This window comes from Trachemys scripta, chromosome 8, assembly GCF_013100865.1.
Source record: "Trachemys scripta elegans isolate TJP31775 chromosome 8, CAS_Tse_1.0, whole genome shotgun sequence".
Taxonomy (NCBI): Eukaryota; Metazoa; Chordata; order Testudines; family Emydidae; genus Trachemys; species Trachemys scripta.
This window is the reverse complement of record NC_048305.1, coordinates 42,928,394-43,216,751: the sequence shown is the minus strand read 5'-3', so window position 1 is coordinate 43,216,751 and position 288,358 is coordinate 42,928,394. Positions and strand designations below refer to the sequence as shown.

Sequence of the window (288,358 nt, the reverse complement as noted above, 5' to 3'; positions counted from 1 at the left end):
GTCTGTCTCCTGGGGTTCTTGCCCAGAAGCATGATCACATGTTCTAGCATACAGATCCATGCACATACATCCCTGCGTCCATCCACAGCCTCTCCTGCCTGAACTCCCAGCTCACAAGCCCCTCATGCACCCCCACAGCCACTCCCCCGCAGCCCCTTGTCTTCCCTCATATGTCCCTAAACTCGGAGGCAAACCGCTAGAGCCATGTGCACACCCCTAAATACACCTACACCCATTATACTTTACACCTGTCCTCCCCTTCACAATCTCTACTCATATGGCTGTCATCACACATCCTCCTGCGTGCAGTCACCCTTCGACATCTACACACGCCTCCTTCCCCTTTCTCCAGGGGCTGGGCAACTGTCTCTTGACCGCTTTGTAGGCACTGCCTCAAACTTGAATTGTGGCCTTTGGAGCAGAAGCTCTGTCTCTCACAGTCTTCGGTCACGTTGGCTGGAAAGATGCTCCTCTGGATCTACACTGTGGTTTCTCTCTGGGTAGGATGTTCAAAAGGTCTCAGCGCTGGCCCAGCTCCGAATTTTGCTTTTTACTTCGGCAGGAGCAGAGTTAGGTCAATGCTGTGGCCTGGCCTACACCTATAATTTAGATCAATCTAGCTTCATGCCCTGACCACTGTAGTTAGGTCAGCCTAACCCGTGATATAGAGGTGGTTAGGTCGACAGAGGGATTCTCCCATTGACCTAGCTACCTCCAATCAGAGAGGTGGATTGCTTGCGTTGATAGCCAGCCCCCTTCTGTCATTGTAGGAAGTATCTACACTGCAGTGCTCCAGCAGCACAACTGCAGCGCTGTAACTGTCGCTGTAGTGTAGATGTACCCTGAGTGTTGGAAGAAATCTCACCCTCCCCATCTTCAGATTCTACAGTCACAGTTTTGTCCTCTGTTGCACAGGTGTGACTCTCCCCGGAGCTGGTGGGCATTGTACCAGTGTGAGTGATGGCACAAATGGGCCTGCTCATCTGGACACGGCACGAGTCAACTTAAGTGCTTTGCACATTTCACTGTAGTGAGGTAGTCTAGTGTGCTTTCACAGGCCAGCCACGCTGCCCAACCCAGCCGTGTAGTCACAGATTGAAGGGTGTGAAAACCCACAAGCCCATGCAATTTGCCAGAACCTCTTAGACACTTTGAAGAGATGAGAATGCTGAAGAGAAGGAATCTCAAAACTTGTGGGGCTCCAGACACTGCGACTCAGCAAGCTTTAGAAAGTTTTGAGTTACAGGTCTGAATTCTCCCCTCCCTGCTGCAGCTCCCTCTCCTTCCCCCTCTCTCCCCCAGCTCTTTGGTTTCAGGTTCAATACGCACTCCTGTGGAATGTGATTTGCTGAATGCGATTGTTGATGTGGCGCCAATGCTAGAGGCTGTGGAATTCTACTTGAATTTCTGCCCCGCCATCCACTCTGTGGCTGCTGGGGTGTAACGTGAAGTGTCATCTACATGCCACTCCAAGTCAGCAGGATATTGGCTTAAGCCTTAACAGCAGCTAGTGGGCTACCCTGGACAACAAGTCAGCCAGACCCCTGGCTGAGCTATGCAGCTGTTGCTTGTCAGCATGTGGGTTGGCTGGGAACATGGAATCCTTCTCTTTATCTCTAGAAGCTACAAGGGTAAAACGCCAGGCCATTGGGTGGGAGAACTAGAGTCAAGAGTGACTGTAGCCTGCCCCCTCCTGCTGCTAGGAGGAGCAGCATCCTCAGTCTCCAGAGAATGGGACCCACTTGTATCCCCCCGAGACACCTCAGCGGGTTCAGAGGAGCTGCTGTCCTACTGCCAGGGCAGAGCTAGCACGTCAGTAGCTGGAACCCTGATGACACCAGTTCAGATTCCTTAATTCCTGAGTATGCAGCCTGGGTAGGATTGTGGCAGGGAAGGAGAGCACTGACACCTACACAGCAATCAGACACCCATGGCTGGCCTGTGCCAGCTGCAATTAAACAGGCTAAGGGGCTATTTAATTATTCTTGGGCTGCAGCCTGAGCTCTGGGACAGCAGAGAGAAGGGCAGAGTGGCACATTGCTCCGCACAGCTGGTTGGGAGGGTAAATTGAAAGATAACCCACATGGTGACCACGTTCCTCCCACATGCAACAGGGGTTTCCTTCCCTCAGTCCCCGGTCTCAAGTCCCTTCACCAGAGGCAAGCCATCACCCAGTAACCCCATAACAGAGGCTTGTTTCCCACCAGGGGTAGGCAGCTGCCTCCCGAGCTGCTAGCCCCATGCTCAACCTGTCCAGACCTAGCCCTTCCCCTGGGCCTGGTTTTCAATGTTTGGCATCTCAGCTGGAGCCAGCTTTCCAGGAGGACTCCACATCCTTTGTGCCACTTGGCCTCTTTAGGCATCACCCTTGATTCCTCCTGCTGCTCTTGTCTTGGGATGCTACCACCACAGCCCTGCAGGGGGCGGGGTGGAGCTGCACCTCGGGGAGGCAGTGTCTCTGCCAGGACTGTTCCCAGCGCACCTTGTGCCAGCCAATCGGCTGCCCTCGAATGGCTCCCTCTCCTGGTCTTCAGGCTGGCGGGGAAGGGGCAGGCAGGTCATTCCCCAGCCTCCTTTTCAGCGACTCCTCAAGGGGGAGCAGGAGCGAGCTCTGGGGGTGCTGTTGTGAGCAGCCCCACAAGGCTGGGTAACGTGTGCTCACACTCCAGTCCCTTTCACAGCCATGCAGGGGCTGAGTGCTGTCTGGGCTGTTGAGGCAGGGATTCCGTGGCTATAGGGCTGAGCTCCTTTTCCCCTTGTGATGCTCCTGCTCTTTGGAGCCAATCCCCTGAAGGGAAAAGCCACTCGCTGCTCCCCACACATAGGCCCCCTGAAATGCTCTGTGGGCTGGGTCTAATCAGCACTTGTAGGGCTGGAGTTCTAACAGACCATGACAGGGCTCGGGCTACCAGCAAGGGGGCTGTTCACTTCCAGCATTCTGTAGGAAGGGGACTTGCACTATGAACTGTTTTTATATAGACGTGTAGGACTGGATGGGACCTCAAGAGGTCTCCTAGTCCAGTTCCTGCAATTTGAACATGAATTTGCTGCTGCTAAAAATGGGACCGAAATCCCGTGTCTGCAGAGGACGGGCATGGCAGGAGCAGCTCCAGTGCTGGCTTCCCCGGGGCCTGCCTCCCGTCAGCATGCTCCTGCTGAGAAGGGAGTTCAGCCCACAGCCCATACGCTCCTTGCTCGCCCTTTCCACTGAGGCTGACAACTCTGGGCCAGCTAGCTAGTGCTCCTACATTTGTGACATGGACTCCTGTGCCACTGAGTGACTAGGACCCCCTGTCCCACTTCACACAGGCTGCTGCCCGGCTCTCAGCCCTTAGTGCACTGGGTCACTGCTGGCCGCGGGCCATGTTGAGCTAGTGACCCAGCTATTAAAAGCTCTGACTCTTGTTCCAGCCCCCCTGTACTCCAGTTAGTGTTTCCCTCTCTATCTGGAGGCAAGTTGGGCCCCAGTGTGTGAGTGGTTTCCATTTGAAATGCCTTATTGCAGACAGCTTTGTCCCAGTCCCCTCTAAAGCCATGGGTGGGCTGTCAGAGGTGTCTACTAGACCTTTGGCTCATGGCCCTGGGAATATTCAGGCTGTGGTCGTCGTTCTTCCCCCAGCTTGGATGTTGTGTTTGGTCTCTGCACTCTGTGGCAGTTCCAGGGCACCGGGAGGCATGTCTCTCACTGCGTTCACTCTTATTTGTATTGCAATAGTGCCTCAGAACCCTGTCGTGGACCAGGGCCCTGCTGCACTGTACAAACACAGCAGCCCCTGCCCCAAAGAGCTGCCAATCAGTGTAAGAGAAGAACGACAGATGGCTACAGATGGTCTGGGAGAATATGGGTCAGCAGGAGAGGCAGTGGTCTCACTAGCCCAAAGGCTGTCACAGCCACGGCACTGGTTCCTGCTCCCTGCTTCTGATGCCTCAGGTGGTAATGACCTCATTCTGGTTCTCTTGCAGGATTTGGTCGGGGCGGTACCGAGAGTCACACATTCAAGTAAACCTCAGGTAAAGGCTTGTCTTAATGGTCATGTTGCATTGCACTAGCCCTAGCATCCTAGGCCCTGTCTCCTAGAGCATAGCTGGATTCCCATTGCATCCCTGGGGCTGGCATCCTTCCTCCAGCCCATGTGATTCAGAATCCGTGTCCACAGAAAAGTGGCTAGAGTCACATGCCTTTTCTCAGCCTTGGTACACCACAGCTAGCATACCCAAGAGCACAGCCAGATTCACACTTTGTTTTACGTCCGAGAGCCCCAGTCATGCTTTGAATGCTGCCCCTTATGCCCTGGCACCTCTGTTCAATTGCAACCCACTGATCAGCATGTGTTATGTGTTCCACTTGGTGCCTGATCCCCAGAGGACACGAGTCTGTGACAGTCCCTAGCTAGAGAGCCTGGCTCTCTAACTCACACCTTAACTCTGGCGGTCCCCAGTTCAGTCCCTGGAGTCAAAGATGGGGGCTGTCACAGGCACTGCTTTGTTTCCTGGGCATCCACTCAAGAGGTGAGTCCATTCATCACTGAGCCTCCCATGTAACCGCTATGCTGCAGTTCTGTTGTCTGACCTTTCACCTGTGTTTCCTTTTCCTCCGTCTGTAGGGCTGGATGGAGAGGATTCCCGGTGGAGCCTGAGGACAGCACAAGCACCATGACAAATGCATTTTTAATTCACTATGTAATTAACTAGCACATTAAAAGTAATAAATTACCTAGAGGAATTTAGCTGGCGGTGTTGGGAGAGTCTCTGCTCTCTATCTATCAGGATGTGGCGTGGGGGACAGGGGAGTTGGCCAATATCACTGAAAGCCTTGTGGAAAAAAAGAAGGTCCTAGATCCCCCTCCAGCCAAACATGTAGCCCTGCTTTCAAACCCAACCTCTAGTGGCAGGATTCTGCAGATGTATTTGCAGCCACTAATAAAGCCAGAATGAAAGCCGCTTCCTCGCCATAGTAGTGTGTTCTGCTGACCGAGGGTCTCTAGGGATCAGATAATGAAGCGCTTGTGATCTTTAAAGGACCTCAGCAGTCTTTGGATAAAGCCCCTCTGGGACTTGGAGTTTTGTGCTGCTGCAGCCTGCTGGGCCAGCTGAGGTCTTGATCTCCTCCAGGGAGTCACTGCGCATTCTTACCCGAGGGCCAGTAGACATGTCACTTTCATCCGGCCAGCATGGAATCTGAGCTTCTTGCCCTCCACCAAGCTGCTGTCTTGGCCAGGTGCTGGGAGAGCAGAGACATGGCATTGGCTGAGTCCGATGAAAGTTAATCCCAGAGGCAAGCATGATCAGCATCCACCTGGCACTAGAGCCGGCAGCCTCACTATTCCTCCCATAGCCTCAACACCCAGTGAAACACAGTCCTGCAGAGTCTCATATGACAGCCCTTGGGGCAGAGAAGCAGCCCCCCAGTAACTCCCTGTGGAGTCTGAAGCACAACCCCACCGCCCCCTGCCAGGACCCACCGCACAGCAAACGAAACCTCGTGGTCTGTAGTAGAGGCTGCTGACAGGGTCAGTTCTAGGGTCTCACTGCTGCCAGGGGCAAAGGGGTGGCTTGGGGTCCCTGGATGCTGCTAGTTAAAAAACAAACAGCCTTGCCGGAGTCCTGGACAGGTTAAAAAAGGAACGTTTGGCTACTGGGTCAGTTTTAGCTGTGATTTATAAAGGATGAAGGCTGTACATGCTGAATATAGCTTGGCCTTTCTGACAATAATCTGGGGCCCCTTGACGATTATTTGGGGAGGCAAATATCCCCTTTGCCTGCCCCCTCATAGCTCTGGGCCTGGCTGCTGATAGACCTGGTCACAGCCCATTCCTAACTCAGTTGCAGAGATGGGGGCAAGCTCCTGGCCTAAAGCAAGACTCGGAGGGGTTAAAGGAGTCAGATGGCATCATTTGTGCCCGACAGGCGTCCTAAGACCAGAGAGGGAGGGCAGCCAAAAACAAGGTCAGACAGCCATTTGTGTAAGGGTAGCCTTGTTCCCCAGCCCTGCCTTTTCTATCTCAGCTACTATCCGGCCCCCCTCATCACAGTGTCTGAGCATCCATAGGCTTCACTCTATTTATTCTCACAACCATCTGAGAGGCAGGGCAGTGCTGGGAGTCCCAGCTGGGGAATTGAGGCCCAGAGACAGGAATGGGCACAGTACTTAGGTGCCTGGTTAGATCACTGGCCCACCTCAGTGCTTTTGAACCCCCCACAGGTGCTGACACCCCTTTGACAACCTGGCTATAAGTGACGTGTCCAAGGCCCCCGGGAAACTTGTGGCAGAGCAGGGAATTGCTCTTAGGCATCACAAGTGCCAGGTTGCTCTCTCTAGCCACTGTCCCATCCTATGGCTCATCTCACATGTGGCAGACCACAGTTCTTCAAGCAGCTCCGGAACCCGTGGGAGCAAGAGCAGTTGAAAGTCAGAACCGAACAGTTGTGTCAAGTAGCGACACACAGCGCTGCTGCCTCAGAGCCAGATGTGTGGCCCTGAAGCAGAGGGGAATTCCCCACAGTGAGACGGTGCCACTGTGCTGTCTGCAGCAGGTTCACTGGACAAGGCTCGGCAGCTGCTCTAGCAGATGAAAGCCCCTGCACAGCCACAGGACAGCAGATGCTAGGCCAGACAGAGCAAGCGCTGTTGCTTTCCTCAATGCTCTGGTCTCCTCCCCTAAGGCTTCATATATCACCGGAGTAAAGGGAGTGCAGCTATCTAGGAGCTGCCATAGAGATAACACAAGATAAATGTAGTTTCCTACAAGGCCCTCAGTAGAGCAACCCAGGGCGACAGGACTCCAGCTCTGATCTGAAACCCTGCTAGTGCCAGCACTTTCCAAGGGTAGCCCAGTGAAAAAGACCTTCTGCTCTGAGGGGGGCACCGGTGTGACCTGATGGAGGTGATGGGCCACTCCCAATGAATGTTTAGTCTCTATGCCCCCCCTGAGCCCCCCAAGATAGCCCAAAACACCCACTTGGGCACACTGAGCCCCAGACAGCCTGGCATTGTCTGCTGGCTGTCAGGGTAGCCATGCGATCCTGTGAGTTCTCTTTCATGGATAAGACCCCCCACAGGGATGGTGAAATTGCCAAGCCAAGCTAGCTAGCACCAGGCCAAGACACAGACTCTGACACACAGATGGGAACTAAAGCTATTCCCATCTTAACCCTCGCCTTGCCAGACACACTAAAACAAACCCTTTTTGGGGGTAAGGTACCTCCTACTTCAAAGGGCAGCTGCAAGCTCCTTGGGGAAGGGACTGTCTTTTTCTTACATGTGTACAGCACCTAGCTCAGAGGGGTCCTGATCACTGCTCTACCATACTACATATAACAATACATACCAATAATATTGTAATTGGTATAGCTGATACCAAACCCTCTCCTGGTTCAAGTTGAACCAACTTCTCATCTAGAACACACTGGACTTAAAATATCCAGCCAGGCTTCAGTAATGAATGCAAAATAGGGCTTGGTCCTCAGTTAACAATGGATGGTATTAACCAAATAAGCCATGGACTTTGCATGACTCAGGTGCCTGTTAACAGGTTCCCTGGTCACCCGAGACAAGACTGCTCAATGAAATCCACTGGGATGGATCTGCAGGTGCAAATAATCTCTGGCCCAGTTGTCAGGGAGAAGTGGCCTAGTGATGTGACAGTGAATTGTCAGTAAGGGGATCCTGCTTAGCCTGTGCTAAACCCAGCTTAGCATGTGCTCAGGGCTGTGGGTATGCGCAGAGAGGAGGGACTGGAGAATCTGTCCCTTAAACAAAAGGACTTTAAGCAGCATAACCTAAGACGTCTGCCAGTAGCACCTGACATTACCTCGCTCTCCCTGGAATTTGGTGCCAGAAATGTAAAAAGGGAAAGCCCCAGTCAGCACCTTTCAGCACATTACTGACTGTCCAACAGAGACAAGACAGAACCGCGAAAGTGCAGCCAGACTGCAGTCACCTGCTACTCTTTGCACCACCACTAACCTGCAAGCATATTGCCAACTGAGGGAAGCTGTTCCTCTCTTCAGAGCCGGCATCAAGCTTAATGGGCCATTCAATGATCGTTTTTCTCCAGCCTGTTGTAATGATTGGAGCCTTGTTTAAACACTCCAGAAAGCAATACACGGCTTGTTCACAGGGGAATAAAAGTCAATATGCAAAGAAGTGAGGAGAGCTATGCAAAGAGCAGCACCTGGGTTCTCCCTTCAAAATCCCCAGAAAATGCTGCTGATAGAATTCACTCTATTAATATGATTTCACAGCAGAATTATAGTAACCTGCTCACCTGAGGATGCTTTGCCAAGCATTACAAACTAGCTAATCACTGACTATAATCCCCAACAAAAAGCCTTCGATATGAAAGATGATATGGGCTGGAAACCTCTCCTGATCAGCAGCAGAACAGGGACAAATAGGTAAAAGAACAGGTTTCCAAGAGAGGCATTCTGTATTCCACAGAAGCAGAGCAGAGGACCTCATGTTAGTCTATTTCTAATGATGAAGTTTTACAATATGCCACTAGTGCTGTACTTCTGAATATTTCATTGGGCATTGCAACATTACTTAGATTTGTACATTTTCTGACCCAAAATAACCTCTGAGTGTTCCATCTACTGAGGCTAATTCAGATACCAGTGAAAATGAAGGGATTTAAAGGAGCATAACTACTTCCTTACCTAGGCAGGGATTGCCTGGTGGTGGTGGTTTTATGTCACAGGCCTCATGTTGTGTCTTCTGGATTCACTTGAAGCAGAAAGTATGACAGTGAAAGCACATGTAGCCTGGCTTCTTTCGTGCTCCCAGCACAGACTTGGCTCTGCCTGGGAAGCCCCGTTTAAATGAGTGGAGAAACTGCACTTAGCTCAAGTGCAGTGCTGGGCAACCTGAGACCCACGGGTTGCACATAGCCCATCAGGGTAATCCGGTGGCGGGCCGCGAGACAGTTTGTTTACATTGACTGTCCGCAGGCACGGCCGCCTGCAGCTCCCATTGGCCGGGAATGCTGAACCACAGCCACTGGGAGCTGCAGGCGGCTGTGCCTGTGGACGGTCAATGTAAACAAACTGTCTCGTGGCCCGCGAGCGGATTACCCTGATGGGCCATGTGCAGCCCGCGGCTGCAGGTTGCCCACCACTGCTTAAGTGGGAGTGGGGGTAGGATCAGATCCAGGGAGGTTTCCTGTCTCTGACTTTCTCTCCTTTCTCAGACCTTTACCCCTTTGGTGTGTCAGCAGTACTCTCTATCCAAGGGTACTGAGCAGTGTAACTGTTAACATTGTTTTATTGTTGGTTTTTGTCCATCCAAATGTGTGCTAGAAACTTTACAAAAACAGGTAAAAAAATGTGCCCACAGGAGCTTAAAAAAAAGGGCCCCAATCCTGCAAAAACTTATACTTTTATTCAACTTTACCCATTGTGAGCAGTCTTCAGTTTACTTCAATGAAACCATTCACAGGGCCTAATGGTAAACACTTGGCTAAGTCTTCACAGGATCAGGGCCTAAATTTAAACAGGACAAAGCAAATGAACAAATCAAAGGCTGGTACAAGAAGAGCTGATAAGGGTTAGAATCAGGATCACACAGTTAATCGGTGAATGACTATGTGCATTTTGGTAGTGGGTATATATGTCTATCCATCAGATGTAACTTTTAGCATCAGGGTTCTTATGTGAAAATGTAATATATTCTAATTTTTGTGTGTCTATCTTATAAACCAGTGGCTCTCAACTTTTCCAGACTACTGTCCCCCTTTACGGAGTCTGATTTGTCTGGTGTACTCCCAAGTTTCATCTCACTTAAAAACTACTTACTTACAAACTCAGACATAATAATACAAAAGTGTCACAGCATGCTGTTACTGAACAGTTGCTTCCGTTCTCATTTTTACCATATAAAATAAATCAATTGGAATATACATATTGTACTTACATGTCAGTGTATAGTATATAGAGCAGTATAAAGAAATCATTGTCTGTATGAAATTTTAGTTTGTACTGACTTCAGCTCGTTATGTAGCCTGCTGTAAAACTAGGCAAATATCTAGATAAGTTGATGTTCCCCTGGAAGACTTCTTCGTACCCCAAGGGGTATACGTACACCTGGTTGAGAACCACTGTTATAAACCAGTTTAAAAAGTAAATACAAATTAGTGTATTTATACTTTTGTCTATCAACCACATAAGGATGGCCAAACTGGGTCAGACCAAAGGTCCATCTAGCCCAATATCCTAGCTTCTGGCAAATGGAGGCTAGGGGCATCATCCCTGCCCATCCTGGCTAATAGCCATTGATGGACCTATCCTCCATGAACTTATCTAGTTCTTTTTTGAACCCTGTTACAGTCTTGGCCTTCACAACATCCTCTGGCAAAGAGTTCCACATATAAAAATCCACATATAAAAATCTTACAACAGTCATGGTGCGACTGAAAAATAAATTTGTGGATATATGCTGGAAATAGGGAGCATAAATTATCAATAACAGTTACTCAGTGTAAAATGAACAGGAGAACTTGTGGCAATACGACCTTGATATTTTTCCAGTGTTAACTTATTCTGAGCAATGTGTGTAATTCAAATGATTCCTTCCACTGGATATCACCTTGCACTTTTTCACTGAATTTCATCTTCAATACTCTTGCCCAAGCACCCATGGTACATAAGAATGGCCATATTGAGTCAGTCCAATGGTCCATCTAGCCCAATATCCTGTCTTCCGACAGCGGCTGGTGCCAGATGCTTCAGAGGGAATGAACAGAATAGGGCAATTATCAAATGATCTATCCCTTGTCATCCCAGTCCCAGCATCTGGCAGTCAGGAAGCTCTCTTAGGTCCTTCAATAGTTCCCCTCAGGGCCGGCTCCAGGCACCAGTGGAGGAAGCACGTGCCTGGGGCGGCTCATGCTAAGAGGCGGCATTCCGTCCATTCTTGGGGCGGCACAGTCCAAGCGGCTTTTTTTTTTGCTTCGGCAGTTCGGGCGGCTTTTTTTTGTTTGTTTGTTTTTTGCTTGGGGCGGCAAAAATGGTAGAGCCAGCCCTGGTTCCCCTTAATGCTTTGTAGCCTTGACCAGTCTTAGTGACTGGTTGTGTAGGGTGTGGTGGTTGGGTGGAATGGTCTCGGTGTGTGTGTGTGAGTGCACGTGCGTGTGCATGTGTGGTATGTGTAGGTCAATAACCTTATTCTGTGCTCTGTAGGTTTCTGTTTGACATTGTCTCCTAGCAATCTCAACTGGCTCACAAAATGTTTCTAAAGTCTGAATGTACATGAGTTTAAGCGCGCTGTGCTAGCACATGGTTACCTCTATGTGTGTGTGTGTGTGTGTGTGTGTGTGCAGCTGTTACACTAACAATGCACATGTGTATATACACTTTTTTTTTACTGTCTACACTTTAGTGGCTCAGCTGCCCACTTTGGGACTTATAATGAACTTTTTTTCTGAACATCTTGGTACATTATTTTCATCTTGGCTTAAGTGAGCGCTTTCCCTATGTTTACCATCTTCAAAATGCCTTCACAGCAGAGACTATAGTGTAAGAAGGAGAGCTCTGTGGATACATTTGTGCTAGAACCAAACTGGCATCTCCAGGATTGGTGGGGAGCATAAGAAGAGCTTTTGTACTTCGATCCCCACTGCAAGTGAGCCCCTCTCACTGCTCACTCACTGCTGGCACTCCCCTGAGCAGACAAGAGTTCAGGAGCAAGTGAACTAACTATAATGTCCATAATTTCATTGGCAACAGGTGTCTACGTGTTTTAAAGCAACTAGTGATTTTTGATGGGTAAGTTTTCAGGGGCCCATCAGCAGTGTTTGTGGCAAGCTCTCAAGCAGGCAGGTGAAAGGGTCATGGGCTATATCTATGCAGGGCCGGCTCCAGGCACCAGGCACCCAAGCACATGCTTGGGGCGGCACCTGGTAAGGGGCGGCGGGGGGAGCGCGGCGCGGCATTCTGCGGGGGTGGGCGCTCTGGCGGCGCGGCATGACGCTCGGCGGGGGTTCCGGCGGCGCTCGGCAGGGGACGGGCTCTGGCGGGGGGGGCAGCGTGGTGCTCGGCGCTGGGGGGGGGGGGGGCGGAGCGGCCTGCGGGGGGGGGGGAGGGGCCGGCGCACGGGGGGGGGGGGGGGCTGGGGGGGGGGGTTCCGGCGGCGCAGCGCTTGGTTGGGGGGGTTCGGGGGGCAGCGCTTTTTTTTGCTGCTTGGGGCAGCAAAAAAGCTAGAGCCGGCCCTGTATCTATGGGAGACCTGTGATGCTTTCAAAGCACTGGGGGGATCCCAGGTACAGGCTTGGGAAGGAACTGGGTTTCCGCATAATTTCTTCCTTGCAACTTCCTTCCCCACGGGAAAAGAAACTTCTGGCAGCCAGCTACTGGTTCAGATCTCTTAATGGATGTGACCAGGGGTGGCTCCAGGCACCAGCGCACCAAGCGCGTGCCCGGTGCGGCAAGCTGCAGGGGGCGGCGTGTCGGTTGCCGTGAGGGCGGCAGTCAGGGAGCCTTCGGTGGCATGCCTGCGGGAGGACCGCTGGTCCCGCGGCTTCGGCGGTAATTCGGTGGTGGGTACGCCGAAAGCGCGGGACTGGAAGATCACCCGCAGAAATGCTGCCAAATCCGCGTGACCAGCGGACCGCCCGCTGGCGTGCTGCCGAAGGCCGCCTGACTGCTGTGCTTGGGGCGGCAAAAAACATAGAGCCACCCCTGGATGTGACAGGGTGTTCATCCCACACCAGCCTTCAGTGGGTTAATGAGGTTGAGACAGGAGCCAATTAACTAGATAGACCACACCTGAAGGGAATTAGGCCAGACAAGCACCTCCTGATTGGGAATAGAGCCCAGCTGAGCAGTAATAGGCCTATGATAAAGCCAGGAAGCAGGCAGCAGAAGGGGACTGTGGTGTAGAGGACTGCAAGGTGCATGAACAAGTGACAGAAGGGGGCCTCAGATGTGGGTGGAGTGGAGCTAATCCCCAGACGTGCCCACAAGGAGGTGTTCTGATGGTAAGTGAACCCCATGACAATGGAGCAGAGCCATCCCTGGCTGCTTCTCCCCCCACCTGCTCCTGGGAGTCGTGCTTGGTGTACCACCCTGGCTCTTCAGCTGAGCAGCAGATGGGGCATTTACTCCCTGTTGCCCCCTGAATTACCGTGTTAGGCCAGGCTGCAAGCTGCCCCAAATAGGCTTGGAACTGGGGACAAGCCCATGGCTGGGGATATTGAGTGAGTCTCTTGCCAGCAACAAAAAGCATCCCTGATGTTTAATTCTGATTGACCATTATTCCTGACAAACCCAGGACTAGGTCCATATTGCCTTCCTGCTCTCCTCCCCCACTCGCTAGTAATATTGCCAGGAATCGCAGCATGCAGCAGAGCCAGGCGCTGGGCAACCTAACCTGTAGTCGGCTACATCAGCTGATTGGTGGGAAGATTCGGCAGACCAGCTCTCCAACCCAACAGCAACAGCAGTTTGGTTGCTGCTCATGCTATTTGCCATGGTTGCGACAGCTCCTGCCTTGTTCCAGCCCTGCTCCTTCCTGGTCTCGCTGCAGGTAACCCAGCTCTGACCCTGGGGTCTGATTGCTGACTCTGGTTCTGACCCTGGACTCCTATTCCTGGCTACCGACTCCTGCTCTACCCACTAGGTCTGACTGCTCCAGTCACCAGGCATGACGCCATCCCAGTCTCTCACACACTGCTTGGTGGGAGGCTCAGTGCATCCCTGACATCAGGCCAGCCATCAAGTGAAGTATCCTCAGGAGTGCCTGAAATCTGACACAGTGTGGTGTGGGACCCGGCTCCCCAGCTATCCACAGCACTCAGGATATTCTGAGCTTGTCAACCTCTGAGCGCAGCAGGGATCTGGCAGCCTCTCAGGCTTGGAGAAACACATCAGTTGTGTGCAAGCCAAACATCTGCTGAAACCTCACCAGGGCTGGATTCTCCTATTGGAGCCCAAGACGGCATTATGGCAGAGCATGCTGCCTGGATGGCCAGTGCTTAGCTGAAGCCTAGACTCAAAGGGTGGCTGGTTCCTGGTAGAATGAGAGGTGAGTGGACCCAGATGCAGCAAACTCAAGCTGCAATCTTGTTTGGGAGGATACACGCCCATCAGTACACAAGGATTGGGAGATGGCAAAAGCAAATGGGAGCTTATAGCTGCCAGATAGCACATCACTTGCAGAACAGCTCTGCTCAGGATGGCTGCCAGATACATTGTCCCTGCTGCTTCAGTCTCTCTGGTCCATCTGTGCAGCACTTGGTGCAGGTCTGGGGCGCTGGGCAAAGGTAGCTTTGTGCCACCCTCACAGCTCCCCAATTCCAGGGTTGGCTGGGAGCCAGTCTGGTCCTCAGTGTTATTAGAGGTATCCTCAGCCAGGGTAGGGGTGCGACACGTGTGGCAAGGGACTGCAGCAGAGTGCAAGGTGCATTGGTGATCCTAGCAGGCAGATGAGCTCCGTGGGAGTCATTATCCATTGGTGCCAGTTAGAGGAGCTGTCCTGGCTGGTGTACGGTGGGGGTAGATTAGAGTAGGATCTGCCCCTTCCAGCAAACCGCTCGCGGGAGGGAGTCCCTGCACTCTCCCCCTTCCATAAGGGCCATTCAGAGCTGGGGAAGTCTTCTCGTTCTCTCCCACACTGCTCAGCTGCAGGGGCGGAGGGGACACCTGCCAATCTGGCCCTGAGTCTGTACCCCATCAGTAAGCAAGGGGTGTCTGCAGTGGCCTGTCGCCCTTTCTGCTGGCTTCCCTCTCGGATGCATTTCATTGGTCTCAGTTTTTTACACCTTTTTGCTACAATACATTCTGCAGAACTGTTCCTTGCATTCTGTTCTGGTGCACTGATCCCTGTCTCTGGTTGGGGAAGGGCACAGTTTAAGGGGCAGCCAAGCCAGTCACAGGGGGCTAAGTTCCAGAAACAGCAGTTTCACCTACTGCCAGCACTCTTGCTGGTGTCGCTCACCCCATTACACCTGCCCAGACAGAAAGGCACCTGGGTTTGGAATGAAAAGGAAGTCTAAGATGGAGCCCTCAGCAGAGTCTGCCTTGTTTGAGAGGATGCTGCTGGAAGCTGAAGCCAAATCCAAGCGTGCGGTTGGAGAATTTAATATTACACCACATCCTGCTGTAGCCTTGGCCAAATAAACACATCAATGGATTTAGCATGGGGGTCAGGGGTTCAAGAGAAAGAAACAGCTGCTGTAGTTTTTTATTTAGAAAGCTATTTGCTTGAGACAGGGTTTTCTGTTGATCTGCTCTGGTCAACATCCTTTGGCCCACGCCGCTTCCTGCAGCCCCCATTGGCCTGGAGTGGCGAACTGTGGCCAGTGGGAGCCGTGATTGGCCGAACCTGCAGACGCGGCAGGTAAACAAACTGGCCCGGCCCGCCAGGGTGCTTACCCTGGCAAGCCGCATGCCAAAGGTCTAGGAGAATGTGCATTGTCGCCATATAGGGTCCTTCCCCTGTCCACTGTCTACCAGAGGCAAATGGTTTGCAGCTGGGTGGAAAGGGACAAGTGGTGACTGCACTGCAGCTGCTGGACTTGGAGATGCTGGACAGAGTCCTGTACAAGAATGAGCCCTGTCAGGTGACAGGGCTGTGACTTTTGTAACCCTGACCAATATTATATGATTGGGGACAGTAAATAAAATTCAGTCTCTTCTCAGTGCTCTGGTGTGTCACACCCTTCGGTGCTGCTGTAACAAACTCCGGCTCCAAAAACTACCCTGTGAACTAATGCGTCATGCATTTGACGAAGTGGGTATTCACCCACGAAAGCTTATGCTCCAATATGTCTGTTAGTCTATAAGGTGCCACAGGACTCTTTGTCGCTTTTTACAGATCCAGACTAACACGGCTACCCCTCTGATACCCGTGAACTAAGACAGCCCCTCCATAGCCAGCAGAGGGAAAGATGCATGCAGTGGGCAGGTCCCAAATTCTATCCATAGAGAGCAGTTGTGAGTACAGGTACCGGCTGTTACATCCTCAGCCAATAGGAAATCACACTACAGCATCCTGAGAATATTAAATACAGAGGCACTCCCGTGCACGAAGTTCCTGGAGGTGAATTACAGGTGAGCTCAGTGCACTAGGCATGAAGAAGCAGACTGAGGTCATGGACACAAACAGCAGATGCATGGTCTTCCTGAACAGCTCCTAGTGTAGACAGAGATAAGAGAAGGGGTTCTCATGAGATGACAGTGCTGAAAGCCCCCAGCTGGGTATCCTCCAGTGACTGGTGCCCAGTCAGGACAAACTGAGATATTGCCTGTGGGGACCCAACTGAAAGACAAAGTTCAAAAGAGAAGGCTCCAGGGCACTCAAATGGAGCAGCAGCTGGCAAGGGTTGGCTCGAGTGAGCATCTGAAATCCTGTCATTTGTAGGCCATGCCCAAAGAGCAGATAACAGTCTATTGATATTTTGATTTATTTACCCCACACAAAGAGGGAGAAGCAGGTTGCTTTTGCTTTATATTTGAAGGCTGGATTGAGATCAGTGAATTTGGAGGTTCATTTAGGTTTCAGTTACTATAAACATTTCATCACCGAGACAGGAAAAATAGCCTGCAACTTTAGCAGTTGACTGTGGGCTAGGTCTGAAAGCCATTGGATGGAAAAAGCAGAACAGTTTTCTGCAAAGGACAGAACAGGAAGCAGAAAGGTTTTAGAAACCGAGGAGAAAAGCCAAAAACATTCTGTGGCTTTCTGCAAGAGAAATAGAGAGAGGAAGGGAGTGGCTTTTTCAAATCAGCTCATTTTCTCCCCCCTCTACCTGGAGTTGTTTGATTTATGAAACTATAACGGGGAGTACTTTCCTGATTCCAAAAAAGACTAGAGTTCTGGCTTAACATAGAATTCAGGATAGAAAGACTGGCAAAGGCCAGTTGAACTGGGTCGTTCAATCTGACCACTGCATTTTCCAGACCTTCTCCTTGCCTACTTCAGACTAACCTCTCTTCCAAACTGTTCTGTGAGAAATGAGTTAAACTTTCATGCAGGAGGCCTTGAAAACAATTTTCTGTTCCCCACGTGAACCTCTGTACTGTGACGTCAGTTGCATTATTGTATTAGTATCATCAGTGGAGCGAGGAACCAGAGAGCAGCCTGTTACAGTAGGATGAGCCTTATGAAGAGACTGGCTTGTAGGGAGAAGTAGGGTGGATACCCTGAGAGTATTGTCCAGTGGAGGGAAAGCTGGACAAGAAGGCAGGTGGAATGTGGGAGCCTAAGGTTCTGTGGCTATGGAGAAAGGCAGCTGCTGTGTGAAAGGGGAGAAGTGTATGAAACAACCCTGCTCCCTTTGTCTCTGTGGCGTAGATGGATGCAGTGTGATACGTGCGGCCTAGGGAAGGAGGCAAAGCTAAGAACTTCAGGGGTTATGAATGAAGAGCCCAGGAGCTGCTGTGTCTTCAGAGGGAAAGTGTTTCTGTGGAAGGCTGATAGCATCTGTGGTGTCACCAGTGGGGCTTGGGAGGACAGGCCAATGCCTGCATCCAGGGCCTAGGTCAGGGATCAGAACTGGGGCTGGAGCCTAAGTGCAGTCACCTGAGTTTGGGACTGGGATCAGGGTCCTAGTACCTACCGATGCCAGGGGGTGGGAACAGAGCCGGGAGTCAAGGGGCAAAGCCAGGGTTCATAGCCAGAGTTAGAGTTCAAGTGCTAAAGCTTGGGGTTAAAACCCAGCGTCAGAGCCCAAGGGCCAAAGCCAAGGCTTGGGTCCGGAGTTAGAGTCCAAGGGTGAAAGCCAAAGGTCCAAGCAAGGGTTAGGAATCCAAGAGCAAGCTGAGTTGCCGGCCTGGACCAAAAAGGATCACAAGTGAAGCTGTCAGTCTGGTCATGTGAGGTGGTACTTCCTGAGGTATTTACCGCATAGACCCTGTGGAGATCATGCATGCAGCCCCAGCATAGCTGCCAGACAGTGGCATGGAGGTATCAGCTACCCTGCAGACCCAGGTTCTAGTCCCATCCCCACAGAATCTCACATCTGATGGCTCAGAGAAGACAATTACATAGTTTCTGCATCCCTAGAGAAGGCAAGTTGGTGGCCACAAGGAACAAACCATTGGAAAGCTAGAGGTGAGGAATCATGCAAAGTATCATTGGTCCAGGAGCAGAAAAGCACATCGCAACACCTAAGAGAAGGTGGCTGTGAGCAACGTTACCAAATGCTTGGCTTCCTTGGGGAGAAGCTGCTGGGCAACACTCAACTGCTTTAGTTGTTGAGCTGTATTTGTCAGAGGTGCATTTCTGTCCCTTTCTATGGATCTTTGACTCAGCTCCCCTTTGAAATACCAACCAGTCACTTAATGGTCTGCTCAGCCACAGCAAAAACATGTAAAATCAGCTTGCCCAGCCCTATGCTGCCTAATGTGGCATTAGTCTGATGCACCATCATTGCTATGTTGGCCCATTTCTTCTGTATCTTCTTGTTGCAGTCTCCGTGGCCACAGCAGTCCCCACAGCTCAGGAACATGTGAGCTCAATCTAGGTTCATAAACACTTCTGTCTGGCTTCATGGCTCAGCCCACCCACAAAGTCAGGCCTCAGAGCATCATCTTAATTGCTCCACATCTAGAGGGCTGGCTGAACTCCATGCCTGGGAGGGTCGAGTCTCCGAAATGAGAAGCAAGCACAGCTTCCACCTTGGGAGCATGCCTGTATTTTGGTGTCAAATCATAGGTGCTCTCCAGAAGCTCTACTTTGCAGGGGTACATGCTCTTGGAGGGCTCCATCGTGCACTAGCTGGAAGGTGAGTGTGTTTCTTGCATGGCCGTGTCTACCAGCTTCTAGGTTGGGCAGTAACATGATGGATCAGTTACTGATTTGAGAACACTGACAGTAGCATCATCCCATTTAAACTAGATCTTTGTGCTGCTGCAAGTATCCTGTTGTGCGAGGCACCTCAGTTCTCCCCAGAGCTGCGCTCAGCCTGAGAATCCAGAGAAGAGGAGGAAAGCCATCCGTAGCCCGTACTGGGTCACCTTACTGCACTCCTAGTGTAGTGCCAGGCATCTGTTCTGGATGTGCTGATTTGGTGGATGTTTGTGATTGATGCTTGTTTATTCCTGTGACATTGGGTTTCTGGCAATCAAGCTGTGAACTTCTTTTCCCTGCAGAGAATCATGGTGTGGCACTGATTTCAGTGGGCTGGGAATGCGGGATGCTTATGCCACTGCTAATTGGTTCATGCTGTGCTGATTCTGCTTCCCATTCCTCTTGCTGGGGGGATGGCCAGTGAGTCAGACCATGGATACGGAGATGCTACGTCAGGTACCCATAACACCCAGGACAGAGGAGGAAGCTTTAACATGCTGTATGCATGTGATCTATATGGATAGCAATAGGGGGCCCACTGACACCAGGGCATGGAGCTGGAGGGCAGTAGTAGACAAACTGAGCCAGTGCTCTGTGCTTCCTCGGATTGGGACATCCAAGGAGCCTGGAACAGAGAATATTTCTGCTCTCCTGGTGATCACAGTTCCCGGCCTGTCAGAAGCTGACATAACAAATCCTGCATCTTGGCAGGGGGTTAGGGTAGATGACCCTTGAGGTCCCTTCTAATCCAATGGCTCTATAAGGAGGAAGTGCTTTGCACACACTTGGTCTCTGAGTGCACGGTTTGTAGCTAATACTTGTCCCATTACAATACTTGTTTCTGAAGCAAAATTGTTGCTCATCTTGAAAACACCAGCAAGCTCGTGAGGAAGCTTTTTACTCATCTCCTAACACCATCAGCTCACACAGCTCCAGGCACAGCCCCGGTGCTCAGTGTTATCTGAGTGAACATAAAACAGACATGGAGCAAAGCAGCGCTTGCCGGAAATTGCTCTGAGCTCATTCTGATAAGCAGGACTTCCTTACCGAATTCTGCAGAAGCAAGAAAACCGGGGAACCACCTGTTACACTTGTAGAGAAAATTCTGAAAGCAGCATCTTAACTAGCTGCAGGTTTTGAGTCAAGGATCTTTCTTTATTGTAGAGGAACAACCCCCCCCCCAGCAGATATTCAAGCTGCTTGCAACTCCCTGTTTCCCTCTGCCCCTGCAAAGGACTGGGTTCTCCAGTCTATCGCTGCACCATGAGGGGTAGGATGGAGATATTGGTAGATGGGGCATGGTCTGTGTAGGGGAGAATCTCCAGGACTTGGCAGCAATTCTAGTTCATGGTCCTGACAGAGTGACTGGGTTTTACGGCTCTCGGGGTGTTTCCCAGTGCTGCTCCAGGAATTAAGGCTAAAATGGACAGGGTTTTTTTCTGAATCTCTACTTCTGTCACCTCACTCTGTCACTAAATGACATTAGGGGCTGCAGGTTCTCCAGCTGGGGATCAGCTGAGAAGCAAACCGTTCTGGTGATTGCTTCATAAAACCCAGTTGTCTTACTTCTAGCTGAGCCTGGGAAACAAATGCATTTTTCAGGGGTTAGGAAAGTTTTCAGATCCTTTTTGCACTCATGTAAGATCTACAGAGTGATCTGGGTCACTTGGTGAAATGTGTATTAATCCAGCTAAATGCAAGCACACACCCCTGGGAAACAATGTAGGTCACAGTTACAGGCCCCCATCCTATATCCTGGAAAATGGTGACTCTGAAAAGGACTTAGGGGTCATGGAGGAAACCACTGAACATGAGATCGCTATGCGATCCTGTGGCTAAGAGAGCACATGTGATTCTTAAATGCATAATCAGGGATATATGGAGCAAAAATAGGGAGGTGGTGTTACCTCTGCATATAGTATTGTTGAAGCCGTTACTGGAATACTGTGTCCAGTTCTGGTATCAACATTTTAAAATGGAGGTTGGCAAACTGGAAAGGGTTCAGAAAAGAGCCCCGAGAATGAAGTGAAGCCTAGAAAACCTGCTTTCCACGTGAGACTAAAGATTGTTCTGCTTAGCTTAGAAAAGTGAAAGTTAGGAGGTGACGTGATCATGATCTGTAAGTACCCATGGAGAGAAGTTTTCTGTTAATAGAGGGCTCTTTAATCTAGCAGATGAAAGCATAACAAGTTCCAATTTTTGGAGACTGAATTTAGCCAAACTTAAACTCGAAACAAGGTGCACATTTGTAACAGTGCCTATTGGAATGCCTTACCTAGGGATGTGCTGGATTCTCCACCACTTGAAGTATGTCAGGGAAGTTGGGTGTCTTTTAGGGGGAAAAAATGCTCAAGTTCACCCAGAAGTTATGGACTAAATGCAGGAATCAGTGGATACAAATAGATAAAAATGTCATTGAAAGAGTGGGGGCAGTTTGCACTACAGGGGGCAGGTCCTCAGTGTAAAAATTGTCACAGCTCCATCTGCGTCTCTTTCCAATCAGGAGTTTCCCATCTGCACAGTTCCCTGCCTACACTGTGTTGATCCAGCAAACCAGGCTGTCTAAACAGGCCCATGTCTGCACTTTGCTTTCCCTTCAGAGGTTATGAACAGTGTAATGACCTACCGTTATAAATTACCACACAGCTCTTTAAACAAGAACATTTATTCTTATGGTGAAAGCCTGATAGAGAAAACACCATGCTAAAAAGCTTACCAGAGGTCACGCCAATTCCAGCTTTGGACAGTCCTTCAAAACTCACAACCCACAAGTTTATAACCGTCTCAGATTCAGAACCAGAACAACCCTGAATGGCTCAATCTTTCCTTCATGCAGTTTGGGCCTTTGATCTTGGCCTCATGTAACTGATCAGCAGACAAAGGATTTCCTTGCTGCAGTATGCTACATACCTCAGGCTCTGCTGAGACTGCTTCACTCCAGCAATCCTCGATCAATTTCTAAAGGACTTTCACATCTTCTCATGGTGTGCATACGTGTACGCTGGGCCTGATCAGCTTGTGTGTTGTGAAAGTGGCTTTCCCCACCTCCGCTCACGGAGGACCGTGAAGAAGGCCTGTTATGGGTAGTCACTCTGGTTCTTGTTTCTATATCTGACTTCAAGGCAAATTCCTTGAGGGGAAACAGGTGGGGTGACATGGACATAGCTGTATGTTCATTAGTGCAGCTACTATTCTACAAACCATGCCGGCCTGCATGCCAAGGGCAGTTCATAACTCTCTGAGATAAAATGCCTGTTTCTTTTCTCACGTATACTGGTGTAATTCCAGAGTGCCCCATTCACTTCAAAGAAGCATCTCTGGATTGCTACTGCTGTAGTCCCAAACTCCCCATGGTCTCCTTCTCTGGGGAAACTGAATGCACTAGCAATTGTATAATCAGATGTCTTGGAGCTAAAGAAAAGATCTGTTTCCACTGTATCAGCATAAACAGTGATTGCAAAATCATTGCTCAATTGCAAAATATTCCTGTTATATTCAGGGTAAAAATATTCCGGATGTTATTCAGGGGGCAGTAATGTATGAGAAATCCCTTTATTGCGAGCTTATCTGCTCCTTCCTGCAAATCTGTAAATAATTAGTGCCTGTCTTAAGTACCAAGGATTATGCCCAGGAAACATTCTGATCATACATAATGCTGCATATGACCTGTCCAACATTATTGTATTAAAGACAAAATTGTGACTTTCAAACTACTGGACGAATATCTGCTAATTCAAGAGCACGAAATGAAATCACTGTGGGTTATAAATGTGAGGAGGAATCTGAAAAGTAACTTGTTTGTGTTGCTTCCTGAGGATAGTACAGGAAGCAGCTATCTTCAAAGAGCCTGTAAAACACAATGGGTAAATTCCTGGCTGTGTTGAAGTTAATGGCAAAACTCACATGGTTCCTTGTGGTTTTTTTTTTTTTTTTTTTTTTTTTTTTTTTTAAAAGGCCAAGAGGGACCATTGTATCATTTAGGTTGACTTGCAGTATAACACAAGCCAGAGAATTTCATCCAGTTACTCCTGTATTGAGCCCAATAACTTGTGTCTGACTAAAGCTTATCTTCCATGGACTCATCCTGTCTGGATTTATTCTTTATTGTATTACCAAAGCACCTTGAAGCCCTAGGCATAGATCAGGACCCCACTGTGCTAGGTGCTGTACAGACACAGGGGAAAAAAAGATGGCCTTTGCCCCAAAAATCTTATGATCCAAGTACAGGCTAAAAGATGGATATAGACAGGCAGAGGGAGTACAAGGAAACAAAGTTGAAGACTTCAAGAGATGGCGACTCCACCACTCTTCTTGATAGTTTGTTCCAGTGATTCATTGCCCTTAAACAAAAAATTGTGCCTAATTTTCTAATTGGAATTTGTCTGGAATTAACTTCCAGCCACTGGTTCTTGTTGTGATGAAAGGCATAACCAGATAAAAGAGCTCTTTAATACTGGTACCTTCTCCCCATGAAGGTACTTGCACACTATAATCAAATCACCTCTTGATCTTCTTTTTAATAAGCTAACCAGACTGGGATCTTTCAAACTCTCTCTGTAAGGTATTTTTTTTTTCCCTAGCCCTCAAAAATATTTTCCCTTCAGCCATTGACCTCAATGTGGCCAGGATTTCTTCTAACGTCATACATAGGGCCCTACCAAATTCACAGCCATGAAAAACCCGTCACGGACCATGAAATCTGGTCTTTTGTGTGCTTTTATCCTATACTACACAGATTTCATGGGGAGACCAGCGTTTCTCAAATTGGGGGTCCTGACCCAAAAGGGAGTTGCAAGAGGGTCACGAGGTTATTTTAGGGGGGGGTCATGGTATCGTCTCCTTTACTTCTGCGCTGCCTTCAGAGTTGGGCACCCGGCCAATAGCCACCACTCTCCAGCTGCCCAGCTCTGAAGCAGTGCCCCGCCAGCAGCAGTACAGAAGTAAGGGTAGCAGTACCACAATCCCCACCAACAATAACCTTGTGACACCCACCCAAAAAAACCTTCCTTTTTGGGTCAGGACCTGTACAATTGCAACACTGTGAAATTTTAGATTTAAATAGCTGAAATCATGAAATTTATTATTTTAAAAATCTTATGAAAGTGACTAAAATGGACCATGAATTTGGTAGGGCCCTAGTCATACAGAACAGTCACCAGACCCACAACCTACTCCCTGTGTCTGCTCCTCTAGTCCTCCAACCTTCTGGAAAAGAATTGACACTGAGCCAAACTCTTTTTTTCATGCCATGAACAAATGCAAACAAAATTCTAACAGCCACAGGATAAGCAGTAGCGTAGCTAGCGGGGTTCAGGGGAAGCAGCCACTTCCCCTGACCCCACATTCCCCAAAAGTGGCACTCCGGCCGGCCGGTGGAACGAGGCCGTGGGCTGGCCGGCTCCCGGCGTGCTGGCCGGCCGGTGGAACGAGGCCGTGGGCTGGCCGGCTCCCGGCGTGCTGGCTGGGACTTCGGCCCTGAGAGCATTGCCGGGGCTCTTGGTGCCCCGGACAGCACTCTGGATGGGGAAGTGGGGTGGCCCTGCGCATGTGCCACTCCATCTTTTGGCGGCATTTTGGCACATGCGCAGGGCCGCCGAAATGCCACTGAAGGAGTGGCGCCTTTTTTTGCCGCCGCTCCTCCTCGGCTGCAGCCTTGGCTATGCCACTGAGGATAAGTCAGAAATGTTCATGACGCCCTCTGGATTTCCAGGGTTGATGGATTTTCCAGATCCATCCCATGGAGTGCAGGCTTTTAGCATCTCTACTCCCTGAAGCCAGGAGATGAACATTTGTTTCACAGCCATTTTCACGGCCACCCCATAGCCGGTGAAGGAGAGAGACCATGACAGGGAAGGGTAAGGTGCTGAATGATGGAGAATCCTTAGGTACTCATCTAATAGCTGTGGTGCTTCTCAAAACCTCCTTAGTCTGTGAATGGCCTTGGTTTCTGAATTCAGAAAACCCGAATCTGCCACAGAAGCTATTCTCATCAATCTGGGGTATTTCCACTTGTAGCTGAAAACAGGAAGTGAGGGAGGGTGTATAACTGGAGTGAATATCCTACAGCCTCAGGCAAGGTTTGGGTCTGGAGTGAACCTGCGCTGATTCTGATTTTTATTCAAGCCCCTGTGCCTTTTGCTAAGAGTGACTCTGAACTGGGTTTCTTTCTGCGTCACTGATGCAGTTGCTTACAGAAGTGGGGGGAGGAGGGAAAATCCACAGAATCTCATCTGGGTTTGAACATTTAAAAACATTTCCTACCAGCTCTAGAGTTGTGTGTTTCATAGATTCCAAGGCCCAAAGGGACCAGTTTGATCATCGAGTCTGATGTCCTGCGTAACACAGGCCAGAGAAGTTCCCTAATGAATTCCTGTTTGAACTAGAGCAGATTTGTTTAAAAAACAGAATAAAATAAAACCCCATTTTGATTGAAAAATTGCCAGTGATGGAGAATGCATCATGACCCTTGGTAAGCTGTTGTAATGTTTTATTACGCTCACTGATTAAAATGTATGCCGTATTTCCAGTCTGAATTTGTCTGGCTTCAACTTCCAACCATTGGATCTTAGTAGACGTTTGTCTGCTAAATCGAGCACTCTATCAACTTCCTGTTACCCATACAGGTATTTTGTAGACTGTGATCAAGTCCTTCTCTTCAACCTCATTTGTAAGATCCAAAAGAGCTCAATCTATTTAGCTTATCCCTACAAAGCAGGTTTTCTAATCCTTCAGTCAGTCTTATGGCTCTTCTCTGAACTCTCTCCAATTTATCAACATCCTTCCTGAACTGTGGACACCATAACCGGTTACACTATTCCAGCAGCAGTCACATCAGCAGGGCCGACTCCAGTTTTTTTGCCACCCCAAACGGCGAAGGGGAAAAAAAAGAAAAAGCCATGATCGGCGGCACTACGGTGGCTGCTCTACCGCGCTGCTTCATTTTTCGGCTGTAATTCGGTGGTCGGTCCTTCCCTCCGAGAGGGACTGAGGGACCCGCCGCCAAATTGCCGCTGAAGACCTGGACGTGCCGCCCCTTTCCATTGGCTGCCCCAAGCACCTGCTTCCTGCACTGGTGCCTGGAGCCGGCCCTGCACATCAGTGCCAAATACGGAGGTAAAACAACTCCAGAATAGAACCCTGGTCTCCTGCCTCTGTCTAGTGCCCTGTCTGTCAGCATCTGATGTATCTGTTGGGGAAGAGCAGTAGAGCTTCTCTGACTAGGGGTCCTGTAAAGGTAGAGAGCCAGTCGGGCAGCGGCATAGACAGCTGCAGCGGCACAGGAGCCAGCAAACAGAGCTGTAAACAGGAGTTTGAGTGGGAGTTTTTACAGGGGGAGTTTGGGGGAAGACTAAGAGAGGTAGGCAGAGGAACACACAGGCTACTGAAGGGAGTGTGCGGTGTTCTAGCAGTGATTTGGTGCTTGTTGGGGGTTCGTTTTGCTGTGGGTGGCAGTGGTTTGGGTTTGTTTGTGTTTGCCAGATTTACAGGATTTAGGTGGGAAGCCTATGACAGATACAGAGGCAGCAGTTGTAGTGACCCAAGCAGTGGAAGACACAACGAAGATGACTGGATGTGGAAGCTGCGGCATGTACATGATCCTGGAGAGGGTACCTGAAAAGAGTTTTGTCTGCATGAAGTGCCTCCTGATAGAGCTGATGGAAGAAAAGATCCGAGGATTGGAGATGCAGGTGGAAACTCTGGTCAAGTTTAGAAGGGGGTTTGAGCGGATGATGGAGCAAAGACATGAGGAGGCCTGTACAAGGGTTAGCCGGGGCTTGACCCTCTCCGGGTGGCGGGGAGCCACACTGGCTCACTACATACAGTTGTCGTTTGGGGGCATTAGTCTGTCCTCGTGGGGTCTCCCTCGGCAGCTCTTGTGGTAACTGAAAGACACACCGTAAGCCCAGGCCCTCAGGCAGGGTTGAGTAGTGACAGTACAAACAGTTGGGAGCCCAGGCCTTAGGTCCAGACGGGGCAACAATGAGTCGTGGGCTCAGGCCCTCAGGCAGGGCTAAGCAGTAGCCGTACAAATAGTTGGGAGCCCAGGTCGTAGGTCAAGGTGGGGCAATACAGGGCCAGGAGCTCAGGCCCTTAGGCAGGGCTGAGCAATAACAATAGGCCCAAGCCTCCTCAGGTCTGGGGGAGGGGGAGACTGCCACCCATGAATTGGGTGGCAGGGTGGACGCAGGCCCTCCCACTACATTGGGTCCCAGCCCGGGGCCCTAGCAGTGGCAGAAGACCTGCTGCTTAATCAGTGGGGATCCTGACCACAACATACTGACATGGGCTCTGGCAGTGCTGCAGCCAGACTAGGGTCGGCTGCCCCTGGGCTACTTCCAAACTCCCCCTTGGGTCGTACCTGGGTCCAGGTGTTGTTCTCTGGGGGATCCAGCACCATAGGTTCCTCGGCGAGCGGCAGGCCCGGCAACTCCTCTGAGTAGCGGGCGCAGGGCAGGGCCGGCCAGTCCTGGCGGCCTCCTTGGGCTGCGGTGTTTTCCCAGTTGCAGGCGAGGCTGGAGGCGTCTGGCCTCTTCAGTGGCTGGGGCCTTACTGAGCTCTGAGGGTGAGCCTTTATACTTCCAGGTTGCTGCCTGACCCTCTGAGGGGCGGGCTCAGTGCTCCCTAGCTCCGCCCACTCCAGCCTCCAGACGGGCTCTTCCCTCTCCAGGCGGCAGGGAGCCACACCACCTCACTACAAGGCTGAAGGGAAAAGCTCAGACTTGCAGATGGAAGCAGGACCGAAGAAGTCTGAGGGGAGACTGCTGGGTGAGGAAAGTGGATGGTGGAAGCATGTGACTAAGAGAACCAGGCAGAGGAAAAGACGGGCTAGTGAAGGAGCAATAGAGCTCAGGAACAGGTTTGTGGAGTTGGAAAATGAAGAAGGGGCACAGCAGGTGGTCACTGAAGGTGAGAGGGCAAGGAAGAAAAGACCAGCTAGCCCTATAAGAAGAGGGGAAAAGTCAATGGAGATAACACCAAACATGAGCCCCAGGAGGATACAGGATGGGTTGCAGAGGATTGCAAGGGTGAACAGGAATTGAGAGGACTTGCAACCAGAGGGAACAGGGGATAGACCAGAGAATTGCACCATCACCAGGAAAAGGCAGGTCTATGTGATTGGGGACTCCTTACTGAGAAGAATAGAGAGGCCTGTAACTAGAGCTGATCCAGAGAACAGAAGGGTGTGCTGTCTGCCGGGTGCTAAGATAAGTAAGGCTAAGATGTGGACCTGAGGCTGAAGAGGATCCTAACAGGAGCAGGAAAGAATCTGCTGATTGTCCTTCATGTGGGAATGAATGATACGGCTAGATTCTCGCTGGAACGTATCAAGGGAAACTATGCCAGGCTGGGGAAGACAATTAAGGAAATCGAGGCTCAGGTGATCTTCAGTGGGATTCTGCCTGTTCCTAGAGAAGGGCAACAAAGGTGTGACAAGATTATGGCAATCAACAGATGTCTCAGGCAGTGGTGCTATAAGGAGGGTTTTGGGATGTATGGCCACTGGGAGGAATTCATGGACAGAGGACTGTTCTCTTGGGATGGACTTCACCTGAGTAGGGAAGAAAATAGACTTCTAGGATGGAGGCTGGCACAATTGATTAAGAGAGCTTTAAACTAGGAATTGTGGGGAGATGGTTGGGAGATGTGCAGGTAATCTCCATGCTGGATTTTAACATTGAGAGTGAAGAAAACAAAGCAAGAAAGGATACTGTCACGGCTAGGAGAATGGACATACGGAGGAAGGGTACCGTAGATACAATTCTAATAGGTGATACTGGCAATAGAATGTCTGGGCCTAATCGGGTAAAGAATGTGAGTGAAGCCAAACAGCAAGAATTAAGATGTTTGTACACCAATGCGAGGAGCCTAGGTAGTAAAATGGAAGAACTAGAGTTACTGGTGCAGGAAGTGAAACTGGATATTATAGGTGTAAAAAGGTTGGGACTCACCACCGCACTGCCTCCTACTGGTTACTCCAGGAATTAGCTCAGTCCAGTGGAGCGTCCCCTCTCGGTGGTATCCCGTCCGTTGTCTTGCCCTCGGTTGGCTTTTGAGCCCATGTTGCTCACCAACTCGCGGCATCCTCTTCAGGACCACTGCCCTCCGGCAGTGCCCCTTAGTCCTTCCACACCCTCTTCTGGGGAGAGGGGGGGTCAATCAGCAGTCTCTGTGTTCAGCCACTGTGGTCAACCACATACCCCAAAGTCTAATCCCTCCTGTCAGGGATCTGGCGTGGTCTATAATGGCCACTCCCTACGGCCAATGGCTGGGTGTACTGCAAGGGGTGACCCAGGCCCACCCTCTACTCTGGGTCCCGACCCAGGGACCCTCTGGCAGCAGCCTTGCTGTCCTCCTTCTCTCCCCTTGTCTGTCCACTCCCCTGGGCCGCTTCCCCTACAGCCCTTTGCACCCGCTAGGCCCTTCTCCTCAGGGCCTGCAGCCTGGCAGACACCGGGCTGGAGTTACCTTCTGCTCCCCCAGGCCTGCCCAGCACTGCACTGTCCCAGGTGCTAGTCTTCCCCTGTCAAAGGCCTGGGACAGACTGACTGCTCTCTCCCTAAGCAGCCTTTTTATAGGGCTGAGCCTGGCCCTGATTGGCTGCTCCAATCTGGGCCCTGATTGGCTCCCAGTAAGCCCTTCTCCCATTGGCTCCCTGTCTGCGCAGCCCATACTCTCAGGGAGTGGGGCAGCCTCCCCACTACATAGGGATAACAGAAACATGGTGGAATAGCAGTCATGACTGGAGTACAGGTATTGAAGGGTATGTGCTGTTTAGGAAAGACAGAAATAAAGGCAAAGGTGGTGGAGAAGCATTGTATATCAGTGATGAGGTAGACTGTAAAGAAATAAGAAGGGATGGAATGGATAAGACAGAGTCTGTCTGGGCAAAAATCACATTGGGGAAGAAAGCTACTAGAGCCCCCCCTAAGATAGTGCTTGAGATGTGTTATAGACCGCCGGGATCTGATTTGGATATGGATAGAGACCTTTTTAATGTTTTTAATGAAGTAAATACTAATGGGAATTGTATGATCATGGGAGACTTTAACTTCCCAGATATAGACTGGAGGACAAGCGCTAGTAATAATAGAGCTCAGATTTTCCTAGATGCGATAGCTGATGGATTCCTTCACCAACTAGTTGCTGAACCAACAAGAGGGGATGCCATTTTAGATTTGGTTTTGGTGAGTAGTGAGGACCTCATAGAAGAAATGGTTGTAGGGGACAACCTTGGTTCGAGCGATCATGAGCTAATTCAGTTTAAACTAAATGGAAGGATAAACAAAAATAGATCTGTGACTAGGGCTTTTGATTTTTAAAGGGCTAACTTTAAAGAATTAAGGAAATTAGTTAGGGAAGTGGATTGGACTGAAGAACTTGGGGATCTAAAGGTGGAGGAAGCCTGGAATTACTTCAAGTCAAAGTTGCAGAAACTATCAGAAGCCTGCATCCCAAGAAAGGGGAAAAAATTCATAGGCGGGAGTTGTAGACCAAGCTGGATGAGCAAGCATCTCAGAGAGGTGATTAAGAAAAAGCAGAAAGCCTACAAGGAGTGGAAGATGGGAGTGATCAGCAAGGAAAGCTACCTTATTGAGGTCAGAACATGTAGGGATAAAGTGAGAAAGGCCAAAAGCCATGTAGAGTTGGACCTTGCAAAAGGAATTAAAACCAATAGTAAAAAGTTCTATAGCCATATAAATAAGAAGAAAACAAAGAAAGAAGAAGTGGGACCTCTAAACACTGAGGATGGAGTGGAGGTTAAGGATAATCTAGGCATGGCCCAATAGCTAAACAAATACTTTGCCTCAGTTTTTAATGAGGCTAATGAAGAGCTAATGGTAGGATGACAAATGGGAATGAGGATATGGAGGTAGATATTACCACATCCAAAGTAAAAGCCAAACTTGAACAGCTTAATGGGACTAAATCGGGTGGGCCCAGATAATCTTCATCCAAGAATATTAAAGGGACTGGCACATGAAATTGCAAGCCCATTAGCAAGAATTTTTAATGAATCTGTAAACTCAGGGGTTGTACTGTATGACTGGAGAATTGCTAACATAGTTCCTATCTTTAAGAAAGGGGAAAAAGGTGATCCTGGCAACTACAGGCCTGTCAATTTGACATCTGTAGTATGCAATGTCTTGGAAAAAAATTTGAAGGAAAAAGTAGTCAAGAACATTGAGGTCAATGGTAATTGGGACAAAATACAACATGGTTTTACAAAAGGTAGATCGTGCCAAACCAATCCGATCTCCTTCTTTGAGAAGGTAACAGATTTTTTAGACAAAGGAAATGCAGTGGATCTAATTTACTTCAATATCAGTAAGGCATTTGATACGGTTCCACATGGGAAATTATTAGCTAAACTGGAAAAGATGGGGATCAATATGAAAACTGAAAGGTGGACAAGGAACTAGTTAAAGGGTCGTACTGAAAGGTGAATTGTCAGGCTGGAGGGAAGTTACTAGTGGAATTCCTCAGGGATCGGTTTTGGGACCAATCTTATTTAATCTTTTTATTACTGACCTTGGCACAAAAAATGGAAGTGTGCTAATAAAGTTTGCAGATGATACAAAGCTGGGAGGTATTGCCAATACAGAGAAGGACTGGGATATCATACAGAAAGATCTGGATGACCTTGTAAACTGGAGTAATAGTAATAGGATGAAATTTAGTAGTGAAAAGTGCAAGGTCATGCATTTAGGGATTAATAACAAGAACTATTGTTATAAGCTGGGGACGCATCAGTTGGAAGTAACAGAGGAGGAGAAGGACCTCGGAGTATTGGTTGATCACAGGATGACTATGAGCCGCCAATGTGATATGGCCGTTAAAAAAGCTAATGTGGTCTTGGGATGCATCAGATGAGGTATTTCCAGTAGAGATAAGGAGGTGTTAGTACCGTTATACAAGACACGGGTGAGACCTCACCCGGAATACTGTGTGCAGTTCTGGTCTCCCCTGTTTAAGAAGGATGAATTCAAACTGGAACAGGTTCAGAGAAGGGCTACTAGGATGATCCGAGGAATAGAAAACCTGTCTTATGAAAGGAGACTCAAAGAGCTTGGCTTGTTTAGCCTAACCAAAAGAAAGCTGAGGGGAGATATGATTGCTCTCTATAAATATATCAGAGGAATAAATACTAGGGAGGGAGAGGAATTATTTAAGCTCAGTACCAATGTGGACACAAGAACAAATGGATATAAACTGGCTATCAGGAAGTTTAGACTTGAAATTAGACGAAGGTTTCTAACCATCAGAGGAGTGAAGTTCTGGAACAGCCTTCCAAGGGGAGTAGTGGGGGCAAAAGACATATCTGGCTTCAAGACTAAGCTTGATAAGTTTATGGAGGGGATGGTATGATGGGATAGCCTAATTTTGGCAATTAATTAGTCTTTGACTACTAGTGGTAAATATGCCCAATGGCTTGTGATGGGATGTTAGAGGGGTGGGATCTGAGTTACTACAGAGAATTCTTTCCTGAGTGTCTGGCTGGTGAGTCTTGCCCACATGCTCAGGGTTTAGCTGATTGCCATATTTGGGGTCGGGAAGGAATTTTCCTCCAGGGCAGATTGGCAGAAGCCCTGGGGGGTTTTCGCCTTCCTCTGCAGCGTGGGGCACGGGTCACTTGCTGGAAGATTCTCTGCACCTTGAAGTCTTTAAACCATGATTTGAGGACTTTGATGGCTCATGTTTGATACAGGAGTGGGTGGGTGAGATTCTGTGGCCTGCATTGTGCAGATGGTCAGACTAGATGATCATAATGGTCCCTTCTGACCTTAAAGTCTATGATTCTAAAGCAGTCTGGTTCAAACACTCCTCCTGTTGAGGGGCTAAGGAAAGAAGAGTGGAATTATAGCTACGAGACAGAAGGAAAAACCACTTGAAAATACATATATCCAAAGCAGGCCTGTCCTTTTCTCTCTAAGGGTTGCCAGAGGGTTCTCTGGGTTAACTATTCTTCTGCTCCCAGGCATGGGATTTTGCAGGATTCCATTCTGATCCTCCTCCTGATCCACAGGCCCATGTGACTAGGGAGATAGAAAGGCAGCAGGGGCTGCGGTGCCAACATGTTGATGACATTCAACTTCACACTTCTTTCATTGTGCATTCTTTGTTTCCCCTCTGTGCAGAGGGCTGGGTGAAGATTAGCTCGGTGGAATGTGTCCCGAGAAGGCAGAGATGGTGCTTCGCGGGGAAGGGGGAAAATCCAGAGCAAATGGTGAGGGATAAAGTGTCCATCTGCCTTTTTGTAACTCAAGTGAAGGATCAAGATACCTTATTGGACCCTTGACTGATCAAGCAGCACCTGTGTCTGGCTGGGTGGCTGGGACTTCTTAGCAGATGTGGCTCTCGCTGTCGTTCTCAATTGATCTGTCGCCTCCAGCCTGCAATACGCTCTGCAGGGGCTGTAACTGAAGATCATCCAGAAATGTCACCTTGTGCCGAACGCGTCTCTCTGCTGACTCTGCAGTGCTTGTGGCAGGAAGCATATGGTACCCTGTGCTCCAGGGTCCGCGCTGGCTTCCACCTGGATTGGAGGCAAAGTAAGGGGTGTGTTTGTTCCGTCGAGACTTCTCTGGTTGGGGCACTGACTTCGGTAGAGATCACTTCCAACTCCTGCATTTCTCTAACAGCTGAGCTCAGCTGGGCCATGTGAGCTGGCAACCCCCAGATTAAAACAGCATGGGGCAGCCAGTGTGGAGCTCTCACAGGAGAGATTTTGGCTCCAGAAGTACATTCTTCCCTCCATCAGTCTATCAGAACTTGCTAAGGCCTCAAAATACTAAGGCTATTCAGGCTGTTCTAGCTTTGCCATAACACTCCTCCACCGCCACCTAGCAAGCCAGAACCCACCTTCTCTCAAGCACCACTGCTGGTCTTGTCCAGGACATCGGTGACACTGAATCAATTAACCCAGATACAGCACACCTCCCTGTGTGGCAAATGCTGTGAGGTTGTCACACAGATACTATGGTGATGGGCTCTATGGAAAGATCTAGGTATTTCCAGATTCTGCAGCTCCTAGCTTCTGTGCCTTCTGACACATTATGTCTCCAGTAAAGCAACAATGCCCCAAGCACTAGCTGCACTGCCTCTGGAAGGAGGAAAGAAATCCTGCCTGGTGGTTGCAGGGTGGCTAATGAAGCATTTCCTCTCAAGCAGATTCATAAAGAAAGGAAACAAATTAAAAGCTCCAGTCTGTGAAGAGCAAGGCAAGAAGATTCCACAGAGCTCCTGGAGGTGGAGGCAGAGAAATGGAAAACTGGGGCCTGGCCCCATGATTCCTTGCTGAAGTTGGAGGGAAGGGCCAGCAGACTTATGCAGATACATTGGTAGAGCTGAGCTGGAACTAATTAGATCCTTGTTTAATGGATTGCTTTTGGCCTGTGCCTGGGAAGCAGCAACCTGGGATGGTCAGTGACACAGCGTGGAAATGATGGGAAAGAGCCAATAAGAGCAGGCTGAGTGAGCTTGACAAAGGGGAGTGAGTTGTGTTGCATTTGGGGCTATTCACTAAACCTGTTTTCTTTTTCACATCCTTCCTCACTTCCTGTTTTGAGCCAGGAGTGGAAATGCCCCTAGAGCGCTTAGATGGAGCCAGGCAGCAGGGGAAGGCCCAGAAGCAAACTCAAAATGGCAGCTGGCCTCAAAAAAAGTCCCAGTTTGCTGAGCTGGCCAGCTGGAGTCCTCTATACATTAGCCAGGTGCAAAGGCTGATCAGCTCTTCTGCTGAGGCTGAAGCAGTTGTTGAGCAAGCTAGAGGTCAGCAACCGGGCACGTGTGTGCGTGTGGGGGCGATGCAGCATGAATGAAGGAATTGAGTGACCAAGTGTTTGAGAGACCTAGAACAGGAACCGGAAAAGCCTGCAGTCTGAGGGCTCAGTGTATGTGTAACTCCAGCATTGGCCCGGTAGAGAATCAAATCTCCTCAAGGAGTGGCATCCTACTGTCACCTATGTTCATGGCTTACCAAACAGGAAGCCACAGCCACATCCTGGGGTGTATTTTGCCTGTGTTGGGGGCAGCGGACTGGCAGGAGAGAGGCTGGCTCTTGGGGAAGGTGCTAGTTCATACTTGACTTGCAAAGATGGAAACTTGGTGTGCACTAGGCTAGCTGGGCTGGGGAAGGCAGAGAGGGCAATTTAGGAAACCTCCTTGACTGGGAAGCTAGGTTGGCCCAGCAGAGGGGCCTTTGACAGGGTAATAAATCTGGGATGCTCTCCCCGAATGAAAGGCTAATGCTGTTCCGTGGGTGTGGGCTCAATCCTGGGTCAGGATGATGAGACATCAGGGAGTCCCGTCACTGCTGCTGGTGTGTTCACAGGGCAATTATTATCACATACAATCAGCATGAGACCATGGGCTACATCCGTCATCCCTGGAAACAGACAGCAAACAGTGCGGTGAGGGGTGTAACGAATGTGGTTGGCTACCATGGCACCGGTGTAAACAAACAACTTGTCATCAGATGAGTCACACTTTGAGGAAATGGTTGTTAGTTTAAAATTAAGAGGAGAACCACACCCAAACAACCATATTCTTTAAAATCTAGCCTACTGTTACCTGGGTGGGTGACTCACCTCTTGCCTCGAGAGAGATGGGTTCAGTTCTTCCCACTGTTCCAAGTAGAAATGAGTTAAACACACCTCAACACTGCTCCTCTCTATGCGATGACTGGTCTCTCAGGGTATGTCCACACAGCAACTAGCTCCCATGGCTGGCCCTTGCCAGCTGACTCGGGCTCAGGCTGTGGGGCTGTTTCATTGCTATATAGACTTCTGGGCTTGGGCTGGTGCCTTGGCTCTAGGACCCTGTGAAGTAGGATGGTCCCAGAGCTCTGGCTTGAGCTCGCAAATCTATACAGCAATAAAAAAGCCCTGCAGCCTGAGTCAGCTGGCACAGGCCATTTGCGGGGGCTAGTTGTCTGAATGGGCCTCTGCTCAGTAGGGGCTGGAATAGCAGTGGATGTTGTAGGTAGGGTGGCCACTGCACCCCCGAATACTGGCCATCCAGGTACTTCTGGAATAGCATGGGCCTGACTCCATCCTGGCTGCCATGACCTGTGTGCACGGTCATGCTGGCGGGGGCAGGGTGGCATGCTCTGATACCAGACAGAGCCATAGCTGGAACAGACAGGGGCAAACGTTACCAAAGCCAGGAGTGCAGAATGGCCTGTCTAGCTGCTGGGACAAAGGCCACGGGTCCCAGACTGTTAGCATGTTGGTCCCAGAGAAGAAAGAAAAAAGTGTGTTTTGAACTTCAGGGAAGTGGCAGTGATGGGTCTAGGACCCCAGGGGGAGAGCCTAGTACCAGGAATCTATCATGAAGGAATAGGGCACTAGGGCCAAAGCAGTGAGAAAGCCCAGGCAGCAGAGAGACAGGGCTCAGAGCCGTGGGAGCCAGAGAGAGTGAATGGTCCCAGTGGCAAGGGAGAGAGTCACAGTGAGTTCAACACAGTGTAGGTCCTATGCCCAGTGAAAGAGCAGAGGGAGGGGCTCAGCCCCAGGGAGGAGTAAGGATTTTCATGGATTCTTAGATTCCAAGGCCAGAAGGGACCATTGTGATCATCTAGGCTGACCTCCCACATAGAACAGGCCAGAGACCCTCACCCTTTGATTCCTGCATCAGTTGCAATAACTTCTGGTTGAGCTAGCGAAGATTTCTGGGAAGGAGACTTGCAATCTGGATTTAAAGACTCAGAGTGATGGCAAATCCACCACATCCCCATGTTCCAATGGTTAATTATCCTCCCTGTTAACAATATGCACTTTATTTCTAGTCTGAGTTTGTCTGGCTTTGGCTTCCGCCCATTGAATCCTCTCATGTCTTTGTCTGCTCCATCAGAGAGTCCTCCACTATCAGAAATCTCTTCCCCTTGTTGGTACACATGAACTATGATCAAGTCACCTCTTCACCATCTCTTGGATATACTAAATAGATTGAGCTTCCTCAGTCTTCTTGGTCTTACGAATGCTATGTCCAGAAGGTTAAGGTATAAGAGCTGAGGCAAAGAGGTAGGGCCTGCTTTGAGGAATCATAAAACCAGACATTTCCTTCCTAGTTAAACTACCCCAAACCTGTCCCTGGGGTTCTGTCTTCCATTGGAAAACCACATTTTCAATGAGGACAATGATACATCACCTGCAGCATCGTTGGTGAACCCAAACAGCTGGCAGACTCTAGAAGTGTCCCCTCTCGGCATGGGCCATCACTCTGTCTGATTATCGAAGGTGCTTACCTGGCACCCATCACTGTACTGTCTGAGCACCTCAAACTCTTTGTATTTTATTCTCACAACCCCGCAGTGGGGTGGGGCAGTGCGATTAGCTCTGTAGGCCCTGTGGCCTGAAGCCCATGGGAGAAGAAAGATAACTGAGTGAGTTCTATAATGGCATCTACTGGAGAGCAAGGGAGTCGACTGAGCAAGGCAGGGCCTCGTTTACGTAGTAACTGCAGTTGAGTTTACCCTGTTGGGAACCTACCTGGGCAAAGTCCGGACAATGACTGGGTATGGTGTCACCCTAATGGAAGCTGATATTTGCCAAGGTGCAGTAAGAGACCCTGGCTAGAGCCGTAAAACAAAGAGAGAAATTGCATGTTTCTGGTTTGATGCTGTGAATACTTTTCTGTGTGCTAAAGACTCTGAGGTGCTCTTAAAACTACTGATTCTCACTTATCTACAAAAGCTGAATTAAGAGCTGGAATTGTTTTATGTGAGCAGAGCTAACCAGAGGCTCCTGTTGTTTAGCTAGTGGCAAGCAGAGGTCAGAACCCAGCAGTAGGTAACTCAAAGCAGCAGCTGGATTCACCCAGAAACCACAGCTCCCAGCAGGAGAGCAGCAGCCAGAGCAGCTGAGTGAGAGCAGTTGCATGCATTACAGCAGGAACAGAAGGATTCACAGCAACCATCTGCATCAGTCTGGTGATTCTGGGGAGGCCTTCTTGTCCTAGTTGCTGAAATCAGTATTGCAGGACAGGCAGGAGAGCCCCAGAGCTGCCTACCAACCAGAGACCCTAGTTTTCCTGGACTCTTGGGACCACAGGCTGTGAGTGAGGAAGCTGGGAACCTACAAACTGAGAGTGAGAGGCGGGGGGCAGAACAAACTGCATCAGCCATTCAGGGTCCAATTGTTTGGGACTGTGACTTGTGCTCCCTGAGGTCACTAGGGGTGGAAGGTGTTAAATTGTAACACCTTGTCCCACTCAAGCTGGCCTTTCCCTTTTCTCTCCCGCCCACCATAAAGTTAGTTGGTTTAAACCTCTGTGCTTGTGAGTGGGCACAGATTTGCTAGCAAAGGTGCCCAGAGTGGTTATAGGTTCTCAGATTATTCAGTGGGGGCTCAAGCCCAAAATTAACAAATTGTAGAAAATCCCCTAAAATAAGGACCTAGCCCTTGTTGCTGCCGATGCTATTGGCAGTAGGGTTACAGCCCCACTGTACAGAGGGGACTTGAGGCACAGAGACTAAGTGATTTGCCTAGAGTCACATAGGAACTCTGTGGCAGAGCAAGAAACTCAACTGGGTCTCCCAACTTGGAGTTGCAGCTAGCAAGGGAAGTTAAGATTAACAAGAAGGGTTTCTTCAGGTATGTTAGCAACAAGAAGAAAGTCAAGGAAAGTGTGGGCCCCTTTTACTGAATGAGGGAGGCAACCTAGTGACAGAGGATGGTGGAAAAAGCTAATGTACTCAATGCTTTTTTTTTTGCCTCTGTCTTCACGAACAAGGTCAGCTCCCAGACTGCTGCACTGGGCAGCACAGTATGGGTAGGAGGTGACCAGCCCTCTGTGGAGAAAGAAGTGGTTTGGGACTATTTAGAAAAACTGGACGAGCACAAGTCCCTGGGGCTGGATGCACTGCATCTGAGGGTGCTAAAGGAGTTGGCGGATGTGATTGCAGAGCCATTGGCCATTATCTTTGAAAACTCATGGCGATCGGGGGAGGTCCCGGATGACTGGAAAAAGGCTAATGTAGAGCCCATCTTTAAAAAAGGGAAGAAGGAGGATCTGGGGAACTACAGGCCAGTCAGCCTCAACTCCGTCCCTGGAAAAATCATGGAGCAGGTTCTCAAGGAATCAATTCTGAAGCACTTAGAGGAGGAGAAAGTGATCAGGAATAGTCAGCATGGATTCACCAAGGGCAAGTCATGCCTGACTAACCTAATTGCCTTCTATGAGGAGATAACTAGGTCTGTGGATGAGGGGAAAACAGTGGATGTGTTATTCCTTGACTAGCAAAGCTTTTGATACTGTCTGTCAAGGCTGCTTCCCCACTTTGAACTTTAGGGTACAAATGTGGGGGCCTGCATGAAGACTTCTAATCTTAACTACCAGCTTAGATCTGGTCTGCTGCCACCATTCCCAAATGAATTCCCTTCCCTGGGAAGCCTTGAGAAACCTTTCACCAATTCCCTGGTGAATACAGATCCAAACCCCTTGGATCTTAAACCAAGGAGAAATTAACCATCCCCCCTCCTTCCTTTCACCGACTCCTGGTGAATACAGATCCAACCCTCTTGGATCTAAAAACAAGGAAAAATCAATCAGGTTCGTAAAAAGAAGGCTTTTAATTAAAGAAAAAGGTAAAAATCATCTTTGTAAAATCAGTATGGAAATTAACCTTACAGGGTAATCAAACTTAAAGAGCTCAGAGGACCCCCCTCTAGTCTCAGGTTTAAAGTACAGCAAACAGAGATAAACACTCTAGTAAAAGGTACATTTACAAGTTGAGAAAACAAAGGAAAACTAACACGCCTTGCCTGGCTATTTACTTACAAGTTTGAAATAGGAGAGACTTGTTTAGAAAGATGTGGAGAACCTGGATTGATGTTTGGTTCCTCTCAATCCCAAGAGCAAACGAACTCCCAAACAAAGAGCACAAACAAAAGCCTCCCTCCTCCCCCCCCCCCCAAGATTTGAAAGTATCTTGCCCCCTTATTGGTCCTTTGGGTCAGATTCCAGCCAGGTTACCTGAGCTTCTTAACCCTTTACAGGGAAAAGGATTTTGGAGTCTCTGGCCAGGAGGGATTTTATAGTACTGTACACAGGACAGCTGTTACCCTTCCCTTTATAGTTATGACACTGTCTCTCACAGTATTCTTGCCAGCAAGTTAAAGAAGTATGGGCTGGATGAATGGACTATAAGGTGGATAGAAAGCTGGCTAGATTGTCGAGCTCAACGGATTGTGATCAATGGCTCCATGTCTAGTTGGCAGCCAGTTTCAAGCGGAGTGCCCCAAGGGTCGGTCCTGGGGCTGGTTTTGTTCAATATCTTCATTAATGATCTGGAGGATGGTGTGGATTGCACCCTCAGCAAGTTTTCAGATTACACTAAACTGGGAGGAGTGGTAGATACGCTGGAGGGTAAGGATAGGATACAGAGGGACCTAGACAAATTAGAGGATTGGGCCAAAAGAAATCTGATGAGGTTCAACAGGGACAAGTGCAGAGTCCTGCACTTAAGACGGAAGAATCCCATTCACTGTTACAGGCTAGGGAACAGGACCTAGGGATTACAGTGGATGAAAAGCTGGATATGCGTCAACAGTGTGCCCTTGTTGCCAAGAAGGCTAACGGCATTTTGGGCTGTATAAGTAGGGGCATTGCCAGCAGATCGATGAACGTGATCGTTCCCCTTTATTCGACATTGGTGAGGCCTCATCTGGAGTACTGTGTCCAGTTTTGGGCCCCACACTACAAGAAGGATGTGGAAAAATTGGAAAGAGTCCAGCGGAGAGCAACAAAAATGATTAGGGGGCTGGAGCACATGAGTTATGAGGAGAGGCTGAGGGAACTGGGATTGTTTAGTCTCCAGAAGAGAAGAATGAGGGGGGATTTGATAGCTGCTTTTAACTACCTGAAAGGGGGTTCCAAAGAGGATGGATCTAGACTGTTCTCAGTGGTACCAGATGACAGAACAAGGAGTAATGGTCTCAAGTTGCAGTGGGGGAGGTTTAGGTTGGATATTAGGAAAAATTTGTTCACTAGGAGGGTGGTGAAGCACTGGAATGGGTTTCCTAGGGAGGTGGTGGAATCTCCTTCCTTAGAGGTTTTTAAGGTCTGGCTTGACAAAACCCTGGCTGGGATGATTTAGTTGGGAATTGGTCCTGCTTTGAGCAGGGGGTTGGATTAGATGACCTCCTGAGGTCCCTTCCAACCCTGATATTCTATGATTCTATGCTTCTATGAGGGCTCTTACCACAAGGCTAGCATTTCCTGCCCCCATCCTGTTCTGTTCCATAGCCCTCTCACTGCTGTGGAACCCTGGCACTCCTCCTACAAAAGCACTGCAGTTCCTTGAGAAGCCCCAAGGACTGGAGATCCTGAGGTTAGGCAGGTGTAGGTAGAGCCCAGGGAGGACGGCCAGAGACAGAGATGGGGTAGGTCTGAGCTGGCAGGTGAGATCACTGTTGATTATAATTAGGTCCCTAATGTCCCATCTCTGACATGTGGTGTTTGGCAGCTTAAGTGGCAAGACTGGACTGAACTGGGGCTCTCAAAGCCTTAGCTCCAATTTGCACAATGTTTGCATTGTATTATTATCTGTCTGTATTACCATGGCACCTCAGTGCCTTGGCCATGGATGAGGACTTACTGACTTGCAAAATCTGACCTACTCCCAGGGCGCTGGCAACGGAAGCATCTCTTAATGTCCAGGCAGATGGCATCTTGCCCTGCTGCGTGGCAGCACTAGGGGCCACTCCACTTTATTTCTCTGCGGGGGACGGGGGAATGAGCCATCCCTTCTCTCTTTTTCAGCACTTCCCATCAGCCTTGCTACACTGTGGGGAATCCTCCGCATATTTTCTCTGATCTTGCACCCCAGAACTCTTCTCTCCTGCCCAGCCTTGGCCCCCCTATGGGATCTTGGAACTCCTCAGGGCTCTCTCCCATTCCTGACCAGCCCCTAGGTCACTCATTCTCTGCAGAGGGGCTGGTCCATGGAAGGGAGTGAATGACTCTTACAGCTGCCTCCAGCATTTGGGATAGAGAGTGTGTCTCGTGGTAGCTGGGAGGAAAACTTGCCCCCCACCCTCCAAATATCTGATGGCCAACAAAAAAGCCAGCGGCTGCAGTGGGCAGGCTGGGGAGCAGCGCATAAAGCCTCTGGTTCCAGCTAAGCTTGTTTCCTAGTGCTCCACATGTGTGGGTTGGGTGGTAGCCAGACTCCTTCAGGGTGTGTTAACCTGACACTGACAGGTTGGGTTACACGGCTATGTAGTCAGCCTGCAAATATGTGGGGACAATACTGCCACTTTCAGCCCATATCTGTTGCAAAACACACCTCTATTACTGCAGTGTGAAGGTCACAATGTTAAGCCTTTTTATTTTTTGTGTACATCTAGTGTGGGTTTTGTGACAATTGGAAAACTGAGCACTGGAAAACTGGATTTCCACACTGCCCAAGTGGTGCTGCCTGGAGGTGAGCATTGTGACCTCAGAGGTAAATCAGCCTGTCATCACTCCCTCCCGCTAGTTCATTTGCATACTTCAATCTCATTGGCTTAATCAATTCAGCCAATGAAACAGCAGGTCAGGAGTTTTGCCAGAGGTGTGTGTCTGTGTGTGTGTGGGGGTGCGTAGGGTCAGTACTGGGACAAACAGAGTACTGGTCAGTACTGGAATAGCTGCTGGTCAGGAGATGTATAGGCTGAGTAGGAGGCGAGATGGAGGTCTGGTCTAAACTAGAAAATTAAGTTGGCTTAGCTATGTCACTCAGAGCTGTGAAAAATCCACACCCCTGAGTGGCATAGTTAAGCCAGCCTAACATCCAATGGAAGAATACTTTCATCAACCTAGCTACCACCTCTCATGGAGCTGGATTACCTATGTTGATGGGAGAATCCCTCCTGTAGATAGTGCCTGCCTTTGCTGAAGCACTACAGTGGCACCAATTTCATGTGTAGACTAGCCCTGAGAGAAAGCTGCCCCAGAAGACCCCTGTGGTTGGGGGGCCTCTCTTAGGAGGTGGGAAACCCAAATTCAGTCATGTTTCTACATCAGGCAGAGGGGGGAATTGAACCTGAATCTGCTATATGGTGGAGGAGAGGCCTAACCACAGGGCTAAAGGCAGATACCATCTCATCTGACTACTAGGCCTGCAAAGATGCTCAGAAATAAGATGTTTCAGGTTGAACAAAATGTTTCATTTGACCTGAAATGGACATTGTTTACACAGTGAAAATTTCAGAATTTTTCACTTCCAGTTTTGACCTGAACAGACTGTTTTTCCAGAATTGCCAGTGCACCAAAAATAGTTATTTTCCCATCTCTAAACAGCCACACTCCCATGTAATGAATTGCTCCTTCTGTTGTTTCCAGTGGGCTGAGAATGAAGGCGAATGTACGATAAAGAGTTCAGACAAAACCCTTTTGATTGCAATGTGCCAAGTAAGCGAGTGCATTGTTCTGAGAACAGCTCCCCTGAACGTGCTGTGCCCATACATGTGCAGCCCTGCGCTGCAGACTGCCAGTTGGCACTGGACCCTGGGGCAGAGCAGACACATCACATGTATTGACTCTTATGCAGCTCCGTTTGCCTCCATCCCAATGTTTTGAGAGGCAAGTGCCTCCTTTATGCTGCATTTGTGGAGGAGTGTCTGTTGCTCTGGAGCCGTGCAGAGCTGTTTGTCCCAGCTGGCCCTCGGTCCCTGGCAGCTTCCCAGAGGGGTCAGCATGGGGAGGAGTGTGGGAGGTGCGACTGTAGGAGAGAACATGCCCAGGGATCACACAGCAGCACTAGCCCCAGCTGTGCCCTGTAATCTGTGTTGGGGAGGGTGTGACTAGTGCCAACTTGGCCCTACGGACTGAAGTCCTCTCTCTACCCCAAGCGCTGGTATAGCACAGGGAGTGGCAGTACAAGCTACCCCTCCCTCCCTGTGAGTGTCAGAGCACAGCGTGCAAAGGGCTCAGAACACTGCACAGGGGCACATGCTCAGCACCAAGGGTGGGGAGTGACAACTCAGTGAACCCTCTGTTTCCACAAGCACTTTTCCTTCCCAAGTACAGTGGGGGAATTATGGGGAGAAGGGAGTAGGGGGAAGCATTTCTCTCTGAGCATTAGGGCTGGGATTTGCCGTACAGTGTTAATCTCAGGGTATGAGCACCTTCTTACTTGCAGTTCCTACAACACTGTTTTGCTTTGCAGTATCAGCTTGCCCTAGCTTTTCAAAGCCCAGCTGAAAGAATGTTTTTCTGCTGCTTCAGCCTCTAAATCTCACTCTCCTACTGCTGATGTGTATTATCCAGGTGCTTTGGTGCAGGTGCTGATATCCCCAGGCAGGCCTGTCCCTCTGCTCTGGATCACCAATTCCTGTGGCCACCATATAGTGAGAAGACTTCTCTTGGGAGAATTGGCCCTTGGTGGGTGACATGGGTAGGAACAGAGGAGGGGCAGGACTCCCAGGAGAAGCCACTCAAATCACTGGGTGGGATTGCTGTAACATGGCCAGACCCAAGCACTGAAAAGCATGAGATTGATTGTCTTAAAAATCATGAGTGGTTTTTTGTTTTTTTAAAATGTGGTGTTCTTGTTCTCTGGCTTCTGGCAAAGTCTTTTGTGTGCATTACGTCACATTTTCAGTCTTTTCTCCCCAATCAGGCCTGGTTTAAACTGTATTGTGTTTGTACACAAAAGCCAAGATTCTCATTCACAGGAGCCGTGACTTTAAGAAAATCTCTAAATAGGGTGAGAGCCGGCAACACTGAAGTTGCACAAGGCAGTGAGGGGAGGGAGAGGGATTAGAAACAGGCAAAGAGAGTTACTATAAATACATGGAACTGTCCAGGGCAATTATTAAAATATATTTTAAAAAATAAGAAAGCCGTTGAAAGTAACACTAAGACATAGGAGACCATAGCCATGAGAGAGCTCCAGTTTCTCTTTGTATTTTTCTCTTTCTTTTATTTGCTCACACACTAGGTTTATGTCAGTGCCCCGCTCATTCTGCTTAGATGGTAAAAAGAGCCATTTCTCCCCAGCCTTTGTTCTTGTCTATTTAGCCTGTAAGCTCTTGAAGACAAGGACCCTCTCTTATAAGGGCCTATTCTACACTAGAAAAAGTTTGCCAGTGTAGCTATCCCAGCAAACCCTCCTAGTGTTGCTGCAGTTGGTCCAGCTGATGTTGGTTTGGTGAGTGATAGAAGCTAGATCAGCAAAAGGACTTTTATGCCAGCATAACTGGGCGGGTGCCAGGATAGAAATGTCACACAAAAAAATACACCCCTGACCTGACACTGCTATATTGACCAAATTTCTCATTGTAGACCTGTCTTAGGTGTATGTACAGCATCTAGTGCTCTGGGACCCTGATCCTGGCTGGGACCTGGGGGTCCTTTGAAAATACTACTCGTAATTCACAGCAGTTGTTGGAGGAGCTTCAGCTATCAGATGACATAACACAGCTGGTCTTTTAGCACCTGATCGTGCAACAAACTCCGTAGGATCAGCCTCTTGGCTCTCAGGAAAAGCCTGCCTGAATTCAGGATGCCCCCCTGTGAGCATGGAGTCCTACCCATGTAGATTCTTGTAGAATCGGGACTGTATTTTGGTATAATTCCTCGATGGAAATGCAAGGTTTTCTTTTAAAAAGACCAGTCGTAATTTCACTCCTCTTTCATGTGCTGTTACCTGTGAATTGATATTAGTTACATTCATTAGCTGTTTGATAAATGAGTAGGAGTGGATCCCATTCAAAACTAAAGTAAGGCCTGATCCTGCATACTATACCCCGCACCCTCAGAGACAGTCAGTTTGAACCCAGGATTTTTAAATACATACACACACAAAATCCTCTGCCCCTTGAGCTAAAGGAGTAAATGGCAGCAGAGATGGACAGTTAGTCTCTGTGTGGACAAACCACTGGAGGAGGACACCACACACAATGCACAACTGTTTGCTAGACAGCAGAAGAATGCTGACTATCAGGATTCCTCATCTTCTGTGTGTGGCTCTGGGTAGATACTAGTCTCCTGGGTAGAGCAGTAGTTAGGGACATAGATTTGGCAGATTCTTTCCAAAAGGCAGTGTGCCCGAAACTTGGATCTCAGGGTATGAGCACCTTCTTACTTGCAGTTCCTACAACACTGTTTTGCTTTGCAGTATCAGCTTGCCCTAGCTTTTCAAAGCTCAGCTGAAAGAATCTTTTTCTGCTGCTTCGGCCTCTAAATCTCACTCTCCTACTGCTGATGTGTATTATTCATAGCTGCAATTGCCTTATTTAAGAATATAAAATGTCTTGGGACATGAAAGGCACTATATCAGATAAACGTATTGTGTCTCTTTAGGTACACATGTACTTGGAAAGACAAGGATCTGCGATTGTCCCATTAAACTCTCCAGAAACAATTGCCCAGGGTCCCCTCAGCCTAACATTTCCCCCATCTCCAGTCAGCATCAGGATGCAATTCCCTTTCCTGATTGCAGAATAAAGTCACTAAAGAAACAGATCCCTGGCTTACAACAATTATTTCAGGTGACTTTCCATTGGGTAGCTGTCTTTTTTGGAGCTATTGCAGTTTTTAATGTTGTCAGCCCTGTAGATGGCAGCTCTCTAATGATCCACAGAGTTGGTCCAACACAGGCAGCAGAAGTGTGAGCCCCTGAAACTGTGGCTCAACTCTGCCCAGGAGGGTCTACGGCCTATTTGGCTCTTGTCTCCTCTATTGACACTGCCAACAATGGGCCAGTAAGTGCCAGTTGTCATGATGGCACCTGTCCACTTAGCTGGAAAGAGCTTCATTGGTTAGTGAGATGAATGTGAATGACTCCATGCCCCAGTTCCATACCCCAAGCCACTGTCGTGTTTTAATGGACTGAGTTATGAGAGTGAAAAGTAAAAATATTACTCCTCCCCCATCCCTGGCCCCAGTAAGCTATTAAAAGCTAGAGGAAAAAGGTGACTGTCAGGGTTGGGAGTATTGGAGTCAGCCCAGATTCCACTGATAGTTGGGATTTCCTACTTGAGAAGCAGGGAACATTAACAACTTACATTTTTGTCCTGACACTCAGGGGCCTGGGAAATGCACTGAGTTGTTATTAACATGACACAAAGCTTTGGAGAATGCTGGGGTTTGGGGTCAGAGGCATTCGGGGCTGGACTAAATTAGAAACTGAGTTCCCAAGATTACAGACAGTTTTATGATTCTGGAATAAAAAAATATCATGGACTCAATCCAGGCCAGGCACAAAATATACCCCAAGAGCTGAGGAGTGAGAGAAATTCTAGCTGTCCTCTTGGGTTCTGGGGCCCACTAATTCTTATTGCAATCCACAACAAACACTGCCTAGTGGACATCTGGAAGTGTTCATGGCTAAGCACAGTTCTAAATCTGATTGGCTGGAGGTAGAGTCTTTGTCGCTCATTGAACAAAACTATGGAGGAGCAGTGGGAGATAATGTGAAAAACTGGGTGGGATAAGGTTGGGAGGGGCAGGTGCAGGAGGAGGCAGGATAGTGATGGGGTGAGGGATAGAAAGAACACAAAAGCAGTTCCTCCACTCCAGGGACTAGGAGAGGACATGTGGAATTGCCCCGCTGAGCAGCCAAAATGGGGGGTTACATGTTTGTGCATCGAAGCTAGTGGTTTGAACAGGCGTGATCCCACAAAGGGCAGCCTCCCCCAGCTCCAAAATCAGAATTCAGACATACGTGTGGGGAAGGGGGAGTTAAAAATCTCATGATTTTCATGCCAGTCTCACAGGGAGAAAGCTTGGACCATAGGACATAATCTCTCTCCTTATAACTAATTGTATTTTTGCATCTTACATTTATCAAAAAATTAATACCCAGAACAGTTTGGTTATGAAAGAGCTACAGCTGCACATGCACAGCAAACCTGGCAGACATCCAGTAACGACAAGCCCCCAACAGTACAAATCCTCTACTCCTCCCCCCATCACTGACACACTCCTTACCACTGCCACAAGTATGTTCACTACAGGCTCAACCTTAGCTCTGCCTCATATGGAAGCCAGCCTTCCAGCAGTACCTTCCCCAGACTGACCCATGCACACCACGCCCCTCCATTAAACTCCATAAGCAATAGCACTGGGAGGGGCAGAGATGAAAGGTGGTTCCAGAAAAGAAGGTTGAGGGAATTCCGGTGCTGGAAAACAACAATGGGAACAAATGGACCAGTGATCTTCGTCCTCTGGACATTATGCACCTGCTCCAGGGAGCTGGAGTGAGCTGTGTGGAACGTACTGACTCTGCACTGCTGGATAGAGCTGGGCAGTTGCACTGGGAATGCCTGGAACAGGACGCATACCATGTATGCCCTGGTTCTCATGGGAGACTTCAATCACCCTGATATCTGCTGGGAGAGCAATAAAGCGGAGCACACACAATCCAGGAAGTTTTTGGAAAGTGTAGGGGACAATTTGGAAAGTGTAGGGGACAATTTCCATGTATGCCCTGGTTCTCATGGGAGACTTCAATCACCCTGATATCTGCTGGGAGAGCAATGAAGCGGAGCACACAATCCAGCAAGTGCTGGAGGAACCAACTAGGGGCAGAGCTCTTCTTGACCTGCTGCTCACAAACAGGGAAGAATTAGTAGGGGAAGCAAAAGTGGATGGGAACCTGGGAGGCAGTGACCATGAGATCATCGAGTTCAGAATCCTGACACAAGGAAAAAAGTAGAGCAGGAGAATACGGACCCTGGACTTTAGAAAAGCAGACTTTGACTCCCTCAGGGAACTGATGGGCAGGATCCCTTGGGAAAATAACATGAGGGGGAAAGGAGTCCAGGAGAGCTGGCTGTATTTTATAGAATCCTTATTGAGGTTGCAGGAACAAACCATCCCGATGTGTAGAAAGAATAGTAAATATGGCAGGCAACCAGCTTGGCATAACAGTGGAATCCTTGCTGATCTTAACCACAAAAAAGAAGCTTACAAGAAGTGGAAGATTGGACAAATGACCAGGGAGGAGTATAAAAATATTGCTCAGGCATGCAGGAGTGAAATCAGGGAGGCCAAATCACACTTGGAGTTGCAGCTAGCAAGAGATGTTAAGAGGAACAAGAATATCTTCATTAATGATCTGGAGGATGGCGTGGACTACACCCTCAGCAAGTTTGCAGATGACACTAAACTGGGAGGAGTGGTAGATACGCTGGAGGGTAGGGATAGCATATGGATGGACCTAGACAAATTAGAGGATTGGGCCAAAAGAAATCCGATGAGGTTCAACAAGGACAAGTGCAGAGTCCTGCACTTAGGATGGAAGAATCCCATGTACTGCTACAGACTAGGGACCGAATGGCTAGGCAGCAGTTCTGCAGAAAAGGACGTAGGGGTTATAGTGGATGAGAAGCTGGATATGAGTCGACAGTGTACCCTTGTTGCCAAGAAGGCTAACGGCATTTTGGGCTGTATAAGTAGGGGCATTGCCAGCAGATTGAGGGACGTGATAATTCCCCTCTATTCGACATTGGTGAGGCCTCATCTGGAGTACTGTGTCCAGTTTTGGGCCCCACACTACAAGAAGGATGTGGAAAAATTGGAAAGAGTCCAGTGGAGGGCAACAAAAATGATTAGGGGGCTGGAGCACATGAATTATGAGGAGAGGCTGAGGAAACTGAGATTGTTTAGTCTGCAGAAGAGAGGAACAAGGGGGGATTTGATAGCTGCTTTCAACTACCTGAAAGGGGGCTCCAAAGAGGATGGATCTAGACCAGGAGTCGGCAACCTATGGCACGCGTGCCAGAGGTAGCATGCGAGCCGATTTTTGATGGCATGCGGTGGCGGGCTAAGCGGCTCAGCCCACCACCGCTCTGGGGTTCCGGCTGCTGCCCCATTGCCAGACGGGGTCCTGGCCACTGGCCCCACTCAGTGCCCGCTGTTGGCCTGGGGACCCCCAAGGAACCCCAGGCCGGCAGCGGGCTGAGCAGGCCGGCCGCTGAGACTCTGGCTGGCAGGAACCGGTGGCCGGAACCCCAGAGTGGCGGCAGGCTGAGCCACTCAGCCCGCTACCGGTCTGGAGTCCCGGCCGCCGGCCGTGCTCAGCCTGGGATTCCATTCACTCAGCCGGCAGTGGGCTGAGTGGCTCAGTCTGCTGCCAGTCTGGGGTACTGGCAGCACTCAGCCTGCTGCTGGTCTGGGGTTCCGGCTGCGGCCCCTTCCCAGTCAGGGTCCCAGCCGCTGGCCCCGCTCAGCCTCCTGCCAGCCTGGGTGAGCAGAACCCCAGGCTGGTAGTGGGCTGAGGGGGGCCGGCAACCAGGATCCCGGCTGGCAGGAGCTGCCAGCCCACTGCCGGTCTGGGGTCCCGGCCGCCGGCCCCACTCAGTCTGCAGCCGGTCTGGGTGAATGGAACCCCAGACTGGCAGCGGGCTGAGCAGGGCCTGGGATCCTTGTCTGGGGTTCCAGCTACCAGCCCCTCTCAGCCCGCTGCCGTTCTGGGGTTCCATTCCCTCAGCTGGCAGCGGGCTGGGCAGGGCCGGTGGCCGGAACCCCAGACCTGCAGCAGCTGGGACCCTCAGCTGGCAAGGGGCCAGCAGCCAGAACCTCAGACCGGCAGCAGGCTGAGTGCTGCCGGCACCCCAGACTGGCAGTGGGCTGAACAGGGCCTGTGGCTGGACCCCAGATCGGCAGTGGGCTGAGCAGGCCTAGTGGTTGGAACCCCAGACAAGGATTCCAGGCAAGGATCACACTAAATTGATATGATCTGCATTTTTATTTTATTTTAAATGAAGCTTCTTAAATATTTTAAAAACCTTATTTACTTTAAATACAACAATAGTTTATTTATATAATATAGACATAGAAAGAGACCTTCTACAAAACGTTAAAATGTATTACCGGCACGCGAAACCTTAAATTACAGTGAACTTGGCATACCACTTCTGAAAGGTTGCCGACCCCTGATCTAGACTGTTCTCAGTGGTAGCAGATGACAGAACAAGGAGTAATGGTCTCAAGTTGCAGTGGGGGAGGTTTAGGTTGGATATTAGGAAAAACTTTTTCACTTGGAGGGTGATCAAGCACTGGAATGGGTTACCTCGGGAGGTGGTGGAATCTCCTTCCCAGGGCTGGCTCCAGGCACCAGCCTGGCAAGCAGGTACTTGGGGCAGCCGCTCTGGAGAGGGGCTGCCCCAAGTTATTCGGCGGCAATTCGGCGGACGGTCCCTCACTCCCACTCGGAGTGAAGGACCTCCCGCCGCAGATCGCGATCGTGGCTTTTTTTTTTTTGGCTGCTTGGGGCGGCCAAAACCCTGAAGCTGGCCCTGCTCCTTCCTTATAGGTTTTTACGGTCAGGCTTGACAAAGACCTGGCTGGGATGATTTAGTTGGTGTTGGTCCTGCTTTGAGCAGGGGGTTGGCCTAGATGACCTCCTGAGGTCCCTTCCAACCCTGATATTCTATGATTCTGTGATTCTTTGTTGCAGCTTGCATGGCTCCTCAGACCAGTGCAAGTTTCAGTGGCCCAGTTCTTTAGCATGACTCCAGCGCAGTGCCTCAGCAGACAGGCAGTGGCAGGAGGATGTGGTGTGGGCAGGAAGAGGAACGTAATTTCATTCTTTTCTCAGTCATTTCTTCTGTACTGTTTTTTTGCATTAAATTTCATATCCTTTGTTGCTTTTCTTGCAGTTTGTGCTTAAATAGATGGCTTCCCTTTGAGTGTCCATCTAGGAGCTCAGGACAGAAGTAGTCTGTGCCAGAGTTCAGGCAAAAAGGACATCTCTTCAGGTTGTTCAGTGCAGAACTAGCAAGTTCCCTCTGCCCCCTACCTACTGCAATGGAGTCAGAAGGGTCTGATTTGCTCCGCAGGTGAATGGCAATGGGAACCAGTGAGCACCACGAAGTATGTGGTAAGGGCTGTACTTGGGGGTGTGGAGTAGGGGTCCCTTTGCTGTGTTGACTCCCTGTTCTATTTTCAGATCTCAGGAGGGACCCAGGAATCCTAAAACAATTTCTTCAAATGCAGCTAGTGTGAGAGATTCTAGTGAGTTTCAGCTACCTGGGAAGTTTGAAGAGTCTGTTGTGTCCCCTTACTGAGATCATTTGGGACCAAAGGCTGGCAGCTATCGTCCCCAAAGGATCCATTTATAAATTAATTTTAAACTAAATTACTAACCTGAAACTAATTATAAACCAATTAATGGATTGACACAGAAATTCCCAGGAAATTCATTCTGTGTTCAGAGAGCAGGAGCTGTGACGTGCAGGCAGACACAGCACAATCCTCAAATAGAACACAGAGGGTGAATCCCTGCTTCAAAACTTAGCCTTAACTCTACAGGTGTGACTGGTGCCACCATAATAATGATGTTATCTGGCAGCTTGGACAGACAGCTGCAGAGACTTGGCTTGCCACCTATCTGCAGTAACAGGAGGGGCTGCAGGTCAGGATTGAGGGGCACGAGTAGAGTTGACTTGGGAAACTAGAAGCAGGAGCAGAGAATGAGACTCAGGTTGGAATGATGCAGCTAATGGCATAGGGGCCAAGAACATCTGAGAAAACAGCTGTTTGGGGAGAAGATTAAAAAATTGGTAGGAAAAGTCTGTGAGGGTTATGGTGAAATTAATGCTGGAGTCATAGTGGGCAGCACATCTGAGAGGTATTTGCTGCAAGGAAGGGCTGGTGGTAATAATCCCTTTCAGTAAAGCTGTGGTCAGATCACACCTGGAATTTAGGATCTGCTCCTGCAGTCTGGCAAAGCTCCCATTGACTTCAGAAGTGCAGGTTCTAGCTGTCCGATCTGGGCATCACCTCACCATACCTTAACTTATACCCATGACTAACAGGGCAAGTAATGCAAGGAAATTAAGAAAGGGAAAATTGAGACTGATGAGCAGGAGGTACTTTCCAGCAGGGAGATGACTGAGGATGCAGAATAGTCTGCAATTAAGTGACAAAATTTCCTTACTTGGAACCTTTTTGACCTGACTGTGCAAAGCACCAAAATAATATTTCTGTAGGGCAAAGGTTACATTTTTACTGGCAGGTAAGACTGAGTTAGAGTTTAAACAGACATTAAACAAACATGCAGAAGGGGGATGCAACACCAGCCTATTTTCTATGTCATCCTTTTCCTGTTGTCAGCCCTGCCCTCCCCTGGCTTTTTCTGGTCGGACCCAATCTAAATATCGCATTTCCTGGTTACTTCTGTTAGCTTTTCTAACAACCAACTCCCCCCATCCCTTCCTCATGTCTTGCCTTCACCTTTGTGATCCACCTTCTTTTACACAGGATGAGATTAGCTAATCACAGAGTCCATGGAAAAGCTGACAGTAAGGTGGCAGCAGCTGTGAGGCACAGGAAGGATGGCCTAGTGCCTTGGGCACTGGACTAGGCTACAGGAGACCAATTCCCAGCCCGTCATTAGGCAAGTCACTTACTCCATCCGTGCCTCAGTTTCCCCATTTGAAAACAGTAATATTTGAAAGGGATATTTCCCCTCCTTGAGCAGTGTGTGGGTTACTGATGGTGACCTGTTCAGCTAGTACAACAATCAGGGGTGGGGGAGATGGCCTCTGTAAGTGTTGCTGTGCGGTCTGGGGGAGGGATAGCTCAGTGGTTTGAGCATTGGCCTCCTGAACCCAGGGTTGTGAGCTCAATCCTTGAGGGAGCCATTTAGGGACATGGGGTAAAAATCTGTCTGGGGATTGGCCCTGAGGGAGATTGGACTAGATGACCTCCTGAGGTCCCTTCCAACCCTGATATTCTATGACATTACACTCTATATGATTTTATGAAAATATGCTATAAGTGTGAATATAATGTAACTGGAATATGCTTCATGCAAAAGGTCTCTTGTAAGGTATCATTACAAAGCTTATAATCTTCTGAGTATGTTCATCCTATTTGTATGAATGTACCTTTCTTGTATCTGAAACTAGAAATATGAAATATAACTCTGAGGTCCTGTTGTAATGATGCAAAGTGTGGGTCATTAATGGCGGTTTGGAATCTTGATGGCTCCCATTAACCAGGACAATTGACTATAGATGGCTCTGTTTACTTGCAAGCCTTCCTGTGAGTCAGGCTGGGAAGAATTAAGGCTTGGGGGTCTCACAGTACATGTGACCATGTCACCTGGTACTGGAATCCATCTTAAACCTGGTGCTTTTCCATTTAGAAGGAGGGGTGGGGACCCAGAGATACAAAAGATTCCCGCCTTGTGCCAAAGCTATAAAAAGGGGTGGAACAGAACAAAGGGGGCTGCAGTCATGAGAAATTCCCTAGCTACCACCTGAGCTGGAACAAGGACTGTACTAGGGGAAAGGATTGGGCCCAGATTAGAAAGGAGTCTAGTCTTTGAAAGAAGCTTACTGGAACATCTCTGAGGGTGAGAGTTCATCTGTATTCAGTTTCCTACTGTATACTTAGACTTGCATGTTTTATTTTATTTTGCTTGGTAACTTACTTTGTTCTGTCCATTATTACTTTGAACAACTTAAATCCTACTTTTTATATTTAATAAAATCACCTTTTGCTTATAAATTAACCCAGAGTAAGTAATTAATTACTGGGGGAGCAAACAGCTGTGCATATCTCTCTATCGGTGTTATAGAGAGCAGGCAATTTATGAGTTTACCCTGTATAAGCTTTATACAGAGTAAAACAGATTTATTTGGGGTTGGATCCCAGTGGGATCCGGGTATCTGGGTACTAGAGACAGGAGCACTTTCGAAGCTGTTTTCAGTTAAGGCTGCAGTTTTGGGGGGACATGGTTCAGACTCTGGGTCTGTGTTGGAGCAAACTGGCATGTCTGGCTCAACAAGGCAGGGTTCTGCAATTCCAAGCTGCCAGGGAAAACAGTCTCAGAGGTAGTCTCAGCACATCAGGTGGCAGTCCCAAGGGGGTTTCTGTGACCCAACCCGTCACAGGGTCCTTTCCAGGGCTGCCTGTTTTGAGGCAGAGAGAGGGAAGCGTGTACAGTGCTTGCCTGCTGTGTACCACAGCTGCCTCTCACCTCCTTGGTTATTAGATCTTACCAAAGCCAGTGCCACTTAACGAACAGGTTCTAAGCAGTCACTACAGCTGCCAGCCTCTGCTGTACCACACCGGGAGGAAAAGGGAGCTGAGAACAGAAGTGGTCCTGAACCCCAGTTGCCTAGCAACTTCAGCACTTCCAATTAAGCACCTAGGGTGTTTCTACAGTGTGCACATGGCTTCAACATTCTCAAACACATCCTGCCTCCTCCAGGGGCTAGACCTGAATTATTGACTGACCCACTAGTGTCTGCAATCGGCATTTATAAGCAACTCTATATCTCTCCCCGAGGCTGCCTTGCCCTACAGTGCTGCAGGAAATGACTGCCAGAGCTGTGTGCTTCCTTCCTTTGTCTTCTTATAGAGCAAATCCATACATTGCTAGGAGTTGTTAAGGCTGATTCCCCACTCTGGCACTTTGAGTGCAGAAGGTGGGGGCCTGCAAGGATTCTAAAAATTAATACTGGCCACTGCAGGCTTGTATTAAACTCCCAAGGTTACAGCTTTACTCTGACCTTGGATGAGTAGATGCTGCCACCACCCAAGTGCAGAACCCCTTTGAGAACCCAGAAAGGCGCCCTTGGGAATTCCTTCCTGCGGGGTACCCTCAAGCCCTTCGCCTTCCCCCATCCTCCCAGGGGAAGAGCTGAGAAAGGAAAAACAAAGGAAATCAGCTGTTGCCACCATCTAATTAAACAATATGTGCACAAACCTCTTAGGACACAAAAATCCAATCCTGTTCTTAAAAAAGGTAAATGTTATTAAAAACAAAAAGAAAGAAAATACATGTGGGAACTCAGGCTATTGCTAGATTAAAAAAAAACAACAAGGATTAAGCATCAAGAATAACGTTCTTGAGGTCCAGCTTAAAGGTTACAAGCAAAACAAAAGCATTTGGGGTTAGCACAGAGGAGTCCACAAGCCATAAAGAAATAAATGGAGATAAACCTGATAGCGTCTTCCTAGACATTTCCTGATCTACTTACATATCTGGGGTTTCAAATGAGTAGTTTCTAGGTATGATACAGATGATTTTTCATACCTGGTTCCAATTTTCTTACAGCATAGTTACAGCCCTGTCTGCCTCTCTCTGAGAACAACAACAGACAGACAAAAGGGGAGTCTTGTTTCAATTTTAAAAAATTCTAGCCTTTCCATTGGCTCTTTTGGCTAGGTGCCCATTCACTTCCTTTTACCATGGCTACCACATGGAAACCTATGGATCATGGTGACTTTTAACCCTTTACAGGTAAAGCAAGTAGAGAACAGCTACCAAGAGGGATTTTATAGCTAACTGGCTGGCTGGGTCCATAAAAGGGAGCTACCCCTCCCCTTCATTTATCACAGGAGTAAACAGCGGGATGGAGAGCCCTTCTCTAGTATCCACAGAGCAGTGGCAATGTCTGAAGCACCAAAACCCCTTCTCTGAGGCGGCTCAAGGGCATGACAAGATCATGGTTGTGATGAGGTGTGTGTGGCACCCACCCTTGTTCTCCTGCTGTAATAATATCCCTACTGTTTACATGATATTCCTAATCCAGACAGATTCAGCAAGTGCATCCGGCTTCTGCCTAGGGGAACCCTTTCCATGTGCTATCCAAACTCCTGCAGGGGGTGGATCCTCACATCATGATTTTGACTTTGATGGTGATGCGGTGCTTGGCTTTTCACAAAATCCCTCTTTCCAGCCCGCTTGGGTGGTGTGCTGACACAGCTCTGGGAGCAATGTGCTCCAGTGTCAGGCCTCAACTGGCCACAATCTCCAGATCTGTGACTGGGGGCAGCACATAGAGTGAGGTCAGAGAGCAACATTCTGTTTAACAATCACAACAGAGCTCCCGGTAACTGGAAAACTGGAGCAGGAGGACATGATGCATGTTGATTTCATTATGGGTGTGAGAAGCATTTATCCCTGTAATAATCCAGTGCGCTTTCGGTGCCAAACAGCTTCTTCAGAACTGGAGCATGTGCCATGGCCTCCTGCAGCAGCTGATGTGGCTTTCCCGAGAGCAGCCTCAAGACCAAATGTACTTAGAGGAAAGCCTGATTGAGAAAACATATCTTGCATTTTATTCCAACCATAACCAGGCTCTCATATTTCTGCTGGGATTGCCCCCTGCTTCTCTGATGGTCTCATCACACAGCTATCAACACTTGGTTTGAGGTCTCCAGTGGCAGATAGTTCCAAAGCTCTCTGACTATTAGAATTTCTACCCTTGTGAAGCACTGGTGGTTGGGCAGGAGCTGAGCCCCTGCCCTGTGTTCTGGTCCAACAGCCCCTGCCCCTGCTCCCTCAGTCACTTCTTTCTGATTGTGTTCAGCTAAGGAGCATCTGACCTCCCAATCAGCGCTGCAACCTCTCAGGCTGGCTCCAGCTCCCTGCTGTCCCTGCAAACTTGGGTTTTGATTTAGAGGGTGATTCTGTGGCTCTTGCTTGGCTTGCACTGCAGTTCCCTGGTGTGCCTCTTCTCAGCGCCAGTTTCCTTTTATCGATGGCTCTGAGATGTCAGTGCCTGCAAGGAGAGGAGGGTTTTTGGCCACTGTAGTTCACATGCATCTGCGATTTTGCTGAGCTGCAGGTTGTTGGCCTGGTCATTGCCCTCGAAGGTCGATATTTCTTTGGCTCTTGGTGCACTGTTTGTTTCAGTGCTTTGTTGACAGTTTTCCCTTCCCACTGTCCATATTCTTAATGTTTACTGGAAGTGTCGAGTTCCCTGTCCCTTTGGTGCCTTCTTGGTGTGTGGAGACCATAGTCTTTTGAGACTGGACCTGTCTAGAAGAAGAGAAACGAGACACACTGATGTTCAGAGGTCAAGAGTGGTGGGGTAGTATAGTGATCTCTCCCTGTCCTGGAGACTTTCCCCCAAGCTCTCTGGAGAAAACAGAGTTCCTTGGGATTTCCGGAGGCTTCCAACTGAGACCAGTCTGTGTGATGATGCTAGCCTGCAGTACTTCGAAGGCTCTTTCTCAATGTGGTGTCTGACCCAGTGTGTGTGTCTTGCCCTGGTAAGCAGAGGCTTCAACAAAGAAAGGTGCCGAGGTTCAGGATATTGGCCCAGGACCATCCTTCAAATCTTGAATCTCTGTTTATGTATGCATATAGCTCTCTTTGCCGTAGTATCTGAGAACCTCACAATCATTCATGGATTGTATCCTCACAGCACACCTGTGAAAGAGGGGAATGTTAGGCCCATTATACAGATGGAGAAGTGAGACTCAGTGATTACAGGACTTGCCCAAGGTTACACAAGAAATCTGTGGCTTAGCCAGGTCTTCTGAGTCCCAATCCAGTGCCTTATGTTCCAGACCACCCTTCCCACTCATGCAGCCCTTGGATTAAGGACACACTGAGGACAGGAGAGTGGTATGGCCTCCTGATGAGACTTTTGTGACCTGAGAAGAAAAAATGATGAAACAACTAATTTCTATTTAAAAATCAGTTTCTTCGAGTCGGTGACCAGAAATGTTAAAATGGAACCATGATAAACCTGTGGTTACTGCAGGGACTTTAGCCATACTTACAGCCTGATAAAGTCCACTGAATAATACAGATACTTTTCACATCTTGATTGGACAAACAGATGGTAATGAAGATACCATTCACCAATCTTCCTAAAGATTCTGTGACCCGCCACTTATAGAAGTATTAGTAAATGCAGATTCATTATGTTTGGGGGTTTGGCCACACAACTCCCATTGAAATGATTGCCCATCTTCAGTCCCTTACTCAGTTTTGAAATTTTCAAAACTATCTCTATAAACAACCCTCCGAGGTCCAGAACATCATTGTTAAGCTCAGACATGAAGAAAAGCTCCGTGAAGCTCAAAAGCTTGTCTCTCTAGCCAACAGATGTTGTTCCAAGAAAAGATATTATCTCTCCCAAAGATATTGCCTCTTGTTGTATAGTGCCGACATGAAGAATAACAATTAGTGTTGTGACAAGTCATCATGCATACAACTGATATAAATTTTTTTTATTAAAGCTAATGTTAACATTATATAATACACAGGTTTGAGAAAAGTGTCTCAACATATGGGTATAGTGCTAGATTATCAGGGTTGGAAGGGCCCTCAGGAGGTCATCTAGTCTAACCCCCTGCTCAAAGCAGGACCAATCCCCAGACAGATTTTTACCCTAGTTCCCTAAATGGCTCCCTCAAGGATTAAACTCACAACCCTGGGTTTAGCAGCCCAATGCTCAAACCACTGAGCTATCCCTCCAGCTACAAAATTTGTTTTTAAAAGTCATATGATACAAATAGTACATAATCAGCAATAACCCAGATTTAGGTGAATACTTTTAAGAATACAGTTTAGATACTAGCATCCAAGTATTCAGGTACATCACTCATGAAAAGTTGTACAGAGATTTGGTTGTGGAAAGCAAAATATATCAATGAGTGAAGATTGTCCCTTAGTAACTGAGAATTAGGGTAGGTTGTCCATTTAGAAAATACATTCTATCAGGGAAGTATTTCAGTTACTTTCCCCACTGCAATTCTCATCAGCAGTCCAGCTCATCCCTTCTGGTATTGCCAATATCTGGTGATGTGTTCTATGTAGATGTCTTTTGACCATCTGATGGTGTCCGACACCATGAGTTGCCACATCAGCCGAGCGTTGACCGATTTCTACATGCAAGTCTGTACAAATTCTTCAGCTGTTGAATGCAAACTTCTACAGGACCTTACAAAGAGCAGATGACAAAGGGAAGATGAGGATGGGAGTGATACGGACAATCGACAGTGATATACTGGCTTTTCAAACTTTAGAACTGCCTGGGCCTGACAACTTCTGCTAGCCCTAAGAAAACATTCTTGATCTTAAATATCACATTAGAATATCGGAGGGACCTTCTGCAAACCAGCTGCATGACTAAAGGGATGAAGGATACGCAAAAGGAAAGAAGACTGGAAACTGGTGTCACTGAAGGGCAGAGCTAAAGTTCTTTCTGCTGACAGAAGCATAGCTCTCCAGCAACAATGCAGGCTAACTCCTGTGTTAAGTCTATGGAAGGCTGGTGCAACTCAGTTGTGTACCCAGATGGGAACTGTTCTAATTTTAGAAGGGAGTTCATAGAAATCATAGAAGATTCAACCCCCTGCTCAAAGCAGGACCAACCCCAACTAAATCGTGCCAGCCAGGGCTTTGTCAAGCTGGGCCTTATAAACCTCTAAGGATGGAGATTCCACCACCGCCCTAGGTAACCCATTCCAGTTATTCTGTCTGAACCAGTCCACTGCCATGCAGCTCACACAGAGTGCAACGTCAATCTCTGGCTCTCACAGTGTTGGCACCTCTGACCCATGCTCACCCAGCCAAGGCTCTGTCAGATCCCCTGTCTGACACCCACACTGTGTATCTTTGTGTCATGCTGACTCCAGCACAGCATCAGGGCACTGCTTGGCCATTATTTAGGGATCTCTGACTCCATTCAATGCAGAACTGGTGTTTGGCTGGGCTGGGTCGGGCTGCTCTGGAGCTTGTTTTGCCTGGAACAATCATGACCCCCAGTGGACAGACAGCTCCATTGCAGGCAGAAGTATTCCTGCAAGACACTGATCTCCAGAAAAATAGAGCCAACAGCCTCAATCAGATTCAAAGATATTCAGAACAGAGAAACACACCTTTGCTAAAGTGTGTTAAGTGCTCAGCCTTATGGAGAAGAATCCGGTGGCTCTCTCAAGCTCAGTGCCTGCCCTTTGGGACTAGTGTCAGTTTATTTTAAAATCTGTCTTTAGAATAAGCAAACATTTGCACTGTGCACATAACAGAAGGAACCACAATGACTACATAGCTCTGTGCTAATCTGAGTGGCTTTCAGCTGCACAATAGCCACACACCTATACTCATCATGACACAAGTGATAACAGACAGGGCCAAGCAAGTTAAGATGAGCTCTCTCTCTGTAGGGTGATTCAAACCAGTGCAAACTTGTCTGCACAGTCATCTCTGGTTTGTTTTTAAGTTGCATTGCTGGCTTCCCACCAAGCTTCAGTTTTGGGTGATGTCTGCTAGACAATGAGATCATCATCATGGAGCTGACCTGCAGAACCTACTCCCTTCTTTCTTTCTCAACAGGGATCAACTACCCTCTATGTTCAACTCACTGATGTAGATGGGGGAGGAAACTCAAAAGTGGGAGCAAGTTGCTGTTTAATTCTAGGCTTGGAAGTGTGTTCTTCCAGTAGAGCTAGTTCTCTGAAATGTTGCTGTAGTAAAGTATTTAAGTTTTCACTCTTGCTAAGTCCATGCCACTGCAGTTTCTGCTTTGTCCAAAGTATTTTCCCACCCCTGCTCCTCACTGTTCCATTGTGTCTTACTGACTTGGTAAACCCCTTTGATGTAAAATGCCCCCCTCTGCCTCGTCTTCCCATTTTATCTCCCCTTCGGGGATTGTGCCGGCCATATGGACAAGCATTCCCCCCACTCAATTTTCAGTTGTGCCTCAGCTAGGTCAAACTCTGCTCATTTCCGAGTGGCCCATCTAGTTCTTCCCACTTATTGCACGAGCTCATGGAACTGGGCATCTGTCGAGCAGCCCTGGGTCTCCTGTGAGCAAAGTGTGCCAGTCCTTTCTCCCCTGGGCTTTTGCAGGAAGGGGGATAGGATTCTGATTCTGTCCCAGGAGCTGCTGCTTTTCGGGACCCCACCTCATAACATTTTCTGGAGCAGCTTCCTGTCTCATCTCAGCACCATGATGTCATCCTGCCTGCACAGAGCCCAGCACTGTGATGTCAGGGTGGGGTCAGCATAGTGCCGGAGTGAGAGCAGGGCAGCTTGATGCTCAGTGTCTCGGCCATTGGGACACAACAGGGAAAGGGAGGGAAAGACAAAATGCAAATATAAAGAAGTGGCAAGAACAGAGAGAGAGGAGCTCAGACAAGTCCCTGCGAGGAGGTAAGGGGCCTTCTGATGTGACAAGTGACCAGAGTGTTCAGTGAGGTGTTCGTGTGAGCGGGTGGGGGAACAAGCTCATAAATCCCCAGATCAATCTGGCTGGTTCAAAGGGAAATGTTTCCAGAGTTCTGCTGTTTTTGGCAGAAGGGGAGTTGGACAGTTACACTCATTATCTCACAGATATCGGCATTGTGCCTTTATTTGCAAGGTCCAGCCCCCTGTTTTATGTGGCCAAACATAAACTATGTTTTACCCAGGGTATCCACCAGGGTTAGAATGTGGGGGCTAACATAGAGCATGTTTTTTAGGCCCAATCTTGCAAACGTCTGCAGGGGAGTACAGCTGAAATTTTTTGACCAAAAAGCTTTTTAATTGGACATTTTTATTTTTCCTTTTTAAAAATTAAAATTTGTATTTTAATTTTGTGAAGTATGTTGACTTTTTCCAATTTTTTCCCAGTAATATTTTTGTCAAAATTTCGAAGGGAATTTTTGATCCTAAACATTATCAAAACTGACATTTTTTACTCAAAAAGAAGCAGGATTTTGACAAACAAAAAATTCCCATAATGGTCCAAAAATATTCTTGATAAAAGTATTTAATACAATTTTGAAAAATGAGATGCGTGTCCCTTTGGAGCCCAACAAAATGGAAACAATTTAAAAAAAAAATCTCTGACTTTCTTTTTAAATTTTCCCAACAGCTCTACATGTAAGTAACATACTTGGTCAAGTAGTTTCAGTGAAATCAACGGAACTACCTTGCCTAAGTAAAGCTATTCACATGCCATTTCAGCCAACTCTACTCCCATGCATAAATGTTTTCAGGATCAGGCACAATAAAAGTAATCCTGTAATAATACAACTTTTGTTTGTGCCTCAAATGTTATTTATAGTGTATCTTTTCCTTGCTTATGGGGCTAGCTAAGTAGCCATGTTCTAATCCTGGTAGATTCCTATTAGTATTCTAACACATGTTTTATGTCTGTGTGGCCATTGGGTAGATAAGAAGGAGCACTGGAAAGGAAGAATTGTCCAGGGAGTTAAGATGCTAGCCTGAGACTGTGTTATCTGCTATGTGAATGTTTAAATGACTGATTCTGGTTACTTATTGTCCCTTCAAAGCTGATTGAAAATTAGAATTCCTGTCCAACATGCAATTCTGGTATTTCAACATTTGACTATGTCCTAAACTGAGATGAAATGTCAAAATAGCTACATTTTTCACAAGACAGATGAGTGAAACACATCAGCATCTTTGGTCATGTCTACACTACAGACTTTACAGTGGCACAGCTGTACCGATGCAGCTGCGCTGCTGTAAGATCTCCTGTGTAGTCGCCCTGTGCTGATGGGAGAGAGCTCTCCCGTCAGCACAATTAAACCACTCCCAATGAGCAGCGGTAGTTGTCAGAGGGAGACATGGTGCTTTCCACACTATCATTTCTGTTGGTGAAACATATGTCGCTTCAGGGTGTTTTTTCACATACCTGAACGACATAAGTTATACCAACATACGTGCTAGTGTAGGAAGAAGAAACCCTGGACAGACTAGTATGCAGGAGCCCGCCCCCAGCTCTGGAGTCCCAGCAACAAGGTGCTGCACAGCTGTGTCTGCTCCTGGTGGGAACCTGCCCAGTCACACAGCAATAAATGTTTAGAGCGTGGTGGGGCCCAGAGACCTTGGGCGGGTGCCCACTCTGGTGATTTTAGTGCCAGTCTCCTGCCATTTTATGCCCTACATCGGGGTCGGCAACCTTTCAGAAGTGGTGTGATGAGTCTTCATTTATTCACTCTTAATTTAAGGTTTTGCATGCCAGTAATACATTTTAACGTTTTTAGAAGGTTTCTTTCTATAAGTCTATAATATATAACTAAACTATTGTTGTATGTAAAGTAAATAAGGTTTTTTAAATGTTTAAGAAGCTTCATTTAAAATTAAATTAAATTGCAGAGCCCCCTGGACCGGTGGCCAGGATCCGGGCAGTGTGAGTGCCATAGGTTGCCGCCCCGCCCTACACAAAGTCCCAGCTGCTGGGGTAACCTGAGCTCAGACTCTGGGTCAGCCCTCTGCACATGTCTAGCCTCCAGGGCGGCAGCAGAGGCCAGCCTGGCAACGAGCGCTGGGCTGGACCCGCTAGAGCCCTGCTGCGGGATTTCCAAGTTGCTTGGCTCTGCCAGTCCCAACCAGGCGGCTCTAGCGCGCAGCAGCCTGGCCCCGCGCTAGGAGCCTAGCACGCGGCCACGTGCTCCCGGAGAGGGCATTACTGAGGATACAGGCGAGAGCGACGGCTTCCGCGCGGCTTCACTTGTCCATTGCGCACGCACGCCCACCTTGCGCATGCGCCCTGGGAAGCGGGCCGTGTGCACCTGCGTAGTAGTGTGGAGGCGCCGTTTGAGCGGAGGCGCGCGGCGAGTGTCGGAGTTTGAAGCGGGATGTGGCGGGGCCGGGCTGGGACGCTGCCAGCGGCTATCGGGGCGCTGTGCCGGGCGCTGCCGCCGGTGAGCCGGCCCGCCCCGGAGACCTTCCGCCTCGCCAAGTTCGACCGGCCCGAGGCGGTGAGAGCGGGGGAAGCCGGGACCGATCCTCCCTGGACCCATAGTAACAGCACTGTCTCCTCTGCCCCATAGCATCACCACTAGCCCATAGCAACGCCCCCGCTGCCCCAAAGCAACATCACTGGCCCCTCCCTGCCACATAGCAACGCCCTCCCGCCCCCACTGCCCCCTAGCAACACCACTGTCCCCCGACAGTGCCCCCCCCCCGCACCCCAGCAGCCCCCCATCGCCTCTCGGTGGCCTCTGCCCCATAGCAATACCCCTCCTCCCTTACTGACCCATAGAATCCCTCTACTTCCTGGGTTTGCCCCCGCTACCCCACAGCATCCACCCTACCCCATAACATTAATGCCTACTTTTCCTTTTACCCTTGTAATGTCATCTCTTCTCCCATACCATCACTCCCTTGGTGGGACCCTAGGCAACTTTCCTATGCTCTCAGGCTTTCTTCATGCTGGGTATTCCTGCCTTTGGCATAGGTGCCCAGTTGCAAGCCCCTGGTGAGACAGTAGCTGATATAAGCACAGTTTGCCACTCAGCCCAGTGTGCAACCAGGTCACACTGCTGTGGTGCAAATTGTGGCTTGTAACAGCTTTGCTTGTAATAGGGTCTGCACTGGGCAGCTACACCAGTGAGTGGGGTTGGAACAAATCCCCAGTGGCAACAAGGTCTGTGCATCAGTTTTGCCTGCTGTAAAGGAGGAATAACAACACTCAGTGAACAGTATAAAACACTTTAAGGTGTGTGGATGGGAGGGTGCTGTATGAATATTCAGTGTTACTCGCTAGTTCTCATTAAAATAATGCCTCCATACTGTTCGTATAGCTGTTCTGTACAACTCTGTGTATCTGTGCCCTCCAGCACTCCATGGTGTTCTTCACTAGCTTGTCACCACCTGGTAGCGTTGGCACCCCTCTGCTGTGATTCCTGTAATGTCAACTCCTAAGGGTTTGTCTACACATGGAGTTATTCTGGAATAACTGCTGAATAACTCAATGTGTGGACGCCCTTATTCTGTACTAAGAATCGCCACATACAGAGTTATTCAGGAATAGTTCTGGTGCTCCAAATTCACACTCTACCTTAATTTGAATTACCTTTCAAATCTAGGGAAGCATACCCTTTCCCTCTCCCGTGCCTGACAGTCACATTCCCTCTGAAGCCTTGATTCTGTAGGTATGAAGGTACCCCTCATAACCCACCTGAGGCCCTTTAGTCATGGTACGTCAGCCATCCCTGTAATGACTCCAGCTTCCTCCTCCCTCCATGTTGGGAAATAAAAAGCCCAGACAGCCAGATATGCACGATCAACTTCCATTTACATTAGAGGGAAATAATCTAAATCCAAGAGCAAAATAGTCTCCCTTGTCTCCATGCTGCCCTTCCTTTCTTTTCGGTGGGATGATCTCTTTCCATGTCTTCTCTTGCTTAGAATCTTGTTCAGAAGCTCTGAAAAATTCCTGCTCTTGGAGAATTTCCTGGAAACTTCTATTTTCTACTCCTCCCACCTCCCCCCCCCCCGAATTGAAGCTTGACACTTCCCTCTGGTGTGCAGCACATTCTGAGGTCACTCAGAGTATACTTCCCTCCCCTTATCCTGAACAATCTTAGGCCCCCTCTGTGCTAGGGCTTTGGAAACTCTATTGGCGGAAAGGCCTTGACCTATCTCTGCATATAGGCTGTTTTGTATTTGTCTAGGCATTTTACAAATGTTGGCTGCAATTTCTTGTAGGCGGGCTTGCCTTAAACTGTCATAGTCTGTAACTGTGCTATCCTAGCTTCTAACTACATTGGTTGAGCTAGTTCTCATAATAATAGCCCACAATGCAATGCCTGGTGTTTACAAATTACCCTATAGCCCCTGCTCTTGCAGCATTATAGGACATTTCTTTCAGGCATCCCAGAACGAACTGGTACAAGTGTAAGTATAAAGTGTGCTGTATGTGGCTGTGCCTTTTTAGAAACAGTGCTGTTGTGTGATTGTGGGAGAGAGGTGCCCAATTGTTCCAGGCAGTCAACAACCCTGTAACACTTTCCTTTGCTGAATGCACAATCTTCATGTTATTGCCATTAATCTGAGGAAGCACAGGGCAATACAAGTACCTGCCTATCCTTTCCCCTCTTTTCTTGCTGAGTGGACACCTTGCGTTGTTCCAGGCAATGGCCAGTGCTGAGTAATTAAAGACAAATACATGGCGACTCTTCCGAATGCTGATGTTTCCTTTCTGATCTTTCATAGAGTTTGCAGATTTGGAGGCTGCTGTATTCTCTTCTAAAGCAAATCCATGACGGAGGATGGACTGAGCCTGATACCATAGGTAATAAAGTATTTTCTCACCTGGTGCTTGTAAGGTTTGACTCAGTTTCTGGGAGTGACCTGAGTTGGACTTAGAGCTCCCCTTCCTCAGCAGCCCAGCATTGCGGGCTTCAGACGCCATTCTGAACATCTTAGTTTATCCTATTGACCCTAATTCTTGCATCAAAGATGTGAAGATGGATTTGTTCATCAGAGCCTGTTGATTCATACTGAGCTTGTTTTATCCATGTTAATGAGGTTTCAGTCAGGCAAGCTGGATGTTCTCTCTCAGCTGTAGGCTCTTGCTTGTTTGGTGCATTTTACCTAACAGGTTACTGCAGTTGCATTTACAGTCTGCATTGGCTTTACAAGTCCCCAGAATACTCAGAGATAATTACAGAAAACAGGTTTACTTCCTCTCTAATCTCTTATTTTCTCCTTCTAAACATGACACTTGACTCCACAGTAAAGTGGCATTAAATCCTACCTTAGGGCTGTGGATTATAATGGATGAACTGTGCCTCAGAGCTATACAGCCTGTGTTGTGGAGCCAAGTCTCGGAGTAAAGAAGGAATCCACTATGTGTATGTACTTTAGAGAGGATGTAAAATACAGCTATAATCAGGAACCATGTCGCAGAGAGAGCCTGCGTACAGGTTGGCTTTTTTACCATCTTGTCAAAGGGAAGAGCTTAATCACTGTTGGCTATTTAAATATACATTACTCCAAACACAGTGCTAGTCCTCAGGTCTATGCCTTCCCCAGATATCCCCCAGTGACCTCCTACAGTGTGCCCCTTCACTGGAGCAGGGATGATGTGAATGTGGAATCCTTCCACAGCCTTAGAAGTTTTCTCAGCCCCAAACCAGCCAAAATTGGCTCCTTAAATCTCCATGAGTCAAACTATGCTTGTCAGGCTTCTGAAGATCCAAAGTAGCCTACAGTTGTGGAAACTGAAGCAGAGAGATTAAATGACCTGGCCAAGATCTCTCAGGAAGTCCATGGCTGAGCCAAGAATTGAACACTGGTTCCCCTCGTTCGGTTCCCAGTCCACTGCCTTAATCACAGGATCATCATTTTTTTTACTGATGCTTCAGTTGCTATGCACAGACATTACACTGAAGTTCCATCATGTGCACCTATGTGCTAAGGCAATTCAGCTGTGTCTCTTGCACACTTGATAGGGATAGACATGCAGAAAGCATAGCTGAGCACATAATTTGGCCTCTAATCTATTAATTTACAGGCTGATTGGACTTTTAAAATATTAAATTGGGAAAAAAGAAATGCCATCATATGGAACAGTGATTGCTCCCGCATTGGTTGTTGGCAGAGTCTGAACTTGAGATCTTCATATGCACATGATGGACCTCTAACCAGAAAGTTGACACACACTTTCATAGTGAATTGCACAGTTTTTGCTAGACAATAGTATGATTTTGGAAATTAGGATTCCTGGAGTGTCTTTCTGGTTTGATTTCAAGCAGTCTGGTTTAGTGGTTAAAGCAGTGGTACAGGCAGGATAGTTAAGCATACAGATTTAACACATTTATCGAATGGCTAAGTGAATGAAGGTTGCGTCTGCCATATTCAAGACCAGTGTTCTATTATGTAGCCTCCATTTTTTGCAGTATCTCAGTGCCTCCTAATCTTTAATGTATTTTATTTTCACAACATTCCATGTTACAGATGGCAATCTGAGACTTAGAAAGACTAAGTGACTTGCCCAATGTTACACAGGAAGTTTGTAGCACAATTGAACTCGGGTCTCTGAGACCTAGACTAGTACCCTAACAACTGGGCCTTCCTCCCTTCTTTGTGTAACTTCTCAGTTACCTTATCTGTAAAATTGAGGGAAAATAATAATTCCCTGGCCCTAGAGCAGGAGTATCAGGGCTTGGTCAGTATAAGTTATGAAGAGCACACAAATATTAAAAGCAGTCAGTGGAGGAGGAGACTTGATTTCATGGTCTCCTGGCGCCCAGGCCAGTGCACCTTTTAGACTAAAAGTATTTTCTGGGAGATCACTCTCTCTGAGTTTTGACCTGGAGTCTGCACATTGCCAGAGATCTCAGCAATCCTCATCACTTGTTAGGACCAAAACAAACTCTAATTACTTTTTGTTGTTCGGTTTTGGAACTGGTTATTGTTCCAGACACTAGCTCTTGCAGGGTATCAGAGGGGTAGCTGTATTAGTCTGAATCTGTAAAAAGCAACAGAGGGTCCTGTGGCACCTTTGAGACTAACAGAAGTACTGGGAGCATAAACTTTCGTGGGTAAGAACCTCACTTCTTCAGATGCTCTTGCAGGGTATCCCAAGGATACAAGTATCCTGTGGCTTCTGCCCATGTTTTTTTATTCAGTATGTGTTCCAAAAACGCGATAGACTTTCCAAATTTTAAAAACGGGTCACTTTGGAGAGAGATTGGCTTGGGAATCCTTTTGCATTGGCCTCGTTAGCGCTACAAAAGTAATTTTCCCCTTCTTGTCAACTGTTGAGAATAGACCACTTCCACCTTAATTGAATTGGCCTCCTTAGCAATGACCCCCCCCACTTGGTAAGGCAACTCCCATCTTTTCATGTGCTGTAATATTTATACTGTTTGTATTTTTCACTCCATGCGTCTGATGAAGTGGGTTTTAGCCCACGAAAGCTTATGCCCAAATAAATTTGTTAGTCTCTAAGGTGCCACAAGGACTTCTCATTGTTTTTGCTGATACAGACTAACATGGCTACCACTCTGAAATCTTTTGATTAAATGACCCTCAAATTTATACTATAAACTATACCCCAATTCGTGAGCTAGCATATGGGGTTTCAAGTCACTTTCACTATGTATGTTCATTTTAGGGAGGACTCAAACTCCTGCTTTAGACAATCATAATTATGGAGTGACCAATGGTCACTTTGTACTTCATATAGAAAAAGATTGTCATATTTTTAATGAGTGATGGTGCATAACTTCAGATTTGGGAAATCATCTAGAAAGTATTATGTACTACAGACAGTGTTTTTAAAATGAATGAACTTGTGCAAAACCCCCCCAAACTAAAACCAAATCACACACCAACAAATCCCCCCAGTGTTCAGTGGATGGAAAATCTTGGAAGTCATCCTGTTTTAGAAGAGAATATTTTTCCTCTTTCTCTATATAACTATTTCTTATCCTAAACTTCTGTGGGGAAAAGTTCACACACACCAAAAATTCAGAATCATAGTTCCTTCATCAAGAAAGTTAGAGAATGAGTCAAAGTCAGCCTTGTACTGGAACTCTGGCATTAACTTTAATGAAGAGGTCACGGCCAGTACCTTCATACTGCTCTTTCCATTAGCTTTCAGTCTGCATGAATGCTCTTAAAATGCCAGTAGAATCTGCCTTTTGACATGTCAGTTATCTTTTGGTGTAGCAGTTTTGATACTGCCATAAAGAGTTCTGTATCTATTGTATCTCTTTCATTCTTGCCTATCAAACCAGAACTGTTTTCTGCAGCAATAATTTTCCTTAATAACTCTGATTTGTGGCATCTCTACAGGTGGTTTTTGCCTGAGAGCATGAAGTAATGCATCCATTTTCATTCCTTGTCTTGACTCACATTTCTTTCTTCCTAGCATGCATAAACTCAGAATAATGTGTAGTTCTCTGTTGAATACAAAGCTATAATTCATTGGAAGGGTTCTGCAGGCGTCGTAAATCAGAAGGGCACAACGTGAGTGCTGTATCACAGCTTGGGCCGTATTCACTAAACTTTCTTTTTCAAGTGAAATGTACATGCTGAGAGGGGTTTATTATAAAGATCAACAGAACCGATCTGTGTAAATTCCCTCACCTTAATGAGGTACCTAAGTAAAGCATTGGCCAAAAAACAGGCACTGTACTGCAGTAATTAGCGTTATCTGCTATATAAGGAGCATTTTTCTCTCTATTCTGCACTGAGTATCATGCTCTTCTTTTGTCAGAGTGCATCTATCTATCTTAGTTATTTATCTAGCCATCACTGCCATGGTATATGAACATCTCACACTATTTTAATCAGGGTGATTGATTTAAATCATGGATTTCTACATAAAAGTGCATTCTTGTTGGTTCTTATAACCTTAATACATATTCTTCACAACTCAGAGATAGATGTAGGTTTCATTTTTAGAAGGTACACACTATACATTTTTAAAGTGATTTATTTTGAAAACTTTTCAGATTAGTTTTACAGCTATATTAGAAAATAAATGATTGTTTGGTTATTTCATTTACCAAAGGTAATTGAAGCAGATATTTATGAAGTCACTGGGAGGTGAACTATCTCCAATTCAACAGGTTAATCATTAATACTTGGAGGATTTTCTTGCCATGCTGTATTAGGAGGAGAACATCACCAGACAGACATTTAAATTGTTTTATTTAACTAAAACAACAACGCTATGTATTCTGGATGTTTTTCTTCAACAGGAAACACATAATATTTTAACAAAACAAGCATATGAATTTTTGAATTTAGTTAAACATTAAAGTTTTTTAAAATCAGGTTTGTTTTTGTTAAAATTGTTTTTAACGAAAATAGTTAAATGAAATATTAAAAAATAAATAAATAGACTGTCAGCTAGGTTAACATGAGAAATTTAAAATATTGGCTTCTGCAGCTAACTCAGTCGTCTTCACCTTCATTTTCCTGTTTGTTCATAATCTGGAAAAGAAAAACAAGCTTTCCTGCTTTTTCAGGTTCGAAACGATTTCTCAATTTGGAAAGGAGAGTTTGTTGCATAAACAAACTGGGCAATTTTTTAATCAATTACCTCTTTTTGTAATCTGCTGGTTCTTATCACAAATTTATCTATGGTTGTTTCTGGATGATGGAGTATTTCCCTGCTCGCCAACGGATTCCCCCATGAAATCTTGGGCAAGTCATTTCGGCCTAGATCCTCAAAAGTATTTAGGCTCCTATGTTCCATGCCTTAGTCTTCCCCATTGGTATAATGGGTATAATAGCATTTCCCCCAACCTCACAAGGGTGTTTGCAAAGTTAAATACATTTAAAAGCAGGGTGGATAAAAATCAATTATTTAAAAAAAATAAAATAAAATCAGATTTTTTTATTTAAATCAGATTTTTTTGATAAAATGCCTTTTGAGGAAAAAACCTATCTAAAGATCGTTTTAATTGAGATACATTATTGCTCAAAGATATCTCATCATGGTATAGGGATTATAAGTTCTAACTCTATAGTATTAGACAATATATTCATGTAATGTTTAAGGAAAGTTTTGTAAATGAGTTCCAGTAGTTCATGGAGGTCCATCTTATGGGGGTCCAGGGGCTTCTGTATAGATTATTTTGGTTAATCTTTCTATCTACCCAATGGGACTCAGTACTCAGTCTAGAAGATATCAGCAGAGATGCTTAGTTTTGCAGTTCTCAAACTGTGGATTTGTGTCTCCAGAGATAACATGCTTGTTAACAGCAAACATGTTTTTAAATAAATCAATAAATAATATATAGAGGTGAGAAATAAGAGACCTCAACCCTATTGTCCCTCTGCAAATTTGTGTACACAGAGTCAATCCCTTACCTCTCTCTAAAAGTGCAAAAAGTTTCAAAAAGTTCAATGAATAGAAGATTGTTGGGGACGGAATAGATCTGGATAAGGAGAAGAAGTCTGGAGATAAATGTGAGAAGGGAGGAATAGGCAGTAGAAACAAAAGTGAAACTGTTTGAGCAGCATTTTCCAGAAGTCTTGAGTTCTTTCTGAGTGTAGCCTTCATTGTTTTGAGATCTACCATCCTATTCTCTCTCTAGAAGGGAAAACCTATAATGGCAGCAGGCTGTAAAAGAGACCCAGTTGGGGAATATTTTAATGACGTTTCTCTACCTGTGGGTAGGACAGGCATGCATGTAAAATGCAAACTGCAAAAAGGAATGCAAGGCCTGGTTGCCCGAATGAAACAATATCATGAGAAATGTTCCTTCTCAGGAGGTAGCTGCGTTGAAGATGATGAAAGGAACATGTCTGAACATGCAGGATCTTCAGGTTGGTAATTTTTTTTATTTCATACTTCTTTCTTAAGGACTGCCTGTCTTCCTTCTGGACTATTCTTGAATTCTCATGTTTGAGCAAAAAATATAATTGTTACTCTATGGTACTATCATTTTAGATGCAGTTGTGATTAAAATATATAGCAGAAATAGGCAGATCTTCCTTTTACAATTTCACCTTTAAAGTAGTACTGAGTGTCAGTGAATGCAATGAGTAATACTAAATGAGCAGTATGGTAATAATAATTAAATAACTGCACTGATTTATTTTGTTTAGGAAATCCATCCTCAACATACAGGATTCTGAAGACTATCTACCTTTAAGATCACCATCATTTTCTATAGTTTCAGAGTTACCTGCCAATGACAGTTTTCACATCATGTATGTCACATAGCCACAGTATATCACCTGTAGCAAAAAGAAAAAAAAAATCTCCATCATCCAGAAACAAGCATCGATAAGTTTGTGATAAGAACGAACAGATTACAAAAAGAGGTAATTGATTAAAAAATTGCCCAGTTTGTTTATGCAAAAAACTCTTCTTTCCGTATGATTGAGAACCCACACTTCATTAACATGGTTCCGTCATTAAGACCAGTCCACCCAACAGAGCAGATGACGCAGGCAAATTCCTGGATAAAGTGTATGAAAGAGAAATCGAGCAGTGTGCAAAAGGTCTAAAGGGTGAAATTCTAAACCTGAGTCTTGATGGGTGAAGCAATGTCCACAATGATCCTGTTGTATGTGCTTGTGTGACAACAGAAGAAGGGAATGTCATCATTACAGAAACAATTGATACATCAGGAAATGCACACACAGCAGAATTACTTACAAGAAGTAGCAGTAAAAGTTATAACAAACTGAAAAAAAAATTCAGAGGTCTGGTATGTAGCTTGGTCACAGACAATGCTGCAAATGTATCAAAGATGAAAAGAAATTTAGAAGAGGGAGTGAAGAGAGTCCCAAGCGAATTACATACGGTTGCAGTGCTCATTTGATGCACCTCCTAGCCAAAGACTTCAGTGTTCCAGAAATAAAGGCTAATGTTGTTGAAATTGCAAAATACTTCCGTAACAACCACTATGCAGCAGCTGCTCTGTAAAAAGTTGGAGGTACCAAGCTAATTCTCCCCCAAGATGTGTGATGGAACTCAATAGTGGACTGTTTTGAGCACTATATCAAGAACTGGCCTAATTTGATGACAGTCTGAACAAAATCGTGAAAAAATAGATGACACTGTCACAGCCAAAGTTCTCAACATTGGGCTTAAGACAAATGTTGAACACATGCTGAGTACCCTGTAGCCTTGAACAAAATTCAGGGAAATAGCTGTTTTATTGCTGACGCTGTTGAAATTTGAAAGGAACTGTTGAAATTTGAAAGGAACTGAGTGAGATCTTAAAAAGAGAAATATGCAATGACAGAGTTAAATTACAAGCATTAAAAAAACAAATGGGACAAGCACTATCTCCAGCTCATTTTCTTGCAAATATTCTCAATACTCGGTACCAGGGTCAAACCTTAATTGCTGAAGAAGAGTTGACTATGACATGGACATCCAGCAATCATCCCTCCATAATGCCCACTATAATAAACTTCAGAGCTAAGGGTTAACCATTCAAGAAATATATGTTTGCTGATGATGTTTTAAGTCACACCAGTGAACTGGTGGAAGTCACTTAAGCACTTGGATGCAGAGACTGTTGAAGTGACAATCTCAATTTTAACAGCAGTAGCTTCTTCTGCCGGTGTAGAAAGAATATTTTCTTCCTTTGGACTAATTCATTCCAAATTGAGAAATCGTTATGGACCTGAAAAAGCAGGAAAGCTTGTTTTTCTTTTCCAGATTATGAACAAACAGGAAAATGACTGTGAAGACGACCGAGTTAGCTGCTGAAGCCAATATTTTAAGTTTCTCATGTTGACCTAGCTGACATAGTCTATTTAATTTTTTTTAAAATATTTCACTTAACTGTTTTACTTAAAAACAATTTTAACAAAACAAACCTGATTTAAAAAAAACTTGAATGTTTAACTAAATTCAAAAATTCATATGCTTGTTTTGTTAAAATATTATATGTTTGCTGTTGAAGAAAAAATCCAGAATACATAACATTGTTGTTTTAGTTAAATAAAACAATTTAAATGTCTGTCGGGTGACAGCATGGCAAGAAAATCCTCCAAATGTTAATGATTAACCTGTTGAATTGGAGATAGTTCACCTCCCAATGACTTCATAAATATCTGCTTCAATTACCTTTGGTAAATGAAATAACCAAACAATCATTCATTTTCTGATATAGCTGTAAAACTAATCTGAAAAGTTTTCAAAATAAATCACTTTAAATATGTATAGTGTGTGCTTTCTAAAAATGAAACCTACATCTGTCTGAGTTGTGAAGAATATGTATTAAGGTTATAACAACCAACAAGCATGCACTTTTATGTAGAAATCCATGATTAAATTGAGTCTTCCTGACTAGTGATTTAAATCAAATCCACCCTGTCACTGGATCTCTTACATTGGAGAAGCTGTCTTTACTTATTCTAGCCTGATAGAGGAAAATGGAGGACTGGCTGTCCCCACCACTAGCTTTACTGCTTTGTGTTCTCTCCCTTTTCCAGCATGTAAATTCTTAGGTGGTCTCCAACCTCCAGATAATGACCATTATGTGCTGTTCTATTTTAGGGAGATAGGAAGCAAATGCTAACCTTTCCCCAATTTGGTGTCATTTTCTCTTTATGAAAACCCTTTACCACAGTTACAGCAATTAATTTTTTGTGAGAGACAAAAGTATAAAGAAAATGAGAAGACAACACAGAAAACGGTAGAATAATTAGCTAAAACCTTTCTCTGGTTAGGCAAACTCCTTCCCTTTCAATCTATCTAGACAGCAGTCATGTGGTATTGGTAGGGCTGTCAGTGTTAGCTGATGCCCATTTTTTTCATCAACAGGGCTAGGCAGTTATAAACAACTGCCACATAGCTCTAAAATGTTCCAGGAGTATTGTCTTCAATATGGTATTTCAGCTAAAGTCTCTTGTCTACATCTGATGGCTCCTTTATTGATAAAGAGCTCGACTTGGCTATATATCAGCTGTAGCCTAACAAGGCTCATCCAGGTAACATCCACTACATGTTTCTTTCACCTTGGACCAGTCACCAAAAGCTGGCTTCTTCAATTGGTGAATCGCTGTACCCAGGATTGTAGCATCCCAAAAGCCTAATGCAGGGTGAAGGTCGTAACTGTTCCCAAGCCAGAGAAACCATTGACAGATCCAAAGAGCTACTAACAGATTTCTTTGCTGAGTGTTACCTACAAATTGATGGAGAGACTAATCCTGATGTGGATTAATGAGATATTTGATCTGTAGCTGCCTCATGTTCAGGAGAGGATGATGCACTCGAGATTAGCTACTTTGTCTGACTCAAGATACAGAAGATGCGTTTGTGTAAGGAAAGAAGTTTGGTGTAGTACTTATTGATCTGAGAGTAACCTATGACAGTGTGTGTGGCATTGCCAAGCTGCTGCAAGCTATTCCTTGTAGCCTGATGGTGTGGTTCATCCAAGAAATGATCAGTAATTGCAGCTTCATTCTGTAAGTTGGGGATAAAATCAGTCACCTTACACGTGTCTGCAATAGTCTTCCACAAAGGTCAGTGCTGGCTCCCTTTTTGTTCAATATATACACATGTGATCTTCCTGAAACTCAGGCTGAGAAGTGTGTGAATCCTGATGACATCTGTATTGCTGACACTGGAACTGGACAGGCCCCCTCAAAGCATGGGACAAGCCATTAAAGTTCATATTCACACACGCTGCCAAAAAATGCAGCAATCTGATAATGTATCTATTACAATCCAGAGAGAGTGATTCCAGGGGCTGCTGGGACAAGTGGTCCCCTTCTTGTGGCTGTAGAACAGAAATTTGCTAGATTTAAAACAGATTAAGGCCCTGCGATGTGCTCCGTCAGGAGTTCTGCCCTTGCCACAAGACAGCAGTGTTGGGCTAGGTTGTGGTGCCTGCTCAGTCATGCTCACAGTCTTGTTTTCTGATCTGTATTTATGGTGAGGAGCCTATGTCCATACAGCATTTGCACATGGAGCACACCCATGTGCTTAGGTACTGTTCCTAGCCTGTGCTGAGGAACAACAGTTATACATGTTATACATGCTGCATCTTCAAGAGTGCACCCATGCTGGATGCATTGTGGAGTGAGGGGTTCTTCGGGGATCCTACCCTCTCTGTGGCTAGGAAAGGCTGGATGTGGTTCCCAACAACACTGCTTCAGTTTGCCAGAGGCAGGTCACTCAGTCGAAGCAAAGTATTTACACCTCTACCCCGATATAACTCTGTCCTCGGGAGCCAAAAAATCTTACCGCATTATAGGTGAAACTGCGTTATATCGAACTTGTTGTGATCCGCCGGAGCGCGCAGCCCCGCCCCCCTGGAGCGCTGCTTTACCGCATTATATCGGGTCACGTTATATCGGGGTAGAGGTGTACTTATGTTCCCATTGCCGAAATGGGATGGGCTTACTGCCTGTGTAGATTTACCAGTTCCTGCCAGTGACTACTGCTAAGTGATGTGCTGCTGTTGAAGTGTAACGAATGCTATTCGAGTGTAATGAGTACGTTCAAGCTTAGGACTTCCAGTGGCTGTGTCTTCGCTTTGTATGGTTGCCTCTAGCATGCAAAACTCCTTTAACACTTCACAGCTCAAGTGATGTGGTTAGACACTTTTTCTCAAGGAATTATTTTTTAAGATTAACAAATAACCTTTCTAGAGTCACAGGTTTCTCTTTCCATTTGTGCTTTTTCTTTGGAAGTCAGGCATTGTTATTTTGAGCTTCATTAGTCAACAGCATACAGGGGAAAAAGCTCACAGTGCATGTGACCAGACAAGAAGTTTATCATGCTAGTGACAAGGAATAGGCAAATGAGGAATATACAGATGTGATAGAGGACACGAAGTTAAGCACTGACTACGTGGGGCCCTGGGTTTGGGTTTACTTATGCTTTGTGGTGAAACAACCTGGAGATATTGAAACACTTCACTTGGGAAGGGAAGAAACTTTATTCGCTGGTTTAACCTTTTCTCTTTCTCCCCTACTGAAGTGACACTTGCTTTACAATCCATAGTATTTGCACTGTAATTGAGAGAGACAAGGTGAGTGAGGTAATATCTTTCATTGAACCAACTTCTATTGGTGAAAGAGGCAAGCTTTCAAGCTAAGGAAACCTCTTCTTCAGGTCACATTGCAATTGTCAAATAAAATCCATTTTCCTTCACCACGGAAGAGAATATAGCTGAGCACAAAATACAGTCTCTGCAGCCTGGTGTGCCTGTTGTATCTATGATGCTATTGCCTTATTTGCTCACTGGTGCTCAGAGATTTGTAGTAGGCTGTGGAACCTTTCATTTCTAGGTTTTGATCCACCTCCGTTCAACAGTGACCTAAAACAGTTGTAATTTTGTAGCGTGTTTGGTGGCCCATATGAAAGCAGGGGTAGGTCTGAGCCCAGTGGCTAGTAGTAAAGGCACCCACCACAAGCCAGTTGCAAATTGGCCTTGTAGTCTCTGAGAGGCCAAGGGCTGAATGGGTCTGGAGTCTGAATTTCTATTCCCCTCTATAGAGGTGGTTCCTGCGGGTCAGGGTGGGGCAGCATAGGGGAAGCTTGCATTCTTGCTGCCTGTACTGTATCTGTTCATGCCTAACCAGAGAACATCAGTCTCCCTTACCCTTAGTATGACACGAAATTTGATTAATTTTCTCCAGGAAGCAGCTATTCCTGGAAAAGGGTGGGCAGTGCAAATGTGACACATTTTCCTGCTTTTCTACTTTCCAGGCACCCAAATTAGGTTTGTAAAGTCAGTGTTACGGTACCATGGCTATGGCAGGCCAGAATTCTATCAGCTCCCTTCCGATGGCTCACAGGGTAGCAGAGAGTTGCTGCTGGCATTTTCCTGGCTCCTAAACAGAATCAGCCTGCTGGAGCGGTTACTGACTGTGAATAGAGTGAAAATCGGGGATGAAGCCTCTGTGTGCACGGTGAGTAGGTTTTTTGTTTGTCCTCTCCACCCCATCAATTGCTAATCTGCTACAATAGTAGGATTTAAAATGGCAAGTGTGTGTGTATTATGAGTTTCTGGATTTTCCCTTTCTAGATCATACCTGTAGGTTCTCCTACAATTTAGGCAAAGGGGTGGGCTGTATGAGGTCTCTCTCAGTGTGTGGAATATGCCAGGAAGTGGCAAACAGCATTTTAAGAAATATTTGAGTGCCTAATAGTAGCTATCCCTATTCATTGAGTAACTAATGAGCTTTCAGCCTTCCTGAGGGAGTAGTGAGATTTACTGTTATGCTTCCACCAATAAAAAGATGTCATTGTGCAGAAAGCATGCCCTGGAGCGAGCTAAGGCTAGCTGGGAATCTGCTGTATCTGGTGAAACTGGGAAATCTGTAACGGTGGCCAAGCAAATTGAACAGACCAATAACATTTGATAACTTTACATTTAAAATTCTCTACTTCACATACAAGGTCTAGCACATGATACTCTCTAAACTCTGCCTGAGTGTTATGAAATAAGTTGGGGAATGAAGAAATGAAGGTAAGGGAAGATGGAAAAAAATGGGTTTGCTTAGTCTGGAAAAGAGAAGACTGAGGGGGGACATAACAGTTTTCAAGTATGTACAAGGTTGTTACAAGGAGGAGGGAGAAAAATTGTTTTTCTTAACCTCTGTGGATAGGACAAGAAGCAATAGGCTTAAATTACAGCAAGGAAGGTTTAGATTGGACATTAGGAAAAACTTCCTAACTGTCAGGGTGATTAAGCATTGGAATAAATTGCCTAGGGAGGTTGTGGAATCTCCATCACTGGAGATTTTTAAGAGCAGGTTAGACAAACACCTGTCAGGGATGGTCTAGAGATAATACTTAGTTTGGACTAGATGACCTCGCAAGGTCCCTTCCAGTCCTATGATTCTATAAAAGGTGATTTCTCCCTCCATGCTTACACACCTACTCCAAATAAACTCCCTGCTCTTAGCACCAAAGGACACGAAGGCTGAATTTAAAATGACCAGTGCTAAGAGTTACAACCTGGCCTAGTACTCTTTTGCATGGTCACCAGTGAGATGTGAGTGGACCCAGTCTCTGGATCCTATGCATTTCCAAGCCAACTAGGTCAGGGTAGAGTCTTGTCACTGTTTTTAGCCATAGAGCACACTCCTGGGCTCAGACTTCTTGCCCAATGTCCTTCCTTGGGACATGGGGCACTGCTCCCCAAAGATCTCCTGAACACCCCCTCCAGTCTCCATCTAGGCTGCGGGTACTTTGGACTTCTAATTTCGTCCCTTTGGGGACAATGTGGTAGGAAAGCAAGGAACACAGACTTGATAAGGGAATTTCTTGGCCACAGAGACTTTACTCTGAGAGTTATAGATTTTTGAGGACAACAAAAGTCCTGAGACACCCCTCTCTTTGTCTGATCTTCTCCTTCCTTTGTGTCCGAGGTTCATCAGCATTTCTAGATGGGCAAAGTTCTTCCTACAAGTCCTGCTCACTTGAGCAACTGTGTGGAGTGAATCCATGTGGGCTTGCTCTTCTGATTTTATTTATAATTTTAAGAATTAAAATTCCATCTATTAGGCATGTAGAGAATGGTCTGACATTAAACAAAATAACATCATGAGCAATAAAAAAGGAACACGTGACTTCAGTGGGTACTGTGAACAAGAACTGTCTTGATAAATCAGTGCATATAACTATTCCAGCTCTAAAAATGTACAGCTAATATTCAACGAGAGAGGGAGAGAAACTTCAAAATTATTCTCTTCAGGGGGATGTTATGGTTTGGGGTGAACTTCATCTGTAATCTCTCTTTTTGAGTACTTCTTTCAACTGGCAGACTTATATGTGCACCTCTCTGAGTGGAACTCTGATTCACCTCACTTTTAGACTGGATCACCAGTCTACAGTACCCCATGTTGACCAACCATATCTGTTTTTGACACCTGCTATGGAATCTTCTCCAGAAGTTGTGACAGAAATCAGCTTGTTCAAAACAGTCTGCTTTATTTATCATAGGAGCAGCACAAACAGAGAAAAGGTTAAAAATAACAAAAACTTTAAGGCTTAAAGCATATTGCCTTATGTAAACTTAGCCTCCTTTGAGAACTGGTCCCTCTGTGCATTCCACTATGGGTACACATGTGCTCCATGCACCTGAGACTTGAGAACTTTTGAAAGCAGTGTCCGTTGATCCGTATCTGTGCCCCTGCTCTGCTTGTGTTCTGCATCAAGGATCCATGGAGTAGTGCTGGGTGGACCGACCACTGTGAGGTTGTGCAGTCTATATGGTTTTATAAAAACTTAATAATAAGTCAATATAATGTAACTGAGATAGTTTTAGAGAAAATACGGTAATAAGTGAATGTAAGGTAACTGGGATATGCTTCATGCAAAAGGTCTCTTGTAAGGTATCATTACAAAGCTTATAAGCTACTGAGTATGATCATCTGATTTGTATGAATGTACCACTCTTGTATCTAAAACTAGAAATATAAAATGTAGCTCTGAGGGCCTATTGTAATTGTGTAAAGTGTGGACCATTAATGATGGTTTGGAATCTTGATGACTCCCATTGTCTGCAGATGGCTGTATTTACCTGTGAGTCTTCCTGTATATGTGTGTGCTGGCAAGTGAATAATGAAGTCTTGCAGTGACATGTGATCATGTCACCTGAACTGGAATCCATCTTTAACCTGGTGCTTTTCCAGTGAGGGGGGGTGGAAACCCAGAGGGACAAAGAGTTCCCGCCTTATGCAAAAGATATATAAAGGGGTGGAAGAGAACAGAGAGGAAGAGGAGCCATCATGAAGAATCCCCTAGCTACCACCTAAGCTGCAACAAGAGCTGTACCAGGGGAAAGAATTGTGCCCAGGCCTGGAAGATGTCCAGCCTGAGAAAAACTTACTGAAGCATCTCTGAGGGTGAGATTATCTGTATTTAGTTTGATTAGGCATAGATTTGCGCATTTTATTTTATTTTGTTTGGTGACTTACTTTGTTCTGTCTGTTACTACTTTGAACCACTTAAATCCTACTGTCTGTATTTAATAAAATCACTTTTTATTTAGTAATTCACTCAGAGTATGTATTAATACCTGGGGGAGCAAACAACTGTGCATATCTCTCTATCAGTGTTATAGAGGGCGAACAATTTATGAGTTTGCCCTGCATAAACTTTATGCAGGGTAAAACGGATTTATCTGGGTTTAGACCCCATTGGGAGTTGGGCATCTGAGTGCTAAAGACAAGCACACTACTGTGAGCTGTTTTCAGGTAAACTTGCAGCTTTGGGACAAGTGATTCAGACCCTGGATCTGTGTCTGGAGCCAGACGGAAGTGTCTGGCTCAGCAAGACAGGGTGCTGGAGTCCTGAGCTGGCAGGGAAAACAGAAGCAGGGGTAGTCTTTGCACATCGGGTGGCAGCTCCCAAGGGGGTTTCTGTGAACCAACCCGTCACAGTATCCATGGAGTAGTGCTGGGTGGACCGACCACTTCTTCAGTTCCTTCTTACTGCTGCATGGCCTGAATTGGAAACTTTAGTGTACAGAACTTCTCTTTTGTTTTCAAACCTGTAAATATTTCAAAGTTTATCAGTTTTATCTTTAGTGTAATTAGTGTTAATGGTTCTATTAGTATAGCTAGTGGATAGTTAGAATCCCCACCCTGGGGATCCCTCTGGCTCATAACTCCTCGCTTAACGTTGTAGTTATGTTCCTGAAAAATGCAACTTTAAGCAAAACGATGTTAAGCTAATCCAATTTCCCCATAAGAATTAATGTAAATGGGTCACCAGACAAAAGACTATATATACACACACACACTCTCTCTCTATAAGTTTTAAACAATTTAATACTGTACACGGCAACGATAATTGTGAAGCTTGGTTGAGGTGGTAAAGTCAGAGGGTGGAAGAGGATGGGATATTTCCCAGGGAATGCCTTACTTGCTAAATGATGAACTAGCACTCAGTTGAGCCCTCAAGGGTTAACACTTTGTTAATGTAGCCTCACACTCTACAAGGCAGCACAAATGGAGGGAGGGGAGATAGCATAGCAGACAGAGACACATACTCTGTGTGTGAGAGAGAGAGAGAGATGCGCATTGCCCCTTTAAGTATGCTGACCCCACTCTAAGTACATTGCCTTTTTAAGTAGATCAGCAAGTTGAGACAGCCGCTGCTGCCAGAAGGCTCCCTCCCACGTCCCCCCCCCCCGCACTATGGAAATGTAAGCTGGGGGCAAGGGGGAGGGGGACACCCTGACATTAGCACCCCTTTTCCCCCCTTCCTGCTCAGCAAGCAGGAGGCTCCTGGGAGCAGCTCCAAGGCAGAGGGCAGGAGAAGCACATGGCAATGGGGGAGGGACAGTTGAACTGCCGGCAATTGATAGCCTGCTGGGCAGCTGCTGCACAGGGATCTTAGGGGAGCGGGGAGCTAATAGGGGGGCTGCCGCTCCACCTTGGTTCCAAGCCCCCACCAGCTTGCTCCAATGGGCCGTTCTTTCTGCAAGCAGTGGACAAAGCAGGCAGCTGCCAAACAAAGTTATAAGGGAGCATTGCACAACTTTAAATTAGCATGTTCTCTAATTGATCAGCAACGTAACAACGAAACAACGTTAACCGGGACGACTTTAAGTGAGGAGTTACTGTATGGGAATTAGATTATGCACAGTATACCAAGCTTGAAAAGCTGCATCTGCTGTCTCTGTACCTTCCTGATCAGTGATGACCACGAGCACTGCCTATACTGCCTGGGGGAAGTGCATATCTTCGCCAGGTGCAGCATCTGTTGCTCCTTTCTTAGGTGGACCTGATAAGTGCAAGCATTTTGTCTTAAAAAGCACCTCATGGAGAAAGCTATGAGGCCTCAATCAGACCCAGGCTGGATGAACCCTGCTGTACATTATCCAGAGTCATCAAAGAGCACATTTCCTACCATGAAGCCTGATGCAGGAATGTGGGAGATTATACCTGTGGACCCTCTGTCAGGATTTCTGCAGGAGAGTAGGGCACAGTCTCATAAGCACAAGAGCAGATCCCCCTCTCAGTCCACTCCAAAGAGGACAGATCCCTCCCTCACCCCTTCCAGGTCGGTCAAGTCTTCATGCCCAGCTTCCAAAGACTTAGGATGTCGATGATAGAAAGGTGCATAGGAGCAAGGCTCCGCTGCTACCGGACTCTGCACTGGCAGTGCCATTGCTAGCAGTCTTGTCCAGATCTGCTGGTACAAACAAAGAGCATCCGTCAGGAACCTTAGCCACTGGGGGTACCGTCCCAGTCCCTTATGGATCTGCCAACTCAGAACCTTCCTACTTCAGCTCTGTCTGTATGGGCTGACAAAACTGTGGGTGACCCAAGGAGAATGGAAAGATACACCACTTCAGTGAATGTCTTTGTTCTCCTGGATCTGCATTGGTTGTCAGGACTGACCCTCACCAGGGAGATTTTGACTCCCCCAAGAGACACTGGCTCTGGGAGAAGTCTACCCCCTTCCCGTCTACTAGCCATGACTTTACTTTGATAGAACCATTGGCACTACCAATTGAGAGAGATTTGAACTTTGTATAATTGGAAAATCAGATATTCTGGAGGAACCATCCTTGCTTCCATCAAGGAGGTCAAGAGTTTCCTGGAACCAGCATCTCCTACCCAAATCAGGACACTCTCCTTGGGACTGAAGGTGCCCCGGCCCTTGGGGACCTCCACAACCCAGCTTTGACCTTCTTGTTGGTGCCCATGAAATGCCTGTGCATGATATCCGGGCACTGTGATATCTAATAGGGTGTCACATCACCTCTCTTGTCCAAGAGAGCAACTAGAACTTCCTCCTGACCCTATAGATGAGGAAGACTACAAGCTGTATCCGCCAGTTCCATTGGTACTGATAGTTATCTTTTTCATCACGTATTGGAGATTGGGGTTAATTCACCTTCATTATCTACCTTCCTGTGGTCTTACAGAGCCCCATAGAACTGAGTTACCCTTAGGCTTCTTTTTAGAAGTCACACACTCATAACGCTGCTCTACAGCCAAAATGCTTCTGAAATAAATGTAGTCAAACTTTACTAATTCTGGGTCAGTGAGAATGAAAATGATCCTTAAAATTTTTGATTGGCTCTAGTTTTCAAGATATGCTATTGGGTCAGTATATATGACCCTTGACTTGGGAATGGCGGAGGATAAGTGAGTTCTAAAGGGAAGGGATCTCAATTTAAACCAGAAATAACTAAAATACATCTTTGACTGGATCTATGAATATATCTATGACTGGGTTTGGACAGTACTTGCTTTTTAGGCAAAACAATGAATGATGCAATCTGAAGCTGGTATTGCGTCATACATGATCTGAATTGCATCATGTTATTCCTAGAAGTCATGGATGATGCAATCATAAGGAAGCTTACATCACTCTGCTGAACAAATTGCCCTATATCAGCTCTAGAAATCATACAGTGTCGTGCTGTCTTATTTGTCAGTGTTTGATTTTGCAAAGGGACACATTTCTGTTTAGCCAAAGTGAGCAGAGATGCCTCGTACTTGTGTGAACAGTGCAGATAACTTCTGCTATGTTTGTGGTGAAGTGACTTTTGCATCACAAAAGCGCAGTATAATCACTATGGTTAAGAAAGCCTATCACCTTTATTTTGGCTGCAAAATTGGAGATCAGGACAAGAGGTGGGCCCCACACATATGCTGCAACACTTGTGCAACAAATCTTCACCAGTGGTTGAACAGGAAAAGGAAATCTATGCCTTTTGCAGTGCCAATGATTTGGAGAGAGCCAACAGATCATACCAGCAATTGTTACTTCTGCATGGTGCCTCCAGTTGGGAAAGGTGTGTCAAAAAAGAAAAAGTGGACTGTGCATAATCCAAACATTCCATCAGCTATACGACCAGTATCCCATGAAGAAGGACTGCCGGTTCCTGATGCACCAGAATTCTCACTTGAGTCAGACGAGGAAGAGGAAGAGGATGAAACTTCTGGTCCTGAACCATCAATGTCACAGGACCCACATTTTCTCCCATCCTCCTCCTCTGAACCACATTTCATAACACAAGGTGAACTGAATGACCTTGTCGGGGATTTGGAACTACCCAAGAGTAAGGCAGAGCTGTTGAGCTCCAGATTACGGCAGTGGAATCTCCTGGCAGGAGATGTTAGGGTTTCCATGTTCTGTGACCGTCAAAAGGATCTTGTCCCATTCTTCTTCATGGAAGGTGATCTTGTAGCCTGCAACAACATCGATGGTGTGATGGCAGCCCTCAACATCGTTCACGATCCGGATGAGTGGAGACTAGACTGTTCATTGATTCATCGAAGACGAGTCTTAAAGCTGTTTTACTGCATAATGGCAATGTTTTGCCATCAATTCCAGTTGGTCATGCAGTCCATATGAAGGAAACCTATGACAACATGAAACAACTTTTGAGATGCATAAACTATGACCAACATCAGTGGCAGCTTTGTGGCGATTTGAAGGTTGCTCTCTTGCTTGGTCTGCAGACTGGATACACAAAGTACTGCTGTTTTCTCTGTGAATGGGATAGTCGTGCAAGAGATTCCCACTACATCAAGAAAGATTGGCCACTCCGACAGTCATTGGAGCCTGGGAGGAAAAGTGTTCAGCATCCACCACTTGTTGAATCAAGGAAGATTTTGTTACCAACCTTACACATCAAGCTGGGTCTGATGAAGAACTTTGTCAAGGCCATTGACAAAACACAAGCAGCTTTCAAGTACCTCCGTGGAAAATTTCCAAGGTTAAGTGAAGCTAAGATAAAGGAAGGTGTCTTTGTTGGTCCTCAGATTCGTGAACTTCTTTGAGATGATGCATTTGACCATGCACTGCATGGCAAGGAAAAGACGGCATGGAAAGCCATCCAGTTAGTGGCAATAAATTTTCTTGGAAACAACAAGGCAGACAACTACAGGTTGTTGGTGGAAAACCTCCTCAAGGCATACAAAAGCCTTGGTTGCAACATGTCACTAAAGATGCATTTTTTGCACTCTCATCTAGATTTTTTTCCACCGAACTGCGGAGCAGTGAGCGATGAGCACAGTGAGCGATTTCACCAGGACATTGCAACAATGGAGAAACGCTATCAGGGCAAATGGAGCCCATCAATGCTTGCAGACTATTGCTGGACAGTGACAAGAGATGCTCCATTTAATGAATACAAGAGACAAGCCAAGAAGCGCCGAGTAGACACTGAATAGGACTAAACTATGTACATGATAGTTTTTTGCCTTTTGTTTCATAATAAATTTTATTTATATAACCCTTTTGCTGATTTTTAAAGTGTTACATAAACAGGACAGGTGAAATATTATCATGTAAAGCAACCATAAACACATGAAAAGACCTAGGTTTACAATTTATGATTAAAACTCTATCTACACAATATACATAGACATAAAATGTAAAAACTTAAATATCTTAGAAACAGTAGCCAATCAGTTGTTTTCATTGTCATATTTGAATTCAGCACATCAAAATACATAATAAATAGCACATTTTATCTCTGAAGCAGATGACTTCTCAAAAATTGTAGACCAGTGTAATCAAATAGAGGTTCCCACAATATTCATAAAAATACAGGCTGTGTCTACATTACAGGCTTCTACTAGCATAGCTGTATTGGTCAGGAGTATGAAGAGCTTTGAGCCCAGATTGATGTAGCTATGCTGATAGAAATCCCTAATGTGGACCTAATTATAAAAGCAAAACTGCACTTTAATTGGGATATGTAGATTTGTTTGATGGTGGTGGGGTAAGCTATTCCTGTAAAAGGGCAGCTTTGGCTATATAAGCTGTGTCCATACCAGGAGTGCTTTGCCAGCATAATATAATATATGGGTATAGCTATACTGGTAAAGTGCTTCTAGTGTTGACATGTCCAGAGATAGCTCCTGTGCTCTTCACAGAGGAGTTTTCAGTTGCATCAAAAGCATTGAAATCATTGATAATTCTGATCCTCTAGTTCCCAGACGCTTCCCATTTGTGAGGCAGAGCAGTTGGGCAAAGGGGACACAACTTGCTCTTTATTGTGTATAAAGGAGGTTTGAAAAGTTCTTTTTGCTTGTCTTTATGATAGAAATATCCCAAATATCAAGTCTTGTCTTTCCAGTTTCTGCTTGATTACTCCTCGGAGGTCTAGAGAATTGGGAAGGCAAGCTTTCTGAGCCCTCAGATGTAGAGAGTAGGGGTAGATTGTAAACCCATGGGGGCAGGCACCATCTTTTTATTGTGTGTGTATACAGTGTCTAGCTTAAATGGGATTGTGATCCAGGACTGGGCCTCCTAGGCTGAGGTAATACAAATAAATAATAATAACGATGAAGGCTGAATCTTTCACAAGGTGAATGGGTTTAATAAAAACAAGTCATGGATTTTAAACAGTCTCCTGGAAAATCCCCTCCCTTCTCAGTTTGGGGTTTCACTCTCATGTTGTGATATCATAGTCGCTGGTTTTGCAAGAGTTCTCTGGCAAATTCTTCTAGGTTTAAAAATAAAAACAAAAATCCCAAAGCCCCTAGAAAAGCCATGTGGCTTTCAGGGCAGAGAACAATGGAATTATAAATGAAAGTGTGCTAAGGCTGCTTCCCTCCAGGAATTCGGAGGGGAACCTGGGGTTTCTGGTACTACATCCCAGTAGCAACCACTGGATAGCTAATCAGAGAATGGCATGCACTATGATTCATTTTGGTTCCATGTTAGCTGGTGCTGTGGAAAATCCCACATATACAAAGATGGTGAATTAAAAAGTGATAACAGAAACCAAAAATCCAGAACATGAAATAATAAACAGAAATGAACTGGCTCTTTTTTTCCTCTGTCACTTACTGGTTTTATTTTGTAGCAGTTAAACATCAGCTTTGTTGCGTTTTTGGTTGCTAGCCGTCCTGATCATTACTGGCCACTGCCTCAAATTTTAACGTAATTTATAAAAGATTATATATATGACAGCACACACAATAAGCAGACCTCATAATATCTTACTGGCTATAACCCTCCCTGAGCCCCTCTCCACTGCTTAGCTTATTGTGTTAGAAATCATTTAGGTCCTGATCCTGAAAAAACAAAAATGTGTTTAAAGTTAAACATGTGCATAAATCTTTGCTGGATTAGGGCCTTAGTTTATAAACTCCTTGTGGAGGTTTTGTTGTTTGTCTGGAAAGTGTCATGCACACCAGTGTCTCAGTTTAAATAAATAATTGGTCTGATGTTCCTTGGAGTCTGTGGAAATATTTAGCCATTTTCATCCACTGCAAATGAGAGCAAAATTGTGTTGCTAAGAAACCGCAAAGAAGGAAGAGTCATACAGCAATAGCTTGAGACCAAATGAACGGAATTAATATAATTGGCTCTTGATATGTATGGTGTTTGGCATATCATGAGCTATTTACTGGGCTTCAGATCTTATTTGTGAGACAGACATAGCTTGTTCTGGTAGAGTAGTCAGAATTTAATTCTAAAATCTAGAAGATTTGTCATTGCAGATTAATTAGGGATTAACTGCTTTTTTCCCTTGACAGGATGGGCTCTTAATGTCTGCCTCCGTAGATAGGCTTGTCACTATGTGCAAAATGTTTAAACTTACATTTATTTCTGTTTGAACAAGCAGTAGTAACTGCTGTTCTTGGCTTTCTGTTATGTCTTTAAGATAAACATAGTACGGCTGGATTCTTCTCTTGGTTACTGTGGTGTAACTCCATTGATTTCACTGGGACTACACACGTACTTCTAGCTATGCACATATTAAAGTGTGTAGCTGGTTTTGGCCGGAGTTCTCAGCAGCTTGCCGACTTAAATGCACAGTACTGTTCTTGCTGAGGAAGCACTTCCATTTCAAGATCCTATTTTCAGGTGTTCTTAAATGTCTGAAAAAATTCCATTTGGTCTGAGACTACTTTACACTTGTTTTCTCATCCCAGAAGTGAATTTTTGGGCATTAAAATGTTTTCTTCTTGCAGAACTTTTCAGGTACTTTGTCTTCATTTTTTCTTGTGTGGTGCTTTTTTTTTTTTTTTTTTTTTTTTAAGACTTCAAGGTTTTCTTTGAGAAATCAAATTTGCCATAGACTTAGACTTTTGACATATTTAAAATTTTTTTAGAAATTGGTAAAAACTTTCAGAAATCTTTATGCTTGTTTCCACTAAGGTAACTTTTACTAGTGCACATGCAGAGCATCACCAGAGCATCACATGCTGTGAGTTCTAGCTTTTTAGTGGTTTAAAACATATTGCTAGCCTTAATAGTTCATAAAATCACAATATTCTGATTACCATCTCTCTTCTCTCCCTCCTCTTCCCCTCCCACCCCCCGGGGTGTCACTACAGCGGATGAGTTAGTGTTAATTTGATACCTTAACTGAGCATTTGCAGATCTTAACTTGTTTGGATTTCTTTTAAGTTTAACCTGATCTCTGAATTTCCTGGCTTTGAAATGCTTGTTTCTTGTAATTTTTTTGCCCTGATATATTCTCAGCTTTAGCTCCATCCTAATGTAGTTTTTATCTGAGAATTACCTTTTTTATTAAATTATTAAACATTTCCTCCATGAACATTAAAAAAGAAGCATTACCATTAATACTAAACATTTGTTTTCAAAAACTACCAGCTTTTAACAAAGTCTGGAAATGCTTTGGTGGGACCATTACCAAATTTTGGGGGATTTGTAAACCTTTCCAAGCATAATTCTGCACAGCGATATGAGAGGAAATGCGTGTCCCTGGAGTAGTATAAAATACATATTACTTATGAGCAATGTGGCTGAGTTGCAGTGAGGAACATAACAATGAATTGCCTGATGTGTGTGTTGGAGATGATGTATTATCCTTCATCTAATATTTTAAACTGCAAAACAGAAACCTAATCATTCAGAGAAAACCATTAACTTAGGCTTGGTCTACACTACAGAGATAGGTCGACAAAAGGCAGCTTATGTCGACCTAACTATTTCAGTGTCTCTGCTACAGCCTTGCTCCCACCGATGTAAGTGCCCTACTACACCGACATAATAACTCCAACTCCTCAAGAGGCATATGCCTTATGTTGGTGTAGTTCAGGCAATGCAGTGTCCCTGTAGACATTGGGTTCCTCACATTGGCTGTTGGCTGTCAATTTCATGGCTCTGCTGTAGCTGTGAAATTGACAAGAAAGCAGCACCAGGCTCCCCAGCCCAGCTGCTGCCAGGTCTCCGCTCCAAGTTGGGCTACCACCCAGGCTCCTGGCTTGGGCTGCTGCTTGGGCTTCCCGCTCCCCACGGGGTCTCTGCTCCCTGCCAGGAGCACGGAAGCTGACTGGACTCCAGGTGAGGATTTACTAGCTAGAGGTGAGAAGCCCCCAGGTGGCTTCCCCCCGGCTGGGAGTGGTGAGGCGAGAAGCCCCCGGGGGACAGCTGGGCTCCCAGTGGGGGGGCTGTGCAGAGCTGAGAGCTCTGCCTCTTAGCCCCACCACACTGCCCCTCTTCAGTCAGTGGAAGCACTCCTGGTAACTGAGTGGAGGAGGGTATTGTGGACATCAGCCATTGCAGTAATTACCTAACATAGGTCGACTTAAGATTGTAGTGTAGACATGCCTTTAGTCTTGTCTCGTTCCCTTCATTCATGTTGCTGATTCACTTTACGTCATTACTGTATTGTAGTAAGTGCTTACTAATGGAACACTATTAAGTGCTTTACCACTACATGAGAACAATGAAAGGGTGGGTCAGATTTATTGTAAAAGTTCTCAAATGGCAGGTGTCTGCTTTAGACCTTCAGGGCATCCATCTGTCCATGACAGTCACCTTGAAAGATCAAGAATTTTCTGGGACCCTTATGCTGCCACTTCTGTGCAGCAGCCAATATTCAAATTTATCAGGTTTTTAAAAAAATTGTATTGTTTACAATCTCTCTAAATAAAAATATTTGCCTTTAAAAATGTGGAAAATTTAACATGGCTTTTTTTGTTTAATTATTTGTGAATTTGCACCATAGTTTCTCACTTTGGAATGCATATCTTAGCATCACTGCTGCTGCAGGCTCAGCTGAGGATGTACAGCACTGGGAAAAGCTATTTGCTGCCTATTCAGTCACTGTGTGCAAGCAGAATGGGTTTTTTCTATGTCCAATGTAAAGAATAGGGGCTTGATTTGTAGAAGTGCTGAGTAGCTATAATTCCCTATAACTTCATTTGAAGTCGTGTGTGCTTAGGCCTTGTGCAAATCAGGCCTGGGATGTTTTAAGTTTCTTGGGTGTAGTGAGTTTAATAAAAACCAAAGATATTTAGAATCCCGATTACAGTCTCTGCCAGATCATAACAGTTTTAAAGTATACTGCAGGATAAATATATAATGGTAATAGGATTATAGCTTTCAGTTTTATGTAATCATTGCCAGGGCCGGCTCTAGCATTTCTGCCGCCCCAAGCAGCAAAAAAAAAAAAAAGCCGCAATCGCGACCGGCGGCGGTAATTGGGGGAGGGGGGAGGGGAAGCCGCGATCAGCGGCGGCGGCAGTTCAGCGGCAGGTCTTTCGCTCCTAGAGGGAGTGAGGGATCTGCCGCCCCTGAATTGCTGCACGTGCCGCCCCTCTCCCTTGGCCGCCCCAAGCACCTGCTTGTTAAGCTGGTGCCTGGAGCCGGCCCTGATCATTGCACATAAATCTCACTTTCACAGCAACCTAATTACTAGTGCTGTGTTTTAGGAAGGGACAAACGCAACTTTCTCCCATTCTGTAAATAAATGATGACTTGTGTAAATAATAGCTGTACTCTGTGTGATTATGTATTTGCTATGCTTACAATGAGGAATACTGCTGACACCAGTATTATCTCTAAAATGGAAACTAATTTAAGTGTGTGTAGCTGCTGCTGGTTTTTAGGGGGTGATAGTGGTGTTTATTCTCTTGTTTGTTACTAGGGAAATTTGCATGGACATTGGATCTTAGTTTTGTCAATTAAATCAGCTCCTGCTTCTTACTGTACATCTTAAATCAGATCCCTCTTTGTGATCTCATAATAAGAAATTATTAGTGATACCATTGAATTTATGCCTCCTGCAGCTATAGTTGTTTCTCCCCAGCAAGACCAAATAAACTCAGGCCTGGTTTACAGTACAAAGTTAGATCGAAGTAAGCTACATTGTATCGACCCAGTTGTGCATGTGTCTACACTTAAATTTGTCTTCCACCAATGCAGTAACATCCCCTCCCAGAGCAGAATTGAACCATGGTCAATGCACCTAAGTCAACTCAGTCTGAGTGTAGATACTATTTTACTTGTATCAACCCTAACAGTCTTCCAGCAGTTGTACCACAATGCCTGGCTCTGACTGCTCTTGTCAAAATTGTGGATTCCACTGCCCAGGCTCATGGAGGCCTGAAGGCTCTCCCCTACCCTTTAAAAATGCCTTTTCCTGATTGTCCGGCTTGGCGAGCATATCTAGCATCTCTCCATTGTTTTGTGCAACTGGCCAGCTGACCATGCTGGCTCCAGGTTCCAGATGGGCTCCTTCTTGAAATAGGCAGGAGATATTGGCTCTCCTGGGCCTGTCGGGAGAAGAGGCTGTGCAAGCACAGCTGCGGACCGGCCCCAGAAATGTGGACATCTACGAGCAGATTGTATGGGGGATGCAGGAGAAGAGGTATGACAGGTATCAGCACCATTGTTATGTGACAGCGATGGAAGTGCTGCAGCATATCAGAAGGCCAAGGAGGCCTACGGTCAATTCCGTGCTAAGTTGTAGACATGCTGCTTTTACAAAGAGCTGCACTCCATACTTGGCACAGACCCCACATCTGCCCACAGAACACTGTGGATACCTCTGAGGAACCCGAGTCACAGGCCCCTGGACTGTGGAGGAAGAGGATGGGGAATCTGCTAGCCAGGGGGTTAAGCTATGTCGCGAGCCAGGACCTGTTTGAGACGGCATCACAGTCCAGTCAGTCCCAGCAGATCAGCATGGACGAGCCCAAAGCAGGGGAAGGAAGCTCGGGTAAGCGTGGATTTGTATTTCCCATTACAATGATGTAGTGATGGTGCTTCCAGTTTAACAGACACAGCTATTGACTTTTCATTAATTTACTGGTACTAGAAGAGGTAGCGATATAGCAAAGATAAGTAACATTGTTATCTGCTTTACATTCCTCTGTAGGATTAGGCAGGGGGAACCATGCAGAGCAGCTTGTTTATACAGGATTGTCCCTTGTATGCTCCAGAGAGATCTCAATGAAACTTTCATGGAGGTTACACTGCAGTACTCCCGAAGGTTTCTAGGAATTGCAACCTTTATTTCTTCCTCTGTAGTAGGACACTTTCCTACACTAGTCAGAGATAACATCGGCAAACACCGTTGCAATACATAGGCATAGCAGCATACGGGCCCGAGCAGCTTTGGGATGCCAGAAGCAGCTGCACTCTCTGTGCCTTGGTGGTTCTCAGTAGTGAGATATCTGCTAAAATCACTACGGCCTGTGGAAAATAGTGCCTGTTTTCAGTGCCATTGCCCTATACTCATAGTTTCATGCAACTGAGCAACTCCTTCCTCATTTCCGTCATGCCAGCAGGCCATGCTCACCATGGCTGGAGCTGCGAGTGGTGCCATGCACAAGCTCTCTGAATCAGAAGTGTCAGTAAGCATGTCTGGTTTAAAACGTGAGCAAGGAAAGGGAGATCTGAATCATAACTTTCACTTTCCATTGTGACTGTACTGACAATGGTATCTGTATGTGTTTTATCTGCAACTGCTGCCATTGTGGCACTGAGCGGTTCCTGCTCCACACCGGTGGAATGCTGGAGCCTGATGAGGAGAAAAGGGAGGCCTCAGGATGACTTGTTCAGTGAGATCCTGCAAGTCAGGGCTGCATCAGACAGTGAGCAAAGGGCCTGGAGGGTGAATGTTGCAGACAGAATTGGGAAGGAAAGAGCAGACAGGAAAACGGCCCAGGAGACACAGCAGGAGAAGGAGAGGGAGATGCACCAGGACATAATGGGGTTTCTCCAGCAGCAAACAAATGCTGCAGACTCTTGTGGACCTATAGGTTCAACAATTCATGGAAAACTCCATTGCAGCACCTCCCCCCGCACCTCCTCCAGCATTCCACATGGCATCAGGGGCCACATCCCTACCTTTATCACTCCATCCCGGAGGACATTAAGGACAACCACAGCTTCACATACACTTGTGACAGCCCCAGTTGCTATATGTGCAGGTAAAATAGACATGAATGTTCTTTCTCCTTGTTAAGTTCTGTTCCACTAATTTATTGTTTTAATGTATTTGTTTTAAATTGCTCAGATTTTTTTTTCACTGATTTTGTTACTGAATTCTATTTGAAAAATAATTCATCTCAACTCATCTAGATATTTGCCTAGTTTTACAACAGGCTACATAAAAAGCCCTAGCGAAGTCAGTACAAACTAAAATTTCATACAAACAATGACTTTTTTATATTGCTCTATATACTATACACTGAAATGTAAGGACAATATTTATATTCCAATTGATTTATTTTAGAATTATATAGTAAAAATGAGAAAGTAAGCAAATTTTCAGTAATAGTGTTCTGTGACAGTTTTATATTTTTATGTCTGATTTTGTAAGCAAGTGAGGTGAAACCTGGGGGTACACAAAACAAATCAGACTCCTGAAAGGGATACAGTAGTCTGGAAAGGTTGAGAGCCACTGCCCCAGAGCTTGAGCTGCAGCCGGAGCCTGAACATTTACAATGTAATTAGACAGACCCTTAGCCTGAGCCCAGTGAGCTTGAGTGAGCTGGCACGGGCCAGCTGAGGTTGTCTGATTGCATTGTAGACATACCTTCAGGTTCTTGCTACAAGGCTAAAAATAGCAGCATAGACATTCCCACTCTGGCTGGAGCCTGGGCTCTGAAACCCACCAAAGCAGATTGGTCTGAGCCCAGTCTCCAGCCCAAGTGTGAACATCTACAGCACTACATTTAGTCCCATAGTGCATGTCCGAGTCAATTGACCCAAGCTCTGACAGTTGTTGCCGTGAAGTTTTTAGTTTTGTTATTTTAGTGTTGATGTACCCTCAGCTGAGATCAGGCCCCAGTGTGGTAGGCGTATGTTTCTAGAGACACACCTCACAGATCTGAGGAAGAGCTCTTGTCTTCATCACCAACAGAAGTTGGTCCTAAAAGATATTCCCTTACTCATCCTGTTTGTGTCTCTCTCTCACGGACACACACAGTTATTACTAATTGAGATTTTTTCATTCAGAATTTCAGACTTTTTATCCGGTGAATACAAGGGCCTTTGGCAAATTGAATGAAATGTGGTTAATAAATAGCATTACTTTTGTCTGATGTACTGAATACACTCTTACAATTTTTAACAAATGCTTCAAGGCATAGTCGTCTTGATATGTCTGTTGAAATGATGAGAAGGGCTTATATTTTAGGCATTACACATTCACCATTCATTTGAGTTTGCAAGTTTATTTGATAACCCAGGAATTTCAAATATGCACAGTATTGCTTGAATCTGAAGTTACACGTGATATGTTCTGCATGGGGTTGCATCATCATACTACCCAGGAATTGCAGAGGGCTAAGTGCAGAAGCCTGCTTATTAAGCAGTGTTTTTTGCAGAGAGCCTGTTTCACTGACACCTTGTGTACTGCACTGTCCAGTAGTTGATTGTCTATAAAGCCCTAAACAAGCCTTGTCATTTAGAGAGATTACCTTTCTTCCTTTGTGATACCATGGAAGATGCATTTGTCAGAGGCTGTCAAGGTAGCTCCCTACTTCAACTGTGAGGGTGTTGGTGATAGCACAGTCTCAATGAGATGTCATTGATTCAGTGGTTCTGAAAGTTGCTTACTATCTTTGTTTGTCCAAACCCAGATCTGATGACCTTCAGCACATGCTGCAGGATTTGCACTCTCTCCTCGGCTTTTCTTGCTGGGAGAGGAGCATATGGGGAATGTGGAGGGTGGGAGGGAGGGACTTTAAAGGTGGCAGTATCCTTTATCTTGGTGAAATCTGAGAGTATAATCCTAAACTCAGCATGTGTAAGGGTGAGGCAAACATAGTCCTAAACCAACTTTACTATTCCTCCAGTCCTTTGGTTGCTTGGGATTGAACCAGCTCCCAGTGCAAGTGAGAGCAGCTATAGGGCACCACTGGCCTTCTTTCTTGGTAGCTTCTAGGGGCGCTGATTATATAAGGGCTTGGCTACACTTAAAATGTTACAGCAGCACAGCTGCGCCACAGTAGTGCTTCAGTGTAGACACTGTATCTTCTGATGGGAGGGGTTCTCCGATCGGTGTAGGTAATTCATCTCCCCAAGAGGTGGTAGCTAGGTTGAAGAATTTTTCTGTCGACCTAATGCTGTCTACACAGGCGTTTAGATGGGCATAACAACCGCACTCAGGGATGTGGGTTTTTCACACCCCTGACCAACATAGTTTAACCACCCTAATTTTCTAGAATAGACCAGGCTTAACTCCCTGTTTGAATTAACTTTCCTTATTTTATTATGAAATAAGAGTGTTCACACATGGAGATAATCAGGAATAGTTAATCTGCTTTAAATTCACACTTTACCTTATTCCAGATTGACTTTCACATGTAAATAAGCCCTAATATACGCTGTATGAAGACTCGATTTAATTATGGATTTCTACATAAAAGTGCATACTTGTTGGTTGTTGTAACCTTAATACATATTATTCACACCTCAGAGATAGATGTAGGTTTCATTTTTAGAAAGTACACACTATACATTTTTAAAGTGATTTATTTTGAAAACTTTTCAGATTAGTTCTACAGCTATATCAGAAAATAAATGATTATTTGGTTATTTAATTTACCAAAGGTAATTGAAGCAGATATTTATGAAGTCATTGGGAGGTGAACTATCTCCAATTCAACAGGTTAATCATTAATACTTGGAGGATTTTCTTGCCATGCTGTATTAGGAGGAGAACATCACCAGACAGACATTTAAATTGTTTTATTTAACTAAAACAACAATGCTATGTATTCTGGATGTTTTTCTTCAACAGGAAACATATAATATTTTAACAAAACAAGCATATGAATTTTTGAATTTAGTTAAACATTCAAGTTTTTTAAAATCAGGTTTGTTTTTGTTAAAATTGTTTTAAAGTAAAATAGTTAAATGAAATATTAAAAAAAAAAACAACCCCAAAATTAAATCGACTATATTAGCCAGGTCAATGTGAGGAACTTAAAATATTGGCTTCTGCAGCTAACTCAGTGGTCTTCACCTTCATTTTCCGATATGTTCATAATCTGGAAAAGAAAAACAAGCTTTCCTGCTTTTTCAGGTCCATAACGATTTCTCAATTTGGAATGAGTTAGTCCAAAGGAAGAAAATATTCTTTCTACACCAGCAGAAGAAGCTACTGCTGTTAAAAGTGAGATTATAACTTCACCAGTCTCTGAATCCAAGTGCTTAAGTGACTTCCACCAGTTCACTGGTGTGACTTTTTCTTTAAAACATCATCAGCAAACATATATTTCTTGAATGATTAACCCTTAGCTCTGAAGTTTATTATAGTGGGCATTATGGAGGGATGATTGCTGGATGTCCATGTCACAGCCAACTACTCTTCTTCTTCAGCAGTTAAGTTTGATCCTGGTACCAAGTATTGAGAATATTTGCAAGAAAATGAGCTGGAGATAGTGCTTGTCCCATTTGTTTTTTTTAATGCTTGTAATTTAACTCTGTCATTGCATATTTCTCTTTTTAAGATCTTAATCAGTTCCTTCCAAATTTCAACAGTGTTAGCAATAAAACAGCTATTTCCCTGAATTTTGTTCAAGGCTACAGAAATGGGCTTCAGGGTACTCCGCATGTGTTCAACATTTGTCTTAAGCCCAATGTTGAGAACTTTGGCTGTGACAGTGTCATCTATTTTTTCATGATTTTGTTCAAAGACTGCCATCAGATTAGGCCAGTTCTTGATATAGTGCTCTGCCACTGGAAATTTTATTTGTATTGAGATGGTCCCAGTAATTAATAACCTAACCTGTACCATATTACAATATACCCCTCCTATGCCATTAATGTTAATGCCTCTTGAAAGTACCTGAGAACAGTTAAATAACAGATGTGGTACGGTACTGTACCAAAGAGAGATGTACTAGGATATCTAATAATAATAAATGCCCCATTAGGGACTTGGAAATTTACCCTGCCCCTATCCAGCTTTCAAATCACTTTCATGTATCCAAATTGCTCAAAGGGGGCTGCTATTTGGCTAGCACAGCAAAGAGCACAGGTCTCTAGGAAGAAAAGAGGCTTATGGGATGGTACAAATAGTGCAGCAACAATTTTGAATATTCTTAAGGGCCAACAACATGATGAGAAATTAGGGCAACTAGAAAAGGCCACTGGTCTTATTACTGGAGCACAGCTGACCCAGGTGCAAGCTGGAGTTGGTGAATTACATGTTGTTTCTGCCCTTAGTTCAGTGACTCAGGAGCTGTTGGCAGAGATGGTATTGAAGATCACTGAGGCAGGAAAGGAATTGCAGTGGGATCGGTCATGTTCAAAGATTCAGGATTTCCTGAATGACCGGCTGATGGCCATTCAGAGTGATCTTGAGCATGAGGTGTGGCCTAGTACCCTTACAGATACCTCAGGAATGCCATCTGATTTGTGGCCCTGGAGACATACTTGAAGATTTTCAGTCTGGAATTGTATGTACTCTCAATGCTCCTCCCAAGCATATGGGCCGGTAGGAGGGGTGTGGGTTCCCACATACTGAATCCTGTCGGGTACATGGGGAGATGCCTGTGGGACTGGATTATTCACCGTGACATCTGGGAGATTAGACCACCTAGTATGCCTAGCCAAATTGTTGTTAGTGCTCCTGGAATAACACCCGATATTTGGATTGGAATAGGGACTCAGTGGACATTATGGCCCTTAGAACCCCTCCAGCTTCAGTGCGTAAGGAAATTGAAGCAAGGGGAAGTTGTCATAGTGTTTGACAAAGTTTGTTGGGAAGGTATGGAACAAGGAACTACCCTGACAGGACATTTGCTGTTCCAAGCTAATGGTAGCTGTGTATATGTTAAAGCCACCACTTTGCTAGACATGTATTTTAATCTCACCACGGCCGCAAGAAATCACATTATTTATTGGCCAGCAGACAAAGCCCTACAATTAGATCTCAGCTATCAGATTTCTTTTAATTAGACCACTTTGATACCCGATCGGTTTCAAAATTTACGCTCACTCCTACCAGAGGTTCGGAAAATTTCTGACTTACAGGGTCAAATCCATGTGCTTCAGAATATATATCAAATTGAAAAACATGCTTTTCATACAGCCTATAGAGTGTCTACTTTGTGTACTAATTATGATGTAATGTGCTATGTAATTAAGGCAATGAAACAAACCCAGCATATTATTACAATGGGGACATTAATGCTTGTATTGCTTTTGTTTAGTCTAGGAATATGTTGTTGTTGTTGTAAGGGATGTACTAACAAAAATACCTTTCATGTTCACACTAATCATGCATTATCATTATATCCAGTTAAAATTTATAGGCTGATTCTGATCCTCCTGAGCTAGAAACAGAAATACAAGGCTTGATGCAATTGGAGGTATAAGAATGTTAGTTGTGCTAAAGGAAGCACAAAAGCTGGGAGTGTGGAAGCAGGGAAAGAAAGAGAGGGTTTAAGTGCAGCCATTTAAGTGTCCGAGACAGAGCAACTGTTCTGTCAAGTCTTAGCCTAATATCGCGAGACCTGTAGAAGCAGGGCTCACGTCAGAAGCGAGTGGAAAACAGCAGAATAGTCAGTGTGACCTAGCCTTGAGATAACGATGTTTGAGAAGAGAGAGAGAAAATACTGGAATAGTTAGGAAATAGCCTAAATAAAATGCAGATGTTTTTAATTAATGCACGTCACAAAGAGGTATAAATGCTTGTGTGATTTTGCTTGTACTTTGGAGAAACTGAGGCAGAGATGCTCTCTGTCAGCTGTGTTCTTCCCTTGCAATTGCATGTCCGGAATAAAGCTGTCTCTGATTTTGTTGCTTCCAACCTGAGAGTGGAGTTCGTTTCTTCCACACAGTCCACTACTGAGTTTCATCACACGTCTTGTGGGAGAGTTAGCTTGGTTCCTCCCACTTTTTACAGAGCAGCTGCTGCAGAAATATTTTGCAATTTAAACAACATTAATCTTTATTTCTGGAACACTGAAGACTTTGGCTAGAAGGTGCATCAGGTGATCACTGCAACTGTATGTTATTAGTTTGGGACACTCTTCACTCTCTCCTAAATTTCTTCTCGTCTTTGATACATTTGCAGCATTGTCTGTGACCAAGCTGCGTATTAGACCTTCGAATTTTTTTGCACAGTTTGTTATAGCTTTTACTGCTACTTCTTGTAAGTATTCTGCTGTGTGTGTATTTCCTGATGTATCAATTGTTTCTGTAATGAAGACATTCCCTTCTTCTGTTGTCACACAAGCACATACAACAGGATCATTGTGGACATTGCTCCACCCATCAAGACTCAGGTTAACAATTTCACCCTCTAGACTAGGGAACAGCAACCTTTGGCCCGCGGCCCGCCAGGGGGCTTACCCTGGCGGGCCGGGCCGGTTTGTTTACTTGCCGTGTCCGCAGGTTCGGCTGATCGTGGCTCCCACTGGCCGTGGTTCACCGCTCCAGGCCAATGGGCGCTGTGAGAAGCCACGGCCAGCACATCCCTTGGCCTGCGCCGCTTCCCGCAGCCCTCATTGGCCTGGGATGGTGAACCGCGGCCACTGGGAGCCATGATTGGCCGAACCTGCGGATGAAGCAGGTAAACAAACCGGTCCGGCCCGCCAGGGTGCTTACCCTGATGAACCGCATGCCAAAGGTTGCCGATCCCTGCTCTAGACCTGTTGCCGATCCCTGCTCTAGACCTCAATTTCTCTTTTATACACTCTATCCAACAATTTGCCTCCGATATCTGCTCTGTTGGGTGGACTGTATCCTGGTCTCAATGACTGAACCATGTAAATAAAGTGTGGGTTTTCAATCATATGGAAAGGAGAGTTTGTTGCATAAACAAACCGGGCAATTTTTTAATCAATTACCTCTTTATTGCTGGTTCTGATCACAAACTTAACTATGGTTAAAAGAACGAGGAGTACTTGTGGCACCTTAGAGACTAACAAATTTATTTGGGCATACGCTTCCGTGGGCTAAAACCCAATTCATCGGATACATGCAGTGGAAAATACAATAGGAAGATATATTTACAAAGGGAACATGAAAAAATGGGTGTTGCCATACCAACTCTAACAAGACTAATCAATTAAGGTGGGCTATTGTCAGCAGGAGAAAAAAAACGTTTGTAGTGATAATCAGGATGGCCCATTTCAAACTGTTGACAAGAAGGTGTGAGTAACAGTAGGGGAAAAATTAGCATGGGAAAATAGTTTTTACTTTGTGTAATGACCCATCCACTCCCACTCTTTATTCAAGCCTAATTTAATGGTGTTCAGTTTGCAAATTAATTCCAGTTCTGCAATTTCTTGTTGGAGTCTGTTTTTGAAGTTTTTTTGTTGGAGAATTGCGACTTTTAGGTCTGTAATTGAGTGACGAGGGAGGTTTTAGTGGGTGGGTTTTAGCCCATGAAAACTTATGCCCAGATACATTTGTTAGTCTCTAAGGTGCCACAAGCACTGCTCATTCTTTTTGCTGATACAGACTAACACGGCTACCACTCTGTTACCTATGGTTGTTTTCTTTTTGCTACAGGTGATATACTGTGGCTATGTGACATACATGATGTAACTCTGAAACTATAGAAAATGATGGTGATCTTGAAGGTAGATAGTCTTCAGAATCCTGTATGTTGCAGATGGATTCTCCTAGACAAAATAAGTCAATGCAGTTATTTAATTATTATTACCATACTGCTCATTTAGTATTACTCATTGCATTCACTGACACTCAGTACTACTTTACTGAAATTGTAAAAGGAAGATTTGCCTATTTCAGCTATTTATTTTTTATCACAACTGCATCTAAAATAATAGTACCATAGAGTAACAACTATATTTTTTGCTCAAACATGAGAATTCAAGAATAGTCCAGAAGGAAGACAGGCAGTCCTTAAGAAAGAAGTATGAAATAAAAAAGTTTACCATCCTGAAGATCCTGCAATTTCAGATATGTTCCTTTCATCATTTTCAACGCAGCTTCCTCCTGAGAAGGAACATTTCTCATGATATTGTTTCATTTGGGCAACCAGGCCTTGCATTTCTTTTTGCACTGTTTGCATTATGCACACATGCTTGTCTTACCCACAGGTAGAGGAACTTCATTAAAATATTCCCCAACTGGGTCTCTTTTACGGTCTGCTGCCATTATAGGTTTTCCCTTCTAGAGAGAGAATAGGATGGTAGATCTCAAAACAATGAAGGCTACACTCAGAAAGACCTCAAGACTTCTCGAATATGCTGCTCATACAGTTTCACTTTTGTTTCTACTGCCTGTCCCTCCTTTCTCACATTTATGTCCAGACTTCTCCTTGTCCAGATCTATTCCGCCCCCAACAATCTTCTATTCATTGAACTTTTTGAAACTTTTTGCACTTTTAGAGAGAGGTAAGGGATTGACTCTGTGTACACAAATTTGCAGAGGGACAATAGGGTTGAGGTCTCTTATTTCTCACCTCTTTATATTATTTATTAATTTATTTAAAAACATGTTTGCTGTTAACAAGCATGTTATCTCTGGAGACACAAATCCACAGTTTGAGAACTGCAAAACTAAGCATCTCTGCTGGTATCTTCTGGACTGAGTACTGAGTCCCACTGGGTAGATAGAAAAATGAACCTAAATAATCTATACAGAAGCCCCGTGACCCCCATAAGATTGGGTCCCTAATCCATGAACTATTGGAGATATCTTTGAGCTATAATGTATCTTAATTAAAACTATGTTTAGATAGGTTTTTTCTTCAAAAAGGATTTTATCAAAAAAATCTGATTGTTTTGATGTTTTTTAAAAAATTGATTTTTATCCACCCTGGTGGTATCTGAAGGAAGTAGCTAGTTGTTTGTGTATGAATATGGGAGCAGAGAGTTCACCTTTGGATGAATTCTGCACCTTTACTGTGTAAAGCCAGTAGCAAAAGCACGAGGCAGCTATCCCAGGGGGCTGGGATAGCTCAGTGGTTTGAGCATTGGCCTGCTAAACCCAGGGTTGTGTTCAATCCTTGAGGGGGCCACTTAGGGATCTGGGGTAAAATCAGTACTTGGTCCCACTAGTGAAGGCAGGGGGCTGGACTCGATGACCTTTGGGGTCCCTTTCAGTTCTATGAGATAGGTATAGGTATATCCTTGGATTCCTTAACTCACCAACAGATGGCAGCTCACAGTCACAAAAGAGCATCTCAGCCTGTTTTTTACAGCAATGTGGAGAGCAGAGGTCTTTGAACTTCCCATTGCTTATTGAGGATGGGGTTATAGAATATGCCATTTTACCAGCACATAGGTTTATTGATGGAAACATGAAGAAACATGATGGAAACATGTGGAAACATGAAGAGGTGGTATCTGTGAATTAAAAAGGTAAGGAAAACTACAGGAAAATGTGGTGCTGCCACACAATGCAGAGGTTTCTGTGAAGTGCTGCAGACAACAGTGTATTGTAAAACAGATTACCTCGAGTCCCTTGGGATCTCCCTGAATCTGTTGTATTTTGCAACAATTTCCAGTGTGAAAAGTAAAGGTAATGCAGAGTTGGATATTGAGCAGCATTTGATTAGGGGGCCCACTGGGACAAGGTATAATAACGGGCATGACAATCCCAGAGTCCTACACCTCAGGGCCAGGGCACCAATCTCTTAGCAGCCCAACTTGAATAATTAGCACTAAGAAACACTTCCCATATCGTGTATTATTGCCTGACTGCAAATATATTTGCCCACGTTGAAATGTACAGACCGCCAGTCAGGGAAATAACCCACTTCCTTCCTTTCCTGACCAAGCAAGGGACGCACCCCACCCATGTACTTATTCACTATACCAATACTGACTTGGACTCTAAATAAATTCTATGGGTGGCATACCCGAGATCATTTGTCCACTGACATCTTAAAAACTCCCGCACCCCAATCTGAATCTGTCCTGGTTATGTACTATGTATATATCTTATGAATCTTGTAACTGACACTTGTAATCCCTCATAACCCAAGCCTGACCCCATATGTACTATACCTTCCCTCTTAACTTGTGTAAACATTAACTTTAATAACATTTTTAAATCTGTTCTGTGATGAACAATTTATATAATTTAAGGCCTTGTTTTATTTCTATTCTAGCCTACTCCAGTAACACCATTGTTCTTTGATTTTCTATAGAGCAAAGAGGATTGCTTTGTCTGTTCCCAATGGTGTGGTGAGGGTTTTTTGGTGGGGAAGGGAGGTAACAGAGCAAAATTAATTTTTGAGCAGGGGGAGAATGGAGGGAAAAAATGTTTCCTTTTTAAAATAATTGTCACACACGTTCCTGCGAAACTTGAATGGTTGAACTTTAAAATATTGGCATGTAAATCATTCTGATTGAGAAGAATTTCCATGGCAAAATATGAAAACAGTTTAGTTGGATATCAGCTAGGCCAATTAATAATTGGTTACTGTGCATGGGCACAGAAAAGTCATTAAGTGTGAGTGTTCATTAGTACTAAGTACATGCATGAGCAATAATCTAAATATGCATCTATTAAGTGGTCACCTTTCAACTCATCAGTAGTCACCAGTCATCTTTTAAGGACTAAAGACGGCTGAAGTTGTTTCATAAGTGACACTACTTTGTTGCCAGTTTAAGTGCTCATGCTGCTGTAATCATTTACGATGGTTTAAAGCATTAGGGCCTGTCCAGCTTTTGAGGTGGCTTTTGTTTTATCATTGTAAAGATTTTTTTAACTACAAAGAAAATCATGGTCCTGATCCAAAGCATGTCTAGACTTCTGCCTGGGGTGACATGCTGTTATCTGCCTGTGGTTACTGACAGATGTTTAATAATGTGTTGTGCAGGCACAAAATATATTTAGATCCAGCCAAGTCAGTAGTTTATAAATGGTCCTTGGCATCCAGAGAGCCTTAAAAGGGGCATGGTTCCTTTCATATGGGAAGTATCTCTGGTGCAGAAAGTAATCCTGAGAGGGCCTGCGTTGTATCTCTCTCAGTGTGAATAGAATAGCCCTTCCAGTAACAGGAGGTGAGCCGCTTACAGCAGGACACAGATGGGGATCTTTTGTTTAATGGACAAGTGCCGGTTGTCATTTTTCCAGGGTTGTGTGTGTTTATGTGAACCCACCAATAAATAGACTACGAAGCCTGTAACAACACCTTCCGTTTTGAGACAGAAGATGCTCCAGAAGTGCAGTATTAAATGAGGGTGAGACTAAGGGCCTCATTTGAGATTCTGTTGGACAGTTGCCCTCATCACAGGCATCCCAGTTATTTCTAGATAGTCTAGTATACAAGGATTGGACAAATGCTGTATTGGTCAATCAGAGAAGACTTAAAAACTCTGGTGAGGGGATTGACGTGCTTTGATGCAACTTAGGTGCTGTACACAAGCGGCATCATTCCATAGTTTGGGTGAATGAGTCTTTTTTTCCCTGAGCATCCATCAGAGTAAATAAAGACAAATGTTCATTATATCAAACATTTCATTTTATAGGAAAAGAGCTTTTCTGATATGTGATTGAAGGGAAATTTCCCACTGCTGTTTTGGTGCAGTTCAGCTTGGGGAAGGATAGTTTGAGTCCTGAGTGGCTGCTCTTGCTATGTTTTCTGTGTTGCTGACAGAATGCTCTGCCCGTTCAGCATACAGCACTGAATTTGCATGAATGTCTATTGCTAGATAGATAACTACATAGTGATATTAGAAGCAAAGGCTTTAGCTGGGGTCAGCATTTTAGTGATTTCTCTCTGTGGGAGAGCAGTAAATAACCCTAGATTGTAGAGATGGGCCTGAAATTGAGGTCACAGTCTAATATCCAAGGGCTCTCTTCCTTTTGGTGTTTACTTATGTCAGGCTACATATTCCATAGCAGGCCTAGACATTTCGTAAAGGAGGTGTGAAATAAATACTAGGAATAGAAAGCTTCTGTTGAAAAATGCAGTGGCTTCCTTATTTTAATATTATTAAAACAGGTTGCTACAATAACATTTAGCTCCATGTAGTGTTTCTGTCACTGAACTTGCAAGGCAATTAAATCTAATACCATTCTTTCCTTAGGTAAACCTCCTGGGAGCATCATGAGTGGTGTTCTGAAATCTCTAATACAGGTCCTTTGTAAAGACTTGAACAGGGACGGACTTCACCTGAGGAGGGAAGGAAATAGACTTCTGGGAGGAAGGCTGGCTCATCTCATCAAAAGAGCTTTAAACTAGGAATTTGGGGGAGACGGTTGGGAGATGTCCAGTTAATCTCCACACCAGATTATAACATTGAGGGGGAAGACAATGAGATAAGAATGGATATAGCCAGGGGGAAGAGATTGGACATAAGGAGGAGGGGGAGGATGGATACTAGACTAATAGGTCATACTAGCAGTACAGTGTCCATAGCAAATGGGATAACAAATGTGAGAGAGGCCAAACGGCATAAATTTATACACCAATGCGAGATGCCTAGGTAACAAAATGGAGGAATTGGAGCTCCTGGTCCGAGAAATGAAACCGGATATCGTAGGAATAACTGAAACGTGGTGGAACGGTAGTCATGACTGGAGTACAAGTATGGAAGGGTATATGCTGTTTAGGAAAGACCTAATCAAAGGTAAAGGAGGGGGAGTAGCATTGTATGTCAATAATGAGGTAAACTGTAAAGAAATAATAAGTGATGGAATGGATAAGACGGAGTCTGGGCAATATTCACATTGGGTAAAAGAACTACTAGAGCCTCCCCTGGGATAGTGCTTGGGGTGTGCTATAGACCGCCGGGATCTAGCCTGGATATGGACAGAGAACTCTTTAACGTTTTTAGGGAAGTAAATACTAATAGGAACTGTGTAATCATGGGAGACTTTAACTTCCCGGATATAGATTGGGGAACAAATGCTAGTGACAATAATAGGGCTCAGATTTTCCTAGACATGATAGCTGATGAATTCCTTCATCAAGTAGTTACTGAACTGACGAGGGGGGATTCCATTTTAGATTTGGTTTTGGTGAGTAGTGAGGACCTCGTTGAGGAAATGGTTATAGGGGACAACCTTGGCTCGAGTGATCATGAGCTAATTCGGTTTAAACTAAATGGAAAGATTAACAATTAAATTGGAGACTAAGGTTTACGATTTCAAAAGGGCTAACTTTAATAAATTAAGAGGACTAGTTAGGGAAGTGGATTGGACTAACATATTTAGGGATCTAAAGGCGGAAGGCGCCTGGGATTATTTCAAGTTGAAGTTGCAGGAACTGTCAGAGGCCTGTATCCCGAGAAAGGGAAAACGGTTCGTAGGCAGTAGATTTAGACCGAGCTGGATGAGCAAGCGTCTCAGAGGGGTCATTAAGAAAAAACAGAAAGTGTACAGGGAGTGGAAGATGGGAGGAATCAGCAAAGGTCAGAGCATGTAGAGATGGAGTGAGAAAAGCCAAAAGCCGTGTAGAGTTGGACCTTGCAAGGGGAATTAAAACCAATAGCAAGAGCTTTTATAGCCATATAAATAGGAAGAAAACAAAGAAGGAAGAAGTGGGACCGCTTAAGACTGTAGATGGAGTGGAAATTAAGGATAATCTAGGCATGGCACAATATCTAAATGAATATTTTGCATCGGTATTTAATGAGGCTAATGAAAGGCTGAGGAATAGTAGAAGCGATACTGATGGGAATAAAGGAGTGGGGATTGACATTACCGTATCCGAGGTAGAAGCCAAACTCAAACAGTTTAACGGGACTAAATCGGGCGGACCGGATGATCTTCATCCGAGAATATTAAAGGAACCGGCACGAGAAATTGCAAGCCCGTTAGCGATAATTTTTAATGAATCTGTAAACTCGGGGGTGGTACCGTTTGACTGGAGAATAGCTAATGTGGTTCCTATTTTCAAGAAGGGAAAAAAAAGTGACCCAGGTAACTACAGGCCTGTTAGTTTAACATCTGTAATATGCAAGGTCTTGGAAAAAATTTTGAAGGAGAAAGTAGCTAAGGACAATGCCAATTGGGACAAATTACAACACGGTTTTACGAAAGGTAGATTGTGCCAAACCAACCTGATCTCCTTTGAGAAAGTAACAGATTATTTAGATAAAGGAAATGCGGTGGATCTAATATACCTCGACTTCAGTAAAGCATTTGATACGGTACCTCATGAGGAATTATTGGTTAAATTGGAAAAGATGGGGATTGATATGAAAATCCAGAGGTGGATAAAGAACTGGTTAAAAGGGAGACTGCAGCGGGTCGTACTAAAAGGTGAACTGTCAGGTTGGAGGGAGGTTACCAGTGGAGTTCCTCAAGGTTCGGTTTTGGGTCCGATTTTATTTAATCTATTCATTACTGACCTCGGAACCAAATGTAGGAGTGGGCTGGTAAAGTTTGCGGATGACACAAAGTTGGGAGGTATTGTCAATTCGGAGAAGGATCGGGATGTCCTGCAGGGAGATTTGGATGACCTTGTAAACTGGAGTAATAGTAATAGGATGAAATTTAATAGTGAAAAGTGTAAGGTTATGCATTTAGGGATAAATAACAAGAATTTTAGTTATAAGCTACGGACGCATCAGTTGAAAGTAACGGAAGAGGAGAAGGACCTCGGTGTCCTGGTTGATAGCAGGATGACTATGAGTCGGCAAGGTGACGTGGCCGTGAAAAAAGCGAATGTGGTCTTGGGATGCATTAGGCGAGGTATTTCTAGTAGGGATAAGGAGGTGCTGGTTCCGTTATACAAGGCACTGGTGAGACCTCATTTGGAGTACTGTGTGCAGTTCTGGTCTCCCATGTTTAAAAAGGATGAAATCAAACTGGAACGGGTACAAAGAAGGGCCACTAGGATGATCCGAGGAATGGAAAATCTGTCGTATGAAAGGAGACTCGAGGAGCTCGGTTTGTTTACCTTAACCAAAAGAAGGCTGAGGGGGGATATGATTGCTCTCTTTAAATATATCAGAGGGATAAATACCAGGGAAGGAGAGGAATTATTTCAGCTCAGTACTAATGTGGACACGAGAACGAATGGATATAAACTGGCCGTGGGGAAGTTTAGGCTTGAAATTAGACGAAGGTTTCTAACCATCAGAGGGGTGAAATTTTGGAACAGCCTTCCGAGGGAAACAGTGGGGGCGAAAGACCTCTCTGGCTTTAAGATTAAGCTTGATAGGTTTATGGAGGGGATGGTTTGATGGGATAAAGTGATTTTAGTCATTAGGTCAATAACGTGCCATTGCTGGTAATTAGCAACAATGGTCAATGATGGGATATTAAAAGTTACTACAGAGAACTTTTTCCAGAGGTCTGGCTAGAGAATCTTGCCCGCATGCTCAGGGTTCAGCTGATCGCCATATTTGGGGTTGGGAAGGAATTTTCCTCCAGGGTAGATTGGCAGAGGCCCTGGAGGTTTTTCGCCTTCCTCCGCAGCATGGGGCAGGGGTCGCTTGCTGGAGGATTCTCAGGGATTTGAAGTCTTTAAATCATGATTTGGGGACTTCAACAGCTGAGTCAAGGGAGAGAATTCTTCCAGGAGTGGGTGGGTCAGCTTTTGTGGCCCGCATCATGCGGGAGGTCAGACTAGATGATCATAATGGTCCCTTCTGACCTTAGAGTCTATGAGTCTATAAAAAACAGGGAATGCAGAATCTAGTATAATGTTTGTAACCCAGTGAGTTTGAGGATATAGCTCCTTGGCAGCATATACATTTGATGCTTTAATATGTTATATACAGCTATGGGTGTTCCCCAAGCTAATTGTTTGTGTTGTCAAGTTTATGAACTGCACTGCTGTTTTTATACAATTTCATAGTTCAGTAGCCTCTGCTAACATTGGCAAAACCATGTGAGCCATAGGCTGCTGTTCTGTTTAGATGTGTTTGCCAAAGTTATTTAGTAAAGAGGCAACAGCCTTGAACTTCTGGACAAGGGGGATCCAGGGAAGGTGACCTCATTTCCCTGTTGGCAAAATGGGGACGTTGTCTGTCTGTTTCCATAGTAAGCACTTATAATTGAACCACAGAACAAGGGAAAGACCCACAGTACTAGTAGGTCACCATGCAGTCAGACTAGCTTTTTTCCATGTTTATTAATAAATATACACCTGTACAGTATTACGGGGGCATCTTAGCAGATGAGGTTAAGTTAGGCTTGCATTGTGGTTAATTCACCTCTTAAGATTGTGTTGAAATTTACGTTTAAGACAGGACTAAAATCTTTTTTTTTTTTTTTTTACGATTTGCAGTTTTAGTTTAGGCCTGAAATTGAAAATACATTCACCCTTCATGGACCAGTTGAATTTTTTTAAAAGATGTTACTTGTTAACATTGAAGGCTCTGATTCAGGAAAGCACATGTGCTTAAATTCCATTGGAGTCAGTGGGATATAAGCACTGTCAAGGTCACCTTGTTTTCTCCTCCTGTTGCACCTTTCCAGGCCCAGGCTGGAGTGGTGAGGAAATCAGGGTGGGGTCTCATCATTTTCCCCTCTTCTTTTTCAGCCTTTTTCAGGTTGTGGACTCTGTTCCTTTAAGAGGGGTTACCTGGAGAGGAAAGGGCTGGACAAACACAGCCATCAGATTCTTTCTGCTTGTAGCTTTGTTTTTTAAATAAACCCTGATGGTCTGTTAGTGGTTCTGATCCTTGCTAATTTACAAAGCAAGGATGAGGGAAATATTGAGTGCAGCCAACCTCCCTTGCAGAAAGAAACTGTAGGAAGTGAATCATCATAGATTCGAAATTTGACCTACCTCTCCATGTGCAGGAAGCATTCAGAATCCCAGGGTCACCAGCTAATGCTCCCCCAGTAAAGCTGAGACTTCAACTTTTCTTTCAACGTATGTAGAGGTGGAACAGTGCGGAATGTACAGGATCCAGAACACAGAGGTTGATGGATTGAAATAATCTTCTGTTAGCTGCTGCCTTCTTTTCTTTTGGTAGAAGGCAAAACAGAGCTTGGAGAAAATGCTGAGCTTGCCTGCAAGGGCTGAGAATGGCAAGACACAAGTCCCTTTGTGAGGTCACTGACTCAGCTCCTGTAGCTGACTGGGCTGACATCAGGGTGCAATACTTAGTCAGGTGGTTGCCACACTGACCATAAGACAGAAGATAATTGATTTCTTTCTGGTTTTCCTGTTGCTCAAGATACTCAACAACTACACTGCATACAAATTTTGGATGGAAAAAGCTTTATCTTCCAAAGAATTTTTCTCATAGAAATGCACTGTGCTATCCTGGAGAATTGGGTGTTTCCTGGCATGCAGTTAAATGTGGTTTCTTTGGTTTTCATGTGAAAGCTTCTGCCTTAGAGACAGGGAGGAAGGGACAATCAGCCCGTCAGGTAGGAACCATGCAACGTTTTTGCCTGATAGTATTTTTGGCCGAGCGAAGTTGAGGCTTTACACACAACTTGATGGCGTTTCTCTTTTTGTCTCTATGTAATGTGATAACTTTTGAAAACTACATTTGATCAGTTTCAGGACATGTTCTAGGTATCAGTGGGCAGAACCCTGTTGATTTTGGTGAAAGTTGGAAAATGATAAAAATCTCATTTCCACTAAAATCACACCTTGGTCATTCAGGATACAAGCACGAGGCAGTGGCCTCACAGAAGTCTATGTCAGAGGAGTAGAGTCACTCTGGATAAAAGGATGAGACAGTGACTTATGGGTTAGGGTTTGTGGGTCCCTAATTCCACTTCAGCCAACCTCACCATAGCTGGACCTCTAAGGCTGTAACCTAGTAGAATCACTATGGGTTCTGTGGGTAGCGTGTCTTTAGTGACCTTCAAAATTCTTTTTACTTTCCTCCAAAATACTATTATTTTAGGGCATACCCACCATAGGTGCACCTACCTCTCCAACATTTATGACTTGTTTTCAGGGGATTCTTTTCTTTTCTGGTGCTGATTATTTTTTTTGGCTGGTGTTTGTCCTATTCATCCTGTCTGCTATCTACTGCTTAATGACTTGAAAATGTAGACAAAGATTAAAACCATTTTGTTGCTATCTTCTGCTTTTAGTGTGAAGATAATCTCTCTAACAGCTGGAAGGACAGGACCGAAATAGCACTTGAACCTTGTTTGAAAAGAGAAGTAGATGTCAGATATCTCCAGTGGTTAACTGGCAGGCTGCGGTTCCAGTGGCGGAGTTTGCACGTTGACCATCAGGAGCAATGTAAACTCTTGCATAAGGTAAAAATTCTTCTGACTCACAGTGGAATTGTTTCTTAATGCCCTACCAGTAAATCCCAGGTCTGTAATTAACACTGGTTCATTAGTTTTGTACAGTGTTTTATCTACTCCTGTAAATACAAATATATCCCTCTTCAATCCTCTATGCAAAATCCTGAAAAAAACGATGGATTATGTATCATGGCCACAAGGTTATAATCTTTGAGTGGCTCTCCCTTACAGCTTGGCATATTCACCATCCTTCCCACCAAGGTAGGTTCCCTCTGTATTTATCAGAACATGTCTGAGCTTGTTCTTCATGTTCTCCTAATTGGGAGCTGCTTGGCCAGGACAGAAGTGCAGGTTACTCATACAGACACGCAGAAATGTAATGCAAGATGTCCACCTCTCAATTTTTTATTCAAAGTGTTGGACACAACTTTAGCATCAAAAGTAGCAACAATTGGAAAATTAAATACAATCCTCCTCTTCTTAAAATAGTAGTGAAAATCTGATTTAAACCAGGAAAGCTAAAGCAATTCCAAATCACAGAGTGGCAATAGCCTCTGCACAGTCAAGGTTGCAGGTTATTTTCCATTTTAAGCTTGATTTTTGCATGCTCACCTGAAATTTGCAAACAGCTTTGAGCATCATTGCCTGTATGGGTAGAAAGGAAGTCTTAGAGCCACAACTCCCAGTTGGGAGCATTGATGGCCATGGACGGAAAAATAAATATCTAAAAATACTTTCACTAGTGAAAGACCTTTTTCATATGCTTGGATAACTGAAATAGAGCCACTGGGAACCTCCATAAAGTCTCTGAGGCTATAAATGAGCTTGAGAAATTGCAGCCCAAAGGGAAGCTTTTATCAGAAAGTTCTGAAAGTGAGAACAAGAGGGTTTGAATGAAGATGCCTTCTCAGCTTTAATGACTATATATGGCACTACAATCTTAAGACTTTAATGAGTTTTTATTTTGTTTTTTAAATGAATTTATCACTAGTGGAAGGTGCCTGACTGAAAACCTGGAGACTGAAGTCCTTCATGTAGCATTGATTAGGTACTGCGTGTGCAGCAGTGAAGAACTTTTACTACACACTGCCCATTATAAATGTGGCTCAATCCTGACCTGGAACGAAAGAGGGCAGTTTGTGCTTCATGGCTGATTCAAGTCCTTGACCTCTGTACTGAGGTCCACAACAATAACCATAATTCACCACCAGATGTCAGGGCAGAGCTCATCCTGACTCTGCTTACATAAGGATGGATTTGAGCTCTAGTATTCAGTGCTCCGTTAGAAGAACAGGAGTACTTGTGGCACCTTAGAGACTAACAAATTTATTAGAGAATAAGCTTTCGTGGACTACAGCCCACTAACCATTAACAATATTACATGTGCTCTGATACCTAGGCACTACAGTATGAGTTAAGTGCAGAGTAGCAATAACAGTGCGCTGTGTTCTGGATAATTGAAAGATAAAGTTCTAAATGCCTTGTAACAGTGCTCTATTACATATATATATATTAATGCTTAGTAGTTAAACATGGTCACAGAAAACACTATATATGCACAAAAGGGTCAAGTTGCAGCTGCTGTGTGCACCATGATTGTTTATTTCCTGGCCCCCCTGGATGCGGAAATATGCCATACCATTGCATTAATATAGTTTTTATCATCTAAAATAAGCTGCCATCTATCAAAAGTTTGAGGTTTTTGAGGAATTCCATTTGAAAATCCAGCTGACCTAATATGATTTGTATATGAGATCTTACTGTTGTGGTATGGTATGAAACCACAGACACCACATGCAAAGGGGGGGTGTAATGTTTTTTGTTGTACTGGCAGATTTTCAGAATGATGGCTCTACTAAGTTATAATTATTGCTTTACTCATTGTGTTTAATAACTTATGAGGATATGTATCTTGAATATTGAACAGAATTTATTATCGCTGATGATAATCTATAGTTTTAGCACACTGGTGGCAACTTTCTACAGATTTCAGTATGTTAATTCAAACTGGTTCTGACAGGCTAGTCTCTGTGTTTGGAGTGTCATTCAACAGACTCTGGGTATGCACTTTAAGTTCATTCTGGTTTTAGAGATACTAGTAATTCTGGCAGTGTTCTGCATGTTAGGAATAGGAAATATTGCTGGAAACCATAATATGGCTAAAGCAGGAAAGGACTTTTTAAGTGTGTCCATTGTAAATTTATATGGAATTGTTTTTAAAACTGATTTTTTTTTGTTTTTGTGCCAGAATAAGTATGTGAAAAGAAATATCAGAATTTTCCTGAATTTCAGGAAAACATGATGATTCTCTGTTTGGTATTGTGAGGTATCTCTGTATCTGGTAAAAGGCTCAGACAGAAATTGCTATTGAACTGGAAGAGGGGCAAGTTGTGATCACAGAGGTAAATTCTGTTAATTCAATAAGGTGTCAGATCATGGATTTACAAAATTGGGTACCTGCTCAGAATATAACCATGTCTATTTATACACCAGTGTGAGAAAGTTAAGATATAAACTTGGTAAATTAGAATGCCAGGCACTCAACCCTATGCTGCTGCAACTTCCTTCTGTTTTTATCCATGCTAGATAGATTAAAGCTAGCATGCATTTGTCTACCTGAGCTGCAGTCACACACTTTGGATTTCAGTATAGACAGACCTTTAGAGAGGAAATGTGGTATCTCATAATTAGGGCCCTACCAAATTCAGGGTTCATTTTGGTCAGTTTCACAACCAGGTGCTTTTAAAATTAGTCAGTTTCATGTTTTCAGATGTTTATATCTGAAATTTCATGGTGGTGTAACTGTGGAAGTCCCGACCCAAAAGGTAAGGGTGGGAAGGTCACAAGGCTATTGTAGGGGGATCATGGGATGCCACTCTTACTTCTGCCCTGCTGCTGGCAGTGGCACTGCCTTCAGAGCTGGGCAGCTAGAGAGGATGGCTGCTGGCTGGGTGCCCAGCTGTAAAGCCAGTGCAACTGCCAGCAGAAGCAGAGAAGTGAGGGCACAGGGTATGAGGGGTGGGTTACCATAGGTCCCATTTTCCTGGCAGTCTCCTGCCCCACTGGGGGGATGACAGCTGGAGCCCCCTGCCTTCCCGTGTGGGGGGAGGCGACTGCTTGAGCTGTGGAGCTTCCTGCAGCTGGAGGAGATCCCAGAGGTGGGTGTGACCTGCCCCAAGGGCAACCCCTGCAGGGAAAGAGGAAGTTATCTCCCTCCCCATCCCCAGAGGACTAGCAGCTGGAGCCCTGTGCAGGGTTATAGATTAGATTTCACGGTCCGTGACACGTTTTTCATGGCTGTGAATTTGTTAGGGCCCTACTCATAATACAAGGACAAAGGGAAGTGAGCAAAACTGAAAGGAGCAATGTTGCACATTATTAAGGACAGAAGGGTTATGATCATCTAGTCTGACATCCTGTATAATACAGGCTATGGAATTACATCTGACCATTCCTGCATCAATCCCAATAACTGGATGAGCTAGAGCATCTTTTATAAGGATACATCCAATCTAGATTTAAAGACTTCAGGTGATGTAGAATCCACCATATCCGTAGGTAAATATTCCAATGGTTAGTTACCCTCACTGTTTTTAAAAAAAAGTGTCTTATTTTTAGTCTGAATTTTTCTGGGTTCAGCTTCTGGCCACTGGATCTTGTTCTGCCTTTGTCTGTTAGATTAAAGATCCCTCTGTTGTCAGATATTTTCTCTCCAAGTAGGTTCTTCTTGATAATGATTAAGTCCCCTCGTCCACTTCTTTTGGATAAACGAAATAGATTGAGCTTCTTTACTCTATTACTGTAAGGCAGATTTTTCTAGACCTTCAATCGTTCCTAAACCTGATGAAAGGAAATACTTTTTCACATATGCTGCACAATTAGCCTCTGGAAATTCTTACCACAAATTGAGGTCAAAAGCTTAGCAGGATTCACGAAAGGTTTGGACATCTATACAGACTAGACCACAAGACTATTTAGTTATAGTAGTAAATATTTAAAAGAAGTGTACTGAAAGGGTTCAGAGCATAAACCAGCTTCAGAGCATAAACCAGCTTCAAGCAAAGGAACTTTCCCTTGTGGACAAGTTATCACATAACTGCATTTGCAGAATTTCTTGTATCTTCTGCTGAAAGATGTGGTGCTAGCTACTGTCAGAGGATGCTGGGCTGGGTGGACCTGGCCTCATTTGGTCTGGCAGTTCCTGTGGCAGCACATGTTCCCCACATGCTTTCAGCAGAGAGCTTGGAACCTTCTGAAACGCAGCGCTCATTAGAGCAAGGTTATATGAAGAGCTACTTTCTTGCCACTCCAACCTATTTTTTTCACTAGCAGCTTAAAAATAACTCTGAGTCCCCCAAGATGAATTTATTTTTCTTGCAATTGTTTCCCTCTTTCAGACTGATGTTGGGCTTTAGTAGTAATGGCAGGCATTACATATAAAATACACTACCATAAGCCTCCTTTATAGTGTGTTTAAAAAAAGGAGGCGTATGGTAGTGTATTTTATATGTAATGCCTGCCATTGTGCCATCTTATGGGATTCAACTTGTTCTGTGGCCCTGTGTGTTGTGGGTCTGTTACCTCCCCAAGAAGGTGTTAGCCCAGAAGGCAGAGTTTAAATACCAGGTCTTCTATGGCAGAAAAATGTCTATTTTGGGCAAATGTGTGCCCTGTTCCTGATGCCTGTTGGAGGGGCTCTTCTAAGTCCTGTTTAATCTGTGTACCCTTCTGCCCAAGAGCCCAGGAAAACTGTCTTTAGGCTTTCATGATGAAGGAATTGCTTTGACCCTTTACAATGGTACCAATGTTAGGTCCATTCCAATCAAGTACTCCGACTTGGTTGAAGACCCTGATGTCCTTCACGTCGCTATGTCCTAAGATCTCTTTGACGTGACTTTTGACTGATGAGAGGTCAGATCTGAATCCTAGTTCCAGAAAGCCTAAGGATTTGGTGCCATAATACATCAGGATGGAGGAGAGTCCAGAACTGAATAAAGGGAAGGAAGCAGCAGTGACATGATTTAGAGTGAGAGAAATGCATTTGGAGCTGTTTCTTTTTTAAAAACTTCCGCACAGACCTGTGTGTTGTGCCAGAGGATTGCCACCAGAAGTGAGTTTTGAAAAAGGAATACCAGAATCATGTTAAGTTTCAAGGAGACAGGATAATTAATCATCAATTTAAAATATTTGTCAATCCCTAAGTGCATGATAATAGTAATATTAGAACAAGGGAAGAAAAGCAACTAACATTCTCATGTCATGCGGACAGTAATATTAATGAAATGTGAAAGATTGTATGACAAATGTGCACTAGTATCTTGTCTGACAGCTGCAGTTATTACAGTAACAAAGGGATCAGCATTGAATAGAGGGAATCGCTTTTTATTGTTCCCCTGACTAACTTGGGAAGATTCTTCCCCATATAATTGATGATGATATCATCAAAACAGCTGGGGCAAGTTTCTGGCAGCATCAGTAAAGAGCTAGTTATGATTTACAGCAAAGATTTAATATACCTAATGGCATTTTCTGCATTAAGGGAAGAGATCAGAAGCTATACATTGTGTATAGCTCTAACAGGTATGTGTGTAAATGTGTTAATAACTTTTTAATGCTTTACAAATATTTTAGGTGAATTCTGTTATGGGATAAAAGTATTAGACCCTGAAACACCTTGGGAAGTGAAGCCCTCTGACTTTAAACCAGGCAGCAACAGTGGAAACTTTAGCATGCCACCTGGCTAACACTGCTGACATAATGAGACCATTTTATGAGTAAGAAGGTTCACTCCGCAGGGTCATTCAGCCTTGGTTTCTAGGACACTGTCACAAACAGGGCCAATTCAGCAAGTGGCAGTTGTGTGTGCACCTGTCTGTTGGGAATTGGGTCATGACCACCAATTCACTTCATGCAAGCCGCCAAGGAGCCTTCAGATAGTACCATCTTTCAGTCATTAACGACCTGGTCTGTTTATATTTATTTGTATCTGTTTATCTAATTTTGTCTGTTTCAGATTCATTCTTACACTAGTGGCTGTCATATGGATCAGACCATTGGTCATTTCTCTGTCACAGAAACCGATCTCATTAGACAACCAGATAGCTACAAACAGGTAATGCCGTGGTACTCGATCATGTTTTGTACTCTGATGCTCAACAGTCCTTATACGCATACTGGTCTACATTCCACAGAAAATGGCAGTTTCTAACATATTTTCATCTTTAACTGCCATGCTGGATTGCCCATTTTTAGATGCTGAGCTTCCAGCATCAGACACTTCTGGGAATTCCTCTTGTTCTAAGTTTTATAGTCATTCTGAGATAGTGGAAATTAAGCATGGAAGTCTTTCCCGACGCAACTGATCAGCTTCCTGTACCCGAACAAATGAGGACAAGGCAGGACAAAAATTATAATGAAAATCTCCAGATCACTTTATTAACAAATATGGGAGTAGGTGACTACAGGTGTTTTCTGTTTGTGACTTCTGTGTTTCTAGGACATTTGTGGGCCCGGGGGAGTCCCGTCTATAATAAATGGGGGCTTTGGTTTTGTTACTCATTGCTGTAACTGGTTCAGAACGACAATAAGTATGTTCTAAGGATAATCTGATATGAAGCTTTTAACACCTTGAATGTCCCTTTCATTATCCTATCACAAACTTGCATATGTAGGAAGTCCTGGTGAAGGCTGATGCTCTGTACTTTCAAGGGACCTAAAATCTGTCCTGTCTCTGCGAAGTCTTTGTAATTCTTTGTGTCTCTCCTTCCTCCTCAAAACAAAGGTTTCAGTGCAAAAAGCTAGCTGCCTAGTATTTTTGAGCAGCTCTTCAGTAACAAACTAGTGTGCAGTTGCCAGGGCAGAACCATTTCAAATTTCAAGTTTCCAACTGGCTGTTATAAGCAGTGAGCAAAATAATGCTCTATGAAAATTAAGAGAAATACCTTTTGTCACACTGTCTGGAGTGGCTCACGCCCGTGAGTGCCTACCTCAGGACAGACTGTCCAAAGAAGGGCAGACATCCCAAACTGGTGACATGTTCTATAATTAGATTTCACCAAGCCAGTATCAAATGTGAACTACTGGGTCACTGTAACAGTCTTACCATGGAATCATAGACAGTCCCCTTTCACAATCCAGTCTGTCTTGCCACCCAGGCAAGCTGAACTATGTGATAAATGGTCACTTACACCAACAAACACAAATATTCCAGGTTACACCCAGTCCCAAGAGACCAGTCACTCATCCAGGTCGATTTACATCCTAGATCTCACACCAAAGACAATGCTTGTAGCCAATTCTGTAGTAAACTAACTAAAGGCTTATTATCTAGGAAAAAAAATGAGTTTTTAGAGGTTAAAGCAGGTAAAATATATGTACATGTGAGTAACAGTTTTTAATTGCAAATGGTGGCAGAGATGTAGTAATCTGCTAGTTTCCCAAAAGTGTCTCAGGGCTACCCAGAATAACTCTCTTGATCTCCATCTTCTTGTTCAGTTATTCTCCCCTGTTAGAATCCAAACAGTCCAGAGATGATGGACTTTTCTTTGTGTCAACAAACTGACAGTTTGGCTACACATATGAGCTCTTTCTTTGATGGCAGAGAGAGCAGAATGCATTTAGAGTCTTTGATCTCTGATCATCACATATAATGACCGCTTGCTTTGAAATGCGCAAGATGTGGTATTTTTGTGTTAAAGTTTTTCATTTACATTACACAAGGCTTCTTTCTCTTAGGAAGGATTATTTAGTTACAGGGGTATATACAATGTAGATGTTTTTTATTACATTCTAACAGGATACAGATAAATGAAAACAATGCATGCAATATCCTATGAAGTTTAAATATCAAATATATTCTTATATATATAACAATCACTTTGATCAGTACTAATACACAAGTGCATTGGCATGAGCATGAGCTGGAACCTGGTCGGTTAGCATCAAGCCTTTGATTTGAAATATTATTGTTTTTTTTAAAGATTTATTACTTGAGTTCTGTGTCCTTAAAGCATCTGAGTTTCAAATACCAGTGCAGACAGCAAGCAGCACAAGTTAGCCTGTGCATTGCCAAATAGTTTTGGTATAAAGTTTGTGAAATTTGTTTTTCTCTCAAAGTAATGTGACATTTTTATTAATGTCACCTTAAATAACTAGCTTTACGGATCACCAAAAAGAGGCAGCATATCAGTTTGTCGTATTGTAATGTACCTCATTGGTAGATGGTATTATAAATAAATTCCTGTTTTGGGTATCATTCAACGGACAGAAATGTAGAGTGGATCAAAGTGTCAGAAATTAGCTACTATAGAAAGAACATTGGGCTGGTTTTTACTGATGCCAATAATTCATTTTCATCGGAGATTTCCTGTGAGAGAACTTGTTCTGACCGATAATAAAACAAGAGATTTCATTCTGAGAGACAAAATGTGATAGAATACAGATAGCTATGATGTTAAAAAGTGGAAAAGTCATGTAACCCCCTTCATGTTCACTTGTTTAAAATTACCATCTCTTGGGTTTTTGGCTATAAAAGTCTTTTTGTCATAGTTTTATACATGGACTTTACCAACCATTATTCTTATGTCATCTTGAATTTCTGTGCAGGCTTCATAGGAGGAGAATTTTCCATTTGTAATAGAATCTTTGCCACTTTCTCACTAGTCAGGGATTGAGCCATATTGCAATTTGGTTAATTGTGTTCTGTTTACACAAATGTCTCCTGCAATTTAAACTGCATGTGATATTGTTTTTTACTTCCCATGTCAGTGGTTGGGTAGAGTTTGTGTGATCTGTTAGATTATGTGTTCAGTCCTGAGATGGCAGTACTTCACTGGTTGGTGAAGTTATTCCTGTGTTTTTGGGATTGGAAAGTACTTTATAAATGTCAAATGCTTGGATTTTAGGGGATAACAGTGTGTCCTCACCATTTACCAGGGGATTTACACACCCAATTTCTGTTGGCAGCTGGAAGAGAGTGTAAATACCCTCTGCATCAAGAGACTGCTTTGACTTTCTCTGGCATGTAAATTATTGGGTTAGTTGATTGTGGATATGCCTTGGCAGCAGGGCCGGTGTAACCTATTAGGCGACCTAGGCGGTCGCCTAGGGTGCTAGCATTTGGGAGGCGGCATTTTCTTCGGCGGCGACCGCGGCGGCCAGATCTTCGGCCGCCCCGGTCGTCGTCGGCATTTAGGCGGAGGGAGCTGGGGCAGAGGGGCACGGGGAGGGCCACCTGCAGCAAGTAAGGGGTGGGGAGCAGGCATGCAGGGGAACTCTCCGCCCCAGCTCACATCTGCTCCGCCTCCTCCCCTGAGCACACCGCCCTGCTCTGCTTCTCTTCCTCCCAGGCTTGTGACGCCAAACAGCTGATTGGTGCCGCAAGCCTGAGAGGTGGTGAAATGAAGCAGCGAGGGCATGGTCGGGGAGGAGGCGGAGCAGAGGTGAGCTGGGGTGGGGAGCTGCCACACAGCTCTCCGGGCGGGGGGGGAGCTGCCACGGGAAGGAGGCGCCTCAGGGCGGGGGTGGGGTGGGGAGCTGCCGTGGGGGAGGTGCTGCAGGGCTCGGGGAGGAGGCGGAGCAGAGGTGAGCTGGGGTGGGGAGCTGCCGTGGGGGGGGGTGTGCCTCAGGGTCGGGGGGAGGCGGGGAGGGGAGAGGGCGCAAAGTGGAAGTTTCGCCTAGGATGTGAAACATCCTTGCACTGGCCCTGCTTGGCAGCCATTGCTGAGAGCAGCAGATGGGGTCAAGAGTACCTCTGTATGCCCTCTCCCCCTTGCTGTGTGGTGCATAAGCAGAGATTCCAGCACTCAGCCCTGCTCCTCTCCTTCCTCATAAAGGGCGAGGGCCCTGCGAGCTGATTGCTGTTGCCAGCCTGTGGTGACAGGTGCCAAGCATTTCACCAAAGAAATGCCAGAGCTTTGCCTAGTGATGAAGACAGCGTGTGTCTTCCCTTGCCCGTGTGTCATCTGTTGAACTCAGAAGCTGATTGGATCAGGGAGTTTATCTTGTTGTCTGTAAAGCTCCTGGCATGCTTCTGGCATAATCTAAGGCTCTAAGTGATAAATAGCAATAAGAGTCTTGGGTGTCTTTTTAGGTTTTTGGGCTAGTGGTTGCTGTTCACTGTCTTGTGACGTCCCAGGTTTGATTCAGGGTTCTGGCCTCTGTCACTGTGGGCGATGATAGTCTTGGAGTGCTGTGGGTCTTCCAAGTACCATGTGCCCAAGAACCATAGCCTATGTAGCATGAGGCAGAGGGGTGCCTCTCATTTTCCAGTAGCAGCATTGTCTCTGAAGGAGTGGTTGTGTTCATTTCCTGCCTATAAGGACACTGGCCGTGATGTGGGATAAACATGATAATCCTTCATACCTGGAAAGACAATGTAAGCCCATTCTTATAACATGTCTAAAAGAAATTTGTCTTAGTTCTACATTACATTGTCACTATCTCCGGTGATTTACTTTGCGCTAATAAAATATATGTTGTCCTTCAGACCGGTTCAATTAACATTCTCATCACAAGTGTGACCACACAGAGATCAATGAACTTTAAGGAAAAGCAGCCCATTTACTGCCACCCACTCACCCACCCACACCTTTTCTCTCTCTCTCACTGTTTTATGTGTAGAACTCAATCTTGTTTTGTTCTGCTTTGAAAGATTAAAGTCTGCAAGCAGAACTGAGGTCACTGGTAAAATGCTGGTGGCACTAGAGAGATCAGTGTAATTGTTAAAGTAATAAGTAAAGCAGTCACCTTTAAATGCCAGTAAATCAATCTACTGTGTGCAAGATCAAATACAGCAAATAAATAATGGCTAGGAACTGCCAAATGAACTTAACAGAAACTCATTAACACTTAGATGTGAATAGCTTGTCATTTGGTTTCAGAATTTTGTTATGAAAATATTGATACTCATCACATGTTGACCAAAACATTTCTCTATTTTAAATGTATTTTCCCTAAAGCTTTTTTGCGTGTGAAGTTAGTACAGAATAAGCTTGGGTGTGGATTTAAAGAGCAGTGGCTGTTTAACATTGACTCCTTGGGTGGATGCTCATTCTGCACTGAGGGCTTGTCTACACTGGCACGCTAAATCAGTGCCACTGAAGTCAATAGCAGCATGTTCTCCTGTTGACTTCAGTACTCCAGCCTCTCAGGGAGGTGAAGATGCTCTCCCACCGACATAGTGCAGTGTAGATACCAAGTTAGGTTGATATAAGCTATGTCGCTGGGAGGATGGGGGTGATTTTTCACACACCTGAATGACATAACTTACATTGTCTAGAGCGGCAGTGTAGACCAGGCCTAAGAGTGCCATTGTGAGGTTTAGCTTAGTCCACTTTAAAGTCCAGTTTTGTGATGGGGTCTACAGGCCCCACACTAAACCAGGGCATGGCATAGAGCAATACTGGGCTAGGGAGGCTCTGCCCCTCAACAGGTGCAAGGCATGCTGTCAGTGGAGGAACAGTTTCAAAGGACACTCATAGTGCAGGAAAGTGGGGAATGAGCTGCATGTGGCAACAGGAAGCAAGGCTAATGCTGAGAGCTGTGCCAGGAATGGTAACAGCTTTGTGAAGACTGCTCTAACGGCAGGAACTTGCATTTCCTCCCCTTCTTTGGGAATTGAAAGCCCTAAAATAGATTGACTGAACAGGACACTAAGGGGATGTCTGCACAGCAATTAAATACCCGTGGCTGGTATTTGGGGGTTGGACTAGATGACCTCCTGAGGTCCCTTCCAACCCTGATATTCTATGATTCATGTCAGCTGACTTGGATTTGTGGGGCTTGGGTTGCAGGACTGTATAACTGAGTAAGTGATTGACTTCAGACTGAAGCATGAGCCCTGGGACCCCACAAAAGGGGAGGGTCCCAGAGCCCAGGCTCCAGTCTGAGCCTGAATGTGTACACTGCAATTTCACAGTCCTGCAGCCCAAGTCCTGCAAGCCTGAGTCAGCTGATATGGGCCAGCTGCAGATGTTTAATTGCGGTGTAGACATACCCCAAAAGACTGAGGAGAGTCTGCTAAATCAGCGACCATGCCCCAAACTAAGGAGCTCCAGACTGGTAGGAAGTGACTCGGGGGAAACATAATTTGGGGTAGTTCAGTAACTGGGTTGGACACTTTGATAAACTCGTAAGGCACTGGGTTAGGACCTGGTAGAGTGGTGGGTCCAGGTCCCCCTATCTTGTCCCACCTCTCTCTCTCTCTCTTGCCCTCCCCCCCACTCCTTTGCAGTCACCGAACTCTGGGGAAGCAATGACAGCATGAGGGGGTGATTGAGGCTCCAACTGGGGCCCCCCTCTGGAATGACTAGGCCAGCATAAACCATAAGAATCATAGAAGATTAGGATTGGAAGAGACCTCAGGAGATCCTCTAGTCCAGCCCCCTGCTCAAAGCAGGACCAACCCCAACTAAATCATTCCAGCCAGGGCTTTGTCAAGCCAGGCCTTAAAAACCTCTAAGGATAGAGATTCCATCACCTCCCTAGGTAACCCATTCCAGTGCTTCACCACCCTGCTAGTGAAATAGTGTTTCCTAATTTCCAACCTAGACTTCCCCCACTGCAATTTGAGACCATTGCTTCTTGTTCTATCATCTGCCACCACTGAGAACAACCTAGCTCCATCCTCCTTGGAACCCCCCTTCCGGTAGTTGAAGGCTGCTATCAAATCCCCCCCTCACTCTTCTCTTCTGCAGACTAAATAAGCCCAGTAGTTCCCTCAGCCTCTCCTCGTAAGTCATGTGCCCCAACCCCCTGATCATTTTTGTTGCCCTCGGCTGAACTCTCTCCAATTTATCCACATCCTTTCTGTAGTGGGTGCCCCAAAATTGGATGCAATATTCCAGATGTGGCCTCACCAGTGCCGACTAGAGGGGAATAATCACTTGCCTCGATCTGCTGGCAGTGTTCCTATTAATGCAGCCCAGTGTGCCATTAGCCTTCTCATGTCCAGCTCTCATCCACTGTAATCCCCAGGTCCTTTTCTGCAGAACTGCCACTTAGCCAGTCGGTCCCCAGTCTGTAGCAGTTCATGGGATTCTTCTGTCCTAAGTGCAGGACTGCACTTGTCCTTGTTGAAGCTCATCAGATTTCTTTTGGCCCAATCCTCCAATTTGTCTAGGTCACTCTGGACTTTATCCCTACCCTCCAGCATGTCTACCTCTTCCCCAAGCTTAGTGTCATCCGCGAGCTTGCTGAGGGTGCAGTCCATCCCATCATCCAGATCATTAATGAAGATGTTGAACAAAACCGGCCCCAGGACCAACCCCTGGGGCAGTCCGTTTGACATCGAACAGTTGATTGCTACCCGTTGAGCCCAACGATCTAGCCAGCTTTCTATCCAGCTTATAGTCCATTAATCCAATCCATACTTTTTTAAGGTTTCAGAGTAGCAGCCGTGTTAGTCTGTATCCGCAAAAAGAACAGGAGTACTTGTGGCACCTTAGAGACTAACAAATTTATTAGAGCATAAGCTTTCGTGGACTACAGCCCGCTTCTTCGGATGCATATAGAGTGAAACATATATTGAGGAGATATATATACACACATACAGAAAGCATGAACAGGTGGGAGTTGTCTTACCAACTCTGAGAGGCCAATTAAGTAAGAGGAAAAAAAAAAAAACCTATTGAAGTGATAATCAAGCTAGCCCAGTACAGACAGTTTGATAAGAAGTGTGAGAATACTTACAAGGGGAGATAGATTCAATGTTTGTAATGGCTCAGCCATTCCCAGTCCTTATTCAATCCTGAGTTGATTGTATCTAGTTTACATATCAATTCCAGCTCAGCAGTCTCTCGTTGGAGTCTGTTTTTGAAGTTTTTCTGTTGTAAAATAGCCACCCGCAGATCTGTCATAGAATGACCAGACAGGTTAAAGTGTTCTCCCACTGGTTTTTGAGTATTATGGTTCCTGATGTCAGATTTGTGTCCATTAATTCTTTTGTGGAGAGACTGTCCGGTTTGGCCAATGTACATGGCAGAGGGGCATTGCTGGCACATGATGGCATATATCACATTGGTAGATGTGCAGGTGAACGAGCCCCTGATGGTATGGCTGATGTGATTAGGTCCTATGATGATGTCACTTGAATAGATATGTGGACAGTGTTGGCATCGGGCTTTGTTACAAGGATAGGTTCCTGGGTCAGTGTTTTTGTTCAGTGATGTGTGGTTGCTGGTGAGTATTTGCTTTAGGTTGGGGGGTTGTCTGTAAGCGAGGACAGGTCTGTCTCCCAAAATCTGTGAGAGTAAAGGATCATCTTTGAGGATAGGTTGTAGATCTCTGATGATGTGCTGGAGAGGTTTTAGTTGGGGGCAACTTACTCTGATGTAAGTATTTAACTTCCAGATCTTGATGGCAAATGAACGAACCTATCTGATTTCATGTAGGTTCTACACATAAACAAATCTGTGCCCATGAACAATCCAGTGTGATGGCATGAGTGCACATCTTTCTTTGTAGGAAGAACTCTAAGAAGTTGAGATTTTTTTTTTTTAATAGTGCAGTGGAGTATGTACAAATATCTAATCTCATAGGGTGAGATTTTTGGGAGGGCTCAGCTCTCCCAATTCTTGTTAAGTCAGTCTTTACAGATCACTCACATGTTATAGTAAGCACCATATGTGCATTGTGCATAGGGTCTACGTAAATCAGGTGGGATTTTGTAATTCTCATCAAAACTGGGAAGTTAAAAGGGATTTTTTTTTTTTGCCTCTGTCTTCACGAACAAGGTCAGCTCCCAGATTGCTGCACTGGGCAGTACAGTATGGGGAGGAGGTGACCAGCCCTCTGTGGAGAAAGAAGTGGTTCGTGACTATTTAGAAAAACAGGACATGCACAAGTCCATGAGGCTGGATGCGCTGCATCCGAGGGTGCTAAAGGAGTTGGCGGGTGAGATTGCAGAGCCATTAGCCATTATTTTTGAAAACTCATGGCGATCAGGGGAGGTTCCAGATGACTGGAAAAAGGCTAATGTAGTGCCCATCTTTAAAAAAGGAAAGGAGGAGGATCCGGGGAACTACAGGCCAGTCAGCCTCACCTCAGTCCCTGGAAAAATCATGGAGCAGGTCCTCAAGGAATCAATTATGAAACATTTAGAGGAGAGGAAAGTGATCAGGGACAGTCAGCATGGATTCACGAAGGGGAAGTCATGCCTGACTAACCTAATTGCCTTCTAAGATGAGATAATTGGCTCTGTGGATGAGGGGAAAGCAGTGGATGTGTTATTCCTTGACTTTAGCAAAGCTTTTGATACGGTCTCCCACAGTATTCTTGCCGCCAAGTTAAAGAAGTATGGGCGGGATGAATGGACTGTAAGGTGGATAGAAAGCTGGCTAGATCGTCTGGCTCAACGGGTAGTGATCAATGGCTCCATGTCTAGTTGGCAGCCGGTTTCAAGCGGAGGGCCCCAAGGGTTGGTCCTGAGCCGGTTTTGTTTAATATCTTTATTAATGATCTGGAGGATGGTGTGGACTGCACTCTCAGCAAGTTTGCAGATGACACTAAACTAGGAGGCGTGGTAGATACACTAGAGGGTAGGGATCGGATTCAGAGGGACCTAGACAAATTAGAGGATTGGGCCAAAAAAAAACTGATGAGGTTCAACAAGGACAAGTGCAGAGTCCTGCACTTAGGACGGAAGAATCCCATGCACTGCTACAGAGTAGGGACCGAATGGCTAGGTAGCAGTTCTGCAGAAAAGGACCTAGGGGTCACAGTGGACGAGAAGCTGGATATGAGTGAACAGTGTGCTCTTGTTGCCAAGAAGGCATACGGCATTTTGGGCTGTATAAGTAGGGGCATTGCCATCAGATCGAGGAACGTGATCGTTCCCCTTTATTTGACATTGTTGAGGCCTCAGCTGGAATACTGTGTCCAGTTTTGGGCCCCACACTACAAGAAGGATGTGGAAAAATTGGAAAGAGTCCAACGGAGGGCAACAAAAATGATTAGGGGTCTGGAGCACATGACTTATGAGGAGAGGTCGAGGGAACTGGGATTGTTTAGTCTCCAGAAGAGGAGAATGAGGGGGGATTTGATAGCAGCCTTCAACTACCTGAAGAGGGGCTCCAAAGAGGATGGAGCTCGGCTGTTTTCAGTAGTGGCAGATGACAGAACAAGGAGCAATGGTCTCAAGTTGCAGTGGGGGAGGTCCAGGTTGGATATTAGGAAAAACTATTTCACTAGGAGGGTGTTGAAACACTGGAATGCGTTACATAGGGAGGTGGTGGAGTCTCCTTCCTTGGAGGTTTTTAAGTCCCGGCTTGACAAATCCCCAGCTGGGATGATTTAGTTGGGAATTGGTCCTGCTTTGAGCAGGGGGTTGGACTAGATGACCTCCTGAGGTCCCTTCCAACCCTGATATTCTATGATTCTATGATTGAATAATAAGCAAGTTTTAGGATAAGTCTATTCTGGTTCCTAGATCTCCTGACCACTTCCACTGAAAACAGCAGGTGTCCCAGGTAGGCGTTTCACCCAGGAATGGCTGACCTCTCCATCTTTGCTAACCCGATGATGCAGCATTTTCTTAAAGGACTAGACGGATTATACCCTCAGATCCGGTGATCATCCCCGGCCTGGGACCGTAAGCTGGTGCTCTCGAGGCTGATGGGGTCTCCATTTGAGCCCTTGGCAATGTGCTCACTGCTCTGTCTATCATATAGAGTGGCTTTCCTGGTTGCAATAACTTCAGCCAGAAGGGTGTTTGAGCTAAAAGCCCTCACATCTGACCCTTCCTTATACCATCTTTTATAAGGACAAGGCAGCTCTGACCACACCCAGCATTCCTCCTGAGGTGGTCTCCAACTTCCACACCAACCAAGACACATTTCTCCCAGTCTTTTTCCCAAAGCCTCATGCCAACAGCCATGAGCAGAGGTTCTGCTCCCTGGATGTTCAGCGGGCTTTGGCTTTTTATATTGAATGAACAAAACCATTCTGCAAGTTGAACTAGCTGTTTGTCGCGGTGCCGGACAGGATGAAGGGTCTCCCAGTGTCCTCCCAGAGAATCCTCTTGAATCACATCCTGTATCCAGGTATGCTACGATGTAGACAAGGTTCCTGCCCCTGCTCTGACAGTGCATTTCACCAGAGCTCAGGCATCTTCAGCGGCCTTTCTGGCCCAGGTCCTGAACCAGGAAATCCTCAGTGCACACAGGCCAGTCAGCCTCACCTCAGTCCCTGGAAAAATCATGGAGCAAGTCCTCAAGGAATCAATTCTGAAGCACTTAGAGGAGAAGTAAGTGATCAGGAACAGTCAGCATGGATTCACCAAGGGCAAGTCATGCCCGACTAACCTGATTGCCTTCTATGAGGAGATAACTGGGTCTGTGGATGAGGGGAAAGTAGTGGATGTATTATTCCTTGATTTTAGCAGAGCTTTTGGTACGGTCTCCCACAGTATTCTTGCCGGCAAGTTAAAGAAGTATGGGCTGGATGAATGGACTATAAGGTGGATAGAAAGCAGGGTAGATCGTCGGGCTCAACGGGTAGTGATCAATGACTCCATGTCTAGTTGGCAGCCGGTTTCAAGCGGAGTGCCCCAAGGGTCGGTCCTGGAGCTGGTTTTGTTCAATATCTTCATTAATGATCTGGAGGATGGTGTGGACTGCACTCTCAGCAAGTTTGCAGATGACACTAAAGTGGGAGGAGTGGTAGATACGCTGGAGGGTAGGGATAGGATACAGAGGGACCTAGACAAATTAGAGGATTGGGCCAAAAGAAACCTGATGAGGTTCAACAAGGACAAGTGCAGAGTCCTGCACTTAGGATGGAAGAATCCCATTCACTGTTATAGACTAGGGATTGAATGGCTAGGCAGCAGTTCTGCAGAAAAGGACCTAGGGGTTACAGTGGAAGAGAAGCTGGATATGAGTCGACAGTGTGCCTTTGTTGCCAAGAAGGCTAACGGCATTTTGGGCTGTATAAGTAGGGGTATTGCCAGCAGATTGAGGGATGTGATAATTTCCCTCTATTCGACACTGGTGAGGCCTCATCTGGAGTACTGTGTCCAGTTTTGGGCCCCACACTACAAGAAGGATGTGGAAATATTGGAAAGAGTCCAACGGAGGGCAACAAAAATGATTAGGGGGCTGGAGCACATGAGTTATGAGGAGAGGCTGAGGGAACTGTGCTTGTTTAGTCTACAGAAGAGAAGAATGAGGGGGGATTTGATAGCTGCTTTCAACTACCTGAAAGGGGGTTCCAAAGAGGATGGACCTAGACTGTTCTCAGTGGTACCAGATGACAGAACAAGGAGTAAGGGTCTTAAGTTGCAGTGGGGGAGGTTTAGGTTGGATATTAGGAAAACCTTTTTCACTAGGAGGGTGGTGAAGCACTGGAATGGGTTACCTAGGGAGGTGGTGGAATCTCCTTCCTTAGAGGTTTTTAAGTCCCGGCTTGACAAAGCCCTGGCTGGGATGATTTGGTTGGGAATTGGTCCTGCTTTGAGCAGGGGGTTGGACTAGATGACCTCCTGAGGTCCCTTCCAACCCTGGTATTCTAGGATTCTGTCAACGTATCTCGAAGAACAACAGTTACGAGAAGATAGGTAACTGTTTCTTCACTCCTCCACTGCCACTATTAATTTCACAGTTTTATCACTTCATGTATTATAGAGTTATCATAACTGATCCATAGTTTATATTGTAACTTGCCTTCTACTTTAAGACCCCTTTGATAACTCCCCCCCTTCCCACCTCAAATTCTTTAAACATTACCTCAAATTCTCTTGTGGATGGCCTTCTGCCAAAAAGAAAATTGTGGGGACAGTTTCAGATTAATTGGGTAAGGTGTTTCAGAGATATGAAAGTTTGAAAAACATGATTTCCCCACCATTTTTGTTAGAATGTTTCAATTTTTTGGAACATCATATTTTCACAAATGGCTTGGCTTGTGTCTCCACTTTGTTTCATTCCTTTGCTCTCAATAAGATCAGTTGTCTTTGAATGTTTTTTAGAAATTTTGTTGATAATTTATTTTTAGTTATTTGCTACAGTTTTTTTTCTGTGAGGATGGAGGTGCTAGTCTGGTTTCTGCTGAAATCAGTGGGGGCGTTACCATTTGACTTTATTAGACAGTGGATCCGACACTGTGTGAGCTCTTCGTGGACTTGGTAAGCTCAGCACTTTGACTGAGGGACTTGAGCAAATCAGCACCCTCTCACTGTGATGTTGTTAAAGTTTGCAGCCAAAGCAGCTAAATTTCAGAGCTGATAGACTCCTTTCTGCAGAGTTATTCTCCTACTTTTTACCAAACTTTTTCTAGTCGCAGCTTTTCTGATTTAATGTTTCTAAGAGAGAGTAACTGTTTTGCTTAACTTTGTTTCCCACTGTTAAATAAGTTCTTTAAAGATTTAATTAGAAAAATCCTATAGTTATTGACCTTTAATGAATTTCAGGGCTCACTAGTAAAGTATATATTGCACCATGGACACATGGTTTCAAAAGGTCAGCATGAAAGCTCTTTAGAATTTTGTATAATTATGTATATTACAGCTTTTTGAACAAAAATAGCAAATGCTTGCCCTTTTGAAATATTCTGCTTCTGCTCTCTTGATTACTTTAACTCTGACTAGCTTCTATTAAATAGTTGCTCCATTAAGGTAGCTCTTCAGTGATTATTCCCCTCTATTCGGCACTGGTGAGGCCACATCTGGAGTATTATGTCCAATTTTGGGCCCCCCACTACAGAAAGGATGTGGACAAATTGGAGAGAGTCTAGCAGAGGGCAATGAAAATGATTTGGGTCTGGGGCACATGACTTATGAGGAGAGGCTGAGGGAACTGGGCTTGTTTAGTCTGCAAAAGAGAAGAGTGAGGGGGGATTTGATAGCATCCTTCAACTACCTGAAGTGGGGTTCCAAAGAGGATTGAGCTAGGCTGTTCTCAGTGTTGGCAGATGACAGAACAAGGAGTAATGGTCTCAAGTTGCAGTGGGGGAGATCTAGGTTGGATATTAGGAAACACTATTTCACTAGGAGGGTGGTGAAGTACTGGAATGGGTTACGTAGGGAGGTGATGGAATCGCCATCTTTAGAGATTTTTAAGGCCCAACTTGACAAAGCCCTGGCTGGGATGATTTAGTTGGTGTTGGTCCTGCTTTGAGCAGGGGGTTGGACTAGATGACCTCCTTATGTCTCTTCCAATACTAATCTTCTATGATTCGAAGTACATTGGGAAATGATACTGGCTGAATAAGGAGACTGGGGACTAGCATCTGTAGTGGAGGGAAACTGGGACTGGCAGTGGGTTAGGGCAGTAGGAATGGGGAAACTGAGAGCCAGTTAGCTGGGGACACTTAGATCAGGTGAAGAGCTTGGCAGAGGTGTGAAGGGTCTTGGACTGGCTGGACAAGGAGACTGGGAACCAATATGGAGGAGGTCTAGGGAGAGGGAAGACAGACCTGACAAAAATTTGGAGTTTGAGAGAAGAACTTGGACTAGCTGGGTAAAGAGGCAGGGGCAAGGAGACAAGGATGGGGCTGGGGGACTGAGATTGGATGAGGAGCCAGCAGGGGGGAACTGGGACTGTCTGTGCAAAGAGACTGTGTGTGTGTGTGTGTGTGGTTAGAGATGGGGAGTATGGCAGGAGATTAGGAGTTAGTGAGCCTAGAGGGAGGAGGGGCAGGGGAGGGACGGGGACTGGGATGAGAAGTCTGAGAGGTAGAGACGGGGACTGGATAATCTAAGATAATGGGTCTGGGATAAGGAGCCAGGAATGGGGAAGTGATAGAACTGGGACAGGGATAGGTTGGAGCAGACCACAAGGCAAAAGGAGTCAAGCTTCGTGAGAAATGGGCAGAAGCCTACAGCCTGGAATGGAACCCAGGATTCCTTAGTCTCACCATTCCTCTGCTGTCAGCAAATATCCATGAAACCTACTAGCAAAATGTCTCATTTGCCTTTAGGGCTGGTCTGCCTAGAGGATAACTGTTGGGGTATGTAAGGGTTAAATAAAGACCTGGGGAACTGCTAGCATGGTAATAGGGAGTGAGTCACAGGCACTGTTTCTTCACTTGATAGATAAAGTGCCATCCCTCTCCCTTTCCTTCTGCTTGTTAAAGATAGATAAGCAGTGCAGCTGCATGAGAAATATGGTTGTCTAAAGGATACCCTTTGTGTAAAGAAGTGTTATCTCCCCCCCTTCCTTTCCCAAATACATAAACGAGCTCGGGGTCATGGCCCCTTCCTCCTTCCCTGTAAACTGCTGATTAAGGGAATTTGTGCTGCAGTTACTGCCAAGAAATGTATCTTGAGGGTAAAAATGTCTGTAGAATATGCTTAATGTTGTAAACAGTAAATGGGCGGGGATAATTATATTCAGTATATAGCTATTAATATTCATTGTATGGGTGTTCATATTACTCAAGGGTTTTGGGGGTGTTTTAGGTATTTACATACAAACTTAAATAAAAGGAGTGTGCTGTAACTAATTCACTGCTTACTCGACAATTGGGTCAAGCGGAACAAGTACCGCTATAAAGAAGCCCGTTTACTCAATCCGCCTCTGGGTCAGTCTGCTCATTCTCTAACATACGGCGTCTCGAACAGGATCCCAGGGGAGAGTTGTGCCTGGTCACCACGTCTTGCCATGGATTCAATGAGTAAGTTGAACGGGCCCTTTACTGCAAATCTAGTTAAGGAGTTTATTAATAAACTGGTGGGGAAATGGGGGGGGTACTTATTGCGCCCACCCCCCCAGGGGGATTGTTAGGATTGGCCAGCCATCCAGGGGCGGGTGGAAGCTTCCCTGGCATCCAAATGCTCCCAGGATAAGAAAAACGCTGTTTTGTTGTAGGCTCTGTGTTAAGGTCTGTCAGGTTTATGGGACGAGGTTACTGGTCATAAAAGCAAAGTGGAAACTTTGCAGCAAATTGCTGAGGAACAGCGCACGGTAAATCGTCACAGTGTGCTGGCAATCAGAATGGCTGAAATTGTATGGACTATTTTAATGGTCTTAAGTCAGAGAACCTGACCCAAGAAGCAAAATTCTTGTTCCTCATTTATCCCCCCCCCTTCAGCCCCTCCTGCTTTTAAAGACCTCAATTTACCCCCCCCCCTTCACATTTTGGTTTTCTGAAGTTTTAATGGATGGTACTTTGCATACTTAGTGAAAAGTTTGTTTGGACAAAGCGTGACAGAAGTCTGCTGCATTCCATTGAAATTTTTAAAGTAAAACGTCCATGGGTGACCATGGAAACAAATGTTTTACTGCCTTTTAAAATAATTTCAAGGTAAAGGAAGCACAGGTTGAGGCAGCTGTGTGTTGCAGGGTGGCTGTGTCATTACAGGCAAAATGTACCACCTTAAAAAATTAAATGCAAAAGTAAGCAATTTAAAGTAAGTGAAGAGTTACAAGTAGCTGTTGTAAAAATTAATACTACACAGTTTGGGGGGAGTTTGGAGGGAAGTAAACAGTTGGGAGTTGTGGCAATGTTAAATGGTAACAGTTGTAAAAATGGTAGAGTAACAGCTTAATGTCATAAAAAAGTATGTGGTTTAAGAATAAAACCCAATTATGTAAATGTAAATATATGTGCAACTCGTTACAGTCACATTGGGTGGAATCCTGGTAGTTAAATTATACAAGGGGGTCAAGTGGCTACTACCACCACTATGTTTTTGTCCCCAGGAGCCTTTACAGCTATTCTGAAGGAAAATATGCCCTTTTCCCACAGACATGGTTTGTAAATATAATTTAATCAAAATCACTAAAGAAATATAAGGGGTTTCCATTGAAACTTGACTGCCTGTAATTGTACAAGATGGGTCAGCCTGCTCATTCTCTAACAATAACAAATTACTACTGCTATCAGTTACTCCATTAGCTCAAGTGGCAGAGGTCTGTGCATTGGATCTAAAGATTCTAATCCTGCTGCTGAACAGTGTGTGTCAATACGATGCCCCATGATGAAATTGCCTGTGCAACTTTAATTCAGCTGCCTTATGTATATGTATTATGCTAGTCTTTAACTACCTGCTATTTTTTTCGCCAAAGAGCTCCTGTCTTTCTTTAAGTATGAAAGGGGGAGCCAATTCTATGAATTTGCTGAGGTGCCGGTTAGATTTTAAAACTGAAATCTCACAAACTAGATTTCCCAATTTGAAATGTGTTGTAACCAAAACAGGGATAGAATTTAATTAGGATAACCCCTTTTTATTGATTGCAGTGAGCATTAGTTTACGAATTATAATGTAAGGGAGTGGAAGCAGGGAGGTAGCTCTCCCCTCCCTCCTGCTTGCAGACAGTGAAGGGCTACTTGTACATGTTGAAACGGTGGTGGAAACAAGCCTGAGAATAGTGTGCACCAGTGGTTACTAAACCCAGGGTCTCCAAGTGATTTTGTGAACCTAGCAGAGGCAGAAACCAAGGGGGCCCTGCCACACTCTGCTACATAGGTCAATGTATTAGGACTTATAAACATGCATATAGTATTAGTAAAAATCCAAAATACCATTCCCTCAGGTCTTGCCAGAAAAAGTATAGACTCACCAAGGAACTTTCAGTCAGTTATTTTAAAGAACAAAAAGAGAAATACATTTTCTGAAATGAAACCTCACCACTTCTTCTCAGGCCAGGGATAGGGTAGCGTCTGTCCATAGAACTTCCGGTTTTGCTGCTTCTTCAATGGGTTCAGCAACTCCACTTAGTCCTGTAACCCTGAAGGAGGAAAGAGGCCTCCCAGGGGTCAACAAACTCTGGGGTCCCACACAGTGGCCTCAGGTTTTATACTATTTTTCAGGGTTAGCGGCTTATTGGACACTGGTTCACAGCTCTTAGATTTCAGCTCTCTGTTTCTCTGCTGCCTCTGTTGATATAAGTAGATGGTGTCGGCATTTAGAAAATTTCTTTGATGTTTCTGTCAGTTGAAAGGTTTTTATGTTTCTTTCATTTTAGAGATTGTAATTCTGTATTTTCTTATATTGCCCAGGCTATTAATTGGAGTCCCTCATCTTTAAGCAATTTCTTTTAACAATTCAAAATTGTACCCTGGTTAAGTGCTTATATCTTTCAACATCCCCCTTTCCTTGTGCTATGCTGTTCATGTCACTTCTGTAGTGCAACAATAATTTAGAAAGTAAAATAAAAATCCCTTATAGTAGTGCCTCTAAATTTAGTAGACACCTAGTCCATACATTCCTTGACTATACCTTTCATTTCACATCCTTAGAGTTTATAATGGAACAAGAGACAATATCCACACATAGAGAGATGGTTTATCTGATTCATAAGGCAGATAAACGTACAGCTTCTAATTTTGGGTGAATGACATTGAAGGAACAATATGGTATTTGATTAATACGATGGACAAATGCACACTTTATAAATTGGGGTGAAAACATGTGACTTGGATTTATTTGGGGAATCAAAGAAATTGGTCCCAGTGACACAGCAAGCTTTTCATAACCGCTTTAAACTCAGTTTCCTCGCCTATCTCTTGATCTTGGTTCACTCACAGTATGTAATCGTCCACTTTGCATAGGTCAGCAGCATGGTTCTCTGCTTGGCAACATTTGAGATTCTTTTTTGCTAGACTGGGAGAGAGAGAAAACTTTCATCTATATATAAATTATGAGAGATTCTTGCCTGGGCACTTAACAGTAGTCTTATTTTTAGGCATCTGAATTTCTGTTCTTGGAGGAGTAGAACCTCAAACCTTAGCTTATTTGTGGTCCCTTAGACAACTTGTCTCACATTACATTTTTTTTATTGACTTTATTTCTAGATGGAGGTCAGAGCTAGAAGGACCCTACTTTGGGATAAACAAAGGTGTTGTGTAGCTTTTCTGATTTTTGAGGGCCAGGAGGAAGTGATAGTTGTTATCCATATATTCCAGGATATTTGTCTTCTATACCTCCCACATCATTTAGTGCACAGAGATGGACATGCCCTGGGAATGAATCAGGGTTGTGTAGTAAATCAGACTGTTGTCTATAGGACTTCTGCCTCATTTGTTGTGGAAGTTGGAAGGTGTGAGGGTTAACTGGGTTGAGGGGAGCTTACAGAAGTTTAATAACCATTATGTGTAGTCTTTCTGCTGTTGTTAGTTACGTTTTGCTCTAAACGCTTTCCACCTTTCAGGAATAAATAAATGATGCTTTATACTAAAGAAGCTGCTTCTGTATCACTGCAAACATCTACAGTCACAGAGAAAAAGGGCTTGCAGGAGCTAATGTAACTGGACCTGCTGGAGTAGTCATGGTTGATCCCTGCAGGAGTAAAGGACTGAGACCTGACGCCTGTCGGGTGAGAGGGAGGTATGCGATGAGATGCTGAGAAAGGACAGCAATGCAGTTAGCCTGGTAACAATGACAATCACTAATTGTGTGTTCCTCATTTTTTGGGTGCCCAATTTGAGGAGGTCATAGAATCATAGAAGATGAGGGTTGGAAGAGACCTCAGGAGGTCATCTAGTCCAACCCATTGCTCAAAGCAGGACCAACACTAATTAAATTATCCCAGCCAAGGCTTTGTCAAGCTGGGCCTTAAAAACCTCTAGGGATGGAGATTCCACCACCTCCCTAGGTAACGCATTCCAATGCTTCACCACCCTCCTAGTGAAATAGTATTTCCTAATATCCAACCTAGACCTCCCTCACTGCAACTTGAAACCATTGCTTCTTGTTCTGTCATCTACCACCACTGAGAACAGCCTAGCTCCATCCTTTTTGGAACCCCTCTTCAGGTAGTTGAAGGCTTCTATGAAATCCCCTCTCACTCTTCTCTTCTGCAGACTAAATAACCCCTGTTCCATCAGCCTGTCCTCATAAGTCATGTGCCCCAGACCCCTAATCATTTTTGTTGCCCTCCGCTGGACTCTCTCTAATTTGTCCACATCACTTCTGTAGTGGGGGGACCAAAACTGGATGCAATACTCCAGAATAGAGGAGAATAATCACTTCCCTCGATCTGCTGGCAGTGCTCCTACTAATACAGCCCAATATGCCGTTGGCCTTTTTGGCAACAAGGGCACACTGACTCATATCCAGCTTTTCGTCCACTATACTCCCCAAGTCCTTTTCTGCAGAACTGCTGCTTAGCCAGTCAGTCCCCAGCCTGTAGCGGTGCATGGGATTCTTTCTTCCTAAGTGAAGGACTCTGCACTTGTCCTTGTTGAAGCTCATCAGATTTCTTTTGACCCAATCCTTCAATTTGTCTAGGTCACTCTGGACTCTATCCCTACCCTCCAGGGTATCTACCTCTCCCCCACAGTTTAGTGTATCTGCAGACTTGCTGAGGGTGCAATTAATCCCATCATCTAGATCATTAATAAAGATGTTGAACAAAACCGGCCCCAGGACCGAACCCTGGGGCACTCAGCTTGATACCGGCTGCCAACTAGACATCGAGCCGTTGATCACTACCCGTTGAGCCCGACAATCTAGTCATCTTTCTATTCACCTTATAATCCATTCATCCAATCCATACTTGTTTAACTTGCTGGCATTAATACTGTGGGAGACCATATCAAAAAGCTTTGATAAAGTCAAGATATATCACATCCACCCCTTTCTCCATATTCACACAGCCAGTTATCTCATCATAGAAGGTAATCAGGTTGGTCAGGCATGACTTGCCCTTGGTGAATCCATGTTGACTGTTCCTGATCACCTTCCTCTCCTTCAAGTGCTTTAAAATGGTTTCCTTGAGGACCTGCTCCATGATTTTTCCAGGGACTGAGGTGAGGCTGACTGGTCTGTAGTTCCCCGGGTTCTCCTTCTTCTCTTTTTTAAATATGGGCACTATATTTGCCTTTTTCCAATTGTCTGGGACCTCCCCCGATCGCCACGAGTTTTCAGAGATAATGGCCAATGGCTTTGCAATCACATCAGCCAATTTCCTCAGCACCCTCGGATGCATTAGATCTGGACCTATGGACTTGTGCATGTCCAGCTTTTCTAAATAGTCCTTAACCTGTTCTTTCACCACTGAGGGTTGCTCGCCTCCTCCCCATACTGTGTTGTGCAGGACAGCAGTGTGGGAGCTGACCTTGTCTGTGAAGACTGAGGCAAAAAAAAGCATTGAGTACTTCAGCTTCTTCCACATCATCTGTCACTAGATTGCCTCCTTCATTCATTAAGTGTCCCACACTCTCCCTGACATTTTTCTTGTTGCTAACATACCTGTAGAAACCCTTCTTGTTACCCTTCACATCCCTTTCTAGCTGCAACTTCAGTTGTGTTTTGGGCTTCCTCATTACACCCCTGCATGCTCGAGCAATATTTTTATACTCCTCCCTAGTCATCTGACCAAGTTTCCACTTCTTGTAAGCTTCCTTTTTGTGTTTAGGCTCATTGAAGATTTCATTGTTAAGCCAAGCTGGCCACCTGCCATATTTGCTATTGTTTCTGCACATCGGGATGGTTTGTTCCTGCACCCCCAATAAGGCTTATTTAAAATACAGCCAGCTTTCCTGGGCTCCTTTCCCCCTCATATTAGCCTCCCCGGGGATCCTGTCCATCAATTCCTTAAGGGGGTCAAAGTCTGCTTTTCTGAAGTCCAGGATCCATATTTTGCTACTCTCCTTTCTTCCTTTTGTCAGGATCCTGAACTCAACCATCTCGTGGTCACTGCTGCCCAGGTTGCCACCCACTTCTACTTCCCCTACCAATTCTTCGCTGTTTGTATGCAGCAGGTCAAGAGGAGAATGGCCCCTGTTCGTTCCTCCAGTAGTTGCACCAGGAAGTTGTCCCCAACACTCTCTAAAAGCTTCTTGGATTGTCTGTGCACTGCTGTATTGCTCTCCCAGCAGATGTCAGGGTGATTGACATCTCCCATTAAAACCAGGGCCTGTGTTCTGGAAACTTCAGTTAATTGTCCGAAGAAAGCTTTGTCTACCTCATGCTCCTGGTCTGGTGGTCTATGACACACGCCCACCACGACATCACCCTTATTGCTCTCACTTCTCAACTTAACCCAAAAACTGTCAATAGGCTTTTTTCCAGTATCATACTGGAGCGCTGAGCAATCATACTGCTCTCTTACATACAGTGCAACTCCTCCACCTTTCCTCCCCTGCCTGTCCTTCCTGAACACTTTATACCCATCCATGACAGTGCTTCAGTCATGTGAGCCACCCCCGCAAGTCTCTGTTATTCACAGCTGCAACTGAAGTTGATGGGAAGCAATGCTAAGTATTCTGAAAAATGAGTTCCTAGGTGTCCCAAGTTTAGTGGAATTTTTTATCTTAATTTCTCAATGTCTTAAATCCCCATCTGTAAAATAGGGATAATACCTCACCTCACAAGGGTGTTGTGAAGATATGAACTAACTTGTTTGTGAAGCACTCAGATGCTATATTGAGCCCCATAGAAAAGCCTGTGAGGAAATCAATGATCCCGTCTTCTGATCAGGGGTTGAATAGTGTGCAGTAAATAAGACCTGAGGGCGCACACCGAACAATGAGGAGAAAACAAAATTTTGAATACCTGCTCATTAAGTGAGCCCCATGCAGCCTGTGCACTTGTGGCGACGACAGAGGAAAGGAAACAGAACGCCAGGTCTGTGGTAGCCAGAAAGCTTTCTGAGCTTCAAGCCGAAAAACCTCCCAGGAAAACTTTCCTGGGGTTTTTATTCTTTCTACCTCTCTGCTTACAACACTTCTAACTGGTTACATTCTTGCGCATAGGGAAAGCATACAGTGTACAACAACATGAGATAGCAAACCCATATCTTGTGCACGTGAAAGCCAGCTGTGAGGGAGACAAACAGGCCAGCCAAGAAGTTTCCCAAAACACAGACGCTGGGGTGAAGGCCACTCCTGCCTTGTAGCTATGGAAACAGTGTGCCGTAACCATGGGCTGGCAATTTGAGAGCTATGCATTCCTACATGCACTTAATGAAGCAGGGATCCTATGTAAAAAACAATATGTGATCATACAATTAAAGACACTATCATGATGCATATGCATGAGCAACCTTAACTGTGGCATTTCCTAACTTTTGAGTGCTTGTTGTGGCCACCTTTATAATGTTCTTTTACCATATTTATTTGTGTAATAAAAAATTCATTACCATCACTTCTGGAAAATGTCAGTCGATGCCAGTTTTCTCTTGTTAAATTGCTTTTAACTTGTTGAGCTATCAGTAGATAATGTACGCATTTACATTGGATGGAGCCATGCAGTTATGGAGGGTGGGAACAGAGCATGCAGTAGGTCTAAATGAGGTAATCTATCACTGTTATACATGAGAGTAGATTTTATAACTAGTCACAAACTTAGGCACCGATAGTTGTCTCTCTCTTGAGGGGATAGAGCAGGCCTGCACAACTTGTAAAGCGGCGAGGGCCATATTACTCCAAACAAAACAGCTGAGGGCCGAACCCCCCCCTACAGCGCTACCCAGCCCCCTCCCCCGAAACACAACACCTCCCACAGTGCCGTCCGCCCCGCGGAAACAACCCCCAGCGCTGCCCAGCTCCCCCAAAACTCCCCCCCTCAGCGCCGCCCGCCCCGCGGAAACAAACCCTCCTTCGCCAGCACCACTGGGGAAGGGGGGGAGGGATAGCTCAATGGTTTGAGCATTGGCCTGCTAAACCCAGGGTTGTGAGCTCAATCCTTGAGGGGGCCACTTAGGGATCTGGGACAAAAATCAGTCCTTGGTCCTGCTAGTGAAGACAGGGGCTGGACTCAATGACCTTTCAAGGTCCCTTCCAGTTCTACGAGATAGGATATCTCCATTAATTTAAAAAACAGCAGTATTGAACCTTTGTAATATGTTATAGTGGACTCCTAAGGTAGTATAATTAAGGTAAAAGAAAAATGTCTTTTTGCTAGAAGTAGAATAAGATCTTCCCCCCATTTTGTAATCAGTTGCCCTGTTGAATGAATGAGGTAGGCATGGAAGGCAGCACCTACAGACAGTTGCAACCCTTGGAGAGGGGATGGGAGCCAGACCAGATCAGTAGACCAGGTCAGCCATCAAGTCACTGCTTGCCTCCTCAATCCCCCTCCCGCACCGCCGGCACACCTACACCCCCGCCACTGCCTGCCCGCTCGCCTCCTCAGTCCACACCCCCTCGGCTCGCCTACTTACCCCCCACCACTGCCCACTCGCCTCCTTGGCCCCCCTCCCTCACCCGCCGCTTGCCTACTCACCCCCCACAGGCCGCACAGTGAGCCCACCTACTCACCCCACGCGGGCCGCACAGTGAGCCCACACGGGCCGCATGTTGTGCAGGCCTGGGGTAGAGTGTTATAAGGAGAAGGGTAAAATACCATGGTATATACACATCACAAATTATTTTAGTTGGTGTGAGAGTAACATAGTCACAGTTTCAGGGTTAACTGCAATTTTGAATCCCCCCCCCCCGTCTTTCTAGGGGGCACCCACTTAAGATTTCAGGCTCCCAAGCCATTGTCCCTCCACACTAGACGTTTAGGCTTGCAGTCCTGCTGCCCCTCACTGCGATTTCCCAGCAGGCCTGACCAGGGACCAGCACCTGTGGGTAACCTTTCTCTATATCCACGTACACAAGTTTTACCAGCCAGCCTTCAGAAAGCAACCTGCATTTATTCGTAGGGCAAAATCATGATAGAGAAAATATATAAAGAACAATAAACAAACCTACACACATACTAAAAGCCTACCAGAGTTCACCCCAACTCCAACCTAGGGCTCTGGTAGGTGTCAGTCTTTCGAACTCCTGAACTGGGTTTGCTCTCTTGGTTATGAGTTCATGTTGGGTTTCAGATCAAGAACCAGAATCTCTTTGGGACAGTCCAGCCATTTCTTTATACAGTTTGGGTGTTTGATCTTTGGCCTTTTGTAATGGGTAAACACCGATCAATAGCTCTCTTCTCAGGGCAGAGCTTCAAAAGATTGGGTTTTTGCGTAACCAGTGTTGTGGAACTTGAATTAACCACCCAGGAAACCCACCTAATACTTACTGTCACAAAAGTCCATGTCTGTCTGGGATGTTTCAATATAGACGTTTGAACACCTTACACATCCCAGGTCTCCCATCTGTCACAAACACCAGCAATAAGCTGTGAAATATGAAGGTTCATTTCAAAATTTTCAATACGGAGTATCAGAACTACATTTTGATTTGACTTCTTATGTGTTTTTATGTGTGATGCAAATCAATGGCCTTTTCTATGCAGGAGGTTGGACAAGATGACAAGAATGATCCTTTCTGGCCTTAAAATCTATGAAGGATTCAATTAAAATGTAGGAAGATAGGAAAAAATCTAAGAGACATGCAGAGGATCACATGATATCAATGTAATATGTGTACCATAAGCAGGGGAAAAAACTGTGCCTGAATGTGATAAATTAAACATTGTGATTATAAAGAAAAGGTGAAATATAAGCACAGTGTATTAAGTTACCTATTGGACCTTAAAACCTAAACATTGTTTGTGGCCTGGAGGCTGAAATAGGAAAAACTCAAGGAAATGGAATGACCCATTCCATTAGGGTTTGATGTTGGCTGTTTTAATAAAAAAAATAATAAAAAAAAACAAACCTGGAAGCTTTAGGTCAGATTGAATTTGAAGGTGTTATATAATGTTCTGAATGTCTCAAATCACCTGGGTCAGAAAGACATTCTCAGTTCATCAAGCAGACACAGCTATCCTATGTTCATTGCTTCTCTAGGTCCTGACGTCCAGCCTTGCCACAGAGTGCTGCCCTCTAGTGGTTTCAGTGCCCTTTGCTGCTGATGGTGCCCTGCTGCAGCCAACCTGTAGGGCAGTAGTCCCCAAACTTTTTACTTCTTGCCCCCCCTTTACTCCTGTCCGCCGTCCCTGGAGCCAGGGCCGGGAGCTGGGCTGTGACTTCAGGAGGGGGGGACGTGGATGGGGTAAGGGGGCTGAGGCCACAGCTGGGTGTGGGTGCGGAGCCGGCAGTGCGGGGCCAGGAGTGGAGCAGATGGAATGCTGGGACACTGCACTCTGTGAGAGTTGGTGACCTGAGAGGGGTCAGGGCTGTAGGACTTGCAGAATGGATGAGCTGCGTTGAGAAGGCCACTGTTCCCATGGTTATTTGGGACATTCAGCTCATCATACTAAAACGTTTTGCTCTTCCTGGTTTGTCTGCCTGGGTCACCTTTAAAAAGTGACTCTAAAAACAAGAACATTCTTCTTCGAGTGATTGCTCATGTTTATTCCACTATAGGTGTGCGTGCTCGCCATGTACATCGGTACTGGAAGTTTTTCCCTTAGCAGTATCTGTAGTGGGGGAGCACCGCTGTGACCCCTGGAGTGGCGCCTACATATTGCGCCATGAAGAGGGCTGCGTGCTCCCCCTCACCCTCAGTTCATTCTTGCCGCCAGTGAAGGTAGTCGGAACTTGCTCCAGCCTTGGCTGCAGCGTTATAGCCTTAGTGGTATCTAGTTCACTGAACCGTTTCTTTGCTGAACTTTTCTTCTATTAGTGCCTGGCTCGGGGCATGCCCTGTGGCCCAGGCTTCAAGTCGTTAGACTCTTGTCGCAATTCTATGCCCAGAAGCAATCCACACTCTCAGTGTCTTCGCTGTCTGGGCGAGTCTCACATTAGTGAGAAGTGTAAGATCTGCCGCTCCTTCAAGTCCCAACGAAGAAGGAGTGTGAGATCCGACTCCGAGCGCTTCTAATGGCGTCAGCATTGGCCCCGGCACCGGCGCGTCGAGCCGGCACCGCGCCCAGATCTGCGTCATCGGCACGCGGCAAAGTGCCTCCCGAGGGCCACTCTGAATCTGCTCCCGGTACCGCGGCCTCGGTGCGCAGTGAGGCACCTTCGGCGTCCCGCCACCATTCCCCAGCGAAGAGGATGGGGAAGTCACAGAGGCACCGGGAGAAGACTAGGGGTGAGGCTAGACCCGAGTTGGGCAGCCCACGATCCCCATCGGGACAGAGACCTCCGACTCGCGCTGAACGGAGTAGTCCAGTTCCGTCCTCGCGAGCCTCTCTGGAGGTGTGCATGCCCTCGACGCCAGAGGCAGCTCAGGCCGCGCGTGATATATTGACGCTTCCGGTGCCGGTGGCGCTGCAGCACTCGGGCTTCCGGTCCTGCGGGAAGCCGTCTTTGATTGCCCGCCAGCCTTCCCTGGAGGAGTTGGAGATTGAAGCACCTTCCTGGGTTGAGGCACCTAGCAGGGCTTCACAACGCATATCGACCCCGCGTCATGATTCCGCCATGAGCGTTTCCCACTCTTCTGGTCCTGAGCACTGTCGTGCAGGAAGAAAGAAGCGACACCATCCCTCTTCTTCCAGCGACTCTGAGAGGAACAGGTCGCGACGCCGTCGGCACTGACGCTCCCATTCCAGGACCCGGCACCGTAGCGGTAAGGCTTGCAGCGCATCCCCACATTCCCCGGCACCGAGGCAGCGGGCCCAAAGGCGCCGCGAACAGTCCAGATGCAGTTCCTTGGATGTTTACATCTCGTCCTCCTCCAGGTCGAAGTCCCGGGGCAGGAGCCGTCACTACCGTGACCGTTCCAGCCGTTCTTACGGCACCGTTCACTCTTCCCAAACCTCTGTGTCAATGCGCAGTTGTCTATCCCGGGGCTGAGCTGTGCCACCGGACCAACCTGCACCTCCAGCGGCTGACGTGCCTCTACTCCAGGCTGTGCCATGGCAGGGTCAGTGGTGCCAGCTAGCGCCATGACCTCAGGCTTCGGCGCACCTTGGTCCTCTCTCCGTGGCGGTAGCTTCCCAGGGCCGCCCCGTGTCGCCGCGGTACCGGGATTGAGCTGTGGGTGCTGATCCCCCAACGCCGGCTCCTGCACCGGACCCCAAAGTAGAGCCCACGGTGCCGCTTGCCGTTGAAGGTGCTGTACCTTCCACCTCGACGGCGCAGTGCGATTCGGTTGCGGTACCGCCTCCCTCTTCGCAAGAGGACTTTAAGGCCCATCAAGAGCTGCTTCGGAGGGTGGAAGCCAACCTCGAGCTCTGGGCCGAGGAGATGGAGGAGCCCTCCAACAAACTTTTTAATGTCCTCGCCTCTTCGTTCCCGGGGCGTGTGGCGCTCCCCTTTCATCAAGGAGTTGCCAATATCACCGCTGGCCTTTGGCAAACGCCGGCCTCTCTTGCCCCTATTTCCAAAAAGGCTGAGAGGAAGTACTTCGTCCCTACCAAAGGTCTTGAGTACCTCTACACTCACCCAGCCCCTAACTCCCTGGTGGTAGAGTCGGTCCACCACCGCGAGAGGAACGGTCAGCCTGTGCCCATGCCCAAGGACAGGGACGCTCGTAGACTTGACTCTTTCGGACGAAAGTCTTACTCATAGACGAGTTTCCAACTCCGCATGGCCAACCATCAGGAGTTTCTGGGCCGCTATGAGTTTAACCTTTGGGGATCTCTCCTCAAGTTTGAGCGCTTCCTCCCTGCTACCAAGGTGAAGGAGTTTCGGGCGCTCGTCCAAGAAGGGGCGACCGCGGCCAAGGCGGCTCTCCAGGCTGCTTCAGACATGGCGGACATGGCCGCTCGCTCCTTGGCTACAGCTGTCTCCATGCGGCGAGCATCGTGGCTTTCCCTCTCGGGGCTCTCCTCTGAATTGCAATCGATAATGCAGGACCTGCCATTTGATGGCAAGGCCCTGTTTGCTGATCAGACTGATACCCATCTGCATGGGATGAAGGATTCCCGTACCACCCTGCAGACGCTGGGCCTGTACGTCCCACCTGCAAAGGACAAGCCCAGACCTCAACCCCCCGCTCCACAAGCCTAAGTGGCAGAGGGATCAGAGGCGCAGGTCACAACGTCAGTTCCTCTCGGCCCAGCGACCTGGTGCCTCGAAGGGCAAGCGCCCCGGGAAACGGCGTTTTTGCCTTATTGAGGGGGGTCACCGGGCCTGTTGCCAGTGCTCCCCCACCCAGTTAATAAAGTTGCCTTTTTTCAACCGTTTATTGGTTTTTCGACTCCAGTGGTCCAGTCGATGGGTCCTCAGCACCATCTCCCAAGGGTACAGGCTCCAGTTTGTGGCAACCCGTCCCAGCTGCCCCCCGTCAGGGTGCCAGACCAGGGTTCCGGAGCATGCCCTTCTCCTCCGTCAGGAGGTACAACTCCTCCTTTCCTTGGGAGCGGTGGAAAGGGTGCCTCGAGAGGACCAGGGCAAGGGATTTTACTCCAGGTATTTCCTCGTCCCCAAGGCAAAGGGCGGGCTTTGGCCCATTCTCGACCTGCGGAATCTCAACCAGTTCCTGGTATGTTACAAATTCCGCATGGTGTCCCTGGCCTCCATTATTCCATCCCTAGACCAGGGGGATTCGTTTACGTCACTGGACCTCCAGGATGCGTATTTCCACATCCACATTTTCAAGGGTCACAGGCGCTACCTCTGTTTCCTGGTGGGCTAGGACCACTTCCAGTTTATGGTCCTCCCTTTTGGCCTCTCTACGGCCCCCAGGGTATTTACGAAGTGTATGGCGGTGGTTGCAGCCCACCTCAGGAGGAAAGGGCTGCAGATCTTCCCCTACTCAGATGACTGGCTGCTCAAGGGCCGGTCTTGATCCCTGTGCAGCAGCAGATGAGCTACCTGCTAGACGCCTGCGGCACCCTAGGCCTGCTGGTAAACGAGGAGAAATCCACGTCAATCCCAGTTCAGTGCATAACCTTTATAGACGCACTGCTAGATTCCCGGGTAGCCTTGGCCTCCCTCCCAAGGGACAGGTTCAAGACGCTCAAAGCTCTCATCGCCCGGATCACAGCCTTTCCAGTAACCACGGCACGGCTGTGCCTTCAGGCCCTAGGCCACATGGCAGCATGCATCTATGTAGTGCGACATGCCAGGCTTCGAATGAGACCCCTCCAGTTATGGCTGGCCTCCAGGTATTCCCAGGCCAGGGACAGCCTGGACACGGTGGTCACAGTGCCGCCCAGGGTGGTGGCAGGCCTCCAATGGTGGTCCCTCCCGAGCAACATGCTCCAGGTTATCCCCTTCAGGGATCCTCCTCCCTCACTAGACCTAGTGTCGGATGCCTCGGACCTGGGCTGGGGAACGCATGTGGGGCCCTTCAGGACCCAGGAGTTGTGGTCTCCAGGGGAATTAGCCCTCCACATCAATGTCAGGGAGCTCAGGGCCATTCGCCTCACCTGTGTGGTGTTCCGTCAGCACATCCAAGGGAGGGTACTCAGAATCCTTATGGACAACATGACCGCCATGTACTATGTCAACAAGCAGGGCGGTATGCATTCCAGGGCCTTATGCGAGGAAGCCAAGCTCCTGTGGGAGTTTTGTATGGCCCACAATGTACTCCTGCGGGCTTTTTACCTGCCAGGCAAGAGCAATTCTCTTGCGGACCGCCTGAGCAGGGTATTCTCCCAGCAGCACGAGTGGTCCCTTTACAGGGACGTGGCCTGGTAGATCTTCCTACAGTGGGGCACTCCCCATGTAGATCTGTTCGCCACTGCCAAGAATCGACAGTGTCCTCGATTCTGCTCCAGGGTGGGGCAGGGCGACGGGGCGATATCAGATGCGTTCTTGCTCCCATGGTCGGGGCCCCTGTTGTACACCTTCCCGCCCTTCCCCTTAATAGACAAGGTGTTGCAGAAGGTGAAGTCAGACGGAGCGAGGATGATCCTCATAGCCCCGGATTGGGCCCGTCAGCATTGGTACGGTCCCTCCTGCAACTTTTAGCGGCCCCCCCTTGCAGGCTGCCGCTACGCTCAGACCTCCTCTCCCAGGAGGAAGGACGTCTCCTCCATCCCAACCTAGCCGCGCTCCATCTGATGGCAAGGCTGCTTCATAGTTGAATGTGGAGGAGGGCATGTGTTCTGAGGACGTCAGGAGGATCCTGCTGGAAAGTCGGAAACTTTCCACGCGGCGGACCTACCTGTCTAAGTGGTATAGGTTCTCTAGGTGGGCAAGAGATAGAGGTTCCTCTCCCTCCTCTGCACCTATCCAACAGGTCCTCAATTACCTCCTGTCCCTTAGGACTCAAGGTCTCGCGCCGTCCTCCATTAGGGTGCACCTCGTGGCCATTTTGGCCTTCCATCCCCCGGTGCAGGGCATGTCCATTTTTTCACATCACATGATGGGCAGGTTTCTGAAAGGCTTAGATCGGGCGTTCCCTTAAGCCAGACCCCCAATCCCGCTCTGGGACTTGAACTTGGTGCTCTCCCACCTCATGGGGCTCCCGTTTGAGCCCTTAGCCATGTGTTCGTGGTCCCACCTTTCCTGGAAGGTGGCATTCCTAGTGGCTATCACCTCAGCCCGCCGGGTCTCCAAGCTCAGGGCCCTTACCTCTGAACCGCCCTACATGGTCTTCCATAAGGACAAGGTTCAGCTCCGCCCTCACCCTTCCTTTTTGCCGAAGGTAGTCTCGGCTTTTCACCTGGACCAGGATATTTTCCGCCCTATCCTCTGTCCTAAGCCCAACAAGAACGCCGCCTGCACATGTTAGACGTGCGCAGAGCACTGGCTTTTTACCTGGACAGAACCAGGCCATTTAGGAAGTCCCCCCAGCTTTTTATTGCTTCAGCCGAGTGCATGAGGGGGCGACCGGTCTCCACCCAGCGGATCTCCCGCTGGATCACCTCGTGCATTCGCTCCTGTTACGACCTGGCAGGGCTTCCCCCGCCTCCTATCGTGAAGGTGCATTCGACAAGAGCCCAGGCCTCATCTGCGGCCTATGTGGCTCATATCCCTATCCAGGACATCTGTAGGGCTGCTACGTGGTCCTCTGTCCACACTTTCTCATCACACTATGTGATCGTCTCCTAATCACAGGATGACGCTGGGTTTGGTAGAGCAGTGCTCCGTCCGGGTAACCCTTGACATTTCATACTTACACTCCTATCTGCCTCCATCAGGGATAGCTTGGAGTCACCTATAGTGGAATACACATGAGCAATCACTTGAAGAAGAAAGGACAGTTACCTGTTCCGTAACTGGTGTTCTTCAAAATGTGTTGCTCAGGTGTATTCCATGTCCCACCCTCCTTCCCCACTGTCGGAGTTGTCTGGCAAGAAGAACTGAGGGTGTGGGGAGCACGCAACCCCCTTTATGGCGCGATATGTCAGCGCCACTCGAGGGGTCGCAGCGGTGCTCCCTCACTACGGATACTGCTAAGGGAAAAACTTCCGGTACCAATGCACATGGCGAGCACGCACACCTATAGTGGAATACACCTGAGCAACACATCTCGAAGAACGCCAGTTACGGAACAGGTAACTGTCCTTTTTCTCTCATTTTATTTCAGATAGGCTTTCTGAGATAAAGCACCAGCCGCCTCACACATGGTGAGTTGAAGGTTATGGAGCTAGGAGAAAACTGTTCCCTATTTGTTTGTTCTGTCAGTTTACATGCAAAATCCTCCTTACGGATTTTACTGAAGCAATGATAGATACGTATGGCATGGGATAACTGAATTGTCACAATTTATCTCCCAAAGAGAAAGAGAGTGATTCTTCATTGAGGAAACAATTAAAAATAAAAACAAATAACCTTTCATAATTCGTGTTGTTTCTCCTCCTCACACTTCAGCACAAGAAGGAGAAACACTTCCTCTGCAGTTGATGTCGGAAAGCAATGACCGTGTCTGATACTGACTGCTCCCGCCCCACTCTGAGAGTGTGGTGAGAACAATAGATTTTGTCTCTGGGTATGAGTTTTTAAACAATTCCCTATTCAGAAGGTGGCAGGCAGATTGCTATGCTATTTTCTTTCAAATTCCATACACTATTATTTTCAGCATTTCCAGAGATTTATTACATAATGCATGGATTGCCATGGTAATTACTGAAACCTGTGGGAAACAGTGTCAAACATTCATTAAAGAAGAGGAGACACAAGGAGGTCTGATTGATATGTGTAAAATTATGAAGGGTTGCAGTGAGTAACTGGCATCAGAACCAGAATATGCAAACTCCTAGTGTCTCTAGCAGTGGCCAGTCTCTGATGCTTCTGAGGGAGGTGATACTCCTGGCCAGCTGGGCAGTACTGATCCCATGGCGATTATCCCTTGAAATATGAGTCAGTTCTTCAAGTAGTGCCCCTATTGGTGCTCTGCATCAGGATATACATGTGGCTGTGCGTGCATGATCGGAGGTTTTTGTCAGCAGGGTCTGCGCTTGTGTCCGAGACACCCTCGTGCCCTGATACAAGGGTATACAGGGAGGGGTGGACTCGCCATCACTCCTGTTTCTTCTCAGTTGCCTGCAATTTGAGATGGAGCATCACATTGTCCCTTAGCAGAGCCATGCGGCTCTCTACACCTTGCTTTTCTTATACCTTTTTCATTTTAGATTTTCTTAGTTATGTGGTTTTTTTTTGCTATTATTAGCACAAGTTCATGCTTTCAGGGAGTTCCCCTGCCCTTTTTCCTTGTTTGCCTATTTTGGGCTCTCAGGGTTTTTTTCCTGGCCCTCGTCATGGAAGCACTTCCAATTACCGTGGCAAGGATGACCTTGGGGTCCTGCACCAATCCCTTGTGCCCCACCACAAGAGCCTAGTGGAGCCTGTGGGTTCCTTATGGCGACTCTTGCTACAGGGTTGCATCAAAAAAGGTTGTATCAGGAACATCAGCTGATGCCCCAAGTTTTGCCACTTAGACACCTTACAAGTCCTGTTAGAGGAAATTCAGGAAACCTAGCACTCCTTGTTGAGTATCCTTCATTCAACTCCTCAGACCAAGATCCCTTTGCCCATCAATGAAGTTTTGCTCACTCCAGCATGTGTGGTATGGCAAATTCCAGTCACTGTCCCACCTACATGTAAATGATCCAATAAAAAGTATTACAACCCCTTTCCCTCCCCTGGCTCAGAATATTTTTTCTTCCATTTGACTCCTAATTCTCTGGTGGTGGAGACTGCTAATGAATGGAACACGCAACATGGATGCCGTTCAACACCATCTGATAAAGAGCTAAAATGATTGGAACGGGGCCGCAAGAGTTACTTCTCTGCCTCCTTGCAGTTCAGAGTGGCCAATTCAGTCCTGATGGCTAAATATGACTTCACAGACTATTCAGAAAATTTCATCGTCTATTGAATACTTGCCTCAAGATCAAAGAGAACTATTTTAAGCCCTGATTACAGATGGTTATGTAGTTGCCGAGGCATCTCTCCAGGCTTGCTAGATGCTGCTGCCACAGCTGCATGTTCCATAGCTATGGCAGTAGTCATGCGCCAAGTTTCCTGCCTGCAGTTTTCCAGTCTCCCCAGGGAAGTATAAAATACTGGAGAGGATCTTCCTTTTGAAGGCCCCAAGTTGTTGAGAGACACCACAGATGGGTCCCCCCCATTCTCTTAAGGACTCCAGAGCAACACTACAATCTCTGGGCATCTATACAGTTGTGACAAAAAGAAAATCTAGCAGGTCGCAGATTGCCTCACCCAGTCCATCATCAGTCCATGAGAGCAGCTGAACCCTCAGTAAGAAGTCTAGATTTCCTAAAAAAAGGGGCCACCTCTTCAGCAACCTTCCAGCCAGCGACATATTCAGAACATCTGTTTTGACCCATTGATTGAGGTTCATGATCTACCTCTCACTCAGGAGCACATGACCTTGGATCCTAGATAAATGTCTATCAGGGATGGTCTAGACAGTATTTGGTCCTGCCATGCGGGCAGGGGACTGGACTCGATGACCTCTCGAGGTCCCTTCCAGTCCTAGAATCTATGAATCTAAGTAATTTCCACAGGTTATTCCATCCAATTTAGTTTCTTACCGCCTCCCCTTCTCCATCCCTCTTCAGAGACCCTCTCATGAAGACCTCTTAAAACAGGAGGTACAACTCTCTTGGCTCTGGGGTTGTCAAACCTGTCCCACCACAGTTCATTGGGAAAGGGTTCTATTCTTGGTACTTCCTTGTACAGATGAAAGGGATAGTGTGAAGACCAATCCTGAACCTCAGGACTTTAAGCACCTTTGTCCACTCCCAATGGTTCAGAATGGTGACCCTAGCAACAATAATTCCCTCTCTCTCAATGTGGGAGATTAGTTTGTTTTCTTCCACCTTCAGGATGCATATTTTCATGTTGCCATTCATCCCTTACACAAGTGCTTCCTACATTTCATAGTAGGCAAGGACCACTACCAGTATGACATCCTACTCTTTGGCCTCTCCACCCTCCAAGGGTCTTTATCAAAATTCTGTTGGCCTCGGCAATCTATTTTTGCCAGATAGGGAAAGACGTTGATAACTATATGGACAACTGGCTCCTGAAAGGCTGCTCACTTCTTGAAGCGCAGTCAGCAGCCAGCAAGGTCCTGTCTCTGTTTCATTTTCTGGGTCTCTGTCTCAATGTGGAGAAGTTTCCCTAACACCCACACAATGTATAGACGTCATTAGGGCTAGTCTGGACTTCTCTTCTGCCAAAGCATACTTACCCAGGGTCAGATTCAGCTGAATGTCCAGCCTCATTTCTACAATCCAACAGAGTCCACAAACCAGTGCAAGGGCTTTTCTGCAACTTCTGGGCCATATGGTAGCCTGTATGTTTGTGACTCCCTTAGCAAGACTTCATTCTCAGTGTCTTCAAGCATAGTTGAAAACCATCGACACCCCCAAGAGAGAGCCTGTCCAAATGAGTGTCTGTACCTTGAAAGGTCCTCGATTCTCTGAACTGGCAGACACACCCACCGGTTCTGTGGGAGTTCTGTTTGTTATGCCACCTCCCACAAGGATCATCACCACAGATGCCTTTCTCATAGGTTGAGGCGCACACTTCCAAATGTCACAGCTCGAGGCAAATGGACCTGTCAGGAGGTGATCCTCCATATCAATGAATTGGAGCTCAGAGCCAACCTGTTACTCTTGCAATCAGTTCCTACCACAATCAAGTATCACCCAATCAGATTAATGCTTAACAGAGCAGTGATGTATTACATCAATTGGCAAGGAGGCGCAAGATCCCGGACCCTAGGCACCAAATCCATAGAACTATGAAACTGGTGCGTATCACCCCACATATAGATTTCAGCTATTTATTTATTGGGACTACAGAACGCAATGATGGATTCCCTCAGCAGACATTTCAGCATCAGCCGCAAGTGAGAACTGGACAAAGTGTCTGGAGAAACATATCTTACCTGGGGCCATTCACAGGTAGATCTCTTTGCAACTCCCTCCAGTGAAAAGTGCAGGTGATTCTGCTTGAGGAAAGGGCGTGTCCACAACTCAGTGGGAGACTCTCATGTCATTATATGGTCTCAAGTCCTGCTCTACTGCTCAAACTCCTAAACAAATTAAGACAAGAGAAAGCAGTAGCCAACCTCACAGCACCATTGTGGCTGAGGCAGGTGTGGCTCTGGAGCTGATTTGCATGTCCCTACAGCCTCCTTTCTTTCTTCCTCTGATCCCATCTCTCCTCACCCAGGTATTGGGATTGGTGTCCTATCCCAGTCTTGCAGCACTTCACCTGAAAGCATGGCTTCTTGATGGCTCTCTGGTATAGAACAAGTCTGCTCTCCAGAAGTTCAAAGTTTATAAGTCATAAGCCCACAACTAGAAAAACTTATCTACAGAAGTGGAAACGCTTCCAGGCTTGGTGCAACTGCCAAGCTATAGTTCTTGTCTAATCCTCTTTGGATCACTGCCTCGATTGCCTGCTGAATTGAAAGACCATAGGCTTATCACTGAGCTCCATCAAAGTTCATGTAGCTGCCCTCACAGCTTTTCATCCTCCCTTAAAAGGGTTCTCAGTCTTTGCCATTCACCACTGCAGGATATACCAAAAGCCCATTCAACCTCTTCCCTCCTATCAAGGAACCAACTCTGCCATGGGACTTCACCTTAATTCTCAGTGCTCTGAGGAAGTCCCCATTCAAATCTATGGGGAGTTGTTTCCTCCTTCATAGGTCCCTTAAGACCTCTTTCCTCATAGCCATTACTTTGGCCGGGGTTAGGGGAGCTTGGAGCCTTGAGGGTGGACCCACCATATGTGGTGTTCTATCAAAATAAGATGACTGTACATCTATAGCTCCCTTCCTTCCTAAAGTCTCTTCTGAATTCCACATTAATCAGTAGATTCACCCAACAGTATTTCCCGCCAAGCTTCACTCTTCTAGAGAAGAAGTGAGCTGCCTTTTACCTCAACAGGACTAGGCCCCTTTGGGTATCCTCTAAACTCTTTGTTTCTATTGCAGAACAAATGAAGGGACAACTGATTTCCTCCCAGAAACTGTCCAAATGGGTTGCAGGTTGTGTCCTGTTATAGTAGAAAGCCTTGGGAGTTCCTGCCCCTCCAAGACTTACTGCTCATTCCACCAGAGTTCACTCTATCTTGGTAGCCCTTCTTAAAAATGTACCAATCCCAGACATCTGCAGGGCAGCCACCTGCTCTTTGCCACATGCATTTTACCAGCATTATGCTCTCATGCCTGTCTCCAGCACTGATGTGGCCTTGGGTGAAGCTGTCTTACGATCCGTACTGAATCCACTTCCTTGGCACCCTTTTCCACGATGCAGGTTCTGCTTGGGAATCTCCTGATATGGAGCACCTATAGGGATGCTACTCAAAGAAGAAAAGGCTATGTATTTTGTACAATTGGAGTTCTTTGTGTGTCCCTATTGGTGCTCCACTACCCCACTTACTTCCCTTCTGCCAAGGAGTCTCTTCCTTGGGTCTTTTGTGGTTGAGAAGGAACTGGAGTGGTGGTGGGTCCCCCCGCCTATATCCACTTTTTTCCTTTCCCTTTCATCTACTCTTTTTCACTCTCAGACCATCTTTTTTTCTGCTTCTGGGAGGGTTGGGCCCTGGAGGAAGGGATCAGTGACCGAGGGGATGAAGCAAAATTGTCCCAGAGCCACAAAGCAGTTGAAGGCCAGGCTAAAGAGGATGTGACACTCACTGTGTACCTGGGCAGTGCTGGGCACTTTTGATGATTTGGGAAGGAAGGAAAGGGTCTAGGGGAGCAGGGAATGGCTCTGACCTGCAGTGGAGAGGGGCGAGGAAGCAGAGGAGGTGATCAGTGCAGGGGAGCTAATAAATTGGATATTAGAATCCTAAGGATAAGGTGTGTGCTTGTCCGTCTGGATCAAGAGTTAAGCATTTAAAACTACCAACAACTTATTTCCACTTTCTGGCTCCCACTCTGTGCTTGCTGCCAGTACTCTCCTCCTTCTCCTCTGCTACTACTCCCTCTCTCATTCCATTATCGGACACTAGTCCACTTCTACTTCTGCCACATCACCCATCCGCTCCCAACCACCAAAACTCCCCCAGATCTCCTGACAACCCATTTCCAAAGTGATGCAAGGCAACTCACACTCCAAAGAAGCATAGATGTGCAAAAAAGTAACACAGGAGGGCAGCTGAGAGCAGAAGGGGTGTGCGTGCATATTTATATATCATTAAAGGAAAAATATCTGCAGCAGCCCTGAGTGCTGCAGGTCAGTTAGTTGGTAGCATTATCGTAATACTTGAGGTCTTCAGCCTATAGACAGAGTATTTGTTTGCTACACTGAGTTTCCAAGCATTTGCATAATGAACTCTGCATTCAAGTTTCACTTTCCGAGTGCCACATCTTGGGACGGATGCTTTATTTTTTATGACTTCTGACAGTTTTAGTGTTAAAATATTTCTTCAGATATTTTTTAAGCAAGGTGGCCTTTGGCTGCAATTAGTGTCCCATTGGAAGAACTGGCAGCATTATATAACAACACTAAAGCAAATCATTCTACCTTGATCTGAAAATTTCCCCAGGCTGCAATTTGTCACTAATATTGCCTCCAGCTAAACATCCACAGACAAGAAAAGAGTTAATAGAGCTGCAGTTCTCCAGTCGCCATCAATTTTTTAAGGTAAGCTTCTGTGATGAATTATTACTTAGCACATTTTATTGACCAAGTGTGTAGAGTTCCTGGTCCCTGAAAAATGATGCAGTGGTTCATCACTGACTCCATAAATTGCTGAACTGTATAGTGATAGTTTCTTAGATTCATTTCTTACACTATATGAATCTATCAGTGAAATACAAGAGTCAAGTTTTGCATCTAAGCAGAATCTCTGTATCAAACGTCTGGTCTGATGTGAACCGCTGATTATCCAAGCATGCTTTACTGGCATAATGGCTGAAAATATTTTCCTGTTTATACAGTCTGCAGAGATTGCATCTCCTGTTGGTGTTGTTATAGTCAAGGATTTGTCATTGTTTCTTGTTGTTAACATGTGTTTCTCTCCACCTTACAGTAATATTCTGGGCTGAAAGTTGGCATATGAAATAAAAAAGAAAATCTTGACCATTTGTGCTCATGATTTAACATGATTGCCAAAGACAGACATATGGGCAGAGGTATATTGCAATCCAATATGCTTCTTTGTCCTTATTCTTTTTATGTAATACCCAGCATGATAGAATCTGGGCGTTGTGTCAAAAATTAATACCAGCATATTATAAAAGTCTCCCTCTGAGACAAATTAGTTAGAATCAGTTAACTGTAGAAGACCTGCTGAGATGGTTACTCAAATACCAATGGGAACAAACATAAGATCTCCGAACCTGGACTCTGGCAGACCATTGGTCTGAGCAAGTTCTGTAAGTGGGGGCTTACAAATGAGAAGTACTTGCTTACTGCCAGTGTTGGGCAATGGAATTCTAAGAACTCTGCTAGTCCAACCCAGTACATCTTAACCAAAATGTTGGGTAAGTGATCTCTTGGTAACATGGTTCTAGAACATTAAGGCCTTTAAAGATCCTGATCACATCTTTAACTGCCTTTGGAAGCAAGTAGTAGCCATTGCAGAGCACTTATGTAATGTGTTTATACTATGGTTAATTAGGAGACCTAGGAGGCCAATCTTTGCCTTTAGCACCTGACTTCTACCTATAGGAAGCAATTACCAGATATGTGATCTATATACCGTTAATTTCCAGTCCTATTGCAATGGTAAGTGCCAAAGTGTGGCCACCGGTATGAGCCGAGCCTGAAACCAAATGGGGTTATGAAAGTCATGTGGTGTCTAGATGGTGAACTGGGATAACCGTTAGCTTGGACATTGAAGTCCCTCAGGACTAATATTCTTGTTGACTATAAAGTCAAGGCTGATAGGAACTCAGCCTACTTGCATAGGAATCTTAGGGAGCAGTGGTGCAATCTGAATACCATCCAGTTCTCTAAATTATATCCTGGGACTTTGGGACTAAATGGACAACTCAGAGTAGTAGCTCTGTTATGGCTTTTTACAATGTAAATTTTGCATGTAATTGGCCCATAGCATTGACTTAGCTCTTTTGGCAGGTATCTTTGATTGTTTATTAAGTAGCCAAGGAATTAAAGTTAGAAAATCAGCCATTACTCATGTTCTGTAAATGATTTTGGATTTTTTCAAAATACATTTATCATTTAATTTAAGGGAACTGTACTAAGAGCTCCATAATAGATGACTTGACATAAAGGAGGCTGTAGCAGATTTTAAAGGATTAGTCTGTCAAGTTAATAATGCACATTTTAAAAAGGTGTGAAAATAACTACATGCATGATAGTTACTCTGTTATTTTGAAGGTATTGTGTGGGAGGTGGAGGGATGGCTAGGTTTCTATTAAATTGGCAACATGACACCAATTTTTATCCAAGGATAATTCTTTTACTATTTGTCATCTAACATCAGTGTCCAGTGGTAGCTCTGGAGGAGAATGCATGCCTTATTGTTCGGGTTTTTTTGTTACAGTTAACATGGTTATTATTGTTTAATATTTATATTACAGATGTACCCAAAAGCCTTAGCCCATTATTATGCTAGATGCTATATGACAGCCCATGTCCCGATTCTGCTGTGCCCAGGTGGAGCGCTGTTGAAGTCAGTGGGATTCTGTCTCAGACTGGCTGCCCGTTAAGGGAGTTGACCCAGCCCCTCCTGTGACTAATCAGCGGCTTCCCCAGATGATGCTGTGGGCGAGGGATCCAATGATAGCTTGAAGGTTATCTGACCTGCTCCTCATTAAAGGCCAACAAGAGCTCAGTTGCTGGGGAAGGAAGCAGAGAATCGGAGGACTTCTTTGCAGGATTCCCCAGTTTATATACGACTCCCAGACAGACAGCCTGTGGAGTGTAATCTTGTAGGGAGTAGGCTGGATCTTGCAGAAGACACCAGGTCAGGGGGAAATGACATGATTGATATGGTGGACTTGAGTTAACTAGCTTTTATTTTGAAGAAAGAAAATGGAAGGTTGGAGGAACAGCGACTGAAATCTTGTGGCTGGAGAGTATTCTCTGGTGCAGGGGCCTGATGAGTTAGCCCTCTGGCTTACAGGCTCTGTGCCGGTGCAGCCATCAGCCAAGTGTTGTAAATTGCAGGATCAGACCTCAAAGACAAGGCACAACACTTGGATGAGACAAACAAGCAGGTCTTGGGTGAGGAGGAGGTAATTAATGAAAGGGGACTGTAATGAAATCCCCTCTGCTAAGCTTTGTGATTGCCCCACACACCAAGGAAATATCCCTTTTGTGGCTAGCACCACCCCACAAACCAAGCAAGTGTACAAGTCAAGCTAGGGAACTTGTAAATGGAAATAATTTAAAAGGCACCATTAATTTCAAATCCAATCAAGTCCATAAAATGAGCTAAAAGTTGTTTCTGCCCTTGAGCACCCTGCCAATTTTTATAAATGTTTTTCTTGTGTGAAAGACCCACAGAAACAGGGAAAACTGACTTTACCAGGAAAATGGTAAAACTGACTGTGGATGAAGTGCTGTTAAAAGCACAGAGGCAATAAACTGAGGAAAAGCAGAGAAATTATTTGTTTTTAGCTGATCTCTGCTATGTAGGTGCTGTTTGTAGCAACAGAATGTGAACAAATTTCCAGACTGAGCTGTGATTTAAGTTGATAATATCCTTTTAAACTATATGGCAAAAACTTTCTAAAACGAATAGTGATTTTGGGTGCCCAATTAGATGCATCTTTGAAAGGGCCTGATATTCAGAAGGTGGGTGCTTAGTACTGTCTGAAAATCATGCTGCTAAAGTGTCATAGATTCTTATATTATAAGGTCAAAAGGGACCATTGTGATCATCTAATCTGACATCCTGAAGAACACAAGCCATGTGACGTCCCTGAATTAATTCCTGTTTGAACTAGAGCAGATTGTTTAGAAAAACATCCCATTTTAATTTAAAAATTGCCAGTGATGGAGTCTCTCTCACAACCCTTGGTAAATTGTTCCAATCGTTGTTAACCCTCTCTGTTGAAATTTTGCAATTTAGTTCTAGTATGAATTTGTCTAGCTTCAACTTCCAACCATTGGATCTTGTTATATCTTTGTCTACTGGATTAAAGAGCTATGTAGTGTAGTTGTAGCCATGTCGGTCCCAGGATATTAGAGAGACAAGATGAGTCAGATAATATCTTTTATTGAACCAGCTTCTGTGGGTGGAAGCTTGTCTCTCTCATCAACAGAAGTTAGTCCAATAAAAGATATTCCCTCACCCACCAGATTAAAGAGCTGTCTGTTACACTGCTCTACAGCCAAAATGCTTCTGAAATAAATGTAGTCAAACTTTACTAATTCTGGGTCACTGAGAACGAAATTGATGCTTAAAAATTTTGATTGGCTCTAGTTTTCAAGATATGCTATTGGGTCAATATATACGACCCTTGACTTGGGAATGGCGGAGGATAAGTGAGTTTTAAAGGGAAGGGATCTCAATTTAAACCAGAAATGACTAAAATACATCTTTGACTGGATCTATGAATAAATCTATGACTGGGTTTGGACAGTACTTGCTTTTTAGGCAAAACAATGAATGATGCAATCTGAAGCTGGTATTGCGTCATACATGATCTGAATTGCATCGTGTTATTCCTAGAAGTCGTGGATGATGCAATCATAAGGAAGCTTACATCACTCTGCTGAACAAATTGCCCTATATCAGCTCTAGAAATCATACAGTGTCGTGCTGTCTTATTTGTCAGTATTTGATTTTGCAAAGGGACACATTTCTGTTTAGCCAAAGTGAGCAGAGATGCCTCGTACTTGTGTGAACAGTGCAGATAACTTCTGCTATGTTTGTGGTGAAGTGACTTTTGCATCACAAAAGCGCAGTATAACCACTATGGTTAATTTGGTTAATATGGTTAAAGGACTAAAGGTAAAAAATCCATTACAATCTACATATCACACAGACTATGCTGAGAGACTGTGTCACACACTCTCAAAGAAACTGCAAAACCACCTGATCAGCATCCTATACAGCAAACAGGGAAAGATTAAGAATGAGCTCTCAGAACTGGATACTCTCATAAGAAACCAACCTTCCACACAAACTTCCTCATGGATAGACTTTACAAAAACTAGACAAGCCATTTACAAGACAAACTTTGCCTCTCTACAAAGGAAAAAGGACACTAAACTATCTAAACTGCTACATGCCACAAGCAGCCACAACAGTAGTTCCCTTAACCCACCCAGCAATATTGTTAATCTTTCCAGCTATACTCTTAGCCCAGCAGAAGAGTCTGTCCTATCTCGGGGCCTCTCCTTTTGTCCCTCCAGACCCATGAATATGATATAGTTCTGCGGTGACCTAGAATCCTACTTTCGACGTCTCCGACTCAAAGAATATTTCCAACATACCTCTGAACAGCATACTAACCCACAGAATCCTCCCTACCAGCACTACAAAAAAAAAGGATTCTGCGTGGACTCCTCCGGACGGTCGAAACAACAGACTGGATTTCTATATAGATTGCTTCCGTCGACGTGCAAAGGCTGAAATTGTGGAAAAGCAACATCACTTGCCACATAACCTCAGCCATGCAGAACACAACGCCATCTACAGCCTCAGAAACAACCCTGACATCATAATCAAAAAGGCTGACAAAGGAGGTGCTGTCGTCATCATGAATAAATTGGAATATGACCAGGAGGCTGCTATACAACTCTCTAACACCACATTCTACAGGCCATTATCCTCTGATCCCACTGAGGATTACCTAAAGAAACTACACCATCTGCTAAAAAAAACTCCCTGACAAAGCACAGGAACAAATCTGTACAGACACATGCCTAGAACCCCGACCAGGGGTGTTCTATTTGCTACCCAAGATCCATAAACCTGGATATCCTGGACGCCCCATCATCTCAGGCATTGGCACCCTAACATCAGGCTTGTCTGGTTATGTAGACTCTCTCCTCAGACCCTACGCTACCAGCACTCCCAGCTATCTTCGAGACACCACTGACTTCCTGAGGAAACTACAATCCATCGGTGATCTTCCAGAAAACACCATCCTGGCCACTATGGACGTAGAAGCCCTCTACACCAATATTCCACACAAAGATGAACTACAAGCTATCAGGAACAGTATCCCTGATAATGTCACAGCTAACCTGGTGGCTGAACTTTGTGATTTTGTCCTCACCCACAACTATTTCACATTTGGGGACAATATATACCTTCAGGTCAGCGGCACTGCTATGGGTACCCGCATGGCCCCACAATATGCCAACATTTTTATGGCTGACTTAGAACAACGCTTCCTTAGCTCTCGTCCCCTAACGCCCCTACTCTACTTGCGCTACATTGATGACATCTTCATCATCTGGACCCATGGAAAAGAAGCCCTTGAGGAATTTCACCATGATTTCAATAATTTCCATCCCACCATCAACCTCAGCCTAGATCAATCCACACAAGCAGTCCATTTCCTGGACACTACTGTGCTAATAAGCGATGGTCACATCAATACCACCCTATACCGGAAACCTACTGACCGCTACACTTACCTACATGCCTCCAGCTTCCATCCAGGACACACCACACGATCCATTGTCTACAGCCAAGCTCTAAGATATAACTGCATTTGCTCCAATCCCTCGGATAGAGACAAGCACCTACAAGATCTCTATCAAGCATTCTTAAAACTACAATACCCACCTGCTGAAGTGAAAAAACAGATTGACAGAGCCAGACGAGTACCCAGAAGTCACCTCCTACAAGACAGGCCCAACAAAGAAAATAACAGAACACCACTAGCTGTCACCTTCAGCCCCCAACTAAAACCTCTCCAGCGCATCATCAGAGATCTACAACCTATCCTGAAAGATGATCCTTTACTCTCACAGATCTTGGGAGACAGACCTGTCCTCGCTTACAGACAACCCCCCAACCTAAAGCAAATACTCACCAGCAACCACACATCACTGAACAAAACCACTAACCCAGGAACCTATCCTTGTAACAAACCCCGATGCCAACTCTGTCCACATATCTATTCAAGTGACATCATCATAGGACCTAATCACATCAGCCATACCATCAGGGGCTCGTTCACCTGCACATCTACCAATGTGATATATGCCATCATGTGCCAGCAATGCCCCTCTGCCATGTACATTGGCCAAACCGGACAGTCTCTACGCAAAAGAATTAATGGACACAAATCTGACATCAGGAATCAAAATACTCAAAAACCAGTGGGAGAACACTTTAACCTGTCTGGTCATTCAGTGACAGACCTGCGGGTGGCTATATTACAACAGAAAAACTTCAAAAACAGACTCCAACGAGAGACTGCTGAGCTAGAATTGATATGCAAACTAGACACAATCAACTCCGGTTTGAATAAGGACTGGGAATGGCTGAGCCATTACAAACATTGAATCTATCTCCCCTTGTAAGTATTCTCACACTTCTTAACTGTCTGTACTGGGCTAGCTTGATTATCACTTCAAAAGTTTTTTTTCTCTTAATTAATTGGCCTCTCAGAGTTGGTAAGACAACTCCCACCTGTTTATGCTCTCTGTATGTGTGTATATATATCTCCTCAATATATGTTCCATTCTATATGCATCCGAAGAAGTGGGCTGTAGTCCACGAAAGCTTATGCTCTAATAAATTTGTTAGTCTCTAAGGTGCCACAAGTACTCCTGTTCTTCACTATGGTTAAGAAAGCCAATCACCTTTATTTTGGCTGCAAAATTGGAGATCAGGACAAGAGGTGGGCCCCACACATATGCTGCAACACTTGTGCAACAAATCTTCGCCAGTGGTTGAACAGGAAAAGGAAATCTATGCCTTTTGCAGTGCCAATGTTTTGGAGAGAGCCAACAGATCATACCAGCAATTGTTACTTCTGCATGGTGCCTCCAGTTGGGAAATGTGTGTCAAAGAAGAAAAAGTGGACTGTGCATTATCCAAACATTCCATCAGCTATACGCCCAGTACCCCACGGAGAAGGACTGCCGGTTCCTGATGCACCAGAATCATTCTCACTTGAGTCAGACAAGGAAGAGGATGAAACTTCTGGTCCTGAACCATCAGTGTCACAGGACTCACATTTTCTCCCATCCTCCTCCTCTGAACCACACTTCATAACACGAGGTGAACTGAATGACCTTGTCAGGGATTTGGAACTACCCAAGAGTAAGGCAGAGCTGTTGAGCTCCAGATTACGGCAGTGGAATCTCCTGGCAGGTGATGTTAGGGTTTCCATGTTCCATGACGGTCAAAAGGATCTTGTCCCATTCTTCTTCATGGAAGGTGATCTTGTAGCCTGCAACAACATCGATGGTGTGATGGCAGCCCTCAACATCGTTCACGATCCAGATGAGTGGAGACTGTTCATTGATTCATCGAAGACGAGTCTTAAAGCTGTTTTACTGCAGAATGGCAATGTTTTGCCATCAATTCCAGTTGGTCATGCAGTCCATATGAAGGAAACCTATGACAACACGAAACAACTTTTGAGATGCATAAACTATGACCAGCATCAGTGGCAGCTTTGTGGCGATTTGAAGGTTGTTGCTCTCTTGTTTGGTCTGGAGACTGGTTACACAAAGTACTGCTGTTTTCTCTGCGAATGGGATGGTCGTGCAAGAGATTCCCACTACATCAAGAAAGATTGGCCACTCCGACAGTCATTGGAGCCTGGGAGGAAAAGTGTTCAGCATCCACCACTTGTTGAATCAAGGAAGATTTTGTTACCACCCTTACACATCAAGCTGGGTCTGATGAAGAACTTTGTCAAGGCCATTGACAAAACACAAGCAGCTTTCAAGTACCTCCGTGGAAAATTTCCAAGGTTAAGTGAAGCTAAGATAAAGGAAGGTGTCTTTGTTGGTCCTCAGATTCGTGAACTTCTTCGAGATGATGCATTTGACCATGCACTGCGTGGCAAGGAAAAAGAAGGCATGGAAAGCCTTCCAGTAAGTGGCAATAAATATTCTCAGAAACAACAAGGCAGACAACTACAGGTTGTTGGTGGAAAACCTCCTCAAGGCATACAAAAGCCTTGGTTGCAACATGTCACTAAAGATACATTTTTTGCACTCTCATCTAGATTTTTTTCCACTGATCTGCGGAGCAGTGAGCGATGAGCACGGCGAGCGATTTCACCAGGACATTGCAACAATGGAGAAACACTATCAGGGCAAATGGAGCCCATCAATGCTTGCAGACTATTGCTGGACAGTGACAAGAGATGCTCCATTTAATGAATACAAGAGACAAGCCAAGAAGCGCCAAGTAGACACTGAATAAGACTAAACTATGTACCTAATAGTTTTTTGCCTTTTGTTTCATAATACATTTTATTTTTATAACCCTTTTGCTGATTTTTAAAGTGTTACATAAACAGGACAGGTGAAATATTATCATGTAAAGCAACCATAAACACATGAAAAGACCTAGGTTTACAATTTATGATTAAGACTCTATTATCTACACAATATACATAGACATAAAATGTAAAAACGTAACTATCTTAGAAACAGTAGCCAATCAGTTGTTTTAATTGTCATATTTGAATTCAGCACATCAAAATACATAATAAATAGCACATTTTATCTCTGAAGCAGACGACGTCTCAAAAATTGTAGACCAGTGTTATCAGTTTTCTGTTCCCCATGTAGGTGCTTATGGACTGTGATCAAGACACCTTTAAACCTTCTCTTCGTTAAGCTAAATAAATTGAGCTTCTTGAGTCTATCACTATAGGCTTTCTAATCCTTTATTTATTCTTGTGGCTCTTCTCTGAACCCTCTCCAATTTATCAACATCTTTCTTGAAATGTGGACACCAGAACTGAACGCGATATTCCAGTAGCTGTCATACCAGTGCCAAATACAGAGATAATATCTTTCTGCTTGATATTCTCCTGTTCATACATCCAAGCATCATATTAGCCCATTAGGCTTCAACATCGTACTGGTAGCTCATGTTAAATTGATTATCCGCCATGACCTCGAAATCATTTTCAGGGTCAACACTTCCCAAGACAGAGTTCCTTATCCTGTAAGTATGGCCTGCATTCTTTGTTCCCAAATGTGTAACTTCACATTTGGCCATATTAAAACCCAGATTTTTTGATTGCACCAATCTGCCAAGCAATGCAGATTGCTCTGTATCAGTGATCTATATTGTTTGCCATTCCCCCAAGCTGTGTGTCCTCTGCAAACCTTTATCAGTGATGTTTCTTCCAGGTCACTGATAAAAATGTTATAGTGTAGGCCCAAGAACTGATTCCTGCAATAGTCCCTAGAAATACACCCGTTTGATGATTGCCTGTTTACAGTTACATTCTGAGGCCTATCAATTAGCCAATTTATAATCCATGTTAATTTGTATCTTTCTAGTTTCTTAATCAAGTTGGGTGCCAAGTTAAGGCACCCCAAAATCACTAGTTCCTTTGGAAAATTTTGGCCTATGTTCTTTCTTTCCCATGTGCTTTGTGCTACGTATTCGACTTGATCATGTCTATTAAAATTCAAATCCCAGCTCCATACATTTCTGTTCCTTACCTTGTATGTTTAATATGCACCACAGTATTTAAATTTTACTATAACTATTGAGAAGGTAATTGATGGCACTGGAGCAAACTTAAGTCAAAATGAGAGAAAATGATCTCTTCATGAATCTCTGTTAGTTCCTGTACTAGTCAGTACACTGCAGCTCATTGCGTATCACTGTGGAGGCTGCATTACAGTTTTTATACCCCAAATGCTTCATTTTTACTTGCTCACTTTAAATTGCAGTTTCTTTCAGTTTAATTTTAAACAGCTGTTTTCTGGACGCTTCCACATATATAAAATTATGTTTTATAAAGATCATTTTTGTCACTTAAGTTCTTAACTGTGGTTTTGCTTCTCTTAGCATGACGAGATGTCACGATTTTATAGGGACATTTCCAATATTCGGGGCTTTGTCTTATATAGGCACCTATTATCCCCCACCTCTTGTCCTGATTTTTCACACTTGCTTCTGGTCATCCTAGATTCTCTGCTCATGAAAATGTAAGAAAGGAATAACTCTGAAGTCAACAGCATAAAACTGGTAGATGAGAGGAGAAATGGACCCTTTGCTTCCAGTTGGTGTCCTCTTGAATTTAGTCTGCACCTAGAATTAGACTGTCCATTAAACAAAGCTTTTGTTAATCTAGAAGTAGAACAGTTCCATCTTTATTTAGGGACAGAGAAGACAGAGAGGGCCAGCTGAGGATATTTCAAATGGGGCCTTCTCAGAATTTGAAAACCCTTCTTAAGGGAAACTAAGATTGGAGGGAAAAAAAAAAAAAGAAAAATTAACACTTCCTGTAAAGCACAGACTGCCCAGTCTTCATAGCCTGGATATGTCTGTCTTCATCTGAGGTCTCTGAATGTAAGAATGAGACAAGCAGCTACTAATCAAATTAGTCTATAATTCTTCCATTTTCCAAGTCGTTATGATTTTCTTTCAAGTTTTATGTACCTGCATAGAGCTCACAAAGGAACTTTCTCCTAAAAGAATAGATTCAGCAATCAATCCATAACATGTGGGTTGTTCCTCCGCCTGCCCCTTTCTCAAAAGTAGTATACCACTGTTGTTCTTGGAATAGAACCACTCTTCCCCGTGGATCTGTGTCCAGAGAGAGAGAGAGAGAATCACTTTCACTGACTTCTTGAAAAATGTGCTGTTGTTTTTGGTTCATAAAAGGTCCAAAATGGCTTAGCCTGCTAATTCTAATTTTATTTTTTTTGGCCATGCTGAAGACAGGTGCCTTTTATTTTGTGTCTTTATTGTACATATCTGCAATTCAAGTTGAATAAAGCTAAATTTCTCATCAAACAAATAGGAGATCTATTATGCTTTTATCTGCTTACCAATTTCTTAACACTTCTTTAACTTGAACTTTTATGTTGAATTTCTTGGCTTTCAGGACCTTATACTCACATCTTAACTAGAAAAGGGCCAGAACCACAAAGTTCAAGAGTGCTTGAGTCTCAGAGTAAGGTTTGAGATCATCTGTAATCTCATTTGACTTTTCTGTCTGCAATTATAGGTCTGTTCTACACTACAGACCTAGATTGGTATAACTATATCGCTCAAGGGTTTGAAAAATCCACACCCCTGAGCAATATAGTTATATCGACCTAACCCTCCGCATAGACAGCGCTATGTTGGTGGGAGAGCTTCTCAGGGAGGTGGATGAACTACACCGATGAGAGATCTCTCTCCTGTCAGCGTAGAGCATCTTCATTAAAGCATTACAGTGGCGAAGCACCGATGCAGCATTTTAAGGGTAAACTTGCCCATATCTAAATACATGATGAATCAGTAGAACAGTCAGTGATGCTATTCTGATGAGCAGAGAAACACCACTTACTTCTGAAAGAGTCTTGTGCTCACATTGAAAATACAAATGTGATTTTAAAAAATATTTAGATAGACCAGTATCTGGGAAAACCTTTTTGCCAGGAGTATAGTAGATGAATTATTATGATCTATTTGCACCAGAAATTAAATACTTATTGCAGTAGAGCTCTCTGGAACCCAGCCTACCAAGAGGAGGCATTATCCTACAAATTATTAACTATTGATTTATATAATACCTTTTGCATGCATTGGAATGCTTTGCAGTGTAACAATAACTATCACAAAAAAGATTAATAGGCAGCACAACCAAAAACAAGTACAAGTAGGCTTCAAATAACCAGACTAAAATAACTACTTACATAAGAACCTAGGAAACTGAGTCCCTACTGTTGGAGTTTCTACCTCAGTGGCAGCTGATGTACATTCTCCTTTCTTCATAATGAACAGTGGTTTCAGTCTTGGAAAGCTATGGCTCTCTCTGCAATGCTTCTTAACTATTTGTTTCCATACCGGAAGAGCTATGCTGCTGTGTGATTCCACCATCTATACTGCCCCCGAGGGTCAGCATGTGGCAGAGAAACCAGCACAAGTTAATTCTAACCCAGACAGCACAGATTGTGCCAGAATGCTCCAAGTATCTGAAGCTTATTGAGCAACTGATCCAGCCCCTCCTGTGCCCTTCCAGCCTGGAAAACCTGATCCCTGCAGGAATGTCGTCTGTGTCTGTGTGTGTGTGTGTGTGGGGGGGGGGGATGTCTGGAGCTGGCACTTCTGCCTTCTGTGCCCTCAGCTGCCAGGTACACTGCTTTTTACTCCCCCTCATTAGTGGAAGTGTGTGGCGAGGAGCATGTAGCCCTAATTCTGGGTGTGAGGGAACCAACTGATTTAGCTGCATGGATCACATGGAAGAGTGTTTCCACCACACAGGCAAAAACTATCCTCTATGGATGTTCTGCAGGGCAGGGAAGACAAAACAACAGCAGCTCATATTCTGCATGGTGGTGTGGCCTAACCAAATTCTGCAAATACACAGAAACTGAGTCATTCAGGGACTAATCCATTGAGCTTTATTAGCAGGAACTGAGGGTGTTTGCCTCTCAGAATCGGGTCCCAAGAATGGTCAGATGATTGTAACTGAGGCACCCGGCTGTATAAGTGGAGGAATACAGAGTCCTGTTAATATTTTCAAAAATTTGAACTCATTTGTAAAGTAGGTGGCATATACAGAATGCGTGGTAATGTGGGGTAGTATACAAGTTTTATTACCGTGTTTGAGATGACCTATTTAATGTGGCTGTAGCTTTGGCTTTACAAACATGATAGATGTGCTATCTGCATAGTAATCTGACTGATATGAGATGATATCTGCATGTTTTCCTAGTGGATAAAAGGGTGATTTTGACATAACTACCAGTCTCCATGTCGCCTTTCTTTTCTGGCCCGAGTGTATACTGGGATGCAAATAGGCATCTCTTCCAATTGCAGAGATCTCTCTCATAGTCAAGGTCAAATAATGAAACTACCAGATTAATTCTCTCTGTGGGCTAGCTTCTGAGTGGATATACCTGAAGTTGCCTTCAACTTTAATTCAGGTGGGCAACTTGCAGAAGCTGGCTGAACTATAGGGTTGGGGAACATGACTTATGGGGAGAGGCTGAGGGAACAGGTCTTGTTTAGTCTGCAGAAGAGAAGAGTTAATTAACTCAGAGTATGTGTTAATACCTGGGGGAGCAAACAACTGTGCATATCTCTCTATCAGTGTTATAGAGGGCGAACAATTTGAGTTTACCCTGCATAAGCTTTATACAGGGTAAAACAGATTTATTTGGGTTTAGACCCCATTGGGAATTGGGCATCTGAGTGCTAAAGACAAGCACACTTCTGTGAGCTGTTTTCAGGTAAACCTGCAGTTTTGGGGCAAGAAATACAGACCCTGGGTCTTTGTTGGAGCAGACGGGAGAGTCTGGCTCAGCAAGAAAGGGTGCTGGAGTCCTGAGCTGGCAGGGAAAACAGGAGCAGAGGTAGTCTCGGCACATCAGGTGGCAGCTCCCAAGGGGGTTTCTGTGATCCAACCTGTCACACCCATAACTTCTATGATTCTATTGCATGACAAGTCATTTGTACAAGTGATAGATTTTTTTTTTTAAACAAGGGCTTAGAGAAGAAGTTATTGATAAGCATTTGCTTTCAACATCCATTATAGAATTATTTTGCAACAGATCTTGGTAACTGGAATTTGGCATTACTTTGTCTTTCAGTGTAAGTAGTTTGAAGCAGTTACTTTCTGCAGAAAGCTGGGGAAAATAGCAATTTTCTTATGAGACTCGCATTATCCCAGTTTTGCACAAAGAGAGAGACAATCTTCTAAATTGTTCCTAAGCTTCACTCCCAATTTCCATTCAAAGCAAAAATTTGCTTTACTTAATGTTTCCCTTTGATCATGAGAGACAGTGAATGCTCCTCCTCCTGTAGACGTTGGAGCCTTTATGTTTTATTAGAAAGGATAAACACATCGGTCCTTAGCTCAAATGGAGGACTTTGATCTTCTAGAGTTATTTCTAAGGCCTGGTCTACACTACGACTTTAATTCGGATTTAGCAGCGTTAATTCGAATTAACCCTGCACCCGTCCACACAACGACGCCATTTAATTCGAAATAAAGGGCTCTTTAAATCGATTTCTGTACTCCACCCCGACGAGCAGAGTAGCGCCAAAATCGATTTTAGCATTTCGAATTAGGGTTAGTGTGGCCGCAATGCGATGGTATTGGCCTCCGGGAGCTATCCCACAGTGCATCATTGTGACCACTCTGGACAGCAATCTGAACTCGGATGCACTGGCCAGGTAGACAGGACAAGCCCTGGGAACATTTGAATTTCATTTCCTGTTTGCCCAGCGTGGAGAGCATAGGTGACCACAGATAGCTCATCAGCACAGGTAACCATGCAGGCCGATAATCGAAAAAGAGCACCAGCATGGACTGTACGGGAGGTACTGGATCTGATCGCTATATGGGGAGAGGATTCAGTGCTAGCAGAACTTCGTTCTAAAAGACGAAATGCAAAAACTTTTGAAAAAATCTCCAAGGGCATGATGGAGAGAGGCCACAATAGGGACTCAGATCAGTGCCGCGTGAAAGTCAAGGAGCTCAGACAAGCCTATCAAAAAGCAAAGGAGGCAAACGGTCGCTCCGGGTCAGAGCCGTGGACATGCCGCTTCTATGCCGAGCTGCATGCAATTCTAGGGGGGGGCCGCCACCACTACCCCACCTCTGACCGTGGATTCCGGGTTGGGGATAGTCTCATCAGCTACACCTGAGGATTCTGCGGATGGGGAAGAGGAGGAGGAGGAGGAGGACAAGCTTGCAGAGAGCACCCAGCACTCCATTCTCCCCAACAGCCAGGATCTTTTTCTCAGCCTGACTGAAGTACCCTCCAAACCCTCACAAGCCAGTATCCAAGACCATGACCCCATGGAAGGGACCTCAGGTGAATTTTTTAAAAGCAAGCGTTTTTTAATGATTACTTTGCCCTGAGGACTTGGGATGCATTCGCGGCCAGTATAGCTACTGGAAAAGTCTGTTAACGTGTCTGGGGATGGAGCGGAAATCCTCCACGACATCTCCATGAAGCTCTCCTGGAGGTACTCCAAAAGCCTTGCCACAAGGTTTCTGGGCAGTGCAGCCTTATTCCGTCCTCCATGGTAGGACACTTGACCACGCCATGCTTGCAGCAAGTAATCTGGTATCATTGCCTGACAAAGCCTGGCAGCGTATTGTCCCGGTGTTTGCTGGCATTCAAGCAACATCCGTTCTTTATCTTGCTGTGTAATTCTCAGGAGAGTGATATCGCTCATGGTAACCTGGTTGAAATACGGGAACTTAATTAAGGGGACAGAGGTGGCCGTTCCTACTGGGCTGTTTGCCTGTGGCTGAAAAGAAATCCTTCCCTGCAGTTAGCCAAGCGCAAGGGGGGAATTGGCCCTGAGCTTTTCGCCTTTGGCTAGCAGGGATCTTCCCTGATACCTGCCACGCGGTGGAGGGAGGGATAAAGCGATCATCCCAGAGAATTGGATGGGGGGGTGGTTAGTTTGTTTTCTGCTGCTGAAGGTTAACAGGAAAACCGCAGCAGTCAACGGGCTTTGCTTGGTATGTGGGAAAGGAGGGCACAGAAGCTGAAGACAATGGCTTACTATGGCTGCATGCAAGCTGAATTCTATTGCCCGGACCTGCGTCTGCGATCTCTAACACCAAAGCCACAGGCACTCAATATTAAGATGGAAATTGCGACCTTGTACTGAAATCACATGTGCTATGTAATGTGAATAGTGTTTTTCACCGTGAAAGAGTATAAGCATTGTTCTGTAAAATGTATCATTTTAAAAACTTCTCTCCTTTTTTTCAACCCTCCCTCCAGCAGCTGCAAATTTTTCAAGCCTCTCTCCTCCGTCCCAAAGGCTATCTCAGATAAGGCGGCGTAGAAAGAGGACACGAGACGACATGTTCACTGAAATAATGGAATGCACCCGCAATGAAAGAGCTCATTTGAATGAGTGGAAGGACACTGTATCTAAATTTAGGAAAGATGCCAGTGAACGCGAGGTCCTGAGGGACGCTCGAGATGAGATGTGGCAGGCTGCAATGCTGGGGCTGCTGCGTGAGCAAACGGACATGCTCCGGCGTCTGGTGGAGCTTCAGGAACGGCAGCAGGATAACAGACTGCTGCTGCAGCCGCCCTATAACCTCCCTCACCGTGTTTCATATCCTCTTCACCCAGACGTGTAAGAACGCAGGGGGGGGGGGGAGGCTCCATGCACCTTCCCACTCCACCCCAGTGGACAGCCCAACCAAAAGGCTGTCATTACATTGAATTTGTTCAGTGGCCTTTTACTTCCCTCCTATCCTCCTCCCAAACCTCACCCAGATTACCTTGTTGGTTCTCTCCCTATGTTTATAATCAGTTAATAAAGAATACATGATTTTTAAACGATAGTGACTTTATTTCCTTTGAAAGAAAGCTGGGGGAACGGGGAGGGTGGGTTCCTTACAGAGAATGAATGAGTCAATAAAGGGGGCGGGTTTTCATGAAGGAGAAACAAACAGAAATTTCACACTGTAGCCTGGCCAGTCATGAAACTGGTTTTCAAAGCCTCTCTGATGCACAGCGCTTCCTGGTGTGCTCTTCTAATCACCCTGGTGTCTGGCTGCGCGTAATCAGCAGCCAGGCGATTTGCCTCAGCCTCCCACCCTGCCATAAAGGTCTCCCCCTTACTTTCACATAGATTGTGGAGCACACAGCAAGCAGAAATAACAATGGGGAGATTTCTTTGGCTGAGGTCAGAGCGAGTCAATAGCGCTCTCCAGCGACCTTTTAAACGGCCAAATGCACATTCTACCACCATTCTGCACTTGCTCAGCCTGTAGTTAAACAGCTCCTGACTCCTGTCCAGGCTGCCTGTGTATGGCTTCATGAGCCATGGCATTAAGGGGTAGGCTGGGTCCCCAAGAATAACTATTAGCATTTCAACATCCCCAATGGTTATTTTCTGGTCCGGGAAGTAAGTCCCTTGCTGCAGCCCTTTAAACAGAGTAGTGTTCCTGAAGACGCGAGCATCATGAACCCTTCCCGGCCAGCCCACGTTGATGTTGGTGAAACGTCCCTTGTGATCCACAAGTGATTGCAACACCATTGAAAAGTACCCCTTGTGGTTTATGTACTGGGTACCCTGGTGCTCCGGTGCCAAGATAGGGATGTGGGTTCCATCTGTCGCCCCACCACAGTTAGGGAATCCCATTGCAGCAAAGCCATCCACTATGACCTGCACATCTCCCAGAGTCACTAGCTTTCGTAGCAGCACCTCAGTGATTGCTTTGGCTACTTGCATCACAGCAGCCCCCACAGTAGATTTGCCCACTCCAAATTGATTCCCGACTGACTGGTAGCTGTCTGGCGTTGCAAGCTTCCACAGGGCTATTGCCACTCGCTTTTCAGCTGTGAGGGCTGCTCTCATCTTCGTATTCTGGCGCTTCAGGGCAGGGGAAAGCAAGTCACAAAGTTCCAAGAAAGTGCCCTTACGCATGCGAAAGTTTCGCAGCCACTGGGAATCGTCCCACACCTGCAACACTATGCCTTCCCACCAGTCTGTGCTTGTTTCCCGGGCCAAGAATCGGCATTCCACGGCTATAACCTGCCCCATTAACAGCATGATCTCCAAAGCACCGGGTCCCGCGGTTTGATAGAATTCCATGTCCATATCCTCATCACTCTCCTCACCGCGCTGCCGTAGCCTGCTCCTCGCCGCCTGGTTTTCCAGGTTCTTGTTCAGCATAAACTGCATGATAAGGCGCGAGGTATTTACAATGTTCATGACTGCTGTCTTGAGCTGAGTGGGCTCCATGCTTGCCGTAGTTTGGCGTTTGCACTGTTCACCCAGGAAAAAGGCGCGAAACGGTTGTTTGCCGTTGCTTCCTGGAGAGGGGGGAGGATATACTCAGAACCACCCGTGACAATGTTTTTAGCCCCATCAGGCATTGGGATCTCAACCCAGAATTCCAATGGGCGGAGGAGACTGCGGGAACTATGGGATAGCTACCCACAGTGCATCGCTCCGGAAATCAACGCTAGCCCTGGTACATGGACGCACACCGCCGAATTAATGTGCTTAGTGTGGTTGCATACAATCGAATTTATACAACCTGTTTTCCAAATTCGAGTTATATAAATTCGGATTAATCCCGTAGTGTAGACATACCCTAAATAGATCACTTGCTTTGGGGAGTAGAGGACTAGATTGCTCATCACACATTAAACCATAACCTAATCTGTGTTGGGGGCAGTAAGAAGAAAGTTGCATCTTCTTGAAAGATGCAAAGCAACAGCATATCTAGGCTTTAGTTTCCCCATCTGCAAAATGAGGATAAGAAATTCTTGAAAATCCCGTCCTCAAATGGATGTGTTTAGCATTAATTACTTAATGGTGGCAAATGGTTTTGAAGATACAAAATGCTGTTTGGAGAGAGATGGACATTAGAGCTGGGGGAGGGAGGCCTTGAAAATTTGGTTGATATGACAGGGTAACAGGGTTCCACTCAACAGTAGTGCATCGCCTCATGTCTAGATCTGGAAAGTAGATCTCGTGTTGTCGGGTGCCCCCTTCTACTCTCAGCTTGCTCTCCGACAATCTCTCTTCTGATAACTTGGCAGGAGCCGTGAAGTTGACAAGAAAGCCGGGCAGCTAGAGCTCACCTGCCCCCTGCTCCTCTGGAGAGCAGGGCGGCTGGATCCTGCTCCTAGCTGGGAGCCAGCCCCGTGGCTTTGGACTAAGCTGTGAAATTGAAAAGGCTGCCCAGCTCCCAATGGGGGTGGGTGGGTGGGTGGCCAAGAAGCTGGGGCAGCTGGCCCCACTTTCCAGGGGTGAGAAGTGGCTTCCCCCAGCTCCCAGTGGGGAATGCGGGAGGGGGGAGTGGCAGCCTGCCAGATCCCAAGAGCCTGTGGGGCAGCCAGGCTCCCAGCAGACAGCTGCCAGCGGAGCTGAGACACCGGGCTCTCAGCTCCCCAGGCTGCCCCTCTTAGGTCAGTGGAAGTGCTCCTGGTGAGGATGCGCACCACTGACAGAAGGAGGGTAGTGTGGACATGCACCTCCACAGTAATTACTGTGGTGGCTATAAGTTGACCTAATATAGGTTGACTTATGTTTGTAGTGTAGACATACCCTCAGGTAATGCCAGGTAACTTAATTGGCCTCTCAGGCCCTCATGAACACTATCAGGGCTGGTGTGGGTGCACATCCCGTCACAGGGAGGTCTTTGCCTGCTGAGGGCAGGTATGTATGACTGAAAGCCTCTGCCTGTTAGGGCACCAGGAGAGAGCCCATGAGTCTGGCTTAGTGGCACCCTGTATCCAGAAGACACCTTTTTGGAAACAGACTAGCTTTTGTTTGTTTATTTTTGCAGTAAGATGTGAACGATATCTGTAGAATATTAGCTTATCATAGAAGATTAGGGTTGGAAGAGACCTCAGGAGGTCATCTAGTCCAACCCCCTGCTCAAAGCAGGACCAACCCCAACTAAATCATCCCAGCCAGGGCTTTGTCAAGCCTGGCCTTGAAAACTTCTAAGGATGGAGATTCCACCTTAGAGATTCCACTTATATTATGCTTCCCTCTAGTCTCTGTGCTGCAATAACTTCATAAACCTGCAAGAGCTGTGAAAAGGATAACAGAATCCTGCCACCCAGAAATAGTAACAACCATCTCAAGGGATGGAAACTAACATCTTGGACGCTGCCAGTCGCCTGTCACTGAATGTCCCAGTGGGTTTGAATACCATCCCCCTAGGATTAGCTCTGTAATCATCCCATTACTGATTTATGGCATAAACCATCTAGCACAGAGTTGGTGGCTGTTACAGACATTTCAAATGTTGTAGCGCATCGGTGAAAAGTGAACAGTTGTCTCTGACCTGTGGTGAATTAAATGAATGCTTCCCATGTGTTAATTGAGTTGAATAAAACCAGTTAAAACAAGAGCATGAGAAAAGCAGTCGCTTTTGTAGTTTCTTACTTCACATGACTAATGGAATATTTTTTTAAAAAATACTGCTTGTTCTTTACATTACAATTTCAAGTCCTAACCAGACCTGAAGACTGTAGGATTATGGGGAGAACTGGGGGAAATGAAAGCACACAAGCTAAGTGTGTGACAGCTGAGCAATGGGGAGGGGAAGAGGTTAGTAGCCAGACTGATTAAGTTGCTTTGTTTTTACTTAACCCATATTTAGTTCCACTGACTAACATGTTGGAGAAAGAAAGCTTTTGATGAAGGCTCAAGGCTCTTGTTAAGGTGTGAGAGCTAATAACATACATCTTCTGAAATATCCATAGTTCCTTCAGCCAAACTAGGAAAGATCAAAGCTGTCGTGTGATATTTCTAAGGTTTTTTTAACAAAAAGAAAAACCCAGATGAACAAAGATCCCCGCCCCCCCCCAACCTTCAGCCCCTCTTTAGTTGTCATACTGCAGCAAAAGGGGCAGAAGTCCACTTCTCCTCCCTCCCTCCCTCTTTGCAGGTCGCCTTTAACATCCCTGCTAATCCTGTAACTGGCAGTCACTGACAACAGTAAAGAAGTACACATCAGCCTGTGTTGTTTGCATGAACAGTGTGTAATGTGTTTTAGATCTAGCATTCAGTAATTTGTAGCAATTATTTTAACATAGTACCTTTCCTCCCCTGATTGTATCAGCTGCAGATTATTTCTTAGGGGTAAAATAGCAAAGCAAATAACTCCTGTTTTTGAGTTCTCGTAGCCGTTGCAGTGCAAAGTAAGTAAAAGCCACAAAGCTGGCTGAAAACACTTATGTCAGCAGTAAGTAGATTGAATTAGAGCTCCAGTCTTGATCTTCATCTTTGAAATCATGACAGAAAAATGCTTTTGGAGTTCTTCAAAAACTTGCCTGCGATGCCATAGTGGCATGGACTCATTCATTTTGAATAATGGCCTTTACCCCGATGCCTTTTTTTAATCACAAAGCTGGTGAGTGACTTTGGCACTTGCACATAATTTACTTATCTTCTGTTTATCTCCTGTTTTCCCATCAATCCTGTTCTGGCTAGAAGAGTTTTTAGAATCTCTTTATTGTACTGCTGTATAACTAGCCATTCTTGGGATCTCTGTCTCCAACTTTATATATTCATCTTAATTTTCCAAAGGGAGTGTTAATTTTGTGTGCCCAGCTTGAGCTACCATAGTAGCCTGAGGGTAGGTGCACGGTAATTTCCACTCCTCTCTAAACTGACTCAGGTTAGGTTTCCCCTTTTGAAAATGGAGGCCATTATATACATATACAATCTGAAACGGGGGGAAGAATCTGGTGATATTTATTTTCTCCCCCTCTAGGTATACACAATTTAAAAATCATTTGTAAAAACCCTCATTTCTTGCATTGCCTACAAATAGGAACTATGGTAGAGGAGCTCCTTGTGCAACAGGAGCAGTGAGGGAGATGATCTGGCTATACATAACATTTCAGAAAGAATTCCTCCTTGTCAGTTACTATTTGTGGACACTGCAGGATAAGTGAATGTTTCTAAATGATTTGGATAAGGAGCAGAGAGATGGGCTTGGCATCCTGAGATTCTAAGGTCATTCTGTGCATAGGAGCAGTGTGGAAAAAGGCACAGAGATGGGAGAAGTAGAAATAACTGGATGTCAGTGTTGACATGGTTTCTAGAATGGTGGAGTTGGAGGGGATGTAATAGGAGATCAGGTTCTAGATGTTGGCTGGGACACGGCTGTCCATGACCTCAAAGAGAAGAGAAGGGATTGAAACTTGGTATGTTGGCCAGACTCAAAGAATAGTGGGGGACATGGTTTGATCCAAATGTGGGAGCGACCACTTTAGCAGCAGTGTGTGGAGTGTAGCTAAGCTGTGTTGTTAATTTTGGTATCTAAGAAGCACATGAGGTTTCAGGATCTACATGAGTAAAGACCTTTTTATATGAGTTGTATTGTCTTGATCCCTTCAAACTGACATGTGAAGCCACGAATGTGTATATGGGTATTATGGTTATTGTATGGCTGGGGACTGGAATGCATTATAGATGTGAGGAAAAGCTTTTCTTCAGTTCCACGCCATATTTGCATAGCTGGGATTTACATTGCTTTTCACTAAATAATGTATAGTGCAAGCCCCAGTCATAGCAGCATATAGTCAGAAGGAAGAAATTGCTGGAGTATTGGATACACAGGACTCTGTTCCTCACTGTGTACCCCATTGCCTTCTGGAAGAAGCATTCCTGTTTGCAGTTAGAGTAGGGTGGGATGTATACATCCAGACAAGTTTATATATATTCTAAATCCTTATATCTTTAGCAAACCAATGTTCTACCTGTAAATGTCAATCTATAAGGTGACTATGATGAATACTACATAAGAAGTGGAACCTGGTATGTGATTGGGTAGCCTTCATTATTCAGACCAAACAGGCTTTAAAAATTGCACCTTATATATTGCACAGATGACTAAATGGGACTTGATTTTCTTTTCTTTTTTCCCCCCCTCCCCAGTTGTTGCAGTCACTGGAGTCTGAAACCTCTCGATTAGAAGCCTTTCTGGAATGGAAACGACTGGAACCAGTTTATTGGCACTGGATGGTAATGAATCAAACTAAATATTAAGGGTGCAGTTTTCTTACATCTAACAAACAACTGGCTGCTCCTCAAACATCCTTACCATATATTTGGAAAAGTGAATGTCAACAACCTATACAACTTCCTTTTGAAGATGAGGCCAGTTAAATTAAAGGACATATTCTTAGATCTCCCTCATCATTCTAGCCTCTGTTGTATGACTTATTCAGCGGCGGCTCCAGGCACCAGCGCTCCAAGCACGTGCCTGGGGCGGCAAGCCATGGGGGGCACCCTGCCGGTCCCTGCGAGGGTGGCAGTCAGGCAGCCTTCGGTGGCATGTCTGCGGAAAGTCTGCGGCTTCAGCGGCAATTTGGCGGCGGGTACGCCGAAGCCGCGGGACTGGCGGACCTCCCACAGGCAAGCCGCCAAAGGCAGCCTGCCTGCCATGCTTGGGGCGGCAAAAAAGCTAGAGCTGCCCCTGGACTAACTCAGGCAAGTTAAGAAACTGGAGGGAAGAAAAGCTGAATTCAGGCATCTACAGTTATCACAAATGGAAATGCCTGATCTTTTATGTTTAAGAAAACATAGCAATCACACATTTTGTTATAAATTAAATGGCTAGTCAGAAGAGGAACTTTAAGTTTTATTACAGACTCAAAGACAACTAAATTTGTAAGCAGTTGAAATTTCAAACAACTTCATTTTTCCAGCCAGACAGTGTGTTGAAATTGCAGATTTCCCCTTGAACTGTGTTGAATGATCATAAGAAAATCAATAAGCCTTCCTCTATGCATCTTATGACTTCTATACATCTCACTTCTGTATTAAACTTTCACCAATTTACAGCTGCTGAAAGTAATTCTTAAAAAACAGCAATTTAACAAAATGAGTTTACAGAATTTGTAGAAGCAGGACCATTAATTGCCAGTGTACCTTGTTCTATACAGAGAGCAAAATAAAGGAGTAGAAAATCATATAACCTGTCTTGAAAAATATTTAAAAACCCACTAGCATGTGTGTGTTGTCAGCAAAGGTGATTGTTTCTATAATAGCTGGTGCTTTATTTATCTCTAGTATTGTGCTGCTCTGAAAAGTATCAGCATTAGGGTGGGCACAGATCCAGAATCATACAAACAAGTGTTCAGATCAGGCAAATTGTAACTGCAGTTGCTATGGAGTTTTGATCTACTCACCAGGGGCCTGCTGCTGTGAGGCGCTGAGCTGGTTGTGGAGGGTACTGTGAACATCATAGGATGGGCTCTGCACCTCTCTGATGAGGTCCTGAATAAATACTGGCCAATAGTACATCATTATTTGAGAATCTAACACACTATCATTCCTAATTGTAAATGTGTATTTTCTCTCAGTCTGTGGGATCAATATCTGTTTTCTTTCCTTTTTGTTGTTCTTGAATGCTGTAGAACATACTAAAGAACCCAGATAAGATGTATTTTGACCCATGTTGTAACTATCTAGCAGAATTCTCATAAGAACTTTTTGCATTAGAAAAAGGTTGTCTGGTTCAGAAAACAAGTGCTTCTGTGTTTCTTAATTCCACGCTACTGTGGTTTTCATTTGACCCCTCCATTTTCCCCTTAAGAAGCAAGCCAAAGTGTCTCTTTGCTTGCTTCAGCTACTTTTCCTGCTGAATTTTCCCCATATGTTTATCACCGCTTGCATGGGATACTTCTATCTGATTTCCTGTTTACTCTTGTGTATAGTTTTCTCAACTTTTAGATTACATCCTCTAGTTTTTTAAATCATCATCAGTATAAAAATATATTTCTATCAACTGTATCAATCCCTTTCATATTTTGGCGACCATCTTTTCCAGTGAGCATAAACTCAGATTCCTTAACTTTTCTTTATCATTGTTCCAACTAGTATAATCTGTGCTGTCAGCCCCTTTCTGTGAAGTGTGCAGAACTGCACTTGTTATCTCTATGGGGTCTACCTAACTTAGGGCTAGGCTAACAGTCTCACTGCCTTGATTTATATTCGGTCCTTCTGCTATTATAACTCTTTAGTTCTTTGAGATGATCTCTGGACATTCCCACTCTGGGGATGTACAGAGGTCATCTCCAAGAACTCCAGTTACAGGTGAGTAACCTTCCTTTTATGATTTCTCCTTTTTACTGTGGCTGTGTGCTGAGCTGATGGACTGAATGGTTCCCTCACAGTAACCTGCAGCTCTTTTGATCACTGTGGGGAATGGTAATTACATTTAGTTCAGATTCCCTGAACTGCTTCCTTACTCCCAGATTATTTAATATTTTTACAATGAATGCCTCTGCTCTCCAGTCATCTAGACCAGCCAAGTCTCTTGGATTCTGGCTGTCACATTCCTCTTTCCTTTCTTTGTCTCCAGGCTTTATCTCATCTGCCAACTTGAAGATCTTATTTTCAGAACCCTTGAACTCCCAAGCATGGAGTCAGAAGCCCTATGAGAAAGGTCTTGAGTACACTCCATTTCAACAAAAATATATTCTATTCTCTTTGTCTCTTGCTCTAGTACAGTTTTTTACCCAGCCCCTCACACCTTTCAACTTACCGTTTTAGGTTTATTTATCTTTCTAATGTAACCAGTCACTAGCAGATTTATATATTGAGCTCACCAGCATGCTCTAAGCATGTGGAGTCCAGAACATCACCGAGACTGTGGTCTCAGTTAATGACTGGAGTGCAGGAGGTAAGTTTTGTCTTGTCCCCATCAGTATCACCTCTGTCTTGCCAGTGTCCAGCTTTCAGCAACTGCTCTTAGTCCAGATGCTGTTTTTGGCCAGGCACTGAGAAAACTGGAGGGGGCAAATGCAAACAGCATGCCAGATAGAACCATCAGCCAGCATATAATGCTGTGTGATATTCCAGAGGGACATCTACAGAATCTTGGATGACAAGAGGAAGTCATCCATCAGAACAACCACCAAGTTGTCTTGGTTTTGTGCCCTGGCCTGAAATGTTGAGAAGGATCTAGGATGCTGGCAACTGGTAGATCAAGTTGAAGTCAGTTCTTTGCCAGCTTCTCAGACAGCTTTCTCAAAAACAGTGGGCAGTGTTTTGTGATATTGCTGGGGTTGCATGTTAGTATCTTAAGTGTTGGCTGGAGTGATAGATTCCCTTCTTCACAGGAGATGTTGACTATCCCTGTAATCAGGAATACTAGATGTTTTCAACCCTTTCATTGCCCAGGACTGGCCTGCATTAGGGTGGCAGGTGGTGGCCTGGACTGTGTTTTGACTTCAGGAACATCTTGTTGTCTGAGTGGGATGAATTCTTAGAAGTAGGGTGGTGTTGGTCCAGTGCTCATCTTGCTGAACTTGGTGTCCCCAGAGTCTGTCCTGATGCAAGGGATCTTTGAAAAATGGTTTGATAATTCCTTGCAGCACAGTGAGCATGGCTGAGTTCTGTGACCAGATGGAAGCAGTTTGTGAGTTACAGGACTGTGACAGGAGAGAAGTTGGCCTCTTTCCATTTTTAATGGTAATGACAAAAGTTTGTAAGAATTCCTTGTGCTAAAGTCTCTCTGTGACAGCTAGCATTCTGTGTTTGCCTTCATCAATGTTTGAGCTTGCTTTCTTCCTGATTTTTCTGTGAGAACCATGCAAGTCCAAGAAGGAATGTCCTTCCTTTGCAGAGCATTGATAGCAGAAGTCCGAGCCTGGTTGTCATGCCTTACTAATTCTTATGTCCCTTGGCTTCTAAATTCAGTAGAGTTCTCTGAGGAAACATCTGGAATTTGGCAGGGTCCAGATTAGGACTTAGGCAGGATATCCTAAATTGTTGTACTGGGCCTAACAGAAATACGACGTGATGATTTTCACAAATAGAAATTTACATAAATTTGTGTGTAGTTTAAGCAAAGGTTGTACATGTATAAGACATCAAACACATTCTTGGGTGTCGTAAAATAATAATAGAAGGCTTAGAATGGGAAGAGGATTTGGAGGAGTAGTTCTAATGAAACAAGTGTATTTTCTAATCATTATAGAGCACAATTTTGAGAAGCGCAGTCAGGAAAGTAACTGAAATACTTTCCTCATGGATTGTATTTTCTAAAAGGACAACCTACCTAATTGTCAATTACTGAGGAACAATCCTCATTCATTGATATATTTTGCTTAATCAAATCTGTGTACAACTTTTCATGAGTGATGTACCGGAGTACTTGGATTCTAATATCTAAACTGTATTGTTAAATCTATTCACCGAAATTTGAGTTATTGCTGATTATGTACTCTATGTATCATATGACTTTTAAAAACAAACTTTGTATTTGTGGATAATCTAAGCACTATACCCGGAGGTACAGACACTCGTTTCTCAACCTATGTATTATATAATTTTTTTAACATTAGCTTTAATACAAATTTTAAATAGAGACGCTAACTTGAAACACTTTGTTCTAGTAGAGAAGAACTGAAAGTGTGAGACTAATAGGAAATCTTAGTATCAGTGACACGTGGCGAGCAATAGGTTTACAGGACATAGCCCTCCAAAGGGATTAGGTTCAAAAAAGTATATTGTGAGGAATTAAACAAGTTAGTGAGCATGGAGCAATGGGAGGAGGAAGTGTTAGAACTCACAAGTGAGGAAGAAGATTGGAGCATTTTAAATAGCACTATGATCAAGGGGCAACAGACTAAACTTCCTCAGAAATGGACAATTCTTGGAATAAATGACCACTTAGGGTATGTCTACACTGCAATTAGACACCTGTGGCTGGCCTGTGCCAGCTGACTCTGGCTCATGGGGCTCAGCATTAAAGGGCTATTTAATTGCTGTGTAGACATTTGGGCTGGGGCTGCAGTCCAAGCTCTGACACTCTCCCACCTCACGGGGTCAAGCCCAAACGTCTACACCTCAGTTGAATAACCCCTCAGCCCAAGCCCGCTGGCATGGGCCAGCCATTGTTTTTTAATTGACATACCCTCTTGCAGGGCTGCTCAAAGTCGTGAACCTAGAAATGAAGAAAGGGGGAGGGAATTAAATGAGACTATGCAGTGTCAGTTAAGGCGTGTAGGGGCAAGAAAAGGGCAGCAAAATGTGTTAATGCTGCCAAAGGGTTTAAGAATGGCTGTTACAAATCTATCAGTATAAAAATGCTAGAGAGGAACTAGGCTCATTCAGTAGTTAGGGAGATTAAATTAATTAGGTTTCTAAAATAGCTCTGCTACTGAACGCTTTCTAAAATTCTAGTATGAAAAATGAGGGGTGGGGTGGACTATAGAATATGGATAATTAGCCATGAGAAATGAGGAGCTGTTGATAAAAAATGTTAAATTTGGGAAGGGGGGGCTGTAAAAAAAAGTAACTATATATAGATCAGCATGTCTAGATTACTTAAAATTTGACTAAATAAAGCCCTGGCTTAGAATTTTGCCATATTTAAATACTGAACTCCCAATCTTTGGGAAAAATAGTAGTGTGTGATTGTGTAATTAAAGACCATACCAAACAAATCGGTCTTATTATCACTAAATCAAAGATGGAAATTATTAAAATTAATTTACCTACTGATGATTTTATATACTTGGAAGGAGAAGCCTTGAAAACTGTTAATAAATTTAATTATATGGGTAGCATAATTCATGATACTGGTGACAGCATAGGTGAAGCAAATGCTGTATTTAAAAAACTTAACACAGGATGAAAGTCCAATATGATTAGCAAAAACACCAAACTTAAAATCTTTAGAAGCTATGTCCTAAACATCCTCCAACATGGAGTAGAGTCCTAGAAAAATAAGTCAAACCAGCACAAACTTAACAGCTTTCAATGTAAGTGTCTGCGTAGAATATTCAAAGTAAAAGGGACTGATAAAATAAGTAATGAAGAAGCACTAGAACGGGCATCATTACCTACAACAATACAGGAAGGGGTGTAATCAGGAAGGCCAAAACACAACTGGAGTTGCAGTAAGCAAGAGATGTGAAGGGTAACAAGAAGGGTTTCTACAGGTATGTTAGTAACAAGAATTGCGTCTAGCTTTGGGCCCCCCACTACAGAAAGGATGTGGACCAATTGGAGAGAGTCCAGCGGAGGGCAATGAAAATGATCGGGGGATTGGGGCACATGATTTACAAGGAGAGGCTGAGGGAACTGGGCTTGTTTAGTCTGCAGAAGAGAACAGTGAGGGGGGATTTGATAGTAGCCTTCAACTACCTGAAGGGGGGTTCCAAAGAGGATGGAGCTCAGCTGTTCTCAGTGGTGGCAGATGACAGAACAAGGAGCAGTGGTCTCAAGTTGCAGTGGGGGAGTTTTAGGTTGGATATTAGGAAACACTATTTCACTAGGAGCGTGGTGAAGCACTGGAATGGGTTACCTAGGGAGAGTATAGAATATCAGGGTTGGAAGGGACCTCAGGAGGTCATCTAGTCCAACCCCCTGCTCAAAGCAGGACCTAATCCCCAACTAAATCATCCCAGCCAGGGCTTTGTCAAGCCTGACCTTAAAAACCTCTAAGGAAGGAGATTCCACCACCTCCCTAGGTAACCCGTTCCAGTGCTTCAGCACCCTCCTAGTGAAAAAGTTTTTCCTAATATCCAATGTGGTGGAGGTGGTGGAATCTCCATCCTTAGAGGTTTTTAAGACCCGGCTTGGCAAAGCCCTGGCTGGGATGATTTAGTTGGGGTTGGTCCTGTTTTGAGCAGGGGGTTGCTAGATGATCTCCTGAGGTCTCGTCCACCCCTAATCTTCTGATTCTAAGTGGTCCAGAAGAAGAGCTGGACATATTTGGAACATCTTTTAAGAATGCCAGATTATAGGCTACCTAAAAAATCATTTCTTTGGTGACTCCAATGCAAGAGATGGATAGGCCAGCCTAGAGCACTGGTGTGCAAACTTTTCCAGTTTCACCCTCCCATATCCTTAACAGAGTCTGTCCATGCCCCGCCTCCATGACTGCACAGCCAAGGCTTCCTCAGCAGTCTTCTACCTTGCAGCCAGGCTGCATTGGTAGGGCAGGGACATACCTGGCCTCTGCCTCTCCTCCCTCAGGTTTTCGGGATGGGGGAAGGTATGTGCGATGGTCTCTGGGGGGTTCCCAGCAAAAGGGCTAACCAGTTCTCAGGTCAGGAGCTCCCCCCAAAGTCAGAGGGCTGGTTCCTTTGCCTTCTAAGGTGCACGAGAGAGAGAGAGAGAGCTCTTTATGTTTTCTGCTCCTTTCTTTTATAGTTCAGTGAACTTTTGAAGTGGATTCTTCTGAGGGCTACCCCTCAAAACAAAGTTTATTCAAACAGTAAAGAAGGTGACATGGAGTCTAGTGGCGAAGAAGGCTCCGTGTTTTTTCTTTTCCCCTGTATTTGCTGAAATGCAGATTTGCCTGGTCTCCTGCCAACTGCTCTCCCTGCTGCCTTGAGGACCATGTTTATTACATATATGTAAATTGAGGTAAACAGACATGCCTTGGTTTATGATAGATCCAGGGCTGGCTTTACACCTTGCGAGCCCCTAAGCACTCCTGGGTGGCTGGGCAGCTGGAGGGCCCCCAACTCCGCACTCCCCCCCCCGCCCACAGGGGCTCAGAGCTCCGGGAGTTCCACTCCTGCTGCCTGGTGGCAGCTTGGAGTGCCGAGCCACCGCAGGCAATGGGGTTACCCCGCCACTTCTAACTTTTAGACACCCCACCACTCAGTCCCACTACCACAACTGTCCAGTGCCCCATCTAGACCCTCCACTACCCAGTACCCCAACACACACAGACCTACCCCACTGACCAGAGGGCCCCTCCCTAGAGACCCACTCTCCCGCACTCTTCTGCCCCCCAGCCGGACTCACCGGCCCCATTGGGAGATGACTTTGTCTGCTGGGCTGAACCGGCAGTGTGGTCGGCGCTAGTCAGGGATCGCCATGGCCCTTCGGGAGTGGCACGATCAGCTAGGCTGGAGCAGGAGCAGGGCCTGTCCAGGCCAGGCTCCCTTAGGACTCACTTACCCAGCAGGGCCCCCTGCGTTGGACTGCTCTGAGTTCTTCCCCTGCCACAGGAGGCTGCTTCGCCTTCCCTGCTGCCAGGAACGCTTCAGCTGGGCTGCATGGGGCCGTCTCCCCCTCAGCCAGCCCCTCCCCCCTGCTGGAGCCAAGAGAAACAAACTTTGAATTTTTAGGCACCCCTAAAACACCAGCGTCCCTAAGCATGAGTCTACTGTGAGTAATTGGAAATCTGGCCTGGATAGATCTGTTTAACAACTTTTGCTGAGTCAGGCCTGTGTGTATTTGAACATGTGCTAATTACATCATACAGGGGGATTTCATAACTTTACACGTAATGTTGCTACATACTTTTCACCATGCTGTTATTGACCAGTGAGTTATTAGTTTTCAAATGATACCCCACGACATATATTGTACAAAGATTATTACAATGGTGTGAAGGGTGTGAATACAGGGGTGCTTTTGGTCAGAGTTGCCTTTATATTATCAGAAAAAGCTTACAGCTTTTTGAAAAGCTGTAGGTTCATGTTTTCACACATAAGGAGCATTAAACTATTGGGGAAAGATGGTCCTGTGACTGTAAAACACCTGCAACATATGCAGGTGCAACGTATGCAGAAGACAGTGCCATAAACGAGTTTTACACTGAACTTCAAGCAGACATTTCATGAACCCCGTCTAGAGGTTTTCTTCATAATGGGGGACTTTAATGGCAAGATTGGGAGTGATAACACTGACTGGGAGAATGTCAAGGGAAAAGAAGGAATAGAATTAAGAAATGAGTAAAGTGATAGATTGCTTCAGTTCTGCGCTATCAATGATTTCTTTACAACAAACTAGGGCTGTCAATTAATCGCAGTTAACTCACGTGATTAACTCAGAAAAATTAATTGTAATTAAAATAATCACGATTAATCACACTTATAACAATAGAATACCAATTGAAATGTATTCAGTATTTTGGATGTTTTTCTACATTTTCGATATTGATTTCAATTACAACACAGAATACAAAGTGCACAGTGCTCACTTTATATTATTATTTTTTATTACAAATATATGCGCATTAAAAATGATAAAAGAAATCCTATTTTTCAATTCACCTCATACAAGTACTGAAATGCAATCTCTTTATCGTGAAAGTGTAACTGACAAATGCAGATTTTTTTTTGGTTACATAACTGCACTCAAAAACAAAACAGTGTAAAACTTTGTCGCCTACAAGTCCACTGAGTCCTACGTCTTATTCTGCCAATCACTAAGACAAACAAGGTTGTTTACATTGATGGGATATACTGTTGCCTGCTTCTTATTTACAATGTCATCTGAAAGTGAGAACAGACGTTAGCATGGCACTTTTGTAGCTGGCGTTGCAAGGTATTTACATGCCAGATATGCTAACCATTCGTATGCCCCTCATGCTTTGGCCACCATTCCAGAGGACATGCTTCCATGCTGATTATGCTCGTTAAAAAAATAATGCGTCAATTAAATTTGTGACTGTACTCCTTAGGGGAGAATTGTATGTCTCCTGCTGTGTTTTACCCGCACTCTGCATATATTTCTTTGATAGCAGTCTCTGATGATGACCCAGCACATTTGTTTTAAGAACACTTTCACAGCAGATTTGACAAAACGCAAAAAAGGTACCGATGTGAGATTTCTAAAAATAGCTACCACACTCGACTCAAGGTTTAAGAATCTGAAGTGCGGTCCGAAATCTGGGGGGGACAAGGTGTGGAACATGCTTTTAGAAGTCTTAAAAGAGCAACACGCTGATGTGGAAACTACAGAACCCAAACCACCAAAAAAAAAAAAAAAAAAATCAATCTTCTGCTGGTGGCATCTGACTCAGATGATGAAAATGAACATGCGTCAGTCTGCACTGCTTTGGAGCATTATCCAGTAGAACTCATCATCAGCATGGAAGCATGTCCTTTGGAATGGTGGTTGAAGCATGAAGGGACATATGAATCTTTAGCGCATCTGGCATGTAAATATCTTGCAATGCCAGCTATAACAGTGACATGTGAATGCCTGTTTTCGCTTTCAGGTGATATTGTAAAAAAGAAGCAGGCAGCATTATCTCCTGAAAATTGTAACCAAACTTGTTTGTCTGAGTGGCTGACCAAGAAGTAGGACTGAGTGGACTTGTAGGCTCTAAAGTTTTACAGTTTTATTTTTGAATGCAGGTTTTTTGTACATAATTTTACATTTGTAAATTCAACTTTCAAGATAGAGATTGTACTACAGTACTTTGGTGGCACCTTAAAGACTAACAAACTGAATAGGGACTGGGAGTGGCTGGCTCACTACAAAAGCAGCTTTGCCTCTCCTGGAATTGACACCTCCTTATCAATTACTGGGAGTGAACTACATCCTCCCTGATTGTATTGGCCCTGTCAACCTTGGTTCTCCACTTGTGAGGTAACTCCCTTCTCTTCATGTGTCAGTATAATAATGCCTGCATCTGTAATTTTCATTCCATGCATCTGAAGAAGTGGGTTTTTTACCCACTAAAGCTTATGCCCAAATAAATCTGTTAGTCTTTAAGGTGCCACCGGACTCCTTGTTGTTTTTGTGGATACAGACTAACACGGCTACCCCAATACACTACAGTACTTGTATCCCCGCACTCTCAAGCAATATTTTTATACTTCTCCCTAGTCATCTGTCCAAGTTTTCACTTCTTGTAAGCTTTCTTTTTGTGTTCAAGCTCACCAAAGATTTCTCTGTAAAGCCAAGCTGGTCGCCTGCCATATTTGCTATTCTTTCTGCACATAAGGATGGTTGGTTCCTGCACCCTCAATAAGGATTCTTTAAAATACAGCCAGTTCTCCTGGACTCCTTTCCCCCTCATATTAGTCTCCCAGGGGATCCTGCCCATCAGTTCCCTGAGGGAGTCAAAGTTTGCTTTTCTGAAGTCCAGGGTCCGTATTCTGCTGCTCTCCTTTCTTCCTTTTGTCAGGATCCTAAACTCGACCATCTCATGGTCAGTGCTACCCAGGTTGCTGCCCACTTCTACTTCCCCTACCAATTCTTCCCTGTTTGTGAGCAGCAGGTGAAGAGCAGCATGGCCCCTAGTTAGTTCCTCCAGCACTTGCACCAGGAAGTTGTCCCCAACACTCTCCAAAAATTTCCTGGATTGTCTGTGCATTGCTGTATTGCTCTCCCAGCAGATGTCAAGGTGATTGAAGTCTACCATGAGAACCAGGGCCTGGGATCTGGGAACTTCTGTTAATTGTCCGAAGAAAGCCTCGTCTACCTCATACTCCTGGTCTGGTGGGCTATAGCACTTCACTCTTGCCTGTTACTTTATGTAGAAGGTGCTATTCTGCTGCTACTACTACGGACGAGCTGCAGGACAAGTCCTTGGGCCTGGTCTACATTTAAATAGCTACAGCACTCAAGGGTGTGAAAAATCCTCCCACCCCCAAGTGCTGTAGCTATGCCAATCTAACTCCCAGTGTAGAGTCAGCTAGGTTGACAGAAGAATGCTTCCATTGACCTAACTACCAGTGCTTTGGGAGGTGGGGTTCATACAGCAGCAGACAAACCACTTCCATTGCTGTAGGCTGCATCTACGCTATGGAGTTATGCTGGCATAGCTATGACAGTGTAGCTATGTTATTACAGTCCCTGTAGCATAGACATGGCCTAAGATAGCCAATGTGCACTGAATTCAAGACTGATACTTGCATGGGTAAGATTTAAGACAAAACAGGTTAACTGTTTTAGGCCAGAGTTTGAAATAATCACTACTCACTTTGAGTGCAGTAATTATATTAATAATCCTTAAATATATATAAAAAAAATCTCACTCTCGTCCTGACATTTGAACTTAGAGGTCATAAAGAGAACACCCCTTCCTCAGATCTCTGGAGGCCATGTTCAGAGCTTCTGGAGCACTGAGCTGTGACCATCTTACATTCCATGGATTGTGTTTGGTTTCAATAACAGCAGTGCAGTATAGCTTACAGTAGGCAGTTTCCTCTCTCTTGGGTGTTTGCTAATTTAGAAATACATTAAAACATGTATTTATTAGGAAGCTGAGCAGATTCTGTTCAATAATAGTACTGTTTTTTTAAATATGTGGAGTAACTGTGTCTGAGATCACCACAGTAAGTTCTTAAAATTAAATATTGGAGAAACACATGGCAAGCAAATGATTTCCAGTTGGTGCTATAAAGTTAATGAACTTTTACCATGTATTTTTTCCTTTAGGAAACTGTATTAGATACCCTTGATGAAGATGCAAATACATTCAAGTCAGAAGATGTTTGTAAAGAGAAAATCACTTTGCCAAATGCTAACTTGTGTTGCCACAGTGTTAGCAATATTATTGGAGAAATTGACAAATTGACCAAAGATCTAGTGACTCTATGTGATGGACTGCATGAGCTGGTAAATTGCAAGAAGTCAGCATGGTATGAAAAGGTAAGGATTGTATTTATTTCTTGACTTAAGGAAAATACCTCACAAGATGACTACTACTGTGTATGAACCATGCACTGATTCTCACCCCAGAACTCCTATGACTCTTACTATGATTATTTATTACTTGTTTCAGATAATGCCCACAGAGTGTTAGGTGCTTTTCAAACAAAAAATAAGGTACAATCCCGACCCCATGAGGTTATGTTCAGAAACCAGGCAGATGTGGTGATCCCTACGCCAGTGACAATACATTCTGAAACCAGACAGATGTGCTTGCATTGTGAGGGGAGTAGTAAGAGGATAGTGACTATGGAGGAGAGGGAGGCAGGAGAGGATGGGATCACTGGGCCAAATGGAGGGGAAGAAGAGGACAGCAGATGGGAAACCATAGTGTTTGTGATGGTGGCAAAGGAGGAGAGGTTAATCAAAGAGAAAAGTTCGGGGAGATCATGGCAGGTGTCAAGGCTGAATCTCCACTCTGTCACTTCCAGTGCAGAAGGTTGGGGCCTTCTTAAACTCCCAAGGTTACAGCTTTTCTCTGACCTTGGCTTGGTAAACGCTGCCACCACCCACATGCAAAAAAACCCCTTGGACCCAGGAAGGAGCACTTGGGAATTCCTCCCTATGGGGTACCTTCAAGGCCTTCCCCCCCCCCTCCCGAGGGGAAAGAGCTGAGAAAGAAAACAAAGGAAATTAGCTGTTGCCACTAGCTAATCAAACAGCATATGCACAAACCTCTTAAGACACCAAAAATCCAATCCTGTTCTTAAAAAAGGTAAATTTTATTAAAAACAAAAAGGAAGAAACTACATCTGGAACTTAGGCTTTTGCTAGATTTTAAAAGAGCAATTCCAAAAATTAAGCACCCAAAATAGCTTTCTTGGGGGTTAGCTTAAAGGTTACAAGCAAACAAAAGCATCTGGGGTTAGCATAAAAGAGTCCACAAGCCTTAAAAAGAAACAGAAATAAACCCAATCACATCTTCTAAACATTCCCTGCCTTCCAATGATTCCTTCTAGGTCTGGAAGATAATTTTTCATACCTGGTTCAAACCTTACACAGCATTCCTGCGTATAGCATTATTGCTCCATGTCCTTGTAGCCCAGAGAGAACAACAGACAAAGGGAAAGTTTCTTTCCCAATTTTAAAAAGTTCTACCCTTCCCATTGCCTCTTTTGGTCAGGTGCCCGCTTCCTTTTCTTTTACCTGTGGGCTTGTTAACTCTTTACAGGTAAAGCAAATAGAGGACAGCTACTAAAAGGAATTTTATAGCTAACTGGCTGGCTGGGAGTTCATAAAAGGGAGCTACTCCCACTTCATTTATCACAGCAGGTCTTGTCAGTTTTCACTGAGAGGGAGTTTCCTGGAGATGGCTGAGGAAGTTGAGAAGGAGGCGGGTTTCAGAAAGGAGTGGAAGGTTGCAAAGAGGTAACAGGAATTGAGTGGTAGTCAGTGAGAGAGGAATAGTGTTGCTTGCCAAGGAAGACAGTAGAACTGAAGGAGAAGAGAACACAGTTGAAGTGGAAGAAGTCTTTGTGGCCAGCGGAATTTCTCCAGGAGCATTCAGTGGCACAGGAGCAGAAGGACATTGGGGTGAGCCAAGGTTGTGGGGTTAGTGAGATGGACTTGGTGGTGGGACAGGCAAAGGAATCAGGTTTAGTGGAAGGATTGGACTTCTGACTGCTGAGGAGAGGGATGAGAGAACTGGGGATGGGTGGGAGTGTGGAAGAGAAGTCCTAGAAGTTGATGGATTGGAGCTCATGACAAGGCTAGGTGGAGGTAGGTGAATCAGGGGACGTGTGTGTTAAGGATCTGGTGGTGGTTGTAGGGGGGAACTTGGGTATTCAGAAATGGCGAGGGGAGCAGGTGTAATGAAGATAAGGATGGATAAATGGCCCTTTTGACAAGTGGGGTTGATCCAGGGTTGAAGGTCAAATGAGGGAGTGAGAGTGAGGAAGACAGGATGTTGAGGTGTCAGGCAGGAAGCTGAAGTCATAAGGATGACCCTCTTGAGAGGAAGAGACAGCAATCAAAATCCAAGAAGAAATTGTTTGGAAAAACTGCAGTGTGAAAGACAATAGGGCATGGGGAGAATAGAGGCTAAGGGAGTGTTGCTCAAGGGAGTGAGGTAGAAGTGGCTGATATATGGATAACAAGTACATGGACCATTTGGGATGATGGGTGTGAGAGGCGAGGTCACCACAGGAGAGAGCAGCTGTGGAGAGAGTGTCATGTGGGATCAAGAAGCAGGGGAGATGGTTGTAGTTTTGCATGGAGTAGACCTAGCTCTTTCTCTTTGTTTGGCTGCTTTGTATGGGCTGACCCACAGTTTCTGTGATTGCAATGGCCAACCAATAGCATTCTTCTGTTGAATGGGAAAACCTACATTAAAGCAATAGGAGATCTGAGATTTTGAACACTCAAAAAATAAAATTCCAGTGTATGGCTCCCAGAGCAAAGTAAATTCTGACTTCTGTGTATATTACCATAAATGCTATTAAATACTGCCTTCATATTAAATCATATTAATGCCTTAATAACTTTGCGTGTTTAAAATCTCATCTCTCCTATTGCTTTTATGTAACTTTTGGGGTTTCATTTCCTTGCTTTTATAAAAGAAAAAAGTAAGGAATCATTAATTGTACATTGAAATAAATGTCCTGAATTTGTTTACTTGATTGATGTGCTGGTCATACATTGCAGTATATCTGAGATTCAGTGAATGTAATGGAAGGTATAACCATTGAAACAAAGGCAGTGCAGCGGGATGTGGTGTTAAAAAGATGGTTTATCAGAAGTGCCTCCCCTTCCACATCCTACAAAGAACCATTCTGTAATACTAAATAACAGCACCTTTTGGGAAGAAGAAGGTCAGATGATTCTCCATCAGTCTTTCTTATAGCAATCCTCCCAGCTGTCAGGGGAGGAGGGATAGCTCAGTGGTTTGAGCATTGGCCTGCTAAATCCAGGGTTGTGAGTGCAATCCTTGAGGGGGCCACTTAGGGATCTGGGGAAAAATCAGTACTTGGTCCTGCTAGTGAAAGCATGGGGCTGGACTCAATGACCCTTCGGGGTCCCTTTAGTTCTATGAGATAGGTATCTCTCTCTCTCTCTCTCTATATATATATATATATATATGCAAGATGGAACAGAATAAAGTCGAGAATCCTTATGCAAAATACTGTCTCCCCTCAGTCTGTCTTATTCCTGCAAGCATGCTGAATGCAGAGCCTTCTCTAGCCCCCACTCAAACAATCTTCTACCTCTTCCCCAGAAGAAATGAGATTCTTGTGAAAAAAGACTACAAAATGAAGAATTTGATGTGTCAGAAAAGAGATGATGTACAGTAGCCAGTGGAGTCAGTGGATACTGACTGATCTGTCTTGTATATGGGCCGGTCCTGTGTTAGAGAGGCCAGAAATAATCTTGGATCTCTTAAGAAGACTCCCATGGGTGGGTGTCACACCTTTATTACAGCCTTGTGCCCACTTGCTTAGATTGGATCGTATAACAAAAATGTGTGCATCCACAAGTATGCTATTTGAACCACTGTATCTCAGTCACGTGAAAATCAGTTTTCATCCAACCACTAAAGGCACATCTCCAACTTTCATAGCTTATTTCCTTTGTAAACTTCAAGTTCTTCTTCGAGTGATTGTTCACGTCCATTACACATTAGGTGTACGCGCGCCGCGTGCACGGACGTCGGAAACTTTTTCCCTTAGCGGCTCCCGTCGGGCCTGCAGGGCCCCCTCCTTCCCGCCAGAGCGGCGCCCCGCTCCAGGGTATATATATCCCTGCCGACCCGACCCCTCCAGTTCCTTCTTACCGTCCGTGGCGGCGTTGGAGCAACTCTGTCTCTCGTCTGAGAGTGTCCCTTAGTAATAGTCATTAGTGTTATCTAGCAGTTATCAGTTAGTTTGTAGTAGTGTTGAGCCAGTAGTTAAGAGCTCATTAGGGTATTTAAAGTTCCTGCTGTGGTTGTTTGTTCAACCCCGGCACCGGCCCTGGGCGGCGGGGCATGCCGCACGCCCAAGGCTTCAAGGTTTGTGCCACGTGCCGCAGGCCTATGCCATTGAGCGACCCCCACGCCTCGTGTCTCCGTTGCCTGGGGGAGGCTCACCAGAAAGAGTGCTGCAAGATCTGCAAGGCCTTTAAGCCCAGAACTAAGAAAGAAAGAGACTTTCGCCTTAAGCAGCTGCTCATGGAGACGGCATTACAGCCCTCCACTTCGGCGGCACCGTCTGCCTCCGTGCGGAGCGCCCCGGCATCGGTGCGGGAACCGGCGCCGGCGGGTCACCCGAAGCCCACGGCACCGACCCAACGGGGACATATACGACGCCGGTCGTCTTCGCCGGCAAAAGCAAAGGGCCAACCTAAGGCCCGAGGACGCTCCCCGCACAAGAGGGCGGCACCGGTGAAGACCTCGAGTGCCCCTAAGGCCGGTACGGCCCTGGCACAGACCCTGGTAGTGGCTCCGGCGCCGAAAGGCCCGTCGAGCCCCGGGATGGGCGCGTCGAGTGAGGATGAAGGGCTGGAGGAGCTCTTGGAACAGCCCTCCACTCCGGACACGTTTGAGGCAGCTAAGGACCTCATTGCATTGTCCGTCGAGGCCCCGGCACGCGCTGAGGATGCTCCGCCGAAGCTGCCGCACAGAGGCAAGCCGGCGATGGTGCGCCCATCACGGTCGCCGTCTCGGCACCGTTCCGGGAACCGGTCCTGGTCGAGCTCCGCCTCGGTGGACTCCCGGTTGCCCTCGGCGCAGGAAGCACCGCAGCAGTCGGGCTTCAACAAGCGGTCGGCACCGACTCAGCAACCCAGCACGAGTTGGCACCGCGAAGTGTCGGCGGTACGTTACCCGATGCCGACCAGCCGTAGCCGTTCCCGGTCCCGCGATCACCGGTACTGTTCCAGGTCCAGGTCAGCGAGACGCTATTCCAGGTCCTGGTCGCGGAGGCGCTACTCCCCAAACCCAGACTGGCACCATCCTACGGCTCCGCTGTGGCCTTCCAGGTCACCGTCCGTGGTCTCGGGGACTGACTCAGACCGGTACGGCGGGTATGCCCATAGGTCACAGGCCAGCAGGGACTACGGCCATTCCCAGTGGGGCCAACCGAACCAATGGCCATTCTGGACACCCTGGGCCTACCACCAGCAAGGGCCCCTATCGAGGGCCTCGAGATCTGGGCCATCGGGGTACCGATCCCGCTCCCCGCGGCACTGCCCGCCATCGTATAGGGAGGCAACGGTCTCTAGACCACCGGAGCGGGAAGGAGTGGACTCGGCACCGAGTACGGTGCCGTCCCAGTCCCACACTGCGGGTCAGGCCCCAGAGGAACAACTGGCTGATGCCGGGTTGCAGGACAATGAGGATGGGCAGAAGGCCCCGACCTCTTCCTCCTCACCAGACGAGGCAGTAGCGGGCAGACTGGTGTCCGGCCCTCCCCCGATTGACATCGGGCACACCAAGACCTGCTTCGCCGGGTAGCCCTCAATCTGGGCTTGCAAGCGGAGGAGACTGTAGAACAGGACAACCCCATGGTCGACATCCTGAGCCCGGAGGGCCCCTCCAGAGTCGCTCTCCCGATTATACGGACAGTCCAGTCCAACTATAAGACGGTGTGGCAAACGCCGGCCTCCAGTGCACCGACTGCAAGAGGCGTGGAGAGGAAATACTTTGCCCCATCTAGAGGGTTTGACTTCCTCTTTTTACACCCGTCCCCCTGTTCGCTGGTGGTCTCGGCGGTCAACGAGAAAGAGCGTCATGGCCAGCAAGCTCCTGCCCCCAAGGGCAAGGAAGCTAAGCGATTGGACTTGTTCGGGAGGAAAGTCTATTCATCTGGGGGCCTTCAACTGAGGATCGCCAATCAGCAGGCGATTCTAAACAGGCACAATTTTAACTCTTGGGCATCAGTTGCCAAGTTTAAGGACTCCCTCCCACCTGACGCGCATCAGGAGTTCACGGCCCTGGTGGATGAGGGAATGGCAGTGGCCAAGACCTCATTGCAGGCCTCCCTCGACTCAGCCGACGCTGCGGCTAGAACAATTGCGTCAGGGGTCGTGATGAGGCGTTCGGCGTGGTTGCAGGCTTCAGGTCTCCCGCCAGAGGTGCAGACCACACTGCAGGACCTCCCGTTTGAAGGTTCGGGCTTGTTTTCCGACCAAACGGACGCCAGGCTACATAGCCTTAAGGACTCGCGAGCAACCCTTAAGTCGTTGGGTATGCACATTCCGGTGACGCAGCGTAAGCCCTTTAAACCCCAGCCACCGCAAAGGCAATACCACCCTCGCCCCCGGCACGAGCCATACCGCCGTCGAGGCAGGGATAACAGGTGGAGATGTAACAATCAGGGCCAGAGTCACAGCCAGGGCAAGCCGCAACCAGGGAATAAACCAGGCTTTTGAAGCTACGCCCGAGGACAGCGTACCGCATTCTATACCGGATCCTCCTCTGATTTTCAAAGACCGCCTGTCCCATTTCTACCAGGCATGGTCGCGCATAACATCGGACCGCTGGGTCCTGCGCACAGTGAAGGCGGGCTATACCCTCCAGTTTTCCTCGCCCCCTCCCTGCCATCCCCCTTTCCCGTCCCTCTTCAGGGACCCCTCTCATGAGCAACTTCTCACGCAGGAGGTACAGACCCTTCTCGCTGCTGGAGCAGTAGAAGAGGTCCCACCAGACCTGAGGGGAAAAGGATTCTACTCCAGATACTTCCTGATCCCCAAGGCAAAAGGGGGCCTCCGTCCTATTTTGGACCTGCGCGATCTGAACAAGTTTCTGATCAAAACGCGCTTCCGTATGGTCTCCCTTGGGACTGTTATCCCATCCCTGGATCCGGGGGATTGGTACGCTGCCCTCGATATGAAAGATGCCTATTTTCACATCGCAATCAATCCGGCCCACAGGCGGTTCCTGCGCTTCGTTGTCAACCAGCGCCATTTCCAATTTACGGTCCTGCCCTTCGGCCTGGCATCAGCACCACGAGTGTTCACGAAATGCATGTCCGTGGTAGCAGCCTTCCTTCGAAAGAGAAGGATGCGTGTGTTCCCGTACCTGGACGATTGGCTTCTCGCGGGCAGGTCGGAGGCCGAGGTCCGATCTCACGTGACGCTGGCCTTGCAGACGTTCGACAAGCTCGGCCTCCGGGTCAATGTGCCCAAGTCCACGTTAGTCCCCACACAGAGATTGGACTTCATAGGTGCGACCCTGGACTCGGTGGCCGCGCAGGCAAGCCTACCAGAGGCACGGTTCCTGACAATTCAGAGGGCTGTAAGCTCAGTCCAAAAATTCCCCACGACAACGGCAAGGTGTTGCATGCAGCTCCTGGGGCATATGGCACCTTGCACACACGTGGTCAGACATGCTCGCCTAAGGCTCCGGCCTTTACAGTTGTGGTTCGCCCAAACGTACCGCCCCAACAGGGACCCGTTGGATCAAGTAGTAACGATCCCAAGCCAGGTGTTGGGCTCGCTCCGCTGGTGGCTCGATCAGCAACAGGTCTGCGAAGGGATCCCCTTCGCTGCCCCACAGCCCACTCTGACGTTGGTAACAGATGCATCGGACCTGGGTTGGGGAGCGCACCTGGGGGAACTACGGACCCAAGGGCTGTGGTCCAGAGAAGACAAGCAGCTTCACATCAATCTGAAAGATCTAAGAGCGGTTCGCCTCGCCTGTCAGACCTTCCACGCCACCATAGAAGGTCACAGCGTGGCAGTCCTGACGGACAACACTACCGCCATGTTCTATATAAACAAGCAGGGCGGGTCCCGGTCTTCTCCCCTCTGTCGCGAGGCACTCCAATTATGGGACTTCTGTATAGCCCATGCGATCCACCTCATCGCGACGTATCTTCGGGGGATCCAAAATGGCTTAGCGGACCGCCTCAGCCGATCCTACCGAACGCATGAATGGACGTTGAGGCGAGACGTCCTGCATTCAATCTTCCGGAGGTGGGGCTTTCCCCGGGTGGATCTATTCGCCACCAGGGACAACAGTCAATGCCCTCAGTTCTGCTCATTCCAGAACCTCAGCCGGGGATCATTAGCAGATGCCTTCACGATCCCGTGGGGAGGGAGCCTGAGATATGCCTTCCCTCCGTTCCCACTCATACAAGGTTCTCCTCAAGACCCGCAGGGACAGGGCGACGGTCATACTCATAGCCCCGGCCTGGCCACGCCAGCATTGGTTCACGTCCCTGCTGGAATTGTCCATAGCCGACCCGATGACCCTCCCCCTCCATCGCGACCTAGTCACACAAGACAAAGGTCGCCTACTCCACCCGAACCTGTCTTCGCTACATCTCACGGCATGGTATCTCTCTGGCTGAACAATGCAGAACACAGGTGCTCTCACCAAGTTCAACAAATCCTCCTTAATAGTAGGAAGCCCTCTACAAGAGCGACCTACCTGGCAAAATGGAAAAGGTTCTCCCACTGGTGTGAGCCTCAACGCATACAGCCTTTACAAGCCTCAGTTCCGTCGATCTTGGACTACCTACTGCACCTCAAGAATCAAGGGCTTGCGCCCGCCTCGATTAGAGTGCACTTAGCCGCCATTTCGACTTTCCATCCGGGAGAGTTGGGAGTGTCAGTGTTCTCCAACCCCACAGTGGCCCGATTCCTCAAGGGGCTGGAAAGGGTGTTTCCCTACTCGCGCCCGCCTGTCCCGGCGTGGAGTCTGAACCTAGTCCTAACAAGACTCATGAGTCCCCCCTTTGAGCCCCTAGCCACTTGCTCCCTCACACACCTCTCGTGGAAGGTGGCGTTTCTCGTGGCCATCACGTCGGCCAGAAGGGTATCGGAATTGAGGGCCCTCACTTCGGAACCACCCTATACAGTGTTCCATAAGGATAAGGTGCAACTGAGGCCGCACCCCAAATTCCTTCCAAAAGTGGTATCGCAGTTTCACATGGGGCAGGACATTTGCCTACCGGTGTTCTTTCCTAAACCCCATACGGACCCTCACCACCGCAGCCTACATACCCTGGATGTCCGAAGGGCGTTGGCATTCTACCTGGAACGGACCAGGTCGTTCCGCAGAACACCTCAGCTGTTCATTGCTATTGCGGAACGTATGAAAGGCTTGCCTATCTCGACACAGCGCTTGTCGGCATGGATTGTGCATTGTATACGCACCTGTTATGAGCTCGCCAATGTTCCGGCCCCAGAGATCCGGGCCCACTCGACTAGGGCCCAAGCATCCTCAACGGCCTTCTTGGCGCAGGTCCCTATCCAGGAGATCTGTAAGGCGGCCACCTGGTCGTCCGTTCATACGTTCACAGCCCACTACGCGATCCATCATCAGACCAGAGAGGACGCGATGGTCGGTCGGGCTGTGCTACAGTCAGTTGTACCTTGACTCCTACCCACCTCCAATGGTAAGCTTGGGAATCACCTAATGTGTAATGGACGTGAACAATCACTCGAAGAAAAACGGTTACTTACCTTCTGTAACTGTTGTTCTTCGAGATGTGTTGTTCACGTCCATTACACTTCCCACCCTCCTTCCCCTCTGTCGGAGTCTCCGTCAAGAAGGAACCGGAGGGGTCGGGTCGGCAGGGATATATATACCCTGGAGCGGGGCGCCGCTCTGGCGGGAAGGAGGGGGCCCTGCCGGCCCGACGGGAGCCGCTAAGGGAAAAAGTTTCCGACGTCCGTGCACGCGGCGCGCGTACACCTAATGTGTAATGGACGTGAACAACACATCTCGAAGAACAACAGTTACAGAAGGTAAGTAACCGTTCTTTCCTGTCACCTCCCATTGAACCTTTAGGTCTTTTTTTTTTTAAAGTTCCCAAGCTTTTTATTAATAAATGCAAAAGTATGTTTCCCCACTCTCTTCCTTCTTGAAAAGGATTAGAGATTTTTGCTGAAACTTTCAAAATAAAAAGAAAAATCTGAGAAGAAACTTCCCAAACTTCAGCCCCAAAGTAAAAAAAAATTAGCAAAGGAATAAGCATCTGAAAAAGGCCTTCTAGAACAAAAAATTATTGGCAGCTGACTGTAGGCATTTCTCAGTGAATAGTAATGTCACTGCTATGATGTGATGTCTGCTTTTCATCAGAAAACCAGCTCTTTGTTGGCTGATTATAATTGTGACATAGAAAGTAATTCAGCTACTCATATGGTTGATTTTTTAGTTAGTTTGCACACAGCAGGTCTTTTAGTTAAAATGATTTGTCCTAAATCCCTTTTTAAAATTAAAGATATCTCTTGGGTGAGAAGTTTTTGTCATCCTGCAGCTCTTTCTTTGAACATGTGGTTGGAATGACATTTTAATCAATCCAAACTCTGAAAGAATTTCTCTGTGCATAAATACCAACTGGCATACTTCTGCCACCTCGACTGATGTGACAGTTTTACTGATACCTGTGTGTGAGGGAGTAATGGGTTCAGAAACTTGAAGGAGGGGAGAGAGAAAACATACCCGTGTATCCAGAAATGTGATATGAATTCTCGGCTTTATTCTGTTCCATCTAGAATCAGACAAAAACTTTGTTCTTTGGAGACATTTTCAGGGTTTGCAAAGGATCAAAAACTTGCATGAAATGACTACGTTTTAAAAACGACTCTCAGCTCAGAAATAAATTAAACTGTAAAAGCAGAAATGTCCTTCTTCCAAAGGAGAAATTGTTGTTGTTTTTCTTTTCTGAGCATTTCATTTATTATTTACTCCCCAATTTGAGAGAGGATTTGGTTTCAAGCTGAGTTAAACATTCAGAAATGCATGTTGAAACATTGAAGGATATTTGGCTGTGGATGATAATTTCTTTAGTTTTATTCAGATAGACACTTACAGCCTGCTGAGTTTCTGTGAGGCGTGTGATGCTGCAACTTGGGAGTCTTCCGTGTTCCTCAGCAGTCCAAGTCAAGCCAGAATCCCTTGGGGTTATGGTTATAATTATGCTGTATTGCTACTAATGGGTCTCCTTTGAGGATGAGCTCGCATCGAGTAAATCTGCTCATGTGAAGTTGCATACACCCCTCCATATAACCCATTGTGGTTGCATGCTTGCCCAGTCATGGATCTAAATATTGAGGCTTATGAGTATACTAGAGATTATTGCTCCAGGCCCATGCCATAAGTTTTTTACCATGACTGTATGGAGCACTGGAACCTACTACTTTCTTTGTCTCCATTGTGATGCATATTCCCATTCTGTTCAGGTATCATCTAGGGCTACTGGTAGTTGTGCTTTTGTATTTTTCCTGTTTCTTCAGCTTGCTCATTAGGAATAGTATCTGCTGGGTCTCTCCTCTCTCGAGGTCTATCTCTCAATGTATATTTTCTTTTCTTTTGCCTCTTCTTTGTAATATTTTATGGAATGTAATGGCATGAGTCATGGCTCTAAGGTGCAAGTGGCAGCCCTAAGTTCCTCAACTGCTTCCAAAAGTCCAGTGAGTGAAACCTGTTGACGCTTGAGTGGTTGAGTTGGTGGTGGGCCTCCCTCTGCTATGGTTGATGGTGTTGCTTTCTGAGAGGTGTCTCATTACATAGCAGGGAGGAAGAATAGGGCCTTCTGGAATAGGGCCACTTGCAATAAACCAGTGTAAGCGCTGACTGGATCTCTTGAAGGTCAGCTCGTGTAGTGAGCCCCTGCATATCCCACAAGCCCAAGAGCTGTGCCTCATTTAATTTGTCTCAGAATGTGCTCCTTATTACGGATACACATGGACATTGCTTGGAACTGGACATCCCATGTAATTACCCCCTTCCTCCCGAGAACCGGATTGTTGCACATTGTGCTATGGAGTGTGCTCTAGGTAGGCCTCTCCATCTCTTGCCCTGGGGTCACCAAAGAAATGCTTGATTAGGTAGCCTATAATCAGGCATTCTTAAAAGATGCCCCAAATATGTCCATCTCTTCTTCTAAACTACTACTTGTATTGTTATAAGTAGTGGTGCCCATTCTGGAACCTCTTAATTACTTATTTTATCACTCCCTTTTACTTTGAATATTCTACACAGACACATGCAGCTGTGATGGAGGCAGAAGTCTTTAGTGCTGTCTGTTTCAGAAGTGAAATAGCAGAGAAGGCCAGCTGCCATGCCAAGGTCACTCCCAGGGCTGGGGAACAAACAAGAGAATACTGCCATCATACAAACCCAAGGAATATCCAACCCTCCTTGCCATACCTTCCTGTGAATTCCTAATCCTGTCGCTGAATACATTTACATCAGCTTCCCAGACTCACCTGCCCCTGCTGCCCCCGGGGCCAAAATTTTTTAAGGCCTGAGTTGGTGACATCACAACACTGCTGCATCATCTTCTCTGCTGAGGTCTGGGGCCCTCCTCATCACATTTGGCTCCAGGGAGCATCAGAAGCAGGTGAGTTTGGGAGAACTCATGTAAGTGCATCCAAGGACAGGATTAGGACTGTACAGGAAGGTGTGGTGGGAACTTGCCATTTTTGTTCTGAAACCAGTGATCTATGAAGTGACCTGGGATTGGAGAGGGGGCTGGCTGGACAGATCTTTTCAATATGTTTTGGAAAGTGATATTTCCAGGATCCTTGAGTGCAGAGCTGTGTCTTGTCCCACTGCTCTGAATGTGCTAGTGGAAACCATTTTAAAATCAGTTGCTGAAAATAATTTCAGCACATGGTCAGTTTCCCCATGTTGATGGTGCCCATCGAGTGCAAAATATTTTTTTCCCATTAAAGCACCGTTCATTCCCCATGATGACCCCATTTCTAGCTAATCTAATCTATGTATATCACTGACTGAGTGCCACTCTGTCTTCTGCTAATGTGCAGTGTTATTGCTGCATTATTAAAAGGTAAAGCCTGTCTCCAACACACAGAACTCTTTACAACCCCCTTCCCTCCATGGGATTGCTGGGGAGAGGCTGGACCTGTACAGGATAACTGGGACAAGAGAGGCTGTTCCTGTTGAGAGGTTCAGTCACACAAGCACCATCTCTGTAATCTTTATTTTTCACCTCTTTCAAAAAAAGGTGGCAGCAATGGTGGTGGTGTATCTTTCTCTTTTGGGTGCACAGGGTTGAATAAGGATAGAACGTTTGATTAGCAATTGTAACACAGGATAGCTGGGCCACCGGGGCAGTGGGAGATGGGATTAAGGTGCCGTTTTTTGTTTTGTTGTGTTTGTTTTAATGTAGCTAATAAGATGTGCATCTTTGACATGTTTTGGCCTTGTGGTTAAACCACTGGACTAGGACTCTGGAGATCTGGGTTCATTTCCCAGCTCTGCTGCGGACAGACGTTAGGCATATCATTTTATCTCTGTGTGCCTCCTTTCTGTATCTGTAAAAGGGTGATGATAATCCATTCTTTCACTTGCCCTTTGTCTGTCTTGGCTGTTGAGATTGCAAGCTCTTTGGGGTAGGACTGCCTCTTGCTCTGTGTATGTAGAGTGCTTAGCACAGTAGGACTCCAGTCCTATTTGGGGACCCACTTAATCAGGCACTTGGTGTTCAAGAGGTGCTCCATTTGTGACAGCATAGTGTTTGTTTCTGCCTGGCTTGCTCAGTATTTGATCTTCCTTGTAAAGAAGTCATTTCCCAAGGGTCTTTATGGTTTTATTTCCTATAATAAATCACTGTCTGTTTTAGATCAGCTTCCAGCTGAGGCAAGTATCCAGACATGCCCCAAGGACAGCCTGTTATGTGTCTGATGCTGTGGCTTGATGTGCAGTCTCTGAGGTCGTCGTAGTACTGACGTCATGGTGGAACAGCTTGGGGTTTCTTTGACATACAGGCTAGATCCAGACTTTTGGGCTCCCGTTTTCTGGACCCTATTATGCCTTACCTCCAGTACCTTCGACTGAGTAATTGAAAGTTCAAACAAGAAAATGCTCAAGTGATTTTAGAAACCCTGACGCAGGCTCACCAATATTGGTTCTCGGGTTTTTTGGCACTCTCATTGTCATATCCTCTTTACTTCCCTACTCCTTCAGATATCCTTTGAGTGACACCTTGGCTTGGAACGTGGATTAACTCTGATCTGCGGTAATAATACCTACCTCTTGTATAGCATTTTTCATACAGAGATCTCAAAGTGCTTTACAAAGGAGGTCAGTATCATTATCCCCATTCACATATCGGGGAAACTGAGGTACGGGGAGGTGATGTGACTTGCCCAAGGTATCTCCATGAGGAAATGTAGACCCTTATATGGAAGTTGGCTTTATTATGCTCCATTGGCATGGTCTAATAGTAATAGTCAGATTTATTGTGTCTCAAACCATCTAAATAGTTTTTGCATTCCCTCAGGACTTCTTGTAGCAGCCATCTCAGCAGAGCACCCTGCTGTAGGATTGGCATAATCTGAAATAAAGAGATTTTGAAGAGCCTAATCTTCCATACAGAACTGATGGCTATGTGGTGCTCTCATGTCTGTGGGATGCAAAGTTGATCCTGTATCATTTATAAAGGGGGTAGGTGAGACTCAGGCTCCAGTGGCTGATGCTCCGGTGTTCCACAGGGATAAAATGGTTCTGCAGCCTCATCCTAAATGTCTTATTGAGGTGGAGTCTTGAATTTCACCTTAATTACCAGCTATCTGCATTATGGGGTAAGAAGAACAGCTTGCAAAGAGCCACCACTCCTATGCAGTTAGGTGGGGACTACTCTGCTCCCACATGTGCACTGGGCAACCCAGACGTGCTTGCACACTGGGGGATATGCCCTGCGCCAGGTGTAGGGCTGGCCCAGGGTACGTCCCCTCCCCCTGGAGCAGTAGGGAGCTGGGGGGTAGACTGTGACTTTGCTTCCATGCTGCCCCATAAACAGGGCCCATGGCAAAGCCATGATTGAGCCTTCACCAGAGGACTCTAAAATAGAATGTTTATCTGGGGTTCTTTTCTATTTTGAAGTAAACATTCTTTCTTTGATTTTTGTGCCATTTAGTATAGTTCATCGGGACTTTGCAAATATGAAGATATAAAGTAAATTAGCAAAATGAATAGTTAATGACACAAGCCACTTGGGGTGCAGGAAGGAGCAAGAACACTGGGGGGAAGCCTGTTGCTGCACTTCATTTGAGGAAAAAAGCTAGTTAAAAACTTCAAAGCATGTCAGGATATTTCCTCAGTACTCCTTCCCCCCATTTCACCATAGCCCCAGAGCACTTGTATATTCTACTTTGTAATTAAAAACCTCCATCTGGAGCACTAAGCAGTTGTCAGTTGAGTTTTTCATAGAAATGTAGGACTGGAAGGGACCTCGAGAGGTCATGAAGTCCAGTCTCTTATGCTGAGATAAGACCAAGTACACCTGCAAAATGGAACTGAAGAACTAATGGTGCTACAGCAGGCACTCTGGAAAATGCTTGGCTGGCCGGGCCTCAGATATGGAGGTGTGGGAACAAAACCCAGAGGCAAAAGGAAAAAAAAAAAAACACTCAGAGAGAGCAATGGAGGACATGGGCAGCAGCACAGCAAAGGAAACCAGGCTCATGCTTTATGTGCAGTTTTAATATAAATTAAACTATGGGATAAATTCTCGGCTGACATAACTCCCTTGGTTTCATGGAGTTGTGTTAGCAGAGAGTTTGGCCCTTTATAAAGTAATGGATTTAGAAATTCCTTAATTGTTGTTCCAAAGCTCTTGTGTTTTGGTACATTGTCCCTGGTTTAATTGTTGTGACTCATTTCCCAATATTTCTAGGAAGGAAATTCCAACTTTGTGATATTGATAAACATGTACATAAAACATACAGCAGACTTAGCCAGTCATTTCTTAAGGATATCATGTGCTCCGCTGTGCTGGTAGGAGTGCAGAAGATGGGGAAAGAATGATGAATGGGACAACTTTCTCCTAACAGCAGGTTCTGCCATTTGTTTGCTTAGGGTTTGTCTACATTGCAGTAGAACACCTGCAGCGGGCCTGGGTCAGCTGATGTGGGTTCATTGGGTTCAGGCTGCAAGGCTATAAAATTGTAGTGTAGATGTTTGGGCTTGGGTTCAAACCCCATGAGGTGGGAGGGTCCCAGACCCTGTGAAGTGGGAGGGTAAGACCCCCTGTGGGAGGGTCCCAGAACTTGGGCTTCAGCCCGAGCCCAAACATCTACGCTGCATTTTTCTAGCCCTGCGAGCCTGAGTCAGCTGATATGGGCCAGCCATGGGTGTTTTATTGCAGTGCAGACATACCCTTAGTGGTTCTGATCAAACACACATACCTCCTCTTCAATCAAGGTTGATCACCTAGCTAACCTGGCTTAGGACCTAGCTTCTAAAATCACGTGGAAAATTATTGTTGAGAAACATTCCTCAGAGGATCCCTGATCGAATCCTGCTCATTCTTCGAGTGCTTGCTCATATCTATTCCAGTTAGATGTATGCGCGTGTTGTGTGCATGGATGTTGGAAACTTTTCCCTAGCAGCTACCCATCGGGCCGGCTGTGGAGTCCTCTGGAGTGGTGCTGATATGGTGCTCTATATATGACCCTGCTGGCCCAACCCCCCTTCAGTTCCTTCTTAAGCCAGTGACGGTTGTTGGAACAGTGGTCTCTTGTTATCAAGTGCTCCACTACTCCCTAGCTATCTTTCCATTTCTGTATATAGTTACCATTGTTAGTTAATTGTTAGTCGTTATCTAGTGTTAAGTATAGTTTATAGCAGTTGCGGGGGGGGTCTTCCTCTTCAACGAGTGCCCTGCGGTGCTCCAGGGCATGCCGTCCCAGGGCTTCAAACCCTGCAGCTCCTGCGGTAAGCCTATGCCCACGGGCAATCCCCACGACTCCTGTCTTTGGTGTCTGGGAGAGGCCCACCAGGCTGACAAGTGTAAAATTTGCAAAGCGTTTAAACTCCGCACAAGAAAGGAAAGGGACATTCCTCATGGAGTCTGCTCTCTGCCCTTCACAAGATTTGGGCCCAAGCGCCTCGGTGCGGAGCGCTCCTAGGGGTCGACGATGTCCCAGGGCCCATAAGCACTCCCCATGACACCGTTCCCACTCCCTGGCTGCCGGTAAAAAACAGGCCATAGGAGGACCTCCTCAGAGGCCTGAAGCGGACACCGAGGCCCCTCCAGGACAGGGTGCAGACCATGCCCCTAAGACTGACAGATTCTCCACTAGGTCTCAGCCCGCACAGGCCCTCAGGCCCCAGAGCAGCCCTGCACCACCGGAACCCCTGCAAGTGGAGGAGGTCACGCTGCCCTCCACCCCAGATACCTTTGAGGCCACTAGAGGGCTCATTGAAATGACTGCGCCTGTGTCCCCGGTCTCTAGGCCTCCACCGTCCCGAGCCCTGGTACCATCGAGGGGAAAACCAGCAAAGTTTGGACAGTCTGCCCCCAGGCCAGCTTCACTGCGCCGCTCTGAGTCCCGGCGGCGTGCCGAGTTCCGGCACTGCACGTATGCTAAGTGCCAGTCTGACTCATGGCGCCGGTCCGACTCGTGGCACTGGTCTCGCAGCCCCGATCCTCAGAGGCGTTCCCACTCGAGATGGTTGTCGGCTGTCAGGTCGTGGTCCCACTCGAAGTCTAGGTCGGGCTCTGACACCTCACGGCACCGCTTGGACCGATGTCATTCAGCGCACCGCTCTCCATTGCGGCACCGTGCCTCTCCAAGTTGTCGACCGCAGCACCGCTCCCCTTCGCAGCACCACTCTCCGGCATGGTGCAGATCTCCGGCTCGGCACCGGTCTCCATCGCGGCGCTGGTCTCCGTCACTGCACCGCTCGCCATGATGGCACCAGTCCCGGTCACTCTCTTAGTGCCACTCTCCTTCAAGGCAAGATCCAACTTCTCGGCACCCATCGAACTCACGGCACCGCTCTCCATATCAGCACCAATCACTGCACAAATCTCGCTATTCCCCGCGGCACCCATCCCGCTTGTCAGGGGACGCGGTGCCTTCCTTGGTGCACTCGCGCACTGCCCCTCCTTGGCCGTCATGCCCCCAGTCTCCCTCCCTTAGGACGGGTAGGGCATCAGGAGCTTTGGACGTACCCTGATCAGGCCTGGGAAGTCTTGGACACGACACCTCAGTGCCCCACTGGCAACCCCAGTGGCAATTCTGGACCCCCTGGGCATACCACCAGGCCCAGGGCGACCCCCCGCTTTGCCTCCCTGCCATCATGTTTAGGGCCCCGTCTTCCCGAGGCAACCCTCAGCCGCTCCTCTCCAGACCCACCACAAACTCTGGAACCAGTCCCACCCCAGGTGGAAGTTACCCCCGGTGCTCAGGAGGATCCGGACCCAACAGACGAATGGACTGTTTCGGACTCTGCCCTCCTGGTAGCATCTTCCTCGTCCTCCCCTGACAAGGCTGTGGTGGGCACGTCCACATCCTGCCCACCTCCTATGGACTTTAGGGCATTGCAGGAGCTTCTCCAGCAGGTGGTCCTGAACATGAACCTCCACGTGGAGGAGGTTGTAGAGGATGAGGACCCTATGGTGGACATCCTGGCACCAGAAGGGCCTTCTAGAGTAGCTTTGCTGGTGATTAAAACCATTCAATCTAATGCCAAAACAATCTGGCAAACTCCGGCCTCCATTCCCCCCACGTCCAAGGGAGCTGAAAGGAAATTCTTTGTCCCCATGAAGAGGTATGAATACCTCTTTACCCATCCTGCCCCATGTTCCCTGGTGGTGGATGTGGTAAATGAGAAAGAAAGGCAGGGTCAGCAGGGGCCCGCCCCTAAATCAAAGGGTGCAAAAATGCCTGGATCTCTTTGGGAGAAAGGTTCATTCCACCGGTGGTCTTTCCCTTCGGATCGCTAATCAACTCGCGATCCTTAGCAGATACAATTACAACTCTTGGTCTGCTTTTCAAAAGTTCCAGGAGCTTCTTCCATCTGAGTAACGCATGCAGCTAGGGGTCATTGCTGAGGAGGGCAGACTAGTGACCCGCATCTCTCTTCAAGGCTCAGTCGATGCCGCGGCAGCACGCACACTGGCGTCTGGCATCGCTATGCGACGAAACGCCTGGCTCCAATCCTCGGGTCTCCCACCTGAAGTACAACAAATGATCCAGGACCTTCCATTTAACAGCCAAGGCCTGTTCGCCGAACAGACCAACTCAAGACTGCATACCCTGAAAGATTTGCGCAACACCATTAAATGTGGGGAGGGATAGCTTAGTGGTTTGAGCATTGGCCTGCCAAACCCAGGGTTGCAAGTTCAGTCCTTGAGGGGGCCATTTAGGGATCTGGGGCAAAAATTGGGGATTCGTCCTGCTTTGAGCAGGGAGTTGGACTAGATGACTTCCTGAGGTCCCTTCCAACCCTGATATTCTATGATTCTTTAGGCATGCATACCCAGGCAACTCAGCGAAAGCCGTTCAAGCCACAGCCCACTCAACAACATTCCTTCCCTGCTAGATCCAGGCAGGATTTCGCCCGTAGGAGGAGCAGATGCTGTCGGTGCAGGCCATCACACCCTCCCCCTGGTCAGGGGCAGGGTCAGTCCAGGCCCTAAGCACACCTTTTGAAGATGCGCATGAGGACGGATTACCAGTCCACAACCCAGTCAGCTCTCCTCCCTTTCTGAACCATCTATCCCGCTTCTACCAGGCATGGTCCCTTATTACATCGGACCGATGGGTCCTCCGCACGGTAGAGGTGGGATATTCTATCCACTTCTGTTCCACTCCGCCCTCCCACCCCCCTTGCCCGTCCCTCTTCAGGGACACCTCTCACGAGTAACTCCTTATTCAGGAGGTACAGTCCCTCCTCGCTCTAGGAGCCATGGAGGAGGTGCCTCAGGAGCTCAGAGGCAAGGGTTTCTGCTCACGTTACTTCCTCGTCCCCAAGGCAAAAGGAGGCCTACGGCCCATTCTGGACCTCAGGGAGCTCAACAGACATATCGTCAATCTGAAGTTCCGCATGGTCTCCCTGAGCACGATAGTTCCCTCCCTGGATTCAGGAGACTGTTACGCTGCCCTCGATATGAAGGACACTTATTTTCACATTTCAATCACTTAGTCTCACTTTCTTTCGTGATGCTTTCTTCAGTTCATGGTGAGCAAGATGCACTATTAGTTCACAGCTCTCCCGTTCAGCCTGCACACAGCCCCCCGCGTCTTCACCAAATGCATGGCAGTCATGGCAGCTTTTCTTTGCCGCCATCACATACATGTCTACCTGTACTTGGACGACTGGCTCATACGAGGCTGATCTGGCCAGCAGGTAGATTCTCAGGTGCGAATGGTCAGAGACACGTTCGACCACTTGGGCATCATTTTGAACGTCAACAAGTTTTTTTCTCACCCCAACCCGAAGAACAGAGTTTATTGGGGCGGTCCTGGATGCAAATCAACGAGAGCATTTCTCCCAGAGGCCTGATCTCTAGCCCTTGCACACACAATTGCCGGTCTGTGCAGTTTTCCCACTACCACAGCGAGGCAGTGTCTCAAATTGCTGGGTCGCATGGCGTCCTGCACTTACATGGTACAACATGCTCGGTTGAGGCTCAGACCCCTACAGGCATGGTTGGCGTCCGTGTATCGCCTGGGCTGCGACAGTCTAGACATGGTGCTCACCATTCCGAGGCGTACCCTCGATTCCCTGCATTGGTGGCTGGACCCCCCACATGGTGGGCACCGGAGTCCCGTTCCACCCTCCCCAGCCCACTCTGACCCTGGTAACCAGACACGTCTGCGTTGGGCTGGGGAGCACACCTCAGGAGCCTGACAACTCAGGGTTTATGGCAGGTAGAAGAACTGACCCTGCATATCAATATCAAAGAACTCAGGGCTATCCACCTCGCGTGCCAAGCGTTCCTGCCCCACTTACAGAACAGTTGTGTAGCAGTGCTGATGGACAACACCACGGCCATGTTTTACTTGAACAAACAAGGCGGAGCCCGGTCGTCTCCTCTTTGTCAGGAAGCCCTTCTACTGTGGGAATTCCGTTTAGCCCACTCCATCCTTCTCCAAACTTCATACCTGCCGGGCTGTTCAGAACGTACTGGCAGACAGCTTGAGCAGACGCTTCCTTACACACAAATGGTCGATTCATCTGGACATTATTCACACCGTTTTCCGCAGCTGGGGGTTTCCCCAAATCGATCTGTTCGCTTCGCGGACCAACAGGAAATGCCCAACCTTCTGCTCTTTTCGATAGCAGATGCTTTCCTGATTCCATGGTCCGACCCATTACTTTACTTCTTTCCGCCATTTCCCCTAGTCCACAAGGTGCTCCTCAAGGTCCGCAGGGACAAGGCGGACGTCATACTGGTGGCCCCAGCTTGGCCTTGCCAGTGCTGGTGCCCCACTCTCTTGGCCCTGCTGTGTCTACCTCTCGCCCCTAACCTCATCTCACAGAACCACAGTCGTCTCCTCCATCCGGACCTTCAGTCTCTCCATCTCATGGTTTGGAGGATCAGTGGTTGAACCAGGCTGAGCGCGCCTGTTTGGACTTGGTGAGACAGGTGCTCCTGGAAAGCCACAAACCTTGTACAAGGATTACGTACAAAGCAAAATGGAAAAGGGTCTCCATTTGATGTGCTCAGTGGCAGGTACTCTACCTCCAAGCTTCATTTCCATGCATCCTGGACTACCTAGTACACTTGAAGGACCAGAATCTAGCATTTGGCTCGCTTAAGGTACACCTTGCAACCATCTCGGCATTCCACCCGGGGGCTGACGGGCGTTCCGTGTTTGCACACCCCATCATGGGGCGTTTCCTGAAAAGCCTAGAAAAAGTCCATCCCCCAATGAAGCCCCCTGTACCGGCCAGGGACCTTAACCTAGTCCTTTCCCGTCTTATGGGTTCCCCTTTCGAGCCGCTAGCTTCCTGCTCTCTCCTCTACCTTTCCTGGAAGGTTGCCTTCCTAGTGGCCATTACCTCAGCACAATGTGTTTCTGAGCTACGGGCTCTCACATGTGAACCACCGTATACCATTTTCCATAAGGACAAAGTCCAGCTGCAGCCTCACCCAGCTTTCCTACCAAAAGTTGTATCCTGTTTCCACGGTAACCAGGACATTTTCCTGCCGGTTTTCTTCCCAAAACCATATGCTAACCTCTGAGAGCAGCAGCTGCATTCACTGAATGTTAGAAAAGTGCTTGCCTTCTACATAGATCAAACAAAACCTTTCCGCAAGACAACCCAGTTGTTCGTTGCCATAGCAGAGCAAATAAAAGGTGCACCGGTTTCTTCCCAGCGGATATCTTCATGGATCACCGCATGTATTCGCGCTTGTTATAACTTGGCGAATGTTCCTCCACCTGGTGTTACGGCTCACTTCAAAAGAACAGAAGCCTCCTCTGCAGCCTTCTTGGCGCATGTACCTCTCCAGGAAATCTGCAGGGCTGCCACATGGGCTTCGGTGCACGCCTTCACGTCGCACTATGCCACCGTCTGTCTATCTTGTGATGATGCGGCCTTCGGCAGGGCGATTCTTCAGTCTGCAATACCTTGACTCTGACCCCACCTCCAAGGTATGGCTTGGGAGTCACCTAACTGGAATTGACATAAGCAAGCACTCGAAGAAGAAAAGATGGTTATTTACCTTTTTGTAACTGTTGTTCTTTGAGATGCGTTGCTCATATCTATTCCATTCCCCCCTCACCACCTTCCCCTCTGTCGGAGTAGCCGGCAAGAAGGAGCTGAAGCGGGGTCGGGCCGGCAGGGTCATGTATAGAGCACCATATCGGCGCCGCTCCAGGGGGCTCCACAGCAGTCCCGGTGGGTAGCTGCTAGGGAAAAGTTTCCGACATCCTTGCACACGGCGTGCGCGCACACCTAACTGGAATAGATATGAGCAACACATCTCGAAGAACAACAGTTACAAAAGGTGAGTAACCGACTTTTCCCTGCATGCTGGGACAGAGAGTCAGTGTTAACCAGCTTGGGATGTTCAAGAAAGTAAAAAAAGGTTAAGGATTTGTTCTTTGTTTGCAGATATAATTTGATGTGCAGCTAACTGAAGTGAGACTGCTGAAGCACATGAGAGTGGGGCTATAAGCACTAGTAGTTAAATTGCAAACCAATTCTGAACACACTCAAAAGCTGTAAAACTGAAAATAAGTTACCCAGCCTGACATTTTCCATTGGGCTCACTCATACCCTTAACAGGCTTCTTGGGAGGAAAACGGAAACATTTAAAAACATAGTGCTGTCTTTTATTTTGTGCAGTCTCAAGTGAGTCTGTGGAAGTTTCTCTCCTGCTTACCAAATGGTGCTGCTCTCCTTTGGACATGCAGCATGCTGACTCAGGTGCCAAAGTCAGTTATAATGTAATCAATAACCAACATTAATATTTTATCCACGTTGTTTGCTAAGAAGTTGGATACTGACCACGTCAATAAAACATGTGAACACAGCTGAAAAATTATGTTTCAATAAATCTTGGATGAGCTTTATTTAACAGTAAACTGTAAGAAATCCCATTCCAATGAGGGAACTCGTTTATTAGGCATTGTAAATATTTTAGTGCCTATTTAGGAAGTATGCAGAGTGTACTTGTGTTTTCACAGTTAAAATGTAATATCTAGAGATAAAGGTGGAGAGGTTCTGTGGGGTTCCAGAGTGTGAGGTATGCAAAATTCTAGCTCTACCTTTGTCATTTGAATCTAAAAGGCTTTAGGTGTGTATGGGGTGGAAGAGATCACCGCAAATATAAGTTTATAAATATCATTTCATGTCATATTGTTTGATTACTCAGGGAAGTTTGGAAAGTGATAGACTGTTTCACATGCTGTGATAGGAGAATTGAAAAAAGTGGTTAGGTGCTTGAAAAGGTGAAATTACCGGCTTTACATAGCAACTTGCCTATTTATTCTGGAGAAATCAAGTTTAGTTTAGGGTCAGTCATAACTGGGGCATGTAGTTTAGTGTATATTGGTTTTGATAAATGTATCTTTAATGAATGCACACAGAGCCAGACTTTGCTGCTAGTTACACAATGGGCTATCTCCCTTGAAGTCAGTGAGGTTACTTGCATTTGTCACACGATATTATGACTTGTACAGTAACCTGGAATAAATTTTGCCCAACTGAGGGTCTCACAAAATAGGCAAATTAATGTTGCCTTCATTTTATATGATCATGCGACCCATGAATGAGATAGAGCTCAAAATGGGATGCTCCATCTTCAACTGAGCCATCTGCACTCAGACTAATGTTTGGACCTGTAGAGCAAGGGTTTTCTCCCACTGCAGCCCCTTGGCACAAATTTGGGGTGCCAAGAGCCAGAAAGCTGCTAGATCATGCTAGACAGGGATCCCCTTTGCATGGAGGAGTCACCAGCTGGTGCAGAGCTAGCATAACTGGCTCCTGCGCCATCCCCCAGCATAGGTGGTTTGTCAGGGACATTTCCAAAGTATTGCTGTGCTACAGCAATCCCCAGTTGGTAAACAGCTTGTTGGATGCAACTGTACTTTAAAGTAGTCCCCAGGCTAAAATTTTGTTATAACATCCCAATAATCTCTTAATAGTGGCCTTTTAGAAGAACAGTAATGGCCTTCTGGTGCCCTTTACAGTCAAGGACAGACCATCAGAACATGTCCCTCATCCCAACGTGACAGGTGTTTGAAAAGTGCTGAGCACCCAGCAGTTCTTATTGTCTTCAGTGGGAGCTGGTGGGTTCTCTGCGCTTCTGGAAAACAGGCCACTTCTTTAGGTGCTCAAATAACACTGCTCTACAGCCAAAATGCTTCTGAAATAAATGTAGTCAAACTTTACTAATTCTGGGTCACTGAGAACAAAAATAATGCTTAAAATTGTTGATTGGCTCTAGATTTCAAGATATGCTATTGGGTCAGTATATACGACCCTTGACTTGGGAATGGCGGAGGATAAGTGAGTTATAAAGGGAAGGGATCTCAATTTAAACCAGAAATGACTAAAATACATCTTTGACTGGATCTATGAATAAATCTATGACTGGGTTTGGACAGTACTTGCTTTTTAGGCAAAACAATGAATGATGCAATCTGAAGCTGGTATTGCGTCATACATGATCTGAATTGCATCATGTTATTCCTAGAAGTCATGGATGATGCAATCATAAGGAAGCTTACATCACTCTGCTGAACAAATTGCCCTATATCAGCTCTAGAAATCATACAGTGTCGTGCTGTCTTATTTGTCAGTATTTGATTTTGCAACGGGACACATTTCTGTTTAGCCAAAGTGAGCAGAGATGCCTCGTCCTTGTGTGAACAGTGCAGATAACTTCTGCTATGTTTGTGGTGAAGTGACTTTTGCATCACAAAAGTGCAGTATAACCACTATGGTTAAGAAAGCGTATCACCTTTATTTTGGCTGCAAAATCGGAGATCAGGACAAGAGGTGGGCCTCACACATATGTTGCAACATTTGTGCAACAAATCTTCACCAGTGGTTGAACAGGAAAAGGAAATCTATGCCTTTTGCAGTGCCAATGGTTTGGAGAGAGCCAACAGATCATACCAGCAATTGTTACTTCTGCATGGTGCCTCCAGTTGGGAAAGGTGTGTCAAAGAAGAAAAAGTGGACTGTGCATTATCCAAACATTCCATCAGCTATACGCCCAGTACCCCACAGAGAAGGACTGCCGGTTCCTGATGCACCAGAATCATTCTCACTTGAGTCAGATGAGGAAGAGGAAGAGGATGGAACTTCTGGTCCTGAACCATCAATGTCACAGGACCCACATTTTCTTCCATCCTCCTCCTCTGAACCACACCTCATAACCCAAGTGAACTGAATGACCATGTCAGGGATTTGGAACTACCCAAGAGTAAGGCAGAGCTGTTGGGCTCCAGACTACAGCAGTGGAATCTCCTGGCAGGTGATGTTAGGGTTTCCATGTTCCGTGACGGTCAAAAGGATCTTGTCCCATTCTTCTTCATGGAAGGTGATCTTGTAGCCTGCAACAACATCGATGGTGTGATGGCAGCCCTCAACATCGTTCACGATCCAGATGAGTGGAGACTGTTCATTGATTCATCGAAGACGAGTCTTAAAGCTGTTTTACTGCAGAATGGCAATGTTTTGCCATCAATTCCAGTTGGTCATGCAGTCCATATGAAGGAAACCTATGACAACACGAAACAACTTTTGAGATGCATAAACTATGACCAGCATCAGTGGCAGCTTTGTGGCGATTTGAAGGTTGTTGCTCTCTTGTTTGGTCTGGAGACTGGTTACACAAAGTACTGCTGTTTTCTCTGCGAATGGGATGGTCGTGCAAGAGATTCCCACTACATCAAGAAAGATTGGCCACTCCGACAGTCATTGGAGCCTGGGAGGAAAAGTGTTCAGCATCCACCTTGTTGAATCAAGGAAGATTTTGTTACCACCCTTACACATCAAGCTGGGTCTGATGAAGAGCTTTGTCAAGGCTATTGACAAAACACAAGCAGCTTTCAAGTACCTCCGTGGAAAATTTCCAAGGTTAAGTGAAGCTAAGATAAAGGAAGGTGTCTTTGTTGGTCCTCAGATTCGTGAACTTCTTCGAGATGATGCATTTGACCATGCACTGCGTGGCAACGAAAAAGATGGCATAGAAAGCCTTCCAGTTAGTGGCAATAAATTTTCTCGGAAACAACAAGGCAGACAACTACAGGTTGTTGGTGGAAAACCTCCTCAAGGCATACAAAAGCCTTGGTTGCAACATGTCACTAAAGATACATTTTTTGCACTCTCATCTAGATTTTTTTCCACTGATCTGCGGAGCAGTGAACGACGAGCACGGCGAGCGATTTCACCAGGACATTGCAACAATGGAGAAACGCTATCAGGGCAAATGGAGCCCATTAATGCTTGCAGACTATTGCTGGACAGTGACAAGAGATGCTCCATTTAATGAATACAAGAGACAAGCCAAGAAGCGCTGAGTAGACACTGAATAAGACTAAACTATGTACATAATAGTTTTTTGCCTTTTGTTTCATAATACATTTTATTTATATAACCCTGTTGCTGATTTTTAAAGTGTTACATAAACAGGACAGGTGAAATATTATCATGTAAAGCAACCATAAACACATGAAAAGACCTAGGTTTACAATTCATGATTAAAACTCTACTATCTACACAATATACATAGACATAAAATGTAAAAACGTAACTATCTTAGAAACAGTAGCCAATCAATTGTTTTAATTGTCATATTTGAATTCAGCACATCAAAATACATAATAAATAGCACATTTTATCTCTGAAGCAGACGACTTCTCAAAAATTGTAGACCAGTGTAATTATTGTGAAGCCTAACTTTAGGACAGTTGTTAAAAGTCTTGGCCATGGTCTTTTACTGCCTTGTCTCCACATGGGTCAGGGAACCAGAACTACACTGATTCTCCTTCCTTCAACTGGACCTCCTTAGCAGCAGCACCCAGCAGTGTTTTTTAGCCTTATGGGACCCTGCTGCTGTAGTGGGATGCCAGAATGAAGACATCACGGCAGGCTACAAAAGTTTCTTACACAGCATGCTCACCCGCCCAGCCCAACACCGCCTAGTCACGCATACATATGGACATGCACACAATCAGCTCCTCGCCCCCATAATCCTCCAGCTTCTCTCTCCCCAGATCTCTCTTCCAAATGCTGCAGGGTCTCACACTGCTGTGAGATACTAAACCTCCCCACAGGTTTTCTCCCCAGCATAGGACAATTAGTCCCCACTCCAATGTGCTGGTTGTCCCCCGCAACCCTAACAGGAAAAACAATACTCAGCTCATCCAAGACCCCTGGCCACTGAGGCTGGCATAAGAGATGACATAAAGTGAAGCTGCTGGCAGATCCATAATTTAATATCATCAATCCTCCTTCACTCAGAGCCAGACCCAAACAAATCCTGAACACAGAGACACCTTAAAACTCACCCTTCCGAGCCCCAAACACAACCCTCTGCCTCCCTCCCCCAGAAAAGTAACAAAATATTTTCCTTCCCAGTCCAGATGTAAGCCCCAGTCCTGACTTCCTGCTAATGATCTTGGTGATGGAGAGGTCCCTCACCTCCAATTTGGCCCGTTCAAACATTTTTCCATCCAAACTGTTTTTCAATGGAAAATTGGTTTTTGACTAAACAAATTTTTTCTCAAAAAGTGTCAGCTTTCTAGCTTACATGGAGCTCTTCTGTACTCGGAGGATCCCTTTCTCATTGTCCGCTGCCGCTCAGATGGTGACTCTGCTTTAGCTAAAATAGGTACTTTGGAATGCTACAGCTTCCCTGACAGTTTGTTTTGGAATGACACCTGGGAGCTAGCTTTTGAATAGTGAATGTCTTGTTTAAAATGCATAAGATAGAGATGCATACATTCTACAATGTAAAAGTCCTGGCAAAATTTGGGATGCAGCTGCTTGTATATGTTCCATTAGTGGCTGTAGCTCAGCTTTACAACTCTTCTAAAATGTCTTCACAATTTACAGTGCAAATAATGCCCCCTATAAACATTAGCTTTGGAGCATCCCTTTCATTTATTCCCCATTAATTCCCAGGGCCTAAATTTATTGCTACTTCTGTACATTAATATTTGCTAGAAAGTAATAATTATATCAACATTCCCTCAGCGATCATCTTTATCATCAAGCCATGGAAGTTTTCTTCTGCATACACAACCTAAACAACCTTTTTGTTGTTCTGTGGCTTTGTTTTTTATTGAGAAACAAGTGCACACTTCACTCTCCTCTCCGAAATGAAAACCAGTTTGGATTTATAGTAGCATGTGTGTGTTTTTGTGAGTGTTTCTCGAGAGATTGGCTTTAGGCTGGGCAATAACTAAAAGTCATTATCCATTACCCACTCATAGCTTTTAAGTTCTCTGTGAGAAATACACGGTGGACTCAGAACAGGACTCAGTGGAATATTTACACATCACAAAAAACCCACCAAAATCAAGGAAGTTGTTGAAAAATTAGAAAAGACTCAGAGATGAGTGATAATAGTGATTCAGGATCTGGAAAACCTGCCCTAGAGTGAGGGGTTAAAGAAGCTGTTTAGTATATCCAAGAGAAGGTTAGGAGGTGTCTTGATCATCATCTACAAATACCTGGATGGGGAAGACATGTCTGATAGTGGAGGGCTTTTTAATCTAGTAGAAAAAGACATAGGGTATGTCTACACTACGAAATTAGGTCGAATTTATAGAAGTTTTATAGAAATCAGTTGTATACAGCCGATTGTGTGTGTCCCCACATAAAATGCTCTAAGTGCATGAAGTTGGCGGACCGCGTCCACAGTACCGAGGCTAGCGTCGACTTCCGGAGTGTTGCACTGTGGGTAGCTATCCCACAGTTCCCGCAGTCTCCACCGCCCATTGGAATTCTGGGTTGAGATCCCAAAGCCTGAATGATGCAAAACAGTGTCGCGGGGGGTTCTGGGTACATGTTGTCAGGCACCTCCCCCTCCGTCAGAGCAACGGCAGACAATCAATTCGCGCCTTTTTACCTGGGTTACCTGTGCAGACAACATACCACGGCAAGCATGGAGCCCGCTCAGCTCAGCTCAGCTCACCATCACCATATATCCTCTGGGTGCTGGCAGACGTGGTACTGCATTGCTACACAGCAGCAGCTAATTGCCTTTTGGCAGTAGATGGTGCAGTATGACTGGTAGCCTTCATCGGCGATCTGGGTGCTGGCAGACGTGGGGCTGCATTGCACACAACAGCAGCCCCTTGCCTTTTGGTAGAAGATGGTATATTACGACTGGTATCCGTCGTCGTCGTACTGCAGTGGCTGTCAATCATGGGCACCTGGGCAGTCTCGATGATGATGGCTATCAGTCGTAGTATGCTATTTTCTGCCAAGCGCCCAGTATTTTCTGCCAAGCACCCAGAAGATGCCAAGGGCTATCAGTCATGCTGCACCGTCGTCTGCCAGCTTAAGATGTAAAAAATAGATTTGTTCTGTATTCATTTGCTTCCCCCTCCCTCCGTGAAATCAACGGCCTGCTAAACCCAGGGTTTTGAGTTTAATCTTTGGGGGGGGGGGGAGGCATTCTGTGTGACAGTTGTTTGTGTTTCTCCCTGATGCACAGCCAGCTTTCTTGGTTTTAATTCCCTGTACCTGTACGCCATGTCGTCACTCGGCCCTCCCTCCCTCCCTCCCTGCCTCCTTCCCCTGGTCCATCAGATACTAGTTTCGCACCTTTTTTTCAGACCAGGCGCCATAGCTAGCACTGGGATCATGGAGCCTGCTCAGATCACCACGGCAATTATAAGCACTATGAACACCACGCACATTGTCCTGGAGTATATGCAGAGCCAGGACATGCCAAAGCGAAACCTGGACCAGCCGAGGAGGCGATTGCAGCGCAGCGACGAGAGTGATGAGGAAATTGACATGGACATAGACCTCTCACAAGGCACAGGCCCCAGCAATGTGGAAATCATAGTGTTACTGGGGCAGGTTCATGCCGTGGAACGCCGATTCTGGGCCCGGGAAACAAGCACAGACTGGTGGGACCTTATCATGCTGCAGGTGTGGGACGATTCCCAGTGGCTGCAAAACTTTCGCATGCGTAAGGGCACTTTCATGGAACTTTGTGACTTGCTTTCCCCTGCCCTGAAGCGCCAGAATACCAGGATGAGAGCAGCCCTCACAGTTGAGAAGCGAGTGGCGATAGCCCTGTGGAAGCTTGCAAAGCCAGACAGCTACCGGTCAGTTGGGAATCAATTTGGAGTGGGCAAATCTACTGTGGGGGCTGCTGTGATCCAAGTTGCCAGGGCAATGAAAGACCTGGTGATATCAAGGGTAGTGACTCTGGGAAACGTGCAGGCCATAGTGGATGGCTTTGCTGCAATGGGATTCCCAAACTGTGGTGGGGCCATAGACGGAACCCATATCCCTATCTTGGCACCGGAGCACCAAGCCACCAAGTACATAAACCGTAAGGGGTACTTTTCAATGGTGCTGCAAGCCCTGGTGGATCACAAGGGACGTTTCACCAACATCAACCTGGGATGCCGGGAAAGGTACATGATGCTCGCGTCTTCAGGCACTCTGGTCTGTTTCAAAAGCTGGAGGAAGGGACTTTCTTCCTGGAGCAGAAAGTAACCGTTGGGGATGTTGAAATGCCTATCGTGATCCTTGGGGACCCAGCCTACCCCTTAATGCCGTGGCTCATGAAGCCGTACACAGGCAGCCTGGACAGTAGTCAGGACCTGTTCAACTATAGGCTGAGCAAGTGCCGAATGGGGTGGAATGTGCATTTGGACGTTTAAAAGCGCGCTGGCGCAGCTTACTGACTCGCTCAGACTTCAGCGAAAAGAATATCCCCATTGTTATTGCTGCTTGCTGTGCGCTCCACAATATCTGTGAGAGTAAGGGGGAGACATTTATGGCGGGGTGGGAGGTTGAGGCAAATCGCCTGCCTGCTGATTACGCGCAGCCAGACACCAGGGCGGTTAGAGGAGCACAGCAGGGCGCGGTGCGCATCAGAGAAGCTTTGAAAACGAGTTTTGTGACTGGCCAGGCTACGATGTGAAACTTCTGGGGGGTGGGAGGGGAGAAGAGAAGTAGTTAGTTGAGATGGTCTGGAGCTGTTCTTGCTGCTGCTTTTAAAGTCCAGTCCTTCCTTCTTTAAAACAAAACAAGCCAAACGCACATCAAAGGGGAGAGAAAAGAACAGAAAATGCAGCTTTTGTCTCTGGTGCTGCTTGCAACCTCACTTCTAGAGAAAAACAGGCAAAGCATATGGTCTTGTGTCAGCCTCTCCAAAATCTCTCAAACTTATTCCAGTGTCAAGCTGTTTTGGGCATTGCTTTTAGTTGCTTCTTTGGTCACAGTCTCGCAGCAATCTTGGCTGGCTAAGCCAGACTTCTATCAAACAAACAGCAACATGAGAGAGAGAGGAAAGTGAAGAAATAAAGTGATGAAAGAAAATGACACACAAGGGAGGGGATGATAGCAGGAACCAAAGTTTCACATTCCAGGCATTCAGGATTTAGCAGGAGCCAATGAAGGTGACAATGTCATTTGTATGTCTCTTGCTGAGAGTTTCCAAGATGAGCTATATTGGGGACATTCTTTCATAGGCAAGCTGAAACAAGTGTGGATTATGCCCCAGATCAGTAATTATTCTTATCTGTTTCTCAACTAAATATATGTGACAAGTTATACGTGTCTCATAGACTCTAAGGTCAGAAGGGACCATTATGATCATCTAGTCTGACCTCCCGCATGATGCGGGCCACAAAAGCTGACCTACCCACTCCTGGAAGAATTCTCTCCCTTGACTCAGCTGCTGAAGTCCCTAAATCATGATTTAAAGACTTCAAATCGTTGAGAATCCTCCAGCAAGCGACCCCTGCCCCATGCTGCAGAGGAAGGCGAAAAACCTCCAGGGCCTCTGCCAATCTACCCTGGAGGAAAATTCCTTCCTGACCCCAAATATGGCCATCAGCTGAACCCCGAGCATGCGGGCAAGATTCTCTAGCCTGACCCAGTCTGAAGGAAGTTAGATTCCTAATACAGGTAAATCCTGTTTGTCATGGATAATCCAAAGAGTTTATAACTGGAAAAGAGTGATTGATCTTGCTTAAGTTTTGTGCACATTGCATCACCCACTTTTCTTTGAGCAGTTCTGTAATGCACAGCTTTTATTTACTTCAATTTTATTGAACCTACCAGTTAATTTAGGGCCACATTGTGGCTGGCTCTTATAATTATAATTAATGGAGATATCCTATCTCCTAGAGCTGGAAGAGACCTTGAAAGGTCATTGAGTCCAGCACCCTGCTTTCACTAGCAGGACCAAGTACTGATTTTGCCCCAGATCCCTAAGTGGCCCCCTCAAGGATTGAACTCACAACCCTGGGTTTAGTAGGCCAATGCTCAAACCACTGAGCTATCCCTCCCTCTTATGTAGTGTAATGAGGTTCTCTCGTTCGCCCTCGCACTTTGGGACCCCTGCATCCACAAATCAGCCAGAGACCTCTCCTGGGTGCAATCACCAGGGCCTTTTATTTACAGTGCCAGGTCCCACTGCCTTCTATTTACAGACTGCTCCAAACTAGCAACCTGGGGGACAGCTCACTTCTCCAGCAAGCAGGGACACACAGCCCTTGGCTCCTCCCTTTCCTTTCTCCCCCATTCACTTTCTTCCTGCCAGCCATACTAGCCCTTGGCTAATAAGGCCCACAGGTGCTTCCCTTCTATCAATTAGGCGTGGCATACTCAGCCAGCCCCAATTAATGCTGCTTAATTGGAGCTGGGCTAACGGGGCTGGCTCAGGACCTCCTGGCCAGCACCCTATTACACACCTCCCCGTTATGCACCACCAGGTCCGTCCAACCTCGGCCCTTCCGAGGGGGGAAGTTCCCCGCGCTTGGCCAGGTGATCCCCAGCATCCTCTCCTGGGTTTTTTTTCCTCCCACACCTGCAAAATGTACATTGCTTGGGGAATGGCTGCCCCCATAGTTCCGCCTCTGCCCACACGTCATCACACCAGTCGCACCCCTGCAGGCCTTCCATCCTCTGTATCGCCTTTACTTTTGGTGGGGGGGTCAGGATCCATCCCACCATCCTGCGGGACCCTCTGTGCCTCAGTTTTCCCCCACCACCCAGTGGGTTCTGGGTCCCCTCCCCGGGAAGCGGTGTTGTGGGGTGCTCCAATTGCCCCCTCTCCCCTTCCAAGGAACAGGAAGTGTCCTCTTTTCTGCTCAAGAGAGGGTCTCGGCCATCACTCCTTGGAAGATGCCTTTCTTCTATCTTGGAATAATGGTCTGTTCTATGTGTTTCCTCCAACAGTGCTGACACTAAGGGTGATGAACAAGGTCAGACACAACAGAGCCAGAGTTATCCATATATAGTACCAACCTGACTCCAACAAGCTTGGTATCCTTACTTGCTTCACCTGTGTGTCCAACTGTCATTCAAGCTCTTGACCATTTCTCATCTCCTGTCACAGGCTGCATGTCATGTGCTTCATCCCAACCTAATAGTTCTCTGACTCAAGGTGTGGCTCCTCGATGGTTCATGGGGTTAGAATCCTCCTGCTCTAGAGAAGTACAACAGATGTTACTGAATAGTAAAAAGAGATCAACCCACACTACTTACCTGCAGAAATGGAAGAGTTGTCACTGCCACCTGCCTATTTGGAGCTATTTTCAGTCATCCTGGATTATCTGTTGGATCTTAAGAAATCAGGGTTATCAGTTAGTTCGATTAAAGTTCATTTGGCTGCAATATCAGCCTTTCATTCTCTGCTAGAAGGATTCTCCATATTTGCTCTTCAGGTATTGTCTAATTTATTAAGGGTTTGGGGACTCTCTATCTGGAGATTAGAAACCTTACCCTGAATCGGGACCTCAACCTGGTATTCAATTATCTTATGTGATCTCCATTCAAACCAATGGCAATTTGTACTCTGTTGCATTTATGTAGGAAAACGGTCTTTTTAGTAGCCACCATGTCGGTCTGTATGGTTGATGAGACTGGAACCTGGATGGTTGATCCCTCCTTTTCAGTGTTCTTCAAGGATAAGGTTTCTTTATGTCCACACCTGAAATGCTTACCTGAGGTTCTGTTAGAATTCCACCTTAATCCATTCATCTGCTACTGTTTTTGCCGACGCCACATAGTTCTCTACAGGAATTATGTTTACGTACCCTGATATTAAATATTAAAAGGGCATTAGCCTTCTTTTCATATAGGGACAAGCAATTTAGGAAGTCTCCTAGGCTCTTCATTTCCTTCGTGGATAGATCCATGGGGTCCTCAATCTCTACTCAGAGACTGAGATGAATTTCTGGGTGCATTATCATTTTCTATAGTGCTGCGGACATCCATCCCCCACACAGTGATAGCACATTCGACCAGATTGCAGGCAACATCTACGGCATCACTGAAGAATGTACCCTGAAATAAGATGCGCTGCTACGTGGACTTCAGTACATTTGTTTTTGAAACATTATGCCCTGATCCATGCTGTCAGATCTGATGCTGGACTTGGTTCTGGTATTGTCTTCAGTTCTGGACTCTGTTGTGAAGCTCCCTCCTCCATCTGGGGATGCTGCTCAGAAGTCACCTGAAGTATATCACCCATAGGGTCGACACTCAAAGAAGAAGAGGTTACTCACTTTGTGCAGTAAGTGTGGTTCTTTGAGATGTATGACCCTATGGGTGCGCCCTCCTTTCCCTCTTCTTCAGACTGTTCCTTAGGGGACATTTGGGTGGAGAAGGAACTGAGGGTGGTTCACCTGTGTACCCCTGTATAGCCTCAGTATCCAACATCAGGAGTCATAGGACACCTGTGGGCTGGACACTAACAGAATATCTCCGATCAAGGGCTCAAGAAGTACATGTGCCTGAAGTGGAGCACACATAGGGAAATGCATCTTGAAGAACCAGTTACTGCACAAAGTGAGAAACCTGTTCTTCTTTTAATTCTTCAGGATTCTTCCTGAATCTGTCTGTGTTCGGAGAATAAATTGCACGAACACACCAATTAAATAGTTCATGAATTAGTGATATTTTTACATATTTGAGTAAATTCATAAGTGTTAATCATAGAAATATTAAAGCAATCATAACAAAGTGTTTGGTTCCATAGAAATCATGAGCAGTGCCTATGTTCAAAACGTATTTAAAAAAAAAAACCCTTAAAGGAAAGGTTACATATATACTTCATAAACATTAATGAGTAAGAGCAGAAGGTTAAATAAAAACATGAATTTGGATAAAGTTTTACAAACACTTCCTAACTTAAGTCTAAGCATATTCTGGATTTCAAATAATTTTGATTCAGCTCTTGGAGTTTGTGTTAGTAAGATTACTGGTTAAACACTTATTCCAGAATTTGTGCAGTGCTGAAAATCTGCAAATAAGAGAGAGCGTTTGTTGTGGCTTTGAGTTAAGTCTCGTTAGGGGACGTGGGGAGGAAAGAAGGCCTAATTTTTATTACCTTGTTTTTATTGCTTAAACAGATAGCTTGGAGCTTTAATCAACCATTTTACTCCCTTGTTTAAATTAAAACCAGTTCTCTCTTAACAAGCAAATTGTGGATGATATTATTCCACCCTTGAGAAAAGAATCACATCTCTCAGATGCCTTTGCTGACAGCACACGTTTGTCCTCGGATGATGCTTTTATTTTGCCTTTCAAATAAATGTTGGAAATGGTCAGTGGTCAAATCTCGGGTACAATGTAGTGAGATTTCCCCCCATCAATGAGCATTTAGGAAAATGCAGGCCACCATGTAGGGCTGCAGAGTCCAGTGCAGCAGAACCAGTGCAAACTCTGTTGTGCATGTGCACCAGGCAGGGCATAGGGAATGGAACTGGGTTAGACCGAGGGAGAGGAAATCTGCCGCTTTACAAGCCATCTCTTATCTTCCCACCTTGAATGGGCCATGGGCTGGAATAGCTTCTGCAGAGTAGCTCTGCACCTTGCACAGCTCCCCAGCTCCAGGCATGGCTAGTTGAGCAGGAGCTAGGCCCCTGAATGAGTAAAATTTGGTCAGCATTTTAGAAAGCAAAATACAAACTCTTATGGGTGACCAACAAAGTAATTATCAGCGGTGCCTGCAAAAGAGCCAGGAGAGAGAAGGTTTATGACCAGAGTTTCTTGCTTTTATTAGCTTGGCATCACCTTTTTTGGGAGAAAATACGTTGAGAGTTTTCCAAAGGGAACTTTCCTGCTTGTTTTATACTTCTCTGCTTCGTGAAATAAAACAATCAGCCATAAAATAATATGAGCTAATATAACCTAGAATCAAATGTATAAGCCTATATGATTTTGTGCATATCTTACAGCTCATTAATGTGAAGTTGTGACTTTACCGTATCACACTTCTCCCACAAAATGATTGCAGCAGAATAATTTTTGAGGCCTTCCTCCTCACATAGCTATCTGAGCTATCTGTGGTATTTCCAGGGAGACCATTTTTACAGCAAATACTATTTACACTGAGTTGTTTAGTGGACTCTACTCTCCCCCTTTCCTGGATTTGTCAGGTTTATTTCTGCCTCCATCTTCTTTCATGCTTGTTGCTGTAATTTCTTCAGTTATGGCTAGGATTACCATCCATCCGTATTTCCCTGGACATGTCCGGCTTTTGCATCTCTAAATAGCCGTCTGGGAGGAATTGGTAACAAGGTTAAAAGATCCGGGATTTTTCCCCTCCCCTCCCTCCCTCCCTCCCTCCCTTCCATGCAGAGTGCGGCTGCTGGTTGGGTGGCTGGGCCTGATTGAGCCGCTCCCATTGGCCTCCAGCAGACAGAGCCCTCCCCTGTTGCCTGCAGCGTGTTTTGCCTACACGTGGACATGGACATGGTAAGGGGAGTCCCGGGGGGCAGTCAGGGAGCAGGGGGAGGGTTGGATGGGTCCCCGGCCTCCACCTGTCACCCCCCCTCCGCGCATCCCCCTCCCCATAGGTCCCCCCCCGCCTGCCTCTCCCTTGCCTGCTTGTACTGCCAGAGCCAGCAGCAACTGCTGTCTGCTGCCCCCGGGTCCTAGTGCCCCCCATCCACTAATGGCAAGACAGGCTGCCCTTACCCTGCCCTTCCACCCAAACCCCTCATCCCCAGCCCTCATCCCCCCGCACCCTAATCCTCTGCCCCAGCCCTGAGCCTCCTCCCGCATCATGAACCCCTCATCTCCAGCCCCAGCCAGAGCCCTCATCCTCCCACACCCTAATCCTCTGCCCCAGCCCCGAGCCCCCTCCTGTATCATGAACCCCTCAGCCCCAACCCTCATTCCCCCCACATCCTAATCCTCTGCCCCAGCCCCTAGCCCCCTCCTGCATCATGAACCCCTCATCTTCAGCCCCAACCCTCATCCCCCTGCACCCTAATCCTCTGCTCCATCCCTGAGCCCTCTCCTGCATCATGAACCCCTCATCCTCAGACCCAACCCTCATCCCCCACACCCTAATCCTCTGCCCCAGCCCTGAGCCCCCTCCTGCATCATGAACCCCTCATCCTCAGCCCCACAACCCTCACCCTTGCACCCCCTCCTATCCCCAAACTCCCTCCCCACACACCCCCTCCTGCCCTCAAACTCCCTCCCAAAGCCTGCACTGCCTCCCACCCCCAAACTCCATCCCAGAGTCTGCCCCCCTCACCCCCTCCTGCACACCCATCCCCAGCCCGGAGCCTGCACCCAGCACCCAAACTCTATCCCAGAGCCTGCACCTTGCACCCCTCCTGCACCCTAATCCCCAGCCCAGGACCTGCACCCCAGACCTCCTCCCCCCACTCAACCCCCCTCCCAGAGCCTTAGGCAGGTGGGGGGGGAGGGTTTTGGGCACCACCATCATTTCTACAACTCTGCCACCCATGTGAGTGGATAAGGGAGGGGCAGTTAGGGTGGGGGGTTCTCAGCAGGGGGCAGTCAGGAGACAAGAAGCGGGGGGGAGTGGATGGAGCAGGGCTAGGGCAGGGCTCCCCCCCCCCGTCCTCTTTTTTGATTGTGGAAATATGGTAACGCTGGTTATGGCAGGAAGGCTTTCTTACAGTTGGTTGGCAAATGCTTAGCTCCCAACTCTGTTGTTGGTCTGTAGATTATGCCAGAGGCAGGGACTTCTCAACTGACTCCCTGTATTTCTGGCTTTGGCAAGCCTTGTCCTGAATTTGCTTTGGTCCTTTGTCTCAGAGGAATGGAGGTGTTATGGTGGGTTGTTGAAGCAGTTTCCTATGTAGCCAGGTTACAGCTTATTGAGGGCCTGTAGCGGAGCAGGACTCACTCCTGCGGCCCCTTTTACTGGTTGTCTTGGGAATTAGCTGGTTTCCAGCCCAGAGCGCCCTCTGCAGGCCAGTGTCCCACTGCCAATTGCCCCCGTGTCCCTCCCTGGACTCCGGTGCCCTGTTAGCTGGGGTGCTGCCCCCTGGCCATACAACCCTCAGTCTCAGGGTGTCCCCTCCCTGGGGAACACCCACCCACTATCCCCACCTTGCCTCAGTCTGGGCTACTGCCAGTCATCATCTAGCCCCATGCCCTGGGGCAGACTGCAGTATCAGCCTACTCATCACTGGCAAGATTGGGTTTGGACCTGCTGCCTTGGCCTTCCCCTGGGCTGCCCTCTGCAACCCCCAGTACCTCTTGGCCTTCTGCTAGGCCGCAGCCTGAGGCTTTCCAAGCTGGAGTTCCCCAACTCCTCTGCCTTTCCCCAGCCCTGCTCCACTCAGGTACCCTGTCTCTAGCTTCCTGCAGCCAGGCCCTTCTCTCTCTGAATGCAGAGAGAGATTGTTGAGCTCCTGGCTCCCAGCCTCTTATACAGGCCAGCTGTGGCCTGATGGGGGCGTGGCCCAGCTGCAGCCGCTTCCCCAATCAGCCCAGCTTTTAGAGCTGCAGCCCTCTCCAGAGCCGTTTTCAAGCCATTTCAGGCAGGAGCGGGTGTCCACCCCGCTACAGGGCCTTAAAGATTAAGAGCAAGGCCCTGACTAGGGACTGGAAAATGAAAAGTGTGGCAGGATGAACGGTCTGCAGTCTGGAAGAGCTATTCAGAGCTTCTTAGATGAGCAGGAGTGGAATGTCTGCCAAAGTTTTTGTATGCACGCTGTTCATGGTGACTCATCTTGTTACTCACCCCAGCTCAGCACTACTTTATGTATTTGCATATAAAAGGAGGGATCGGGCAGGATGGTTTAAACACACATGGGGAAGATTGGTTTAGAAGTGCATGCTGTCTATAAGGTGTAAGAACTTTCCTTTATTCTCTTCTAAAATTATTTTTGAGTAAATAATTAAAAATAATGTTAATAAGAAATAGAAATAACATTCCAGAAGCTTTTCTTTAAAGAAAAATAAATTCCTAGACACAAACTGAAGGCAGAATTCATGTTGAAAATACTTATCAGTTAATTTAAACCAATATGATTTGAACATTGCAGTTATTAAACACAAATGTTTGCAAATTAGTAAGTTAGCCTAAACGCTAACACCTTCCCCTCCCACATTCATCTAACTTTTTATAATGCACCCATCCCCAGTCCTTGAGCACCTCTTACTGTAGTATCTCAGTGCTATTCAATGTGGCAGAATTTGATTTTTATTTCTTTGTAATTTTTTACTGATAATATTGATGTTTATTTTTAAATATTTTTTTCCTATTTTTATCATTTTAAATTTTTAGTTATCGGACGCTCTGGGGAGGATCAGACAATTATTTAATGACAGTAGACGTGATTCAAAAAGTAAAGTTTTATAACATGAAAACACAAATTGTCAACATCACATATCAAAATATACAAAGTAAACATCCTTAAATCAAACTCTAATGAGTTCTCAAGCAGCCTTTTTTCTTACCGTGCCTATGTGTACATTTTTATTATGGGATGGAAATATTTTCATTGTTTTTTGCGTATACAGTGAAATTGACATTTACCAACATGTAGCAATAATGGTCAAATCCTTCCAAGCCTAACTTTGGGCTACAGGTTCCTGCTGTCCCAGGAAAAAAAAAACAGAATACTGGCGTGTAACTGTGAACCTGTCAACTACATGTCATGAGAAGGCTCTGACCGTAGGATCCTGTACCTTATGGCATAGTATCCCAAAGGCAATGTCAGAAAGCCCATTGTTCAGGATGTTTAAATATGCTGTAGGAACAGTCCTACGACCTAGTAGATCTTTGCTGTTTCTGAATTCTGATTAAAGACTTGAGGCCATAGTCCACAACCTCTGATGTTGTTGCTGTCTGCATGTGGTCCATGGAAGTTCCTATCCTATCCACATGTGACTTTGTGCTGGGTGCCTCATTCTATCTAACCTCCTCAACTTCCCTAATGTTGACCAGGGAATAACTTTTTCCATGACCACCCTGGATACAATGGCTATGCACTCCCCAAATGTCATCAAAACTCAAAAGGTAGACCTGAAGGGTAGACGGTGGATTACATCATTGTTCACACAAAAGACAAATAGTACAATTGTAATGCATGCATTGAACAGGAAATCATACATTTTTTTCATGTCCTACGCAGTGGGGTAAGAGGAGGATCAGTGACAATGAGGGAATGATTATCATTAGAGGTGGGACATTTACTATTTTTAGGCTTGCTGCAGTTTGTTTTCTGAACAATAACATTTTGATATTCTGAAATAATTTGCTGCAAAAGTCCTGGGAATGGCTCAGCTGATAAGAGAGAATGCACTTTCATTTTTAAAGGAGTGAGTCCTCTCCCAGAGCTCTCCAGCTATTCTTGCACGTGACACTAACTACAGTTTTACATATTCTTCCCTTAAACCGGCAATGATCCACTTGCAGAATAGAACCACTCCCAGCCACCCACACGCATGTCCTTTCCTGTGATGGGAACTCAAAGACCTGCATTGCTGCTCAGATTTAAACTTCATTCTTAGCTAGTAGCATCAGCATTCAAGTGCACAATTGTGAGATGCAAAGGGTGCTCTGCTACACACTGCAGTACTCAGGTTACCTTGTGAAATGCTATTGAACACGCTGAGATGTTAACTTGTCTTTCTGCAGCTGGAAGGTTTACACTTATTATTGAAAATGGTTTAAATGATGTCATATGGTGGTGCCTAATCCCCAGCGCTTCTTCGGGATATCTCACATGTTGACCTAGTTCTGTGTAAGTAAAAGCAGGATGAATGTGAGCTTAGCTGAAAAGGAACCATTTTCTGCATGACTGTCAGTGTTGCATACTGAGCTGGTTAAATAAATGCTGATGAGGCAGCTCAGCTCCTCTCAGAAATCTCTCAGCACCCTCCAGGATCAGACACTATGTTCTGGGCACCACATTACCAGTAAGATGCAGACAAATGAGGGAGTTCAGAAAAGCACAGCAAAAACTAGTAAGGGGCTAGAAGAGCTGATTTCTGGGGAAAGATTAAAAGAGCTAAATGTATAGCTTGTCTAAGCAATTGCTAGGAGGACAGACTAAAAAGACTGTGACTGTTTATATTAGGAGAGGTGAAATGAGAAAATAATAAATGGTTTAGTAGAGGAAATCAGGTGCTCCTAGTTACCATCTCTAATGCAACAAGACCAAGGGAATGTTCAATGAATGGCAGCAAATTTTAAAAATGATAAAAGTATAACACAGTCCATGATGTGGCTGTAGACTCACTGCCACATGCTGACCTTGAGGAAAAGAACTTATCAGGATATTAAAAAAAGGGGGTATTTATATGGATAATGAGAACATCCAGGGTTATGTTAGATAGGATAAAAATATTTTTGGAAGGGCTATGTGGCCTTAATCCTGCAAACAAGCATGTGCTTCCCTTTATTAGCATGAGTAGTCTTGTTTGTGGTAGTAAAGTTAAGCACATGCACAAATGTTGACAGGATCAAAGCCTATAAATCCTCATGCTTCAAAGCATAAACTAGCCACCAACTGATGGGAGTAGGGAGAAACTTCCATTTTGGGAAAGGTATCCCATTAATTGTCTGCTACGGGGCTCCTCGCACATTCTGCTGAAGCATCTCCACCAGCCATTGTCAGAGAGAGATTGCTGGACTAGATGATCTGATTCAGTATGGCAATCCTTTTGTCCCTGTAATAAGCACCTATGAAAATTTGAAGGGTTCAAACACCAAAAGAGGAGAGGAATCGTTGTAGAGAGTGGTACAAGGGGTTATAGAGGAGTCATGGGATGAAGTTAAGAGAAAGTTTAGGCTGTCAGGAACATTTCCTGACTAAACAATAGTAACCTTTGGAATAATATCCCAGTGGAAGTGGTCAAATTTTAACATTAGTTTAATGATTATATTTATGTAAAAGATTTAATTAGCTGTGGATTTTTAAAAATCATTTAAAGCTAGACTAGAGGAAAGCAGTAAAATATAGATTCTAAGGCCAGAAGGGACCGTTGTGATCATCTAGTCTGACCTGCTGCATAGCACAGGCCAGAGAACTGATCAAAATAATTCTTGAGCAGGTCTTTTAGAAAAACATCCACTCTTGATGTAAAAATTGTCAGTGATGGAGAATCCACCATGATCCCCTGATAAGTTATTCCAAAGGTTAATTACCCTTATTTTCTGTCTAAATTTGTCTAGCTTCAGCTTCCAGCCATTGGATTGTGTCAGACCTTTCTCTGCTAGTTTGAAGGGTCCCCATTTTTAAATATTTGTTCCCCATGTAGATACTTTCAGACTGATCAATTCACCCCTTAGCCTTCTCTTTGTTAAGCTAAACAGATTTAGCTCCTTGAATCTTTCACTATAAGGCATGTTTTCTAATCCCGTAATCATTCTCTTGGCTCTTCTCTGAATCCTCTCCAGTTTATCAACATTCTTCTTGAATTTGTGGGTACCAGAACTGGACACAGTATTGCACCTATTCTACTGTTGAATAGTACAGGACCCAAGACAGACCCCCTGTGGAACCTGGTAGATGTGCCTGCCCAGTTTGACAGCAAACTGTTGATAACTCTTCTGAGTATCTTTTTTCAACTCTTCTGAGTACCTTTTACAACTGTACACCCACTTTGTAGTAATTTCATTTAGACCTCATTTCTCTAGTTTGCTTATGGGAGTGTCATGTGGGACTGTGACAAAAGCCTTACGTAAAATCAAGGTATATCACATCCACTATTTCTGCCCATTCATTATGCCAGTAACCCTGTCAAAGAAGGAAATTAGGTTGGTTTGCATGAATTGTTCCAGACAAATCCATGTTGGCTATTCCTATCACCCTATTATCATCTAGGTTCTTACAAATTGCTTGTTTAATCATTTGTTCCGGTATCTTGCCAGGTATCGAAGTTAGGCTGACTGGTCTATAATTCCCAGGTCCTCTTTGTTCCCCTTTTTATAGATAGATACTATGTTTGCCCTCCTCTGGCCCTTTGGGACCTCAGCTGTCTGCCATGAGTTCTCAAAGATAATCACTAACAGTTCCAAGGTGGCTTCAGCTTAAATACCCTAGGGTGAATTTCATCAAGTCCTACCAACTTGAAAACATCTAACTTACCTAAATATTTTATAACCTGTTCTTTCCCTATTTTCCTATACTAATCTCTTGTAAAATATCACTGTGAGCTGTTCAACGCATGCTTTGCTCCATTCCAGAGGTGGCTGAGTGTCACTGTTAGGTGATGTATTCACTGTATGATTCTTTAAAACACTCTGGACTCCTTTGGGGTGAAGTGGGCTCTAGAAATGTAGAAACTATGATTATCACTTTATTTTATTCAGAGAGGATGCACAGCAGCTGTCGTACTGCGCTGCATAGCACATTGTGGATTTCAGTTACAGCTGGTAGATCTAAATTGAAAGGCAGAGCTTTGGGATACAGAATTCTGGACTAGATGAGCCACTTATCTGATTCTGATGACTGAAAATGCTGAGGATCCTTATCTCTTCAAACATGTTTGTTTAATATAAAGTGGTCTGCTGAGATTGTTTTCACTCCAGAATAACAGGATTTGCTGACTAATGAGAGACACTGAGAGCCTAAGGAGCAGCAATTAACTAAGTATACAGGAGGAGGCTGATGAAATTTCCCTGAGCACATAAGGTGCAAAAAGGGAGAGAAACAAACAGGTAACTCACCTTCATGTCTGTTAACCAGTAAAATCTCTAGACAGCAACTAGTGCATTCTACAATTCCATGGCTATAGACTTTGCCACCCAGACTACTCATTATCAAAGACTTCAGCGCCCCCTCATTGCAAAAAAACCCAAAACTTCCTTCCTAATCCCTACCAGTCATAAATGACATGAGTAGTGCTGTGCTGGTTGCATTATCTGTTTTCATATTTAATTCTTTGAAAACCTCCCTTTTTGAATCCACTTAACACTGTCTGAGAAAGTAGGGGCCTGCTGCAGAATTTAGGCGCACTTTACTAATAAATATATAGGGCATTTCCCATGGTAGAATGGATAGAACTCTTGTTACAGCTTTGCTGTCCTGGGTGATTTGCAGATGGAATATAGTGTTGTCTGTGTCATTACAGCAGGCTCTTTATCATGGCAGTAAAATTAAACATTCCTCTAATCATTTGAAATTCATTGCTCTCTCTACTGGAATGAACAAGATATTCCAAGAAGTCATGTAAGGCTATCGTGTCACCCATAACAGTTAATAAAAACTCTTTCCTTTTAGTTAGTAAAGAGCATGAAAAAACAAGTGTTCCATTTAGAAAATGTCCAAGCCAGCAAATGTCCTGCATGATTCTGTCATTCTAGAATAACATGATTTGCACTCCAGTTTCTGGGGACTTCACTTTATATAACTAATAGGAGCTTTTCTCCTCCAGAATTCCATATTATTAAGTTCCCTATGTACAGACTTCACATATTGTTTAATCACATACAGTGGGAGGTGACCAAATAGCACATGAATGCTTTATTTTTTCAGATCTGTTCTTAAATCTGCGTGAGAAAATTGGTCCTCAGACATTCTTTTAGCCAAGATATTTTCTGGGATTCATCAGTGTTTGTAAGTAATGGAAATTTCCAGAGGCAGGTATAAATCACTATGGAGATAACAAGGTTAATTCAGTCAGGGAGGGTGAGGTGCTCTGCTAGCAGTTGAGGTGTGAACACCAAGGGAGGAGAAACTGCTTCTGTAGTTGGATAGCCATTCACAGTCTTTGTTTAATCCTGATCTGATGGTGTCAAATTTGCAAATGAACTGGAGCTCAGCAGTTTCTCTTTGGAGTCTGGTCCTGAAGTTTTTTTTGCTGTAAGATGGCTACCTTTACATCTGCTATTGTGTAGCCAGGGAGGTTGAAGTGTTCTTCTACAGGTTTTTGTATATTGCCATTCCTGATATCTGACTTGGGTCCATTTATCCTCTTGTGTAGTGACTGTCCAGCTTGGCCAATGTACATAGCAGAGGGGCATTGCTGGCACATGATGGCATAGATAACATTGATGGACATGCAGGTGAATGAGCCGGTGATGTTGTAGCTGATCTGGTTAGGTCCTGTGATGGTGTTGCTGGTGTAGATATGTGGGCAGAGTTGGCATCGAGGTTTGTTGCATGGGTTGGTTCCTGAGTTAGAGTTGTTATGGTGCGGTGTGTGGTTGCTGGTGAGAATATGCTTAAGGTTGGCGGGTTGTCTGTGGGCGAGGACTGGCCTGCCTCTCAAGGTCTGTGAAAGTGAGGGATCATTGTCCAGGATGGGTTGTAGATCAGTCCTCAGCTTAAACCTCTCCAATGCATCATCAGTGATCTACAACCCATCCTGGACAATGATCCCTCACTTTCACAGACCCTCTGTTGCTGATTCCCACACACTTCACTCCAACTCACTGGTTTAGATAAAGCAAAACCAAGTTTATTAACCACAAAAGATAGATTTTAAGTGATTATAAGTGATAGCAAACTGATCAATGCAGATTACCTAGCAAATAAACAAAAAACGCAAACTAAGCTTAATATACTAAATAGATTGGATATGAATAGCAGATTCTCATCCTAAGAGATGATACAAACAGGCTGCAGTTTCTTAAGGGGCCAGCTGCACTTGCTTTAAAGCTTGGAATCCCCAGGTGTTTCATTCACAGGCTAAAAATCCCTTTAGCCTGGGTCCAGCACTTCCCCCAGTTCAGTCTTTGTTCCTCAGGTATTTCCAGGAGTCTTCTTCCGTGGGGAGGGAAGACCAGATGATGTCATTCCCTGTCTTATATAGCTTTTGCATATGGCGGGAACCCTTTGTTTCAAAGCCTGGTTCCCAGACCAGTCTCTGGAAAAATACTGACAACCCAAGATGGAGTCCAGAGACATATGGTCTCATCACATGTCCTTGTAGAGTCATAGCAGCCGTTACTTCGAGGCTGTCTGTAGTGTTTTCAGGAAGGCTCCCCAGGTGGGAGATAAGCTTTCCCTAATGGCCCATTGCCCTGAATAGGCCCTATCCTAACCATCATCTAGACTGAAAGCATCTTGCTTAGTGGGTATCACCCAGGTGTAATTTTCAAGGCTCCATTGCTTGGAATATTTAAAAGTAGGGTTGTCAAAAAAGTTAATCGCAATTAATCGCAGTTTTAATTGCACTGCTAAACAATAGAAAACCAATTGAAATTTATTAAATATTTTTGCATGTTTTTCTACATTTTCAAATATATTGATTTCAGTTACAACACAATACAAAGTGTACACTGCTCACTTTATATTATTTTTATTACAAATATTTGCACTGTAAAAATAAAAGAAATAGTATTTTTCAGTTCACCTCATACAGGTACTGTAGTGCAATCTCTTTGTCATGAAAGTGCAACTTACAAATGTAGATTTATTTTTGTTACATAAATGCACTCAAAAACAAAACAATGTAAAACTTTAGAGCCTACAAGTCCACTCAGTCCTACTTCTTGTTCAGCCAATCACTCAAACAAGTTTGTTTACGTTTACAGGAGATAATACTGCCCCCCTTCTTATTTACAGTGTCACCAGAAAGTGAAAACAGGCATTTGCATGGCACTTTTGTAGCAGGCATTGCAAGAAATTTACATGCCAGATAAATGCTAAGCATTCGTATGCCCCTTTGTGCTTTGGCCACCATGCCAAAGGAGATGCTTCCATGCTGATGATGTTCGTTAAAAAAATAATGTGTTAATTAAACTTGTGATTCAACTCCTTGGGGAAGAATTGTATGTCTCCTGCTCTGTGTTTTACCCGCATTCTGCCATATATTTCATGTTACAGACACTCCCCGATTTACACAAGCGTTCCACTCTGGAACGCCTTGCGTAACTCAAATTTTGCGTAAGTCAGAAATGTATACCCGACCATTATGCGCAAACAAACCCCAACACTCATATTTCTAGCTGATGGAACTTTTTCTTTAAGTGCGGATTTGCCTAAGTCGGGTTTGCATAACCCAGGGGGCGTCTGTATAGCAGTTTCCGATGATGAATCAGCATGTGTTCATTTTAAGAACACTTTCACTGCAGATTTGACAAAATGCAAAGAAGGTACCAATGTGAGATTTTTCTAAAGATAGCTACAGCTTTCAACCCAAGGTTTAAGAATCTGAAGTGCCTTCCAAAATCTGAGAGGGAGGAGGTGTGGAACATGCTTTCAGGAGTTTTAAAAGAGCAACACTCCCATGTGGAAACTACAGAACCTGAACCACCAAAAAAGAAAATCAACCTTCTGCTGGTGGCATCTACTCAGATGATGAAAATGAATATGCACTGATCCGCACTGCTTTGCATCATAATCGAGCAGAACCCATTAGCAGCATGGACACATGTCCTCTGGAATGTTGGTTGAAGCATGAAGGGACGTACGAATCTTTAGTGCATCTGGCACTTAAATATTTTGCAACACCGGCTACAACAATGCCATGCGAACACCAGTTCTCACTTTCAGGTGGCATTATAAAGGAGAAATGGGCAGCATTATTTCCTGCTAATGTAAACAAACTTGTTTGTCTGAGCGATTGGCTGAACAAGAAGTAGGACTTACTGAACTTGTAGGCTCTAAAGTTTTACATTGTTTTATTTTTGAATGCAGTTATTTTTTATACATAATTCTACATTTGTAAGTTCAACTTTCAAGATAAAGAAATTGCACTACAGTACTTGTATTAAGTGAACTGAAAAATACTATTTCTTTTGTTTTTTACAGCGCAAGTATTTGTAATAAAAATAAAGTGAGCACTGTACACTTTGTATTCTGTGTTGTAATTGAAATCAATATATTTGAAAATGTAGAAAACATCCCAAAATATTTAAATAAATGGTATTATATTATTGTTTAGCAGCGCGATTAATCATGATTAATTTTTTTGAATCACACGATTAATCGAGATTAATATTTTTAATCATTTGACAGACCTATTTAAAAGTAAATTAGATAAAATGCTAGAAAATGTGCTTCAGGGAGTAATCCTGTAGTGGCCACAGAACACAGTTAGCTGTTTCATCTTAAATATTTATACTTCTGTTCCCAAACTATGTTAGATGATAGTTAAGGTTGTTCAGTCTAATCCAAAGGACATGTAGCATTATGCACATCACTTTTTTATGAGAAAGATGGGAATCACTAATTACGGTTAATTAATAGTGCTGACACCAACACACCCCAATGGATGGGGAGTTTTAGCTTAACTCTTTCTCTGTAGTGATATCTTGATGGAAAACCTGCCAGAAACTCTTACAAGCTTATTGCTATAATACACATGATATAAGTGGAGGGGATTTCCACAAAGAAACCTAGAGCAATTTGATAAATGGATTATCATGCATAAGAATTTAAGAACTGTAAGAACGGCCATACTGGGTCAGACCATGATCCATCTAGCCCTGTATCCTCTCTCTGACAGTGGCCAGTACCAGAGCTTCAGGGAAAGTGTACAGAACAGCGCAATTTTGGAGTACTCTACCCCTGTTTTCCCCTCCCAGCTTCTATGAGTCAGAGGTTTAGGGTTTCTCTGAGCACAGGGCTACATTCCTGACCATCTTGGCAATTAGCCATGGATGGACCTATTCTCCATCAACTCACCTAATTCTTTTTTGAACCCAGTTATAGTTTTGGCCTTCACAGCATCCCATGGCAATACGTTCCCCAGGCTAATTGTGCATTGTGTGAAAAAGTATTTCCTCTTGTTTGTATTAAACCTGCTGCATGCACTTTGAGTGTATCACTACCGCCCCTTACCCACTACCGCACTGGTACTTTTTTCTTAACTTGAAAATTGACTTGTTTTCAAATATTTTGCCTATGCTTGCAGCTACTTTTGTGGGGACACTGCATTTAGGAAGAGATCTGCTTTTAATTTTTGCTTGTGGCCTCTTCCAAATTTTATTACACCCTTACGGCCTATTGAGCTGAGGTATGGGCACCCTTTGGGAAAAATAGGACACTGTCACCTGCAGCAAGACAATTAGGAAATTGGTTAGGAATCTGTAACGAGAACTAATGAATCTGTAGGTAGCTGTTCGCATCCACACTGTTTAGCGGCACCAGGTACTCTGAGTTTGTATACCATACAGATGTATTTGCAAATTGAAGTAACATTGTTAAACAGAAGGTAATTAAATAATCTACTGAAAGAATTTGCTGATGTCTAGCCTAATGAAAATAAATGTCACTCTTCCAGAAACCCATCCCTGGTAGGTGTGGTTGGTCTATTAGGCCAGTGCACCTTAATTCGGAATCAGATATAGGTAATCCCAACTCCTGAAGGTGGGCTCTGTGGAATAACAAACCACAGTGAGCACAGAGTGTGTGTAACTGTATCCGAGACTTAGATTGAAACTCAACTGCTAGGCATTTGTTGTGGAGAAAAAAATCCTAGCTTTGAGGTGGGAGTGCTATAAAAAGGCTTTTTGCTTAAAGGGCAAAGATTTGATATTTGCATCAAATGAGTGCTGTGCTTTTCTTTGCCTGAAGAGTCTTCTCTTGTGAAGGCACAGAGTTCAACAGCAGAACCAAATGCATTATACTGAATGACTCACTGATGCAAGCATAGGAAGAGAATCAAGCACTTGGGTCGATCTCGCTCCAACTTTGAACAATTCTATTATTTCCCATTTTTTTGCAAGTTCTGCATAGCATGTCTAGGCCTTTTAATTTTATTCTTCTAGACATGAGCACTAATGTCTTCTCTTGAACCTTGGGGAGCAGTGGGCTATTGCCTGCTCTCCTTTCCCATCACAAAACACATACTCTAGAAATCAAGCCAAATGAAACATGGCAAAGATAAATTATGGTCATAAGAGGTGTAAGGTCCATTTGCGGTGGGTGCCAGGAGTCACCAGGTGACACTGTTGCATAGTCTTGCATGTTATTTTTCCTAGTGTGTGAGCAATTTCTGAAGACATGCTGTGATGTTAGTTTTGTGATGCATAGTCTATTTAGGGGATCTGTTGTAAACAGCAGGGGCATTTGCTCTCTGCCTGCATCTCCCTAAACGTCCTTATTTACCCCTTGGTGCCAGGAGGCCTGAAGCTGCAGTTGAAGGGCCCCTTGCTGCAAGCACATGCTTGAGTAACTTGATTAGTATACTTAATACTATTTACTTCAGTGGATCTGCTCATGTGAGTTAAGTTACTCATTTTTGTATCCATTTGAGGTTTGGGCCCATAGTCATTAATGTATCTTGTATTAGTCTGGCCACTGGCAAATCTGGAGTTATCACATCATTGTATCACCAGCCAGTTACAGCACAGTTAGTATCACACACAGCCCTGTCTCATACAATATTCTCAGTTGGCCTATATTAAAGCCTTATAGAGAATCCATCTTTGGCTCAGCTCTCTCACCACAGACATGGTTCCTCACTGTCCTGTCCCTTGTGCAATCACACCTGTGCAAAAGAGGTGTTACTCACTACACTGTCACAATAGTAGTGTTTTACACATCCTTTGTACAGGCGTGAATGGAGAAACAGGCCATGCGCATTTTTTCACACATCTCATCTGACTCCAGGCTCAAACTGCCCACACTTTGTAACTGCCCTAAGGAGTGGAGTGGAGAGGAAATTGCCATATGTCAGTCATCAGAGGAGCAAGGGCTTTGAAGATCTGTCAGTCTTTTATTCTTAAAAGCACAGAGGTTTACACGCTGAGTTCAGTCACTGCTTCTACTTGCTACATTTGATCGTGAAATAGAGAATTTCCAGTACAGCACACTCCAGCCTTGACATTTTGCATTGGTGTCTGGAGTGAGGAATTCTGCACATAAGCCTGATCATGTTTTTCTCTCTACAGGTCAAATCAAGAGAGAGAACACTTCCAGATGAAAGGGAGTTTTGTGCTGCTGTCAGTACAATAACAGAAGCTGTCAAGCTAAAACTATCAGATCTTAAATACCATTGTTCCCATAAAAAAAATGGAATGCATGGTCTGTACAGGCTGGTATTTAAAGACAAGTGTTCTGCTAGCAAAACAGGTTTCCTCAGTTCGGTATCGAAGGAGCCCATTACAAATGTTAACGCCACAGAGGTGATCAGTGAACTGCAAATGGAAGAGGGCACTCTGAAGAGGGAGCTGAAGCAACTGCAGGAAGAGTGCAGACACAAGCTAGATGAGATTGCAGAAGGGCTAGCTGGAGTGATTTGTATCCCACCTATGAAGAGATAAGTTCTCATCAAGAAAGGACAAGGGAATAGAGCTGTTTGATCAGAAGACATATTATAAACCGTGCTCTGAGAGTGGGTGAAATGAAGATCTGAATGTGGTGCTAATTCTCAGCCTTGAAAACACAATTTGTCACTTCTTTATAATATGCATTGGGGCCAGAACATTGCATCCTTAATGGTTCTGTCTGCTGCCCCTTATTACTTCCCTTACCAATTAAATTCTGCAGCAGGTGTTGGGGGGTGGGGTGTTTTTTAAATCTCTCCTTTATCTAGATTTCTGATGCTTCTGCCAGGCACAGGCCCACTTTCAGAACTCTCTGTTTCTAGACACACAGTATTTGCCAGGTCTGCAGACTGAAATACTAATTACATTCAGCATTTATCAGCAAGTGAGAGTATTTATGACTAATTAAAAAACAGGAACTGAGCAGAGATGAGTGCGGCCTTCGATGCTGAAAGGTATTGCAAAGCACCAAGAATGAGATGTGCAGGAAAGGCTGCTGTTTAGTTCAGCTAATTCCATATTGTGTGGCAAGGCACAAAATACATACAGTTATCACAAAACAGATACAAAATGCTTAGTAGCAAATAAAAGTGACATCTTCTATATTCACAGGCATAATGCACTTCAAATGATCAGATTCTCTAGGGAAACACCCATTTTTATTAAACTATGTATTAAGTTATGAAGCACAGTAATATAATTTATATATTCACTAGAGAATGCTTCTGTAAAATAGAAATAAGGCCTTAAATTCCAGACTTTAAGAAACCCCATGGTCTACCTTTGGAGACTTCCCTCCAGAATGTAAAGCCTTTCATTTGACAATAGCTTTTCATCTCTTTCTGCTTGCTTTCAGTAAGAAACTGCTTTTATTCTTGTGATTTTCCTTCAGAAATAAAAACACAATTTGCTTTTGATTTGTGAATTGCAATGAGCAGCAGGATTACCTTGGTTTGGATTTCTGTCCATTACTCCCAGCTCTTCTGTTTGGGTGATTAACAGTTGCCTGTGACTCAAGAACCAAAAATAAAAGTGCATTTAAGGACATCATCTTGTTCATGTATTTGTATTAGCATCATCACTTTTGTGAGATGAAGTAAGGTTGGGGGAGAGGAGCAAGGGCTGACTCTTCATTCCGCTGCCCTTTTGGGAGTCATTTACTACCATGCAAAGTTGGTATAAAATGCTGCCAGATTTGAATTCTCTGCTGAGTCGCACTATCATTGGCATTTCTCAGGCATTGTGCACAGGTGTCAATGACGATGCCAGGTGTAAGACAGCGGAGAACAAGAGGTGGGTGCCCAGCCTTGGCCCAACTGAAAGCCATGTCATCAACCTACCAGGGACCGCAGGAGTGCACCTCATTTGCATAATGTGGGCCAGAGTGTAGCCACCAATGTCTTCAGTACGGAGGTCCCACCTCATTCCCCACAGACCAAAGCAGAGTGGGGTGCAGTGGCGTGTGAAGCCTTTGTGAGCCATGCTGGAGGCTGCCTGGGTTCCCATGTACTGGGGTACCTGAGTGCACTAATAGAGAAATCCAGCTACTGTGGCAAGGATAACATGGGCTCTGCCCATACTATGGCCGCCGCTCACCATAGTGCAGCCTTGAAACTAGCCGATGCTGAGAGAGAGTTTAGTTCTGTGCGTGAGCCCCAATGAAGTAGAGAGAATGACTGTATTAAACTAAACCCCGAAACTCTTCTCCTGGGGATACGCCCCACTGAACCATGTCCAAATGCCCTGCACAGAGCTGGTTCTGCACTCTGCAGCTCTAGCTCATCACTAGCCTGTTGCTCACCCATCTTGTCATATTGCTGTATGCCATGCTTCTGTCCACTTAAGCTAGCAATCATCACTCTAGTTTTAATACCAGGACATGAACTCATTTCATAAATGCAAATATTTGTCAGTACACAGTAGTTACAATGCAGTGTGTTTTTAATATTCACCTGACAATCCCATTTCAGTCTAGACTGGAACTGGCAGAGCATGGGTGCCCTGCTTGACCCTGATTATTTTCTCTCTGGAGAAATGTAAAAATTGTGTTGCTATAAAGACATCTACAGAGAGTCCTGGGCAGCTGTATTTACTGCATGACACAAGCAAATCATATTCACAAACAAACTGTGTTATTGAAGGGATGCTGTCAGAACAAACATTAAATCCACTATTACTGGTGCTGGCACTCACCTAGCAATGTTAAAACTGGAATCATCTGAAAAACTAATTGTCTTTGTGCCACTGATGCCATTTGGTTACTTTTTGCACCCGAGACCATCTGGGCAATGAAACTCATTGCTCATGTCTATTCCATAGTAGGTGTGTGTGCTCACCACATGCACTGGCGCCGGAAGTTTTTCCCTCAGTGGTATCCATAGGGGACCAGCTCTGGTGCCATCTGGAGTGGTGCACTTATGCACCAGTATAAGGGGCACTGCCAGCTCCTCTCTCCCTCAGTTCCTTCTTACTGCCAGTGTCGGTGCTGGAACGTCTCCTTGCCACGGCTTGTCTCCTTGCCTCCTTACCTTCTCAACTGTGCCTAGTTGTGAATCTTTTGTGGATAGTTATTAGAAAGTTTGTAGAGTTTATTAGTTCCCTTAGTGCCAAAGTTAGAAATAGTTTCATACAAGACTTAACCTCGGGACAGGGCATGCCCCAATCCCTGGGCTTCAAACCTTGTGACCACTGCAAATAAACTATGCCAGTCATTGATTCCCATCAAAGCTGCCTAAAGTGCTTAGGGGAAACCCATGTGAGCGACAAGTGTCGCATTTGTAAGAGCGTCAGGTCACAAATCAAAAAGGAGCGGGACATTCGACTTAGAGCGCTCCTTATGGAGTCGGCCCTTGCACCAGCCTCAGAGCCAGCTAGATCAGCCTCTGCTCCAAGCACTGCAGCCTCGGGCAGAGCGCACTGCTGGCACCGATCTCTCACTGGCACCGATCCCTATCCCCAGTACCTTCTAAAAAGCAAAGAAAGGCCAGGAGAGAGCATTCACCTTCCCGTAAAGGGAAGGACAAAATCGGATGAGAGCAAAGACCCATGCGGGGCAGTTCTTCCCCTGTGGACAGTGGCCAGGCTTCAGCATCCATTGAGTTGTCGAGCCCTCTTTGAGACCTGCCTGCAACCCTGGGAAGCGGCAGAAGCACTCGGCACCTGGCTGTGCCGTCCATGCTGGAGGCCTTTCAGGCCACTAAGGACATATTGTCCCTTCCGGTGCTGCCCACGTCGGCCATCGAAGTGCCCCATTCGAGGGGTATACCTGCCCTGGGACCCTTCCAGCGGTCTCCATCCATGCAGCACCGCTCTCTGCCCCAGGGGGTGCCCCGCCAGCACTTGCCTGAACAGTACCACCAGCCCCCGGATACAGGTCGGCTTACCTGTCAGAGTGCTTGGCGTCGTACCCCGGACTCTAGGCAGCGTTCCCCGTGGTCCCAGTGTCGATCACCGGCTATCTGGCACAGACCTGTGGAGGCACGTTGCCAGTCCCCAGAGTCTTGGTGCCTGGAGCATCCAAGTTAGTCTCCAAACTCACAACACCACTCCAGATAGTCGAGACGCTGGTCCCTGGAGTCCTGTCACAGGTTTTTGGATCGCCAGTACGGATCTCCGTGGGCACGTTGACAGTCTCCAACATGCCAGTTTTCTCACTCCCGTTCTCACTCCCGACCCATGGAACAGCACTGCTCTCAAAGCGTGAGGTGTCGATCACCAGGGTACCATTACCAATCAGCCGAACGATGACAACGGTCACCAGAGTCATGGCACCAAGAGCCATCATCCCTGTGCAGGTCCCTGGCAGAGGTCCATGGAGAGGGCCAACAGGAACAGGGTAGACAGGTGGCATCGGGACTGTCCTGGTCCCGCAGACAAGTCTCCCCCTCTTCAGGCTCTGAAAGTGAAGAGGAAGATCTGCCTGCAGGCCAAGGCCACCCACCGGGGGCATTGGCATTTCCCTCTGGGCCACCTGAGGCCGCATGGCAGCTATGGAACCCCTGGGAGTTTCTCCAACCAGCGCAGTGGCATCGGTTAGTCTCAGGGGCATGTGAAAGACGGTCAGCGACAGTCTCCCGCCTGCCCCCTAACTTGGAAGCGGAGTCAGAGCAAGGTCCCCAGGGACAGCCAGCTTCAGCTGAGGCTCCCTTGGCAGAGGCAGTAGAGTTGGCAGACCCACCTATACCCGCCTCATCATCTTTGTCTTCGCCCGATTAGGCGATAGCGGGGCCTTCCCACATGGCTCTCCAGGATGACGCAAGGTCTCACTGGGAGGTTTTAAAGAGAGTGGTATTGAACCTGGGGCTGAAAGCCAAGGAGTTGGCTGAATCCTCTGACTCCCTGTTTGATGTGTTAAGTGCAGCAGCCTCCTGCAGGATGGCATTGCCCGTCCTCAAGGGGGTGATGAAACTGATCAAGGCCCTGCAGCAAACCCCCTTTCCTGCCCCCCATTTCCAAACAGGTGGAGAGAAAGTACTACATCCCTGCTAAGGGGTTTTAATACCTGTATACCCACCCCGCTCCAAGCTCACTGGTTGTTTCAGCAACCAGTGAGCGCGATAGACAAGACTAACCAGGATCAACACCTAAGAATAAGAAGGGCAAAGCGGCTCGATCTCTTTGGCAGAAAAATGTATTCTACGGCCAGCCTCCAGCTGAGAGTGGCCAACCATCAGGCCCTGCTTGGCCATTATGATTTTAGAATTTGGCAGTCCATGGCCAAGTTTGTGGACTCGCTGCCAGAGGAGCGCAGGAAGGAGTTCCTAGCAATCCTTGATGAGGGCAGGGCTGTGGTCAGGGCTGAGGCTTCCAAGTGGCCTCAGATGCGACAGACTCCGCGGCCCGGACCATAGTTTTTGGCTATTTCCATGAAGCCTGCATCCTGGCTACAGTTGTCGGCCCTATCAATGGAGGTTCAGCAGTCCATCCAGGACCTCCCATTCAATAGCATGGCACTGTTCTTGGAACAGACAGACAGCAAATTACATGGCCTGAAAGACTCTAGGGCTACCTTGCTTTCTCTGGGCCTTTACACACCAGCGCCTGTGAGAAAGTGGTTCAAGCTGCAACAGTTCCACAGGTTCGGGAGCCAATTCCAATTGGAGCTCTTCCGCAAGAAGGAAAAGGGTTACAAGCACCGGCAAGACTGTCAACCTGCCCCCTCAGCTCACTCGAGCACTACTTGCAGCAAATCGGGTAACAATCAGGCATTTTGAGGGTGCCTCAAGGGGCACCTTCCAACATGTATCCTGGATGCATCACCCCTGTTACTTTCCAGCCGTTTGTCCCCCTTCATCCCTGCCTGGGCCTCTATAACATCAGACCGATGGGTCCTCAGCACAGTAGCAGGGGGATATACACTCCAGTTTACTTCTATCCCTCCCTCCCATCCTCGTTCCCCATCCCTCTTCAGGGACCCTTTTCACAAGCATCTGCTCGCTCAGGAGGTACAAGGCCTCCTGCAGGTGGGAGCCATGGAGGAAGTCCCTTTACACCTGAGCAGAAAAGGGTTTTACTCCTGCTATTTTTTTTTTATCCCAAAGGCCAATGGGGGAGGGGGGTGGGTTTCTATGCCCCATTCTTGACCTGCGAAACCTCAAAAGGTATCTCAGAAAGTTGAAGTTCTGCATGTTCTCCCTGGCCTCCATCATTCCTTCCCTGGATCCGGAAGGTTTGTTCCTCTGGATTCAGCCATCCTCAATCTGAAAGACACTTACTTTCACATATTGATATTTCATGGACACAGAAAGTTCCTATGATTTGTGGTTGGGACTGCCTACTACCAATTCACAGTGCTCCCCTTTGGCCTAGCAATGGTGCCTAGGGTGTTGACAAAGTGCATGTTGGTAGTGGCGGCCTACCTCAGACGTTGGAGTATCTAGATCTATCCATACCTCAATGACTGGCTCATCAGAGACCTCTCCAGAGTCCATGTCCAGCACAGTGTCGAGACGTTTCAAGCCACCTGTCAAGCTCTGGGTCTATTGGCACGCGAGGCTCAGACTACGTCCTCTCCAGATGTGGCTGGCATCGGTCTACTCCCCAACTAGGCATCACCTGGACACGCTCCTCATGATCCTGACGCGAATACTTATCTCCCTGCAGTTGTGGTCCAACCCGGTGCTAAGTGTTATAGGGTATGCCGTTTGCAAGCCTGCGACCCGCAGTCTCCCTGATATTAGATGCGTCCGATCTCAATAAGGGATCTCGGTCGCTATGGTCGCTAGAGGAGCTGGTGCTACATATAAACGTCAGGGAACTCAGAGCCATCCATCTGGCTTGCAGAGTGTTCCTTCCCAGGCATCTGGTTGGGTGGTGCAGATGTTGACGGACAACACAGCCTCCATGTTCTATGTCAACAGGCAAGGGGGAGCTCGTTCATTGGTTCTGTGCCAGGAAGCCCTTTGGCTGTGGGACTTCTGCATTCAGCATGTGAGCCACTTGGAAGCCTCACAACACCTCCCCAGTGTCTGGAACAAGCTAGCGGCTCGCCTCAGGAGGTCCTTCTTCTCTCACCATGAGTAGTCCCTTCACTCGGAGGTCATCAGGATGCTCTTCCAGAAGTGGGGAGCTCCCCAAGTGGACCTGTTCGCTATCAGACAGAACAGAAAATGTCATCAGCTCTGCTGTCTGCAAGGTCTCAGTAGGGGTTCGCTTTCCAATGCCTTTCTCCTGTCTTAGTCAGGAGAACTGATGTACCCCTTCCCACCAATTCTGCTCATCAGCAAGGTCTTCTGAAAAATCAAGAGGGACAAGGCACGGGTCATTATGATTGTCCCAGCTTGGCCTCACCAACATTGGTTTGGCATGCTCATGGACCTAGCTTTCCAGCCACCCGGAACTACTCTCGCAGTATCACAGTCAATTGCTGCACCTGAACCTTGCCTCTCTCCACCCCACAGCTTGGATGCTATGTGGCTTAATCCAGAGAAACAAGCCTACTGTAGTCAGATGCAGCAAGTACTCTTGGAGAGTAGAAAGCCCTCCACCAGAGCAGCTTGCCTGGAAAAGTGGAAGCGAGTCTCCTGCTGGGCGTAAGAACAGAATATCTCCCTGACCCAGTTGTCTCTACAGTCCATTCTGGATTACCTGCTTCACTTGAAGCACCAGGGCCTTGCCTTCTCTTCGATCCAGGTACACCTGGCGGCAATATCGGCCTTCCACCCCCACATCCAGGGTAGATCGGTATTCTCGCATGAGATGATAATCAGGTTCCTGAAAGGCCTTGAAAGACTCTTTTCGGAGGTCCAGGACCCAGTCCCCCAATGGGAGCTCAGCCTGGTCCTCGCCAGGCTCACGGGCCCTCCCCTTGAGCCCTTAGTTTCTTGATCCCTTTCCCACTTGTGGAAGGTTGTATTCTGTCACGGAGTATGGGGGGACTCAGGGCCCTGCACCCCTGGCTTCCTGCAATTCACCATGACTCTCAGCCAGCCAGTAAAGCAGAAGGTTTATTTAGACGACAGGAATACAGTCCAAGACAGGTCTTGCAGGCACAGACAACAGGACCCCCCTCAGTTAGGTCCATCTTGGGGTCCCAGGGCACTCTAGCCCCCTTGGGAGGTCAGAGCCCTGTCTCCCTCCAAGCCACATCACCTGCCAGCTCCTGAAACTCTGCCTTCAGTGACCCCTCCCACAGCCTTTGTTCAGTTTCCCGGGCCAAGGTGTCACCTGGCCTCTAACCCCTTCCTGGGTTCTCATGTTACATGCTCAGGTATTCTCCGTCGGTCAGTCTCCCATCCCCCCATGCAGACTATCCTAGCCACACTCCCCTGTCAGCATTCACAGACCACAGTACGAACAGTCCCAGTTCGTCACATATTCCTTGTAGCTATTACCTCGGCGAGGCAAATTTCCGAGATTAAAGCCTTCACGTACATGGTATTCTACAAGGACAAGGCTGTTAGGTATAAAAAAAATATATATGTTGGTGTTGTTTAATATGTTCAATTAGGTATTTTAATAATGTATTTTTGAAATAAGGTTAAGTAAATAACTGGCTTCAATAGAATTTAATATGGAGTATATGAACTATGGCCCTTGGACTCCATCTTAGTAAGCAAACTTGTTTACAACTTAGAGACTGGAGTCCTCTGGCTGAAACCGGACTGAACCAGCTTTTCCCGCCTTAGAGATTATATAAGATCTTGCTCAGAGCCTGCACAGGACTGTCCATTCCAGCAGCAGCGTGTGCACGGTCAGGTCTTCCTAATGCGCCAGAGCTAGACAGAAGAGGACCATCTATCCCGCAGCGAGGTTGAGGAAGGAGAGGCATGTCATCACTATCCCCACCATAGTGAACTGAATCCATTTTACCTGTGGAGGGTCCTGCTTTCCTGGTGTCCATCATCCCAGAGGGTCTCCCCGCCTGTGACAAAATCCAACAGTCGTCAGGACTCCCCAGTAGTCCTCTTCGAAGGCTCTAAATCAGCCGGAGAGTAGAAGGTCCTGGGCTTTGCACCTGTATGGTGTGTCCACTGCGCCTAAATTGTAGGAAAGGTTTCTGTATTGGGGTTTCATTTATTGTTTTTCTGAATGCCAAGGGAGGTTTTGTGTGTCTGAGCTTCAAGCTCCTAAAGCCAGTCACTGAATCACTGTATGGTTAAGTTTGTGTTTCTGCCCCCCAGTTTTCTGTACCTTTACCCTTAATACACTTACCTTTGTTTGCACTGTATTACCTTGTCTTTTCTTCATTTTTATTACATCACACAGGGAGGGGAGGAACACCCTTATTGTAAGCGAAATCCACCAGCGACAGACACGGAAGGGAGCCGAGTCTGCTCTTCTGAGAAAAGGGGCTTTCCTTTTCTATCTTCCCCCCTACCATTTCTCGAGTATTTTCTCTCTGAAGCATTACCTTAGTCCCTTTGGGTAACAAGGTCCAACTGTGTCCCCATCTGGCCTTCCTGCCAAAGGTGGTGTTGCACTTCCATGTCAACCAGGATATCTTCCTCCCGGTGTTTTGTGCAGAGCCTCACATGACCAAAAAGGAGACATGTCTGCACACTCTAGATGTCAGGCATGCCCTGGCTTTCTACTTGGAACGCACCAAGCCCTTTCGCAGATCAACTCAGCTCTTTATTGCAGTCACTGACAGGATGAAGGGCCTTCCAGTGTCTTCTCAGAGGATTTCAAATTGAATCAGCATTCGTACTTGTTACCAGTTGGCGCAGGCTGTGCCTCCACCAATAGGGAAGGCTCATTTGACAAGGGCTCAGGTGTCTTCAACTGCTTTTCTGGCACAGGACATCTGCAGGGCCATGGCGTTGTCTTCAGTGCACACGTTCCCGATGCATTATGCCATCACCCAGCAGGCCAGAGATGACGCTGGCTTCGGCAGAGCTGTGTTGCAGTTGACACGTCCATGAACTCCTACCCACCTCTGATGGTACTGCTTGGGGGTCACCTACAATGGAATGGACATGAGCAAGCACTCAAAGAAAAAACGGTTAATAGCCTTTCATAACTGTTGTTCTTCGAGATGTGTTGCTCATGTCCATTCCATGACCCACCCTCCTACCCCTCTGTCGGAGATCCGGAAAGAAGGAACTGGGGGGGGGGGGAGCCAGCAGCGCCCCTTATACTGGCGCATATGCGTGCCACTCCTGAGGGTGCCAGAGCTGGTCTCCTACTGATACCACTGAGGGAAAAACTTCTGGTACTGGTGCATGTGACGAGCACACGCCCCAACAATGGAATGGACATGAGCAACACATCTCAAAGAACAACAGTTACGAAAGTTGAGTAGCCGTTTTTTCTGACTGGTAACATTTTATGCCCCTCTGCACAGGTGTGAATAACACAAAGGGCCAGGCAGGGGAGAATCAGGCCCTGTGTTTCTAGTGAAAGTGCCTGGATGTAAAGCATACCAGATTTTGCAGAGTATTCCTTTTGAAGGGGGCCTTTGCCGCTGCACTGCCAAATCTGGCAGCGTTCCACAGGAGAGCATCCAGGTACCCTGTGGCCTTGGGGAAGGTGCACTAAGATAGCAGTCACACGGTTCTGAGTTTTGGTCTCACCTTCACTGACCGTTCATATTTCTGTAGACTTCATAGTCCTCATTACTGGCTAAGGCCTCATACCCTCTGTTGACTGCTTTGCAAAATGAGAGGACAGAAGTTATACAAGGAGACCTTAGGCAGAGATGGCAATAGAACTCAGGCCTCTTATGGGAGACTCAAGGCTTATTCACTCTACCACACTGCTTTTCAGATTGAATACTCCAAATATATGTGCTTGGGTTATTCTAGGTAAAATTTTCAGACATGCCCAACCTCTGACTCTATTAGTTGACCATAGTCTCCTTTCAGCCTGAAATAAAACCTCGGATCTGTTATCCCCGGTATTAAACTTCTATCTAGCAAATAGCTGTGTAACCTACTGGCAAAGTGTGCATCAGATCTGTCTTTGGTGGCTGCACAAGATAGAAGATTACAGTTACTCCTCTGGCTCAAGTGGTCTGTGCTGGGGATCTGAAGGTCCAGGATTCAAGCCCTGCTGGCAGCTCATGTTACTCCTGAGGGCATTTTGCGCCAAAAAATTAAAAATTCTACACATAATATTTTAAAATTCTGCAAGTTTTATTTGTCAATAAATAAATGCAGAGGCTCCAGCATGGCAGTGGGGAGCACAGGCCACTGGTTACATGAAGGTGGGAGAGTACCCCCACCCGTGGAAAACAGACTCAGTGGTGAGGCTGCACCCAACCCTGACACAGCACAAGGCCTGGCCCTGGCCCTGGCCCTGAAACACCCTGGGGCCCCGCGGCTCTGTGCCAAGTGCGGGGCAGGCAGGCTCAACCAGGCAGGATCCAAGTGTGAAGGGGCTCTCTGTGGGGGGATCCAGGTGTGGGGTGAGAGGGTTCTGTTTGGGACAATCTGGGTGCAGGCAGCTCAGTGTGGGGGTCTAGGTGGGAGGGGATCTGGATGCACAGAGGCTCATTGGGGTGGGGTTCCAGATGCAGGGGCAATGGGGCTCTGCAGGGGCTTCCAGGTGAAGGTGGTTGGGGCTCAGTGGAGAGGTTTGGGTGAGGGGGTATCAGCGGGGGAGTTTGGGTGCTGGGGGGAGTGGGGCTTGGTGGGGTGGGGGTCTGGGTGTAACTAGTTGGGGGTCAATGATGTGGGGGCTCGGGGATACAGGGGTGTCAAGGCTGGATCCCCACTTTGAACTTTAGGGTACAAATGTAGGGGCCTGCATGAAAACTTCTAAGCTTAACTACCAGCTTAGCTCTGGTTCTGCTGCCACCATTTCAATGGATTCCATTCCTGGGAAACCTTGAAAAACCTTCACCAATTTCCTGGTGAATACAGATCCAAACCCCTTGGATTTTAAAACAAGGAGAAATTAACCATTCCCCCTCCTTCCTCCCACCAACTCCTGGTGAATACAGTTCCAACCCCCCTGGGATCTACAACAGGGAGAAATTAACCATCCCCCCTCCTTCCTCCCACCAACTCCTGGTGAATCAAGATCCAAACCCCTTGGATCTTAAAACAAGGAAAAATCAATCCGGTTCTAAAAAGAAAGCTTTTAATTAAAGAAAAAAAAGGTAAAAATCATCTCTGTAAAATCAGTATGGAAATTAACCTTACAGGGTAATCAAACTTAAAGAGCTTAGAGGACTTCCCTCTAGTCTCAGGTTCAAAGTACAGCAAACAAAGATAAACCTCTAGTAAAAGGTACATTTACAAGTTGAGAAAACAAAGGAAAACTAACACGCCTTGCCTGGCTATTTACTTACAAGTTTGAAATAGGAGAGACTTGTTTAGAAAGATGTGGAGAACCTGGATTGATGTCTGGTCCCTCTCAGTCCCGAGAATGAACACACTCCCAAACAAACAACAAAAAAAAAAGCCTTCCCCCCCCCCCCAAGATTTGAAAGTATCTTGTCCCCTTATTGGTCCTTTAGGTCAGATGCCAGCCAGGTTACCTGAGCTTCTTAACCCTTTACAGGGAAAAGGATTTTGGAGTCTCTGGCCAGGAGGGATTTTATAGTACTGTACACAGGACAGCTATTACCCTTCCCTTTATAGTTATGACAAGGGGGGTGGGGCTCATCAGAAGGGTGGTCTGGATGCAGGGGTGGGGGGTCTGAAGGCAGGGGGTCTGGGTGCAGGGGGCTCCAGATACAGGAGTTGAGGTTCAGTGGGGTGCGGTTTGGGTATGGATTGCTGGGTGGGGGGGTTGGGTGTATCGAGTGAGGCTTAGTGGGGGTGTCTGGTATGGGAGGTCCGGATGCCTGGGGGTTGGGCAGATGGGGGAACAGCTCCCCCTACAGTGACCCCTCCCCCTGCAGCTGATGAGTGATGGAGACAGGAAGCAGGGTAGGATGCTGAGCTTACTGCAGCTGGGGGAGGTTTCTAGGGGTGGGTCTGACACAACCCCAGCCACTCCTTGCAGGGGAAGAGGAAGTCCCATCCTCTCCTGCCTCCAGCGCAGCTGGGTCCAGCAGCTGATCCCAGCTCAGGGTAGGAGCCACTGGCTGGGGTTTCCCCAGCCCCGCGGTGATTTACCTCTTTGCCAGCTGCTCTGGGTGCTTGAAATGATGTACCTGTGCCACTAGAAAGTGGTGTGTGACTGCTCTTGCAGCTTCCCTGTCAGGAAGTCATTTTTCTGTCAGGAAACAAAGAAATCTGCGGGGAACATGAATTCTGCGCATGTTCAGTGGCACCAGAATTCCCCTAGGAGTATCATGTGATGGAAACTCATGGGTACAAGTGACATAATTTGTTCTTCCTGATTTCTTCTATTTAATTTGCACAGTAAGAAAATCTCCTTTAAAGTAGGTTTTATAGTTAAAGTATAGCCCGTTGATTATGGTGCAACATACAACAAAATCCAGGTGTTCTACATTTTAATGACTGGTCATATTCTTCAATTATTTGTAACACACACTGGCAGGTTTGAAAGTGGAGAGGTGTGTGTTCTGGTTCTCATGAGTTGGTCAAAGTTGTTGCCTTTCCATTTACAGCACTGCTGAGAGATCACATATAAAAGTACTATTCACTGAACTGAATCAAATAATCACGGAACCATATCTAGTCAGACTAGATTTCTAAAAGTTTTTAAACAATATCAGGGTCTTAAGCACCTGATATGGTCCTTTTAAATTTGTTTCACTGGCAATTTAGAAATACAAGACCAGCCCACCAGAACAGGAACAAGCACAGATGCCTTTGTAAGTTTGTAGCCTGGAAAATCCTAGCTATTTGGGCCTCCTTAAGAGTCGTCCTTCCCTTGCTGAGGGTGACTTTATTCTGTTCTTTTCTCAACCACCAGTAATGTGTAATCCACTTGTTCCAAAACTGCAAAGCCTACTCAATCTCAGATGATTGTACTAAAGAAAGCAATATGGAAGAATCCACAGCAGAGGAGATCAGCCAGTTTGGAAGAAAAGTGAGTTTAATTATCTATTTTAGATACTTTCATAGAGCATCTTTCATAGAGTATTAAAAGCAAGAAAGGGACCATTACATCATCTAGTCTGATCTGTATATCAGAGGCCATTACATTTCACTCAGATATATGGGTATTGAGCCTAGTGATTTTAGTTAAACTAAAGCATTTCAGTCCTCAGGAGACTTATCAGTTGTGTCCCTCAGGCACAGAATGGGTGAAACTGAGATGCCACTTCTGTTATACCCGAGCACCTCACAATCACTAATGTGTTTATCCTCACAAGCAGGCCTCTGACAGGCTGCTGCTGTTATCCCTATTGTACAGATGTGGAACTGAGGCACAGAGACACCAAGTGACTTAGAATCATAGAAGTTTAGGGTTGGAAGAGACCTCAGGAGGTCATCTAGTCCAATCCCCTGCTCAAAGCTGGACCAACACCAACTAAATCATTCCAGCCAAGGCATTGTCAAGCCGGGCCTTAAAAACCTCTAAGGATGGAGATTCCACCACTTCCCTAGGTAACCCATTCCAGTGCTTCACCACCCTCCTAGTGAAATAGTGTTTCCTAATATCCAACCTAGACCTCCCTCACTGCAACTTGAGACCATTGCTTCTTGTTCTGTCATCTGCCACCACTGAGAATAGCCGAGCTCCATCCTCTTTGGAACCCCCCTTCAGGTAGTTGAAGGCTGCTATCAAATCCCCCCCTTCTCTTCTGCAGATTAAATAACCCCGGTTCTATCAGCCTCTCCTCATAAATCACATGCCCCAGCCTCCTAATCATTTTCGTTGCCCTTCGCTGGACTCTCTCCAATTTGTCCACATCCCTTCTGTAGTGGGGGGACCAAAACTGGATGCAATACTCCAGATGTGGCCTCACCAGTGTCAAATAGAGGGGAATAATCACTTCCGTCGATCTGCTGGCAATGCTCCTACTAATGCAGCCCAATATGCCGTTGGCCTTCTTGGCAACTAGGGCACACTGCTGACTCCTATCCAGCTTCTCGTCCACTGTAATCCCCAGGTCCCTTTCTGCAGAACTGCTGCTTAGCCAGTCGGTTCCTAGCCTGTAGCGGTGCATGGGATTCTTCCTTCCTAAGTGTAGGACTCTGCACTTGTCCTTGTTGAAGCTCATGAGATTGCTTTTGACCCAATCCTCCAATTTGTCTAGGTCATTCTGGACCCTATCCCTACCCTCCAGTGTATCTACCTCTCCCCCCACCTTAGTGTCATCTACAAACTTGCTGCGGGTGCAATTAATCCCATCATCCAGATCATTAATAAAAATCTTGAACAAAACTGGCCCCAGGACCGACCCCTGGGGCACTCCACTTGATACCAGCTGCCAACTAGACAACCTGTTGATCATTACCCATTGAGCCTGACAATCTAGCTAGCTTTCTATCCATCTTATAGTCCATTTATCCAATCCATACTTTTTTAACTTGCTGGCAAGAATACTGTGGGAGACCATATCAAAAGCTTTACTAAAGTCAAGATATATCATATCCACTGCTTTCCCCATATCCACAGAGCCAGTTATCTCATCATAGAAGGCAATCAGGTTGGTCAGCATGACTTTCCCTTGGTGAATCCATGTTGACTGTTCCTTATCACCTTCCTCTCCTTCAAGTCCTTCAAAATGGATTTCTTGAGGACCTGCTCCATGATTTTGCCGTGGACTGAAGTGAGGCTCACCGGTCTGTAGTTCCCTGGATTCTCTTTCTTCCCTTTTTTAAATATGGGCACTCTATTTGCCTTTTTCCAATCATCCGGGACCTTCCCCGATCACCATAAGTTTTCAAAGACTTCCTCGGGGTCACACCAGAAATTTGTAAAGGTTGGCCACTGAAAAGTGCTTCCACAGCAGAAAGAAGATTCAAGCAGCGCCGTTCATATGCTGATGTTATTGTGCTTTCCAAACGTTAGTTAAGCCTCACAGTATTCCTGTGAAGGAGGGAAGTGTTCTAATCCCCATTTTGCAGTCAGGCAGCAGGGATATACAGAGGTTAAAGTGATTTGTTCAAGGCCATATAAGTTTGTGTCACTACTAAGACCTTTGATGGCTTTGGGAGAAGAGGGATATGGACTGTCAGAGAGAATAGACTGGATGGGACTAAACAGAGTCTCTGGAGAAGACTCCAGATCTGAGATAAGTGGCAGATATTATGAACAGTTGTTTAGAAGGAGCCAAGCAAAAATCCCTTGAAGAGAAGAACAATGCCAAGATATTGCTGATGTGTTTGAGCATGGAATTAAACAGAACTGTTTGGGTTTGAGGCTGAGACCTCCTGTCTGTTCTCAGAAAGAGGATTAGGTATGGGGAGATCAGCTAATTTGGAAGTTGGTGCCTCTATCTAAAATGATGAACAACACAGAAGCTACAGGAGGACTTGGAAGGTGAGAAGTACCTGACCGGTCACTCATATCAAGATTCAGGACTTGAGATGGATCTCAGATGTTAGGCTGATAGCAGCCTGCAGCTAGTCCTGTTAACCGGAACTCCTCTGCAGCCAGCCCCACTGTTAGGAACTTGGAAACATGCAGTGTTTCTTTAAGTTCCTTCCATTACGCTTTTCCACTTGCAGTTTATGTTCTTTGTTTAAGAGCTCAAAAACACCACTACTGGATGAAGAGCTCTTTCCAAGCATATCCCAGGAGAAGGTTATTAATGGAATCTGTGCCGTCCAAGTGTAAATATTTCATGTGTATCTATTGAATGCAATACCATGGAGGTGTTTGTACATGGCTACTGTTTAACCCGCTTCTCTGTTGTAATTGGTGCTTGCTGACCAAATTATTTGCTTTTCAAACATCTTGCTAGGAAAATGAAATTGGCCCTGAATATTTAAGCAGCTGGTTACTCTGGGTTGCATTTCATATTCAGAAATACTCCTCCAAAAATAACAGAGCATCAACCTACTTGAAGCCAAAACAAGGGAAGCTTACTTTGCAAAAAGCGACTGAGTCATCTGCAATAGCTGCTTCCCACAATATTGTGCGTGCTGGTAAAGAAGGGCAATTGGGAGTAGTTATTTCCAGCCAAGTATGTCTCTGGTTCCCTCTGGGTTTCCCGCGTCCGGCCCTTGCTGTACTGCACCCCTGAGCTGGGGGAGCTGGTGGTTAGTGGGTGCATTCACCTCTGCAGGCTTTATTCTGAGTGCTGCTGGTGGGGAGTTCTTTTACCAGGAGTGTCTCCAAAATAGAAACCGACATCCCCCATCCTCACACTTCCCCCCACTTCACGACTCAGCCTCCTGCCTTGAGAGCCGAGGCAGTGGTAAGGGTCACACAGTCCCAGGCGTCCCAGGGTCAAAACAGCTCCCAGCCCTGCTACACACAGCACTGCAGGAGGCTGCAGAGACATTGCAGACACTGACAGCACTGCTGTTGCCCTCCTGCTCTCTCCATGCCGGGACACATCTCTTCCCTGCTCAGTCTCTTTGTTCCTTCCAAAAGCCAAAGCCCTTCTCCTGCTGGCAGTGTCAAATCCCCTCTACTCCCCATTACACCAGGCTGACAGCCCATTAGGTCAGTGTGAGCAAGCTCGCCACCTTGGAAGCCAGGCCAGTTATTTAGGAGCCTAAATACAGACTTGGGCACCTAATGTTAGGCCTCCCCCCTTTTAAAAATGTTGGCCAGTGTCTTTGAACAAGACAAAAACCTTAGCCCATCTCGTGCCAAGTCTGATGTTTTAAAACAGCCCAGGCCCGAGCTAGACAACAAGAAAAGTATCTGGGCATCAGTTATTTAAAAGGTGAAATATACCAAGCTCAATTGATTTTAGTTCATGGGTTTTTAAGGACAGAAGGGCCATCGAGTCTGACCTCCTGCAGTCTTGGTTAGAGCATGTTTTTAAGAAAGAGGCTTCCAGTGTTGATTCACAGAGCAAAGTACGGCCATCATTCATCAGAGGGGCACGTCTGGCTGTAATGTTTCAGGGAACATTCAAGACATCAGTGGGAAGAACCCTGTGGATTCTGGTAAAAACTGGTAAGGCCTGATTTCCATACAGTACCCATCTGGGGGTGCTGTGGGCAAAGGAGCATTGTGACTGCAGAGGTAACAGCCCCTCATCACTCGCTCCCCATGTAGTTCACTTGCATACTTCAGTCCCATTGAAATGAGTCAGCAGATGAAACTGCAGGTCAGGACGGAGCTGCTTTGTGTGTGTGGGGTGGGGTCAGGGGTTCAGGGTGGGGGTGGCAGGGGCTGGTTCAGTTCAGGAGCTGTATTGGCTGAGTAGGAGTGAGGCTGTCTTCACACTATGCCTGACTCAGGCGAGGTCACTGACCTTTGCTCAGTTAGAACTGTTTTTCTAGGCAGCTCCCATTAGGTGCAGCAGGCAGAGGGATTCCTCCACCTGCATCATCAAGTGGGCTCTGGCAAGGGGTGAGATGATGAAGGCAGGTGGCAGGGTTTGAGGTTAGGGTTACTGGAGGGAGGAGTGGTGATTGGCTGAGTTACCTCTGATGTAACAATGCTGCTGTTCAGGCTCCTCTGCTTGCAGCACCACAACGGCACTATCAAAGGGAAGTGAGAAGAAGGTGAGTGGCTTAGGCAACTAGACAAGCAAATGTAGGTGTAGTGGCAGTATCCTGTAAAATTGATACAGGTTCAGGCAGGGATAGACATTACTTTCCTGCCCTCCCATCGCCTGCCAGCTCGGCTTGCATAAGCAACAAAGCATTTGACCTTCTAGCTTAAAAACTCCAAGTGACGGCGAATCCACCCCAGTCCATGGTAAATTGTTCCATTGATTAATTCCTCTCACTGTTAAAATTTGCACCTTATTTCTAGTCTGAATTATCTAGCTTCAACTTCCAACCATTGGATTCTCTTCTGCTTTTTTCTGCCAAGTAAAAGAGCCCTTGGGTATTAAAAATCTTCCTATGTAGGACTTGTGAATTGTGATCGTTACCTCTTAACTTTCTCTAAGAAGGCAGGTTTTCCAGAGTTTGAATCATTCTTGTCACTATTCTCGGAACCCTTTCCAGTTTGACAACATCCCTTATGAAGGGTGCACCCCAGAACTGGACACGATATTGCAGCAGTGGTCTCACCTGTGCCAAGTACAGACAGAATACCACCTCCCTTCTCCTACTTGACAGTGGACCATGGGAGACGCCCATCTACACTGATTGGACTGTCATGTAAACATGCTGACTGGAGTGTAGGTAATGGCTTCCTGCAATGACTGAGCGAAATTGGACATGAACATGTGACTTGCCCTGTCCCATGTGACTCCAAACTCCATCTTGTTGCTAATTTTTTACAGTGAGAACAATGGGATGCCCTTTACATCACAAAAGCTATAAAACGCCCTGGAAACCCCTGCATTTGGTCTTCAATCCTGCTTCTTACCTCTGGAGGAACCTTCCTACAAACTGAAGCTCTGAACAAAGGACTAAATGACCCATCCAAGGTGTGGATGTACTCCAGAGATTTGACTCAAGCCAGCAGTTTATTCCATTACTGCTACAAACCTGAACACCATGAACTTTGCCATTACTGTATGTAATTGATTCCTTTAACCAATTTTAACTCATCTTTCTTTCTTTCTTTCTTTCTTTCTTTCTTTCTTTCTTTCTTTCTTTCTATGAATAAACCTTTAGATTTTAGATAGTAAAGGATTGGCACAAGCGTGATTTTTGGGTAAGATCTAAGTTATATACTGGGTATGTGGCTGGTCCTTTGAGATCAGAAGACCCTATTATTTGATAAGACTGGTTGTTAAGAACCACTCATCTCTGAATCCAGTGTTTTTGGTGGTGATATAAGAACTGGAATGCCTGAGGAAACTGCCTTTATGTTTTCTTGTCAGCCAGTGTGGTGAAACAGGAGTTTACTTTTGTGGCTGGTTTGGTATATCTTATAAAAGAATAACCACCAGTTTTGGGTTGTGTTTGCCCTATTTCTCAGTAGTTCGTCCTGAATTTGGCATCCTCAGCTGTGACCCACTAAGGCATGGTTACAGAAGGACGTAGACAAACCGAAAGTCAATGGGGTGTACGAAGGATAATGACTTGAGAACTGTAGCAAACACAATTATTCTGGATTCACACTAGTGTGAGAGGACAGAAAGGCCATATTCTCTTATCTGGAGGGAGTGCCAGAAGGAGTGTCTAAGCAGTTGTCTCTACAGTGGAGAGCGGACCAGCAACCAGCCAGCTAGTCACTCTCCTCACCTCTAGCATGCTGCTATCTCAGGCAGAGGAGCAGGCAGCCCCAGCATGCTCCCATCTCACCCACAGGCTCTGTGTCAGCAGTGCCTGGTACAGAGCATCACATTGCTTGCATTTTGTGCTTTGACTTTAGCACTGAGCATGGCTAATAAATATTTGAGGTACAGGGTGGTGTGTAGCTTTGCCGATTGCACATCAAAGGCCAGTGAACAACTAATTTTGGGGCAGCCAGCCATTTCAGAGGTGGATTTCAGCTTCCGGCAACTCTCACCTTCTCCCAGCTTTTATTAGCACACTGGAAAGTGGAGCCTGAGTTTTTGTTTGCTCTGCTAGAGGCCTCTGCTACATACAAACCCCACAGCTACTCCGGAGAAACCAGGTCCAAGGAAAGCAGAGAAGGACTGACTTGGAGAGTCAGACCATATGGGGGGGCGGGTGTCACGCAGTGGCGTAGCCAGGTTCTAAGAGCAGGGGGAGCAAACATTAAAAAGGCGCCCCCCCCTGGCTCCTCCTCTGGCCACGCCCCTTGGCTCCTCCTCCGGCCTCTCCGTGCCCCCCACCTTGGCTGGCTCCTCCGGCCAACCCCGCGGCCCCCCCCCATGGGGCCCCTCCAGCGGGGCGCCCCCCCCCAGGGCTTCTTCAGCCATGCTGCGGGATGCCATGCTGCTCCCCCCTCGCTCCTCCGGCCACGCTGCCCCCCATGGCTCCTCCCACCATGCCATGCCTCCTCCGCGCCCCCCCATGGCTCCTCCGGCCGTGCTGCTCCCCTTGCCTGCAGGAGCCCAGCGCTTCAGAGCGGAGCATGGGCCCCGCCCGCTGGCGCCATGGTAACCCCTAACTAAGGCACCGCTTTTGGAAAATGTGCTGAGGGGAAGCGGCTGCTTCCCCTGCACCCCCCCTAGCTACACTACTGGGGTCACGTAACCCACTGATCAGTGTTCAGTCTGGAGTGCTGTGAGTGAGGGATGCAGCACTGGCAGAGCTAGTCAGTCTGGCAGCAACATCCATGCTGTTGACTTTGCCCTATGGAGCTGTGAAAAGCCTGGAATTCCTCCAAGTTATGAGTATCATTGTAATGCGAGCTAAAAGTTCCCTGCTTTGGCTATTCCAGCTGCTGTCCCATTGCAGAACTGCAGGTGTTTGTCTCAACTTCCCCCCAGCCTGCCCTTTGGGTGGGATTGGCTCCTCTGGGGCTAGGTAAGGACTGAATCCACCATGCTTTCTTCTTCCCTCCCCCATGGGAATGCCCTCCTCCCTTGGGATGCATGTTTATTTGGATTTATCCAGTATGTTAACATCTGTCTGTCTAGGCACCAGGAGCTGATCCAAAGCTCATTAAAGTCTTTGGGAGTCTTTCCATGGACCCAGTTTGCTTTGAATCAGGCCATAAGCATCAGTGATGTAGTAAAAATAGTTAACTCTTCTTCGAGTGATTGCTCATGTGTATTCCACAGTAGGTATGCGTGCTCGCCACGTGCACCGGTGCCAGAAGTTTTTCCCTTAGCAGTACCCATAGGGGGAGCACCGCTGCGACTCCCGGAGTGGTGCCTCTATATCGCAGTATAAGGGGAGCTGCACACTCCCCCAACCCTCAGTTCCTTCTTGCCGCCAGTGAAGGTAGTCAGAACTTTGTGCTCTAGCCTTGCTGTAGCCTTTCTAGTTAGCCTTAGTAGTACAGTTCTTCAATAGTTGATTAGCTTCTCTAGTTAGTCGTCTGGGCTTGGGGCATATCCCGTGCCCCAGGCTTCAAGTCCTGCGACTCCTGTCGCAGTTCTATGCCAAGAAGCGACCCACACACTCAGTGTCTCCGCTGCTTGGGCGAGACCCACATAAGTGGGATCTGTAGGTCATTCAAACCTCGAACTAAGAAGGAGAGAGATATCCGGCTCCGGGCCCTGCTAATAGAATAAGCGCTGGCCCCAGCACTGGCGCGCCGACCCAAGTCGGCGCTGGGCACCACGTCCTCGGTGCAGAGTGAAGCTCCCTCCACTAGCCGGCACCGAGCCTCTTCTCCAGGAGCAGGAGACAAAAGAGTTCAGGGCTCTGGTTGCGGAAGGAATAGCTGCGGCGAAAGCAGCCCTCCAGGCAGCGTCGGACGCTGTTGATAGGGCAGCCCATTCAATGGCCTTGGCCCTATCCATATGCAGGGCATCGTGGCTTCTATTGTTCGGACTGTCCGCGGAGTCCCAGTCCCTGATGCAGGACCTCCCCTTCGACGGGAAAGCGTTGTTTGCAGATCAAACTGATGTCCGCTGCATGGGATGAAGGACTCACGCACCACCCTGCAAACCCTGGGCCTGTATGTCCCGCCAGCAAAGGACAAACCCAGGCCACAGACCTCGGCTCCTCCCACTAGGGGCAGATACGAACCCCCGCCTAAGAGACCGAGGGAGCAGAGATGCAGGTCCCAACGACCAGGCCCTTCGAAGGGCAAGAAGCTGGGAAAGAGGCAGTTTTGACTCTTTGCGGGGGGCCACCAAGCCTGTTGCCAGGGAAGTCCCCCAGTTAATAAAGTTTGTGTTCTGCAACCGTTTATCTGCCTTCCAAGTGGAGTGGTCCCATATAAGGTCGGTCCCGTATAACCTCAGCACTATTTCCAGGGGTACATGTTGCAGTTCGCTTCACCCCCCCTCCACCCCCTTCCCCGGGAGGGGATCCTAGCAAGAGATGTTAAGAGTAACAAGAAGGGTTTCTTCAGGTATGTTAGCAACAAGAAGAAGGTCAAGGAAAGTGTGGGGCCCTTACTGAATGAGGGAGGCAACCTAGTGACAGAGGATGTGGAAAAAGCTAATGTACTCAATGATTTTTTTGCCTCTGTCTTCACGAACAAGGTCAGCTCCCAGACTGCTGCGCTGGGAAGCACAGTATGGGGAGAAGGTGACCAGCCCTCTGTGGAGAAAGAAGTGGTTCGGGACTATTTAGGAAAACTGGACGAGCACAAGTCCATGGGGCCGGATGCGCTGCATCTGAGGGTGCTAAAGGAGTTGGCGGATGTGATTGCAGAGCCATTGGCCATTATCTTTGAAAACGCATGGCAATTGGGGGAGGTCCCAGATGACTGGAAAAAGGCTAATGTAGTACCCATCTTTTAAAAAGGGGAAGGAGGAGGTTCCGGGGAACTACAGGCCAATCAGCCTCACCTCAGTCCCTGGAAAAATCATGGAGCAGGTCCTCAAGGAATCAATTCTGAAGCACTTAGAGGAGAGGAAAGTGATCAGGAACAGTCAGCATGGATTCACCAAGGGCAAGTCATGCCTGACTAACCTAATTGCCTTCTATGAGGAGATAACTGGGTCTGTGGATGAGGGGAAAGAAGTGGATGTGTTATTCCTTGACTTTAGCAAAGCTTTTGATACTGTCTCCCACAGTATTCTTGCCAGCAAGTTAAAGAAGTATGGGCTGGATGAATGGACTATAAGGTGGATAGAAAGCTGGCTAGATTGTCGGGCTCAACGAGTAGTGATCAATGGCTCCATGTCTAGTTGGCAGCCGGTTTCAAGCGCAGTGCCCCAAGGGTCGGTCCTGGGGCCGGTTTTGTTCAATATCTTCATTAATGATCTGGAGGATGGCGGGGACTGCCCTCTCAGCAAGTTTGCAGATGACACTAAAGTGGGAGGAGTGGTAGATACGCTGGAGGGTAGGGATAGGATACAGAGGGACCTAGACAAATTAGAGGATTGGGCCAAAAGAAACCTGATGAGGTTCAACAAGGACAAGTGTAGAGTCCTGCACTTAGGACGGAAGAATCCCATTCACTGTTACAGACGAGGGACCGAGTGGCTAGGCAGCAGTTCTGCAGAAAATGACCTAGGGGTTACAGTGGATGAGAAGCTGGATATGAGTCAACAGTGTGCCCTTGTTGCCAAGAAGGCTAACGGCATTTTGGGCTGTATAAGTAGGGGCATTGCCAGCAGATCGAGGGACGTGATCGTTCCTCTCTATTTGACATTGGTGAGGCCTCATCTGGAGTACTGTGTCCAGTTTTGGGCCCCACACTACAAGAAGGATGTGGAAAAATTGGAAAGAGTCCAGCGGAGGGCAACAAAAATGATTAGGGGGCTGGAGCACATGAGTTATGAGGAGAGGCTGAGGGAACTGGGATTGTTTAGTCTGCAGAAGAGAAGAATGAGGGGGGATTTGATAGCTGCTTTCAACTACCTGAAAGGGGGTTCCAAAGATTTTTTAATGGAGATATCCCATCTCCTAGAACTGGAAGGGACCTTGAAAGGTCATCGAGTCCAGCCCCCTGCCTTCACTAGCAGGACCAAGTACTTGATTTTGCCCCAGATCCCCAAGTGGCCCCCTCAAGGATTGAACTCACAACCCTGGGTTTAGCAGGCCAATGCTCAAACCACTGAGCTATCCCTCCCCCGGATCTAGACTGTTCTCAGTGGTAGCACATAACAGAACAAGGAGTAATGGTCTCAAGTTGCAGTGGGGGAGGTTTAGGTTGGATATTAGGAAAACCTTTATCACTAAGAGGGTGGTGAAGCACTGGAATGGGTTACTTGGGGAGGTGGTGGAATCTCCTTCCTTAGAGGTTTTTAAGGTCAGGCTTGACAAAGCCTTGGCTGGGATGATTTAGTTGGGATTAGGTCCTGCTTCGAATCGGGGGTTGGACTAGATGACCTCTTGAGGTCCCTTCCAATCCTGATATTCTATGATTCTATGATCCGGAGCATGCCCCCCTTCTAGGCCGGGAGGTGGTGCGCCTCCTCAGCCTGGGGGCGGTGGAAAGGGTACCGGTAGAATTCCAGGGCAAGGGGTTTTACTCCTGGTATTTCCTGATCCCAAAGGCGAAAGGCGGGCTCTGACCCATCCTGGACCTGCGGAATCTCAACAGGTTTATGGTCTGCTACAAGTCCCGTGTGGTATCCCTGACCTCCATCATCCCCTCCCTTGACCTGGGGGATTGGTTCACGGCCCTGGACCTCCAGGATGCGTATTTCCATATCCATATTTTCGAGGATCACAGGTGCTTCTTCCGCTTTCTGGTAGCGGGGGATCATTACCAGTTCACGTTCCTTCCCTTTGGTCTCTCCACTGCCCCCAAGGTTTTTACCAAATGCATGGCAGTGGTAGCAGCCCACCTCTGGAGGAACGGGGTGCAAATTTTCCCTTACCTGGATGATTGGCTTCTCAAGAGCAACTCTTGGTCCTAGGTACAGGCCCAGATGGAATTCCTGCTGTCCACATGCGCGGGTCTAGGCCTAGTGGTGAACGAGGCCAAGTCCGCGTTGGTACCGATTCAGTGCATACATTTCATAGGGGCTCTGCTAGACTCTTTAGAGACCACAGCCTCTCTTCCCCAGGACAGATTCGAGACACTCAAAAGTCTCATTGCCTCAGTCGCGGCCTTCCCTGTGACGACGGCAAGGGTGTGCCTTCAAATCCTAGGTCACATGGCAGCATGCACATCCGTAGTGTGACATGCCAGGCTCAGAATGAGGCCCCTCCAACTCTGGTTGGCCTCCCAGTATTCCCAGGCCAGGGATGGCCTAGACAAGGTTGTCACGATACCACCCAGCATAGTGGCTGCCCTGCGATGGTGGTCTCTCCTGAGCAACATGCTATAGGGGATCCCCTTCTGAGAAATCCTCCCCTCACTAGACCTCATGTCGGATCCCTTGGACCTGGGCTGGGGAGCCCAAATAGGGAACATTCAAACCCAAGGGAGATGGTCGACCTCGGAATTGTCCCTGCACATAAATGTCAGGGACCTCAGGGCAATACGCTTCTTTCGGTCTGCACCTTCATGGAAAGGTGGTCAGAGTCCTCACGGACAATACGGCCGCGATATATTACATCAGCAAGTGGGGGGCACGTGCTCCTCGGACCTCTGCCGGGAAGCCCTGGACCTATGGGAGTTTTGCAAAGCCCATGATATCTCCCTGAGAGACTTTCACCTACCTGGCGCACGCAATGTGCAAGTCGATCACCTCAGCAGGGTTTTTTCCCACCAATACGAGTGATCACTCCACTGGGAGGTCGTCCGGCAACTTTTCTGAGAGTGGGGAGCTCCCCGGGTCGACCTCTTTGCTACCGCCCAAAACCGATGCTGCCCCCAGTTCTGCTCCAGGGCAGGATCAGAACTGGGGGGTGATCTCGGACGCCTTCCTTCTTTGGTGGTCAGGCCAACTGTTCTACGCCTTTCTACCAGTCCCCCGATAGGCAAAGTCCTGCAGAAAGTAAAGGCAGACAGGTCGAGGGTCATCCTCATAACCCCGGATTGGGCCCGCCAGCATTGGCACGGGACCCTCCTGTAACTTCTAGCGGCTCCCTCGTGGAGGCTGCCGCTTTGCCAGGATCTCCTCTCCCCGGAGAGGGGATGCCTCCTCCAGGCAGAGGGGAATCTCCCCATCGTCCGCATCACTCCAACTCATTCTCGATTACCTCCTGTCCCTTAGGAATCAAGGGCTAGCTCCTGCCTCCGTCAGGGTGCATTTGGCTGCCATATCAGCCTTCCACCCTCCGGTGCAAGGACACTCGGTTTTTTTCCATTATATGACCTCCCGCTTTTTAAAGGGCCTAGATTGTGCCTTCCCATACGCCAGGCCCCTGGTCCCACTATGGGACCTGAACCTAGTGCTATCCCACCTCATGGGTCCTCCCTTTGAACCCTTGGCCATGTGTTCCTGGTCCCACCTGTCATGGAAAGTGGCATTCTTGGTGGCTATCATCTCAGCCTGTCATGTTTCGGAGCTTAGGTCCCTAACCTTGGAACCCCCGTATACGGTCTTCCACAAGGATAAAGTTCAGCTTTGCCCACACCCTGCATTTCTACTGAAGGCGGTCTCTGCCTTCCATATGGATCAGGACATTTTCCTACCGATACTCTGTCCTAAGCCCCATTCCTCCAATGAGGAACGCCGCCTACACACACTAGATGTGCGTAGGGCACTGGCTTTTTACCTGGACCAAACCAGACCGTTCCGAAAATCCTCGCAGCTGTTTGTTGCGTCGGCTGAGCATATGAGGGGGCACCCAGTGTCCACCCAGCACTTGTCCCGCTGGATCACCTCATGCATACGCACGTGTTATGACCTGGCAGGGGTTCCCCCGCCGCCTATCGTGAAGGCGCATTCTACGAGAGCTCAAGCCTCGTCAGCCGCCTACATAGCTCACGTCCCGATCCAGGACATATGTAGAGCTGCCACGTGGTCCTCTGTCCACACCTTTTCCTCGCACTACACGATCATCTCCCAAACATGGGATGACGCCGGGTTTAGTAAGGCGGTATTCTGTCCTGGTAACCCTTAAACTCCTACCCACCTCCATCAGATATAGCTTGGAGTCACCTACTGTGGAATACACATGAGCAATCACTCAAAGAAGAAAGGACAACCTGTTCCGTAACTGGCGTTCTTCGAGATGTGTTGCTCAGGTGTATTCCACATCCCGCCCTCCTTCCCCTCTGTCGGAGTCGGCTGGCAAGAACGCAGCTCCCCTTATAGCGTGATATAGAGGTGCCACTCCAGGGGTCGCAGCAGTGCTCCCCCTATGGGTACTGCTAAGGGAAAAACTTCTGGCACCAGTGCACGTGGCGAGCATGCACACCTACTGTGGAATACACCTGAGCAACACATCTTGAAGAACGCCAGTTATGGAACAGGTAACTGTTCTTTATCATCATTATTATTGTTATTTATTTGTACTAGAAGTTCACACACTGTTTTGCTTAGGTATGCTGAGCTGTACGCACACCAGCCCCTTGCCCAACTCCAGGTAGCCCCTCCACTCCTCAGTCACTAAGGTTCTGCTCATTGATACCTACACGGTTCCCTGAACTTTTGCAATTCTCCAATGCAGATTTCAAAAGCCATTGCATTACATTCAGCCCCACGGCCTCTCTCTGTCTGTAAGGCTTCCTGGCCATGCCTTGCTCAACCAATTAAAGTCGTACCTCCTAGGAACCACAGCCCAGATCAGGACCCTGTTGGGCTGTGTGCCTTACAAACAGAACAGGACAGTTGCTGCCCCAGAGAGCTAAGGAACAGCCCAACGTATGGGGCAAGATGGGCTAGATCCATGCTACATTCCTATATAATAATTATTCATTGTGTTGTGTTTATAAGCTGCCAATGTAAATGCCAAACCAGGCCCCAGCCCAGACCTAGTGCCAGGGCAGCTTTTAGCTTTGCAAAACCAAACCCACTCTAGTTATAGCGCACAAGCCTCAGCCAGCCAAGACGTTCTGTCAAGTCCTTGGCAGGAACTGCCTGGAGTGACTTACTGCTGATGTGATCGGAGTTGGAGATGGAAAGTGAAGCCATGGGGAGGTATTGGCTGCCAATCTGCAGGGTCCTGGGAAAGTGAATGCGGCTCCCGAAAGCTCATCCCGTGCTGCACCGCCTCATCTCCCTCTGGTTAGTTCAAAGGAAGAAACAGTCCTCTGTGGCTTGTTGCTATGGATCATCAGTTTCTGCCCTACACCATCCTCACTCCCAGTGCTTGCCTTGGCCTATGTCCTAATCCAGGGGTGGGCAAACTACAGCCCACAGGCCGAATCTGGGCTTTGGATCTGGCCCGCGGGATTGCCACCCCTGAGGGGCTGCAGGCCAGAAGTGGCCGGCACCATGTCCCTGACTCCCCTGGCGGGGGGCGGAGGGGAGAGGCAGAGGGTTCTGCGCGTTGCCCTCATCTGCAAGCACCACCTCCTGCAGCTCCCATTGGCTGGGAATGGGGAACCTCAGGGCAGGCAGGGAGCCTGTCTTAGCCCTGCTGTGTGCTGCTGCCACCCTGGAGCCGCTCCATGTAAGTGGCGCCGGGCTGGAGCCCACACCGCTCCTGCACCCCAACCCCCTGCCCTGAGCCCTCAACCCCTGCCACACCCCCACTCCCTGCCCTGAGCCCCCTCCTGCACTCCCTCCTGCACCCCAACGCCCTGCCCTGAGCCCCCTCGTACACCCTGCACCCCTCCTGCACCCCAACCCCTTGGCCTGAGCCCCATCCTGCACACTGCACCCCCTCCCATACCTCAACCCCCTGCCCCAGCCCTACATTCATGGCCCTGCATGGAATTTCCTCACCCAGATGTGGCCCTCGGGCCAAAAAGTTTGCCCACGCCTGTCCTAATCCCTTTGCCTCCTGTGACTGATCCTCTCCCCCATTGTCATTCTGCTTTCTTGGGGAGAGGCAGTGTACTGGGGGGTTATACTGGGGGAAGAAGTTACAGGAATCTCTAGGAAGTTGCAGCTGCACTCTCTGGGAAAGACTGTGTTGAATTCTGCAGCCAGAGATAACTCCAATGATGAATTTCTCTGATCCTACAGCTAACTCACACCAACTGTGAGCCTGTTCCTAGCTGTCTGGTATTTTTTCTTCCCGCTGACTCTTGGGAAAAACAGAGAATAAACACACACCCTCAACTGTTTCCTCCTCCCAGGCCCTTGGGAAGGACTTATAAGGTGTCAATATGATTTCATGCCGGTGGGCACTTTCATGCTCTCCTGGCCAGCATGAAACAAGGCACTAACTACCTTCAGCCTGGTGCTTGGATCCTACCGCCTTCTGGTTCTGAGAGAACAGCTCCAGCTTATATCACTTCCCAAAGGAGACAAGTAGAAAGGTTTATGGGCCAATCTAAGGGCTCCATTTTCTTCTCCCCCGCCATGAGTTTGTCACACCTCCCCCCGCCCCCAATGTACATGCACTGTTTGTCCTGGAGCTGGTAAGCCATAGGATGGCAGCAGTTTGGGTCCTCAGCTGTTCTCCCCAGTGCCCACCTTTCAACTACTAGCACTGCAGCTGCTACCATCCCTGCAGGGGTTGGAGCTCTGCTGGTGAACTACTGCTCCCAGCAGCCCCTGCACCCTGGCAAGCTGCTTGCTTATGTCACATATGGGGGTGGTCCTGTTCTATAGACTATCAATGCTGTGCAAAACGGGAGCCTGTCCATCTGGCGGCTCAGTCCTGGGCAACGTCATCCCATTGCTGCCCAATGAACTGTAGCTCCCTTCCCAGTCAGCGCAGGAGCTGGGCACATGCTTAGTTTGTGGGAAACTGACAAAGTGGGTCCCCTGTGACAGAAAATGGTCAGGTTTTTATAAGATATTTTTTGTTTTTTATTATAAATGGTCCGGGTTAGCAGATAGAGCCTGGATTCAGGAGGCATGACATCGATTCCCAGCTCTACCACTGGCCTGCTGGATGACCTTGAACAAGTCACTTCCCTGCTCTGTGCCTCAGTTTCCCCATCTGTAACATGGGGATAATGATACTGACACCTCCCTTGTAAACTGCTTTGAGATCTGCTGATGAAAAGCACTAGATAAACTCTAGGTTGTGTTATTAATAGACAATCATACACTTCATTGCTTATATAGGCCAATGTGCACACCCAGCCAGGCCCATCTCCCCAGCTACGCCTGGGTCCCCCCCACATAAAAAAATCCAGCTCTTCTGGTTTTCCAGTTTCCTCCTGAACCACTAGGGGTCTGCCCACTGATACCTAGAACATGCCCTGGGATGCTGGAATTGGTCAGATGCTGATTTTGTATATCATTGCATTGTAGACAGACAGATAGAGGTAGGCCCTTGAGGTGAGTGTAGGGCTTTGCTTCACTCAACCAGCCAGGAGGGTGAGTCTAGTTGTATCTCGATGGTGCAGTTACTGTGCTAGGTGCTGTACAAACTCTTAGGAAGGGCTACTCCCTGCCAGAGGACTTGTGCTCTACAAGAGAAGAGACAAACAAATGGGCTTGAGGGTGCTGGGGAGCAGGGCATTTCAGCATAGCTTAGTGGTGCCTGTTCCGTGGCCAGTCGGCTGCAGTGATCTCTTGCAGTGCTGCACGCTGTTGATGGCCATGACAGGCATGCTGTGTGCACAAAGAGTGAAATCCTGGCTGTGCTGAGGTCTGCTCAAGTTATCCTGTGGACTGCATGGGAGCCAGATTTCACCCAGCCGCTCTTCCCACAGAGCCCATTTCCAAAGTGGCTCTGAGGCCTAACCCAGCTCAGGGAGTACGACAGAGTGCAGATCCCAGCATGCAATGCCCCGTTCTGATCCGAACAGACAGGCTGCAGCTGTGTGTGAGAGATAAAGGCAGTTGCCTTGGGCTCAGTTTCTGCCAGTGACAGGTGGCTCTGAGGCTGCTGACAAGTAGCAGATGCTGGCCTGGCTGTGGGGCAGTTTGAGGGTCCCAGCTTTGTCCCATGCCTTGAAGCCAGTTCTGAACTGGAGTCAGTGTTTTGCACTCTGCTTTATGAGCATTGCTGTGCCCTACCTGCTCCCTCGCCAAGACAAGCAGGGAGTGGCCGTGCCCGGGACTATGTAATTGTAACTGCTCCTGTCCCTGCTGGATATGAACTGTCACAGACTGTTATTCCCAGCATTTGTCATGCTCTCTCCCACTGGAGGAACTCCGTTCTGCACCTGCTGCGCTGGCTCCAGCCAGGAGAAGGAGCGAATCCTCCCAGCCTCCATCTCTATCCACCTCCACAGAAGGGCTCTTGGGCCTCTGGAAGAACGGCCAGCACCAAGGCGACCGGGTCTCAGCTGTGTTCCCTACCAGCCCCAGTGCTCCCTGCCCCAATGAGTTACCCCAGAAATACTGAGGAGATGCGTCAAACGATCACCTACTTCTCTGGAGGATTTAATGATATGCCCTAATGCTTTCCACTTCAATCTCAAAGTGCTGTACGAAGTGCCATTAGCCCCGTTTCCCAGATAGGGAACCTGAGGCACAGAGCGGGGAAGTGACTTGACCGAGGTGTGTCAGCAAATCAGTGGCAGAGCCAGGAAAGAGAATCCAGGGCTCCCGAGTCCCAGTCCAGTACGCTTTCCATTTATGTCACTCCATGCAGACAAGCATGTGGTCACCTCTTTATGGGCCACAGACCCATGGAGTGTTATCGCATTTCACTTTCTCCCATGCCATGTATCAGGTGTTGCAGTCTGCCCTCCCCACCCCGGAGTGACCCATTAGTCCATAGGTCAGTTGGGGACGGGAGGGAGAAAAGATCCAACAGGACAGGTGGGTGAGTATTTCCTGGGACTCTTTAAAAGGATTGGCCCAAGGGGAGAGGGTCTCAGAGCCAGCGACTGAACTGGGTGAACAATGTCTCCTAGCCTTGCTAATGTGGGAGTATAGTGAACCGCTGGCCCTGAGCCCCATTACCCTGGGGATGTGTGCAGCTTAGAAAGCTGGAGATTTCAGTGCCACTAGGGCCTCCCCTATAGTCTGTTGGGTGCTATTTCGCTTGGTCCATAGCGCCCTGGAGAAAGTGCTGGGCATTTTTCCATTCCCACTGAAATAGCTACCTCCAGCCCTCACACTGTTCCATCACCCAGCAACAGGAAGAACATGGGGATGAATCAGCATCCTAGTTAACACTGAAATCCCCTGCCCCCGCGCCCCCCCGGCCCGGTTCCTGGTACAGGATCAAGGGCTTAGCATGACAGTCAGGAGCAACAATAAATCAGCTCAGACGTGTAAGTCACCCCCTCGTGGCTGCTGCATAGCTATTACCCCTTGATCCTGCACTTGAGAGCAATCCCCTAAGGCCAGGTATGCAAGCTGCAGGCTGGGATTGTTTTCCAGAGTACTGGAGGATCCTCAATGTGTGTGTGTCAAGTGGAAGGTAGATGAGTCTCTAGCAAAGCCACCAGGTGTCAGCTATAGCATGGCACTGAGTTGGGATATCACACACTAGTTTATGGCAATCCTGCACTCTTGCCATGTGTGGCACGATTTACGTGCATCAGAGCAGGAGTGAGGGACTCCAATAGGTAAGGCTGAAATGCAACTTTTATGATATCCCCTCATTTTTTGGTTATTAATGTAACCCCTAGAGGTAGACTGCTTAGAGCAAGGGTCAATGAACAATACACCTATCCATCAATTAGGCTACACCAGTTTTATAATGCTGCTAACCTACCGCTCCATATACTGTGTGTGGTTGAAATTGTCTGTATTCTGACTGTACAAATGACAACCAGTTGTTACTGTGGCTGTACTCATGAAGGGGAATAGGAATAGTGCAGGATGTGCCCAGAATGAGTGGGGTCACCCTGAATTTACAGACCACGGACTTGCTGGAAGTATAAATTGGGAAATGGAGTTACGAGTCCACCCAATTCTGGCTTAATCAATTTTCACCTTTATTTACACATTTTCAGAGAGAATTATTGTCACATGCAGTTCCTGGACACATATTTATGCCTGAGAATGAACAGATAAAACAAAACAGGTTGGGGCTCAAGTTACCAAGTTCTGGGATTCCAGAAAGCCCTCTGATCCCTTGTCTGGCCCTTCAGGCTCATTCCTTCAGTTTCTGGTCTGGTATTTCATTCCTTTGGCCTCTTATATATTTCCACAGTACATATTCATTAGCTTTTCTCCAATCAGCACTAAGCATTGTGTCTTATGAGACCTGTACAATACGCTTGCACAAGCTTCAATTTACACAACTTTTGCTGTTTACACTATTTTCATCTCATTATGTCTCCATGCCATCTTGCTCTTGCTCCCAGGATCGGGACTTTAACATTACAATTTTGTGTATTTGTTATACTAATTTACTTCCTTTTATCTAAATCTTCCAATGCAGTAACAAAACATTGCCTTCGTCCTGTCAGCAAAAAGCAGTAGCTGCACAAATCTATGTAAGAGAATAATTGGAAGGACAACACTCATGCCAAGCAGAGGCTAGGCCAAAGACTTGGCATAAGTATTATCTCATCCAAACTCATTTGCTAGCTAAACTAACAAAACTCGATTTTCTACCATTCAGTTCCTTCCATCCCAGCTGAAATAGCAAAGATTCAATGCATTTTCACAAGTGGCAAAGTTTTACTGTATCGATTCTCTACTGTGTTGTATTTTATTTTCTAATTGCTATAACACAGGTACAGTTGCTGACCCAGAATGATACAAGTTTGCTGATTATTTCACAGGACGCAGAGAGACAGAGAATCATAGGACTGGAAGGGACCTCAAGAGGTCATCTGGTCCAGTCCCCTGCACTCATGGCAGGAGTAAGTATTATCTAGACCATTCCTGACAGGTATTTATCTAACCTGTTCTTAAAAATTTCCAATGATGGAGATTCCACAACCTCCCTAGGCAATTTATTCCAGTGCTTAATCATCCTGACAGGTAGGAAGATGATGTCTTCTCCTCATTCATTCTCATAGACTCATAGACTTTAAGGTCAGAAGGGACCATTATGATCATCTGGTCTGACCCCCTGCATGCTGCAGGCCGCAAGACCCTTCCCTGGACTCTGCCGTTGAAGTCCCCAATCCTGTGTTTTAGTGACTTCAATCGGCTGAGACCCTCCTGCTAGTGATCCCTGCCCCATGCTGCGGAGGAAGGCGAAAAACCTCCAGAGGCTCAGCCAATCTACCCTGGAGGAAAATTCCTTCCCGACCCCAAATATGGCGATCAGTAATACCCCGAGCATATAGGCAAGAGTCTCTAGCCTGACCCTTGTTGGCCATTATGCTATTCATGTACCATTGCTTAGTTTTCCTCGGCTACTATGTTTTACCATTAAACCATTCCCTCCATAAACTTATCCAACTTAATCTTAAAACCAGACAGGTCCGTCGCCCCCACCGTTTCCCTCGGAAGGCCGTTCCAATATTTCACCCCTCTGACGGTCAGAAACCTTCGTCTAATTTCAAGCCTGAACTTCCCCCCGGCCAGTTTATATCCATTCGTTCTCGTGTCCACATTAGTACTAAGCTGGAATAATTCCTCTCCCTCCCTTGTATTAACCCCTCTGATATATTTGAAGATAGCAATCATATCCCCCCTCAGCCTGTAAGGTTATAGAAAGACCCACGATTGCTTTTAGAAATACAGGATGAGAGGGTGTCAAATATTGTTGCCTGTCAGCTCTGTGTTCTTGGGGAATCAGAGCACAGTACCCAGCCTGTCTGACTCATGAAAGACCTTCCCCCCACCTCCCAGCCTCTGCTTGAACCAAAGCCGATCAGAAGAAAGACTTACAAAAAGCAATGAAAAGGTGGTGAAAGACACACCTATATCCCTCCGGACAAGGGTGACAGGATTAAGGAAACTCCCCTAGCCTCATTTGCATCAAAGATGGGACAGGGAGGCATCTGCATTAGCATACAGAATGGAAAACAGAGATTCCAAGGCAAGAACCGCACGGAACTCTGGGACCAGAAAAGCAGGGAAGCACGGCATGATGGGGGATCTCTGCTCCAGATGTTAATGAACCCACGCCTGTACACACCCAGCTCAGTACAGTAATTCCTCACTTAAAGTCATCCCACTTAACGGTGTTTCGTTGTTATGTTGCTGATCAATTAGGGAGCATACTCATTTAAAGTTGTGCAATGCTCCACTCTTACATTGTTTGTCTGCCTGCTTTCTGCACAGCTGGCAGCCCCCCTATGGCCCCCTCCCCTCCAGTGCCTCCCACCCGCCGGCAGACTCTGAGGATCAGCGCTTTCCCCCTCCTCCCCCCTGCCTCCTGCCTGCGGCAATCAGCTGGCTTGCGGCGTTTTGGAGGGGGGAGGAGCAAGGACTTGGCGTGCAGGCTCCCCTTCCCTCCCCTGCCTCCTGAACGCGGCAAGCTGATTGCCCCAGGCAGGATGGAGGGGGGAGGAGCAAGGACTTGGCGTGCAGGCTCCCCCTCCCTCCTGCCTCCTGCCAGCGGCAATCAGCTGTCTTGCGGCGTTCAGGAGGCAGGGGGAGGGAAGGGGAGCCTGCGCACCGAGTCCTCGCTCCTCCCGCCTCCCACCTGTGTCCAAAACGCCACAAGCCAGCTGATTGCCAGAGGCAGGGGAGGGAGTGGAGGTGCGCCGAGTCCTTGCACCTTCCCCCTCCCTCCTGCTTCCAAAATGCCGCAAGCCAGCTTATTGCCCTGGGCAGGAGGGAGGTGGGAGGAGCGAGGATTCGGCACACCTCCACTCCCTCCCCTGCCTCCTGCCGGTGGCAATCAGCTGGCTTGTGGCGTTTTGGAGGCAGGAGGAGTGAGGACTCGGCGTGCAGGTTCCCCCTGCCTCCTGAACGTGGCAAGCCAGCTGATTGCCCCGGGCAGGAGGGAAGGGGGAGGAGCAAGGACTTGGTGCACCTTCCCCCTCCCTCCCCTACTCGGCAATCAGCTGGCTTGCGACATTTAGAAGGGAGGGAGGGGGAGGAGCCAGGATGCAGCAAGCAAAGTAAAGGGGAAGGAGGTGGCGGGGGGGGAGAAGAGGCAGGTCAAGGGTTGGGGCAGGGGGAAGGAGTGGAGTGGGCAGGCTGAAGGTTGAACCCCCCGCCCCTGGTGCTTGTAGAGTAGGGGAAGCTGCCCTGGAACCTAACCCCCCCTATTTACATTAATTCTTATGGGGAAATTGGATTCGCTTAAATCGTTTCACTTAAAGTCGCATTTTTCAGGAACATAACTACAACGTTAAGTGAGGCGTTACTGTAATTATCAGACCAATTCTAGTAATGAATTCTTTATTGGTATCCAAAGTACTGAAGCTGCCTAATTGCATTATGAGCTCCCTCAAACACCTCCCATAGTCAGGAATGATCAGTTCCTATTGTCTAGCCTGAACAAAACAACTTTGGTATTCTCCATTGAGCCATCAGTTTACCCATAAACAAATCTAGTGTTCTCCTTTGAACCATTGTTCTTTCCCTACAAAAACCCCTACCCATGCTCAAGTAAGTGCTCTGATGCCTGGATCCAAAATCTGCATCAGTTCCACTGGGACTTCATCTTCTCCTGACTGATTGTGCTGGGGGCTCTGCCTGTCTCCAGCACTCTGGACCCTCAGCTACCGCCACCACCTGGAAACCCCAATTGATTCAAGCTTCACAGAGTGTTGAGAATCCAGCACTCTCGCTCTCTCTGTTCTGATGCTGATTTGTGTGATCAGTTATAGTTTTCTAAACCTGACTTTTATAATCAGATTAAAGTTAGATTTAATATTATAACTGTTTTATTTGTTTGGCTCCCCCTGTATGGTTATTACCTGGCAATAAATAAATGTCTTGGTTAATCTGGTTGTTTCTCTCTCTCTCTCTCTCTCCCACTCCTCATGGGTGTTTTTGGGCTTCCCCATTCACTCTGCAGCAAGGCTTCTCATACCTAAGCAAAAGATCCCTGCACTGCCCAAAAATCCTGTGGGGTTTGCTCATCAAGTGGGTTACTACCGAAACAATAGTAACTGAAAGTGGGGATAAGGACGTGCTGAACCTGGGGCATATGAGGTGGCAGCTTGGAAGTGCTGCTCGACCCAGTCTGTTCAGGCGTACTCTATTCCGGTGCAGTGCCCATGGCATATGAGGGTGACAGCTTGGAGGTGCTGTTTGACCCAGCCTGCTGAGTCCAAGGGCATATGAGGGTGACAGCTTGGAAGTGCTGATTAACCCGGTCCTCTCAGATGCGCTCTCTTAATGTGTGTGTGGGTTTGTCTGATTCTGGGGCTGGAAGAACTCAGCCCTGGGGAACCTAGGTCCTGCAGGATAGCTCCATTGGGAGGGAACTTGCAGAAGGGAGAAGTAGAGCTTCATATGAGAACACAAGTGACACAAGCAGTACATTGTTAGAATTACATAACACCACCCCAAAAGAGTAACCCTAATAAATGAGCATACCCCAAAGTAACTGGCAAATCTGGTAACAATATCATGACATCTCTTCTGCATTTTCACAAAGTGACTCTTTAAAAGAAAGGAAGCGCCCATCATTCACCTCATGGCAGTTTGCTCTATGGACTTTATGGCTCTGGGATTTAATATTAATTCGCTCTGGTTCTTTAAAGTAAATGAGCTTTCAAATTAGATTTTTAAATGCATTCTTCTTGCTTATACTGATTAATTTAAAAAACCCTAATGTGTATTTTGTAATGTTAACCTCCCATATGGAGATGCTTCTATTCTACATGACTAATCACACCTTGTATGGCAATAATGTTATGTCTTTAAAACATCTTTTTAGAATGATAACACGCCGTAAATTAATATGACTGCTGTGCACATCAGTGCCTGACTGACCTCCAGCCTGTGTATTCTACAAAAGGGTAGAATCCCTCTTGCACTGGTATCAGCTCAGATGTGCCAAATACACCTCCTGCTGCTAAACAGAAAGCACTTACCCATAGGTAGAAAAATCAGCCCAGAAAGGGAAATGGGTTGGATTACAGATTAATAGCCCTGCTGAGCAGGGACTGAAAACCACCCAAATGGCAGCTATTTGGTGGCCTGTGAGAATTGAACTGGGCCCCCTCAAACCAGTGATAGTGATGGATGTAGGCCAATGTTACAAATGGTTCAAGGTCACACAAAAGCTTGTGGTAGTAGCAAGAACAGAACACAAAGAACTTGACAGCAGTCATGCTGCTGGGTGGGCAGAAAGCCCTGCCCACCCTGTTCAGCAGCAGTGTCTCATTGTTTCCTTGTGCTGCCCGATCTGTCTCCAGCCGTTGTCTCTTGTCATATACTTAGATTATAAACTCCTTGAGGCAGGGCCCGTCTCTGCCCAGCACAATGGCATCCTGGCCCGTGCTGGGAGCTACTAGATGCTACGGTGCTAGCCAGGCTTTATTCACTAAACCATGTCCCCCTTTGCCACGTTGTTTCTATCTCTGTGCTTTAACTGAACTGAGCCAAATTCAATTTCAATCCAGACTCACTCCATTGGTTAACTGGAATTACTATGGCTTCTCTGATGTGTCAGTACTTAGAGATCCCAAACCCGCAGACTCATTGTCTGCTCTTAGAGTGTGGAATGTCATTAGACTGCGGAACTCATTGCTACAGAATATCACTGAGATCAAGAACTTTGCAAGATTCGAAAAACAATTGGACACTTACATGGGTAAGATGTTACAACAGTTAATGCTAACAAACACTTTGGAAGGGATATTAAACCTCCTTTCTCAGAGTTTAACCAATCTCTAACTATTAGAAATTTGAATGAGTAGTAATGTGGGGGGAAGATTACCCCACATTGGCTGGCCACTGTGAGAGTCAGAAGACCGGGTTAGATGGACCTTGGGTCTGATGCTGTCTGGCAATTCTTGTGTTCCTATGCACCCTAAATGACTCAGTATTAATCTCTCTCTCTCTCTCTCTCTCTCTCACAAAACACACATTTATTTCAGGCACTTACTGATTTCTATTTGCTTTCTTTCTATTTCATTGCCATTCTCTTGGGGCTAAAACAGCAACAAAAAGCATCATAACAATGAAACTCAATTGCAGGTTATTTACTCAGCATCATTATGTCTGCCAGGCACCAATATTAATTTGGTCTCTCAGTGAAGGAAATACGCTTCTGACTAGCCACTGAAGCAGCATTTGCCCTAGAAAGCATGCTTTTAATATAGCATGCTGTTACTCATATGACTGACTAAAGAACATGCCTTTTGTAGCGGCATTTGAGGTGCGCAAATTTGCACCTCCGAAGCCCAAATTTGGAATGCAACATCTTTCATTTTACCAAGGCAAGAAGAGAGGTTCCTGAGACAGCAGGGCAAGTTTATGAACAAATAGTGCCAATAATGCTTGAAGTGCTGCTGTCTGGGCTCTAGTTGTTCTGGGAAAGAAGGGGTCAGCTAAGATGCAGGGAGAGAGGAAGGGCAGCAGAAATGCAGAGCGTGTTAGTGCTGCCAGGGGGCTCAGGGAAATACAAATGGCTTTTGTGCTATGTTGCTGGGAAAAGAAGCCCCAGATTAAAGCAGGTGTATGAGGAGGTAAAATTAACGATGCTAAAGTAGCCCAGCTATGGAACATGGTGATGTGAAAAATAAGGACCAAATTATCTCCTAGAGCCAATCATTGTTCAATGACGTGGGGACGATTGCCTCAGTGAATGACATTTGCAACATCATGAGTTATGTTATCTTGAGCCGTTTTAACCCTGGCCCCTCCCTCCCTTTGTTATCTTCAGAGATTCGCAGGATTTAAAGCCAGAAGGGCCCATTAAGATTATCTAGTCTCCGGCATAGCACAGGCCAGAGTACGCCACTCCGGGCTTCCTTCCTCAAGCCCATTACTTCTGGTTGAGCTTGAGCAGAAACAGCAACCCGATACTGATGGGAAGACTCCAAATGATGGAGAATCCACCTCTTCCAAAGTGAATTCGCTCTCCCTCTTTTTCCCATCCGTCTCCCCCTTCTCTGTCATTTGTCCCCAAGGCAGAGGGGTCAGTGCCCTGCCGACACAAACCATGAATCATTAAAGCTCTGAACATCAAGTTGGAGTCGTCTGCAAAAATGATGTTGCAGACCCCAAGGTGTGTCAGCTCTGGGAGCGGAGCTCAATTCGCCTGGAAATGAGTCACCCAGTTCCACAGCTCGAACGCCACACTAATATTGTAATGGACACAGGCTGATAGGTGAACTAGGGTAGTCCGTCTGTCCATATGCATATTATCTATCTATCTATCTTCACAGCTCTGAGGGCGGTGCTCTGTTCTGCCCCAGAAAGTCAGTAAGCCCTTCCCTCTTCTAATCCCTCTGGCTTGCTCAGGTGTATAGAAAAGGCCCTGAATTGAGCAAATAAGGTAGCTGGAGCAGCTCTTTCAGATTGCTTGCAGCCTTTCAGTTCCTATGGCCAGGATAGAGCTCTGTAGGGCCCCTGGCTAGTCCTGCACCTACCCAAAAGAGCTCTTTGTGTTGCAGCCATCCTTTCCATGGCACCAAAGAAGGCTGGATATGACTTCTTTCTGAATGTGCAGATGCTACTTGGTGCACCATGCCTCCTCCCAAGGGTTGAATGTGCTAACTCAGTGACTGCTGGCATGAGGAAGACTGGGGGACCCCTCTAGATGGCAAGTCAGCACAAGTGAACCACCTTGCACACCCCAGCTCCTTGTTGGTTTGTGCAAGGTGCTGTGATCTATTTCATGTGCTCTGCATTGGCCCTTGGATCTGTCACTGACAATACTTTTAACCATGTGTCTCAGTGCCAGGCTGCAAGTTGTGCTATGCAAGAAGGGTGATTTATAAATGTAGATTGATTGCTGCAATTCCTAATGTAGTCCAGGAGTTGTGTGGGCAATTGATGGTAAGATCAGCTCACAGATCTATGAAACTTTCAAGGAAAAATTGAAGAAACCACTTGTGGTTTGGCTAATGTATATTTGGGAGGATGATTTTTTTCTGCAATAGATTTCTTTTGCATTCCTAGTCTGCAGCACTTTATCCATTCTCTGCAGCATGACAGAGATAGAAAGTGAGTGATTTATGCTCCAAGAACTCAATAGGCACTTGCTTTCAAACTGTGCTGTGTATTTAATTTTGTTTCGAGAGGATATTGTATGTTAAAAACACACTCCTGCATTTAACAAGGAAAGCAGACATATGAACCACTACACCAACACGCTGTCAGTGTTTAACAAAGAAATGACTACAGATAATTAATCAGAGGTGCAGTGTGCCTGAGATAATGATCATGTAGGCACTTTCATTTCTGCTTTTCCTAATTTATTAACATTCTAACTGTGCAGCTTCTAAGTTGCATCAGTATTGGTTTTGCATGTGATGGATCAGTCACTCTGGGAGAAATTACACTTGGCCTTGCATAGTAATTGGGCCTTATGTGAGGGGTCATGACTATGGAATTGACTTCTATGCCCAAGGCAAGCAGCAGACACCTTCTACAGCCACTAGGTGCCTGGCTTCTTCCCCTTTGCACCTCCCCCATAGGGGTCCTGGGCCACTTGGTTTGCCTAGGGATGGATTCTCCTGGTCCTTCCCCATGTCATTCGCAATGGTTTCCTCCATATTAGCCTAACAGGATTTGGTGCTGAGATGCACCCACCCCCACCTGCGACACACAGGGAGATGGAGCTGCAGCTGTGTCCCCCTGCACAGCCCCACCTCAGAATGTCACTAGTGCAGAGGGCATGGCATAGGGTCTCCACACCTGGTGAATTTCCTCCTGAGTTTGTGTTCACACTGCACGGGAGGGTGGTGATGGGGTGCACTGCAAAGAAGTGAACCCTACGTTCCAGTTACATGAGACTAAGCACTAGGGCCCTACTGGGGCACATAGGCAATGGGAGTTTGTCTGAGAAAGTCAAACATGAGTAAGAACACCAGGATTTCACCCCACAGTGCAGGGCTGCAATCTATGGCTGCAGGGCCAGCTCTAGGCACCAGCAAAACAAGCTGGTGTTTGGGGCGGCACATTTTTAGGGGCGGCATGCCGCCCCTAAAAATGTGCCCCGGCCACCCTAGCTCACCTCCGCTGCTGCTGCCACGGCGCGCAAAACAGCTGATTCGTGTGCCGCTACTCGCCCTCCCTCCCAGGCTCTCAAACCTGGGAGGGAGGGGGAGCAGCAGCGCGCGAATCTGCTTGTTCGCGCGCCGTGGTGGCTCGGGGTCTCCCCCTCCCTCTCTCAAACCTGGGAGGGAGGGAGGGGGAGATCCTGAGCGGCCGTTTCGCACGCCGCTGCTCCCCCTCCCTCCCAGGCTTGGGAGCCAGGGAGGGAGGGGGAGAAGCGGCGCCCACGCCGCTGCCAATCGGAGTCTCCCGAGCGGCCGTGGCGTGGCGCCGCTTCTCCCACTCCCTCCTAGGCTTGAGAGCCTGGGGGGAGGAGGCAGGGCTGGGGATTTGGGGAAGGGGCGGAGTTGAGGCGGGGCTGGGGGTGGGGTAATTAAATAAGGGGGGGGAGGGGGCGGCCAAAATTGTTTTTGCTTTGGGCGGCAAAAATCCTAGAGCCGGCCCTGTACGGCTGGGTCTTGGGGCTGGATTGTCAAAAGCATTGAGCTGGCTAAGGAGCAGAAGTGCCATTGAGAATCAGTGGGACTCAGGTGCCTTTTAAATCCCATCCTATATAGGCTGCCAAAATGATCAAAGGTGCCTCAGGGAGTGGTTAAAAGTGGGTAGAAAGATCTGCACAGGGCAAGCCTTTTGCAGTGCATAATGACAGTGGGTTTGCTGGTGCTGAAAGCCCAAGGTCCGTGAAACTTATTCTTGAGCACCAGCTTCTGGCCCTTTAGCTGTATCAATAGTTGTTTGTAGCCAGAGAGCACAGTCATCACACGAGTGAGGCACCCACCTCCCATTGGGGCATTTAAACCTCCCCAAATAGCACAGACCTGGCTGCTGTACATGGTAGGGGCAGGGGCTGGCTTTCCTTTTCTCTAGCATACCTAGGACAGCTGAATGAAAAACATTGTGTATTTAATTTATCACACCGCCATAGCCTTGCTCCAGCCCCTGCGTCTGCCTCTGGTCTCCAAGTAGTGAGGAAAAGCCCTTCCTGAGATGCCTGCCCCAGGAATATGTTTGAGGACAGACTCCATTTGAACCCAATAGAGTACAGTCTGGGCTATAGTCTTTGGTAGATGTTCTGCTGAAGCTGGGTGCCCCTGGCACCCCTGATGAAGCAAGAGGGGCTTTCATTGTGAAAAGAAAAGAATTGAGATGCTGCCCCTGCAGTTTTCCAATTGCTCAAAAATTGGTCATCTTGAAAGGCAATGAGAGAGCAGAGCAAGAAACACGGAGTTTGCCCAATAAACTGTGAGTCCTCCTAATTCATTAGCATTGGAAAAGACTTAATCTCACCAACAACTGCAAGTGTGCACACACTCTGGTGCTGGCCATACTCAGATGCCAAAGAGTTCACCCACAGCAGATGCTCATGCGATGTCCCAGAGCAGATGTTCTATAGAATGTTGACTTCTCTAGTATAATTATATAATTTTGTATTATTATTCCACCTTCATTTTTCCTTACACTCTCTCTCTCTCTGCTGGCGTGGTAGTCACACTAACCAGCTCCCCATATTTCAGATATGTCCAGGAGATTGCAGTTCTTTATCTCTTCTAACTGTGCTTGAGGCAGTGTTGACTAGTGGATAGAGGACTGTAACTCAGAGACTGAGTTCTATTCCTGCCACTGGCCTACTGGGTGATTGGGCAAGTCACTTCATCACTCTGTACCTCACATATGTAAAATGGGGGTAATGCTACTGACCTCCTTTGTGAAGTGCTTTGAGATCTACTGATGAAAAGCGGTAATTAAGAGCTAAGTATCATTATTATTGTTTGTTACCCGTATACCGCTCATTAGTGTGCAGACTGCTAAACTAATATTCCCATTGTTGCCAGCCCAAAGGGCCCGAGGAGGCAAACAGCGAGGTTTGTTGCCCAGTGTGCTTGGCACCAATAAAGACACCGAGGGGAGAAAGCAAGCCAAGTTTATTTTAGAGCTTT

At 46.2% G+C, this 288,358-nt stretch overlaps 2 protein-coding genes across 4 annotated transcripts in view; both read left to right on the top strand.

The window, feature by feature from the left end:
- Positions 1-4,941, top strand: part of CRIP1 (cysteine rich protein 1) — a 14,827-nt gene extending 9,886 nt beyond the window's left edge. The window contains exons 4-5 of the mRNA XM_034779543.1: positions 3,964-4,011; positions 4,605-4,941. Coding sequence (XP_034635434.1) covers positions 3,964-4,004 — 41 coding nt within the window. The 3' untranslated portion in view covers positions 4,005-4,011; positions 4,605-4,941. The remainder of the gene's footprint in view (positions 1-3,963; positions 4,012-4,604) is intronic.
- A 59,057-nt stretch (positions 4,942-63,998) lies between these two features.
- TEDC1 (tubulin epsilon and delta complex 1) lies at positions 63,999-245,692 on the top strand. Of its 3 annotated transcripts, XM_034779118.1 has the most exons (8): positions 64,003-64,186; positions 66,426-66,504; positions 78,361-78,563; positions 112,750-112,920; positions 118,925-119,023; positions 180,417-180,503; positions 192,633-192,845; positions 244,268-245,692. In XM_034779118.1, the coding sequence occupies exons 1-8, from the start codon at positions 64,064-64,066 to the stop codon at positions 244,637-244,639; spliced, it is 1,347 nt and encodes a 448-aa protein (XP_034635009.1). In that variant the 5' UTR covers positions 64,003-64,063; the 3' UTR covers positions 244,640-245,692. The 3 variants fall into 3 exon arrangements, with proteins under 3 accessions (XP_034635012.1, XP_034635009.1, XP_034635010.1); XM_034779121.1 differs by lacking the exon at positions 192,633-192,845 and having other exon boundaries at positions 63,999-64,186; XM_034779119.1 differs by lacking the exon at positions 118,925-119,023.
- Positions 245,693-288,358: the final 42,666 nt, after the last annotated feature.

Coding starts and splice junctions, on each gene's coding strand:
- TEDC1 (XM_034779118.1), top strand. CDS start 64,064: ATGTGGCGGGGCCGGGCTGGGACGCTGCCAGCGGCTATCGGGGCGCTG. Junction 112,921..118,924: donor AATGTAAACTCTTGCATAAG/GTAAAAATTCTT, acceptor TGTCTGTTTCAG/ATTCATTCTTACACTAGTGG. Junction 119,024..180,416: donor AACCAGATAGCTACAAACAG/GTAATGCCGTGG, acceptor CCCCCTCCCCAG/TTGTTGCAGTCACTGGAGTC.